This window comes from Rhinichthys klamathensis, unplaced genomic scaffold (genome assembly GCF_029890125.1).
Source record: "Rhinichthys klamathensis goyatoka isolate OS25496 unplaced genomic scaffold, OSU_Roscu_1.1 h1tg000256l_1, whole genome shotgun sequence".
NCBI lineage: Eukaryota > Metazoa > Chordata > Actinopteri > Cypriniformes > Leuciscidae > Rhinichthys > Rhinichthys klamathensis.
The window spans coordinates 748642-1017500 of NW_026606778.1; the positions used below are offsets into that span (position 1 = coordinate 748642).

A 268859-nucleotide genomic window follows, 5' to 3' on the forward strand; every position below is an offset into this window, starting at 1 on the left:
TTGTTGGTGCCAGACGGGCCGGTCTGAGTATTTCACAATCTGCTCAGTTACTGGGATTTTCACGCACAACCATTTCTAGGGTTTACAAAGAATGGTGTGAAAAGGGAAAAACATCCAGTATGCGGCAGTCCTGTGGGCGAAAATGCCTTGTTGATGCTAGAGGTCAGAGGAGAATGGGCCGACTGATTCAAGCTGATAGAAGAGCAACTTTGACTGAAATAACCACTCGTTACAGCCGAGGTATGCAGCAAAGCATTTGTGAAGCCACAACACGCACAACCTTGAGGCGGATGGGCTACAACAGCAGAAGACCCCACCGGGTACCACTCATTTCCACTACAAATAGGAAAAAGAGGCTACAATTTGCAAGAGCTCATCAAAATTGGACAGTTGAAGACTGGAAAAATGTTGCCTGGTCTGATGAGTCTCGATTTCTGTTGAGACATTCAGATGGTAGAGTCAGAATTTGGCGTAAACAGAAGGAGAACATGGATCCATCATGCCTTGTTTCCACTGTTCAGGCTGGTGGTGGTGGTGTAATGGTGTGGGGGATGTTTTCTTGGCACACTTTAGGCCCCTTAGTGCCAATTGGGCATCGTTTAAATGCCACGGCCCACCTGAGCATTGGTTCTGACCATGTCCATCCCTTTATGGCCACCATGTCCCCATCCTCTGTTGGCTACTTCCAGCAGGATAATGCACCATGTCACAAAGCTCGAATCATTTCAAATTGGTTTCTTGAACATGACAATGAGTTCACTGTACTAAAATGGCCCCAACAGTCACCAGATCTCAACCCAATAGAGCACCTTTGGGATGTGGTGGAACGGGAGCTTCGTGCCCTGGATGTGCATCCCACAAATCTCCATCAACTGCAAGATGCTATCCTATCAATATGGGCCAACATTTCTAAAGAATGCTTTCAGCACCTTGTTGAATCAATGCCACGTAGAATTAAGGAAGTTCTGAAGGCGAAAGGGGGTCAAACACAGTATTAGTGTTCCTAATAATCATTTGAGTGTATATCTGTACTGTTGTCTCTATGGACCTCTGTGTCTTGAATAAAAGTTGATTGGTTGATTGCCAGTCTGACATGGTCAAATGTTGCAATTTTTTTTAATAACTGATATTCTGGCAAAAGAGTGAGAGATTATCCTACTGCTCATAAAACATTCACTATTAGGTTTAAGAGATATAACCAGTTTAGATGGAAAGGATCTCAAACTGACTAGCTGAAGATGTCAATGTAGCTAAACCCATTTAGAGACACGATAATTACTTCCTTGAAAAAAAATTCCAGCACAGCGCATCAACAGCCATAATGAAATGACCCTTCACAATAGATGCATAACAAAGATTACAGAGCTACATGGCAATTTATCTATTTAAAATAGAACCTTGCTCATCTGTTGAGTGATAAAAACTTTTAGCTTTTAGATTTCAAATCCTATGCCACTACCACAAAGACAGTTAGAAAAAGATCCCACGACAAAGTAGCTTGAGCGGAGCAACTTATTTACGGATATGACGAGAGACACACGAGTGACATATGTTCGCAATTTCCCGCAAAAAACATCCCGACAGGTCTAAATAAACACTTATAATAGGCGTAACCATAGTGAAATGGGGTTAAAAAAAATAAAAAAAATTTGGAAAGAGGTTACATAATGTTATGTACTTTTAAAATACATTTCATCCAATAAGTCAATATTTGTGTATAGTATGTATTTGTTTTTGCCTATTATTAAAAGTATTACATTTGTTAGACAGCAAGATGGATCTATAGGTTTTGGAACAAAGAAAAACAATTAAGTAAGACTCAACTTTTAATAAAGCAATTTTGCTTAACTGTTGAAACATGTCCATTAGAGAGGTCTAAATGACTGTGCTTATGGAGTTTCCATGCAGACTTGTATACTGTATTATGACCTTCACATGGCTATGTGTACAGTATATATATGAACATCACATGTGCATGCAACCACACATTGGATCACATTGCATTGCCAAAAAATGGTATTTAAGATGTTCCCGAAAACATCTGCATTGGGGTTTAAATACTGAACTCAGATTCCAGCAACACTCACAAAAGATTGTTTGGTAACTTTGGTTTGAATTAAAAAGTAGTTCTTCCCTTGTTACATGTGATGCTAATTAACTTAACAATGCAATCAACCAAAGACGCACCCACTTCCCGGTTTGACGTTAGACTTTCCATCATGGAAGAAGCACGGTATGGTTAAGAAAAAAAAAACAGTTGCTGTTCTTCCGTGACTGAAACAATGTGCAGTGTACAAATCGCAAATGTCATCCACATGTGAAGCTCTGTATTTGTATAAAAGCATTATCAAACAGGCGCATACTGTAAGAATAAGAATAATACATTTTCCCAAACATGTTTACATAAATTCTTTTGATAAATACAGTGTCGTAGACTTTAAATAACTCATTCTGTATAGATAAAGTTACAGCACAAAAATGTAAACTATCTTGCGAGTGCTTGATTTCATTTCTGGAAAAGTCCATTTGATTTTGGATAATGTGCAACCTCGACATTCTGATAAACAGTTCTGCGAATAGCACTGAAGACATTAACAGCACATGTAACGTGAAATCTGGCAGATGTCAAGCATTCATGTGAAATGTTTAAATAACCCTCTGTGCCATGAGAGGACTTGACTTTATAGTTCAGCGTGCTGACGGGGTGCTTGGGGGTTTGGTGATGGATGTGGAGTTTGTTTTTGGTTAGGCTTCTGCTCTCTGTTGCCTTCCCTGCCCCCATTCTTAATTTTAGGACCCCTCTGGACTGCGTAAGTTGGTGCTTCTTGGTCCATTATTGCCAAAAAGTCAAAGAACGGTACAGGAGGGCCCCATTTCCCATCTGGGATCGAGCCTAAAAGAACAACGGAGAAAAAAAAAAACAGATTGTTGTTGTTGGTGACGTCTGTTAAACTCATTGTTTCATGACTGTTGATGAAGAACAGCTAGCGTAACTTAACACTAACTACTCTCCGCACATGCTACTTGTGACAACAAAACAGCACTTAGGGAGTAAATGATGCTTGATACCTGGAAAACTGAAGTAGAGGAGTTTACTAATGGAGAGTGACAACTGTTTCCAGATGTTTTGGTGTGGAAACTATGTAAATGTAAACTGATCTACTACAATCCCTGTGAAAACAGAGCTGTCTGCATGCTATAACATTGAAATAAAACTATTTATAAATGAATGCAAATCCCTAAACACTGGGGGTTAGGCATTTTATTCTTAGTATTTGTGAAATTAACTCATCTGAATTTACACAATCCAAAAAGAGCCAATTAAATTGACCAAACGTGTGGATCAAAATGTTCTCTAAAGTTTATGTTGGTCGAAAATATAGTACTGTTGAAAAGTTAGGAGTCAGTAAGAAAAAAAAAATTGTATTCAGCAATGATGGATTATATTTATAAACAGTATTTCCACAAAAACATTAAGCAGCACAGTTGTTTTTAACATATGAAATGTTTCGTGAGCAGCAAATCCGCATATTAGATTGATTTCTGAAGGATCATGTGACACTGAAGGCTAGAGTAATGATGCTGAAAATTCAGCTTAACATATATTACAATAGAAAACACTTTGAAATTGTAATAATATTTCACAATATTATAGTTTTTACTGTATTTTTGATCAAATAAATGCAGCCTTGTTAAATATTTCAAAAACAAATATTTCAAAAATAAAATCTTATAGACCCTAAACTTTTGAAAGTTACTGTTAATTTCTACAGAAAAGGGTTCCTTGAATTATAATAAGTAATTATGATACAAATTCAAAATAGTTTTACGGAGTCATGGAGACGCTAAATCAACCTGACACACAGCAAACTGGAAGACCAAACATTGCCTCTGCTGTCTCCACTGAAACGGGCGCATAGACAACACTGAAGACGTGGAAAATATGTGTAGACCTTAGTATCTCTTCCATCCAAAAGAAATAATTGCAGGCTATTTCATGGATATTACTTTGCAAACATTTTTTTGCAGCACACTGATTAAAAACCTGTGCACCCCTGACACCTAAAACAAGCATAACTGGAAGAGTCCAGCAGTTTCTGGTCTTTGAGTCATTTTGGATCAAAACAACTGCTGAATAAATAAATTTGTACACCGCTGTTTAAAAGTTTGGGGTTAATAAGGTTTTTAAAATAAGACTCTAAGCTCATCAAGGCTTTTTGATCAAAAATACAGTAATATTGTGAAATATTATTACAATTTAAAATAACAGTTGTCTAATTTGCTGGACAAAACATTTAAATAGGAATCTTTTGTAAAATTATAAAATGTCTTTACTGACACACATTTTTTTAAATAATGTTCTATGAGGTGAGGTCCACTTATAATGTTATCAAGATTTCTACTTTAAAAAAACGTCCTCATTAAGAATAATAAGCTATTTTCTATCCTGTTTTTGACCCTCTCTTTCAAACACACTGTTTTGATGGGCGTGCCGCATTCAAGACAGTGTTTTTGAGAATCGATATAGTATCACCAAACATAATATTGTTGTGATATTCACACATGTATGGATATTTTCTTTCACCACTATTTACTACTAAAGAAACAATGTTGTAGAAGTAGACGTTGATCATCTTCTGCAGAGACGGTCTTTTGTTTGACACTCTGTATTACACTATGACGTAATAATGTGACACAATCCGAAATTAGTCGTTTTCTGAACTTGGTTTCATTAAAAGCTGTTTTTGGACTAATGAGGAGGTTTTAACTTACAGGATATTTTTATAGTACAATTACATCTTATATGGCAAAAGATGTCGGAACTTTTGAACGGTGGAGTATATTAAACTTGGATAAGACCTAGAACTGCCGGATTTTTGAGCCAGAACATCAGCACTCATCACACTCTGTGGACATGGATCAACAGATGTGGTGGTTTCTACCGTAAAATGCTGGACGACTGCCATGCTTCTACATATGAGGAGATTAACGGACTATCAGTAGCCTATGACTCCTCAGCTCATGAGTCTCCAGCTATCACTAATGTCTGTGGTGCGGTGGGATTAATCAGCCTGCGCAAATGTTGTGCCGCTCTCGAGAAATGCATAGTAACCGACCAAACAAAATGTTGGTTGCTCAAATTACAGGAAAAGCGGACATCTGGGTCCTAGGAATTATTTTGGAAAAGGAGAATGATATTGATTCCAAACACATTTTTGGTGTTTTTTTTCCAAAGACAAGCGTCACTATTAAAATTGCTCATACTTACAGTCAGAGGTTTTTCCCATACCTCAAATAATACAGTTCGTTGAGAAAAGGCGTCGTATTACTTATCCTTTGAATCTGACTTATGATTCGACAGGTGGACTATAAAACAGTCATAGACTTAAACTGAAGAGGGACACAAGCGATATATATAGACCAGAATTCAAACTCTTGTCGCCCCCGAGCGCAAAGGCGGTGAGTCTTGGCGCATCTAAACTAGTGTAACTTGAATGTGTTGATGATACAGAGGGAGACTGACTTGCGAAAGTTTCTATGCGAAATGTGAAATTAAAAAAGAAAAGACTCTTGCTTGGTGCTCAGAGACTGAATCCTTTCTCTGGTCACAGAGAAAAAAGAAGGACAAACCCATGAATGTGTAACAGGAAAGATTACACTACTACCACCCAGTCACACTTGCAGTTTAAGAAGCTAAAACACTTACATTACAGTCATACGGCAGTGAGACAATATACAAACAGCCTAATAAAATCTATTGGGCCATAAGGCAGAAAGGAAACAACTATTGTTTTTCCAACTACCAAGAGTCACAAAACAGGCGCGTATACTGTGGTTCTTTTAACAGCAATACAAAGGACATTTCATTATAATTACACTAATGCTTCAAGGATAAAATTCAGATGATTGTATTTGCTCTGCATCTGACTGGCATATGAAATTTAATAAATATCCTCCGATGGATAAAGTGCTTCATCCATCCTCATAAAACACACATTTTAGCCGACAGACGGATGAAGCCAAGTGCAAAAAGCTGCCAAAAAAGTCCCCAGGCCCCAGGAGTCCGGCAGAAGGTTTCAGGGAAATAACTTGTAACAATCAGACACAATTAAGGGATACAGTTTCCTCTCAGCTTGGTAGGAAGCAGATGGGAGATGCTGAGATGTGGGTATAAAACCAGTCCAGGTTTTGGCGCTGACAAAAGCAAGACCCGCTCTGAGACCATCAGCAGGAATGGAGTGGCGTCTTTGGGGACATCCGAGTGAGAGCGCATTTTGGAAGGGCATCAACAGAGCTGAGTGCTGGATCTGAGTGATTGGGTTTGTTTTATACCACAGGCAACAATAGTGATTGTATTAGGGGAAAAGTGTTGGTGAAGTTCTGAATGGACAGGGTGTGATCTCATAAACATCTTTACTTTGTGCCAGCCTTTTCAGGGCCGTGCAATGACCGATTCCTGGAACTGTGGGCATGTAACAGACATCGATAACCATACAAGGACACACATTTGAAGACATCAAATATGAAGAAATGTGAACAGCAGCTAAAGAGGAGGTGTGAAGGCATTCATATCCTTCATGTTTCCACTGTTTTCACACTAATATTTTTGTAAAATTCATGCAAAATCTTAGCCTGGCAAGCCAGACCTACATCAAGATGCCCAATTGGCATACCTCAATCCGAGGGGCGGGATAAACTCGGCATGCAATAGGACAGCGCTACAACCAACCAGAGCAACGAACGGCTATGGCTGAGTGAGTCCCATGCGTTTTTCCACCAGCGGAGCTAGTTGATATATTAAACTTTTGCCGTATCCGGTCGTCAAAACTCCGAACACATCTTCCTTTTTTAAGAATGACTTAAGTGACGTTCTCTTAACTCCAAATCATCCAGAGTCGCGGCCAAATCCGATTCGAAAGACCGCTGTTCGCCAGCAGCATCTTCTTTGTTTTCAAGTAGCAGGGAATTCAAATCACCTATGGAAATCACGCGGGGGAACCGTCACAACTCTGCCCTCATTATGTTAAGCCCGCCCACCAACTCTATACACGATGTGATTGGCCTGACCAGAGTTTGGTTTTTCCAGCTTGAATGCCAACGGAGAGTTGCTAGACCACACTTTGCTGCAAAATAATTTTTGCTGCCGCTAGATTTCTAGGCTAGCAAAATCTCCTTAATTTTGCCAAAAAGGCAAAGCCAATTCTGAGTAGTTTTTCTATCATGAATGAAAGTGAACTACTGACACAGTGTACATATAGATGCCATTAAATAAGATAAAAATTTGATTTATTGCCCCAAAACTGTGGAATAGCCTTCCACTGTGTTAGAACAGCTCAATCATATTTTGTCGTTTTTAATTTTTTTTAAATTAAAAACCTCTAATTAAAAGATACAGGGACTCACCTGCTGGTTGTTCCTGTCCGTTTTCCACATCATGAATCCACTGCAGGATGTTCTTAGCCGTAAGGGGGCGCTCTGGGGGGAAAAGGAACACCTCTCCTCCAGTTCTTAACTTTGAAATCACCAAAGCGGGAAGTGGAGGTACAAAGCCAAGATACTTCTCCAGGACAGACCTCCCAACAGGTGTCCGACCCCTAGAACAATGAAACCACATTGTTGACAACTAACAAGGGTTTGCTTAAAGAGAATGCATTTTGAATAATGAGTCTAACAGATCATGTTCCTCACAGATGGATCCAACATGGCAGGAAGGAACCCAGCTGTCCAGAGCTCAGTGGACGCTTTATCTCTGCTAAAGACTTCGTACTCTCTGTACTGTCCTCCTTTCCGATAAAAAGCAGTAGCAAAGGTTTCCCAAGCTCCAAATACCAGGGAAGATTCTCCACAGTCAGTTCAGGCTTTAATGCAAAACAAATTTTCATCTTGTTAGTGAGTTTTTGGTTGTTCACCAAAAGGCAAACCAAAATGTTGTTAAGGCAACATTATTATTATTTATTTTATTCAAGTCTTCATTGATTATTTGTATTTTATTTCAGCTTTATTTGAAATAAAAACAATTTAATAGTTATAGTTTAGTATAAAAACACTGTTAACTACGTCAATGCGGAGAGACAGTCAATTCAAATGACTTAAATTCCACTAAAACACATGTGATTTCAATATAACGTACCATTGAGCAACTGTGAAGCATGGTGTTTAGAGACTAGAGTGAATTTGCAACTATGCTACCAAAACAACTTACAAAATGATCCAGTTCCACTCGTTTTATGAGTGAGACCTGGTCCGTTGGTGAGGATGATGGGATAGAATAGACTTCATAAGGAACTCCAGGGCCGCGGGATACCAGTAAAGCAGGCAGGTTCACTGACAGTCCTTCTACCCTGATCAAATACAGAGCAGTCAGCTGGAACGCTTTCTTACACTACACTGAAAAGTCCACACATGTATCATCTTGTTAAGACGCTTAACATCTTTTGAAATGCAAGATATAATCTTAAGTTGATTACATCATCAAAATAGTTGTGGTAAAACGGTCAGATACCATTGCTCCGCCTCTTTGTTGGCAAATAGCCCAAGAATTGTCTCTCCTCTGAGGAGTCTTGCAGCTTCTTCAAATGAGGTCACACCTAAAACATAAAGTGCACCAGATTGAGAGATTCATGGGCATATCAATACATGCTACACCCAATAAAATACACCCATTTTAGTTTCCATAATATAAAATGAAGAATGCACCATACAAGTAGAATATAACATTTTAAGAGGTTGGTCATATACAGTAGTAAGCCAAAACCAGTAGTAAGTTGCAATCACGTCCATTTGCCACCATCTCTCTGACCATTACAATTAAACAGTCTGCTATGGGATAGTTCACCAAAAATCATTTACTCACCCTCATGTCATTCCAAACCGTAACATAAAAGAATATATTTAGAAAACTGCTGGTAACAAAACAGTTTTGGTAAGCATTGACTTCCATATGGACAAAAAAGAAAAAGAAAAAGAAAAGAGACATTTTTCTAAATATCGTCTGTGTTCCATAGTAAAAAGAACATAGTCATACAGGTTTGGAATAAAATGGGGGTGAGTAAATGATGACAGAATTTTAAGTTTTTACTGTCACTTTTGATCAATTTGCTCCTTGCTTAAAGGTAGGGTAGGCAATGTTTTTTAATAAACAATATTTGTTATACTGGTTGAAACTCTCTTCACATCCTGATCAATAATAGAAGTGGTCAAAATATTTAGAAAATGTCTCAGGACCAAGAAATGTTTGCCCAATCATTGCATTCGGTTCGCTCTGAAGGGAGGGTGGGATCTAATGATTTCAAAGCTAGCTTGCTATTGCTAGCCTCTCTGAAATTGCCTACCCTACCTTCAATAAAATAATCTTACTGATAACAAACAACTTTTTAAAAAAAATAAAAAAATAAAAAAATCACTTTTCTTATACTACATCAAATTATATAAAGAAAAATGAGGAAATAAAGGATAGAGGAACTTATGCATACATCAACTAAAATCACAGACCAGTCAGTTAAAAACCATTACAAAAATGCTCCGAAAAGGGATGTTGATTCCACTTTTGTTATTTTATTATCTAATGCAATGACTTAAATGTCCGAATCATTTTTAAGGCCACTGTAAAAGTAAAACATTTTATTATGTGGAGATCAGAGAATGATTTTTCTTTATTATTGGCTGGACTTTAGGTGAACTCATTCTTTAAGGATTCTCAACAGTATATCTATCCTGTATCTATCACATAGCAGTGATTCCAGGGAAAAGAGACCTTACCTGTGTCTTGCGTTGAACTGAACAGGCCCAGCACTCTGACAGCGGACAAATATACATGTTTACTGTACAAATCTCCCTCTAAGAATGACGTCACCTCAGCAGAGGAGGATAGATGTGAAGGACTGGAGACCAGACTCCTGCAAGAACAAAATTAACTCATTAATAAACATTACTGAGGTGTGGAATGTTCAATTGCGATGTTTTTATTAAAGAATATTGGTTTTTCGAGTGGGAATGTAGGCAGAGCATTTACTGTCACTGCACTGTTGTCTTGGGATTAACTATTAATTGATTTTTGATGGTGCTCTACAGATAAGACACCATAATTGCCATTATCAGCTCAAAACCATATTTGAACATATAATAGAAGGCAAACTGCAAATGCACACTGTAGCACTCGACTCTTGCACACAATCATCAGGACACTAATTTAAAAAGACGCCCGCTTTCAGGTTAATCCTGAGTGACAGACTAAATCACACCCAGAGGATCGGACTTTGTGTGAGAAAGAGGACGTGAAACTCACAGTAGTATGAACGTGTGTAGGCTCTTGGTTCCCAGCATGCCTCTGTACGGCTGAGCAGCAGTCATGGGGCGGTAGATCATAACGGTGGGGAAGGAAGTGATGTTCTGATCACTGCAAATATCAGTCAATTCTCCACAGTCTACAGCTGCCAACTCCACCCCACTCACACCTGAACACGATAAAGAAAGTGACAGAGCAAGAACAGTGCATTTAGTGAATGCTGATATTAATTACAAAGTCTTCGCCACCCTAACTAACATTAGTGGAATTTTTTTTAACATTACATGTGGTGTCATTTGATAAAATGGACACAAAAATGGTGCATCTTTAAATCCCTTGACGTTTTAATTATGCAATCTTCAGGTGTGAGAAAGTATTTGCCCCATATATTTGTGTATGTATGTTGATCCAAACCTGCATGACTTAATGTGGAACACAGCACAGAAGATGATATTTTGAAAAATGTCTGTTTTGTCTGTACAATAATGAGATTCTAATATTGTTTGGACCCCAAAATGCTTCAAAATGTATTCTTTTTTTCATTCCACAAAAGAGAGAAAGTCATACAGGTATTAAATGACGAGAGTAAATAATGACAGGATTTTATTTAGTTGTATAAAAATCAAATTATTTCTAGAAAGATGATTAAATAAAAGATAAAGGAAATAACTGCATAGATCAACTAAAATCACAGACCAGTCGGTCAAAAATCGTTACAAAAAAGCTCAGAAAAGGGATGCTGGTTCTGAGGAAAAAGTTCAACATTATTTGTTTGCAGATTCCACTTATTTTATTATCTAGTGCAATGACTTAAATGTCCAAATAATTTTTAAGGCCACTGTAAAAGCAAAACTATTTATTATGTGGAGATCAGAGAATGATTTTTCTTTAACATTGGCTGACAATGGATTCCATCAAAATGAATCTAAAAAAATAAATAAATAAAAAATAACTCAATTTACAGCATTTCTACATTCTGCAACTCAGGCAATTGTGTTCATCATTGAAATGCTTTTACCTTCAAGTGCATCCGCCACCTCTATATATGACTGAATAAAAGCCACACAGACAGCATCCCCTAGAGGACAAAAGTGGATACATCAGGTTCATAGATTCCTCTAATACAGCAAATATAGTGAGATAAATATTAAAACTTACATTTAAAATAGAACAGCACCACCGTGATATCATTCTGCGTGACTGTAGTTTGAAAAGTGTCTGATGTGAGTTCAGTAACAGACTCCAAATCCGGCATTTGATCACGATCTCTGTACACAGACTCTGACACCTCATCATCAAGGATATCTGGATGAAGTCAACAAGATCTTTAGAACCAGTTTAAAACCATTCTAAGACCTAGTTAGCAATGATCACATAGGTGGCATCTTACCAAGATCTGACCACTGTTCCTCATCTCCCTCTTCATCTTCAATCTTGTGTTCTTGCAAAAGTTCTTCTTTGAAAAGTTTCATGACCTCCTCTGCACTATTTAGGGTAAAATATTTCACATCCTGTTGACAAAGGTTCTTGTTAGAAACAGATTTTTCAGATAATAACAGCCACATTCAAAGGTTAAACTGACCTCCTGTGGGAGTCTGTAAGCAGCGTTATATTTCAGTGGAGTTTTCACGTTTGGACTTTCCCTGAAAAATAAAAAAGATACAGTGTTGACTAAAAATAAGATCTGTGGAAGCCGATTTGGAGATGTGTATTTGGATGCTGTAGCAAAACTGACCCCATTTCCTTTTACTCTTATTGTGCATGATTCATTAGTACATCCTATCCCAAGAAAAGTTTTTCATAATATTCACCAAAATCTAAGAACTTTCGATGCTTCCAACTTTTGTTTTTAATTGATGGGAAAATAAATATTACCAATGATATCATATTCCTCAAATCCAGACAGATAAAAACCAAACCTACAATAAGGTGTATACAACATTAATGTAGTTAATGTGACAGTTAAAGTGTCTAACAATAAATAATACTTTTATTATTATCAATCTTGGATAATGCTTATTTTTGTGTACACTAATTCATTAATAACATACAAATTAGTACATATTAAAACATTGTTCAATGCCCTAATTTATCAATTAATTTATCAATTATTTAGTGATTATTTTATAATTAGTACGATTTTTTTCTGGACAGAAATGAATGCTTTTATTCAGCAAAGATGCATTAAATTAATCAAGTGATAGCAAACACATTTACATTTCAAATAAATGCTGATCTTTCTATTCAGCAAAGAATCCTTAAAAAAAATTTAGAATGGTTTTGAACCTGTAAAACAAGATAGCAAAAATATTAAGCAGCACAACATTGCTGCTCAAGAAACATTTATTATTATTATCAAATCAGCATATTAGAATGATTTCTAAAGGCTCATGTGACACTGAAGGCTGGAGTAATAATGATCACAGGAATAAATAACATTTTAAAATATAAGATTATAAGATATTATAAGATTTTTATAAACTTACAAACTTAATTTTTTACTTACTTAAAATAATATATATTAAATAATATATAATATAAAAAATCTATATATAAACATTAACCAAGACAATAATAAAACACTGTAAAAAAATATGGTTAGTATCATGACATTTAATGCATTAGCCAATTGCTTATTTAAAGTTATATTGCGCTATTGTTTTCATTGTCATCATCAGTACCTGGAAATGAGCACTACGCCAACCTCCCCGCGGAGCTGCAGGGCGAGAGTTTGAGCGGTGGCACGGTCCAGGTGCTGGGTTTGGGGCTGAGAGAACAGAAACAGCACGGGCACACTGAGGTGGATATGAACCACATCTACCTCAGAGGGGTCCACCTCGGCCTCTGTCTGCCAGAAAAGTCCAGAATTGGATCAAAACAGAATGGATAATGAACATATGAGAGAGACTTGAGAATCAGAAAAACTCCTTTCATCATGCCGGTAAATGGCATAAATGTCAGGAAGTAGAAGATGCTTACTCACCACTAGAGGTGCCTCCATCAGCTGGAGGAAGGTGTGTATGTTGATGGTTTTGAGTGGTTTCCTCATGGGAATGCTGGGGCATGGATCAGACTGGCTGGACACACCTTTACAGTGCAAAAACCACAGTCGTGCTTGTGAGGAAGAGGAATCAACGACCCTGTACAGAACAAGATACATTTGAGGGACACTAAAGAACCAGAACAATTTGTTATCATTTAAGACAAAACTGAACAATATCTATTAAAGTGCCCCTATTGTGCTATTTTAAAGGTTCCTAATTTTTTTCCAGAGGTCTCCTACAATAGGTTTACATGCATCCAAGGTCACAAAACCCTTTGATTTCCTCGTAATACACTTGCAGCATCTCTTCATTTCTCACAGTCTCTGAAAACAATAGGTTACTGTCGTAACCCCGGTTCTCTGAAACATCGAGTGGAGAGATCCACCTATGGGAAGGGCATCCGTACCTGACCTCTGCAGAAGCATCCAATTGCACCAAGTCTGGCTAACAGACAGAAGCGCGCAGCCAATGCCAGGTGAGGCCACACCCCCTTACCTACGGGCATATCACAGCTGGGCGCGCTGCTATTCCTCAGTCAGTATATTCGCTTCTCGTGCGGCAAGCGGGGCAAGGCTGGTGGATCTCTCCACTCGATGTTTCAGAGAACCGGGGTTACGACAGTAACCTATTGTTCTCTTTCATCATCTCGTTTCGAGATCCACCTATGGGAGAGACATGGACAGCTCCCCGATTGCCCAATACACTCACAGTGAGGTTCTGAAGGCCAGAGAAGGACGGTCACCTCAGAGAGGCGGTGCCTGACACGTCCCACAAACATGACCCTGCAAGTTTTCCGCCACGCTAACTGCTGTGGACAAGCAGGGCATGAAACATGCATGAGACACATACATGATAATGGCCCCTGCACCACCAATGCACATAGCTAAACCCAAGAAGGAATGCGAATGCTTGGTGACAGGAATGAACATGGCCAGCCGGCCCATTCACTCCTCGTTGGTTAACCAAACGGGGCTGTGGGAAAGGGCTAAGAGGACCCTACCCCTAGGACCGAGTGTGCCACCGAAGTTCTGGTGACATCCAACCGGTAGTAACGCTCAAAGGTATGAGGAGAGGCCCAGCTGGCCGCGGAGCAGATGTCCTGCAGTGGCACTCCCCTGAACAAAGCCCAAGAGGCGGCTAAGCCCCTTGTGGAATGAGCTCTGATGCCCCTTGGGGCTGCACTCCCTTTGCTTCATAAGCCATAGTATAGCGTCCACAAGCCAATGTGAGAGGCATTGCTTTGAAATGGGACTCCCCTTGTGCAGGGGAGCCCTAGAAACAAAGAGCTGGTCGCTCTTGCGGAAAGCACTGGTCCTGGTCATTATGCTTGCAGAGCACGGACGGGACACAGAGCATTCAGCCCCTGATCCTCCGGGGAGGCAAAGGGTGGAGGGTGAAAAGCGGATAGCTCCAAAACCTCCGACGTGAACGCAGGGAAGCATTTCGGCATGAAGGCCGGGTTAGGCTTAAGGAAAACCTTATCTCCACTTAGGGAGAATTTGGCGCACGAGGGGTGAACCGAGAGTGCATGTAGCTCACTGACCCGTTTAGCAGATGCCAAGGCCGAGAGCAAAGCTGTCTTGAGGGACAGCAGCTTAAGGGAAATACTCCCCAGAGGCTCAAAAGGATACAGAGACCGCGCTTCCAGCACCATGGAGAGGTCCCACTCTGGGACAGATTCAACAGATCTCCTGATGACCAGCAAAGAGCGGCGTGCACCCTCCATAAATCTGCGGGTTAGAGGGTGCTGCCTGACGGTGGAGCCCCAAAACCCACATGACAGGCTGAAATCGCAGCCAGGTAGACCTTAATAGTGGAAAAGGACCTGCCTCTTTCCATGAGGTCTTGCAGGAAACACAAAATATCAGGCACCGAGCACTGATAAGATGTGAAACCACGCCCATCATACCACCCTTCGAACACTTGCCACTCACAGCCATATAGGGATCGCGCGGAAACGGCCCTGGCCTTCTGAGTAGTGGCGATTACACGCGGCGGGAGCCCCAGTGCATTTTGGTTCGTCCTCTCACGGGCCAGGCCCAGAGAGCCACCCTGTCCGGGTGGGGGTGGTAAATCTCCCCGTTGGCTTGGGACAGTATGTCCGTGCGAGGGGGGAGGCGCCATGGCTCGGCGTATAACAGAGGGATTATCTCTGCCAGCCATGGGGCTTTGGGCCACCTGGGTGCTATTAGAGTGAGAGACAGGCCGTGCTCTCTCACCCTGGCCAGAGTGAAAATTATCAGGCACAGGGGAGGAAAAGCATACAACAGCACTTTGGGCCATGGGTGGGCCAGTGCGTCTGCCCCGAGGGGCGCGTCCATGTCCTTTAGCGAGAAGAACATAGGACAATGGTGATTTTCGCGCGAGGCGAAAAGATCTACGGCTGCCTGTCCCATCTCATCCATAACCTCTCCACTATCTGCGGGTGAAGACGCCAATCCCCGTGGATTGGGTTTCCCCTCGATAGCAGATCCGCGCCTCTGTTCCGAATGCCCGGGACATGAGTCACGCGTAATGACAGAAAAACCTGTCTGCTCCACACCAAAAGCCTGTAAGCTAGAGCGTGGAGTTTTGACGAGCGCATGCCACCCTGACGGTTGATATAAGCCACTACCGTGGTATTATCGCACCGTACTAGAACAGGATGTCCCTGCAGGCAAGGCAGAAAATGATTCAGAGCTTTCCAAATAGTAAAAGCTCTAAATAGTTAATGTGCGCTGAACGTAGTCTGCTCAGCCACAGACCGTTCACCGTTCTGCCTTCCTGGGTGGTTCCCCAGCCTGTTAAGGACGCATCTGTCGTCAAAACTTTTCGCATCGTACCGTCCCGAGGGGGGGTTCCCCGTGCGTAAAAGTTCTCGCTCACCCAATGGCGCAAGGCCGCCGAGCAGGCGCGCGTCATCGTTACCGAGCGGCAGAGATCGCAAATCGGGCTGAAATGTAGTGTACAAAACCCATTTCGTGAACGTTCTCATTCTCAGGAGACCAATGGCACAACTTGGATAGATGAAGCCATGAGATCCTGCAGCCTGAGGCATGTGCGATATTGTACTCTCGCCCCTTCACTGAACTGAGACAGACAGTCCATCAGCGAGCGAACGCGCTCTTGAGAGAGACGCGCTCGCATGGAGACTGAGTTCAATTCCAAGCCCAGGAAAATGACATTCTGACTGGGAGTCAGATTGTTTTCGCTCGCATTCACCTTGAACCCGAGGGATGTGATGTGCGCGAGCACCCGGCCGGTGTCCAGCGACACCTTCTCCTTTGATTTGGCTATGATGAGCCAGTAAGTCAGAATTCTCAGCCCTGATAGTCTCAGGGGCGCCACGCCCACCTCCACACACAGACAGAAAGTTCGGGGACTCAAATTGCACCCGAACGGAAGAACTGTGAATTCGTAACAAACGCCTTGGTAGGCGAAACGAAGATATTTCCTGTGTGGAGGGTAGATGCTTATGTGAAAGAAAGCATCTTTCAGATCGACTGATGTGAACCAGTCGTTCTGCTTTATGGCACAGGCGAGAGAGGCTTGTGTCACATTCTGAAATTGAATTTCCTCAAATGTTTGTTCAACACTCGAAGGTCCAATATAGGGCGGGGGGGCGCCACGCCTTTTGCGGAGCGGAGCTGTATGGGCCCAGCTGGTTCATTTGTGATGCAAAGGCGCCATCTAGTGGGAACACTAGAGGCAACATGCAGGGGTTTGGAGGGATTTCCTCTCTCTGCAGTGAGAAGTTTTCTTTGCGGAGAGAGGTCTTCTCTCCAAAACGAATTCATTTGATTCGTAGCTTTGTGTGTTTTGTGTTGGGCAAACACTGGGGCCAAAGCCTTTATTGACAGAGTGAGGGAAACATAGTGTGGTGTCCACTGTACTGAACTTTCCCTCACAAGGTGTCCCCAAAAGTGGGAAAAACACATATCTCCTGAACACATGAACTGGGCAGTCTCAAGTGCAGGCAGAAAAATAATATCCGCGGAGAGAGATACTCTCTCTGTAACGGATTTATTTAATGTTTTTTTTTTTTTTTTTTTTTAAGTGTTATTTAGTTATGTGTGTGTTTTGTGTTGGGGAACACAGGGGCCTTACACACACAACGTCCACTAAAAACACATCGGCTGGACAGCCGCAACTGAGCTGTGTGAGCCCAGTTGGTTGATTTATGAGGCAATGGCGACCTCTTGTGGACGGACTCAGGGCGACATGCATGGGATCAGAGAGATTTGCTCTCTATGTTGCCGCTGGCAGATATATAAATCTGCACGAATTCATTTGATTCGTTTATTGAATGTGTTGTTTAGTAATGTGTGTGTTTGTGTTGGGAAACACTGGGGCCGAAGCCTTTAATAACTGGGTGAGGGGAACCAAGTGCGTGCGGTGTGGTCACACTGCTATGTACTTTTCCTCACGACAGCCCCCTCCCCCGTAACTTGTTGTTGTGGGGGGGAGGGGGACACACACACACAACGTCCACTAACATACGGGCTGGGCAGCCACGCGAGGGGATTAACCGACCGTAGGTGGGAGACCCTGTTAGTTAACGTTACTCCCAATGGTCGAACAACAGGCAGGCCGCTTGCGTTCGGGACCGCCTTCCTAGGAAGGCATACATTGAAAACCTCAACACGTAATCGTAACAAATCAAGGCCCGTGAGACCGTGTTAACAGTCTAGCGGGACGCTCCGGCCGTTCAGACTGGGCGGTGGTCCCAGCGTTTACCCGTCGTACATATTCCTATCCTGGTCGGTGGCGCTCTGTGGAGCTGGCCACACAATGTTGAAACGAACGGCCGCTCGCTCACAAACTTCCAGGAGGATGGACGGAGGCAAAGCCGCGTGAACGCTAGCCTAGGGAACGCTAAAAGGACCGCGTCATCCCCGTCGCCGGAACCGACCGGTTCGTCAACGAGAGTGAGGTTTTCCCGCAAAGATGTCCTCTTCAGGGAATGCGGATTGGGCTGATGTCAGCTCAAATATTTTAGAGAGGTGGCGCTCCGGGAGTCCCCCGGTAGCGCGTCATCATCACCGTGTCTCTCCTCCGAGTCAGAAAGGCCGAGCACGGCGCGCTGTGTCGTGCAACTAAAAGCCGGCTTAGTAAAAGCTACATGGGCAGCAATTACAATGACCGCAATTCCCCGGGTTCTCCAAAGCTTGAGCGTGTTAAGCCCAAGCAGACCGCGCAGAACGAGAGGGTCCTTATAGCGGCGATGAGAGCACCACACGCGGCCGGGCAGGCTCGTCGTGCTAGGCTGTTCCCCGGGGGAAGCGGCTGTTTAGACGGTCACATAGCCATGGGCGGGCCAGCGGTGAAGAACTCGGAAAAATCCGTGGCGGGCAGCCATGTAAAGGAGGAGCAGGTGAAGGACAGCGAGAGCTCGGGCGGCTCCGGATGCAAAAAACACAGCGGATAGGCTGAAGAAACGACTGTCACTCACGTCTGGCGGAGGCTGATCTGGCGATTGCGATATGTCCTCCTGAAGACTCGAAAGTGAGCAGCGTAACGTTAATCCAACCAAACTGTGTCAATGCAGAGATCGCGAGAAGCGAATGTCAACTGAGGAATAGCAGCGCGCCCAGCTGTGATATGCCCGTAGGTAAGGGGGTGTGGCCTCACCTGGCATTGGCTGCGCGCTTCTGTCTGTTAGCCAGACTTGGTGCAATTGGATGCTTCTGCAGAGGTCAGGTACGGATGCCCTTCCCATAGGTGGATCTCGAAACGAGATGATGAAAGAGAACGTTTGATTAAGGATTCGGTCTCTCTAAATCTCTCCTATCTGAGAGCTACTCTGATCTGATTGGTCAGATGGCCCAGTCTCTTGTGATTGGTCTACCGCTTACAGCTCATGTCGGAAACAAAATGCCCATTATCGTATCTGAATTTTAGCTCCGGAGACAGTAACTCTTTGATCTTTGAAAACTTGCAGACCTTTTCCATTCACATACAGCTATATTACACTCTACATCAGGGGTGGGGAACGTCCGGCCCCTGGGCCGTAACCGGCCCGCAAAACAGTTTGATGCGGCCCGCGAGTCAAATCCCCCCCCCCCCCCCCCCCCAAAAAAAAGAACTTCAGAACCTAAAATCTCAGCAATTACTTTTCCTGTGACAGAAAACACAAAATAGGCAAAGTGGCAAGCAGGGCGAGGCCAGTAGCGCGAGTGTTAATGAGTCACCTGCGCACCGGTTTCAAGTTTCTCACGGATGACCTTCGGGGCGCGTAAAAGGATCGGAACGAAGACAGCGGAGGACCAGGCATGGACTTTACTTTATGTGTGTGTGGTCGTCGTCCACGAGGAGCTACTGCTTTTACTTTCGTTTTGTCATTTGCGTATTAATGTATTAAAGTGGTTTAAACGTTTGCCGGTTCCCGCCTCCTTCTTCCCTGAACAAACCAACCACGTTACATTTAATATAATAGATAATATACAATATTATAAAATAACATAATATATTATAAAATAACATTAGAGAGTCGACGTTTCCGGGTGGTCGCTTCCGACTGTGTCCGGGTCACAGTCAGAATGAACGCAACAGACACGTAACGTTAGCGGTTGTCATCGCTGATATGCATCATGGCGACTGTCAAAAAAGGTAAGGTAGATTCGCCGACAGCAAGTGGTATGAGTGGCCGACTAAAAGAGGAATGAGTCTGTGCTGATTTAGTGGAAAGAGTTAAGCCCAAGCTGTGGAAAGAGTATTATATTATGTGACTGTTTTTGTGCTTTTATCCACCTCTAAATAGCTATAAATTAAGCTTATGTCGTTTTAGTTTCATATTGTTAATTATTAGTTTCATAGGTTGTTAAACCTAAGACGAACTCTTTCATATTGCGCTGCATTACTGTCAGTGTTGTTGACTACTGAAGCCCCGTTCACACTACACGCGACCAAGCGACGCGATACCATTCATTTCAATGGGGAGCTGGCGATTTCCGGCGACACGCGCGACAGCGACCGTTGGCGACCGGATGGGGCGTGTCTGGCGACGCGACAAAGTTGGGATCTGTTTAACTTTATGCAAATGAGGAGCGACTTTCGGGAGCGACAACCAATAGGAGCGGAGCGTGTATGATCCTTCTCCACATCATTGGATGTCATTCATAAAGCCAACCAGTAGTGGGAACTCCCACTAGCGACCTCATCGCCAGCCACTGGCGACATGCAGCGACAAAGTCGCTTGTAGTGTGAACGGGGCTTGACGGTTGCCTATAACAATGTCATCAGGATACACATACACCGGTAGGCAGTGGCCCACCTTACCGGGTGACCACGTCGTGGTCCACCAGAATTTATAGTTTACCCACCTCTTTTTTTTACCACTACACCTCTGAATAAAACGTAAAGGTTGTTAAACCTGAGACGAACTCTTTCATATTGCGCTGCATTACTGTCAGTGTTGTTGACTACTGAAGCCCCGTTCACACTACACGCGACGCGATACCATTCATTTCAATGGGGAGCTGGCGATTTCCGGCGACACGCGCGACAGCGACCGGATGGGGCGTGTCTGGCGACGCGACAAAATTGGGATCTGTTTAACTTTATGCAAATGAGGAGCGACTTTCGGGAGCGACAACCAATAGGAGCGGAGCGCGTATGATCCTTCTCCACATCATTGGATGTCATTCATAAAGCCAACCAGTAGTGGGAACTCCCACTAGCGACCTCATCGCCAGCCACTGGCGACATGCAGCGACAAAGTCGCTTGTAGTGTGAACGGGGCTTGACGGTTGCGCTGTTGACGCTCGCGCAGAAATCTACACAAATGAGCGCACACACACACACTCAGTTAACAACATAGTGCCTATAAAAAATCTAAATGTGGAGTTTTTATATTTTTAACATATGTTAAGCAACCTCAATTATTTTTTCCTGAACACCATCACGATTGAAAATGTGACATTAATTTCCAACAACAGTTCAATAAACAGTTAATATTAAGTCACTTACATTTTAGATGCAATATTGGCTGTTTTTGTTCTGTTTCAGCAGCGAAAATAGTTCCAAACAAAAATCACAGCAGAACCCTAATATTGTCTCACAGGAACACTCGACCTGTTTTCATTACTGAATGATTCAGCATTTTGAACGAATCGATTGAGTCAAAGATTCAATGACCCATTCATAAACATCTGTCTCAATCTTGAATGAATCAGCCGTTTGAACAAATCGTTTGAATCATGAATGAATCAATGACTCACTCATCAAGACGGTCCCCTGCCGCCACCTACTGGCGGTTTGTGTTATGTTTAAAAGTAGATCATTCTTTCCAACGTTTCTTATTTGTAAATTTAAATCAATTTCATAACATTATTTTATGCAATTGTAATTTTTCAGTGTAAATGATTTAATTTGATCAGCCCTATAGTGTCTTATTATTCGAAATAATTTAATTTATTGATCAAATTTAGGAATTTAAAATGAAAGATGAAGCATACATTTAATAATATTGGGGGAGGGGATGCCCTTTAAAGGTGCAAATATTACAATATGCCGATTTAAATATCAAAGCTAATTGAACACTGATGAGAATATTGTTTCAGAATAAATTAACAACAAAAAAAAAAAAAAAATCCGGACGAGAAACTTTTTTACTCGGACAAGTGAATGACAGATTACTTGTCCGAAGGACAAGCGTATGAAAGGCTTAATGTCGAGCCCTGCCTATAGCAATGTCATCAGGATACACATACACCGGTAGGCAGTGGCCCACCTTACCGGGTGACCACGTCGTGGTCCACCAGAATTTATAGTTTACCCACCTCTTTTTTTACCACTACACCTCTGAATAAAACGTACGAGTCCCAGTCATGCCGACCCTCTCTTCTTCCTTCCAAACACTGAACCTCATTACAATGGCCCTTAAAGAATGTTAAAAAATTGTAAATGGCCCTTGATAGGAAAAAGGTTCCCCACCCCTGCTCTACATGATGGGTAATGATATCCAAAAAAAAAGCATAATAGGGGCACTTTAATAAAATGTTAGCTGACTATATTGTGGTTGTTAGATATGCAAACATCTGATGAGAACTTTAGAACGACACTGGGAACACCTTGTGGCCATTTTTTAAATACTTTAAGAGGGCTTGAAAGTATATCACTCTTTAGAGTAATGTTAAGCTCACCCCATGTGTTTCAGAACTAGAGAGCCAGTTGTCTGGACAAACTGGTACTTGGTTCCATACACAAATGCTGCCTCCATCAAAGCTCGGTGCTCTGTTCGGACAAAGAAACAAGAGATGTTATTGCTTCATTCCAATCAAGAAAACGGACTCTAAAAGCAAAATACACAGAGAATTGAGATCGTACCTGGAAGGCCAAGCACCGGTATGTGTCCGACCACAATGTCAGTGTTTTGTTTGGCCGCACTCTCCACGCGCAGCAGCTCAGCAGGTGTGTGTACGTAACGGACTTCATTGAAGAGGACCGAGCTGAATGGAGGATAAAAGGTAGTCACTGTAGTTCCATCAGGCAAAATATGAAGATCTTTAAACGTTGTTGCTACTGTACGTTTTAAATAAGAACTCACAAAAGGACATGAGAAACAATCGCGTTGACGTCAAATACGGTATCGATGTCAAAACTCCTAAGGACCTCAGAGCCTCTGGAATGATAAAAGACAAAAATAAAATGGGATTCATGTCGTTCCAGGCCTGCATGACTGGAGTCATATTGACCATTTTTACAGCACTTTCTTATCATTTTTGATGCTGAACTCATTCACCTTCACAGTATGGCAAACATATCCTTCTGTGTTTTATGGATAAAAGAAAATCATATGGGTGTATACACTGCCGTTCAAAGGTTTGGGGTCAGTAAGATTTTTAAGAAGTAAGAAGTCCCTTATGCTCACCAAGGCTACATTTGATAAAAAATACAGTAAAAACAATAATATCGTAACATACATTAACAAATAAAATAACAGTTCTCTTACGAGAGGTTCTCTCGTATTGCGTAAGCTAGCTTACGCTACGGAAAAGATTAATCTTTTCTGAGAAATTGAAGCCAAAAAATTATCCTATAATTTTGTATCCATTGTCAACGCAGTTCAGCTGCAGCAGAGCATGAGCGGGCTAGCTAGCAGCTCATTGGTTCGCTCACAGAGAACTGCTTAAGCCTATGAGGAGACGCGAATGAACTCTCGGCCAATGAGAGTCTGACATGCTCTCATTGCGTCAGAGCCCGCCGAAACGGGCGTGGTCAGAGAGTATAATATTGGCGTCCTAGGCTGTAAACTCTGATTTTCATCTCTTCAGCGAGGCTACACGCATCTGCTGATCCTGAGAGAAGCCGCCGTGGTCGAAAAGGCAACTCTAGCGAGCATCTGGGAGACTGAGGAAGCCGGCAGACTTCGCCACCTTCAGCCGTCCTGCGAGCTAGCGCCATCCGACGGATTTGTATCCTTTTTACAAAAAGCTTCCTGTACATTTAGTATAGAGCTGAGCGTCTTTTTAAAGATGTCTCGTATATCTTCCTGCGGTTCTTGCCGCGCTCCCCTCGAGAATGGAGACCGCCACGTCTCTGCGCTCTCTGCCTCGGATTGGAGCACGCCGAGCTCGCCCTCGCCGATGGCGGCTGCGATCTCTGCGAAGACATGCCATTGTCGACCCTGCGGGTTCGACTTCAGGCCACTAAAGTTGCTTCCGCGCCGCCTCTGACTTCGCAGCGGAAGAAGAAACGCCGCTCTCAGAGGCCGCCGGAACCCCAACCAGAAGCATTAATTCCGCCGGAGCCTGTCGCCTCCCGCTCTCCTTCTCCGCCGCTTCCGGACATCCAGTTGCCGCCGAGTGGCCGCTCTGTCGCCTCCGATGACGCCGCGGACATCAAGGAAACATGTTCGCTTCTCGCCTCGGACAGTGAGGAGTGGTCCGGTTCTCACGCCTCCTCGGCTCGAGAATCCTCCGGGACCCACGCTGGAATCGAGGAGGAATTAGTGCGCCTCCTCTCACAGGCCGTCGAACGCCTCGGGCTCGATTGGTCTCCTCCCCCCGAGCAGACCATCAACCGTATGGACGGCAGCTACTTCCGCCAGCGCTCGACTCCCGCCACTAAACGGGCCGCGCCCTTCCTGCCTGAACTGCACGCGGAACTCACGAAGTCCTGGAGCGCCCCGCTCTCTGCTAGAACTCGCTCTGACTCTTCCACCCTGCTTCGCGTTGTGGAGGGAGCCACAGAGAAGGGTTATCTCTCCATTCCCCCTGTAGAGGACCTGGTCGCCGCACATCTTTGTCCGCCCTCCACGAGATGGCACTCATCACCTGTGCTCCCCTCTAAAGCCTGCAGAGCGACTCCTAGCTTTCACGCCCGCGCTTACTCAGCCGCCGGCCAAGCAGCCTCTGCACTTCACTCCATGTCCGTCCTTCAGATACTACAGGGTGACATACTTCGTGAATGGGACGAGAGCGGAAAAAATCCCCCTTCAGTCGCGGATTTGAGGAGCGCCACGGACATTGCCCTTCGCGCTACAAAATCTGCTGCTCAAGCCCTGGGGAAATGCATGGCCGCCATTTGTGTGTCTGAGAGACATTTGTGGCTCACACTCGCCGACATGGGAGATTCTGAGCGCGCCGCCTTTCTCAACGCCCCGCTCTCTCCATCCGGCCTCTTCGGATCTGCTGTCACGGGTATCGTCGACCGATCTTCCGAAGTGCAGAAAGCCTCCCAGGCCATGAATCTCTTTCTGCCTCGTCGCGCTAGCTCCTCTGCAGGCCGCTCACGTGACCTGCCTCCTGCACGAGCCCCACCCCAGCACAGTCAGACTTTTCAGCGACGCCAGGGCGGCCGCCCGCGTTCTCGCTCTGACAGCCGCCACAGACCGCCGCCTCCTCGGGGGCCTCGGCCTAGGATCGCGGTGAAACCTGATCACTCGAAGTCTGCCTAGCACAGCTGAGAAAAAGACGGCGCTCTCCCGCCGCGGCCGGACCGCCGTCAAAGTTTTGCTCTCTGTTAGTCCCCGCGCACGCGGCTACTACAGCAGTGTACTCCGCCATTACCAAGCCGGTCCCCCTTCCTGCTTGCATGAGCACAAACGCCGTTTTCATGGCGACCCAGAGAAATCTCATAAAGAGCATAAAAGCCTCCTGTGTAAAAAATGTGCCCACAACACTGTGTTCACTCATACACAAAAGCACTTCAGTTCCCGTGTTTCACACAGAGTCCACTCTCATAAAGCGGTTCCAACCCGCTCGAGTTTCAGAGTGCATAAACGCGCCCACGAGCCCGTGTGCGTGTCCCACCTCTGCTTACTCTGTTACACGGCCCATAAACACCTCTCCGAGTCTAAGTCCCGCTGTTATAAACACTATGAGCGCGCTCACGCAGCCCGCTATGTGCAGTGACGGGGACCATGTAGCCATTCACCCTCTAGCGTTACGCTTCAAAGCGTTGGAAGCTATTCCGGGAATTTCCCAGTGGGTGCTAAACACAATAAAGCTAGGCTATCGCTTACAGTTTCACCGCCGCCCTCCACGTTTTCGAGCGCGGCTAGAAACTATTGTGAACCCAGAAGCAGTGACGCTGCTCCGTTCAGAGATAGCAAAGCTATTGTGCAAAAGGGCTATAGAGAGAGTTCCTCTGTCTATGAGCGAGTCGGGGTTTTATGGCCGTTATTTTCTGGTTCCCAAGAAGGACGGCGGCCTCAGACCAATCTTAGACCTCAGATTTCTGAACAAAGTTCTCATGAAGAGACCGTTCAAAATGCTCACCATCAGAAAACTCCTCGCGCATGTGCGCCAGGGGGACTGGTTCATTTCACTAGATCTGAAAGATGCTTACTTTCAGATTCAGATAAATCCCCTTCACGGGCCATTCTTACGTTTCGCCTTCGAAGGCCAGGTTTATCAATACACCGTCCTTCCGTTCAGCCTATCCCTATCACCCCGTACGTTCACGAAGTGCATGAATGCGGCGCTCGCCCCCCTGCGGAGTCAGGGGCTGCGAATACTGAACTATTTGAATGACGGGCTGATTTTGGCACAATCACAGAGAGAGTTACTGTCTCATCGTACAGTTCTCCTCGACCATCTGAAAGCTTTGGGCCTCTCTGTCAACTGGACAAAGAGCGCACTACAACCCAGTCAGACTATCTCCTTCTTAGGTATAGAGATAGACTCGGTCACGATGACGGCTCGTCTGTCAACACAGCGCGCGCGCCGGGTTCAGCGTCTCGCCGCATCTTTTCAGATGAACAGACTCACACCTCTGAAAACTTTTCAGAAGGCGTTGGGTTACATGGCCTCAGCCTCCGCGGTGCTCCAGCTGGGGTTACTGCGCATGCGCCCGCTTCAGCTCTGGTTGAAGAGCCGTGTGTCTCACCGTGCGTGGACCACGGGCCACCAGCTAATAAAAGTAACGCAGACCTGTATCACAGCTCTGCAGCCATGGACTGTGGCAGAATGGTTTCAGCGGGGCGTTTCCATGGGGACCCTTTCTCGCCGAAAAGTCATCTCGACAGACGCATCCAACACGGGTTGGGGTGCGGTCTGCGAGGGCTTACCGGCCTTCGGCCCCTGATCAGCTCAGGAGAGCCTCCTCCACATAAATTGTTTGGAGATGCTGGCGGTCGAGAACGCGCTCACGCGCTTTCTTACGCGCATTCACGGTCACCACGTGCTGATCCGTTAGGACAATATAGCCGTGGTCTCCTATCTAAACCGTCAGGGCGGAGTCAGATCCAGGAATCTCTTCCGGCTGACAGAACGCATCTTAGTTTGGTCTCAGTGTCACCTAATCTCGCTCAGAGCGACGCACATGCCGGGACATCTGAACGACGGTCCAGACAGTCTGTCCAGGAACCCCATTCCCCCCGGGGAATGGTCCCTGCACACTCTTACAGTCCAAAAGCTGTGGCGAATATTCGGCAGAGCAGAGGTGGACCTCTTCGCCTCAGAAGAGAACACCCACTGCCCAATATTTTTCTCAAAGAGCGAGGACGCGCTAGCCCAGACCTGGCCCAGCCGCCCGCTTTATGCATTCCCTCCGGTTTCTCTGCTACCACAGGTGCTTCAGAGAATCAGGGAAACACGCCACTCGGTGCTCCTCATAGCCCCGCGTTGGGAGGGTCAGACTTGGTTTCCGGAGCTCACTCAGCTGTCACAGACAGCCCCGTGGCCCATTCCAGTCAGAGCAGATCTCCTCTCCCAAGCTCGCTGCATGATCTGGCATCCCCACCCAGACCGCTGGGCGCTACATTTTTACTGTTTACTATCTATACAGCAGATTTCCAGTACAATAGTGGCAGTTGCTTCCTCCAGAAATTTTCAGACGATACGGTCGTTGTTGGCCTAATTACAGGAGGTGAGGAGGAGGAGTACAGGAGAACTATTAAGGAGTTTGTTGGTTGGAGCGACCGCAACCATCTCCAACTTAACATCTTAAAAACAAAGGAGATGGTTGTGGATTTTAGGAGGAGGAGGAAGAAGACACCGTTAATCCCAATCGCCATCCAGGGCAGTGAAGTGGAGATGGTCTCCAGTCACAGATATCTCGGTGTGCAGCTTGATGATAAGCTGGACTGGAGGAGCCACATGGAGACAGTGTATAAGAAGGGTCAAAGCCGACTGTATTTTTTTAAGAAGGCTAAGGTCATTTAACATCTGCCGTCCTCTACTGTGCAACGTCTATCAGACAGTGGTGGCAAGTGCTCTGTTCTTTGCTGTGGTGTGCTGGGGAGAGAGTGCTCGTATGGGAGATCTAAATCGAGTCAATAAATTGATAAAGAAAGCAGGCTCGGTTGTGGGGACTGAATTTGATATGATCCAGCACGTGGCTGAGAAAAGAATAATCTCTAAGCTAAAATCAATCATGGACAATACCTTACATCCAATCCATGCTCTTGGGGTGATCAACAAGAGCACCTTCAGCCATAGATTGATTGCACCAAAGTGCAAGTCTGAACGTACCAGGAAGTCCTTTGTACCAGCGGCCATCAGAATGTTTAATGTGTTATGCATATTCACATGTTACTGAATGTACTATTTTAATTTTGTTATTAAATATTCTGTATTGAATATGCATCTATTACTGAATATTCTATATAGGTATTATTGTTTTTTTGTATTATGTTTTTGCTACTGAGTGTTAAAGCTGCCGTGACAATATAATTTCCTGCAAAGGATCAATAAAGTATCAACCAAAAAAAAATAATACATGCGTGGGTGATCAACAACTATCCGTTGCTTTGCCAGAGGGAGTGTTAAACACGATCATGCAGGCTAGAGCGGCTTCTACTAGAAGGCTCTATGCGTCTAAATGGTCTGTGTTCTCTAAATGGTGCACCGACAGAAACTTGGACCCACGGTCATGCGAGGTTCCTTCCTTGCTAGTTTTTCTCCAAAAGATGTTGACAAGGGCAGGTCCCCGTCCACTCTCAAGGTGTATGTGGCAGCCGTCGCAGCGTTCGTTGAACCCCGGCGCGGCCAGTCACTGGGCAAAGATGGCTTGGTCATCCGCTTCCTCAGGGGAGCTAGAAGGATGAACCCCCCACGCCCCCCTTCGGTGCCGATTTGGGACCTTTCCATAGTTCTCGAAGCTATGAAAGCCCCCCCATTCGAACCGCTAAACACCGTGGACCACAAATACCTTTCGCTCAAAACAGTTTTTCTGCTCGCGCTCGCGTCAGTAAAACGTGTGGGAGACCTTCACGCGCTGTCCATTAGCGCTTCCTGTCTCGAGTTTGGGCCCAATGACTCCTTAGTCGTTCTCAAACCTAGACATGGTTATGTCCCGAAAGCGATTGGTACCCCGTTCAGGGCACAAGTTATTTCCCTATCGGCTCTGCCTGCATCCGATAGCGATTCTGACTCTAATCTCCTGTGTCCGGTCAGGGCCCTGAGATTATACATTACTCGCACTGCTCCGGTCAGACGATCAGAGCAGCTTTTTGTTTCGTTCGGTGGGCGCACCAAAGGGTTGGCCGCCTCGAAACAGACTCTGTCCAGATGGATAGTTGATGCCATTGCAGCCGCATACGCGTCAAAAGACCTGCCATGCCCTCTGGGCATCAGGGCCCATTCCACTAGAGGCATGGCCTCATCGTGGGCATGGTCCAGCGGAATTTCCATTCATGACATTTGTGTGGCAGCGGGATGGGCTTCCCCCTCCACCTTAGTCAGATTTTACAATCTGGAAGTTCCCGCCTTGCAGGCTAAACTACTAGCAGTCTAGTATGTTACAGCTCTTCTGGTTGAGCTGCACTATAGGGAGTTATTCACACAGACCGGTTTCGCTCTGTCCCTCTCTATCATGTGCTTATGTACTACACAATCTCCGGCCCGCTCTGCTGGCCTTTGTCACATGTACATATATTTATTCCCACTCATAAGGGTTCCCTGGGGTCTCCCCTGGGACTCATAGTGGATGCTTAGCACGCACGGCGTTCTAGGTGTTCCCGTAGCGTAAGCTAGCTTACGCAATACGAGAGAACATCTCGTAAGAGAACGAATCGGTTACCTAACGTAACCTCGGTTCTCTCTAGATGAGGGAACGAGTATTGCGTTCCTGGCCGTGCTTGTGCTACTAGCGTTCTCGCTTCATTCTATGAAAACCAGAGTTTACAGCCTAGGACGCCAATATTATACTCTCTGACCACGCCCGTTTCGGCGGGCTCTGACGCAATGAGAGCATGTCAGACTCTCATTGGCCGAGAGTTCATTCGCGTCTCCTCATAGGCTTAAACAGTTCTCTGTGAGCGAACCAATGAGCTGCTAGCTAGCCCGCTCATGGTCTGCTGCAGCTGAACTGCGTTGACAATGGATACAAAATTATAGGATAATTTTTTGGCTTCAATTTCTCAGAAAAGATTAATCTTTCCCGTAGCGTAAGCTAGCTTACGCAATACTCGTTCCCTCATCTAGAGAGAACCGAGGTTACGTTAGGTAACCGATTCGTTTTGTATTATAATATTTTAAAATGCAATTTATTCCTGTGATCAAAGCTGAATTTTCAGCATCATTACTCCAGTCTTTAGTGTCACATGATCCTTCATAAATCATTCTAATATGCTGATTTGCTGCTCAAGGAACATTTTTTATTATCAATATTGAAAACAGTTATATTTTATTTTATTCTACAATATTTTTTTTGTAGACATCGATACAGGAATTTTTGAAGTTCATTAGAACAGCATTTATTTTAAATATATATATATATATATATATAGGTTTTAACATTATACATGTCTTTATTGTCACTTTGCTGACAATTGAATATACCCTTGCTTTCTTTGAAAAACTTACCCCAAACGTTTAAACAAAAGTGTTTATATAATTAGATGAAGGTAGATTATATAAACCTGTACCTGAACAAGTGTGCCTTGGTCATGAGCTTTTCTCCAGTGCAGTAATTTTCTAAAGCATCTTTTGAACAGTTCACCTGTAAAAACAGTTATATTCAAGCTGTTTTGCTTTATTGTAGCATAGTCAATTTCATTTACCAATGAAACTAACATAACTACAAACCAAAGCTCCTTGTGCTTACAGTCGGATGCATCTCTCTGGTGAGATAAAATTTGATTTTTCTCACCTTAACAACAGATATCCCATAGTCCTCTAGGGCATCTGCTGACATCTCGAGCTGCTCCATGAACAATTTGATGGTTGGATTGACTGCAAGTAAAAATAGAGCTTATGTAATTCATTACCTATGGAGTTTTTTTTACTTTAAAATTTACCTTTAACATTGTTTTGACACCTCAAATCCATATACGCTGAAGTGCTGATCTGACAAAATATGACAACTGCTCTTCAATCATTTTCCAAACAATAAACAAAGTCTCACCATGATTTCCAAAGTATATAAAGGATGTCTTCCCTGTGTGCATCCTCTCCATGAAGCTCTGGCTGGAATCTTCTATCAGTTCGGAGGAACATTGTTCTGCTGTCAGGCCAAACAGAAACGCAACCAAATAGAAGATGCACATGGTGCCCTTTTCCACTTTATGGACCTCTAACTTACATCTATTTACATTAGTTCATATTAGGGATGAACCCATCAATAACAACTGGTACTCAAAGAATCCATATCCAATCAAAACAACTCGCCTGTGCTGTGTGCAACTGAATGCATCATTCATAGTTTAGCATATTGCGCATTTAAGGTCAACCTATTTTAAAAAAAAAAACCTGTATGACCCTTTTGCAAATCCTTTGGGTTAATGATTCCGGGCCATTGTTACAAAACTTAACCACTGCAAGGCAAGCGTACATCCTCAAACACTACTGTCTACAACAACACGCGCAAATGTTGTCCAATCAAATGTTCAGGGAGGGTTTAACGGTGTGTTGAACACCAATCAGAAGGCTCATAATGCCTATGAGAAAACCAATGAGAATGAAGTAGGCGGATATCATGGTTCATCGGTGAATGTCATTTGAAAAGCCTGTCATTTTGGTTCGAACGAACAGTATTTTCAATACACCCACTATTCTAATGAAATCCAACATGTCGACTAAGTGCGTCAGTTTCCAGCTTCTTCCCTATTGGCCCTTCTGGCCCGAGCGTGATCGCTCTCTACATCATTAATCGTTTTTTTATAGAGTTGTTTTTCTTTGGCTTGGAGGGAGCTGCCTTGCAGAGATTTATTTATTTTTTACTTATTATACTTATTTTTTTCATGCCATGCTTACAAAACGTCCAATAATCTATTGCATGCACAAGCCACAGCTTAACAGATAGTACATCCATCAATTAAAAATAAATAAAGTATGCAATTATTTTGCATTTTACGTTACCGATTACAAATTCAATCCAGTCTTAGTAATTAACTACTGTGGACATTAAAAGCAACATGCGCAAACGTCCAAGCAAATTGATGGTATAGGCTACTGAAAATAATAACGTCGATACTTAGAAATTAAGAACGTAGAGGACCAGAGGCAGGACACCTAAAAAGACAAATGATTGGTTTCTCAAAAAAAAAAATAGGCGGAGCGCTAAACGCTCTTTGGCCAACGTACTAGAAAAGTCAAGTCATTTTGGCTCGAATGCGACAGAAATTTTCCATTCAGCTCTATTCAACTGAGAGCCAACATGGCGACACATGTGCGTCAGATTCTAGCTCTTTCCCATTGGTCAGTAGGCGGGGCCCGAGCTGCAACGCTAGCCAGCTGATCGCTTTTTTTTCTAGCTCTAGAGTTTGCTTTTCTTAGCTCGGAGGGAGCTGCTTTGCAGAGATTGGGGGACTCTGTCGTTTTTTTTTTAATAATTTGTTTTCCACATCTTGCTTGTGAACATCCAAGAATTTACGTTAAAGTTTATTCCTTAGGATAACAACTCAAGGCAGCCTGTAGTTTTTCATTTTCAGCTTATGTCATTTGTAATTAAGTTTGACGTTTTAAAATTTCTTATGATTTCTAAACGTCTGCACGAAAAGTTACATGGAAAAGGAAAACGGTAGAACGTTTTGGATAAGTCGGCGTGATAGCGAGCATCCAGGCGATATGTTGTTTTTACTAGAAAACCAGGTCAGTGTCAGTGTTTGGACGGACTCATCCTCCTCCTCCTCATCTTCATCATCATCCTCCTCCGCCGAGCTGATCCAGGCTGCGGTTCCCCCGTCCGTGGAGCTCGGTCTCACGGTTCTTTACACAGTTTTGTATTCGCTACTCTTCGTGTTTGTTTACCTGCAGCTCTGGTTGATTCTGCGCTACGGATACAAGCGCTTCAGCTACCAGAGTGTTTTTCTCTTTCTGTGTTTGCTCTGGTCGGCTTTGAGGACGACACTCTTCTCTTTCTACTTTAAAAATGTTGTTCAAGCAAACCAGCTTCAGCCTTTGCCGTTCTGGCTCCTGTATTGTTTTCCAGTCTGCCTGCAGTTCTTCACATTGTGTCTGCTCAACCTATATTTTGCTCAGGTAAGTCCTACTTTGCTGTTTCCCATTGAACTGAATTGGTTTTTGTTTTGCAATGTATTACACAACATCTAAATGCGTCTTTATGTGGGCTGATGATCTAATTAGCATATAAATCAATGTAATCTGTTAATAATATGAATCCTTTTGCATTCATGTTGAATGCAATTTCCATGCAACTCACATCTAAGTGGGTCCCTCCCACCAAATGTGTTTACTTCATCTGACTGACTTCATGCTGTTGCGAATGCGATTGAAAGCATCGTCATACTGTCATACAGGCATATTATGTTTAAAAAAAAATCAGAGACATTCATGTTCATGATACTGGGACAAGAGCACAGCTGGAGGTCATCAGTTTCTGTTCAAGTCCCTCTGCTTGGCCACAACAGAGCAGTTCACAGGACACTCTGAATGAGGTCTATTATTGCCACTTTTAGTCCATCCTTCCACCCTTTGTAAAGTCTTGGCCGTCTGTGAATGCAAAACCTTATCATGCAGGGGATGAAATATTGTTCATCTCTTCTCCGAAGCTTTGTGCTCTGGAGGATAGAACATTAGAGGTCCTTATTCTATGCTGGAAAAATAACAACTACGTAGTTCACACAAAAATTACACTAACACTATTCATTACCAAAGCTGTTTTCTTTATTCTGTACACCACAAAAAGAGATGTTTAGAAGTGTGTCCACTCTGCTCTTTTCCATACAGAGAAAGTGAAGGAGGACTTAGGGCTGTCAAGCTCCAAAAAAAAAAAAAAACACCATAAAATTAACATAATAGTAGTCAGTCAGTATGAGAACAGCATGCTATATCCCAAGTCTTCTTGATGGCATATGATGGATTTATGATGAACAGATCAAAATGGTTGAGTTGCTGTTGCTCAAACAGTACAACATGCCATTTGCAACGTCGTGGGTTTGATTCCCAGTCTCCAAATGTAGTCGCTTTCGATAAAAGCGCCTGCCAAATGCATAACATAAATGACAAATTTAAGTCGTTTTATGCTTTAAAAAAAATTCCTCCGATCTTCCTAAAATCTCATTTGCGATTTGAATATGGATTTATTTCCAAAATCGGACGCGAGATGTCTTGATGTGTTTTTCATTCATTTTCTTTTTATAAAAAAGAGAAGTGTCATTCTGCTAAACTTCTCCTTTTTTTTTCTCAAAAACAAAAGAAGATATTTTGAAGAATGTTGGAAACCAACAGAAGAAAGACACTCATTGGGAAACTCATGAGTAAATTATGACAATTTTTGGTTGAACTATTCCTTTAAATATCTCATGAAGCAGAGGGAAGTTTTTGATAAAGTACTGTTGCTCTGGAGGTCTTGCTTTCTCTTAAAAGATCAAGGCTGAAAAGATTCTTAATATGTCTGAGAATGTTATTAATACGCCCTTTGAAGGCTTTTTTTTTTTTTTTTTTTTTGGTCTGTGCAAGTCAAAAGTCTTGTAAGGTACTCTTTGACACAGAATCAACCCTGTAAAATATTGTTTTACTCTAATTTGCAAGTGTATATGAGATTCTCATTATTATTCATGTCCCAAACTCAACAAATGCGTGCTTTGCCCTTTCCGTTCTGTCCGACATGACCCCGGCTGATATTAATCTAACCTTGCTTATATTGCATTTTATTTCACCCGTAGTCAGCACAAAGAGCTGTGGCACAATCAAACCTGACTGACAAACCCTGCAGTCCTGTTAGATTTATTGACAGCTTTGTTTTATGCAACCACCATTTATGCATGTCTGCAGCCTTTCCCCTTACACCCACATTAAGTTGCAGAGGGTTGCTTGAGAGAGCTGCCCTTTGTGCGTATTACTCGGGAGCTATTTGAGATGTGGGCATCGTACAGACACTGCCTGAACACTGCGAGTTGGCATTTGAAGGTGCGAGCCAATCAGAAGCACCTGCTGCAAGAGCATTACATCACTCTGCTCAATCCTGTGCTATTCCAGGCACAACAAAAGGGGTGTGCAGCATTCTGCTCTAAGAACAGCCAGCGCACAGACAAAGACGGCAAGCAGCCTGACTTCAAAATGTCAGCCAAAAACAAAAATCCCATCGGTGGGGTACTGTATCCCGCACGGGGTACGTATCCGAGTGGGTCGTTTGTGCACGACAGACACAGTAATGCCCTAATGACCACTATTAGTGGTCAATAGTGCGATTGATGTTAGTTGCTGCAAAAACGGGTTAGCTTTATATACTATTGGAAGGTTACCTCATTCAATCACTGATTTGGAAGGGAAATTCAGCATTATATACACTATATTATATATCTGTGCTGTTAAAACTACAAAGTCATTTCGTACGGTCACCGTGATTTTGCCAAGTAAGACATGTTCCTGGATCAACATCTTTTGTTAATCCTGGAATGACATTCCTGTGTAAAAACATAGTCCTAACCATAAAAAGTACAAAAGCTGTCAGTGGGGCAGTACCTTTTTTAAAAGGTACCAATATGCACCCTTATAGGTACACAAGTGTACCTTTTCAAAGGGTACTGCCCCACTGCAGCTTTTGTACCTTTTTTTTCCTGAGTGTAAAGGTAAAGGTAACCCTAATCATAACTTATCCCTAAAATCATCAGACGGAAATGTAAGGTGAATAAGAATGGTGTAGAAGCCCCTAACCATGGCTGTAAGCCTAAACTTGACAGAAACTGTAAAGCTATCCCTCAAATCTGATTGGTTGATTAGAATGTTGTTTCAGGATCAACAAGGATGTAGTTTCAGGAACATGTTTTACTTGGTGAAATCACATTGACCCATTTGATAGACGCACTCTAGAATGTAGAGAAAACGCGAGCTCTTTAGGGGACTTAAAAATTGCAACACTGTAAATAATGCATGATATCCTTTGCAAGTATTGTCATATTTCACAGTTTTCACTTCTGTTCTTCCTCTGTCATCCTGTTCCCTGAGGTGGTACCAAAGTGATGACCAATCATTTTTTTCAAATTAGACTTTCAGCAACTCTCGTGCGTGGAGGAAACACATTAAAGGCGTGTGTACCGTCAACACCAACAATTTACTTGAAGCAGAAACTCCCTTGTGAAAAGCATGTGTGATTTCCGCATGTAGGTGTGTGAGAGTAATGCATCACATGAGACCTCATCAGCAAAGCTCTGCAAAAGAGAAGAGATTGGCCCATTTTTCACCCTTGTATGTTTTTTGCTGTTGGTGGCACACTGTCGGCAGTTTTTGGTGCTTGCCCGGGCGTTATTTTAAACATTATTTCACAAGAATGTTCCATGTAAAGAAAAAAGGAAAATTGACATCTGTATCTGTGACATGCTTTCGATTACTTGATACAATAATTTTGACTTGTCCCTCGTTTTATAAATATGACCAAAAGTCCTGTTGAGGGTGATGCCCTTGAGATAGAATAAAAGTATATGGGCCAAGGCATCCTGGAGGGTTTAAAAACAGAAATGTGCAGCTTGTAGTTTTGTTTAAGCACGTATCTTAGTGTTTCTATTTAATAATAGCACTTCTGGCATTACCACTTCTGAACGCTGATTTTTCTATATGCAATCAATCAAAAAATATTTGGCTCTGTAAGATTTTTTTTAATCTTTTGAAAGCTTTTGGCTTTTGAAAGAATTTATGCTCTCCAAGGCTGCTTTTATTTGATACAATGTGTATACAGTGTTGGGAAGGTTACTTTGGAAAGGTAATGGGTTACAGATTACAAGTTAGAAGTTACCCTATTTAAAATGTAATAAGTAGTGTAACTGTTTCAATTACTTTATTAAAGTAATGTAACTGATTAAATTTGATTACTTTTCAAAATTTCTAACAAATTTTTTCAACTGTTAAATAATCATTTTCAATTTAAAACATTTAAATCAGGCAGGGTTAACAACCTTACAGTAGTATTCAACACTGATTACTGTCAGACTTTCAAAATACACACACACACACACACACACACACACACAAGGGTATACAGTATATTTAAGTCACACAAAAAAAATTTGCTTATTTAATCCAATTTTCTCTATTATTCAATACAGTTTTGAAAGAATGACATATCCTTGACTTGTTAATGTCAGACCTTACTCAATATCTGTCTGTCATCTCTTGACCATAAAAGTTGTTAAAGCATGACATTTATCACGTCAAACCACTTATTGACGGCCTGTTTCTGCAGCCGTATCATCCCGGAGAGTCTTATTAATTCAGTTTGCTAAGGAATCTTTATAATGGTCCGCCAAATGTTGGCATCGCCCCCGCGCAGCTCCATTACAGCTTACTGGAATGTTGTTTTCTTATTCCCCACACACCCTCTGAGCGTCTTTGTCCTTGTAAACCATCCCTAGATATAAGTTTGGTATAGATCATTATGATATTTGGGCGGACTGCTGTTTACACTCCCCAGTGCTTCTTTAAACTCATATTTGGGACTAATAAGTCACGTGATCGGGATCGGTAACAGATTATCGAGATCGGTGCCACATTATGTGTTCAACAAATTTAAGCACCTGTTTGAGTTGTTCATTGGAATGAATCACATTTTGCCCTTTGACAGCTGACTTGGAGAGGTTTATGCTGGAATTTGTTTTCCCCTAATGATTTTAGCTGTTGTGTCAGGAGAGGTTTAGGACGGCTGTTGTTAATCTGTAACTAGGCCACAGTTTCTTTGCCAGGGATCTCTAGGTTCTGTAGACCTGCTTGTCTTGTAAAAGGAGGATGTGGATAGCGAGGACAGTCCACTAGAGCGTTGAAGGAAAACAGTCATTTAATCCTCCTGCTCCCTAAATTAGCCGCTTGTTTGTTCCTGGAAAATACAGTTGTCATAAGTGGGCTGAATTTGACTTATATTATGTCAGTATCTTAAAGGGCCCTTTTTTGTTGAACTTTTTGCAGTGTTTTTCCTTGACGCCCACTAGTTAGCCAAGGTGTCTTGTAACAAGTTAACTTCTTTTTGCATAAATACTTATGTACACTACCGTTCAAAAGGTTTGGGTTGGTAAGTTTTTTTTTAAAGGTGTCACATGATCCTTCAGAAATCATTCTAATATGCTGATTTGATGCTCAAGAAGCATTTCTATGTTAAAAACAGTTAATATTTTTGTGAAAACTGATGAATAGAAAGTTTTAATAAAGCATTTATTTATCTGTTATTATATACAGATTTTTTTGCCAAAGCTAGCGTGGCATCACGTGAAAGCGTAACCCATATGATTTCAGTTACCACAGCATGTTTATTCACACTTTTTGTCAATGCTTCTCTTCAGTCGCTTGTTCATATTTCTGTGAAAGTGTGTGTTTGCTGGCTACAGATGTTATAGAAGGGTTTGTGTTATGGACATGTAAAGTATGACTCACTTGGCATGGGCTTCAAACTCACATCATTTCTGCTCCCCAAACACGCACTTTCCCGCTTGAACAGTCGCAAGCTAATCAGAATCAAATAGATGGGGGAATGATTGTCCCAAGGGTTGCCAAACAGGATTAGACTATTGAGTCTATAGAGTGTTTTTGTTTTATTATCTGGGCTTAAGTGTAGTGGTGGTCATACTGTTCAAAGAGTCTAGTTGTTTTGTGCTGCTTTTATTGTGGTATTGGGTGTGTATTGGTAAAGCATGCATGTGCAGTCTGGAAATGAAGTTGGCGTGCCTTAACCTGAAAGCTGTTTGCACTCCTGTTGTCCTGGGTAGCCTAAAGTTTGACACTCAGCGTAGTCTGGTCCCACTTAAAGGCTATCTGACCAGTTTGCCATCACAGGATGGGTAAATCTAAAGAAGAAAAAAGGCATTGCTAAATCATGATTGATTATGACGTAAAAAGTCGAATTTATCACAAAAAAGTAATAGACAAAAATGTCAGGTTAGTTATGATTTATCTCATAATTTTGACTTATGTCATAAGTATTATATAGGGTATGTACCGAAGCATATTTTTTTTCGATAGAAATTGGACGTAACTCTGAGAGCAGAACATTTACTTGATGCTATAAATGTCTCAAAAAAGGCTTTTGAATATCTTTACATTTTGATAATATGATAATGATAGTTATTTTTCGGAAGCAGTCCTTGACTTGTAGCAGCTTAAAAACCTACTTTTTCCGGGCACGATCCTGAACTTATCCAGCCTGGCTCGGAAATTGTTGATACTGAATGGATTAGTTTGGTTGACTATTAACCATCCCAATGAGTCTTACTGAGTGTGTTGGCCTATTTATTTATTTTGACCTGCCTTGACTTCGCACAGGATACAGAACCTCACCACTATCACTCACTCACACGTGTTCAGTGAGGGCTCTACGTAGCAATCTTGTACAAAAACAAGTATTAAACAGATCAGAGGGGAGCGTTCCAGATTTGTTTCCCAGTGTAGGTGAATCACTGGTTTTAAACTTCATTGGGGCCCTCTTGACATGAGGCACTGAAGGGGAAAGTGTGTGTTTGCAGGGTTGTGTTCTGATTCCCGAGGAGGAAAACAGGAAATGATGTATTCGAACATGTAAACATGTCAGAAGTCCTCAGTGTCCATTCAGATGAAAGCTTTCATTCTCTTTGGTTTGGTAAATCAGACATTTGCACTGAGCAGTTTTTTTTGTAGGGCCGATTTACATTTATTTCTATATTTTGTGTGTTATATACTGTGTTAGAAAAATATCCATATTTAAAACTTTATCGACTAAAATGACTAGCTTCCGGCAGGCGGCCGTACGCATCGATTTATGCCAAAAGTTACTCTTTTGCACTTGAACTTGACACACAACGTAATGATGAACACTGTTGCCCAGTCCTGTTTGTTTGAACCGCGAGAGGCGTCAATTGCAGTCATTACGTTGTGCGTCAAGTAAATCGATGCGTACAACCCTCTGCCGGAAGCTAGTTATTTTAGTCGATAAAGTTTTAAATATGGATATTTTTCTTACACAAATGCATCGCTTCACTTCAGAAGGCCTTTATTAACCCCCGGAGACGCGTGGGACACTTTAATAATGAATGGATGCGCTTTGATGGACTTCCAAAGACATACAGCCATTCACTGCCATTATAAAGCTTGGAAGAGCCAGGACATTTTTTTTATATAACTCTGATTGTGTTTGTCTGAAAGAAGAATGTCATGTACACCTAGGGTGGCTTCAGGGTGAGTAAATCATGGGCTAATTTTCATTTTTGGGTGAACTATCCTTTTAATATTATTCTTAAAACAAGCTATTTTTCTTGCTAGGTTAATTTTATATTGGATAATACATTATACAAAGTGTACTTTATTCATGTCAAGAAAAGTTTGCTTAATTGTGGATTAAATCTTCTTGCTTTTAGTTCTCAAGCATCATGAGTAGCGATTACATTTCACACCATCAGTAAAAGAGGAAGAAGTCAAGTCTCATGACACCGAACCGCAGGATTATGCATTTTCAAAAGCATGACTCAGTGTGTGGTGGACGCCTTATGGTAAAAATACATTTAAGGAACTGAGACAAATGTCTGCATATGGGTCACAGTAAGGGCTTAAATATCAGTCTTATGAGAAGACCGCTGCCTGCTTCCTTTTTTTTTTTGTCCTTTTTATGTGACTGGCCGAAAGTTGCTGCCGTGTGTGGGTGTGTGTGCGTGTGCTTATAGAAGTCATGAGTTCACATTTTATACCAAACAAAACATGTCTGTCTTAGCTCAGAATACAGGTCTACCCTTATTTGTTTGCTCCCTTTTCTTTTTCACTATTTTAATTTTATTTAAATAAATAATAGAAATCATTAAAAAAAAACGTTTATATTGAACACTCTCAGGAAAAAAAAAGTACAAAAGCTATCGCTTGGGTGGTACTCTTTCAAAAAGTACTAATATATACAATTTAGGTACTAAAATGTATGCTTTAGGTACACCAATGTAATTTTAGGTAGCCTACTAATATTCACCCTTAAGGGTTAAATAAGGTACAAAGGTGTTCCTTTTGAAAGGGTACTGCCCCAGTGACCGTTTTTGTAAAAAAAAAAAAAAATACTGAGAGTCAATACTGGCCCTTCCCAGAATATCAAAGACTCTCTGGGCTCTTTTGACTTGGTCCAGTAAGTATGGGGTTAGAATTGTTGTATTATTCCAAATAGAGATTCACAAAAAATGTATCAAATTCAAAAATAAATAGATAAACAATAAATGTAAAGAGTTTCTTACACACACACAAATAAATAAAATTAGATTTGCAAATAGATTTTTTTTTTCTACAAATGTATTTAATGTCACAAACACAACCCATAGAATTGGTAAAAGATGTTTAAAATTTGGATTTTGTTAGACCATTAGATTGTGTATCAAGCCAAGCCCCAGTATTATATGTTATAAGCCTTTGAGCGCTTTACATCTCTGTTATGGCAACAACGCGTTATGGAAGCGTCAAATTATTCAAGATAGAACAGAAAAGCATCAATAAGTAGCTGACTAATGAATAACTGGATTCAACCTCATGATAAACATGCGAGTTTGTGTAATAAGTGAAATTACTGTCCTATACAACAGCCAACAGCGCTTCCCACTTCTTCATTTAAGCGGTTTTAATGACGCATATGAGCACATGACCTGCTCTGTGGATCTAACGATTTATAGAGCATTATAAATAGTATTTTAAACATTAAATACTGTATTACGATTCCCTTTGTTTGTAGAGAAGATATAGGTAGGAGATGTTGTTGCATTCCAAAGAGATCATGCATTTAAAAGTGAAATACCCAGTCAGCGATATGAATAATTATTTTTTCGATTAAAACACTTGATCACACAAATAATATTACATCACTGATGGTCATTTGGCCTTATATTTGGTATTATACATGATATTATGTCCTATATTATATTTTGTATATAATCCTGAGTTTATCCGATTCACCAATCCTGATGGAAATATAAAGAAGCCTTAAACTCCAATAATCTTTTGGAAACACGGGGTGTTTTAACCACACAAAGAGACCATAGTATACAGTTCCTTTCAGGGGTGCAAAATGAATCTGTTCTTGTGAATCTGATTGTAAAGCAAATCGGGATTGGTTGTAGCAAGAACGTGCTATGATTGGTCAGCGCAATGTGGCCGTTATCTGATTGGCTTGAGTAAACAGTGGGTAGAGTCCACTTATTTATGGATTTGTCTGCAGACTCTGATGTGTTTCAAAATCAAATGCACAAAGCGTTTCACAAATGAATGCCAGGGAGAGTTGTGTTTTTGACATGAAACAAATTTGTAAATATTTTATTTAATTTGCAAATCTCATTTGATTTATTTGTGAATTTTATCATTTTTGTGAAACTCTTTACATTTATTTGTGGATCTTATTTATTTGTGAATTTGATTAATTTCTGTGAATCTCTGTACAATATATTTGTGAATCTTAATTTTAATTATTTAGAATAATGAAACAATTCTAACCCCATAAGTAAGCAATTAACTGGCAGCCATCCAGCAACCCCATAGCGACACACTAACAACCACTTAGATCACCCTAGCAACTGCATTTCAATATTGGGGCATTGCGATTATTTGTTCCGAGAATGTAAAAAATGTACTTTTTTTAGTTATTCTTTTTTCTTCTGACTTGTACCTTTCTCCACCTTGTGACAAACAAATTGCAATATCAAATCTGTTTGCAGGCAGTGCGGAGTGTGCTGACCTTGTTTTTGCATGTAAGACTGTGCTTTGGGGTGGGGAGCTGAGAGCAGAAAGATAGGAGGTTTTAACGCTGCCTTTCTCTGTGAAAGCACTGCACTCGGGGCAACACGGGTCCCTTGAGCCTATCGCTCTCTCGTGAGATGACGAAACATGATGTGCAGTTTGTGTGTTTATTTTTGGAAGTCTTTGTTTCTTCTATAACTCAGAAGAATCATGCTGTGCTGGTGTCCCGGTGGAGTCTGCGGTGCGTCTGCTGTCAGGGAGACACATGAGGATGACACGCATTAACATGCACAATTTTTGCACGTTTTATCTCTTCTGATTTCTTTGTTAAATTAGTCATAATTTGCATTTTGAGCATTTTTTTTTTTTTTTTTTATGAAGGTCAGTAAAAATGTAAAACTTCACCCTAAATTGTGACATTTTTCACCCTCTTTGGCTGTTTTTGATACTATTTGTTTAAGATTTACACTAGCGTAAAAAAAAAAAAAAAAAACTTTTATTCAGCAAGGATGCATTAAATTGATAAAAAGTGACTGTAAAGACATTTAAAATGTTCCAAAAGACTTCCCGTTTCAAATAAATTAATTTTATATTCATTAAAGAATCCTGAAAAAAATGAATAATGGTTTCCACAAATATATTAAGCAGCACAACTGTTTTCAACATTGATAGTAAGAAATACGTCATATTATTCTGATTTCTGAAGGATCATGTGACACTGAAGACTGGAGTAAGGATGCTGAAAATTCAGCTTTACCATCACAGAAATAAATGACATTTTAAAATATATTAAAATGAATGAATATGACTATTTAATTTGGAATAATATTTTTAGATTATTATTTTCACTGTATTTTTGATCAAATCAAAATTTACCGACCCCAAACTTTTAAACCTCTCCACCAGCATGTTTCACACAGGATAGTTGCTGAATACTGTAAAAAGATGTAGATATCTAAAAGTGAATGGCCATATGTACTTAATGTGCTTTATGCTTGTGATGACATAACTATGATTTCTGAATGACCCATTTTTGTAGCTAAATTATATAGGTGGAAGGGCAAGAGAGGGAGCTTTGCGATATGAACATTAGCAAATGTCTGAAAAGTACTTTTATTTTGAAAGAGTCGGGAAATCTTGTTTACTTTTGCCCCTTTTAATTTTACTTCCACTTAAAGAGTTAGTTTACCCAAAAATGAAAATTCTGGCAGTATTTACTCACCCTCATGTTGTTCCAACCCCGTAAGACCTTCGTTCATCTTCGGAACACGAATTAAGATATTTTTGATGAAATCTGAGAGCTGGATCACTCCTCCATACTAGTCCATAGGCGTCTTCAGGGATTGAATTTGCCGGTGTTCTGACGATTCATGCTACCCATCGAGATTTGCTACTTAATGGTTATGCGCATGTGCAGACGCACAGTTTTTTTTTAACAAAAGGTACATTTTCATGTGTTATATTGTAATTTCCCTTTAAAAATGCAAACTAGCATATGAATATGTGTACGGTCAGCCATCTGAACAATAATAACTGAAAGTTTCAGTTACTAAGGAAAAGTGTGCTTTGACAAGTCAAAAATTTGATGATAATTTTTAATTTTCACACCGTTTTAAAAATAAAAACAGTAGTCTACAGTATACAGTAGCTACTCATAACTTAGAATTGTATTATAATTGTATTTCATATAATATTAATCGACATTCTGTGATCGATTTGCGTTACGGTAGCATTTTTCGACAAGGCAGCACAAATCGTCAGAACACCGGCCTCGAAAAGTGATTAAAGACATCGTTAAAATAGTCCAAGTGACTACAGCGGCTCAATCCTAAGTTTATCAAGCGACGAGAATACTTTTTGTGCGCAAAAACAAACAAAAATAACGACTTTATTTCAACTATTCATTTCCTTCTCTTTGGGCCTCTAGTCAGTTAACGTAGTGTGATTCCGTAGAGCTACGTCACACGTAGGCTCACTATTGGCCGACGCTGGTCATGTGCGTGATGCGTGTGACGTACAACAACAGAAGCTTACGCTATTAAACTAGTGAACTGACTCGAGGCCCACAGAGAAGGAAATGAATAGTTGAAATAAAGTCGTTATTTTTGTTTTTTTGCGCACAAAAAGTATTCTCGTCGCTTGATAAACTTAAGATTGAGCCACTGTAGTCACTTGGACTATTTTAACGATGTCTTTAATAACTTTTCGAGGCCGGCAAGTTCAATCCCTGATGAAGCCTATGGACTAGTATGAAGGAGTGATCCAGCTCTCAGATTTCATCAAAAATATCTTAATTCGTGTTCCGAAGATGAACGAAGGTCTTACGGGGTTGGAACAACATGAGGGTGAGTAAATACTGACAGAATTTTCATTTTTGGGTGAACTAACCCTTTAATAGGATATTTGTACATTTTAATTCAGTGGTAATGATTGAATATATGATTCATTTTAAAGTAAGTTTATTATTTCTTCATGAAACCTTCACATTCATTCTAAGTCATTGCAGATGCCCACTGCCCTTGTGCATACAAACAACACAGCATCTGTTCTCGATTTGCTCATGTGCCACTGATGGCTGTCAAACGCAGCCTGTCGGACGGGTGTCGCAGTCCAGTGAATGTAGGCGTCTGCACTGTCCTGGTGTGTTCAGCTGTTTTACACCCGAGTTCTCTTGATAGTCATGAGCAATGCTGCTTTGGTTACACAGACGTCCTTTAAAAAAAAAACATTGTTTGCTGTCTTACTCTTGCTGGTTTGCCGTAAGACTTCTGGGATTTTACAGAGATCGTTTGGCACTTGTCCTTCTCATTTTGGTCTACAATCTGAGAGTCCTTTGTTGCATGTCATCAGTCATGTATCTTCTAGAGAAGAGTGGAGTCAGGACTAGGATCCTACATATGAGTGATCTGGAATGTAGACATGACGTGTGAGTTTTCACTGTTGTTTCTTAAATGAAGGAACCTAGTAAATTCCCAATACCCCTTGCCTTATTGTCACTGTGTCCTGTCCAAGATCGTTCCATGCATGATACTTATGTTTTGTGTCACAAATATTCAATTTTTATGACCCAATTGGAAGCATTTCTTCTTCAAATGTTTTGTGAAAGTGCCATAGATTGCAGATCACAAAAGTGTACAGGTCAACATCTTGAGTGGAGTCTTTGTAATGATTTAAAGCAAACTGAAATTTGTAAATATGATGAAAAGTTTGGAGTCACCATGAAATCAAAACAGACAATGCTAGCTATTTATGGAATATTGCAGTATTTATTATGATTTATATGTGCACATCATTATTCTTTTTTTTTAATTCATATGCATCATTTTTAATCAAAATAACTTGCCTCCGTCATGGAGTGACATCTCTTGAGATCACAGCAATAGCAAACCACAATGATCCAAACATCCAGTTAATTCACAATGGATGAAGTCAAGTCCCGTTCTACATATTTTCTTTTTCGAGTTCGCCGTTTCACTCGGATAAACGTCAAATTAAAAATAGGGAGGAAAAGATTATCGCAACATCCGTTTCATTTCGACTTTAATGGGAAATTATATTTAACTAGAGCTGTACGATAAATCGCAATCTCGATTCAAACACCCATGCGATCTTATTCCTAAATAACAACGATTCGACTAAACCTTTGACAAGTACGATCACAGTGAACATTCAGATCTGTGTTGGACGCTGCTGCTGATCCAGAGAGAGCAGTTGTCATGTATAGGAATGGAAAAGCTTCCCAACTGTTTTTTCAACAACACAGTATCATTATTTTTTTCTTAGTAATTCAACTCATCACAGAAGTACCGGGATAAAAGTGTATAGTTTGGATATACACACTGATGTATATGGTAGCGATCAAAATAGAGTAAATCACCTTTTGAAAATACCGATTCTTCAAATAAAGCTTGTATCAGTTACATTCCTACACCAGTAGGTGGCAACAAGTGACTTAAAAATGTATTCGTCATTAAATCATTCAAGAGATGCAATCAAAACCATTGATTCATCCAGATTAAAGCTGCAGTCCGTAGCTTTTCCTCTTTGTCGCCATCTCTCTGTTAGAAATCTATAACTGCAGTGATTCGCGGAATTATCATCTTTACGTGGGTTGTAAATCGGCATGAAACGGCGCGGATGAACACAGTGTTTTGAGGCGAGTGGTGCTGTCAGTCACCGCGCTGTGTGGATACTGTCATACAGAATCACAGATTCACTTTTTGAAAGTTTGACCAACATAAGAATTTTCATAAGAAAATGTCTTCTGAACAAGTAAGTAACATCCATTTTTGTTCTGACCAACTAAGGGGGAAAAAGCATTCGACATGATAAGCTTCGTTAGATTTAATCAACGCGATTTACAGCAACCGTGCAAATTATAGCCTACTTTGTTCTCAAATTGTTCATGTTAACAACATCACATCAGCATTGCGTGACTAATGTTAAATCTAATGTGTTTTATGGTTACCTGTGTAGTTCAGAATTCATATTCTCCATAATAGCAAAACGAGAAAGGCACAACAAAGGAAACTCCATAAGTGTGTGAATTAAGAAAACGTCCTGTTACACGATTGAACTATTGAAATGTCTTACTTGTTCAGCAGAAAAAAGCCGTCTCTTCTTCCGTTTTGAACCCCTTCAAAACACGGAGTTCACGCACTTTTCAAAAGCCCCGCCGATGTTTAAATCCTTGTGTTCGCATGAGACGGTTTCTTTCTCTTTCTCTAGCCACCTTAAATCCGAAGTACGAAGTCTTTTGGGTTTTATAACTGCTGAATCTCCAGTTGACACTGATGATTGTTGTTTGGATCTTTCTGGATGCCATAAGTTTAATCATGTAAAGTACTGCGAGAAAAGCCTATACATCTAAACATCTCGTCACGCGCAGTATAGCCGGCTAGCCGAAACTCCTTCTTTATGTGTACGGGTGTGACGTAATGACGCAAAGACATGCTCGAATTTCCCGCGGAAACCCACCAGTACCACTGGAATTAAAATCATTATTACAAGCTAACCGTTTTGAATCTATCTATGGCAAGCAGATAGTTTTGACCACTGGCAGAATAAGTTTTTTTTAATATAATTATTTTGGATTATTTTTAACTTAAAAAAGCTACGGACTGCAGCTTTAAACAAGTGAAGTCTTTATGAATGAGTCATTGAATCATTCGTTCAAATGGATTTAAAATGAATAAATTCAAATTAATTCAATATTTTCAAATAGACTGCAGCAATTAACATTTTGTCAGAACCTCTCGTAAAAATATACATTTATTTTATGTTGTCTGTTCGGAATAGTGGGAGTATCGTGATCTCTATGTAAAAAAAAAAAAAAAAAAACGTGATTTCTCAATTCATTCAGAATCGTACAGCTCTATATTTAAATCTTTGGAGTGCTGACTAGCAGCAGTAGTTTAGTCAACTAGTCGACTACATAGGGTGCCACCGCTGCCACGGTTGTTTTTGGATGGTGTCGTGAATTGTCAAAACAGGGAAAAAACTGAAGGATTAGATTTTGCAGAATGATGTGCAGATTGCTTTTTCACTTTCTAAATGTTCTTTAGAGTTGATCATAAGCAATGAAGGGATTTTAATAATGTATAATGGATCCTTTTTCATCTCATTTGAAATCTAACTTTCACATGAAACCCAGACCCAATAACCTTTCAAATGAGCAGGTGCAGAAAGCTACTGGTGAGGTCATTTCCTGTTCCTGTTCCAGCTGCCGACTACTGCTGTGGTTTATAATGTACAGAATTTAATATGACAAAGCTTAAAGAAAGCCTTCAACGGCCAATCATTACTTTGAAGTATGCGGCCATGCGCGTGCTCAACTTCATACACTATCGGTCGAAAGTTTGGGGTCGGTAATTATCTAAATGTTTTTGAATGAAGACTCTTACTCAACAAATGTGTTTACTGTCACTTTCGATCAATTTAATGCATCTTTGCTGAATAAAAGTATTAATTTCCTCTTTTTTTTTTACTTACTGACCTCTCGAACGGTAGTGTATATGGTGCTACAGTACATCACTTGCTAATGGATCACTTGCTAAAACATCACTTCCTAATGGCCTTCATGTAGTTCACTCTTTGTGTGAAATACATGAAGGCCAAGTCAGAGTGAAAACTGTCCGTGAACACTTATCAATGACGGTGGTGCAAGCCTAGTTGTGCTTGCCTTGGGTTGAAATTAGGGTTAGAGTTGCAAAGACCTTAGATAAAACCAATAACTTTCAGTGGTTATTGAGCTATGAGGATGTTTGCTTAACCAGATGTTTCAGATGAAATCAACTCAGAGAATGAGATACAGCCTGGTCACCCTTATCTTTGCTTTAGCACAAGCTAGTCATCACTTGGCCTGTGAGCAGGCTTGAAGTACAGATAGCAGAAGTTTCTTGGTGAAAGCAAGTTTTGTACTGATAATACCTCTTCTCAAATAACCAAAGATCTAAGCTAGAGTTTGTCCTGGTCATGTTTGTAAGTAATAAAATCTTACTATGTCCTCTTCCACAGGTGATTTTCAAAGCCAAAGCGAAGTATTCCCCAGAACTCAACAAGTACAAGTAAGAGACTTTCTTTCTTAGCTGTAAGTGCTGTGAATGAATTGGTTGCTTAGTGAGAAAGCACCCGTATGAACAATATGCTCTTTCTTTACATTTTCAAGTGCTTTAAACTGTTGTCACCCCTGAAATCTTGCACAACTTTCACTCAGGTTTTTTGTTATTATATTATATTGCTGTTTAGTATAGGAATTAGGAGTTACGTAATATTTCTAGGCCAACCCGGAAGTTAGCATCACTCTGGTTGCCTCGACAAAAACCCAATAGGATTTTTCCATTGGCTTTTGGATTATTGCAGAAATAAGCTCTGTGACTAACAAAAGTTGGTGGGCCAGATTTACTCACAGCTTGCGCCAGCACAAACCCTCTTTTGGCGTTAAAAAAGCACCGTCAGGATTTTCTAGACGTGGAGTGAAAAATTAGCGCTGAAAAGGTGTGAACCGGGTTATTTTTGCAGCTGATCTTATTGCATATGCATTTGTAAGAGTTATGTGAGGACAGTATTTAAATGAATCACACAAGGTAGTTTACTAAGGTTTGCACTAGTCAGTTTACTGGTATTTGCACCATTATTTAATGCTAAAAAAAAGCATGTCTGAAACCAGTTGTCAGTAGATCACGCGCAGAACTTTCCACTCCCATCGGCGCTATTTTGGATTAGCGCTCCCATGCTAATTTGCCCTATGATTCTTATTCATTTTATTCATCATGATAATCTTCACAAATGAACAAAACTTTTATGAATTTTGAAGCCTAAATACAATCGGCCAAAGTCAAAAGCTAAAGGTAGGCTATAAACGAACTACACCGCGGTCACTCGACTTCAGCATCATCATTAAGCCTTTGACAACTCTTTTAGTCTTTGTTTAAAAACATTTTCCCTGAAAGTTTAAATTAGAATTGTTTGCAAGAGTGTGATTATAAACCTTATAAAAGTCAAAGTAGATGAATTTACCTGTTCGGCTGATGATGTTTAATGTCCCTGACAACCTCTGTAGTCCCATTTAGCCATTTAGTGTATTACTGATGCATTTTATGTCGTAGAATAAAACATCTTGAACTTGTGATAACCACAGACCTTATTTCAGGCATTTATCCAAAAACCCATTCAAAAAATTGGAACGGAGATAATGGAACCAGACTTGCTAAAATGATAACTCGTTTCCGGGTTTTGGCCTACAAACATATTGCCCTGCACCACTCTATTGGCAAACTGTTGTCTATACACTACATTAATTTAAAGAGATAGTTTAAAAAAAAATGTACTCACCCATTTCAAACCTGTATGATTTCTTCTGTGGAACATTAGCAGAATGTTCATATTGATATTTTCCATACAATGAAGGAATACTGAGCCTGTCAAGCTTCAAATACCAAAGCACCATGAAAGTTATAGCCGAAATTTGAGTCACTGATCACAAAACACAGACATTTTTTTTTTTTTAAAAAGCATTTTTTTTGGTAATAGAAATCTTTTGTAATATTATACATGTCGGTAACGCTTTACAATAAGGTTTAATACATTTAACATTAGTTAACTACACTAGTTAACAGTGAGCAATACTTCCACAGCCTTTATTAATTTTAGTTAATGTTAATCTCAACATTTACTAATACATTAAGTTCAAAAATTGTATCGGTTTACATTAGTTAATGCACTGTGAATTAACATGAACATTAACAACATTAACAAAGGTTAGTAATTGATGTAAAATATATCAAATATGACAGATGTAACAGTTGTCAGATAAAATATATATATTAGCATTTAATGCTAACAAATGAGACATTTGTAAAGTGTTGCCTAAATGTTTTTACTGTCACTTTTAATTTCAACAAACAGGTTAATGGTGAAGTGTTTCTTTAACACTGATTCTAATCATATGGCTTCAGATGTTTTGGAATAAAGCAAAGAATAAAATATTTGATGGCACTTTTATCTAGCCTTTTTCTGTTTTGTTTGACAGCCCCACTACTTATTTACTCATCTTCCACACAAGAAAAGAAATCACACAGCTTTGGAGCAACATCAGAGTGAAAATTTATTTTTTTGGGGTGAAATTAGAAGGATTTAGAACTAGCCTTTTTTCTTTGGTTGAAAATATCAAAAGACTTTAAAGAAGTTTGATCCAACTTTAAACAGACTTTCGTTTTTTCTTTTTTTCTTTTGGAGCATTAATCTGATCTGTACAAATGGGGCTTTGATCAGGTGATTCGAGTCTGATGCTGAGTGAAAAGCTTGGAGATCAAATCCTCCCACCTTGTCCCATCCCAGAGGCATGTGGTGGAGGAGAGGATTGACACATGGCCCAGACTGAGCTAAGCAACGGCTTGACTGCGCTCATCACTTAATGTCTTTGAGCTTTCGCCTTGTATTGACTTTTTTCAATATGCTGTGTTTTTGAGTGAAGCAAAATATTGAGCATGAAGAATGAAAGGACGAGGCTTGATTTTATTCCACATAAGAGGGTGAATTGAATTATTACTAATATAATTTTTCCATGTAACCAAAAAAAGATGAAAGAAGTACATTACATTTTGATTAGATTATCAAAAATGAAAAAATACATTCTTTAGAATAAAGTGCACTGATGAATCGTGTCCAATGCGTGTGACGGTATGGGTTAAAATGAAATCATTTAAATCTAATAACAAAATGTAGATATTTAGGTTGTTCAAGACATGTTTATTTAGTTCTTTCTTTCTGTAAAATACTTTTTCTCTCCACTCTCAATAGGGTGCCCCTGTGTCTAGGTTTTCTGCTGGCCGGTGTTTTTTTCTTGGTGGTGAACATGACGTGTGCCATGCTGGTTCAGGGTGATGCGGCTGAGAGTCAGGTGAAGGATGCCGTTCTGGCACGAGTGCTGGTTAACGACAGCCTCTTCGTTCTCTGTGCCATCTCACTCGCCATATGCATCTTTAAGATCGCTAAAATGTCTTCTGCAAATGTCTACCTGGAATCAAAGGTAAGTGAACAAGGGATGCTGTTGGATTTTGAGATTTATATCAAGCATGTTTTTGTATTTGGATAATGGTTTGCTTCATACTTAAAACATGTTGTTAGAACGTCCTTATACCTAGAAGTATGCGATTGGGGTTCAGAACAACAGTGCAGTGTTTTCAGTATGACAGCGCAATAACAGCTGATTGCTTACGAACGGTGTTGAAAAAGTAATTACGGTTCTGTCTAAATGCGGTGATTTTTGTGATTGCGATCTAGGGGACATCGGTATGCCAGGCCACAGCCATCGGGGCAGCAGTTATACTCCTCTACACTTCCAGAGCCTGTTATAACCTGGTTGTGGTAGCTCTTTCTCCTGAAGATCGGCCCAGCCCGTTCAATTACGGCTGGTACAATGTATCTGACCAGGTACATTCAACATAACTCTATATTATTATTGTTAATTCCAAGGGTAAGAATGAGGGGGGGAAATAAACTCAATTATAGTATAATTATAGATAGATAGATAGATAGATAGATAGATAGATAGATAGATAGATAGATAGATAGATAGATAGATAGATCGATCAATAAAGGCATTTATTGTTAGATGATTAGAAAGTTAAAAATAACTATATATTCTAAGAATCTAAAAAAAAAAGTTTCCACAGAAATATTAAGCAGCACAACTGTTTACAACACTGATAATAAGAAATGTTTCTTCTGAAGGATCATGTGACACTGAAGACTGCCATCACAGGAATAAATTACATTTTTAAATGCATTAAACATCTCTTTTAAATTGTAATAATATTTCATAGGGGTGTAACGATACCCTCATGTCACGATTCAATACATATCACGATACGATATTATTGCGATACTCCAAGACATATGATTAAAGGTTAACAAAACATTTACTGTTTATTAAAATCCTTAATTTGATATCATATTGTGGGTGTAAATGAATAGGCTTGGACTTGGTGCTGAAACCTAATGCACAAGACAATGAGACCAGAATCAAAATGTATCAGAATCAACTCTTTCACAGACTAGATATAAAATAATGTAGTTTTTACTGGTAACATAAGACATTTGGCATTACCAGGACCCACAAATATTCCCCCCATTGCATTATTATACATTATATTTAGTAGTTTCATGTAGTACTGAGATGAAATTTTTCTCACACAGTATTTTTTATTTCAGGTGAAATATACACAATACATATTGTCACCATCCACGATACATATTGTTGCATTTTTGTATTGCGATATATTGTGACACGATATATTGTTACACCCCTAATATTTCACAAAATGACTGTTTTTACTGTATTTTTGATCTAATAAATCCAGCCTGTTGGTGAGCTTAAAAGATTCTTTCAAAAACATTAAGAAACCTTACCGACCCCAAACTTTTGAACGGGAGTGTATGTATAAATCATATCACTGATAAACCCTCATTGAACTTTAACTGTCCCAGATAAACAAGTCTCAGAGAGCTCGCTGCTGCTAGTGTGGCACAGCTGTTTGAGTTAATAATCAATGTTGTTTTCACCTTAATATGAGATTTATTATGCATTTATGTCTGCCATAGTTGCTAATTCTTGTGTGCCCTGATTTAGTACTGTGTCCTTCAAGGGTTCAAGTCATTCTGTTGTGCGTGTGGTAGATTTGAAGTATTTTGGAGAATAATACATGCTGTGTAATGAATTGGAGATAATGCTTTTTGTTGCATATTTACAAATGCAGTTTTGGTGTTTTATAAAAAGAGATGTTGTCTTCATTCATTCAAAATACAGTAATTCAACGTGGATTATGCTTCTTTGTGCACTGCAGAAACAATCCATTTGAGGGGATTTAGACGGATATGGGCTCTGTGGGGGAAAGGTCTTTGTTTTGCTATAAATAGCCCGGGCAAGGCTGCTGTGCAGAAAGGACTGCTGCCTGGTGGTGACCTAGTTTGGGTTCACCTCTGAGACGGGCCGACTGGAGGCCGAGGTTCCCCTTCTCTGACTCAGCTGCATGTGTTTGGGTGGCTGTCTGCTTGCTTATTCTTCATAAAGCCACTGTCTGTCCCATGCAAAGCTGTTGTCAGGATTTGTTTTTCGCCGTTTTGATGCTTGGCATCTAATTCTGGGATTGCATATATCCTGCTTTGTCCTGTGTTGTCTTTTTTCTGATATTTGTATCCATGATGTTTATGGTTTTGTTTTTTGTAGGCCACTAGCTGTGCCGTGTTGTTGTCATTTTAAATGGTAGTGGAGTATGTGCATGGGCACTCTCTTGTAGGTTGGCATGCTTTTTGGGGATTTTTTTCTGATTAAAAAATACGATTCAGATTTAAAATGCTGTGCTTGTTTGACAGCACAATATGGCCAAAGATTTTGATAATAATAATTATTTTATAATCATAAAGCTGCATAATTATGATTACTTTTTATGATTGTTAGTATTACTAAATAAAAATATTAAACAAAACAAGTTTTACTGTCATTAGATTTCACTGTAAAATAAAACTCAAGTATTTAAGAAAAATAAAATAATACTAATCATTTATTTTGAGTACAAATGTAAAATTACAGTGCTAAAATGTATGGCTTTCTTCATTTCTACGTTTTCAAACAGTAAAACTTTGAGCTTTTATTTTGACACAACACCACAGAAAGCCCTTAAAGCTTTTTTTTTTTTTGTTGACACTTGTCATTACAAGTTTGGGAAGATGGTTGGTGCATGTTGCGTTCCCAAATGTACATTTGCACATATATTTTCGGTTTTAATTTGTCTAGTTTTAGTTTTAGCAAATTTTATTTTAATTTTTTTGAGTTATTATTGAATTTCAACTTAAACTTATTTTATTTACGTTAGTTGTCAAGCCAACATTTTTAATTTTCATTTAGGAATTTTTCCATCTAATATTTAGATTTTATTTCTTAATTCCAGTGTAGGAAAACATTTAATTTTAGCTAGCAATAACAACCCCAGTGTCAACTCTGACTAAGGTCTATTGGCCTTTACAGTGTATCAATACATCAATATGGTTCTCAGTGTTTAAATTGGTCTTGCATTGTGTTTGTCTCCAGGCCGATGCAGAGAAGATCAATGGGGAAGCCTATGTGGTCTTTGGGATCATCCTGTTCTTCTGGGAGTTTCTGCCCACCAGTCTGATGGTGTTGTTCTTCAGAGTGCAGCGGCCCAATCAGAACCTGGTGAAAGTCTAATCCTGTCTCACTTCTAAATCCGTCTGTCAATATCACAGCTGGACACTTACTCAATGACGAGAGCCTGAGATTGGCTTTTTAAGCCCCAATGGAGAGCTGTTTTCCTGTCAGATAGAATTAATTACTCATACGTCTGCCCCACTGAAAACAACATCACATGCTGCATTGATGCTGATCATATGGTTTTATTTATATTTTGTATACATTGTTTCCACAGACACCGGGCGGCATGATCAACAGTCACAGCTTTAGTTCCAGGGCGTATTTCTTTGACAACCCACGGCGCTATGATAGTGACGATGATCTGTCTAGAAACACAACTTCCCGAGGAGAGAGATGCAGGTGTGTTTAGTCAAATTATATCTTTTAAAAAGATAGGAGTGTTATAGTTACTTGCAGTTAAGAGTTATGACGTTATTAAAGGAAGGTTCATCTAAAAATTATTTACACAGTACGGGAAGCCATCGGCCCCTGAAATGAAACCTTTATAAACCAAATTACTTGTTCTTTTTTTTTTTGACAGTGAGTTTACAGAATTTCTCAATAAACATTGTTGTTCAGAAGTGCTTTACTAAGTGCATTGAAAATGTCTTATATAGCTTTTAATAACAAGTGGTAAGTATGATAGATTAATGCAAGTCTCACAGACCTAAAGTATTTTTTAATCTGATATACACTGCCGTTTAAAGTTTGGGGTTGGTTTTAAAGAATATATTTTAAAGAAGTCTCTATGCTCACCAAGGCTGTATTTATATGATCAAAAATACAGTAAAACACTTATATTGTGAAATATTACAATTTAAAATAACTGTTTTGTACAGGATGTTAATATATTTTAAAATGTAATTTATTCCTGTGATGGCAAAGCTTGGTTATCAGCAACAATTACAGTGTCAAATATGCCAATTTGGTGCTCAAGAAATATTTATTATTATTATCAGTTCAAAACAGTTGTGCTGCTTAATATTATTTGTGGAAATCACGATGCATTTTTTTCCAGAATTCTTTGATTTAATAGAAAGAACAGTGTTTATTTAATATAACTTTACTGTCACAATTGAATGCCTCCTTGTCCTTGCTAAATAAAAGTGTTAATTTCTAAAAATTAATACTAATAATTTTTACTGACCCCAAACTTTTGAACCTCTTACTCATGAGCAAGTTCAAGGCTGTTTCATGAATAACTTATTAAAAGGAACCAGTGGAAATACTTTATTTTAGTGTTCTTGTTAAATGTTGCATGTAGTTACTATTAGTAATAATAGTTACATGCAGCTAACCCTAATCCTAACCATAACCCTATAGTAAGTACATGTAGTTAATTAATATTACTCAGTACTTAAATGAATAATTACACTGTAACAAGGACACCTTAAAATAAAGTGTAGCCGAACCAGTTCAGTCATTTGTTTGCGAACAGCAATGATGACTCGCAAATGTTTATTTTTTGTTGCATTTGCGACCATTTTAGTTTCAGTCTTGGGGCCCCGACGCACCTTCACCTTTTTTTCTAAAACTGTATGACTCTCTGTTTTTAGTGAACTATTCCTTTAACTCTTTCCCCACCAGCGTTTTTGAAAAAAAGATGCCAGCCACGATGCCACCGCCAGCGTTTTTGATCATTTTCACAAAAATTTCATGGCCCCCAGAATATTTTACTGTATGAATATCTGAACATGCAATAAATCAAAAGAAATGAAAAGAAACAGACCTTCTGCTTTTAAATGACAACAAAAAGTTTTATTTTAGCTTAATGCATTTTTTTTTTTTATTAACACTTGTATGTTGGTACGTTTAAAAAAGCAACATTTTGAGCAAAAAAGCTGAAAAAATTACGTTTTTGTCAAAGACTTCGTCTGGATCGAATTCAGAACGACGATCAAAACATAGATGGAGTAAACTGAGTCTTATCAACACCAAAGCTTGCACAGTTATAGCTCGTTCTGGGTCGATATTTCATTAGGCAGTTTTGATTTATATGCTTTTTAATGTTGATGATTGTGTTATTTTAAATATGCATATGATTACATGTGATATCGCTTGTTTCTGCATCTTCCTCACACGTATATTGATCTGGAGATTCTTTACTCTTTCAGAAGATGTGCAATAGCGCCGCCTAGCATCTAACTGCCCGTTGGCACCAAGATTGATAACTATAAAGATAACTATATTAGCGTCCACACCAGCAGACGATATTTTTCCGTTTATTCTGAGCGCGCGCTGCAATTTGAGCTCTTTAAAAAAGGGTGGATTCTGATTGGCTGTTCATAAGCTGGGAAAAAAGCGTTCTGCAAGTGATTTCAACAATATTGTTTATCTGGGATGTCTTCATTATAGTTGTGGTGTGTGGACTCTGCTATTCTTTTATATTTTTTCAACGATATCTCTATTGTTATAGTTATCATCCTTAGTGTGAACGGGCCTTACGTCTTAAGGTTCTGTTTTGCAGCAGTATCCTGTCGTCCACGTCACAGACGGGCCCAAGTTGGTACGGCTCTATCCAGAGGAATGGCAGCCTTACGCCGATCCCTCACCTGCTGAACGGCCCCCAAACATCAACCGCCCCTCTTCTCTTTGCCTATGGCAACAATCAGACCAACCAACACCACAATTACTATTCCACCCCTCAAAACTACTACTCAACCTCTCAGACACACTACACCACCCCTCAGAACTAATGTGGGATCGATCTAGTGTGAGGTTTGGCTCAGCCGGGACATCACTGAGCAGTGGTTTATGGTTGTCTTCCCCCTCAGTCAATTTATCTGCTCACATCCATGTGGCGGAAAATTTAAAGGGACAATTCAAAGGTGGGGGGGGGGGGGGCTTTATTTGGACCAAATGGACCAGATTTTCCTCTTTCTTCGATGTTCTCATTCCCGAAAACCATTCATCCCATCACCTTTCCTTGGGTTCAGAATGTTGTCGCAATTAACTCTTAGGAGACTTCAGCACATGGACTCCCCTCTGTGAGTTGGGATGTACTTTTTTGCACTTACTGTGGGCCTACATTTCATATTTGGATCAGTTGGAATAGGTGTAGGCCAGAATGTGATGGTGGTGAGGATTTTTGGGGAGTATACTTTTTATATTTCTTCATCTTTGAGAAACATCATGACCCCCTAGTCCATCCGAGACATGCAAGTAAAAGAGGATTGGGTCTGTTGGTACTAGGACCAAACGTGCACTGTCATTCACGAAATCCACGTGTCTCTTTCTTGATTTCCTTTAACGTTTTTATTCTGTTGCCAAAGAACCCGCGCTTAAATCCAGGCTTCACCCCTGAGCCTCTATGGTAGTAGATTTCCATGCTTCCCAAAGACAAAAAGACACCTGATTCCCACAATCCCTGGAACGACGATTGAGCTCTGGTGTATTCAAATGTACCAAGTGTGACTAACTCTACTTACATCCTCTAATATTTTGGTACTTGGCTTCAGAAGAACACTCTGAGGGCTTGTGGGTGAATTTACCCGTGTATATCAGTAGTCAAAATCTAGTATATCATTCTCCAGGGAAGCCAGAAATGGTGCCGTCGTATGGTTTTCCTAGATGAAAACTTGTTGCACAAATTTGACATTTGTATTGAACATGTTTCATAAGCTTTATATCATCATTCCTGTATAATTGTATTTCAGGAGCGTGATTGGCAAGCAATCAGTGCCCCATTTCCAGCTTAGATGAAGCGGCCCTTTCCATTTCCCTGAAATGTAATTGTTTTGTGTTTTAGCAAAAAAAAAAAAAAAAAAAATGAAGCTTATTTTTGTATCCCCTAATTTGCTGCTCCGTATGTTATGAGCTGTGTATAAGATATCAACAATCATTTGGCTGAAGCAATCATCAGATGTGGTGTAAATATGATGAATGGGCAGCTGTATGGTTGAAACGTCATTCGCACCTGCTCTATTGGATTTATTTTTAAAATGTGTTATTTTAAATTGCGTCTTGCAGGATTTTGTGTATGCTGTACTAAACAAGTGAATGATTTTCATTGATTTGGACATTTTAAGTTGGCCTGCTTCCTTGCTTTCTGCCAGCTGATGTGTAGCAAAGCTTTTCACATATTAGCGAACATGAGCGTTAATTGACGGAAAGGTTGTGCGTTCAAATTGAATGCTGATTGGGTTCATTTCCTGACAAACCACAGAAAGGATGGGGACGTGTATGAGTTGTAGGTTTGTTTTTATTTTTTATTAATTTATAAATGTGAGTCTGGTCTGTAAAATGTTACTGTGAAATCTGTCTTATCAACTCTTGAATCTAGCTAAAGAGCAAGTAAAGCCTTTTATTTTTTTGTTTGAGGCCAATGAATGTAACTTGTTTACCCATGTTCATAGTTCATTAAAGATGTACACAAGCACTACCATAAAAAAATAAAGTTTTATTGCACTGTTTTAAAAGCAGGTCTGGTGTGAAGTCTGGGTCATTTGGTGTAAAGAAGATTACAAAGAATTAATGTTTTGTGTCTATTGCACAATCCAGGGCAAAAAAAAAAAAAGGACCAAGCCAAAAATGGCTTTTTATGGTTTTAACCATTTTAATCTCAAAACACGGGTCAATTTCTCATATTCTGCCAAAAACTTAATTCTGTCTTTGTTTTTCTGAGGCAGCAATACCTTTTTCAAATGGTGAATTTGCTAACATTTTGCTAATTCCCTGACCAATAATTTGTAGTTAAGACAATTAAAAACTTGGTGTTCAGCCATTTTGGCTTGGCCCTTTTTCTTTTCTTTTTGCCCAGGAGTGTATATATGCATGCATGTTTTTCAGCTCCAGATCTAAAGTGTTTCTTTCTTTCCCTCAGTGTTTTCCATTCAAAATACTAGCATTCATTTCTCTTGATAAATGTCTAACATAATTGTGTTTTTGTTTCTTGGCTGAACTGCAGGCCACAATTGAATTTGTAGTGGTCAGATCTCACTGAGTCTCATGGAACAGCTTAAATTAGGAGCCTATGAATCTTGGGTCCACCTCTAAGATCGCCAGCTGTGTATTTAATGTTTGATTCAGCACTTTGCATATTCAGCCATTATAGCATGTAATGTCAAACCTTTGTCAGTTGCATTACATCTTGCAGCTCATCTGGAAGATCATGGAACTAACAATATCAAGGATTTGATTGCCAAGGAACAATATTGATCAAGTGTACACATTGAATGCACTGAAGTGTCAAATGAATCAATGCAAATGTATAAAACGCATATAAACCTCCCCAAGACACATTAACATTCATCACAAAATAAAAGGAAAGCACATGTGCTTACTTAACATCAAAATGAAAAAAATAACAATGTCCAAAATAAAACATTGATCCTTTTTTAAATGTAGTCAATATGCTGACAAAATCTAGGTGCTAAGGCATATATTCAGAAATGACTACACAACAATTATAACCACATCTTTAAATGGCTTTTTTTTTTCAAAATGGCAAAATATGTCCCTCTTGTAAACCATTTAAAGTATATTTATGTATTTCCATTGAGTTTCAAGTGTACATTGTCACTTGTAATACAAAAACATTTAATAGTGCAAAATTAGCCCTAACATTACAGTTTTGAGACTAAAGTGCTCAGTTCTTATGGGTTAAACTGTATTTATCAACAGCTGGTATAAAAGATCATTCTGAAAACGGTAATTTATCAACCCAAAAGAATATAATTCTGTCATTTCATGTGATATTAGACATCAAGTCCTTGACTGTTGCCAACTTGGATGGACTTTGTCACTGTTTGAGCTTTGACAACAGCGACCGGAAGTTCTTCAACTCTCTAACACTTGTTGAGATCCTGAAAAAAACAACAAAATTAAGACCCATTTCAACTAAAAATATTTGGACATAAATAGATATAGACATTTCTTTTGAATGACTTACCTTCCAAAAGAATTGAACAAAGACACAATTTCCTGCCGGCTGAGCTGAAATGATGGATTGGTGTTGCTTGTGTTGGGCATGGCCTCGATTTGCCTTTCTGAGAACAGGATTTTCAGTGCGGTTCCCAGGCCCTGGGTCTATGAGAGGCATTTATTGAATTTCACATATCAACACAAATAACATTATCTGATTACCCGTCACGATCTTTGTTGTCTTACCTGCAATTTGCCCCAAAGTCTGCATTTAAAGCATTCGACACAATCCATGATACGCGAGATGTTCTTAAAGGTGAGCTTGAAGTCTTCCTATAGTCAGGGAAGAGCCTATTTATTTATTATTTCTCTAAAAACGTACATTTCTGGAACATTGTTGTTATAGCAAACTTGGAAAAGAGCCACTGGCCTTTAGTTTCATGGCTTCCTTCTTATTTCCAGCAAACAGAGCAGTCTCGTCAAAATGCAATGGAAAGGATCTGCAAATAAAGAATTAGTTATATTACGGCTGGAATACACTACACCAGAAGATTCCCACGGACCCCCAAATATCAACATCCTTGTGTGAGGGACCCCATCTTAAAACGTAGGCATCAATCTTTTATAAACACCCAATTTATACACTGAAAAATGTATATTATAAATCTAAAATTATTTCTATTACTGTAAGTTACATTATTACAGTATATATATATTGTACTCACTATAATAATGTAGTGTTAAATGTACTCACTTGTTTATTTATAATTAACTTTTTTATTTATAATAACATTTTTGACAAATGACAAAATAATGGACCCTTTTCACAGACTGTTGACGAGTTTCCAGTTAACTTTACAAATCTAATAAAGTTATTCATATTTTCATTTTAAAAATAATTTAATACACATTTATAATGGTATTGGTAAATGTGTTTAATTATTTTTTCAGTAAATGACAAAAAAACAAAGGGCGTTTCTAATACAACAGCTGATGGAGTGACGGCAAATTTCACGTCATTCTCTCTTCTGACTGCTGTTATCAATCTCTTGAAATGTTTTCCCTCTTTTGGAAAGACATGGAAACTCTATTATGGATTTTTTCTTTTGCTATTGAAGCAAATGGAAATACAAAAACTATATTTGCTGTCGGCTCCCATTCACAGCTATAGAGGTTTACCCAACTGTGACGACTTCCGCTTCTGAGAATGTGAAAAGGGTCCATCGGCTCAAATTTTTAAACATGTTTGTATCATCCGATTGTATGGAATCATAGTCTGAAGCTAAAAAAAAAACTATTAAGTGACCATCATACACTACACAATTTCAGGTCAACTGACTGCCTAAAATCTGCAGGCTTTCACTGACTTTTCAAATCAGGGCAAAAATCACATAGTTTATTCTAGCCTTTAGTTAAATACATTTTTTTAAACATATTACCTAAATAAAAATATTAATAACCACTCTAAATGGGTTGGTTACAGTTTTGATCCAACCACTGCAATGCTCTTACTTAGCCACATGGAGGAGCTCTAAAAGCAGTTTCTTGTTCTCGTTGTCTTGTGTCGGCTGGCCGGTGTACAAATGGAAGGTGGAACGTTCAAAATATGGTAGAATTTTGGCCAGAGCACGCAGCTCAATGAGGTACAGGAAGTAGAGGTTGCGTAGCCTCTTCGGCCCCTCCCCTTCTGTCAGCTCCTCGTCGAACCTCAGCTGGAACTCGGACACATTGTGACCCCACTTCATTTCGAACCAGTTTTCTGACCAATCAAATCAGACAAGTTTAAACAGTGCCAGGACATTTTTATAATTATAAAGAAAGTAGTACTCACCATTGAGGAGGTACCTGGCACTCAGGTGTATGTTTATACTGCAATGCAGTCCTGAGATCAGCCTGAAGAAAGCTCGTTTCTCCACACACAAGCCTGGGGAAACAACAAGAGGAATATATAAGGAACATGTCAATAAATAAATATACAGTAGTACATATAAGATAGAGCACTTTTAAAGGGATAGTTCACCCAAAAATGAAAATTCTGTCATCATTAAGTTGTTCCAAACCTGTATGAATTTTTTTCTTCTGCTGAACACAAAACATATTTTGAAGAATGTCTGTAACTAAACACTTGATGGGCCCCATTGACTTCCATAGTATGGAGGAAAAAAAAGTACTATGGAAGTCAATGGGGCCCCATCAACTGTTTGGTTACCGACATTCTTCAAAATATCTTCTTTTGTGTTACAGGTTTGAAACAACTTGAGGGTGAGTAATAGAATTTTCAGTTTTGGCTGAACTTTCCCTTTAAGAGCCACTTACCCTCCAGCCAGCGATAGAACCCCTGACCTTTAAAATGAAATAGACTTGTCGTTATCTGGATAATCAAATTGGGTTAAATGTATCTGAAGAACATGACCTTACCATCATCTCCTAAAGTGGACAGAAAGAGAGAGAGAGAGAGAGGATTATAGGTCTTGAGCATCACTATTTGATCTACTGTGTGTACTGAAAAATCTATGTGCTTTTAAACTGACACATTTGAAAACACAAAACAATGCATTAACAATAAATGCTCACCACTGTAAGACACCAAAGGATTCAGCGGTCGCTTAACTGAATACGGTCTGAAAAAGTAACAAAAAAAGAATGGCAGTTGTTACAACATTATGAGTACTGTGGGATTACAAATTTAAGAATCTGTTAAGATCTGCTGATCCTACGTCTTGACATAACATCAAAAGAAAAACAAAAGTGAAGTACATTGTATTTAGCATTTAAGGTTAAGATGATGATATGACTTCATTTGCATGCTTTGTTTAAGGTCGTCACCCATTTGCTTTGTCTCCACTGCCCCCTAAAATCTATATAAACTACAATGTACATTGCCTTAGTGAGACTTGATGACTGCAGCTACCAACAGGTCAGCTCGTGTTCTCAATAAAGAATCCTGCTGAAGATTCAACCAGGTCTCCTGGTCTTCGCTTCTGAGATTTACAAAAGTAGTCAATAAAAATATTAAAGTCAGATTTAGGGTGAACATTATGGGTGGGTTTTGCAGGTATGAACCAAGTATGTATTCTTTTTATTACATTAAGTATCCACTATCATACAAAAGTCTGAGTTCGGGATTTTTTTTGTGTGTGTGATGTTTTTAAAAAGAAGTCTTATGTTCACCAAGGTTGCATTTATTTGATACAGTAAAATCAGTAATATTGTGAAATATGATTACAATTTAAAATAACTGTTTTCTATTTTATCATGTTTTAAAATGTAATTTATTACTGTGATGGTAAAGCTGAATTGTCAGCATCATTACTCCAGTCTTCAGTGTCACATGACCCTTTAGAAACCATTCTAATATGCTGATTTGATGCTCGAGAAACATTTATTATTATTATTATCAATGTTGAAACAGTTGTGCTGCTTAATATTTTTGTGAAAACTCTGATAATTGTTTAGGATTTTTCTTTGATTAATACAAAGTTAAACAGCATTTATTTGAAAAATAAATATTTTGTATCATTATAAATGTTTTTGCTGTCACTTCTGATCAATATAATATAAGATAGTTGGCTAACTATTCTTAAGGCCCTATACTTCATTTTCCACGTGCCGCTCCGTCTCGTGCACAGTTTAGCCTTTGGCCATGAGCGCGGAACGATACGCTCGGTACGAGCGCTCTATCTAGTGGACTTTCAAGCACTCACACTGTTGTACACGCACTGTCCCCACAGACAAAAAAATTGACCTGCACGCTGGTGCGACTGTGCGCGAACCCTCCTGATGATGAAAATTACATCACACAGATGATCCTTCGTGGAGTGGACCACCGTGGAACGCGGGCGGCCGAAGTATACTTTGGGCTTAAGGTTCTTTCAAAGGTCTATTTTAAAGCGTGAGACAAACTTCCTTTAGTAATTCCTTTATAAAGTTGACCTCCTGAAGGTCAACTGAATAATTTGCACACTGATCAGAATAAATGTGACTGTGACTCTTTACTTGAAGCAGTTCTCCTCATATATGCTGTTCCAGATCCGCCAGGCCTCTGGTCCTTTATAGCCGGTGAAACGCTCAGGGTTAAGCAGGAGATCAACATACTTTGATTCAGGTGAGTCCTCATCTGAAAAAAAGAAAAAAGAAATCAATGATGTAGCCTGTGGAGGATGACTAAAGCTGTAAAGCATACGGGTATTGTAGCCCAATGTGAGCTTGCCAATTATTAGTCACCTCAAATAAAAAACAGATTATTTGATCAAACTATCAAACTACCATCCAACATGCAGAAACGATCTGATTCATCATCATGTTTCTTCCACTCTTCAAGAGCCTGAAGTGTCTCATCACTACACAGAGAAACACTGAGTGAGAACTCACACAAACAAGGTAAAAAAGTTAAGAAATCTTGGGTATTCTTGACTCTCAGAAGGTGCGCAACACTTTTTAAACAAACCTTAGAGAACTGTTGACAGCTCCAAGTTTCTCTACCTTCTCACATTTCTCTATATCCTGACTAGCTTCTTCTGAATACTACAGGGAAAAATTATTAACATCCAACAACACCAATATGCATGATTTACCTTATATGACTTTCTAATACCTTATAACTGCTAGATTTAAGGCCCTCTGGTACTTCACCCTGCTCAGAAAGACACAAGGAGTCTTTTCATTTCACAAAATCCCTCAAGACAAAATCATCTGAATGAACTTTGCAAAGCTCACCGGTGTGCACGGTTTCACAGCACAGTATTTGAGTCCACACTGGCTGTGGTCTGTCCAGAACGGACAGGGGTTGTTCAGATTGACCTGAGGAGCAGACTATTGAATATTAGAGATGAACAATGAATAGATATTTCCACTGTATGTATTGTCAACAATAAAATCACCTGGTAAAACCGGAAATAATCAGATGATAGTAGTTTCTGTAGTTTGGGAAAGATTTCTTTGTTGTTGAAACTGTCGATGGTCTCAACATCACAAGCACAATCATCAAGATCCCCAGTGACCTACAACCAAAATGCAACCAGTTAAAGCTGCAGTCCGTAGCTTTGTTTTGGGGTTAAAAATTATCCAAAATACATATTTGAGAAAATACACAACCAGCCAGTGTTCAAAACTATCTGCTTGCCTTAGCTCGATTCAAACCAGTAAGCTTGTACTGTAATAATGTTTTTAATTCCAGTGGTACTGGTGGATTTTCGCTGGAGATTCGAGCATGTCTTTGCGTCATTACATAATCAAAAGTGACACATTTCAACATTAATTGGTTTATCAGGTTTATTCGCAAATAGATATTAACAATCAGCCTCAGAACACGCGTTTACAAATAAAAGTACAGTGATGGATGGTACCATGGTGTGGTGATGGTTGCAAATTAAAGTATAGTACTTTACAGGTCCTTCTAAAAAAAATTAGCATATTGTGATAAAGTTCATTATTTTCCATAATGTAATGATAAAAATTAAACTTTCATATATTTTAGATTCATTGCACACCAACTGAAATATTTCAGGTCTTTTATTGTTTTAATACTGATGATTTTGGCATACAGCTCATGAAAACCCCAAATTCCTGTCTCAAAAAATTAGCATATTTCATCCGACCAATAAAAGAAGTGTTTTTAATACAAAAAAAAAAGTCAACCTTCAAATAATTATGTTCAGTTATGCACTCAATAGTCAATACTTGGTCGGGAATCCTTTTGCAGAAATGACTGCTTCAATGCGGCGTGGCATGGAGGCAATCAGCCTGTGGCACTGCTGAGGTGTTATGGAGGCCCAGCCAGGATGCTTAGATAGCGGCCTTAAGCTCATCTAGAGTGTTGGGTCTTGCGTCTCTCAACTTTCTCTTCACAATATCTCACAGATTCTCTATGGGGTTCAGGTCAGGAGAGTTGGCAGGCCAATTGAGCACAGTAATACCATGGTCAGTAAACCATTTGCCAGTGGTTTTGGCACTGTGAGCAGGTGCCAGGTCGTGCTGAAAAATGAAATCTTCATCTCCATAAAGCTTTTCAGCAGATGGAAGCATGAAGTGCTCCAAAATCTCCTGATAGCTATAGCTGCATTGACCCTGCCCTTGATAAAACACAGTGCACCAACACCAGCAGCTGACATGGCACCCCAGACCATCACTGACTGTGGGTCCTTGACACTGGACTTCAGGCATTTTGGCATTTCCTTCTCCCCAGTCTTCCTCCAGACTCTGGCACCTTGATTTCCGAATGACATGCAAAACTGAGCAACAGTCCAGTGCTGCTTCTCTGTAGCCCAGGTCAGGCGCTTCTGCCGCTGTTTCTGGTTCAAAAGTGGCTTGACCTGGGGAATGCGGCACCTGTAGCCCATTTCCTGCACACGCCTGTGCACGGTGGCTCTGGATGTTTCTACTCCAGACTCAGTCCACTGCTTCCGCAGGTCCCCCAAGGTCTGGAATCGGTCCTTCTCCACAATCTTCCTCAGGGTCCGGTCACCTCTTCTCGTTGTGCAGCGTTTTTTGCCACAATTTTTTCCTTCCCACAGACTTCCCACTGAGGTGCCTTGATACAGCACTCTGGGAACAGCCTATTTGTTCAGAAATTTCTTTCTGTGTCTTACCATCTTGCTTGAGGGTGTCAATGATGGCCTTCTGGACAGCAGTCAGGTCTTGCGGTTTTGAGTAATGAAACAGGCTGGGAGTTTTTAAAAGCCTCAGGAATCTTTTGCAGGTGTTTAGAGTTAATTAGTTGATTCAGATGATTAGGTTAATAGATCATTTAGAGACCCTTTTCATGATATGCTAATTTTTTGAGACAGGAATTTTGGGTTTTCATGAGCTGTATGCCAAAATCATCAGTATTAAAATAATTAAAAGACCTGAAATATTTCAGTTGGTGTGCAATGAATCTAAAATCTATGAAAGTTTAATTTTTATCATTACATTATGGAAAATAATGAACTTTATCACAATATGCTAATTTTTTTAGAAGGACCTGTATATATCACCACACCTTTTCAGCCAAGTTATTTGTGGATAACTGGATATGGAAATTTCACACAAAGAGCTATTAATAGTTGATGAAATATCTGAGCTGATCATAACTACAAATTTTTTTTAGAAATGACTTTTTAGGCCACTAAATCACAATTTCAAAACAGGATTATTATAGTCCACTATCACTGAAACCATTAAAAAAATATTATTTACTTAAAACAAAATAAACTAACTGAAATAAAGTACAACATTTAAATAATTTTATTTCAGCTAGTTGCCAATGTCAAAATGTCTCATTGAACTAAAATAAATAAAACTGAAATAAAAAAGAAAACACACAACACACACAATAAAGTTACTTTGACTAAAATTAAAATCAACACGGAAAATATAAAATAACATATTAATAAAATATATAATAGTAGCTTATGTACATGTTCCATGACAGTGGGAACATAACACGGTAGGCTATATTTGAGTGATGATTAGCCTACCATATGTATACGGTACCATGGTTTCAGATAAAATAAACCATTACTATTGTAATTTTTAGGTTAGTGACACATATTTGATACTTAATTAAATTTTCCAAAGCGATGAAACAACATCAGTGATGTTATATTGTGCGTCTCACCTGACAGAAGCACCTGTGAGCAGCGGATCCAGCTGTCGTCACGTGAACGCTAGTGAGTAAAACCGCCAACAGAATGAAAGATGTCATTGTCACTGAACCGAGTTCGGCGTAAACGGGTCTTCTTCACACTGCTGCTCACTCGCTACGGTGTTTGTGTAATGCGTAGTTCAAGTAAATAACACGTAAAGACACGTTCACTTCCGATTGAATCAGCCGCTACGTGAAGTACGTGACCCAACCACTACTGCTGCGACACGACACCCGATACAATGAATGATTGGAGCTAACGCACATTCACAAAGCATTGTGTCGCAAAATGTGCTTTGTTTTATTATCATATAACTGTCTCAGTGAATCTGTCGGGTTGAACAGTAAAATCAGCTCTTCTAATATCGTTAGACTGAACTAGGAACGCCTTCCTTTGGATGAAAATTGCACGACATGCAGTTCTCCGCATGATGTCGCCAAATACTAAGTTCAGTAGGCTATAGGCGGTGTTACATATCTAAACAGAATCAGATATTTTCTGATGGTGAAATGTAAGTATGCTTAAATCCAGTTTCCCTTAATGTTTCTAGTGATGTTCTCCTAAACAGGCAGAACTTTTAAATACAGTACATCTTTTTAAACTGTTAAAAATCAAGAAACCTTTTGTAAGTGTAATGCAGCAACATGTTTTAGATCTGTCTTTATTTTCTTGTAATATATTTATCAATTATACATTATAATATGAATTTAATTTATAAGATATATCTCTTTTCTTAGAATATTATTTATTTATAATATTCTATATATTTAGCATACCATTTAAATGTTTCTAAAGTTTCCAATTGATCTGTCTGTCTGTCTATCTATCTATCTATCTATCTATCTATCTATCTATCTATCTATCTATCTATCTATCTATCTATCTATCTATCTATCTATCTATCTATCTATCTATCTATCTATCTATCTATCTATCTATCTATCTATCTATCTATCTATCTATCTATATCACTGTGGTAGAGCAGCGCCATCTCATGGACGGAATCCGCTACTGCAATGAGCCTCGCTGTAGTTGAAGAATTCAAGGGCGGAATCGAATGTGTCCAAGTTTCCCTTTTCGACACTTTGTAACCCACATTCAGCGCGTCACAGTAGGTCAAATTTACAAAATTCCATTCTAAAACAAACGTCCTCAGACTTCGACAAACAGAACTTTTTATCTAGCTACCCCTCCCCTCTAAACAGTTCAAACAAAACTTCCACTCCTGCTGTAACATCGTCCAGTTTGATGCGGACACCTCTCGGACTCTTTTCTCCCTAAAAAAAAAAAAAAAAAAAAAAAGGATTCCCGGTCAGTCGTCTCCTGTAGGATAAGCAATACGATCTGCTCCCTAACTCCATTCTCTATTTTTGTGCTTCCTTGTGCTGCCAAGCCCCTGACGTAATGCTCCGTGTTAATTATTAGCATGTGGGAAGCGATGCCGAGACTCTCCTCTGCTGCTTAAACAAGAGCGACTGACTGCGGGGAGAAAAACCTCGTCAAGATGGACAAACACACTGACCCAGAGTGAAGGGGCACCGCTCCCCGTCCCGTCCAGTCCTGTCCTGCGACCAGCACCAATGCAACCGCGCCTTTAGGTAAGTCACTTCTGAGGGTTTTTACTAGAGTATATCAAGCCTTTTACAGTATAAACTCGGGTTGCAACATCTCTCGTCCCAGCTTTTTTGCTACAACAGTAGCTTTCTGTGGGAACTCTTTGAGTATGAAAAATGGAAATCGCAACGCGTCTATTTTATTAAAAGTTTTGGATTGTTCATTAATTATACCCAATAAAGGGTTTAGGCAGGGTAACCAACCACACTGCTGACTTAAGAGTGGGGAATTGCTTCAGATGTTAAGAGTTGTGAAAACGAGGGCTGTACAGACTTACAGTAGGGACAGTCGAGCAACAATTTTTGGGAATGTTCTGGACAGTCTGCGATTCAGTTCGGATTAGCTAAACTAGACGTTCGCTTGACTAGCTATACCGCATGGACGCGAATATAGAAACCGAAAGCCTGTGTTTATTTTTATTTGTCCACATCTGATGCTTTTGGAGTTAAGTGTGTAATTTAGGTTATCTTACAGGACTCAGAAAAGATATTGAGGCTGCATTATTCTTGCGGAGTTCCCTTTTACAGTTCATCTGTGTGTAACGTCAGCGCGTGCTTTTAATAGATGCTCACTAAATAACATTACGCATTCTTATGAACTCGCTCGCGCCCGCTAATGTGTCAACTATAGCCCCTCAGAAACACTTCACTTTTGATTCATCTAATCTCAGACTCGAATCTTTAGTATCACTAAAAAGGATTTGTTCTCTGTTTGCAGGATCGTGGCGTTATGCCAGTAGGTGGCGATCAGCGAGTCTCTTTTTGTGTGATTGACTCATTGAATCGTCAAACGATTCATTAAACGCACAGTCGCTTAGTCCAAAACACGTTTTTTGCTAACATAGTCTGTTTGAGTCTGCATTAAATACAAACTGAATAGGCTATATTTACTTTGTTAGCGCACATAGATAGCCTTGTGGTGAACAATTAATCAGTGTACATTAATCCACAGAGAAAGGTGTTTTTAATATAGACATTTGTCCCCATAGAATAGGCCTACGTTTTACGACATTTATGAATTATTCTTAATTTGCGAAAGATCATACATTTTTCTCCTCTTTTCTGTCTTTTTTTGTAATTGTGACACGTGCAGAATTTAACGATCACTCGACGGCTCTCACTGAGCTAGATGCGAGATTCAGTATTGAGAAGATTAATTTGTTTCTGAATGAGATGTGCTAGTTTATTCCTTTCGTTCGTGAACGAGATGCCTCGTTGTTGCTGTTGTTGTTCTTTTGCTAATTTTTTGTACTATAGTCAGCTTGTGAGCGAAAACTAGAAGTCTCTGCATTGAAATGAACACATTATTCATTCTCTTAAACGACTCAAACACTGATTCATTTACGAATGAAACACCAATGGATGAAACAGGTTTGTTTTTGTCTCTGGAAAGGAAAGTAGAGCTGTTTCATGGACTGAAACCATTGATATTTGCCAACTTGTTATAAATGGTTACCCTGTTTGTGTTTCTTGGAAGAAATGTTATGTACGTGTCATTGTCAGTCTGAAAGAGTCAACCAACAGATTCCAAAGAGTATGGAAACCAGCAATGAGATTCAAAATATATGGACTATACAGTCTACTAGCAAGTAGACTAATAGCAAGTAGACTATCAGCTGGCCAAACCAGCATAAGGTAGTCATACTTTGTTTTTTTGGAACTGGCTGAACAGCTAAAAGACCAGTTTGGTTCATAAAGCAGCTTCCAAAACACAATTCCCAGCTTTAAGATTACATTTTTACCAGGGCTTGCCTTTTTGTGTATGTTTTTCTTCTTAAATATGGACTGTAAAATCTCTACTCTTTACTTTTACAGAAAGGAGATGTTCTCTGTGGAAAATGCCATCAAAACTAAAGCTGGACAGTCACTGTATGCTGGAGGAAAGCTGAGGAAAGTTGTGTAAGCCCGAAGTGGCCAGAGGGCAGGAGAGCTCTGACGTATACCACATCAAAAGCTTCAAACAGGGATTTCCTACCACCAAGCCTAACTCCCAAAACCCAAGAACAAAGATGCAATACGTTGGTACCCACTAGCAAATAAAATCTCAAAGGGCTTTTCTCTGTCAAACCTCAAGTGAGGGCAAAAGCAAGTGTGTTTTTTTTGTGGTGAGTCTCCATTAAGCTGCAAAGCAACATCATTGGGTCGTGGCCATTTCTCTCTCCCCCTCTCGACGAACCCGATTTCCAATTCTTGGTACTGTGAGCCTGCCCACCAGATCATGATGTTTCGTGACCAGGTGGGAGTCCTCGCCGGCTGGTTTAAGGGTTGGAACGAGTGCGAACAGACAGTGGCGTTACTGTCTCTCCTCAAGCGGGTCAGTCGGACCCAAGCACGCTTCCTTCAGCTCTGTCTGGAGCATTCCTTGGCTGACTGCACTGAGCTGCATGTTCTGGAAAGGGAGGCCAATAATCCAGGTCAGTACAGAAGCTACCACCTTTTCTGCCAGTACTGCTAACCGTATGCGAGCGCTTGGTGTTGAGCTGTACCTGTTAAGCACAGGTGCACCCAGGTCTTTTGCTTCATGTAGAGGTTTCTTGGCGTCTTTAACCTACCCATTAGACATTGGTACAACTTCCAGATTCGTGTAATAGATTCGCTTTGACTCCAATCTGTATTTAAAAAGCATAATATGTCATTTTGTATCCATAGTGTTTGGCAAAAATTTGAGGAAGTGTGCATGTGACCATGGAAAATTGCCAAATGACGAAAGAGCACATTAATTTATGCACAAGACCAACATGCTGAGCTGAAGGCATGACCTGAGGGTATTTCATACGTAAAGACAAATGTACCGTAAGAAAGAACTATTGTATATTTCTTTCTTGCACACATACATGCCCTAAACCTCAAACATGGGATTCCCATCAGAGTTTATAGTGGGCTGAGACTCATAAAGAGCCTCCTTGCAGTGGTGCGTGTTGTATTTTATATGAGGGATTTTAGTGCAGCTCTGTCATTGTTATTCTAAAACTTCAAGATGAAGACATCAAAGAAGAACTCATGAAGTTTTTAAAGTGGTCCTCACCCTGGTGTGTCCACTGACATTAAAGCCAGCTGACGGGGTGCAGCCCATCTGAAACTCTTCTGGATGGTGTATTTCTAGTGTATGCTGTTGGAATCATACGTTGATGATGAGTTTCTGGTTTGTTATTGCAGATGGTGGATTTGCATGCTTGTACTGTATGTGGTGGTGACCTTTTGAATGAATGCACTCCAAATGTGACTGTCTGTGCATGCCTACCTGTGTGATTCACCTAAGGGCAGTATTACGCAGTCCTGCCTATGTCAGCCCAAAGCTCATGTCAGCTTCCTATTACTCACCAGACGCAGGGATTCTTTGGTTAATCAGCGTATTTTCTTTCATTCAAGCAGACGTCTGGTTTAGCCTGGGCCCTCATTAACTATCTCACTTCAGACGTTTTAGTTGTCTGTTTTCCTGTATGAAGGTTACGTTTTGACTTGTTTAGATCAGCAAAATTTTAACCAATCTTACGTTGATATTTTACAGAGTTTTTGTTATGTACATAAATGTATGTGATGTGTGTATGTATATAGGTATGTGTGCATATATATATATATATTTTTTTTTCTTTATCATAATTTGATTGTATGTTTTACATATATAATTAGATCATTAATCAATAATCTGTTAAAAATATATTAGTGCTGTCAAAAATCGTGATTAATCACATATAACATAAAAGTTTTGTTTATGTAATATGTATATACACACCCCCCCACACACACACACACACATATATATATATATATATATATATATATATATATATATACACACACATATATTATATAAGCAAAGACATTTATGTTACGATTAATGGATTCAACAGCACTACTATATATATATATATACATACAGTAGTCAACATTTGAAGTAGATCAAAAAAGTTCATCAAAGTTGTGATAAGACAACTTTCTAGAACAAGTCAACTTTCTAAGACAAGAACGGGTATTGTTCAAAATTCATTTATAACTTTGATGAAAGGTTTTGATACACTTCAAATATTGACTACTGTATATTTTTTAAATATACTTCTATTATACATCTTACATATAACTATATTACTATTACATATAAATTGTATTTTGATTAGACATGTCATGTTGAATTTTATTTTAGAACGAGTATTCTCATCTATCCTCAAATCAAAGTCCAATTTTCTGTCTTTTTTTACAAACCTGTAAATGACCACTTTAAGACATCCCTGTTCATTAGAATGGTGTATTCGGAGTTAACTCGCAGCTGGAAGTTGAGTGGAAAGATGCAACTATTTGGAAAGAGCTGCGCCAATGACAGGAATCCACAATGACCTACTTATTTCCCTCTGTGAAGGAGCTGCCTTGTTCCCCTGACCCAAATGATGCAACTTAGTTATTTGCCTCTCATCTCAGCATCGTACACATTAACAAAATGCATGTGTGTTTTGTGTTAGTCACAGGTAAAATTGCATATGTATTCAGTTTCTTATCTTACATTTTAAATGCTAAAAAGGCTGTTCTTGTGCAGTAGAGTTTACATTTACTTGGTGATGATACCTTCATCTAGTTATATTAGTCTTAAACACCATCAGTACAGTGGTTTAAGTTGGCATATTTGCGATTAAGTATCTATGAAAGAAGTGAAGCCAAAACACACAAAGCTACACAGCTCTAGCCTAGGTTTTGTTGTTGTTTGAATTTTTCGACTGTTCCATCCAGTGTGGACGTCAGATAAAACAGAGAGTGTGTGTAAGTCTATGTGCGTAAACAAGAGAGGGTACGTGTTTGTCGGAATATTATTCCTGTCTGAGCTGGTGTTTAACCCTTGGCCCTTTTTCCACCCCTCCACCTCACAACCCAGAGGAAGACTAGAGCCCGGACAGGAGGGGCACTGTTGTTATGAATGACTGACTTCACTTCATACCTCTGTGTGTGTGTGTGTGTGTGTGTGTGTGTGTGTGTGTGTGTGTGTGTGTGTGTGTGTGTGTGTGTGTGTGTGTGTGTGTGTGTGTGTGTGTGTGTGTGTGTGTGTGTGTGTGTGTGTGTGTGTGTGTGTGTGTTTGAGATGATGAAGGCTCTCTGAGTTGTTTTTCCAACATGGTGGCCTCTCTGTAAGATGCTGCGAAGTACCTTCGGAAATGTCAAACACCCAAACATTATATACAGTATCTAAACCGAACCAGCTGGACTGAACTGACATTCCCCATTGTGACGGGAGAGTGTTTGTGTTGACATACTGATATTTCTAAATAGTCATTGTTTGATCGTTGTCCCCCATTCACACTGTTAAACTATGTAGCGAATCTACAGTTAGAGCTGAAATGTTACGGCTTTAGAATTGTCCCATAAATCAGTTAATGTATTGGTCTTTTGATTTTGCTTTGGGATTTGTCTGTGAATGATTGATTAACCAGTGATGGTTAGGGGCCTATAGATATAGACTTTGGCAAGTACTCATAATCATTAGCCTGGCTAACGTCAGACCACATGCTAATTTTCTCGTTTTTTGAGGCGTGGTTTACGAATGCTCAGAGCCGTTTATTGGGTGCTACGAATGTCTATCAAATGCGCCTGTACGTAGCTCATAGCCAATCGTTTCAATTATACCAGATGACGTATGTAGAGCGAAAGAAATTAGACGAGGAAGAAGACGGTGGGTCAGAGATTTATTTGCGTTCTAAACTACTTAGAACAATATCCAAGGCTGCATCGAAAGGTAACTTCGCGTCTGCTGCCATGTTTGATCCATAGGTATAAACAAACTGCTTCGGTGTGTCGCATAGATGTCATCATCGTCTTGCTGCTCCCTCCCCGTTCTGTGATTGGTCCCCTCGCTGAGGCGAAAATTTGGTCCATGGTATCCAGACTGCCTAGCAGCGTGCCGCGAATAAAATCGTGCTGCGCAAAGGCAGTATGGGGAAACCCAGGCTACATAATCATAGCATAATATGGTTAATTTGACAATTATGCATTTCGCAGACACCTTTATTCAAAGCAACTTACATTGCAGAATGTGTAGATTTTTGTTTGTCAGTTAATGCATTCAATCGGAATCGTACCCATGACCTTGCTGTTCTTGGCACTATGCTTTACAGTTTGAGGTACAGGGAATCTAATTTTGAATGTAATGTAATGTGTAATGTAATGGTCAGTCTTAAAGGATTAGTTCCCTCCAGAATTTAAAATTTTCTGATAATTTACTCACCCCCACGTCATCCAAGATGTTCATGTCTTTCTTTCTTCCTTCAGTCGAAAAGAAATTAGGGTTTTGTGGAAAACATTCCAGTATTTTTCTCCATATAGTGGACTTCAATGGGGACCAACGAGTTGAGGGTCCAAATTGAATTTTCAATGCAGCTTCTAAGGGCTCTACACAATCCCAGCCGAGGAATAAGGGTCTTATCTAGCCAAACGATTGGCCATTTTCTTAAAATAATAAAAATGTATATACTTTTTAACCACAAATGCTCGTCTTGCACTAGCACTGCGATGCGGGTCCACAACTTCACGCATTATGTATTCACGTTGGAAAGAACATGTGTGATTTTGGCGGAAGGTAGGGTAGAGCGAAAAACTCTATTTAATTTTCTCCTTCAACATCAAAATCGTCCGCCATCGTTGTTTTACCTTCTTTTGTAAAGGGCGTTTGACGTTAGCTTTGTAAACACTGGGTCGGCGGTCGGCACTTACGTCTACGTCACACGTGTCAGTAGACAGGGAAGCTTATAAAACGAGCGGTTCATTCATGAATCGTAAGATCTTAACTTAATGCTGTGGGAATACAAACCGGAAGACAGAACAAAACAAGTGCAGCTCTGAAAAGGGGTGGGGCTACATAAGGTCTATAATCCTCCAAAGCGATCCAGGACGCCATTAAAAATAAACTGTCCACTTGTCCCTGCAAGTCTGTACAGAGACGCAAATGAGCTGTTTTAACAGGACAAAACGAATGTTTCTTTACGCTTCTATTTACTCTACAGTTGTCCTCTTGTCTGCAGACTGAAGCGTGTGGAGTGAAGTGAACAGGCGTCTGTATACTGTATCCAGTGTAGACAGCGTCAGTGTTTATAATGGGTTCTATTTGCTTTTGACGTGACGCTCGCATGCGGTGTAGACAAGTGCCAGCTGTTAAATGACTGAACGGCAGTGGGCGGGGCCTATGGTGTGATGTAAAACTATTCGTCGATGTCTTGCGCTGGAGGCAGGCATATGCAAATGCATTTGCCCATGTGACGTCACAAGTCCCCCTACATCCAAGCGAGCCATTTTTGGAGCTTGATCAAATAATAAATGCTTTGTTTATAATCTGGAGAAAGTTTTAAGCTCTGAAACTTGCAGGCTGATTTAATCATACAAAGACCTCTTATATGGCAAATAGATTTCTCATGTCTTGACCCCTTTAAGGAAAGAAGCAAAATTTTATTTAACAAATATTTGGAAACATGCACACAACAGAAAATGTAGACTTATTTGCAATGTTTAAAATTTCGCTTTTTTTATTGCTGTGCGTCGATATATATATACTCTATTTATGCCACACAGTTTTGAAATTATAATAGTTAATTTAGGACTGCTAATTATACCTTCAAATGTTTTTTAAAAAGTTTTTTTTTTAAAGAAAAAGAAATACTGTCTTTTTTAACATGACTAATATATTTAAATATATTTTTACTTTTGTGTGTGAGCTTTCTAGAGCTTCTTTTTGCATATGATTTTGATTCTTTTCTTAAAAGTGGAACTGAAAACATTACGAATAAGTATTACATTTGGGAAGGAAGATAATTAGGCTACATTGAAGTCAGTTAAAATTGTGTGCTTCACTGCCTTCATCCACTGACCTTGAGACGCACCTCCCCTAGTGACCAGTGTCCAGACCCTTCTCCTGTCCGGCCTGTTTTTAGTTTTTTTTCCTCTTCTGCCTTTTGGAGAATGTCAATGAGCTGCTTGGAAAAGAAAGAGTGCTTGTTTCTGGTTTGGGTGTCGAACTGTTGCATCGCACCCACGCATGAGCAAACAGTTTATTTCTGGCCCTCGGTGTGTTCCGTGAACTCATACGCAACCCTAGGGAGAGCCATGGAGAACCTGCCAAAATATTCCTTTTTTGCTCTGACTCAACTCATCTTAAACTTTCAAAAAGGGCTGACACTATAAAAAAAGGAGAGTTTGATTCAGTGTGAAAGCCCATCCCTTGTCTTCTGTGTTGGCTTGACCATTTTAAAATAACAGCACTTGAGACTTATGACTGGCCAGTGGTGACGTTGATAGGTAGAACATACAGTACACTTCATGTGAGCTGATGTCTGCCATGTAGAAAGTAGAACAGAAAAGGATACTAGGGCAATTTTCTGGGAAGTTCTCCAGCACTACCAGGTTACTGGCCTTTTGGAGTCACTAATAGTCCCAGTATCACCAATATCGCTGGTGTAAAGACCAGGGCACACCAAGTCTCTAGTCCAACGCATTTTGAGCCGTTGGTGAGAGAGAGAAAACTCTGACTGGCTTCAGCTTAGCAAACGAGTGATGAAAGCGAGCAAAGAAGTCGAGACGGTACAGACAGAAGGCTGTTAGAATTTTACGTCATCTTACTTGAGCTTTCGAATGCACGAATATGTTCATAATAACATAAGCTGACTGGAATGAAGAATGTGATGAGCGTGATTGATATTAAAAATGGTAAGCAAGCGCTGCTTTGTTTCCGGTTTGTTTGGTTTCCCTTTTTGAATGACAAAAATAGACTATTGATACCTGCTGATATAGACAGGTATTTACTTATACGAAGATGCGTTCTGCACGTGCTAATTGACTGTCGCGTCGCCTTTAGTCCTTTTGGTGTGTTCAAGTGCAGCTTTTTGGCTGAGACGCAGCCGATGAGAGGCAACAACACAGTCAGCTTTCTTTCATCCACCTGTTGTCCAAATGAGCCCTTGAGTAAAATGTCTAATTTTCTTTGATCAAATGTACGCTATGCTTTGGATAAAACATCAATATACCATCTCTCTCACATTATTCTGCTAGACTGTTTCCCCCTTATACTTGTCTTTGTCTTGCAATACCTGCACTTGCTTTATCTCTCCCAATCTCCAGACCTAAAGTCCCTCTTCTTCTTGTTCAGCAGGTATTTTTTGACTCTATAGTGATTTTATCACTTGTTGCTAGTAAAACACAAAGTCCTTAAAGGGATAGTTTACCCAAAAATGAAATTTTGGCATTGATTAACCACATCGTTACAAAGCCATTAAATTTTTCGTTCTTCTTTGAAACACTTATGAAGATGGGTGAACTATCCCTTTAAGACGTTGATGCTCATTTTTATAAATTTTAGACCATCAATAAAAACTACTAGACAAACAAAATACTGAAGCACTGTAGCACAGTTGTGATTTTAGAGCAAGTACATTTTATGTTTTGGTCTTTATAAAGTCATAGTTTTTGGTTAAACCATAAAATGGTTTTATGAAAATACAATAACAAATGCTAGGTAACAATATTAATCATGATACTCAATCTGAACCTTTTGTCTTCTTATACACTAAAATAATGGAACATTACAGGTCATAACATAATCAATCATCAGTTTTAATTGATAATCAATATAATGAAATATCAGACTCAATTAACTGACATTAATAATATTAAAAATCTTTTTGACCCGGCCTTGATTATCTATCAGTTGTCAATTTAATGGCAAAAACATGTATTAGCAAATAGTTTTTTTTATTGAATATAATACATTTGCTAGATATGAATGTGTTGTTGTATACAGAAGTCCTTGAACATTTGACCATGTCAAAATTGAACCGAAAATCTTTCAAGTGAAGCTGTAGTGTAGTGTAATGTAGTGTAAGCATTAACTTTGCCCTATCAGACACGCTTTACTTGTACCACTTCTTGTTTTTCACGTAAGTAAAGTTGTTGAAACCGTGGCGCCGATGTTAACTTTGTTAAGGTGTTTCAGAGAAATGCTGAGCTTGGATTACATCAGCGCTTGAGTCAGTCTGGGTGATAACTTACACGTCACCTGTTTCTCATCTTAATGAATGGCAAAATATGCTCATCTCAGCGAAAAGGAATGGATGACATGCAGGTACTTGAAAGGCATAAGATATATCACCCTTTCTCCTTACTGAGTACAGTTGCTTTCCTTATGGCATCTCTGCTGCTGTTGAAGGAGACTGTGTTTAATTTGCGGTCTTGTCTATACTATTGTGCTCAACTGCAAGTCGGTTTGATTAGCTGAGACAGCAATAGTTTAGTCTTCTTTTATGTTGGTTACATGCCGTTTTCATGCATGTGGAATTTTGTCGTTTGGAAGATTCTTGTGTCTTGTGTTGTCTTGAGGTTTGCTAGATAAGTCTTTCTTGAGATCAATCAGCTTTCGATTGATCCCAGAACAGAATGATGATTTGGCTATAACCAATCCAATTATTTATTTTTACCCTGGCCAGGAGAGTTGAGCGATATACCTGTTTAATATGATATACCATTAGAAATTTGTCATTTAAAGAGAAAAGGCTCATTGCTTGCATTTAAAAAAAAAATGTTGAGCTGGTATCGATAAAACAAGTAGTTTATTATTTTTAAGTAAATTATTTATGGAGAAAATTGCCATTTTAAAATTTTGAAAAAATGTATCGCAATGAATATGGCTGTTTAGATATAAAATATAAATAAGATGATGATATAAGACAAGATGACTATATGATTTTTTTAGTAGTAGTTTTTTTAATTTATTTTCTATGAAAATGTGGCTAACACCTTACAAAAAGGTTCCATTTGTTATGTTATTGCATTAAAGGCTTAGTTCACCCAAATATTATGTCATAAATGACTCACCCGTCCCTCATGTCGTCCCAAGCCCGTAAGACCTCCGTTCATCTTCGGGACACAGTTTAAGATATTTTAGATTTAGTCCGAGAGTTTTCTGTCCCTCCAATGGAAATGTGTGTACGGTATACTGTCCTTGTCCAGAAAGGAAATAGAGACATCATCAAAGTAGTCCATGTGACACCAGTGGGTTAGTTAGAATGTTTTGAAGCATCGAAAATACATTTTGGTCCAAAAATAACAAAAACTACGACTTTATTGAGCATTGTATTCTCTTCCGGTTCTGTTGTCAATCCGCGTTCAGTGACGCTGATGACGTAAGACGCTGCTGACGTGTTATCAGTGCGCTCGAGCTTCGTTTACAGTCTGAGGGAGACGTAGCCTGGTTAAAACCAGACCATTCTCAGTTGTAACTGAGTTATGGTCTGGCAAAGCGTCATAGACAAATAATTTCCAGAGGGGCGTCACCAACGGACGTCGCGGATAGACCTAAAACCAATCAGAGCGATGAAGGAGATGACGTATGCAGAGCGGCCGAGTGTTGTTCTTTGCTCGGTTTTTAACAAAAAGGAAACGTTCAAATCGCTTAAAACAGACGCGATAGCGGATTCGAACGAGCGATGTTCGACGGCGGCATCTATCTTTGTAATGTAGGCTACAAAATCTGCTTCAAAATCCCAGCGCTGTCGTCATCGTGTAAAGCCCGCCCCAACGTTTCTGATTGGTGCCTCGATTTCGACGGATTGGAAATGGGCTTGAATGAGCTCTTTGCCAGACTAACTTTCAGAGCAAATCTAAATTTGCCGGAAGTTGTCTGGGTTTTCCCAGGCTAAGGGAGACGCACACTGTAAACAAAACAATCTTCGCAAACATGTCTAAGGATTTCGACACAGAGGAAGACTTGCATTTTTTTGCCCAGCCATATTTATTTGAACCCGAATACACGGACGCACCAGAACACGTCAGCAGCGTCTTACGTCATCAGCGTCACTGAACGCGGATTGACAACAGAACCGGAAGAGAATACAATGCTCAATAAAGTCGTAGTTTTTGTTATTTTTGGACCAAAATGTATTTTCGATGCTTCAAAACATTCTAACTAACCCACTGGTGTCACATGGACTACTTTGATGATGTCTCTATTTCCTTTCTGGACAAGGACAGTAAACCGTACATACATTTCCAATGGAGGGACAGAAAACTCTCGGACTAAATCTAAAATATCTTAAACTGTGTCCCGAAGATGAACGGAGGTCTTACGGGCTTGGGACGAAATGAGGGTGAGTCATTAATGACACAATTTTCAGTTTTGGGTGAACTAACCCTTTAAATAACAATAACAATGAGCAATACATTTGTTTACAATATTTATTAATCTTAATGTTAATGTTAGTTAACTGTTCGTTGTTATTTCATGTTAGCTCAGGTCTATTAAATAATATTAACAAATACAACTTTTGATTTTAATAATGTATTAATAAATGTTGAAATTAATATTAACTAAGATTACTAAATGCTTTTTTGCAAGTATTTTTCATTGTTATTTCATGTTAACTAATGTAGTTAATGTTAACAAATCTTATTGTAAATTGTAAATGTGTATACTGTGGTATAATATGTAATACTGTTAAAAAAATTGCTTTTATATAGGCTTTGTTAAAAAAATACAGTAATATTGTGAAATATTATTATAATTTAAAATAACTGTTTTCTATTTTAATGTATTTTAAAATTAAGTAATGTCTTCCTGAAAAGCCAAAGCTGAATTTGCAGCATCATTACTCCAGTCTTCAGTGTCACATGATCCTTCAGAAATCATTCTAATATGTTGATTTGCTGCTCAAGAAACATTTCTTATTATCATCAATGTTAAAAACTGTTGTGCTGCTTAATATTATTATTATTATGTAGAAACTGTGATACACTTTTCAGGATTCTTTGATGATTAGAATGTTAAAAAAACAGCATTTATTTGAAATAGAAATATTTTCTAACTTTATAGCCTAAATGTCTTTACTGTCACTTTTGACTTTGTCTTTGCTGAAAAGTTGCTGGTGAAATCTACTGGCGAGGCTCTCCTCTTCAACGGTCTCCTCTCCACCTCCTGTGTCCTGCCTCATGCTCCTCTCGGTTGGCTCCCACGCCGTCAGACCGGTTCTGTAGCTCGTGCCACACTTCGGTTGAGCTGTCAGTGCACGCTTGACTGCAGCAGAGAACAATGCGTCAAGACACTCGCTCTTCACATACCTAGCAGTTCTCTTTGCTTTACTCTGTCTTGAGTGTGTCTTTGGTGAGGCTGGTGTCATGTCTCTTTGTGGCTACTGTTTAGTATGCTTTATTCTGCAGCTGCAATACATAATGCAGGCAGCTGCATCACGGTGCCACAATGCAGACTTTGTTCAAAAGTGCTGATTGCGCTTTAAGAGGTCAGGCTGAGACTCTCCCCCTCCCACCACTCCTCCGTTCAGCTCCCAGACAGTCGTGAAGCAGGAGTGGGTTTGTGTTTGAGTTTGAGGATGTGTTCCTTTCAGTTGCCCTAAATGGGACCTTTTTCACAGATCACTCAGCTCTAATTTTTTTGCAATTATATAACCGCCCCAAAAGAATCTCTGTTCTCTCTCAGGTACGGAAATAAAGATTTCTTCCGAATAGGAAAATAATGATCGGTGAATGAGGAGGGGGTTCAAGTAGCACAAGGGCCCAGACATTTCCTTAAATAGAGCTCTCTGAGCTCAAATCCGCAGACATTCCAGGAATAGCTCCAGCTGTGACATTCTGCGCCACACGAACACACACACAAACCCCTGGAACGTCTACAGGTAGACTAAATTGATGTTCCATCAGTCGAGGCTTTTATAGACGTTACATCCATCTGGTTACAGTGACGCATTGTGCCAGAGTTTGTCCCCAAAGTTTAATTGAGAAAAAAAATTTATATGAAGCCTGAATTGTTTTTATTTTTATAGGAACACATCAGGTTTGACTTGGGACTTGCTCAAAAGTAGTATTTTCATTATTATTATTTTCCCCTCAGTGTTTTTTTTAAACAAAAAATTCAGTTTTAACTTGATCATTAAAGGTATAATTGTTTTGATATAATTTTAAATTTTTGCAGAATATATTGGTACCTTATCAGTCAGATACTGCTTGATATTATCAATATCACCAGTATTGGATATTTATGCATGGTAATAATTGTGCATGCTCATTTTCTTTATAAAAAAAAAAAAAGTACAAAGCCATCTAACGCATTATTGTCATCTAACGCGAATCTTTAAAAACACCAATAATTTGATAAACAGTTTAATCTTTAGAAAATGATTATCCATTTTTGATACTGTTCATTAAAAAGTTGTGATTTTCATTTGTAATTTACTTAAAATGTCCTTAAATATAGTATTTTAACATAATCATTTCAACAACATCATAAATTGTTGCTGTTTATTAATAAATGATAAACAGCAACAATTTAGGCATTTCATATTTTTAAGTTCTGTCTTGAAGTATAAAATTGTTTTGTTTTCTTTTATATGGAAATTGTCTTAAGTACTACTATTTTTAAGTAGATTTTAGTTACCTTTTCATAAAAAGTAATAGGATATGTAGTTATCGACCATTCTTCAATCATGTTATCATTATTATTAATTTAAATTTTACAATTCTGAGGTGTCTGACACTCTTATTTTGGTTATTCTAACCAAAATTATTCTAGCTTTTAAATGTATGTAGATAATCCAAATTACATGAAGGGACTTTAAAGTCAAATGACAATTGTTAATTTTATGTCCCTTCAATTTAAAATGTCCTGCAATGTGACATGCTTGTTTGTTTGTTTTATATTGTATGGGATATTTGTACATGCAGTAATTCATTTGTCACAAAAGTTAACTAAAGTGGCTAAACACACACACATCCCCTTGGGCTTCCACAGGTAGACTAAATTTCCGTTTGATTCCAGCACATCTTTTACGGCTGTTACGGTCGTCAGGTTACAATGGCACTTCCTGTCCGAGGTTGTCCTGTCTGGGGGGTATGAATGGAGCAGGTTTTTGGGGCCAAAGTCTGAGGCCTCATAGTTTCCTTACTGACTGCTGATGAGGTGAAATATTAGCACTCTTTAGCAAAACAATCATAATCCTTCATATCAAAAGGAAAATGCAATGACTAGGCCATTCATTATTGTGATTATGGAGGAATTGTTCATAGTCAACATATTTTTGCGGTTGTTGTTTCAGCGATTATCACAGATAATCAAAATATCGGAATGTTTCTTTTTTTTTAGGATCAGGCCAAACCTGTTGTTGGACTGCAGCACATTTGGGTCAAGATGGAAACAGCATTGCTCAATTGCACATGTTGAAAGCTTGTCGGGGCTTTCATTTAACATCTTAAAGATCAGATAGAAAAAACGCTTTGGGGTCAGTGAATGAGGTTCACATGTGGGACGTGACGAGCTTCCTGCATTTGAGAGCGAGAGCTCATCATCCGTTCTGAACAATGGAGACACGCACAGATGACTCGGAGCCACTGTGACTGCTGTGTCTACTGACAGAGGCAGGTGTTTCCCACTTTGTTGTCTGTCCAGCTGAGCTCAATGGTTAGTTAGCCTGCACTGCTATTTCCAACATCGAACAGGATTAGCGGCCATAAATATCACTGGCTCAAAGGAAGAGAGGAAGAAAGTGTATGCGCGAGTACAGACAAACTCTCAGTACAATGCGCCTGCCAAGCCAAAATTAGAACTGTCGGCCTCATTCTCTAATTTCTACAGCAGACGTAACATTTGGCGATTTGTGCGCTAAGAGGAACTGAGGGGGCGGATGGCCTGAAGTTGCATGTTTACACCCTCTGGGTAATTAATTAACTGACCAAGGGCAACTCTGTCTGTGTAGGAGTCAGAAGGTCAGGACCTTTGAGGCAGACAGAGGAAGATGATCATGCCTTATTTCAATCAAATGCGGTTGGCAAACCTTCACAAATTCAACTGGCCTGAGAGCTGAATAATGGCGTAACTGACTGTTACAACATAGCATGCCCACAAACAAACATGGTCTTTGCATACAAGTTTATTCCCAGTTTTGAGAATGCAATAATAATAATAATAATTCATTACATTTATATAGCGCTTTTCTTGGCACTCAAAGCGCTTTACATAGAAGGGGGATCTCCTCAACCACCACCAATGTGCAGCATCCACCTGGATGATGCGACGGCAGCCATATTGCGCCAGAACGCCCACCACACACCAGCTTATTGGTGGAGAGGAGACCTAGTGATGAAGCCAATTGGTGTATATATATATATGGGGATGATTAGGAGGCCATGATGGACAGAGGCCGCTGGGCAGATTTGGCCAGGATGCCGGGGTTACACCCCTACTCTTTCGAAAGACATCCTGGGATTTTTTGTGACCACTGAGAGTCAGGGCCTCGGTTTAACGTCTCATCCGAAGGACGGTGCTCTTTGACAGTATAGTGTCCCCATTACTATACTGGGGCATTAGGACCCACACAGACCACAGGGTGAGCACCCCCTGCTGGCCTCACTAACACCTCTTCAAGCAGCAACCTGGTTTTCTCAGAAGGTCTCCCATCCAGGTACTAACCAGGCTCAGCCCTGCTTAGCTTCAGTGGGCAACCAGTCTTGGGCTACAGGGTGATATGGCTGCTGGCCAATAACTTTGTTCCATCAAGAACTTCACTGAAACCTATTTCATTCCCAATGGGCAGTGCCAATTTGTTATCTGTATGGCTTGGCCCAGCTACTGTACATACTGAAATTTAGGCGCACTATAAGGCCCAGACAGGGTGCCGGTGGGGTCCGGGCCTGTGGAGACCTGTAGAGATCGAGCCATTGCCTGTTAAAACTGCTGTTGAAGAAAGGTGGGGCCACTGAAGTTCAACAGGGGCCTCTTTTACATTCTTTGTTTCTCTGCCAACTAAAGCGTCAGCCTCTCCAGAGCTTCACGCACACTCCCTGTGGGTGTCATTTCAGGATACCACACATCGATTCTGTCATTTTTTCATTCTTTCCTCTGTTACTTCTTGGAGTGTCATCTGAGGCTTTCCTCCCAGCTTCCCACTCACAGGAGTGTCTTATTCCGGACTCCTGGGAATCTTTTCAATGGGCCTCTGTCCTTCACATGGAAGTGTTTCCACTGGTCATTAGGTGGAATGGTGTTTGGTTTAGCCATACGGTAATTCTCCTTACTTTTTTTCTTTCTCTTCCCCTCTCTTTCCTTTCTCTATATCAATGATGCTCCATATTTCTCTCCACCCACTACTCTGCTGAATGCATTAGATCTTGGGGAGCCCGTTTAAGGAAGTGTTTGCTAAAGTAGCGTTGAGGGGGATGATCTCAAAAAGAAGGTATGTGTCTAACCAGCGTCCTTTCGGATGCAACGCACCCCAGTCGGAAACTGTGCATTCTTCTGTTAGACCTGTGGTATGCCAGAACATTCCGCACTGCTGAGCTGGAGCAAGCAGCCAGAGGGATGGGTGGGGCATTCTCTCTCTCTCTCTCTCTCTCTCTCTCTCTCTCTCTCTCTCTCTCTCTCTCTCTCTCTCTCTCTCTCTCTCTCTCTCTCTCTCTCTCTCTCTCTCTCTCTCTCTCTCTCTCTCTCTCTCTCTCTCTCTCTCTCTCTCCTCACTCTCTAGCCACTCTCTAGCCACTTTTTCCAAATAGGCCATTTTTCCTTTCCCCTCTTTCCCTATTGGAAAAAAAACTTCTCTGTGCAAGTTTGTACTGTGTCCACAGACCAATTCCAATGTTGTTTTTTTCCCTCATAAGAGGAAAAAAGAGTACAGACAAACCTAATTTTTAGACCTTCTGATGTGTTATACAGCAGTTTTGGTTCTTTTACAGCTGTGTCTGGTGCGTATTGGCATTATTCCTGTCTCCCTCCACTGTCTCCCTCCGAAGAGATTAAAAAGTGGTGCATCATCCTCCCAGGAACACATTGTGTCCTTACTTTGTTGACTCAACAGCTATAAAAAAAGGAATGATCCTGTTCTAAACCAACTCTTGCTGTGTTTGTTGTGCTAACAAGACAAATATTGGACAATAGTTGAGCCCAGGATCACCGTGGATGCAGCCACATTTTGAATTGAAAAAAAAAAACACTACTATGATGGTGCTGTTGAAGTTTAATATGTACAAAAGTTTGGGGTCAGAAATATCAGCCAATCAAATGGATGGCAGCAACTCAATGCTTTTAGGCATGTAGACATGGTCAGGACGATCAGCTGAAGTTCATACTGAGCATCAGAATGGGGAAGAAAGGTGATTTAAGTGACTTTGAACATGGCATGATTGTTGGTGCCAGACGGGCTGGTCTGAGTATTTCAGAAACTGCTGATCTACTGGGATTTTCACGCACAATCATCTCAAGGGTTTACAGATAATTGTCTGAAAAAGAGGAAATATCCAGTGAGTAGTTCATTGGGCAAAAATGTCTTGTTGATGCCAGAGGTCAGAGGAGAATGGCCAGACTGGTTCGAGCTGATAGAAAAGCAACTGTAACTCAAATTATACCTAGTTACAACCGAGGTCTGCAGAAGAGCATCTTTGAATGCACATCACGTCAAAGCTTAAAGCAGATGGGCTACATCAGCAGAGGATCACACCGGGTGCCACTCCTGTCAGCTAATAACAGGAAACTGAGGCTACAATTGGCATGGGCTGACCAAAATTGGACAATAGAAGAAGTGAAAAAGTGTTGCTTGGTCTGATGAGTCTCGATTTTCTGTTGCGTTATTCAGATGGCCGGGTCATAATTTGGCGTAAACAACATGAAGCATAGATCCATCCTACCTTGTACCAATGGTTCAGGCTGTTGGTGGTGTAATGGTCTCGGGTATATTTTCTCGCCACACTTTGGGCAACTGAGCACCTTGTTGAATCTGTGCCACGAAGAATTAAGGCAGTTCTGAAGGAAAAAGGGGGTCCAACCCGGTACTATCAAAGTGTACCTAATAAAGTGGCCGGTGAGTGTATATTTATATTAGAAAAAATGTAAGACTATGTACTATGGAAATCATAGTACTTTTTTTTTTAAGAGACAAAGGTGAAAATGAGGTCACAAAACCACATTTCAGTGACCACCTTACTGTGTGCAGTGTGTCAGCACAGGGTGTGTGTGGTTTCAGTTGATGCCGTCTCTGATGGTCTCGTATAAATAGGGTGTTATCACCAGTCCCCTGGTGTTTGGATTCGGTGTTGTGGCCATCCTATTTTTAGCTCGAGAGAATCATGTGTCTGACAAACACATGACGTAGGCATGTGCGTGACTGTTTGTATGACTGTGCATGTGTTTTTATCAGCCGCCAATTGTGTCCCTGGTGTTAATGGAGCATCTGATGACATACAATGGGGGGGTTGCATGTTATCCAGGCTTGTATCCAGGTACAGGAGGGGCACTGATGCTGTGACCGGCCTGCAGGGGGGTTTATATTCAGTCTCTCATTATAAGTGACTCAAAGTTCATCTAATTAAAAGGGGAAAATGTCTGTCTGCGTACGGTCGGCTGAATGGTCTCTAATGTGCACTGCTTGGGTTTAACCACCCATCTCCGTCTGGTGAACAGCATGTCTGTCTGTGTTCTGTTTATTTGTTTGTTAAAGGTCTGTCGATGTACAAGGCTGGCTGTATTCTCTTTATCACACTGGCTTCTTTGCTTCATATGTAACATATAGACTAATATCTCTCTGACACCCTGCTATGAAGATACACTTTGAAATTGATTATTAGTATTATTATGTGTATGAGATTTAATCAGTAATCAGTTAAATGATTGATTCCGACTCTCATAAAAACAATGGCTGAATTTAAAATGGCGTACTAGCATACTACTATTTCCACTACTATTTCTATTTCTTTCTATTTCATGTTTTATATGTAACATTAGTAAGTAGGATGATTGTATGACATTCCAAATTCAGCCAGTCTTGTTTTATTCCTGAATAGAGTTGTCAAAAAGTATCAACTTCGGTACTATCAACTTTGAGCGCTGTTGAGCGGAATCGTAAACGCCTCTGATTGGCCATTGTGTTCACGCGCTCATCGGATATGTCTGGGATTGGTTCCGAAGTCGATTTATGATTCATCGTCTCACTCATAATTAAACAAAGTGGTTGAATTTGAATTGCTACTCTTACAATTTCTGTCAGACCTTTGTATGTTAAAATTAGGAGTAGAATGATAGCATGATATTCCAAATTCAGCCAGTCAGTCGTTTCGTTCTTGAGCAAATCAGTTGGTTGAATGATTCATTGACCTGCTCATAAAGACAGTAATGTGTTTAGTGAGGCTCACTCAGAAGGAATAGTTTCAGTCAGTGTTTTCAGTCACCTCGCTCCTCTAGAGTGTGCCATTGAAGAGCAGCTTCTAATTTAAGCCAATCGGAAGGTTAAGTGCAAGGGGTGGAGAAAAAAACAAATTACGGCCGAACTCAGGGATGTTTGAAAGCTCTGTTCCCTGAGAGCGGGCGCCACGTGGAGTTCACTGGAACACATTGTTTTACTGTCTAAAAATGACTCAGTGAAGCCTTAAAGAAGGGCTTTCCTCAGACTGACCGCTGTGAATCAACTGTGATTCACAGAATCCCTGCAGAATGTTGCTTTCACTCCGTTTGGGCCTCTTTCTCTCTTTCTTTAAGTCACATCCAACAATGCTTTAGTTAATAGTTGTAAACACTTTAAATACTGTAAAAGGAGGGCGGTTTGGTGGATAAGTCAAAAGAAGAGTTAAAAAAAGGAGAGAGTTGTGGGCACAGAAGGAGAGTCTGAGAGAAACGCATTCCTGTGAGGGTTACGTTCCACAAGAATGGTGTCTGTGAACCGACTGCATAGCTATTAGATATGAATGTTTTATGTACCTTTCACTGAATTACAGATTAAAACAGCTTAATCCAGGTTTGCTCGTCCTGTGTGTGCTCTCTTAGCCTGGTCAAGCTGGTTTTAAAGGGGTTTTGGGGAATTTAACAGCTGGCTAAGTCACTAGACCATTTTGTCAACATTTTTTAGTTGCATAAACATAAACATTGGGCCAGTTGCATAAACATAGCCATTATGTTAAGACAGTGTCTTAAGATCTAGTATGATCCACTAACTGTCAAGGGGCAGAGAGTCTTACTTTTCTGTACCAGAATAGGCCAATCTGAAATAAGTTGTAGTACTAAAATTACTATAATGAAAACTGAAATTAAAATGAATTAAAGCTATATAGAAATAAAAAAAACTAATAAAAATTACAAAAGCACAAAAAAAAAGCGAATTCAAAATACTATAATAATATAACTTGATAATATAGAATTTTAATATCAGCAATTTATTAGTTATTAATTAATAGCGTATCGGTATGTGTTATGTTCCGAAATGTGTCAGAACATAATGCAAGTATGCAAAAAACTGACTGAACTCAGATTATTTATTAAACTTACATGTATAGCTCACACATGAGATGGGTTTTGCAATATCTGGTGAGTCTGTTCTTGCAAAATTTCCAATGTAGGATTCAGCAATGGGACGCATGGAAAAGGGAGAGTGTGAGAAAGAGGGCTACCGTCTCTCTGGAAGCTCTGTGATCGGATCCTGAAGGAAGTGAACGGGGGGATGGTGGCAGAGGAAGTCAGAATCCTTGAGATGAGTAGGTTGCATTGTTTTAGCAGCAGCACTCCCTCTATATCCAGCTGGATGGGTGGAGCGAAGGAAGAAGAACTGTGTAATGATGGAGGAGTGTGGGAGCCATAGAGGAGCTGGCAACCACTGAGGTAGAGCAGGACGCTGGCCAAGTTGAATGCTGGGCTCTAATTTTAGTAGAGGAGTGTTACTGAGGGTCATGAGGACTTTATTACCAGATAAACTCATCACAACCTTTGGCAATGCACAAACCGAACCGGGCTGAGTGGTGACACATTGTGGTGGACGAATAACCTTCTCCCACTACACATTGTATTTTCCTGTGTTTCTGAATTGGCGCTTTTGTCTAATGTTGATTTCAGAAACTTTCTTTTTTACATAGTTTGTCACATCTTGCTAAAGTCACCCCTTAACATGACATGTTTTTAGTGGTTTGTGATTGCGGTTGCACACACATGGTCTTATTTAGTACTGAAGACATGAACTTAATTAAATGTTTCCATCAAACACTTTTTGTTTTGTCTTTTATAACAAATGGATTTTGCCTTAAAGTCTGGCTTAGCAACTGATATTGCTTAAAAGTCTCAGTAAAGGACCACCAGGAGGTGGGAACTGGGTTTGTCTCCTTGCCCCCTAGAAGCCCGTTGGCCCATCAGTAAAAATGGAAGTGCCTGAAAAAGACTCCCAGAGAGACACTTAATCATTGGTCCCCAGTTGTCCTCAAGTCTGTGTGTCAAATAGCTCCCTGCTAAACATGACAGAAGACCTCTGAAACATCTCTACTCATGCACACACTGATGAAACAGTCACATATGATCCTGTTTCATTAACGCTACAATCATTGTTGACTTTTTGAAGTGCAAAACATGTCTCTTGATCTTATGGTAATGATTGTTTTCGATTTTTGCATACCTGTCAAAACGTGCCAGGGAAGTTTTGCATAACAAATATGACTTATTTTTAGAACTTTTTGGGGACTAAGCGCAAATTTTCGTTACCATAATGTATCCAGATGTGATCATTTTTGTAATTATTTTGTACATTGAGGAAGAATTACATTTTTATGTCCCACTGAAACATATGTAATAAAGAGTATTTGAGAGTAGATCATCATCTTATAAAGTTACTTTTTGTAATTCCCATTATTTTCAATTGACTCACAATTTAAAATAATGATTACTTTAAGTCCGCATTAAAGGTAGTAGCGCATACTACAATGATGCTTAATTATTTTATAATTTAATCATTATTTTCTCACATTATGGTAATAAGATTTTTTTTTTTTTTTTTTTACATGTGATTATGAAAAACAATCCTAGTCATTCTAAAAATGTGAGTGTGACCGCTTTGTTCTTGTTCTTGACCGCTTTCATGAGATTGTGATCATACAAGAAGACATTCCTGGATCCCATTTGTGACTATACATAAAAGGCAGACCAAGAGAATAAATGAGTCACAGACCTGATCTGGAAGTGGCCAGAAGTTCACTCCGTGGCCGACGTTCTCTATTATTGGTGGTGGACAAAGCCTCTGCCGTGACCTCAAAATATCTATAGTTCCTATAGTATCTGAGGCATGTTAAAATAGGCTGCGTGACCCTGGTTATGAGTAGTGCTCTCAAAAAAATATTTAAAATCTGGCAGCTATTTTAAAGGAAGAGTGAAAAACAGGGATGACTTTGCTCAAGTTAATCTCATATTTTATTTTATTAACCTTGTATTCCTTTTATTTTATTTCTTATTTTTAATGTGCCCTTCTCTATGAACTTGTGCTAAAAGAGCACCATAAAAAAAAAGTTTTTTAAAATAGTATTTTTTTAAGGTGTAAACTTACTTGAATTCCTTTTATTTCATTCTTTATTTTAAACTGCATTTTCTGTTAACTCATGCTAATCTTTTCCTAACTTAATGCTATTTACTCTCTTTTTTTGTTTTGCAGTATTGATCAGTCAGTGGCAGAGTGAGACGAAGGAACGGGTCATCTCTCTGGTTCTGACCCACCTGCCTCTCCTTAAACCGGGCAACGTCGAGGCCAAGGTGGAGTACATGAGTCTCCTGCCAAAGATCTTGAGCCACACTATCGAACATGGGCGGCACTTGGAGGAAAGCAGGCAGCTTCTGTCCTACGCCCTCATTCACCCTGCAACCTCCCTCGAGGACCGGGCGAACCTCGCCCTCTGGCTCAACCACCTGGAGGAGCGGGCGGCTGCCCGAGGAGCAGGAGACTCCCTTGAGCGTGTGTCTTCATCTCACCACGGGCAGCCTCCGCACCTCTACCCCCACCACCAGCGCTACGGGTCGGATGACCGTCTCAATGGCTGGCAGAGCTCGAGGGACTCTGGGCTCGGAAGTTGGCAGCAGCATCAGCAACAGGGCTGTGAAAACGGCCACCTCTCACTGTACCCAGCATCCTCTGTGCCCTCCACTATCAATGCTGTAGGAACAGGCAGTGGGACCAACACAAGTGAGTGGGCTATTCTTCACTTTTGGCTTAACCGGGGACACTCTTTGTCTCCTGTTGCTTAGTCTGTCTATAACCACAGGGGATTCATATAAGTTGTCTGCTATTTTGTCTTTGGCAAGTGAGATTAAAACAGCTGCAGAATCAGACCACCAACTCTTTCAAAATTGACATTAATGTGAGTGTTCCTATCAAATCCCTACCCCTTTCCCCCTGGACAATTCAGATGCTGTACTTGAGACTTCAATTTTATCTCGCATGTTGGAGCATTCAGAACTACGATAGCCCAGCAACGTCAGAGGCCTTTCGGCCCACAAAACGAGAGCAAAAATGTGTACATGCGGCACTGCCGTGCTGTGGGCGTAACAAAGATATTCAGATTGAACATATCTGTGGTCAGAGCACGATATTTCCAGCTAAGAATGTTAGGGTCTTTTTTTCTGGTGAAGGAGACAGCTGAGGATATAAATAAGGGCACATTTAAAGCACTGCTCTACCAGATCTTCTTTATTTTTTGACTACTTAGTTTCAACAGCACAAAGGACTGGTTTCACAACTCTCCTCCAGCAACCACAAGAGTAATGAGGTTTTTAAAACATTCATTATGATTTTGGTCCATTATGATAAACAGGTCAACAAAAAGGGACACAGGCACAAAATTACTGCTTTATCTATATACTTTTTTTTAATATTATAAAATATAATACTTTATTAATGACTGCTTCAGTCATGTAGGGTATCAGGTGAACAAAGTGAAATGGGTGCATATTTACTTTTTAGGTGCAAATTTACCTTAATTGTTATTGTGAAGTAAGAGTAAAAAACATCACTGTCTCCTTGACAATATATAAGACCCTTTTTAAACATTGTAAATTTTCTCCTGATCATCACCATGGAACATTGGTAAATTGAATTAGAAGAGCATCCTGTGTCCTCCTTTACACACACAAACACCCTCTCACCTCCCCAACTAAGTACCACATACCATCCCAGCTCTTCCCTTGTAAGGTATCCTTTGTGGAGGTTTGTATTTAGGGAAAATGGCTAATATTTAGGGACTGGAACTTGAAATGTTAGCTGGGCACCTATTTTAAACTAGCCCGCGAAGACCTATACATAGTCCAAACATTTACAGCCGCATATAGGAGGAGAGGACGGGCTCCACACGGCCTATAACGTATCTTCTCCATCTCAGTCTCTGTTTGTTTCCTCTTTCCCCTCACCCGTGACGGGGTTGAATGTTCCAGAAGAAGAAGACAGGCTCACCTGTTTAGTAGGTGCAATGGAAAAGACTCGCAGCTTGTTTGGTTTGCCAGGTTCCCCCCCCCCTCATAGGAAACAAATAAACTTGTGTTGGTTGTTCTGGCTAAAGCAATTTAGTGCTACAGAAGCTGTTAGTGAGACTTGTCTCAGATTTGTGCTGTACATCTAAACCTCTTTGACATCGGATTTAGGTTTGTTTGGTTGGAGTGAATCACACACAAGTCTGGGGTACGGTTCATGTGTACCTACTGTAATTTGAGTTGATTACCCTTTATTGATAACATATAATTTGCCTGTCTTTAGGGAAAGGAAACTTTTATTTAGAACAGGTTCTAAATCTTTCAGACTCTTACGAGTCGGTTCTTTTCAGTGACTCAAACACAGTGTAATCTGAATCCCAAATGAATGACTCTTATGAGTTTTTGTTTTTTTCAGTGAATCAAAAACATACATACTTAACCCTTAACAGCTTATTACTTCTTATGTTATGTTGTGAGACTTAAATCAGTGTAGTTACTAACTGCATGTTCATAACATGTCATTAAAGTTACACATTATGATGTTTGTCAGTAGTAAGTTGTAAAAAATAACTGAATAAAACAAATGAGCAATTTTTGTTCTTAGTATTGTGATTTAATATATAGTTTTATGCGTCTCAACAAAGTTATTGATAGTATTATTGATAACTAAAGCGAAAACTATATAAAAAATCATTAATAAAAATGAAGCTGAATTATATATATAATTTAATTAGATGAAAAGCTTAAATTTAAGAAAAAGAAATGAAAGTTAGAAAAGTTACCTTGACAACTAACTTAAATAAAAAAAACATTTCATTTCAAGTACTAAAAGTAGTAAAACTAAAACTGAAGTAAATATATATATAAATAAAAAGACAAAAACTTCAAATTAAAATGAAACCTGAATATATATAAAAATAAAATCCTATTCTAATGTATTGTATTTAATGTAATAATTAAACACCTAAGAAACTCTTATTAAAAAAAGGTTTCAGTTTAAAATAAGAGCTTCATGGTTTGCAGTGTCACAGGAATATGGAGTAGATGATGGTATATTGTTACATTTTGAATTCATTATTATTATTAATTAATTATTCAGAATACCCCTGGAGTATGAAATCATATCCTGTTGCTCATATTCATTGCAGTCCAAAATCATTTTGCATACTTAAAGGAACTGAAAGCCCCTGTACTATTCGACCCTCAGATTGTCCACACTGACTAGACAGAAAATAGTGTGTTTTAAAAAAGTTCATCCTTATGTCTGCTTGGTAACAGCAGAGCTACTAAATGTAGCTTGTACATGTGAAGCTTTTGATAGAAGTTTCTGGAAATATAACGGTCCTGACTTGTTGATGACAAGGCCCGATCTCACGCCGCATGTCTGTTTTTTCTTCTTCTCGCAGTCCTGTCGGGTGGGCAGCACAGTCCTCTGAGACGTTCTGTGTCTCTGACCCCTCCGATGAGTGGCGGATCTAACCAGCCTCTGGGGCACGGATGGCTCTCTCAGGAGGACCTGCGTCCCCGCGGGCCGGCCCCCGACCACGCCCCCATCTCTCCCCAGAGCAGCGTGGCGTCCTCGGGCAGCGGAGGCAGCGAGCACCTGGAGGAACACGCTGCTGTCCGAAGTACATTCCATGAGGACGGCAGCGGAATGAGGGGTGAGCCACAAATGTGTTCATGTAAATTTCAAGAAACAGGGATGTGACTGACTGTGTTAAACCCATTTTTTAGAGCAAGTAAACAGATCTTGGAAATAAATAATTGATCTAATGAGCCATTAAGATGAGCCCAGACCTTTAAAAATTAGGTCACTCCTATCTTGCATTGCTTTTCATCTGAAATAATGTGATGTCACTCTCAGATGTGCCAGCTTGGCTGAAGAGTCTACGTCTACATAAGTACGCTGGGCTCTTCTCCACCATGACATATGATGAGATGATGTCACTGTCAGAGCATCAGCTGGAAGCTCAGGTTGGTGCTTTCATTGCTCTTCAGTTTTACACTTCAAAAAATGGTTTTCTTAATTTTTGTCTTATTCTCCAAATTATATATATATATTCCACACATTTGTTTTGCCTTTCAATTTATATTTCTTACCCCATTGGCAGTTTTTTTCTTCTAATTTAAGCATACATCTCACTCAGTTTTATTAGACATCTCTAAAAGTAGACTTCATATATAATGACATTTTCTTTCTCAACTAAATGTATCTTGTTTTAATAATGTTTAGGTATTTATATCGTAAAATAAGTTAAAAAAATAATACTGCAGATCACCTCCTCCAACCGGTTTAATAGTTTAAAGTTTCAAAGTAACATTGCCAGAGAGGTTCTAGCATGTACAAGATGCCAAACACAAGACTTAATTACTTCTTGTAATTTATGTGATACAGGAGATACTCACAATTATAGTATCTTGATTTAGCTAGCTATGTTGTGCATTTAGCTCCAAATACTTTGTGCCCACAACTAGTTGTAGCCTACTGTATTTCCGGCACAGTTAGTTACTGTGGTAACAATGCATACAAAACATAGAAAGACATTGCTTGTGGAATAACACACAAGGGACCTTAATGGAAAAGTTACTGAGACAATTATAAGTTTTTAAATTGTATATGTTGTAGCATTGTTGCATATTATCAGGCAAGATGAAACCAATCTGTTTTTATGTCATGTTGCATGTCAGATTGTGTTTTAAGTGTTGTTTTCGTCTGATATAGCAAGTCACTAAAGGGGCACGGCACAAGATCATCATCAGTATTCAGAAGCTGAAAGACCGACATAACATGCTGCGCTGTTTGGAGAAGGTCAGAGCCTCTCTTTTCCCATCTCAGTTTATTTCAACCCATAAACTTTTTTATTCATCTGAACCGTCCTATTGATCACAAAGTTCACATTTGCATTCATTTGTACAGCAGATGCTTTTTTTTTTTCACTTTTAGCTTTCACCTTCAATCTTTCAGTTTCCAGCCTTGATCTTTAACTGCAGTGTCACACTAACCCTGGAGCCCAATCCTCTGCTAATATCATTTTCACATGCAGTTTTTATGTGTGTTAATTATCATCTATTTAATTCAAGGACAATATTTGATACAACAAGAGCCAGGAAGGAGCCAGATGTCTAATTTCAGAGCAACCTTTTCATCAAGCTTTCCATCTCGGAGCATTTGTAGCATCAGAAATAAGACACCTCCTCCTGATAGCCGGATCCATTTAAAGTTTTAATGTCCCGCATGTGTCGGCCCTGTTAGAGTCGCACCGTGCGACGGGGAAACAAACACGCACGTATTTTTGGTAGACCTTTATTTTGTCCTCACATGTCATTTTCCGCCTCATTACATGTCTGAAATATCCCGACACCTGACAGTTGCCCGTATTGAATTTATGGAAGTGTCCAAAATAATGCTGCACCGCAACCTTGAATAACTTGCATCCATCCATTTGTCATCTCTCTCTCTCTCTCTCTCTCTCTCTCTCTCTCTCTCTCTCTCTCTCTCTCTCTCTCTCTCTCTCTCTCTCTCTCTCTCTCTCTCTCTCTCTCTCTCTCTCTCTCTCTCTCTCTCTCTCTCTCTCTCTCTCTCTCTCTTTCTCTTTCAGGATATTTTGGAGGGAGGGAATCTACGTGCTCCTTTGCAAGAGCTTCACCAGATCATCCAGACGCCCATTAAAACCTGCAGCACAGAGGATTCCTCACAGCGCCACCTGCTGAGCGCAGAGGGGAAGAGCAGCATCGCCAGCTCACACCTGGGCGGAGGAGAGACGGAGGGAAACTCCACGCTCATAGCCGAGGGAGACATCCCTGCTCAGTTCACTCGCGTCATGGGCAAAGGTTCACGCGTAGTTCTTCCTTCCCGCAATCTGAGAATCATTTCAGGCTTTTAGGATTGTTTAAATCCTATCCATTACTTTCCATTTCCACACATCTTTATCTCACAGACAGAAAAATGGGTCAGAGGTTGTCAGACAGAGATGATGGAATTTGACTTTCCTTAACTTTTGCTGAGCTTTCCATAAACATATGAGTCTGAAAGTCACATTAAACTCATACTGAAACACAGCAACAGTAGTAGTTTTGGCATCATGGAAAAAGATTTTATTTTTAATAAATATGTGACTCTTTTTGTCTTTCTTTGTGACAGTTTGCACACAACTCCTAGTCTCCGGGTCGGATGAGGAGAACATTAGTTCCTACCTACAGCTTATTGATAAGTGCCTAATTCATGAGGTAAGCGTTCATGAAAGCAAAATGTATTTCTTAATATATGAAATTTCTGGGTCTTATTGTGAAATATTGATCCGCTTTTTATTATTCAATAAATTCTCATTGGAGTCAGTCAAGTCCTACCTTGTTGAGTATCCTGTTTCACTCAGAAATATGTCACGTTATGTCACATTATTTAGTAAAATAGGTAACGAGTGCAAAAAATATATTTAAAAAAAAATTGCAATTAAAGTGAAGCTTAAAATAAAATAAAGTAAAATAAAATATTAAATAAAATAAAATAAATAAATAAAATTAGATGAAAAAATAGATAAAAATTAGAAATGTTGCCTTGGCAACTAACTGAAATAAGTTTAAGTTGAAACATTAAAATTACAGAAATAAAAAATAAATGAAAGCTAAATATTTTTTTTTAAACTAATAAAAAAGACAAAAGGACATGATATAAAAAATAAAACCTAATTCTTAATTTTAAAATCTAATTTTAAATAATTAAAATCATGATTAAATCATGATTTGCTTCTCTGATTTAGACAGATGGGACGTTATCATTCTAGAGAGCATTTGATTGGATAAAATTTGTATTTATATATTGTCATCAATATTTATGGTCTTCTTATCAGGAAAACTGCAGAAGAATGTATCTGATAAAAATATAATTTATTGCAGGTGTCAAATCTAATAAACGTGATCTTAAAGTCAATAAACAATTTTGATTTCATGGTGTTTAAGGCATTTATGTATTAGGCATATTTAACCAAATCAAAATACAAAACTGCTTTAGTTTCTTGTGTAAGACTGTCATGGTCAGCAAATGGCGAGCATACAGTTATTTTTATTGATTTGTATTATTCTTATTATTGAAGCTGCTGAACAAATCACAAACAATTAAAGAATAAGCAGACATAGTCCCATTAGACACGGTTTTGGAGTCTTCACTTATGAGGTGTAATGTTCATGGTGGGCAGTGTTGAGTCTCTGTCCCACCCCTCACTGCTCTGACGTCTCGCACCCCACGCAGGCCTTCACAGAGACGCAGAAGAAGAGGTTGTTGTCATGGAAACAGCAGGTGCAGGTGCAGTTCCGGTCAATTTCACGGAAAACTTTACTGGACTTAACAGGACAGAGACGAAGGTAGAGTGAATTTTGGAGGTCATGATTAGCACGCAGTTTAATCTTTTGTTTCTCTTGAGATTTTCTTTCTAGGGTCCTAGAAACCCTGATACTGAAAAACGTCATGTCCCTCCGACATATTAAAACCACTTAGACCGATATTACTGAAGTTTTAACCCTCTGTTTTATCCTAAAATTAACCCTTCAAAAATTAATTGTTCTTCAGGATTTCCATTTGGGGTTAGTTTGACCCAAGCCGAAACATGCTGTAGAAAAATACAATAAAACAAATCCAAATAAAATAAACGGGTACTTCTACATCTACCAGACAGTTTTAACATGTACAAATCCATTGCATGTTTAAATGCCTCTCTGGAGGAGAAAATAAATGGAGGACATTTTAGATGTGGAAATTGTCAGTTTTCATAAAATATTTTTTGGGGAATTTAATTTGTCTTAAAGGGATAGTTCACCCAAAAATGAAAATGTTGTCATCATTTACTCACCCTCAAGTTGTTTCAAACCTGTATGAATTTCTTTCTTCTGCTGAACACAAAAGAAGATATTTTGAAGAATATGAACTTTCCCTTAAAGCAGATCATTATTGCACCATCATTATTGTAATAAACTGTGTCTTCGTAGACTTACAAAAAGCGTTCGACACTTTAGATCATGAAATATTATTGATTAAATTATATAAATATGGTATAAGAGGTATAGCTCATCAGTGGGTCAAAAGTTATTTAAAAGACAGAGAGCAGTTTGTTGAAATCAATAACATAAAATCAAGAAATTGTTCAATAAATTGTGGTGTACCCCAGGGGTCGGTATTAGGTCCAGTACTTTTTCTTCTTTACGTGAATGATATAGTAAATGTTTCTAAGTTACTAAAATGTATTTTGTTTGCGGATGATACTACTTTATTTTATGCTGGCAAAAATATAAATGAGGTATTACAAGTTGTAGAGTATGAGTTTGGGAAAATTATTAGATGGTTTAACGCCAATAAACTGTCTTTAAATATCAGTAAGACAAAATTTATGATTTTTAGTTGTATAAATGTGGATTTAGATGCAGCATTGTCCGTACAAGGAGTACAGATCGAAAGGACTCATGAATTTAAGTTTTTAGGTGTTGTGATTGATGAACAGTTGACATGGAAATTCCATATTGACCATGTTAAATCTAGGGTATCCCAAATTATAGCTGTGTTACATAAAGTAAAAGAATCTGTTAATAAATGTGCCTTAATTTTGTTATATAATTCATTGATTGTTCCACATCTGACCTATTGCATTGAAGCATGGGGAAGTGCAAACAAAACTTATATAGAACCTGTTTTTAAATTACAAAAACGTGCCATTCGCGTTGTAAATGGAAGTGATTATAGGGCCCACACAAATCCAATATTTATACAGTTAAAAACTTTAAAATTCAATGACTTATTAGAATATAGCCTTCTAAAAATAATGTATAAGGCTCATCTGAAAACATTACCTGATAAATTGCAAAATAGATTCATTAAGAGAGTTAGTGAATTTAATTTAAGAGGAACTGAAGTCTTTCAGAAACCCGAGTTTAGAACAAAATTAAAGGGAAGATGTGTCTCAATACAAGGTGTCAGTCTGTGGAACAATCTAAATAGTGAAATTAAAACTTCAATATCGTTTTTTGTTTTTAAGAAGAGTGTAAAAGCATTACTAATAGGAAAATATAATGCATCTATTTAGCAGGAAAATGTGATATTTGATTTATGACTTTGCATTGGTGCTGCAAAGTAGACGTGTGTTGTAAGCGTACCTTTTTGGAATTGTAATTTGACTTATGTTGATAAGGGGCAGATATTATAAGTTTATCTTCTTTTTGCTCCTTTTCATTTCTTTTTCAAAAGAATGAAATAAAAATATATGAATGAATGAATGAATGAATGAAACTGACATGTTAACTGTACATTATCATGACTTGTAAATGATTGAGTAAATTTCAGTGGAAGATTCTGATCATGACAACTGTCATCTGATTAATAGAGCAGTTCCTAGCAAAACCAGTTTTGTTGCTCAAGTTTTACCAAATGACATCATACAGTGGACTGAGAACAGACTTTAGGCAAGAACAGAACTTTTGAGGTTTACCCTGTCAGATATGTTGACTGATTTAGGGCAAAATTGACATCTGTGTTTTTATTTATTGGACTAAGACTTTAATGATGATCGGATACCACAAACCACACAGAAGTGTTTAGGACCATGAGTCACGGTATGCCGTCACTCCCTACTGGATTGCATCAGGGTCTGAAAATAGAGCATATGATATTCAGCTAGAATCTCTGATTTTATGTCTCTGTGTGAAGCATTACAGACTTCTACGTTAGTGGTTCACAACCTTTGTAACTTTATGGTCCCCATTGTCAAAGTTAGTACTGGAAGGCCCTCCTACACAGACTCTGGTTTTTCGTCTTGTACTTCTGCTAAAATTTTTAATACAAAGTAGGGCTGTCAAATACATTAAAGTAATGAATCAATTAAACTGTACACTTTTTTTTTTATTTGTTTTATTTGTTTACGGTGCCTTAAAATTAACATATCATTGCATATTTATTTATATATATATATATATATATATATATATATATATATATATATATATATATATATATATATATATTGTGTGTGTGTGTGACTGTGTGTGTGTGTATATATATATATATATATATACACACATACATTGTGTGTATATACAGTATTTTTTTTTCTTTAGCAATGTTGTTACTTTTAAAGCATTGTAAACAAATATAAGTTGTTTTTTTAAAAGAGTGAAGATTTAATTATGATTCAGTATTTTGATGATTTTAGTTGATTAATCATTTTTTCTATTATTATTATTTAATTCTCTCTCTCTCTCTCTCTCTCTCTCTCTCTCTCTCTCTCTCTCTCTCTCTCTCTCTCTCTCTCTCTCTCTCTCTCTCTCTCAAGGTTTAAACAATGTTTTTCATGCTTTCATGCTTAAAACCATAAACAATTATTGCACATGCACCTCTGGAATAGACCTTAAGACACTGACATTAATTGTCTACTGCCTGTAAATTGTTACATTTCCAATAATGTAGGACATTAAAGAGATTAGTATATACATTTAAAATTTGTTTTAAATATTTTTATATATAATTTTCTATTTTTTAATATATAATTTATCTATATATTTTACGACTGTGTCTGCCTGTTTCATTCCAGCAGCCGCTACGGTCAGTCCAACTCCCTCCCAACCACGGGCTGTGTAGGCAGCGGCGTTCCCACACGGAGAAACTTGCGCCAGTATCAGATGCGGAGTTTGCCTGGTATAAGACCTGGCCTTTTGGGTACCACCGGCCTGTTCGGACCAACCCCCCGGAGCAGCAGCAGCACCCCTACCGGCCTGAAACAGGGCAGACAGGTTTGTCATTTCACAGTGGCTTTCAACAACACCAAATCCAAAGCGTAAATGACTCTATTACCACTTCAAATTGAAGGGAGCACTAGTTTTTGAAGTGGATGGAGCTGGAGGCAATTTACAGCATTCCAGAATTCCAACATCACTGTTGAATGGAACAACTGAGGATTGGGTTTTGGAAGCGTAGCGATAACCTGGCATTCTTGCGTGTCTGCTCAAACATTTTTCTAGGCACGCTTACAATGGGAGGAAGTTCCAACTGCCTCCCTGGTTCAGAGTCTGTGGACGGTGGGGTTAGGTGTGCGTAATAGCGATGAGTCATGTGTGGGGAGAAGTGCGACTGGAGGGAGGGGAGAAAAGAAGAGGAGAGGAGAAAAAGAAAGAGAGAGTGAGCTAGTCAGAGGCAGTGAGAACAGTGCACAGGCATTTCCTGTTTTTCCCTGCTCCTCTGAACGGGAGGGCCAGGAAAGGGGGGAGAGGGAGTCAAATGAAGGGAGTGAGAGTGAATGAAAGTAGGATAGGCAGGTTAGAAGGGCTTATTCACTTCAAATCACTCCATGAATGGATGAATCTTACAAGACCATCAGTTACAAATCATCCCAAAATCAAAAGAAATCCTATTTTACCCTATATGTACCCAGTGTGACATTAAATTTGTTCCTGACCTGTGGTAAGAAAAGCCATGTTTCACACTAAATAAACGAGAAAGGATGTGCTTTTATAACTAGACATTTTATGTTCAGAACAATAAAAGGCTTTATAATAGGTGAAACTGTTTTTCAAATATTATTCTGATTTTATTTTTTATTTTAATGAATTCCGTTACATTTGTTATTATTTTCCAAGTCTGTAATGTCAGTCCCAACATTCACATGAGCACAGATTGTAGTATGACGTGAATGTAATTTGGTTAACGTGTGTTGTTTGGTTGTTTTTTGTTAGGGTTTGTGGTTTGCCAACCCAGGGGGCAGTAACAGCATGCCCAGCCGCACACACAGCTCAGTTCAGAGGACTCGATCACTACCCGTCCACACCAACCCACACACCATGGCCATGTTCCAGCAAACAGGTAAGAGACAGGAACTCAAACTCTGATCATTGGTAACTCACAGTCTGGAGTTCCATCATCTCTGACACAAAGAACCCCAGATGACTTGAGAGAGGCAACAGTTTGAAATAGTTTCCCACCAGTAAAGGAGCTCTGAGGTTAAAAAAAGCTTGTAAAGGAAGTGCCATTTTAATCATTGCCCCTTCAATTGGTCATTCTGCTGTTTCTTCTTCTTCTTTTTTCTTTTTGGCTGTGCATGAAAATTAATAATCAACCTTCAACTGTGCATTACACTGTGCTGTATTTAAAAAGTCTGTGTGAAGGCACCATCCTTTTTCTAGACTACATTTTTGTGCTAACCAATTAATATGATCAAAAAGCTAAAAGAAATTAAGATATTGCATTCAGAGGTTTTAATAAAAAATTTTTTTTAATTATTTTATATATATTTTTTATACATTTGTTTTACTTATGTATGTATATATATATATATATATATATATATCATTTTGTTTTTGCATTGTAAATATTTAAAATGTCTTATTTCATTCCCTTATTTCTGAGCTAAAATAAGGCTCTTGTCAAGTAAAGAATATTATCAAATACTTGCTAGTGATCAGAGACAGTTTCTTTCTTCTGACTGAAACTGCGTCACATATTTAAAGGGAAAGTTTTCCATGTTATTCTTCACAAATCGACTCCATCCTCCCAAGCGTTGTGCTGTGTGTGCTCCACTGACACACATTCAGAGCAGAGCGATGTTCCTCTCTGAGTCTGCCTGTGGCTCCACTCTGACTGCAGCTGAAACTCACTTCCTTTAGTTTGCTCCGTTCTCGTGGATTTGCAGAAATTCTCGAAGAAGAAAGAGTGTGTACAGTGTTTTTTGTGTGCTAGGTTGCATGCTACAATGACTTTCTTTGTGCCTGCCACTTTCTCTCTCTGACTCTTCCCCTTCCCTTTCTCATTGCTGCCCATCCCAATGTGTTTATATTAACGCCTTGATTAATTCAAAGGCATCAAAGCGGGAGCACTGTGAGAGAGACTTGAGGGGCCTTACAGGATTTAATGCTTAAAAATAGCAGGTTGTCTGTTCCGTCCAGCCAGTGGTTGCCTAACTCAGCTCTTCCTTCCCACAAGGGATTTTCAAAGGCCCGTTTGCTGTTGACTCAGCTAAAGACGAGCACTGTAAAGGCCAGGCCAAGCAGCGCTGCAGGAGTCCTGAGCAACCAGAGTCCGCCCCATCGAGACTGAATCAACTCTTTTACAACAGAGATCCCACTATAGTCCAGTGTACTACTGAGGGAACTATGAACACAATCGGTTCACAATCAGTTCAGTGCAATTTGCAAGCATAATGGCTGTGAATTTTGAAAATTGAGGTCGCAATTTGGAGCTATTGATCAATTGTAGCAGGCATAATGACTACGATGTGAATAGGACACTTTGAGAAGTTTGAAATAGACATTTGTTTGGCTTTTTTTCTCTAGCTGGTAAAGGTCTGAGTGGGTTAATGGTAAAAAAGAAAGGATGAAATATTGGTCAGATTATTAGAGCCTGTTTTTATCTATGATTTATCTTAAACGTAGGGGTGGGCGATATCTCGATATTTAAAATATATCGAGATATTTTTTAAACACGATATGGATTTTGACATATCGTATATATCGATATATTGTTTATTTTTAATCCTGATTTCGCCACTTTGCTTGTTTGCCTTCTCTGTGCTGTGCTCGCCCCCGCCTCCTTGCTTTTGTTTCCCCTCACCTCGCGTGTTGTCTCATTCAAAAATTGTCTCATCCGCAACCAGCCCGGAGGCTACAGAACTCCGAGTGTGTCTGCGCGCGAGCGACAGAGCACGAGAGAAACCGAGTGTGAGCATTAATTGCATTAGTAAATTGGTAGCCTACATACTACAATATATAATTACTATATAAGAGGCATGGAAGTTCGATTAATGGACTCCAGTAATCAGAAGGCTACTACAAACGTCTTGTTTTAAACTATTGCAGGGCTCGAATTTCGGCGCGGGTATTGCGCATAATTCTAATCATTCCCGCAGGTCTCCCATTTATAATGCGGGAAATTCCCGCAATCGTAATCCACACAGATTATAAAATCAAATCATTCTTTTAACAACTATCTGCCAGACGCAATTTCACAAACAGCGTGAGTGTTCAGCGGTGCCGCGTCTTCTTTCTCTTCTCTCATAATGTGTTGTGCAAGGCAAGCATCAAGCGCTGCGGCCATAACATACACTCGCGTTTAGGAGTCGGGACATGATGGATATTCACTCGCACAATCGGGCCAGCAGTGCATCGTGACTGAAGTTTACCATTTGCACGTCTTTTTAAGTCTTACCAGTTTAAACATTCAAGCGATTTTAAACTAATCAGTGCTCGCGCGCTCTCTGAGAGATTATTTTCTATGCGCACATTCATAGAAAATCCGCCTTAAGAACAGCTGGCCAGTAACAAAAGTTATTTTTCGCGGATTATATTGCTTTAACACGCAAAATTGTCAATTTCGGTCGTCGTGAGTATACTCTAAACATAGTCGGTTTTGTCTTTAATAAGCATAAAACGCATGCCAGTATAATGAACACAGGATCCGTGCACTAGCTCTTAAAGTGACGGCAGCCATATGTGTCTGTCATTAATTTTGTTGTCAATACAACAAAAGATAGCTTTAAATTAAAGGAATCAGGATTAATAACCTATGCATTTAATTTATTCAGGACTAAAATACTACTGTGTTATTTTCCATTTGATTACTTTATTCAGTTTCTGTATATGAATCACGTGATTAATAATGATGACGAAATTCAGGCCCTGTGTTTAATTTTTCTCATTTGGTTACATTCTGTTATGGAAAATTAATTTTCTATTGATTGTAGGCCTATATTTTGAGTTGTATTCACATCCATTTTCCTGTAAAGATATCGAGATATATATCGAATATCGAGATATAGCAAAATATATCGAGATATATTTTTTGCTCCATATCGCCCAGCCCTACTTAAACGTATGGTCTAAGGTCTGGGCTAATGACTTCAAGGTTAAAGGTTTGAATCTGACAAGGGGTGACCTGAATCTATTGTGCTTTTGAGCAAAACACATAAGTTATAACCCTTGATTGATGCAAGGGTGACACTTCATGTAATAAATGTACTGTAAGTTGAAAGTGTCTGATAAAAATGATCTGTTATGCTTTTGCATGGATGAAGTTTCAAATCTGGCCTGCATTGTGTGCCGAACCTATTTACTGATTTTCCATCTCTTCTGTTCCTTATCTTCCTGTCTTTAACATGTGGCAAAAAGCACAAATAACCAATTTTTCTATATGATATGGTATGTCACAAGACATCAGTCTGTGTCATGCAGACCTCACTGGGCTTATGTGTTGTTTATTGTCGTAATAAATAAATAAATAAAAAATAAAATAAAAAGTAATTTGTTAAAGTTTACACAGTTTGTTTATGGTTTTGCAGATTTACATGTGCCTGTGACTGAGCCAGATATCAATAATCGTTTGGAGTCTCTGTGTCTCAGCATGACCGAACACGCTCTGGGAGGTACGTGTCTACTTGTTCAGTTTACAAATACTGCACTTAAAAAAAATAAAAAATATGTGTGTGTTAGGGCTGGGATAAACGATTATGTTTTAAACGATTAATCTAGCGATTATTTTTCGATGCATCGATTAATCTAACTATTCATTTTTCCAGTCCGATTCGATTTCGATTCGGTTATCGATTATCTCCCCATTAATTGACTAATAGCAATTTATACATGTTGATTTACATATCTGAATGAAAAAACATGAATTCCTTAACATTGCAATATACACTCACCGGCCACTTTATTAGGTACCCCATGCTAGTAACGGGTTGGACCCCCTTTTGCCTTCAGAACTGCCTCAATTCTTCGTGGCATAGATTCAACAAGGTGCTGGAAGCATTCCTCAGGGAGTTTGGTCCATATTGACATGATGGCATCACACAGTTGCCGCAGATTTGTCGGCTGCACATCCATGATGCGAATCTCCCGTTCCACCACATCCCAAAGATGCTCTATTGGGTTGAGATCTGACGACTGTGGAGGCCATTTTAGTACAGTGAACTCATTGTCATGTTCAAGAAACCAATTTGAAATGATTAGAGCTTTGTGACATGGTGGAAGTAGCCATCAGAGGATGGGTACATGGTGGCCATAAAGGGATGGACATGGTCAGAAACAATGCTCAGGTAGGCCGTGGCATTTAAACGATGCCCAATTGGCACTAAGGGGCCTAAAGTGTGCCAGGAAAACATCCCCCACACCATTACACCACCACCACCAGCCTGCACAGTGGTAACAAGGCATGATGGTTCCATGTTCTCATTCTGTTTACGCCAAATTCTGACTCTAACATCTGAATGTCTCAACAGAAATCGAGACTCATCAGACCAGGGAACATTTTTTCAGTCTTCAACTGTTCAATTTTGGTGAGCTCTTGCAAATTGTAGCCTCTTTTTCCTATTTGTAGTGGAGATGAGTGGTACCCGGTGGAGTCTTCTGCTGTTGTAGCCCATCCGCCTCAAGGTTGTGCGTGTTGTGGCTTCACAAATGCTTTGCTGCATACCTCGGTTGTAACGAGTGGTTATTTCAGTCACTGTTGCCCTTCTATCAGCTCGAACCAGTCTGGCCATTCTCCTCTGACCTCTGGCATCAACAAGGCATTTCCGCCCACAGAACTGCCGCTCACTGGATGTTTTTTCTTTTTCGGACCATTCTCTGTAAACCCTAGAGATGGTTGTGCGTGAAAATCCCAGTAGATTAGCAGTTTCTGAAATACTCAGACCAGCCCTTCTGGCACCAACAATCATGCCACGTTCAAAGTCACTCAAATCACCTTTCTTCCCCATACTGATGCTCGGTTTGAACTGCAGGAGATTGTCTTGACCATGTCTACATGCCTAAATGCACTGAGTTGCCGCCATGTGATTGGCTGCTTAGAAATTAAGTGTTAACGAGAAGTTGGACAGGTGTACCTAATAAAGTGGCCGGTGAGTGTATGTTTATTGCTCTTAAAATTCCAAAATAAAAGACTATACAAGTGCAAAGTAATGCATTCTTAGTCAGAGGTAGCATTCAATAAAACTTTGAAGCCTTGAAAACACATAGGCCTAGCTTACTGAAAAAAGTGCATCTTGTAATTCTTCTTTAAGATGAAAATAATAACTTGATGTCTAGATGTCTAGGGAACCCGCACTCAGACATCCCAAGTCTCCCGGAAGTTCCGGGAGTCCTCCGCATATTGAGCGTCTCCCTGATGCCCGCAAATTAGTTCAAATCTCCCAGAATCTTGAGCGCGCATGCGAGACAAAACATACTGCGCGCATAACATACATAGCAGCAACATCAAATAAGCAGCCTTTGTGAGCTTAAGAGACTTAAGAGATATTACCTGTAGTGTAGTTCACAATTTTAAGAGTTGGGCACGCAGATATCCTACAATAAACATGTTATCAGAGATTAATTTGTTAATATCTTCAATAAATGACAATGGATTTGAACCTCTGTCATTTGCAATCCACATGAACAGATTAATTATAAGGAAAAGTTAGCAGTTAAAAACGTAACAAAAGTAGAATTTTTTTTAACCATTTCTTTAATGACATTGACATATCCAACTTTTAAAAAACCTTAAACTAGTTAAGATATTGACATGTCCATCTCTGAAAACAGGAAGTACTTGTCTAGTAGTAGCTAAGCAGTCTGTCGGTATGTTATTTTTTAAAGATTTTTACACGTCTTGATGTCTGAATCTATGTACTCTAATACTCGTCTTTTGGTGCAAGCTGATGAATAAGGATGTTATTTATACTTCATATTGTTTGTTTACCAGTCTGTGTGACAAAAGTCTCTGATTTAATCCATGAGAATGGAATTTGAGGAAACGGATTGGATCCATGCTGACTACGGCAGTATCACGAAACCCCACAGGAAAACGTTTCTGTCGGGATCATCCCCTCTGACACTCATTTAAAAGGTCAAAAACCCCTCTGAAGTAAACCGAAGTGCTCTTTTTCCCTTTGAAAATGTTCAAGGGGAAATGTTTTTTTCTTCTCCACGACATTTAATTGAACTTTTTGCGGTGTTTCTGTGGGCGAAGACGCATCAGACACAACAATCTTGTATAATATTGTGACTATCAGTTCCAGACGGGAAGGAGCGTTACTTTGTATCCACACGTCGCGGGATCAATGCAGTGAGCATTCCCGTGTGAAGTGGAGGTTTTCTTTGCATAAAGAGTGTTTTTTCTCTCTCAGAGCTGACACAGAGGCTTTCAGTGCAGTGGGCTTGGCGCTGGACAAGCACAGCTTTGTATTGGGGGAGTGCAGGGAGACAGACAGGAGAGAGGCAGACAGGCTGAATCAGGGAGACGGGCAGAAGCAGTGGGCAGCGCATGCGGTGAGCTCAGGAATGCCCCGCTCGCTCCACAGCTGCCAACAGAGCCCGTAGTGTTCATGTGGCAACGTACCCCTCGACTCCCCCCCCCCCCCAGGACCTCCAGCTCCTCTGGTCAGCACCCTGCCTGGGAGTTTTGGTGCCCTCATTACGCAGAATGACACTGCTTGCTCTGTGAAACTGTATGGTTGGGAAGTCCAGTTTAGATAAAACTGATTCATTGAGTCATTTGAGTCACTCAAAGTGGATTTCCAGAAGTCCTGTGCTTCATATTTTCTTAGTTATATCATTTACACACTATCGTTCAAAAGTCGCTTTGGGAAGAAATTGTTACTTTTATTCAACAAGGATGCATCAAATTGATCAAAAGTGACATTCATAATGTCACAAAAGATTTCTATTTCAAATAAATGCTGTTCTTTTGAACTTTCTTTTCATAAAAGAATCCTGAAAAAATTTTATCAGTTTCCTCAAAAATGTGAAGCAGCACAACTGTTTTCAACATTGAGAATAAGACATTTTGCATGGGCAGCAAATCAGCATTTTAGAATGATTTCTGAAGGATCATGTGACACTGAAGACTGGAGTAATGATTCTGAAAATTCAGATTTGCATCTCAGAAATAAATAATATTTTAAAATATATTCAAATAGAAAACAGTTTGTTGAAATTGCAATAACATTTCAGTTTTCACTGTATTTTTCATTAAATAAATGCAGCTTTGGTGAGAATAAAAGACTTCTGTTAAAGCATTAAAAATCCCAAACTTTTGAATGGAAACATGTGATTGAATTTTTGAGTAAACGTTTCCAGAAGTGTTTGTCAGTTGCACTATGATAGTATTCAAAAAACTGTGATGTCACTTGTTTCCATAGATGGCGTTGATCGAACCTCAACCATCTGAGAGAAGAGAAGAGGGCGCACAGGGAGACGGCATGCCTGGCAGCAGGGGAAAGGTCATCAAGAGGTCACGAGCCCCTCTGTCTATAAACTCCCCCCTCTCCACCTGCTCACCTACCAACTCAATAGCCAATAGGAGAGGTGGGGCGTGGCCTACACAGTGCCATTCACCGTTTACTGAAAGGCTTAACACAAGCAAGTTCTGTCATCATGACTACTTCAGCGTGTTTACATTCGATTCTGGGAGAAAATCACATCTTCAACACTTCCATAGAAGAACGCAGCAAAGGGTCTTCGAGAAGGCAGGCCCTTAGAGGTAAAGCAACGGAGACAACTGGAAGCGTTCAGGTGGCTGTCTGGGACGTCACAAAATCCAAAACCAACAACCAGCAGACGAAACCAGATGACATGTAGTAACAGATTAGATTTCTGCACCTCTGTGCAGATGCTAAAAACATTATGTCACAGTATGTTTACACACAATACTGTCAAGGATATCAAAACAGTAATTGTTCAAATCCGAGGACGGGTGTACAGCTTTAGGTTCCTAAACGGCTTCGTAGTTTACAATTGTGTTTGTATTTACTGTTTTGTTGTTCTAGTTTTCTTTTGTGTCAGCAGGAAAGCTGATTCACAGCACTAGAAAGACAGTCAGAGCTACGGATGGTACTCAGAAGAAAGAGAGGGAACGTGTGAGCGGCGATGGGGAAAGGAAACAGGAAGTGATGCGAGTGGAAGGGTCTGTGGAGAGAGCGGGGGATTCTGACATGAGGAACAGAGGTCGAGGGAGATCAGGAGGTCAGAGGAGGAGGAGGATATGGGAGAAATGCCAGCAAATGCAAGTAGATGGAAAGGTTGAAGTGGAGCAGGTGAACATGTAGGTCAGAGGTGCACATGTCCGGGCAGAATATGCAGAAATATTTTATGTATGTTATATTTTGATATAATATATAAATATATATATACCTTTTATTGGTGGCTTAAAGCATAAACACTAGACTTGGGAGATGTGTACTTCATGAATGATGGTTGTTCAGATACTGTGGGAATCTGCAGAGTTTTCTACAGATTCGGTCTGGGCCTAGAGATATATTCACATTTTTACAGATCAGTTTTATGCATTGAATTCTTTTCTGTAAATGCACAGCCGTGGAGTGACATGTAGCGATTTTTGGGTCATATGGACGTTTTGATCTTGTGTCTTGTGTATTTGGGATATCACATGCGTGGTACACTTGGTCAGCAGGACATAGACTGTTGGAGCAACACATTGAAATGTATAAGGAAATAACACTAATGCCCCACTTATTAGTACAGAGCGCCGCCTTGTGGTGAAACTGTGCAATAGTTACCAAGAAATGAGGCTAGGTTTTGTTTTTTTTGTTTTTTACAGTATTGTCTTAATATCAGCCATTAGTTAATCATGCCAGGTATAAAAAGTAGAAAGTTTACAATAAGAAATGAGCTTTTAGTTTTGGACTCTTACAAGTGAAGATCAGATTTTCTGCATGGGAAGGGTCTTTTTTGTTGTTGTAATCCAGGACATTAAAGTCCCTTTATGAGGGTGTTCAGTGATTGTTAATGTATATTATTTAGAGTTTTTGCTATAATAACTTTGCTTTTCCTGCCGTTGGTGCTGTGAATCCTTGCTGAAACCGTCAAAAGTGAATTTGCAAAAATGTGCAATAGACTCTCATCAGCAACACACGGTGTGAATCAAGGGCAGCGGGGGGAAAGAACTGGACCCCCCCCCCCCCAATTCCCACACCACAGGACTGTACCCTGTTGTCCGCGTGTTGCCGGCCTGCAACTTGATGCACCTACCCACACCTCAAGTGTTTTATGCTTTTCGGCTCATCCAAAGAAACAGATCATGACAGTAAACAGACAGTAAAGCACTTTCACATCCATCGAGTGGCGAGTCTGGCGACCGACGCGGTTATAAAACTGCCTAAAAGAGATAATGTGGACTATGCAGTGTTTCAGCTTCATAAAAGACTTGGTGCCTCCAAACTAGAGCTTTTAAAGTGCATGAAATGCCTTAAACAAAATGGTAGCCAGTGTTTTACAAAGCATGTTAGCAAACCATCATGTGGCATCTTGTGCATCTTGTTTATAGAGGTGCATTTGTTTGTGTGTATTAAGCCACTCATCACTGCCATTTGAAAACAATTAGCAGATTCAAATGATTATTTATTCTTTTCTATTATTGATGCAGAGGTTATTGTATTCATTAGATGTATTATTTAAGATACCTTGTGTATTAACTTTTGCTATGGCTGGTAACCATAAGTACATCTCAAATAACAACCTAGTTTTTTTTTTTTTTTTTGACGTTTTGTTTTCCCAGTTTGCGTTCTTTATCTAAAAAACATACGCGATAGTCAAAAGACATGTCAGGCTTTTTATTTTTAATGTTGCTGGTTTCTTTTCTTTTTCCTTTCTTGTGAGCATCTCTAAATGCTTCTATTTTGCTAAACCCTCTACGGATGGTGTATTTTAAGGAAAGTGTTATTGTCACGTCGTAAACAAAGAGCCAGTTTTTCTTTCTTTAAAATGTGGTTAAATATTTTTTTATAAGAATCGTTTTTTGGGTTTTGCTGTTTTGCAATTTTCACCGTTATTCTGTTGCGGATTTTCACCTCGACTGTTACAGTGTTTAAATGCGTAGCGTCATTGCGTAGTAGTTGTTTACGAAGAATGCTGCTCGCTCGCGATTGGATAGCGGAGTATAACGCGAATTCTACTCTGATTTGTTGAAATGTTCATCACGCGACGAGCTGGAAGAAAATTCGTTTCTTCAGTGCGATGATGCAGCAGAATTGCAGATGCTGTAACGGTGTTAAGACATTTACATGCTACCTGGTATTACGTTGACGAAGCCTTCATTGTTTGTGTTGGGCGCGTTAACAAATCAGAACGTATCTAATGCTGATTTTATTTTATATTATTATTTTTCTGTTGTTGCATTTATTCCGAAACAATGTTTTTTTTTTTTTTTTTTGCTTTATACGCTCTTTTTCCCCGTTGTTTATTCTGTTTTCGTTATTTTCAAGAGCCGGTGTCCTGTATTGACTGCAGGCTGACGTACATATGCGTATATATATAAAATATATATTTGAAAAGATTCTTATGTTTATGAAAAGGTAAAACCAAATAAAAAAGTGCGAAAACAAAAAAACGAACAAAAAATGTAATTTATATTTTAGAGATGCATGCAAGAGGCTGGGAAGTCATATCTAGAATAACAAATGGCAGTGCCTTTTCTTTTTCTTTTGTATTCAGACATTTACCCCCAAATGTAAATGATTTTATATGGCTCTAAAACAGAGAGATAAGCCAGACGCATTGATGGTGGAAACTTCAAATCATACAAAGTCCATACGAGCTGATTCCCGTTTCCATGAGGCTCAGGAGGAGCGTGCTGGAAGTTCATGGGAATCTGTATGCTTTAGGTACTTCAGTGCTTTTATGAAGTTATGAACTATATCTGTCTGTACAACACGCAGATGTGTATATATTTTTGTTTGTACTTGTGCGAGTGTGACACTGTGTATCCAGGTGAGAAACCGGATTGTCTTGTAATGTTTTTGTACATGCCCCTCTTAGAAAATGTTGCGTCATAACGTGGACGACGTCTTCAGGAGGTGTTTGTTCCACCACTTACCTGTGAGGCGTCACAGCACAGATTTTAAACATCTTTACTGAAATTAACGACTTCAGTCAAGAAAAAAAGAGGGATTTCGGTAATATCGTAACCTCTTTGGTTCGTGGCCTTGTGTGTGTTAATGGGAGACTATACTGTGTGTATGTGTCCGTGATGTTCTGTCTGCCAATTGAATGTGTATCATTTGGGTCTGTGTTAAATGCTTGACATTTTTGTAATAACCACAGACGAAAAGTATTAAAGAGTAACTTTTGAAAAGGACCTCACGTGTTTCTCTGATTTCAAACAAGCTGTTTTATGTTATATGCTTTGAGCTTTGCTCATATTAAGGGCAGCACTAACCACGAGTCTGACTCTGAGAGGAATTTACTGCCTCCTCTATCTCAACCAATCAGAGAGCTCGAGGTGGATTTATATTGCCAAGAGGCGGGGCTTTCTGTTAAAAAGACTGAGTCACTCTCAGCTTTATTATGAACTCATTTATGATGTGCAAATGAAAGTGTCACATAGGTGGGCAGTGCTGGTCATACAAATCATGTTGAACAATTAGAAAGTGAAATTGGCTGTTTTAATACATAGATGAAATAAAAATCATTAAAAAAAAAAAGGGGGGGGGGAAATGATAAAAGATAGGATATTATGCCTAAAGGAAATGAAGTCGTCTCACGATAAGCACACTTTTCCCGTCCACAGAGTCCAAATTCATTCAAGGAATAATAATGATAAATCAAATAAAAAATCACCTTCAATCTTTATGTAACATGATAAATGACATTTCCAGTCATTGCTTTCCCCCCACATACTAAAAAAAAACAAGAACATGCTAACATATTTTGCATAAGATTTACTATTTTAAGCTGAAAATGGTGAACATCAATAGTAAAGTATTTGAAAGACTGTGAGTCTTTCGTTTAAAGAAGGCCACATGAATAACACTAGTTCTCATTTTCTTAATGACTCCACTGATATGAAGCGATTGTGACATTGAACATCTCATAGCGTCTTCAGAAGCATCACGGCTCCAAATTTCATCCGAACTCATAAATGCAGACCATCAGTCAAAGATATTGTCATAATAAAAAGTCACAGGCAATACAACAGTGTCAGTAAATCCACAGCATCTGTTGTTTTTGAGGTTAATATCATTTTCTACAATGATACATAGTATATAATTGAAATTCTAACAATAATGCTCAAAGCACATTACACATACCCAAGGACAAGTAAACATGCATCAGAGTAAATGTACAAAATATGTTCTACAAATGTAGAATCCCAAAATATTTTTTAGTTGGTTTCCATCTTTTTTAATCATATTTTAATTACAAAGATCACATTTATCAGTACAGGTATGTTCGGTATTTTCCATGAATGTGCAAAATCAGATACTATGTTGACCTCCACTGGACCTTTCACCTTTGGTCTTTTTTCCCCCCAAGAAATAAAAAAACAACCTTCAGAGTGTAAACAACATCTATGGCCATACAGACAGGATATTCAAAAGGCTGGACCTGGTTATCACTTCAACACGTAATATCCAACACATCAGACTCAACAGTAGATTCGAAACAGAACAATAATAGTGTTGCACGAAACCTGTATAAACACTTAAAGGGATAGTTCACCCCAAAAATAAATGAAACTTCTGTCATCATTCAATCATCAGTTTTAAACTAGGGCTGCACGATAAATCGTTTTAGCATGGACATCGTGATGTGCCCATCCGCAATAGTCACATCACAGGATGTGCGATGTGAAGTGTATGGTCGTAGTTGATCCGAGAGATTTCTGTCCCTCCATTGACAGTCCACACAACCACCACTCAATTCATATGGAATAGTTTTACGATCTCTTTATGAACTTTCTGAAGCGTCAAAGTCATGGGCGGCACTAGGGAGGGGCTAGCAGGTGCTTCAGCACCCCCAAGAAAGACCAAAGCACCCCGATAGCACCCCCTAAAATAATGTCTGGAATCAATTATATTCAAATATATGTTATTTCGAGATATTAAGTCGTTATTTCAATATAATATCTCGGTATTTCGACATAATAACGGCAAATTTTTGTCCCGCCAAAGCCTTTTTTGATCGGTGAGTGATGTAGAATAGAATGACTGCTGCGCTTGACAGGGCACGTTACAAGCAGAGAGAGAGAGAGCCCCGGCCGCGCGCACTCTCACTTCAAACACTTCTTGCGCATATTAATCAAAATCAATTGACACGATAGTAAAAGGTCGGAAGACCGCAGTTTCACGTGGAGCATTTGGAGATTTGTTCTCCTGAATTACCGCGGTGTGTGAATTGTGCTAAAAAAAAAAACACGTTGCCTAGCTTATCGTCTCTAAAAAGCGTTCCGCCCATTCAGCTGACCTAAACCACATTTCAATAAACGAAAAAACCTATCCAGTGATATGTTTTCTGTATTGACGCAAATCTTGTGCGATGTCATAAACTGCCGTGCACAATCACACAAGCGTGCCGTAGACGTCCACTAATGACACGTCCGATACGCAAACGAATGACTCATTTTAACCATTCACTTTAATGAATAGTAAAACAACTGGCATGTCCAACACTGAACTCACGAGACCTCTGAATCGGTGTATAAAAAATCGGTAACACTTAATTAGATTAGTTAACATTTACTATTAATTAACTGCACCTCAGCATTGTTAATGTTAATTGTTTCAATATTTAGAGAGTCAGGCCCAGTATATGTGTGTTGTAGCCATTAAATAAGCGCATTTAATTTCATTTTTGTTAAAATATTATAATGTTTTTTTGTTTTGTTTTTACATCTATGCTGATTATGAAAATTGAACAGCATGAGTAAGATGCGCGATATATCGGAAGATATGATGGGTCAGACATGATTTTGACCACTAAATTTACATTTACACATTTACATTTAGTCATTTATTTTAGCAGACGCTTTTATCCAAAGCGACTCAACTGAGGACTAAACCAAGCGAGTCATCGTGAAAAGGCAAAAACAACGCAAGAAGTGCTCAAAATACCAAGTTCGGACATTGCTCGGAGTAGCATAAGCCAGACAAGCGAGGATTTAAAGGAAAAGGATTTTTATTTTTTTATGTTAAGTATAAATTAAGTTTTGTTTTGTAGAAAGCCTTTTTTAAAGTAAATTTCGTTTTGTATAAATTGTATCTTAATTTTAATCAATTTTTCATCAACCAATTGACTGGGTATAGTAGCCTAAATAAGAAGCAAATAGCCTATAGCAGATGATAAAGATAAGGAGGCGCGGGCGCGATCTTGCACGTGAACTGGAGCACATCTCATCATAAATTTTGCTCATTTAAATAATAGTGTGTTTGTGTGTGTGTGTATATATATATATATATATATATATATATAGGCAAATTGCGCAGCTCCCCCTGTCAATGATCTAGCAGCCCCTCAGCACCTGCGTTAAAAATTATCTGGCGCCGCCCCTGGTCAAAGTGGTAGTTGCGTAGCTGTTAATGGAGGGACAGAAATCTGAAATCACTTTAAATATCATTTAAAATATCTTCATTTGTGTTCCGAAGATGAACGAAAGCCATACAATTTTTATAGTGACATGAGGGTGAGTAAATGACAACTGACAAGTTATATTTATATGCATTTAAATTGTATATGTGTTTTGTTATACTGTTATAAAGATCTCACTGATTTACATTACAACCTATCAGAATCTTATCTTATTTTTGGCCATATAAAAATCAGAAACTGCACCAAATTGCAAACTTTTGCTAATTTTTGCTAGTTTCATATTCTTACTATATCATACTATTGTATATGAGCCAATAAAGTCTATTAATATCAAATAGAATGCTCAACATATACAAACTTTTTATTGATTTTTTTTAGATTTCTTTTAGATTTTGTCTAAAAAACCATTCCAATGGGTTCCATTTAAAAAAAAAATGAGTACTTTTTTTTTACCATTATTTTTTTCAAATTTCAGGCTTTAAGGGGTTAAGACAAAATGAGGGTGAGTAAAAGAGGATAGAAGTTTTATTTTGGGGTAAACTATCCCTTTAAGAACAGAAGATGTTTTTTTTCTTTGGGTTTGGGCACAAATGTTGACTGATGCACAGGACACATTATATTAAATATTACATTATAAGACAGCGTAGACATAATACATTTTCAGCACATAGTAAAACAACAATAAAACTTGTCTGGGATTATTCATTTTAAAAAAGTGGTGCTATTGTAATACTATGTTTTTTTTGGGACATGTACCATTATAATACCATAATAATCTTTACCTTGTCTAATCAAGTACCTTGTAAATATCAAGGAATATGAATTTTGGTAATAATTTAGTACCATGGTGATTTTCATTACCATTACTGTACCACGGTACCTCGACAGTACTTTTTATATCAGTAAAATTGAGTATTCAGAATGATCAAAAGCGTGAAAATAAAACTGCTTTGTTGTGTATGTCTGCCAACTCAATTGCGTTTAATAGAGCGCAAAAGTGACCCGACCGGAAAGGGATGTAAACAAATTTTGGTGGCTTTGGTGCTTGTTAGTTTAGAGAGGTTAAAGTGTGCTAATCTAGAACGTCCTTCAAAACATAATGCTTCCATGTAACAGCAACAGCCGCAGTCCCGTCAACAGAGGCTCCCGCAGCTCGACTGACTAAACCGGCACAAAACCTTAATCAATGAAACACACACACACACACACACAGGCGATAGAGAAGAGATGGTGTTACCGAGGCGGGTGGGACACTCTGTTACACAGCAGCAGGGCCTCGTCCGGAGGCAGGACCAGAGAGGAGGCGTTTTGGCAGTGGAGAGATCAGCTCCGGATCAGGGTCAGGAACTCGTCCCGTGTCTTGGGGTCCTCGCGGAAAACGCCCAGCATGGTGCTGGTCACAGTCTTGCTGTTCATCTTCTGGACGCCTCGCATAACCATACACATGTGACTGGAGAACAGAAAGGAGAGAAAATGAATCTTGAGTTCTAGTCAGACATAGCATTGTAAAATAATGTTGAACTTGAATTTTCACATACGTGGCTTCAACAACCACTCCGACGCCAGCAGGCTGTAGAGCTTCAGTGATGGCGACCGCAATCTGTTTAGTTAGACGCTCTTGAACTGAAATGAGAGAAGCCGACAGATCACAACTATTGAGAATATACATTCAATTTTACAGCTATTGGTGAAACAAACAAGGATTTCGAAGGTGTATGAATAATATTCCATGGTAGAATTGTTTGTTTTGGGGGGGGTTACCTTGCAATCTCCTGCTGTATATCTCAACAATCCTGGTGAAAAACAAAAAGCATAAACATAGTTAAGCGTCATTTATACACAATATACCTCCATTGAATGTAATAGTGGTTTGATTACATGAACTTTATTGCTGAGAGATTTCAGTTGTAGTAATGATATAATAAAACCTGGGGACAGGTGTATTGTTTAGGGAAAAAAAGTTTGTGTTTTTATTCAAACACAATGTAAACTAACAATGAACACTCAATTTAGACACTTAAGCAAGTTAATTGAAGTTTTTGTATTAATATAAATATACATAATTGTAATATATACATTTGTAACATAATAATACATTACCGTTCAAAATTGTATACTTTTAAACCGATCAAAAATCTTTGTAACATTATCAATGTCTTTATTGTTTCAAATAAATGCTGTCCTTTCGAACCTTCTATTCAAAAGAATATTTAAAAATGACATTTTCCACAAAAATATTAAGCAGCACAACTGTTTTCAACATTGATAATAATAAATGTTTCTTAAGCAGCCAATCAGGATATTAGAATGATTTCTGGAGGATCATGTGACACTGAAGACTCGAGTAATGATGCTGATTCAATTTTAAAATAGAAAATAATTGAAATAATAGAATAAAATTAAAATAATAATAGAAAAATAATCGAAAATTAAAACTTGTGTAAATAGTATTGTAAATATTTCACGGTTTTCTTTTTTTTATCAAATAAATGCAGCTTTGGTGAGCATAAGAGACTTTTAAAAAAAATCTTACCGGCGACACCAAACACATCAAATTTTTTAGTATATTTAAATATAACCATTTAATACTAATGAGTAGAACAAACACAATAAAAAAATCCTTTTTCCAGCTGGCACATAATATCAAATATAACTTAATATCAAAAACTCTGTTTCACGTTTGACCATTTGATCAGCAGTGATCCGTTAAACTACAAGGCAAATGAAAAGGTCTACAAGCCACAGCCATAAAAATGAAACAATAACCACTTTTAGAAATCAGAAATGCAACTGTGTGTGTGTGCATGTGTGATTACGTGTGTGTGTGTGGTACTGGTAAGAGTTATATGACTGCTGTTGTCATGTCTTCATTAGTGGAGTGTAGTATTACGGTTGGGACATCGTGAGATGGATAAGCCACAGGTATTGGGGTCAAATTGAATCAAGCTTCTCTTTGTCACACACATTGTGTCTAATCCGCTTACAGACACTTACACTCTCACTGCTTCAAACACAAACACACACACACACGTGCATCTTGATTTCACAGACGAACAACATTCCTGAGGCGAAAAGAGCCATTAATCTCCTTCACTCGAGCGAATGCTGCTGATTTCACTGAAAAAACACTGCATTGTGGCTGGATCAATTTGCATACTCCTGAAGGGATCCATTAAGATTCAATACTGCACCAGGAAAACATAAATTCACCTGCAATGGGCCAAAAAGAATTTGAACACTTAAGCCATAACTTATGTGAATGTCACTACATAATATAACAAAACGTAAAATATATTTTAAAGAAGGATAGCAAGTTGGAAATAAATATATATATATATATACACACACACATATACATATGGACGTGGGGAGTTGTTTTGGGTTGTGGGTGCTGAAAGGGGGGGGTGGGATTGGGAGATATAGAGATAGTATATAAAGATGTAATTAAACTTGTCAATGCCACGAAGCGTAACAAACATTCCCTGAGAATGGGCTACTAGTACTGAGGTATTTTTGCAGGCAATAAACGAGCCTCCTACACTTGTGCCTATACCTCCAGAGAGGAGTGCAGAAACCCCCCAGTAGGTCTTAATGAGTCGTTGAATCATTCATTCAAATCAATTCGATCAAAAACACTGATTCTTTCAGGAACGAAACAGGTTGCAAGACGCGTGCAACGGTTCTGATGTGGCTTTGTTGGAAACTATTTTTGTTGAAGGAGCAAAAACAGACAATATGTGTCTAAGCTGTAAATGACTTAATATTAACTTATTGTTTAAAAGTTCTATAACATCAATATCACATTTTCAAAATAATTTTCGGGGAGAAACAGCACTCTTGCTTGCGTGATAGCTTATTACTTAACTACATTATTATAAATATGAAAACCGGAAATCTTTTTTAGGGCATTTTTTCCCCCATAAAATGGGGCATTTTTGTTCATTTTGAAGGCATTTTTGCCACAATGCCCTGTTAATTTCACTCTGGTTTATGTCAATCAAGATCCATGAGGAATAAAATAATAGACTATTTCCATTTTGAGAAGGTAAGCTATGTAAAATTAAAAGAGTTTAATTGCGTTTATAAACATGTGAAAACAGGTGCTGCATATGCCCCTGTATATATTATATACACATACAACTGGTCAAAGGTTAGGGGTCAGTAAGATTTGTTTTTTTTAATGTTTTTTTTTAAAGTCTCTTATGCTCACCAAGGTGAAAATGTTTTATATTTAAAAAAAATATTTTAAAAAATCTTCCTGACCCCACATACAAATTTTAGTTGAAAAAAAAAAATATTTGAAAACTTTATTGTTCAAAAGAAATAAAGGCAAACATTATTTATTTATTATTTACAATACTTTCTGGTTGTCAAACATTAGTAGTACATACCCAGAGTTCATGTAATAACCTACACTTGTGGCTAGTCTGCTAGGACTGTATTTTGTTATCTAATGCAATGACTGGTGGAAGATGGAAGTGGCTTAAGAGTCCAAATACTTCTTGAGGCCACTGTTTGGTTTGAGAAAACACAAATTGAGGATGTAAACGAGAAAAACATTTTAAAAAATCATTAAAGTAGGCATGAAATGGAAGAAGTTATGTCTTTTCTTCTCTATTGTGATGTATATCAGAGTGAAACTGCTTCCCGAACAAGAAAAAATGTGAATTAATTGGATGTTTGTGGTTTGCTATTGCTGTGATGTCATGTGAGTGACAGGTTGTCCCGCAGTCATGCCAGTGAACAGATGTCGAGAGGAAGGTATTTTGATTAAAGATTATAAGGCCATTTAAATTTATAAAAATAATAATGTGCACAGATGAAACATTTGTAATAAACACTGCAACATTCCATAAAAAAAAAACAAGAATTGTCAATTTGGATTTCATGGCGACTCTAAAACCGGATTTACATTCATTTTGTGTGAGAAACCTGGGGCCAGTTGCATAAACATACCCGCTAACTCAGTCTCAAGAACTAGTCTGACCAACTAGCAAATAGTTTGGGCTAATCAGTCTTACCTTTCGGATTCAAATCCGGAGACCAATCTACCTTTTCAAGTAACTGACCAGTCTTTAAAGAAAAAAATGTTATGGCTAACTTAAGACTAGTCTAAGCAGTTTATGCAGCCGGCCACTGGGAGTATTTGACCTACCGTGCTAATTTACTCAGACCAAGAACCCTCTTGTTTGGAAGGTAACCTATATGCACCTGTGAAAAACACAACACATTAACTGACAACAGAAAGATATAACTGCAAAACATGGGAGTTATATACACAATTCTTCCAGAACTAGTTTTTTTTTAATTCATGATTACCTGTTAGCTAGCAAGCAACATGTCACAGAATCAGACGAAAACCTACAGACAGTAAAACAGTGGCTGGAGAGAGCCGTATCTGTCCATGTGCATCTTCACCCCCCCACCTCCCTCCCTCCCTCGCTCTACGCCATCAAACTCAAATGTCACCAACAATTTGATGAAACGGCCCAGAGAAAGGGCAGCATCAACAGACATGCAAGGCTTTTCTCTTTTTTCTCTTCTGATGCGATAATCCTGCGCGTCACTGAAACCTCTTGGCCTTCGTTCCGGGCCGGCAAACTCCTCTCGACATCCTCTAAAACGCATCAATCGAACTTTACCAAAAACTACAGAGCAGCACCTGGGAAACGAGCAAAGCGCTTTTTGTGGCCAACAGGTAAGACATGCGGCGGCTGTACGGTAGATATGTTTCTAGTGTAAGAGAGCGCACTTGATCGGCTCGGTGTTCGTGATGGACACTAAGAGTGTTGTGAGGACAATCACGGAGATGGAGGACGCTGAAGCGCAAGCAAGAGGGCCAAAAATGAAAGAGAACGGGCGCACGCCTCTTTGAAAGAAATTGGTGAGTCATTATCTTGTTGCAGATGCGGAGAGAGAGGCGAGGTAAATAGCTGAGAAGGAATAGGGAGCTATCAGCGGGGGACGCAGCGGAAACCAGAGCCCTACAACAGCATCTGACAAACAAAATTGCAAGTGGTGAAAAAAAAAAAACGTTCAGTGCGCTTGATCAATGGCTCAGTCTATCATCAGTAGCCATTTGTGGCGTGACAGGATCGACGGCGTCTCTTTTGTCTTAAATGGCAGACACCTGCGGTGCTGTGAGCTCGAGGGAGGTACGAAATGTCAAACCTGGAGTATTAAAAGTGCCCATTGTTTTTCAGTGGAACTCAGATCTGATATTTCAGCGTGTCCTTGTTACCTGCTTCCAGATGTAATTATAGCTAATTAAGTTGGTTATTGACAGATTACACATCAGGTGCATCAAAAAAAGAAAGAAAGAAGCTGTTTCTGCCTTCAAGTTGGTGAATCTCTCTCTCCAAAAAAAATCCAGGTCATATTTCAACCCACAATCACAAAAAATAAAAAAATTAAAGCCATTTTTAATGCAATTTTTGTCATAATAATTAAGGAATTTCTCATTGTGATTTTTAGTCAGCATAAATTGACTTAAAACACTACTTACTTGAGCAACAGTGCTTCACAATATACTTGTGTATATAATTTTAATAATATATTAGTATTTATTCCACATTACAGTAATGAGAATGCTATTTTTTTTTTACTTACAATAAGCTTTATGAAAATAATTCTTATTCTTAATAATAATTTATATAATTCTATCATTTCTATGTTTTATTCTTTTGATTATGGGGTGGAATATGACCTGGATATTAAATAAATAATGAAAAATAAATAATGAAAGCAAAAAAGTAATAATAATAAATAAATAAAATACAAATATGAATATTTTTTATAATATATTAAAAATATAATATATTACTTTAATAAATTGATCATAAAATAACATTTTAATTGAAAAAGATTAAATAAAGACCTTCAATAGCCTATCCTAAAAGCCTTGATAGAGGTGTGACAAATGAATTTGTAAAACTACATATTCAATGCTTCATTTTTTTTTGTTTCTCAAATATGGTCATAAAAACTCCACTGCAAGGGTGACATATGCTAATGAAGGTAAAAGGGAAATGTTTAGTCTTACCCGGCCAAAAATGGGAACTAAATGGTGTTCACACATGGAAAACATGTCGATATCCTTCACGATCACCATCTCGTCATGGTCTTCATCAAAGATTGCGTCATTCAGGACATCTACAAGAAGGTACAACAACAAATCAAGATATGACATCATTATAGTTCCCCCCATGCGCTCTTCCTGTTGCGGCCCTGTGTCATTTCTCTTAGCTTCAATCATTGTTCAAACATATCCTATTTTATCTATTGAGAATGCACTGTCTTTTCTTGTGGGGCTTTTTAATTTCCTGGCTGCCTATCTCAGGGAAGGCTTTCGTGGAAACATGGCAAACTGATGGCGAAGCTTCAGGGTTTTGTTGAGATGTGACTCCAATATTTTGTTGCCCCTTTTGTGCAGTCACTGTGTGATTGAAAAAGGCAGAAAGCAATCATTTTTCAGGCTGTTTATGACCACCGGACAGGTATGACAGCAATTAATAACAAATATTTTTACATTTTCTGAAAGAAAAATGAGCAGTGCTCGCTCATCAAAACTCGTCATCCTGTTGTGGCTGGTTGTTAGGGTGTTGCAAGGGTGTTATGGGTCTCAAAAGATATTCTGGTCACTAGATGTGACTAAGTTCCTTAAAATTTAAGCTATTTTTACAGATTTCCTCAAAATCACAAGTCAGATCACATAGAAAGCTGCATGCTTTGAGGAAACAATAATTGTCTGTATACATTTTTTTTTTTAAACTGATAATGAGCAATAGTAATAATAGTTATGCAACCACCACTGACAAACTGATAGTATCCCTCATATAAGTGGCTGAACAAGTTATGTCCATGTCGTTTCATGGTTCCTAGAACTTTTGTTAATATTTAAACTGATCCTGGTCACCACTAACCAGTGCAGTGTTGTGTAAACGTTGTAGCTGATCTGAGCATCTCTGTTGAATTGAACCTGAGGGCAGCAGCTGTTACGAGAGAGAACTGTCATCAGCCTCGTCCTGAACAAACAGCCGCTTTCAAATGCACAGGCACAACACACGAAAAGGTCTCACGCGTATGACGGTGGCGGCACCGAAAAAAGAACAGGAAATCAAATCAGCATCTCCTCGAAGTCATCTTTCAGCCTCGCTGCCACAGTCACACACACTCAATTAAACACAAACTTGCTTACACACTAAGCAAACATACACTTGAAATACAATAAGTAACCATAGAAACCCATTGAAATTGTGAAGAAGTCAACAAGCAGAGCTCTGGTTATGGGTAATGTTACTGCTGTTGAGGTCTTGGCTTGATCTCCATCTCTTAAATAAGAGACAGGCATCCGTCCAGCCAGTGGGGGCAGGGGGCAACGCAGCATAATGATGGGTAATGCAGGAAAGAAACCGTACTGAGCTGCGTAACCGCTGTAAATGGAGCAATATCACTCGTTTCTATGACCTTTAATGGGACGTGGTGAGACCATGACAAAACCATAAACTGTAAGAAAACATCATGTATAATAATAATGCCATAATAATTCCTTTATTTCACAATCCTTCCTTCCTTTTGTCTGTGACTCATGAGTAGCATTACGAGTACGACAGATAGGCCTATGTTTTATTGTAGGGCTGGAATGACGTGTCAACGTAACCGATTACTTTGATTAAGTAAATTTGTCAATTTGAGTGGAATGCGTCGATTCGTCACACATGTTCCCCAGTGATGGCGGCTCCCGGGCATGCTGAAAATCAGCCGTTGTTATAAAAATATCGAGCCAGATCTGAAGTGTGGAATTTTTTTTTAACAGAGATCGAATAAAATGGTGCTCTGCACACCCTGTTAAACTGAAATGGCAAACCACAGCAGCACAACTTCTATGTAGAGCATCTGAAAAGAAAACACCCCAGGGCTCTCCTACCTCAAAACAACGAAACGGCAGCGTAAGTATTTGGACTAGTACAGTGAATTTTTACACAGCTCTAGAATATGGTTGTCAGTCCTATATTTTGTGCTTAATGCGGCTGCATTAATACAGCATTCAGTTTTACACGAGACGCGATTAATCGAAAAAATAATCTTTTAGTTCCAGCCATATTTTATTGGCATCTGATATAAATTGAAGTTGCAAAATGGTGCTCAAAACAGACTCAACTATTAATTATCATCATCAAAATGTTTATTGATGTTTATAGTAGGCTCAAATGTAGCCTACTATCTCGTAATCGTTAAATTATTAGATTAACCGGAAAAATAATCGATAGACCAGTCGATAGGAAAAATAATCGTTAGTTCCAGCTTATTTTATTGCCATCTGATATAAATTTAAGAAGCAAAATGGTGTTCAAATGGTGTATTCATTTTCATCATAAAATGTTTATAGATGTGGCATTATTACATCTTATATATTCAAATGTTTAAGTAAAAAATGTAAATATAATAAACATTGCTGTTTGTTTTTTATATTTATATATATTTGTGTATAAATTATTATATTATTAAATAAATGATTTTTTCCTTGTGTTAATTTAATGTAAAAAGTCATTTTACACTAGAATTATTGAATTTTACAGCTTACATTTTGAATATATTTGTCTACAATGGCTGTTTGGTCGAAATTTTCGAAAAACATTGAGAATGTGATACATATTGCATACCGACAAATGGCTTAACAAAAATCACGTTTTTTAGGGATGCACCGATGTAAAGAATTTGGCCGATAACCGATTTCTTTATATTTGAAAGCCGATAACCGATATATTGGCAGATAAATCTAAATATATATATCATTTTTAAAAGCCTGATTACAAAAACAAAAGTCTCACCATTAAAAGCCATGTCCCAAGCACACAATTATAATGATAACATTATAAATATAACATTAAAAATGAACATATATCGGCCAATACCGATATGGTGGCCGATATATCGCGCATCCCTAATTTTCCTTAAAAACATACAAGCACCAACAGCTTCCTTTTCTCAGAGCATTAACTCACGAGCCACCCACCACCCATAAAAACACGAAAATGGAACACAGCCTCACACAAACCCACTGAGCTCGCTAGTTTTCTGCCTCAAAGCTGTCCCACTGCAAATGATTTTCTGTTGGAGACACACAAAAAACTACTCCAGAACAATTCAAGAAGCTGTAGGGGTGGTGCAAACTTTAGCCAATCTCATCGAAGACGAAGACCTTCCTCTAGAATTTTTTATCAAATGCACGATTCACCGTGACGTTGCATGTTCTACCATCTATGAACTGTGTACCATGTTCAAGCAATGCAAGTGTTTTGAGGTCATTGAGGGCAGTCTGCTTTCACAAGGAGTTTTTTGGGGGTAAAAAAGCAACATTAATATATTCCATATGCATGGGCCCTAAAAATGCTACACAAACCAGGTCCAGATGTGCTGTTTTCTATGTGGGGATGTTATTGGTGTTGTGACGGTGGGCAGCACCCTGGCTCAACCACTTAGACAACAGCCTGAGAGTGACCAGTGAACAATTACGCAAGATAAACCTTTGCTTTGAACTGGAGTACCTGTTGAGCCAGTTATATTGATGGCACATGAAGGTGTTTGAGGAAATACTTTTAACCGGGGCGGAAATGCTCGACACTGCTCGAGTCTGTAAAAGATTAATGGTCTGTGGCCTATAAAACTCTCTGCATCATAATTAGGTCAAAGCATCTCATTTAAAAAACTATTTTAAGAGGTTGATTTCGTATGAATTTGTGGAAAAATAAGCATGAAGGTCTACCTGAAACCTAGCCGTCAGTGAAATGTATTAAATGAGTTTGTGCATAGCCACCAATTCCAAAATATGACAAAAACTGCCATGAAATTGTGCTGAAAATACATATTTCATTGTGAAAATACATGACATGATTTTGAAGAATGTACAGGCTGATGTTTTACATAAAATGAGTATGATGTCTCAAAAAGTACTCAAACTCACCATAAAAGTGGTCCATATGACTTGTGCATTATATTCCAAGTCTTCTGATGTCATATGATAGTTTTATATGAGTAACAGACTTCTAGTTATAGTTAAGCTATCCACTAACATTCTTAACCTCCAGTGTGATGTTAACCATGACCAGATCCACGTTGTCAGTTCAGACCATTAAAAAAAAAAAAAAAAAAACTAAACTAAATCAACTGATTCATTAATAAAAATCTGACTCAATGAACTTGGCTACTTGTAAACATTTGTAAAAACAACTTTTATACCCCTGTTGTCCCGATTGTCTCGCGCTCTGTCTAGTTGGTTTTGAATCCAAGAACGCATCTGTGAACAATAGTATAATAAAAAAAAGTAAAGTAGCCTACTGTAAAACAGAATGTTAACTTATATGTTAACGTTGTATCATGTTTATTTCTCTTCTTCGAGAGTAAAATAAAACACCCTGACACTTCAGAATATCTCAACTTCAGAAAAAAAAGGAATTGTGCTTACAAACAAATGTAAACCACAAAAAGTGTACACACATAAAGTGAAGACAAACGAGGCTTTTCGTCTGTCCGTCATTTTAGCAACTCACCAATGATTTTTTCCTGATACCCCTTGGTGAAGAACTGCATGGCTGTGGCGGCTCTCCACGGAGTTTTGAGCAGCCCCTGTCGCTGCGGGTCTTCCCCGAGACCCCTGAGGATAGTGGTGTACGCCGCGGCGATGCTCGGCAGGCTCATTTCGTTGTCTTCCAGACTGCGAGTGCGCTCTTCCCGCCAGCTCTCCATCACGCTGGGAGACGGCACGGTGCTCGGGTCCCCGGCGGCACCACCGGCGCGCCATCCGGGCATCTTCACCCGGCTGTCAAAGTGTCCATTGATCGCGGCATCTGTTTCATTATCACTTTGATTCATTTGTTTCTGTTTGGGGCGATCCATGATTACCTGAAAGTGACAGCTTGGGTTCCTCAAAGTCGGTTTTAATGCTACTATCTGTTTTTAAAACACTGTTTAAGGTGTAACGAAAAAGACTTGAGTGAAGTTCAACGGTTATTATACTCTTGTCAAACTCGTGCTCTTGCAGAGGCAGCCGGGGGTTTTATTTACATTAGCTAATCCGTACGCGTTCCTATTGGTCCACAGGAGAGACTGCGTCACGGAGCCTGATTCCCATTGGCCGAGAGGCGTGCTTGCGTCAGGCCACCTGTATCTAGTAAGAGGATGAGATCTCTTCTACACATTAAAGTGATGTCTTGGGGCAGATCAAACCACCTAAGGGGATTGACTAGACCTTTGGGTGAGGTTGTTCTTATGATTAAAAATAAAATCAGTGTTTGTAAGTGAAATGCATTAGGCAACCAAGAGGTTGTACTGCTGTTAACATGTCAGTTCAGATCAGTTTCATTTCATGTCAGTCTGGTTGCAAAAGCAAAGTTCAGTGACCACGAAAACCATTCATTCACATTTGAAGGATGCCCGTCATTACATCACTGGTGTGCAACAAGCAACATTATGTACTTTCAACTTGCAGATTTGCCAAGATAACCTTTAGAATAAAGAAAATACAGCAGACAAGACTCAAAATACAACATTTTAGCTTTTATTATGATTGTTTTACATACAGTACAAAATTTCACACACAAAAACATATGTACAAATGAGCCAAAAATAAAGTAGGAGAGACCACAGCATTCAGAGTATCACCAGGTTCAAAGAGACCTTTTTTATCAACCATCTTGCAAATTGTTTAACAAAGAGCCTTTGCTTCATTTCAAATGCAAATGAAGAGAGACGTGTACTGCTTTCAAAAGAGCTCCAACTTGAGAAAATTTATGGAGAACAAGTGGATCACAAATGAGCAGCTAATCTATTAGACAAGGTGAGAGGACAGAGAATCACAGTAAGCAATACAAAAAAAACTACTTTTAAAAGTTTCCCCCCAATCGATATTAAAATATAAAAAATATATAAGCATTAAACTAAATTATGTTAAGTGCTAATCTTTGTTAAATGCAAATGCAGAAAGTTTAGCAGAAGTATCCAGTGGCTTTTTCTTTTTGGCACTGCCCTCCTCTGAATCCATATGTTCATTTACTTGTCCTGCTTCATCTTCGCGCTTTCTTTTCTTGGGGTCCGAGTCGCCCTTTGCTCTCTCCGTCCAGTTCTGAATGAAAAAGATACGGGATTTTTATATACACGCACACACAAGCAATAAACTGCATCGTTCAAATAAGCCTCAGTAATTGTAATTAAAAATGACTGACAAACCACTGCCAACCCAGACACATTTGTTCACGGTTGGCGTAAACAAAGGCGGTGAACATTTACAGATGACCGTGATGAGTCACCGGACCCATTTCACATATGAGCACCGAGACTCTTTCTGCACGTTCCCTCCCCTTCCCCCTCCCAATGTACGCCATTCACCATTGTAACGCACGCTTTCACCGCCTAATGCCACCCTCATGTCATTAACATAAGATCAATGAGTACAGCACACACCCCCAGCCTGAGTTTCCAGAGCAACAGGCGTACCAACCATTCGCCCTCCAGGCTGGAGTGTGTGAAGAGTCATTCTGTCCTGCACTGAGTGGCCCTGTGGGTGCGGGGTCACGAACAGATTGTTCATACAGGTGGAGAGCATGAGTGTTTGGAAAGCCCACACATATACACAGGTAAGTGGAGATCAGAAAACAGGAGCTTGCTAATGAACAGTGTTGTCATGGATAAACTGAGTTAGAGCATTAAAAAATTGGAGGAAATTGAACTAGAAAAAAAAAACACGAGAGCATGAATGAAATCTGTGTTACATAATACCGAGGACACATCCAAGAAAAATGAAACAGGGAAATTCCCAAGTAACCTTCCTGGATTTAATAACAGGTTGAAGGATTTGCATGAGAAATTAGTAAACCATATAAAATACACGTCCCATTCATGAAATGTCTTACCAGCCTTTCCTCTGCTGAGAGAGTGCGGAAACGCCCCATGCCTTCCTTGATAACATCCATTTCTTCAAAGTCAGGATTGTCTGCGAGAATGCTCTTCCTATTCTCCTCCAGCCACAGCTGAAAGCCAGTTTTTGGCCTAAAGAAAGTAAACTGGTTACAGACGAGTGTTAAAGCACTAAAAAGGATTGACAGTTGTTAATCAATCATCTTCTTCTTGATTAGGGAAGCACAACATACAGATGAACACACTGGTGTCAGCCAAAACAAATAGCGAAAGACTGATTAATCTGGCAATATTTTGTGATTTTCGACATCACATACAAATATCAATTGGTTTGTTTTTTTTAAAGAAAAAGAGAAATTAAAATTAATACTGATTATGAGTAATTTGGGACGTAAATAAATTATATATACACACACACACACACACTATTTAATAAAAGCAAATAAAATGTATACAATTACTGAAATTAAATATCGATCAATCAGTCAACAGTGTTAATTATCTGCATCAATCTGATTGAACTAATATTGAATTAATATTGGGGGGGGGGGGGATATTAATAGAAATTTGAATTTAATAGCAAACTCTTCATCTATGCCAGACTCTGAAGGTTCTTATATTTTATACTATGCAGGATTTAAATTTAGAGAAGCTTTTTAGAGAGCTTCAGGCACCTTTTATCTTTAAAAAACAGATTTACACTATTGCCCTCACATTTTAACAGCCATAAATAATTATAAGCATAAGCAATCATACAAACTTTTATATTGTGCATCTCTAAATTTGGGCACTTGGGCAACAATGACAATTGACATGGAATACTTTTTCTTTCAAAAATGTAAAACAAAAAAAGATCCTCGCATCATTACAATTAAAGGTGCTGCGGTCTCTTACTTTCTGTTTTCGATATTCTCCGCTGATACTGGAGGTGTAGCCGCAGGAACTGGTTTCATTTTCTCTGCTTCTGATTGGCTGTCCTCCTGTTTCTTACGGTTTCCTTTAGAGGCACTCATCTGCAGCAGTGTGGCCTGGGTCTTAAAAAGAAGGAACAAAAAAAGCTACATTCAGACTGCAGGAAAAAAAAAAAAAAAGTGTTCCATAACAGTGTGAACAGCACAAACCACATGGATTCTGATCTTTCCCTTTCTGATTTGGGACACTTCCATATGTGGTCCTAAATCAGATACAGGTCTAATGTTTTGTAATGCGACCTCAGTCATCATCAGAATGATGATTTTTTTCGGCATTCTAGATCAACATTCGTCACAATTCTGCGCTGATGGGAGTCACTCCAAAGATTTTACATACCGGTAGTTCTTTGGTCACTCATTGAGCATTAAAGTTGTCAGTGGAGGGACAGTGAGATGTTTTACTCATATACTAGTCCTACGGATGAGACGTTCAAAGCTGCTTTGAAACAAAAAGCACTACATAAATAAAGGTGACTTGATTTGACCTGACGTTGCACTGAGGTCCTGACTCTCTGTGGTTGTTAAAAATCCCATGGCACATCTTGTAAAGAGTAAGGGTGTAATCCTGGTGTCCTGGCCAAATTCCCTCCATTGGCCTTTATCAATCATGGCCTCCTAATAATAATCCCCCATGCTTTCAATTCAGCTCTGTGTTTACTTCCATATGACATTGTACTGTGTGTCGTCTTTGTTATTGTTCTTTTGCGCATGTCACTCACTGTGAGATATGCTCGCATCTCACATATTTTTCTCTATGGCTCATTTTGTACAAGATGGGATTTTTGTGTCCAGTACATTGACTAAAAATCATAATGTTGCTTATATTCCAATAGAAACACCTCTGACATTTTACTCTAAGATTGTTTAGTTCTGATAGCAGAACATTTGTAAGAGGAAAAGATAACCAGGTCATCCCTTGCAGACAGAGCTTAGAGTGAGTTTTATGGGGTCAGACAGGTTGTGTGACCCCACAGGGATGGAGAACATTTGTATTTGAGCAATACACTGTACCTTGGACTTTGGTTTGGGTGCCAGGGGCTTCAGGACTGGGGCTTTGCCCTGTTTTGATGTTCCGCTGAGAGTTGCAGGTTTTCTGCTGGACATCGTCATGCTGTCCAAAACATTAGTCGTTCTGGGCTGACCAGCTGGAGAACTTGAGGACTTTTCTGCACCAGACACCTGTAAGTTTAAATGTTTTTTTTAAAATATATATATACACTGTAAATGTAAAAATGCACGTCAAGTATTCTTGAAACACAACACTTATATGGAGCTTGCTTACTTTCACTAACAATGTGCACGTCTTACCTTGAAAGGGTTCACGCGTCCTTCTCTGCTCACTGTGACACACAAGCACAATTTTTATTGTCACCAGACACTCATCTCTCATGGCAGCCATTTATGCCACTCAAAGTCATTTGAAAAATTGTTAAATCAATTAGAAAGATAAAGATTTCATGTAGAAAAATGTAGACTAAAAACACTGAAAATAAAATGTTAAATTTGGCAGTTGATAGTTAATCTGAGATAAATGCTCAGCTTTTAACTATTTTACATATTCATTTGAGTTATATAATTTTCCGTTTATAGAAATGGTTTAATATTCTACTCACCTGGTTTGGGAGAGGGCCTTTCAGGTGATTTTCCTCCTTTTTTGAATGGATTCAAACCTGGCGAGTCAAAATATCTTCATATCAAAAACCAAATTAAATCAGGTTTTAAAAAAAATGCATTTCTTAATCTTAAAGCCGTCTACTGCAGTATTTGTATACTCGTGCTGAAACAAGTAATGTGAATGATCAAGAAGGCCTCAATTTCAAACATCAAGAAACACACAGCTGAAATGCATGGGGCATTTGGTTTAATATACTACTTTTCAGTAGCCTGGTTAAAACCAGACCATTCTCAGTTGTAACTGAGTTATGGTCTGGCAAAGCGTCATAGACAAATCATTTCCAGAGGGGCGTCACCAACGGACGTCGCGGATAGACCTAAAACCAATCAGAGCGATGAAGGAGATGACGTATGCAGAGCGGCGGAGAAACATCTCCGAGTGTTGTTCTTTGCTCGGTTTTTATCAAAAAGGAAACGTTCAAATCGCTTAAAACAGACGCGATAGCTGATTCGAACGAGTGATGTTCGACGGCGGCATCCATCTTTGTAATGTAGGCTACAAAATCTGCTTCAAAATCCCAGCGCTGTCGTCATCGTGTAAAGCCCACCCCAACGTTTCTGATTGGTGCCTCGATTTCGACGGATTGGAAATGGGCTTGAATGAGCTCTTTGCCAGACTAACTTTCAGAGCAAATCTAAATTTGCCCGGAAGTTGTCTGGGTTTTCCCAGGCTAACTTTTCAGATGTGTATGGAGAAAAAACAGCTTATTTACGTGGTTTCCTGGTCTCTGTTGAATCCTCTGCATCCATTTGCTCCTCCTGTGGATATTCTTCCTGCTCTTCCTCCTCCTCACAGCCATTCTCAACTTGTGCTTGTCTGCTGCTCATCTTATTGGATCCTCTATATTCTCTACTGGTGTGTCTAAATACACAGAAACAAAACATTTGGCATGTCAGCATCACAATTTTCAACTATTTTTAAGTTATTTGATTCAGAGTTTCCAACATTTTTGGTCAATTCCTACTATGACTATTGAAAGGGACTACAGAAAGTACTTTTTAAATCATTTTGAAGACATTGCACTCACAAAGCAGATTACGTATTTTAAAGTCACCATGAAATCCAAATCGACAATTCTAATCCCATTTCATCTTATTATAGAATATGCAGTATTTATTATAAATGATAAATGATTAATGATGAACGACATCTCTTCTTTGATGAAGTGTTTACTAGCGCAAAGGTGGAACAACCTGTCACTCACATGAGATCACAGCATTAGCAAACGACAACCACCCAATCAATTCCCCATGGACAAAATCAAGCCACGCCCAACATTTTTTCTTGTTCGAGAAGCCGTTTCACTCGGATCAGAGAGCTGCACGGGTCCGATTTTGTAAATCCGCACCCGCCCGTACCCGCAGTGCTTAAAACCGCATCCGACCCGTTTTCCGACAGCAGCACTAATTAAAATCCGCAACCCGACCCGCTTAAAATAGAACCGAGACCCGACCCGCACCCGTTTAGCCAATCACATTATAGACACACTTTTTTCAAATTTTTATTGCCTTTGGCGGCTTGCCTTAAGACAAGGACAACAGCCGAAGCTGTCAAAAAGCCGATAGCCTATACAGAACATGGCTAACGTTACCACAAAACAATGCAATTTCGTCTAGCACATCAGACAATTTCACACCACACATAGGCCTACTTAACAGTTTTAAATTAGACAATAACAACAGTGTAAGCTATGTGATAATTTTAAATGAAATATGCATTTATTTTTACATTTGCACGTGACTGTTTTGAACCCGTGTTTAGACCCGCGTTTCCCCGTGTCCGACCCGACCCGCATCCGTATCCGACACAGTTGGATACCGCGGGTACCCGAACCCGTGCAGGACTCTGACTCGGATATACGCCACAATAGGGAAGAAAAGACTATCACAACTGAGCTTAACATACAGTCGAGCTCAGAATTAATGGTACCCCTGGTAAATATGATCAAAACTGGCTGTAAAAAATAAACCTGCATCGTTTATCCTTTTGATCTTTCATTCAAAAAAATTGCCAAAAATCTAACCTTAAATTTAAGTAAAAGATTTGAAAGTGGGGGGGGGGAAAATCACGTTATGAAATAAATGTTTTTCTCCAAAACACGTTGGCTACAATTATTGGCATAATACTGATCCCACAGTTCATAAGCTGTTCCTGCTTAAAAACAAGTAATACTAGTTTAAGAAACTGCAACCAATCCAACAATTCTTAGACATCTAATTTCCAGGAGTAGAACTGAAAGAATTAATTAACATAAATATAACAACCAGATTTCCATGCTAACCTCTGATAGACCGGCTCATCATCATCTTCCTGCTCCTCCTCCTGCAGCTGATTGGCCTTTTCCAGGGCGAGTTCACTGAGTCTCTGTGCCAGGGCCATGCGCCTGGAACGAGATGCGTAACGGATGGCGAGCGTCACAACGCTGTGAGTCATCAGCTCAGCCAGCTCCACACACCGGAACTCACGCTCCAGTTTACACGACAGCTGCCCGGGCACACACACAAGCAGACAACAAACAGCATAAAACATGGTGAGATGTCTGGAAGGACTGTTAAAACAAATCTGATCGAATGCGCAAGCCAAGCCTGAATATAAGCCATATACACATGTCAAAGCAGAGTTCTGATTTATGACATTCCACAATTGTTTTACAGAAATCACAGAGAAATTCAATCCAGGCATAAGCAATTGAATTTAACCAGGGCTTTAACTTCCTGTTCTGGCCACATGAATGGACTTACAGCGAACATCTTCATTAGCAGTTCCTGCTGCTCTTTCTCAGCCTGAGACTGACCCTCGCTGTCAATTTCATAACCACTGGATGACAGAAAGCCAAAGTGGTTATGAAAGAGCATAGACCGCCAGTACTGCTCCTAGAAAACATAAACATAAATACACATTTAAAAAAAAAAAACATATATTGTATATTTCAGGATCCACATTAAGTGTCAGACAAGTAATGCACTAGGAAGACAGGGAAGGCTACAACTGACTTTCAGTTCAGGTCAGCAACAGCAACACTGGAAATACAATAAAATTAACATCAAATAAAATAAAAAAGAATGAAACAATGCATGTTTTTAAAAGCTGACCTATTTTATAAAGACACAGCAGTGTTTCTTGCTGTTTTTTTTTTTGCTCCAGAATTGTGTGAAATTAATGTTAAGACATCATTCTGAACACGTCTATATAGACCAACAATTTGAAATGTATAAATAAATAAAACAAATATAAGTAGAGAACTCTACATGATACTATAGTTTAAATGAATTTGACAAGACTCCAGAATTGATTTTAGGACATAGCCTACCTCCATTTGGCCTTTCTCTGTAGTGGTCTGGCAATAAGGCAGGTTAAAGGGCAGGACGGCCACAGCAGGACGGGGTAGGGTGGGTGGAAAACGTGAGCCTTTACATGGGATGCACCTGAGACAAATGAGGAGGATTCCCAGTTTCACTCACTATGGACACAGTGGGTCACAGATCTAAGGAAGCTTGTTTATCTTACAATTCTGACTTTTCCCCCCAATTGTGAGTTTCCATCTCGCAATTCTGACTTTTTATCTCAGAATTGTGTGATATAAAATCAGAATTACATGATATACACTCGTAATTGCAATTCTTAAAGTCAGAATTGCGAGTTTATATCTCACAATTCTGACTTTATATTTAGCAATTCTTACTTTATTTCACGCAATTGCTCTCAATTATCTTTTACTATGTTTTATTTTGTGGCGGAAACAAACTTTCATACAGATCTGACATTTGTGAATAAAGGAAAATGCTGCACCTGATCTGCTGTGGATTCTCATGAACCCCAACAACCCAACAATGGTCTGATTTGCTCTTGCAGGTGTCTCTGGTGTTGCAGACAGGAGCCCATGTGTTCCCCAGGGTCCGGTTCAGCATACGTACAACACCCTCCGAGTCAATACAGCACGGGGTTCCTGCAAAAAGAGTTATGATCATTCACTACTCAAATAGGTAAAGAAGGTAAACTAAAGAAACCACAGAACCCCTTTAAATCAGTTTTGTGGCGTTTAGTCCATGTCTATTAGCTTTGATTGAGGCTAACTGTATGCATACACTACTGTTCAAAAGTTTGGGGTTTGTAAGGTTTTTGAAAAGTCTCTTATGCTCACCAAGGCTGCATTTATTTGATCAAAAATACAGCAAAAACAATAAAACTGGGAAAGAGTATTACACTTTTACTATACTGACCCCAATCTTTTCAACGGCATTGTGCATAGCATGTGACAACTATCAGGAAATTGAAGCTAACGTCAAAATTACATAATTCTCTAGGCAGTTGTTTATTTTTCTCAATTTCCTTAAAGAAATAAAAGAAAAAATTTCAAATAGCAGGAAGTGAATACAGTAGAACAAATATGTGTGTAACTCCTGTTTAACCGGAGAAGGTGACTCACCCTCTGCAGTGAAGCCCATCCATGCCAGGTAGGACTTCCGTGAGAGAGGCAACGGTTCTCCGTGGATGACTTGCCTTCTCTTCCGCCCGAGCTGAAGCAGCTGTACGCCAAGGGCCTGGTCTCCATCAAACCCAGTACCTGACAGCATACATGACAATCAAGCTCAAACAATTTGTAGACACAAAGCACAAGCAAAGTCAGATCAGATTCATTTTGGAGAATCTGTTCGGATTCTCCAAATTAATATTGTTGGTTTTAATGGTTAAAGGAAGGATTTATTCCATTTGAGTCATTTGCAAATGTGGCATTTCACAAGTTACTACTTTGTTTTTGAGTAACTTAAATATTCTCTCATTTACAACTGCTTTGCCAATCATTTTAAATGAATCATTGAAAGGAACTAGTTCAAAAACACAGTTTGTTTGCAATTCAGACATAAATAACATTAGGGAAACACCATTCGGATTTTTTTGTGCCAAATGCAATACAGATTTTAACATACAACCATTGGCCGTCCGATACAGATATTTGTCACTTGCTCACTTATTTGAACCAGGCGACATGCATAAGTACCTCTGTGATACACTATGAGGAGCTGCTCTCCATGTCCTGCCATGCAGACCACAGCTCCTGGCAGGCTGAAGATCTCCTTCTGCACACCACCGATGGAGAACAGCCTGACCATCAGAGCACTGGTGGCCACTGCCGCCCAGCCCTGACCCAAACACAAGGCACACACGTCCTCGCCTTTAGGAAGATCCACCATCCAATCCTTATGAGTGTCCCAGCACGAGAAGTGCAAACACTGGATCTTACTGTTGAGAGAGAGAGAAATATAGTGAAAATGAGACATTTGAGAATTTTTTTAAATTTATGACACATTTATTATTTTCTATGATGTTACTTGTTCTTTAAACCAAAATATTTACTCTCTCTCTAATGTATGTCAGTTTTCATATTCTTTTTACATGAAAATATCTTTCTGTCTTTATGTTTAAGGAGTTTCAGTGTATGATTATGTTACAGCACCGGTACCATTGTTACATTTTCCAGTAACACTATCTTACAGTGTCCTAAATATATTTAATGTAATAATAACAACAGTAAATTATGCATAATTATATGCAACTAACCCTAAACCAAACCCTAATGCTATTGTAAGTATATGTTCTTAATATTACTTAGTACTTAAATGTACAATTACACTAACAAGAACATCTTAAAATAATGTGTAACCGGTTTTCCACAAAAACACTTGCAATTAATTATTCATTTAAAAACAGTGCATTTCACAGATAGGCAGTAGTTTGCAATTCACCGACAGATAATTCACTTCCAGATTTCTGGAAGTAGTTCTGCAAATAAAAGGCAAAGTGCAAATTTGCTTCGCAAACATGGGCAAGTAATTAAGGACAAAGGGGAAATGGGGCTATAGAGCAAGGTTCACACCAGCTCCTGCTGACTGTAATCTAACTTACTGTAATAGCACACCTGTTGAATAAAAAAAAACCCTCTAAATTCAATTCAGCAAATGTCTAAATTAAAGAAATTAAAAACATAATGTCTAAGCTTAAAGAAAGTCAAAGTCAAATTTAACTCAGTCAACTATTGTACCTGGCAAGCTCATCAGTTCCCTCACAGGCCAGCAGCACGGCCTCCTGGGATAGATCAGCCATGGTGTGGCCCAGGGAGTTGGTGAGATGCATGGCATGATGGATCGCAGTATCGTGGAACTCCACATCAATAGCGTTGTCCTGATCATCATTATAGCCACGGACGATGCCCACGGAGTTCCACATCTAAAAAGAAGGAACATAGGGAGCTTTAAAAGACCTTCTCATATTAAATAAAAACTAAAATATTTACTTTAACTACATTTGATTTAACAGTAAATCAACATAATCACTTCAAGTTGTTGTACAGTCTTATTGTTTGCACATTATTGTGTTTTCAAAATAATAATTTATTATTATTAAATATTTGTAATGCATATTATGTTTATGGTGTTGTAGTTAGGGTTGGTGCCGTATCGCTTGAATTTTAGCGATTCCGATTCTTATCGATTCCCAGTTTCAATTACATTAAGGTAAAAAAATAAAACATTTAAGTCAAACATTTAGATATACACATTTAATCTGTGTCTTTTTGCAAAGCATTCTGTTGCAGCTGAAACCATGAACAAAAATCAGTAGCCTAAAAAACACTTTTGCCTATGATTTTAACAAAAATATCACAGCAAAAACAACTTGACTAACTAATATAAATTTCAGACATTATTAAAGACAAGTAAAGAGTCATTGATAAAATAAGAACAAATAAACAAATTAGCAATAGCACAAATAAATACCACTGAACAAAGTTCAGGTATAGAAATTGAAATCAAATGTAAAATAACACAGCATAGTTTTCTTTTTATAAATAAAATATAGATTAATCCTTAAAAGTTATTCAGTCAAGGGCAGTGAGTGATTTTTCTTTTCTTTTGTCCTTTGATTAAAATTGACGACACAGATGGCTGCAGGTTTATTAGGTTGCTGTCACTTTAAGACCTAATAAACAGATCCAATTTACTGTATCAGGGCTCCAGACTAACTTTTTGCCTTGGTTGCACTGGTGCGCCTAACTTTTTTATTTAGGCAGCACAAAATTTAGATGCACTCAAATTTTTCCTCGTCTCGCGTCGCCTTTAACGCCACAATTTCAAGGTCACCTTTTTATCACGTTCCATATATTCATGTATATTATGTAAATGCTTTTAAACAAGAATAAGGTGTAGTTTTTTTTTAATTTCAAGCACAATTATACTGTATATAAAAATATAAATCTTAAAAAAAAAAAAAAATTAAAGTGCTGTTTTTACATTGTTCAAGTTAGGGCAGGATATTGACACAAATTTCACAATTCGATTCAATATTGATTATATTGGATATCAGGTACAGTACATAGCAAATTTTCTCAAGAAAAACAAATCTCAACTAATGCTGTAAACTGGGAGTCAGTTGTAGCCCACTATGCTTCCTTAGCCTACTATAATATTGAAGGTAAAAATTACCTGATTTGTACACAAACACCTAAATTATACTTTTTTTTAATAATAATAAAGTTATATGAAATATAAACATTTAAATGGTGGCTGCATAAAAACTTGCCAGATTTTTTTCAAACAACATGCATTAAATATTGAAAAACATAAAAAATTATAATGAATATGTAATATGGTGCATATATTAGGCACAATGCTCCTCTAGAGTTAATTTTTCTAGCTAGCTAACGAGTTTATGGGCACTGGATATGTTTTTTCTGAGGTAAATGTGGCGTTACATGACATTGTTTACAAGCGTTTTACTGACGTCTTTCCACGGTTGAAACACCGATTAAGCGATTCCATGTGACATGATACGGATTTCGATAAGTTGTACTCTATCTTTTAACACACTTTCAGATGCTCGTTCATGTTTATTTCGCGCTGTAACTGGTATTATTGAGGCGGAAGAGAAGATCATGTGCGCTCCGCGCTGCTGCTTCTCTTGAGCTGAGCTGAGCCAGAGCGATCTCACGCCACAGCGTCAATACACTATTTATGTTTTTGAATTTCGTAAGAAAATGGACCTAATTTGAAATCTGAGACTTTGTTTCATATCAATAGTAACAAAGCACAAAGATTATTGCGATTTATTGGATGGGATGCTCTCTACAATGTTCCATTCATTCATCAACTGATAGCCCAACGGTTCGTAAAAATCAATGAGAATCGAGAAATCAATATTTTTAACCTAGTTCAAGTAGCCTACATTTTTAAAAGTTTCTTCGTCGTCTGTTTTCCTGCGTTTATTTAGCTGATGCTGCTGATTGCCATAACTGATTCTCTGGTGCTCAGGTGACAGGTCACAATTTATTTCAATCACACTGCACGGAGCATTTTAGTCCTACAGGAATATCTGAACCACAACCAATCAGAGGCAAAGACCCACCCAATCTCTATCTCTGATTGGTTTAGACCACGATATGATCCAACCATGCGTGCAAGGAGAACAAAAGACTCGTTTGTGGAGAGGCAGCCGATGCGATTTCGATCATGCGAGAACGTTAGGTGCACTGGTGCGACCAAATTGGTCGCACTCTGGAGCCCTGTGTACACATGCGTTTTCTTTTGTTTACATTCACTTAAGACATAACCGACTGTTTATGAGGATATTTTGACATAATCTCATGTGTATTTGTCCATTTCTCCACCCAGCCCTAATTGTTGTCTAATAATGATGTCATTGTGTTCAAAAGCCTAAATAAAATAACTAAAAACTCTCTCTGCGAATCAGTGATCTGCTGAGTAATTGCAGGTCAGGAAATAATTTACATGGTCACAAAACAGTATCAATCAATCTCGTATGTATGATTTCTCCTCACCATAAAGCGATGCATGAGGTGCACTGGGGTAGATCCCGGCTGGAAAGCCCTTTGGGGTTGTGATGGCATGGGACCCTCGTATATGGGACGGGACACTGCAGGACCCACCGCAGGAAGAACAGCACTGCTGCCATCCTCCTCTGGAAGTCCATCCAGTTTTACAAAGCCTGGATCTTGAGATACCAAAACATCTGACCTTTAATTAAAGCGCTTTACTTGAAGTATCTTCCTACACTATTTGCTTTGCGGTGATGTCTCATACCTTGAGAATTGTCATCGTCATCCAAAAAGGACCCTCTGTTCCGCGGTCTGCCCGTGGCAGGCATGAGGTCGTCGTCATCGTCGTCGTCATCCATGATGGGTTTCTTCACCGGAGACCGCGAGTCACTCGTGCCCTCGTCCAGCATCCGGTCATCCTCCTCATCAAACAGGTCATCATAGTCATTTGTTTCTTTAGCTGCAGTGGCCTAAACATCAGCATAAAAAAACCCATTATACATTCATTTACATGAGTTGGAAAAAAAGGAGCACGTTTAAATTAACATTTATGTACAGACATTATATAATCAGTATTTCATGCATATTTCAGAATGAATATAACATTTCAAACTATTTGAACGAACATGAACTGATGCAATAATAATTTAAGATTATAATATATTTTTGGTAACACTTTACTACATTAGTTAACATGAATTATCAATGAATAAACTATTTTTACAGCATCAATTTTTTGATCTGTTAAAGACCCCTTGATGTGAAAATCAAGTTTTTAATGTTTATATGTCCGTATGGTGTTTTTAATAGACTTTAAGACAAACCAAGTGCAAATTCATCAATCAACACCATTGCTGTACACCAAAAATACACTCAGCTCACGATACACATCACGATATTTTGAACAAAATTTAAAAAATGAAACTGAAATTCAAATAACAGATTTATTTTCAAAACATTAATAATTTTGAATAACATTGTTGTACATATAACTTAATAAAGAATTTACAATATTTCAAGATTTAATTGAACCTTCTATATATAAATTAACAATTGACTAGGTGTGTCACAACATGAAATTAGAATTAGGATAGCTGAAACCTAACAGAGAACAGGTGAAGCAGTAAAACAATAAAAATATTCATGATTCTGAACCTAAAAAAATACAGAATTACTACGCATAGCCTATAAATAATGTAAGCCCTTTTTACTGGTAAAATCAGACATTATACAACATTAAATATAGTAGTTTAATGTAGTACTATTATTGACAAGCACAGACAAGCCACCCGCACAGATTAATGCACTTAATGCAACATGATAAGAATAAACAATCTAAAATGCTTTAAATCATCATACTACCAAAACTAAAAACGCGATATAGTGAGTCAAGTTATGCTTTGGCTTTAAATGATGTTAGCTCTGAAGAGTGCTGCTCCAGCACGTATGCTCTTCACATGATCAATGACAGATCTTATCGCAAGATAGCGTGACAAAATGACTATTCCCAAACTGTAAATGGTTAGTTCATCCAAAAATTCGTACAAAATAACTCATTTATGTTTGGAAGATAAACGAAAATCCTATGTTTGAAACGACATGAGGGGTGAGAACATGATGACAATTTACATTTTTGGGTGAATTATACTTTATAAATACAGCAGGGTTTCCGTTGTCCGGTAATTACCGGACATTGGCCGGGAAAAAAATGAAATGTCCGACAAAATTAAATCTCTCCGGTCAAATTGTCCGATTAAAATTGCGTAATAATCCCGCCCCCCTAACACAATATATATTTGAGAATAATTCTAAAATGTATAAAGCAAAAATACACCGACCTTTGGCTATGTTATAAAGGAACAGGCTCTAGGGTTTGAAAGTTATAAAACAACATCGCATGCTGCATTTCAAATAAAGCGCACGCCTAGAACGGCTGTAATATAGACCTAAACAACGAATGATTGAGTGAGACGTTTCAGATATGGCCAGGCCCATTGATATTATTGATAAAGTTGATGATGCAGACTCGCCATCTTGGCAGTAGTGAACGCGCCTATAGAGAGAAGTGTGCATGCGCCGGCGCCTCCGGGTCCTGATTAGCCTATATTGTCCACTATTGCTTCTTATTTATTAATCCAGGCAAATTTGTTGATGAAACATTGATTAAAATTAATATACAATTTATACAAAACGAAATTTCAAGCAAAAATAATATTCGAAGATCACTGGGTTGATTATTATTCGAAAATCGCAGCCCTCCACCACATGCACGCACACATGCATTAGACTATACACCAGAGCATGAGCAAAGCGGAGCGGTGTGACGCTTATTATAAGTTAAAAAACTTAAATATACGTTTCATATTTATAAATAATATAATGTTATTATTTTTTTTTTCATCTATGTTGATTAGGCTATATGAAAAGGGAACCGCATGAGATGAGTAAAATAGGATCATAAGATGACCAATAGGCCTATATATCGGAAAACATTTGGAATTGGTCAGACATGATTTTGACCACTTATTTAGTTTTGTTTTGTAGAAAGCCTTTCTTTAAAGTTTATTTCGTTTTGTATAAATTGTATCTTCATTTTAATGAATGTTTCATCAACAAATTTGCCTGGATTAATAAATAAGAATTTATTCATATGAAGTGAGCATTTCTCTCTCTAGGCGCGTTCACTACTGCGAAGATGGCGAGTCTGCATCGTCAACTTTATCAATTTATCAACAATTTAAATGTTTCATGCATAATCATTACTTTCGCCGGTTATTTGTGGCAAGCTTTATTTCAGGTGTTGCGTGATATCTCTGCGCCCAATAGCAGTGCTTCGCCTGTGTAGAGTCTCCGCAACGGCGATAGATTGAAACGCGCGTCCGAGTGAAGATTGCGCAAGAAGCTTGATTTAAAAAACAACTGATTTTAGCGCTAGATTTCTTATTTAATAGCGAACTAAATGAATGATCTGCTAGTTAACTGGATATGTTTTATTTATTTGTATTAGGTACATCCGTGCCTCAATGTTTCAAAAAGTGAATGTGTGTGAAACCATAGTAAAAAACAATTGGTGTTAATTGACGCCAATCGGACGTTCATGTTTTTTCCTTCTATTTGAAAGTTAGGCTAATAATAACATGTTGCATTCTATACGGCCTGATTATGTCATTTTTTAAGTTACATAGCCTGCCTCCAGTTTTCCTCAACTTGACTAATTAAGAGGCGATATTTGACCGGCATTTCATCAAAATGTCCGTTAAACGAAACCTCTGCCGGTCACTTTGACCGGCACCATTTTTTTCTAGCGGAAACTCTGAAATACAGTAAGCTGAGTCTTGGCTAAAACTAACTCGTTTCGTTTACATCAACGATACATATCGTCACATTTTTATATTGCGATATCTCGTTGCACCCCTATTAGACACATGACTTTACGTTGGTGATGCTATTGCTGGCGCAGTATGTTCAGGGAAAAAAAGGCGAGAGCCTGAGAATACAACTGACCTTGGTGTTCTGGATAGTAGAGGAAGAGGACCGCACGTCTTCCAGGAGCCCGAGGCAGCCCTCTGTGTCCGTGTAAGCGATCCGGCCCCCTGAGGGATGCCACGCCATCCCACACACAGTGAAGCCTTTCTCATGTTTCTGTCTGCAATGGTACAAGATTAACAAACACCATCACCACTAGAAACATCCTCAAATACAACCAATATTGTGTACAGTTTTATTCAATGCGAGGTCAATACAATATTTACAGTCAGATTTCAACAGTGTTGGGGAAAGTTACTTTTAAAAGTAATGCGTTACAACATTGTGTTACTCCCTTAAAAAGTAACGCTACTTAGTTACTTTTTATGTAAAGTAATGTGTTATGTTACTTTTTAAGAGCTTTTTAAACTTAAAAGTATTACGTTGATTCACTAATTACTTTAATTAATCTGATTGCGTAACTCACATTACTTGTAAAGCGTTACATCCAACACTGGGTTTCAACATTCAAAATTATCAATAATATTAAGATCGATATGACTATAACCTCTCGATACACAGTTTGGCCTCTACATCCCAAATCAACAGGTTTCCGCCAACTGTTCCTGCAGCCAGAAACTTCCCACACGGCGACCAGACCACAACATTAAAAACCTGGGGAGGAGAACGAATCGGAAAGAATTGTTCATGACAACATTATAATGCATCGCAATATAACACACAACTTTAACCACACAGTACATTATCTCATCTGATACAGTAAGGGAAAGGTTAATACGCAATTGTAACGCTAATAAAGGTTTCCACCACCCACAAGTGACCTTTTCTAATTATATTCCTCTTATAAGTAACTGTTCCACTGTAAACTAGTGGGTGCTTTTCTACTGACCTGCGTGATGAGTTCATCAGAGAGTGTGCTAACATGTGTCCATGTGTTTTTGTCATACAGCTGAATGGTTAAGTCCACTGGTACGGCAAGCAGCTACAAGTACATACAACAATGAAAATAAGACACTGGTGATAGGAGTGGTTTACAAGACTGACAGATTGACTGATGTGCTCATCAAGCAGTTGAAGCCACCGAAGAGAGAAACCTGAAAATGTTAAGTCAATTTTAAAAAGGCTTATATAAACGTGACATTTTCAATACCTTTCCAGAACGGGGCTGCCAAGCAAGTCTACAGAGAGACTTGGCATTGCTAACATCACTTGACTTCTGGAGAACTTTCCATTGAGCTACTTGAGTCTAAAACACACAACAGAAATTAGCTTTACATCAAAATACAGAAGGGACCAGAAGGGATCACACTGATTTTTATTTATTTTTGAACATAAAGGCTGACATAAAAATGCAAAACTATTGAACCGTCTGCTTTATTCTGCACCATGTGAATTAGTTCTAAATTAATTTTCAAAACAAAATTTTTTATTCAAGTTAAATTTGATTAGTTAAAAAAAATCCATTTAAATTGTTATGGTGAAAGAATAGTTTGTAATAAAAGGTACAATTACAAAATGCAATACAGAAGCGTTTTCATTAGTGCTCTATGACTTTTGGACACCATTGTACACGTATTTCGTTGTATGAAGAGCTGGTAAGGCCTCACCTGTGACTCAATAGACCACACAGTGACTGATCCATCACAGCTGGAGGAAGCCTGTCAGTAAGTGACATCAGCACAACCAAATTACCAATAATGGCCCAACACTTATTTTTAAATGCACAAATACTCATCAGAATATGTTAAATTTCACAAACAACATATACAGGACAGTTCACAAGCCTGGGATTGTTAAGATTTGTAATGCTTTTGAAAGTGTCTCTTATGTTCACTAAAGCAGTATTTATTTAATAAAGAATACAGTAAAAACAGAATTACTATGTAATATTATTACGATTTACAATAACTGTTTCTATTTTTAGATATTTGAAAATGTAATTTATTCTTGTGATGGCAAAGCTGAATTTTAGGCATCATTACTCCAGTCTTGAGTGTCACATGATCCTTCAGAAATTATTTTAATATGCTGATTTGCTGCTCAAGAAACATTTTTTTTTATTATTATCAATGTTGAAAACAGTTGTACTGCTTCATATTTTGTGGAAACCATGACTTTTTTCCAGTATTCTTTAAATAGAAAGGTCAAAAGAACAGCATTTATTTGAAATACAAATATTTAGTCATATTATTAATGTCCTTACTATTTTTTATCAATTTAATGTGTTCTTGCTGAATAAAAAGTGTTAATTTCTTACTTAAAAAAAAAAATCTAAATCTTACTGACCCCAAACTTTTGAACAGTTATGTATGTATGCGACAAACATGACAGTGATAACTGATTCACAAGCAATTCTTAATTTAGCCATTGACCATTAAAAAAGGCACCATGACACTCACAAGGAACTCATCAGAAGGATCAAGAGCCACACTGAGGACGGGAGCGTCATGCCCACGTAGGGTCTTCTGCTGACTGCTGTCCGCCACCTCCACTATCTTCACCAGGAAGTCGCTGGAAAACAGAACGCCAAAATTAGCCCCTTTATCCTCCACCATTTTCAGCTCAACAGAGACTCATATTGGCACAGTAGATCTTTTGATCTGAAGTGGGGAAATAAATGAAAACTCATTTCCGACCTCTATAGGAAGAAGAAAAAAAATCAAATAACCTGTTTGGAGCTCAGCTGCCAGTGCATCAATATTCAAGCATCGGCAGAGGGATAAAACCGCTCAATCAATGCTGTGACATGCTCGCTGCCTTCATCCGTGATGCAGCCACTTAAAACAATCCATATGTCCGGCAAACAGCCATTTGTAACTAATCATATGAACAATCGAAGTGGTTTCCTCTCCACAAAAGCACGGAGATGGGAGAACTCAAATATTAAATGACCCATGAGATTTTTATGTCACCAATTTTAACTAATACACACGACTGCTACTGAAAGTATATAAAACGAAACATAGAAATATGCTTAAAGGGATAGTTCACCCAAAAATTTAAATACGGTCATCATTTACTCAACCTCCAAACCCGTAGGACTTTCGAAGAAAGTAAATCCTTATAAATCGAGCAGTTTAATCCAAGCCTTCTGAAGAGACACGATCACTTTACATGATGAACAGATTTAATTTTGGTAAACAGAAGCTCAAACATACTTGCTTGCTGCACAAGAACCAAGGTTTTTTCTAGACTGTCAAGCAAGTACTGTTGAGCTGTTCATATGGATTTCTTTTACAATCTCTTTATGAACATTTTAAACTGTCTAAGTTTTGGATAAATAGACTTTCAACGGAGGGACAGAAATCTCTCAGATTTCATTAAAAAGTTCTTCATTTGTGTTCCGAAGATTAACGAAAGTCTTATGGCTTTAAAAACATGAGGGTGAGTAATTGATGACATGACAATTACAGTTTTTGGGTGAATTATCCCTTTAAGAACATGTAAAGGAATGAAAGCAACTCATACCTTGAGCCGGCAGCCACTCTTGACCCGCTGGCGTTGAAGGTGACGTGGTTTGCGTTGGTGGTGAATCGAGTGAGTATGCCATCTGGATCTCCCTCTGGGAAAGTGTGAATCTGAACCGTGTTGTTGGAAACTGCTGTAACTAGCTTTCCATTCTGTAGGGAAAAATAAACACTGACATTTAAATAGCAGTAAAATGAACAGGATTCAAATTTAATAGACCGCTTTCAGGTGTTTTACGAGAAGTCTCTGTAGCATTAATAATGCAATTATGCTTTTATAAACCGTGAAAGAACACACCAAAACAAATGTTAACTTACCTTCAAGGCTACAGAATAGACCTTCTCCCCGACATTTATAGACTTGGGATCATCGTCATCTAGACTTTCCCATATGCGGACATCACCATCACTCCCACAAGTCACGATACACCTGGGAAAGATCATAAAGTGTATTACAGGCATCTTAAAATTGCCCATTAAGTCTGAAATCAAATGTATAAGTTTTGAGTGATTACAAAAGATGTTACTTACTTTCCTTCATCATCAAAGCAGACATCAGTGTGGCCTTCTGAGTGACCGTAACGCATGGGCTTCCTTTCACACGGCATGATGGACAGACAATGTCTGCTGGAGATATGTGAAATAATATATATTAGTATTGCATATAACTTATATATATCATATTCTTCATTTTATATTTAAAATTAAGCATTTCAAATACAGGAATAAAGCATCATTTAATTTGAGAACTAATTCGATAAATTAATTTATCCTCAGTGCTATTGCAAATGCAATACAATATTACTCTGTATCGAGTCGTATAGTCTAATGTAACTTGCACACATTGATACACAATTTGCTTATATAACAGATATAATAATAATGTAAAAATATATAATACTAATACTAACAGCATTCTAATTATATAATACTAATACTAACAGCATTCTAATTTACTTCTATAATCAAATATTTTAAATATATATATTATCTGTAACTACTGGGACTTGTGATAAATGATATTGTTTTTATTAATTTAACTTCCCTACTTGATCTCTCAAGGAACAGAATGACCATGATCACATATACAAACCAGAAATTGAAACAATGTCATTTGAAAAGACAGCAGATGTCTTGTGATGCAAACATAATCAGCCTTTACTAAAAGTAAGTTCATTTTTATCTCAAGTTTAGACAAAAGAAAATAATCTTTGGGAAACAAAGAAGTGCAAATGTGCAAAATGATCAACAACCGCGGAATAAAAAACTAAATATCCTGAAAGAATGCACGTGTCAAAGTAAATGATTATAATCGAATAACAATACATCGATATATACAGCATAAATGTTTTAAACAACACGTAGTACTTACAGCTTTAGTTTGGCGGTAATTCTCAGTATTCAGCGCCACACTCGCTCACATCTCCCGCGCTGACACCAGTGACGTGTAAAAGTGGGACGGACCGTTAACTTTTACCAAATGTCATTGGCTGAATCAGAGTACTGACCCAACCCAAAGTGTGACGTATAGTGACGTTCCAGGTATTTTAGTTCTACATTAAAAGTATTTAAAAAATAATTATTTATTGTTAAAAATGAATCAGTCGATCATTTCTCATAGTTACTATTATTTTAAAATGCTTGAGCTGCATGTAAAAACAATGTCATTGTTCTTTAAAAAAAAAAAAAAAAAGGCAAACAGCAACTGGATTTGCCTGCAGCAAAACTGTCTGGTATAAGGCTTAAGCATCATCAATATTGTAATACAGCCTAGGGTTGAACGTTTAGTCCTCTTCAAGAGAATAGACAAATTATCCCCATTGTCTGTTTGTTGAATAATTTGATACTCCAGTAAGCAGCTCTTGTATCTGCTTGTAGAATGAAATGCAATACCAAATAATATGATGGATTAATGATCACAATAGGGCATGTCATTTCTGCATGATTTAGTTCCTGTCTTTTTTGTTTGTGCATGTGTGTCCGGATTTGCCTACATTTCAGAGACCTATTGTACCCAGAAGGACCTTTGAGAATTTTAAAATCTGAAATCACCTAAATGGTGATCAGCAAATAGCTCCTACAAGGAAGTTAAAGGTAGAAAAATGTGTGTCTGTAATATTTTCCTAATTACGAATGCAACATTTCTTGTTTGTCTATATAGAGGTTTTTCTAATATTTAACAATGGTATATGAGCTAATATGTGATAATATATGAACATAAATATTTAACATGAATGAGTTTGGCAGATCATGAGTGAATCAGTTTTCTAAGAGAGAATCATATCACATTTTGTAAAAAGTGAGAATATTATTGATCTTTTAAGCAATATAAGCCCCTCAGTTTACTGGTCCCTGTACATCAATGCACCCAGATTCATAAATAGCAGTTAACTTCACATATAGTCACCCAGTGAAATCTTGTATGATAAAACATAAAGGAGATTTGATGTAAACCATAGCACAGCGAAACAAAACAGTCTTCATTTATTTGTTGATTCTATTGCTTGTTTTATTGAAAATGTGTAGCTACAATATGTGGTTGAATTGCTTCAAGACTGTGTGGTTATACGGGACAGATTTATCAAATAATATACTGACATGGTTTTGCAACTCAAACAGATATGGTTTAGGCACTGTTTAGTTCTGAAATACAAGATGAATAGATAGTAGTGGTCATTTCAAATCAGTTCTACAAGTCTGCCATCTAGTGGAATCTGGTAAGTACTACAATAGGAAAAACTTCCAATAAATGAAACAAAAGTTATTAATTTCCTGTTTTATCATGAAGATCTAGGGTACAAAACTGCATACAAAAAGTAAATGATGATAACAGATGATAAACAAGAACAAGAAAGAAATGAAATTCATATAGCCTAGTAGAAAACCTGCAAAAAATACTTAATATGTGAACCAATGTCCTGCATATCTTTGGTTTGAACAATATTACATTAGTGAACTAGAAAACATGAACTGTTTTTTTTGTGCTGCATGGTAACTACGTCCACCATGCTGTGTTGAATACATTTACTGTGCCTTTCAATCCGTCAAATCAAGCAACATGTAGTTTCGTCCCATTTCTGTCACAGTTTTTAAACAGCACAAGCTCCATTGCACCGATAGTGGTATTGCCTAAGGAAGTGTCTCAAAGTGTAGGGTAATGGCAAAGCATCAATGCCCTGATACGTTGTACAGCTACAGATGACCGCCCTGCACATGTGCTGCAGAGAGAACGGAAAGTTCCTAGGAAGAGGGCGAGAGAGAAGAGGCTCAAAAAACAGGCAGCTGGCTGGGTCACTGTAGTGCTTTAGTAGGCCCGTGACGCTGGAATCTCTGTACATGCAAGGGTCACGGCCATCAAAGCTAAAGCGCTTCCCGTTTTGCTCTATCCGAGCGTGGAGGGAGCGGCTATAGCGCCTGAAGCTAACCGAGAAGAGGTATTCGTCCTGGGCAGAGTCTCGTAGCAGAAAGGTTCCTTCTGGTTGTCCTTCCAAAAGCTGCTCAGCTTCGAAACGATCCAGGACCCCCCAATAACAGGGGCTGTTGTTGATCTGAAGCAGATCTGGAACCAGGATGTAGTCAGTGTGGGCGCAGCACTGGGCGTCTCCATGTGCAAAAGACGGATCCCAGTCATCCAGACTAGAAGCCCCGGATGAGTTGATCTCCTCCCAGGAAATGAGCGCTGGAGGTGAGGAGGACAACAAGGGACCTTTGGGTTCGGTTTCGATGCTTAAAGCGGGTTTGGTGTGAGCGCCGTGGCTCTTGATCAGATGCCAACACTGAGCCAGTTCAGATTTCGGAGAGAACGGACACTTGTCCTCCATGAGCTCGGACACATGAATCTTCCGTTTAGACCAAAGGAGGACAGAGAACGGGCGTGAGGCCCCGGACTGGTGATGATGGTGGTGGTGGTGGTGGTGGTGGTTGCGAAGAGGAAGGCACTGGCCAACGGCATCCTGAAACTTCTGCCTCAGGGAACGACGGGACAGACCTTTCCTGCAAGGAGAGTCTGAATCTGGCTCTCCAGGGATCGTGCAGCTGCACTTTCGCTCTCGACGTCTCCGAGGACAAGAGGCAGAGCGTACGCCCTGGTCGTCTGTTCCTTCCCCATCTTCCCCTCTGGGCGCTGTCTCATGGCGTGACCCTCGGGAGCGTTTTTTAATACTGCGGATGTAACTATCAGCACTCCAGCTCCGCAGGTTCTTGGGACGTGTGTCCGAGTTTTTGGGCTTCCTCTCTGACATCGTTGCAGGCCCTTTTCAGAAAAGTGCTGCACAGAATTGGAAAATCAATTACGATTGGCAACGAAAAATATGAGGAATAATACTACTACTGCTACTACTACAAGGCTAATAATCTAATTTAAGGTTTTCATACTGAAAGGCATAACATATTACAAAATTAATGAATGCACTGTATATTGATGTACAGACACAGACTATTCATATCCAATTACAGTCCCAAATAACTTTTTTGTGGTGAGTTATCAGGAAATAAACAGGATTCTATTCACATAAAAATACTTAAAATAATAGACATTTTTATATCTATTTATTTTTTTAGTTAAAAACTATTGTACATTTAATAACTAAAATTTAAAAAATTAAATATTTGGGAAATTAAATTACATTAAAAATCAAATATTTATATATATATATACTGTATATATAAATATATATATATATACACACACACACATATATATATACACACATGCATGCAATTATTATGCAGTTATATATATTTTATAAAAATTACATATTTTGGAAAACTATAATGTAGTTTGGGTCTACATAATTTTATAATTCCCACATTCATTTAAAAACATTAAATACATTAGATCATCTGCACTCAGGATATCTGTTATTTTACAAATAAATATACATATAACAACTATATACAAGTAACAGACGCACACACTTTAAACTAGTCAACCGGTATCTTTATGAAAAAGAAAATCAAATCCTACCTTCAGAATAAAATGCAGGATGGAAAATCGTATGTCCTCACAGAGGAGTGATGAATTTTTCCATGCCTGAAGTTCGTGCAGTGAGAGCTCGGCATGAACTGAAGGGAGGAAGTGCATCCCTCCTATTTAAAACCTCTCAAGTATCAATTCCTCAGAGGAATACTTGCCCTTCACTGGACGGAAGAGGTACTTTTGTCAATGGACAGTTAACCTATCATATACAACGATGAATACGCTGTCCTGAAGAAATGACATTGAGAATTTTAAATGAGTAGGCTATAGGATGTATAATCAATATCAGTTTTAAACTATCATAAATATATTATACCTGCTATATTATTATAGGCAGTTTTACTTGCAAGAAAAACGTGTCCATCTCTTAAATAAGCCACAAGCCCACAACATTAAAATCTTTTTAAATGTATTCGTTTTTAGCATGAACTTTGACTGACCATCAATGAATCAATGAGCTAAATGTAATTAGTCAATAATAATGGACGTCTATTTACGAGAGCAACCTTGTTAGGAAGGAAATGGGAAATTTCCTAACAGACACTGAGAGCTCTACTTCATTGATTTATTGATTGATATGTGCCCTGCTTTAATTTGGGAACATCCGGCAAACATTTGCCTGGCGCAAAAGCAATTTTTGACACCCATTTCAGAAGGTGGTCAGGCCAGGGGTCCATATCCACCCAGAAAGTATCAAATATCAAGAGTAATATCAGAGGCATGCAGTTCCGGCCTGCTAAATGGATTACAAAATAAATTCAATAATTCATTATGGCTGTGAAGTCATTAGATGATGTCATTCTCAAATATTAAAATATTTTACTCTCTTTTTTTTAATATCACAGGCAGGCTATACTGTATAGCGATGAATTATTCAGCAGAGCATCCTGTGCATCTTGTTTTCATTCATTTTCACTGTAATCTGTCTCTCTCTTTTTCACTCTACACAGGGACAGCATGCAAGAAATTGAGTGATGAATTCTCTTGCGATCTGTTAAAAGAGGTTGATCGGATCAATGTGTGAGGCTCTTCATATCTTACAAATGTAAGAACAAGGAAGAACTGTTATGCGTTCGGTCCTTTCTCTTATACTATTATTTTCCCTTCTTGTTGTAGAACTTAAAAAATATTTTGCATGTCATTTTACAGTGTGAGTAAATGTTATGAAAGTATTTTTTTAATTTTAAGTGAATGTTATATGACATAATATGAATTTAGGAGATGTATGTAAATTGTTCTGTTTATTTACATGTTTCATTTGTTCAGTCTTAAGGGATAAATAAAAACTTCTAATGAGAATTATAAATGTTGAAATAAACTAAAATAAACAAGTTTAAGTACTAAAATGACTAAAACTGAAATACAAATATTACAAAACAAAAACTAACTAGCAAAGCACATAAAATTATTTTAAACTATAATTAAAATGAAAATCAAAAATATATTAAAAATGAAATACAATATATAATGAAATATAATTGAATTAAAAAAATACTAAAAGACAACATTGCCACAATGTAAGTGTTACACTTACACAAGATGACAACAAAATAGCCTGAAAAACTGTTAAACAATACAACCATAATTATTCATGCCCCAATGCATGCTGGGAAGTGGATGAAAAGGATGGTTTTGTAGGCCCATTTGAGCAAAAAAAATCAAATAAACTTACTGGTAAGAAGTTTATCTGCCGTTGGCTTGACCTAAAAAACGAACAAACAAAACAGTATGTTAGAATAAAAGGCTGCAATGAGATGCATTAGTTTCATTCCAGAAAACTACAATAAATCATTGACTTTTTTCCAGCATTAATTACTTTTAATTATCATTATCAAAATGTATTCTTATAGTGAATTTTGAATCATCAATTGGTAAGCAGCATCATTTATTCCCCTCTTACCTTCCTGCCCCATGAATTACTGCTTCTATCAAATACTTGGACTAAATTTGGATTCCCACCAGACCGCACAATGCAGAAGTGAAGCATGTTTAGCTGGAAGAAGTAACAGGATCAGACAACTGGGAGAACAAGCTCCTGTATCACATATGTGCACAAATCTGTACTCTTTATCTGTATGCTAGTGAAAAATCATCTTCCTGCACAAAGAGGACAGTAACTCAGTATGCCCATTAACATGGCACAGTTTATCAAAGAGAGGGAACCTTGCCAAGCAAGTCTCAGATATGCCAGCTATTACTGTGCTATCGATCTGATGCACAGCAGAGCAACCATGGACATCATGAATTTTTCATTTGATTGTGTTGTCAAACTGTACAAAAGCCATACAAGCCTTACCCTCATTTTATGAGCCCCCTTTTTTTTTAAAGTGTACAGTCTTAACACCTCCCCCAAGACTTGTTTATGGTAATAAGGAAGTTTAAGGCTCTCAGAAAGACTCCTACAGTCATAATGATTCCATTATCTGCACCGGTTCACAACATGTCTGGCCGATAATATCGCATGACCATCATCCAAGTGTAGATGCTACTGATGTTGCTTCAGAACGGTGGCTCTTTGAGTGATGGAAAGTCTGTAATTAAATCAGTGGGAAGTCTCTGGCTCCATGGCTCTTGTGTTCATGTTCTCTCCATTGATCTGTATCAGTTTCTGGACGGCTTCTGTAACGGCTGTTGCAGTTGATGTGCTCTGGGTGTCTGTGTTATGGGCTAGCAAAGGTGCTTTGAGAGAAATCAAATTGTCTGCTATGCTATTTTAAAGCCAAATTGTGTGATTTTTTTCCTATTAAAATACTTTCTAATATGCAGATACAAGCTAAGTAAAGCATTTGCAGATGGATTTGTCTCTTTGGCGCTATAAAACTTTGATGTATTTGTTTAAGCATTCCGACAAGCCCAAAATAGCAACACTGACTCAACCAGTGGCGTGAGTTTGAGGACAGGATTATCTATTTGACCGACCAATAGCAGATGCGGATGTGTTTGGAAAACCTGTTTAAAGACAAACATTGTTGGTACTTAAATATAATAGAGATTTTTGCACTTTTGATTTGAACCAGTAAGCAATCACATAGCAACACATTAAAAACATCCAATCAAAACAACTGATTAAAGTCGGCATGAAATGGAAAGTTGTTTTTCTTCCCTATTGTGACGAATATCTGAGTGAAACGGCTTTTCGAACAAGAAAAAAATGTAGGATTTTGTCCATCAGGAATTAGCTGGATGGTTGTGGTTTTCTATTGGTCGATCTCGTGTGAGTGACAGGTTATCCCGACCTCAAGCCGAAAAACACACTATCAGAGAAAAAAAGAGATGTCGCTGCAAGTGGGAGGGGAAGTTGTTTTGATTAAAGATTACAAGCACACATCAATTTTAAAAAAATAATAATAATTTATAATACTATTCAATATTCCATTAAAAGCTAGAATTGACCATTTTTATTTCAAGGTTACTTTTGCACTTTTACAAATGCATTAAATAACTTACCAGGGTCATTTCTATCTACCGAATTAGTTTGAGATCAATTTTGGGGGCATAATATAATTATCTAATTCGTTTAAAATATACAGTCTTATTCTCTGAGTTTCACCAGAAGTATGTCCATAAACATTGCATTTTACTCATATGGTCATATGACAAGAGTGAACAGAAAATTCTGGTAACACTTTAGTTTAGCGTCACAAGTTGCTTATTTGCATGCATATTTCTTGGAATTGGCTGTTTATTAGTACTTATAAAGGACATACTAATGCTTTATTCTGCATGACCATATTCTACATCCCTATATCCAATACCTAAACTTAACAACTACCTTACTTACTATTAATAAGCAGTAATTAGGAGTTAATTGAGGCAAAGGTCATTGTTAATAGTTGGTGAATAGTGAGAATTGTACCCTTATCTAAAGTGTGACCAAAATTACTATAAGATTTACAAATATAGCACCATAAATTATTTTATAGAGCGACAATGTTACATTGTTCTGTTTTAATAAATCATGTACATTGAAATATGTTAAGGCCAATATTTGCTGTCTAATTTTTCTGGCCATGTACAGGCATTAAAGACAAACAGACTGTATTTCAATGATTTGTATCTCACTCAATGTAATGATCCATGGTATAGTCATGTAAACTAGTATATCAGCTTTCTGCAGGCATTTTTTGTGCTCTCAGCCTCCCTATTTCCCGCAAGGTTCATTCAATACCTGCTGTCTCTCGGCTTCCCTTTACATGCAAGTTATTATTGAGTATGCCTGCAGCATTTTTAAGCAGTAATTGGAGACGCATTATGGAATCACTGTTGTCACAAGTGCTTTGTCTATATGTACCATCCTTATTTCATTAAATGTGTGCACCATATTGACAAGCCACACCATTAAGCCTTGTTTGCTAATTTCTTTGAAAAATATTTTTAAAATGTTCGATATGGCATTATTAGAATGGAGAAATGAACTAAAAATATTTTGATGGAATTGAATTCCCAAATATTAAATTAGCAGAATGGTTGGTTTATATGTATAAAAATGTTTATATATCCTTCATAGGGAATATTGAGGCAAATTACTAGAATTATTGACTGCTTTGTGGTCTGTTTCGATATTATACCTTATATCAGGGGTTCTCAAACATTTTGGAGCCAGGGACCCCTTACAGGGGAAAAACATTTCCAAGGACCCCCTCATATTTATAACAGTGACTGAGCCTAAAGTTAATGTGGGAGCGGTTAATTAAATATTTTGACACAAATAGTCTCCACCCAGGGTCATATGCAGGGTTTTCTAAATAGCATACTGAGGTCCCAAAAGTGATCTTGCTAGGGGGGTTGGGGGGCATGCCCCCCCCCCCGAGGAATTTTAGATTTTCTTGATCTACACGTGCATTTTAAGGTGTTTTTAAGGCCAAAAATTTTACTTTTATTCTTGATATACCCAGAAAGAATGGAAGTGCAATGTGACAACATGTCCCATAGGTGGGTCCCATAGGTAACATGACCATATGACAGATTAAAATGTTATCTGATCTAATCAAACAAATATACAAGACAAACAAAAATATTTTCTCAATAAAATACAATGAACTTTTTCATATAAAATAATGGCATTTTAAAATAATTAAAAATAAACTAATTTTTGAGTTTGACAACGAACACACAGCTATATATTACAACATAGTTCAAAACATATTCATTGTAACGCAGTGTGACAACATGACCCACTTGCACAACTGGGATTTACGTTGTGCCCCGCTATCCCCTATATTTCCTTTCCCGGTTGATACTTTGTCTTTGCAAACTGATTGTTTCTGTCGTTCGTTTAAAACTTCTATCTAAAACAGCTGTTTAGTTTAGCGATTTACATCTTATCTCGCACTTTATGACCGAATAACTGAAGCGTCATGCGGAAATTCGCGCTCGGCTTGCAGCTTCTGTGAACATAAACCCGCCTACTTTGATTTAATCTCCGACTCAAACATTTTGACATTGACGAGCGCTGTTAGTCTGCTGAAACCGCTCAGATGAGAAGGTCAGTTATCATCGCGATGTTTAATATCCTTGCAGCACCAAATTAGAGTTAATATTAGGCAATTATTTCACAACTTTCATTATACACATAGAAAAATTACAGAGGCCCGGACCTCAGGGACCTCAATTGTGGGTATACGACCCTGTCCCTATGCACAAATTTATAATTTACTGTATTTTCCAGAAAATAAGTTGCACCTAGAAAATCAATAAGTGAAGGAAGAGAGATGAATTCCAGTAACTGCTGCTGAGTATGCAGTTTACACAGCCTGTCCTTAGAAGTCAAGACAAGACCTAGGGCAGGGGTCAAGGACAGGTTGTGCTGGTTAGCACGGCTTAAATGGTAGATAGATATTACAACAAAGCTAAAAATATTAAAACTAATTGATAGTAACTACTAGACCATTCTGCATTCTTTCCATCTGAAAGTCGTTCAAAATTAGCTGTAGTCTGACTGGAATAATATTTATGTAAGTAACATAAATTGAAAATGTCATTATAGCCAATATCACACTGTAAAGTGTATGTATTACATAACTAATCAGTTTGTCGCTGTGTCGATATGTTTTTCAACCGTAAGGTATTTTGGCTAAACTTATTAAACCACAGTAATTATTTGTAGATGTTCGTTCGAACACGTGGGTTACACGGTGGGTAGTACATACATTGACACTTGACAGACACCTTTTCATTTCAATCTTGAGTCTTGTCGAACCAGACGGTGTCAGTTTTCATATTCAACACGTCTAAGATCACAGAACCAGTTTATACACTTTACGTTTATCCTGCTAAACATGTTTCTTATTTTCCTAGACGGATATTAACGTCATTGCACCGCGCCCAACCCATAAACAGTAAAAGAAGGTTCAACCCTATGGGTTCAACCAGAGCCAGGGTTCAACCATAGCCGCGCCACGTCATATTCCACGCACGCAGACAGAGGGAGGAGGGGGTGAGACGCGTAGGTCCCGCCCTTTATCTGATCAGTATTTGCTATGATTGGTCAGAGGAACTTGCAGCAAGTCTACGATTGGACGATTGAGAAGTCGATTATCAACCGAACCAACCACAGCAAACAGTGATTGGGTGACAAGCAGGGCTCGTTAGAATACGTGTGAGGGAAAATAATAACGCAGGAGGAAGTATATGTCATGCTGGAACATTGAGGATTTCTGTAACTGGAATCAAGGTGCCAGGATTCATTCAAACATTTTAGAAAAGCAAAAGCTGTCAATATCCGAATGTCTCCGTAAGTAAATGACAAATCGATCTCAGATACACGAATCTAAAGCAATATTATCGCGAGCTCTTTTATCATTTAATTGAACATGGATGGTATTTTGGGATACAGATTGGGAATGTAGTAACGTTATGATTTCGTCCCCAGAGAACAGTAGGTTTTTTAAAAATGAAAGGCATATGAAATTAATCTGATCACTTCCTGGACGTGATATTATGTACTTTCTATTCTACACTGAATTGTGACCTTTGTCATTTAAATGTTTCATTTATTAGGGTCTGCCATAAACTGCTTTGAGATTTTTTTTCTTCTTCTTTTTCATTAACGTTACTTGAAATATTGTCTTTTCTTGAAAATGAAGAGAAAACAACTTGACTACAGACTTAAGGATGTTGCACAAGATGTCATACTTTGAATTTTTGGTTCGTAACAGGTGCAAACCTGAAAACTATAACGTTACTTGAGTAAAAGTCCAGATCCCTTACAGACAAAATGACACCAGTAAATTACATGTGACCAATTCCAAAAAAAGTCTTATTGGCCTGGTTTCATGGCTTAGATTAAGCCAGGATTAGACCTTAGTTTAATTAGGACATTTAAATAGCTTTTATAAACGTGCCTTAGAAAAAAAAGTAACATTACTCGTGTGCATCTTGAGACAAAACAATGGTACTGACATAATTTAAGATATCAGTTAAATTTGCTTTCAGTTAAAACAGCTCAAACATCCATTTTAGTCTGGGATTATGTTTAAGACTTGTCTGTAAACCCGGGGTTAGAGTATTTGATTTTAATAGAACTTAAGTATTGTACTCGTAATAAATGTAGGCTTAAAGATGATTAACACAGAACACCTAGAGACATGCCAGTGAAAAACAAGAAACTGATGATTTGTGAGGAGAGCAATCACATGTTTATTTTCTAAAATCGAAATAAAACTGAACATTGTAATAAATCAAGGTTGACACAACAGCCTTACAGACTCTCAAGTTTCAGTTAAAGGGATAGTTCACTATGCCATCATTTACTCACCTGGTCTGGATTTTTTAAAGGGATATTTCACCTAAAAACCTTCTGTTGAACACAAAAGAAGATCTTTTGAAGAATGCCAGTAACCAGACAGTTAATGGACTCCATTGACTTCCATAGTATTTTTTTGTTGTTGTCCATACTATGTAAGTCAATGGCTACCGTTAATTGTTTGATTACCAACATTCTTCAAAATATCTTCTTTTGTGTCCAGCAGAAGAAAGAAAGTCACACAGATTTGGAACAACTTCAGGGTGACTAAATGATGACAGAATTTTCATTTTTAGGTGAACTAAGCCTTTAAGTACAGTAACTAATTATATTTACTCAAATACTTTACACAACACACTTCTAAAAGCAAGATCAAGATAAGGTATCTTATTATCATTGAGATACTATCATAGTTTTGATTAATGATTTTAATGAGTGTTTATTTTTATATTTTCCGTTTTAATTTGAAAGTGTTTAATAAAATAGCGTTTTGGTTATATTTATTTAGAGTTTCATTTGAATTATTTTAGTTCAAGTTCAACTAAATGAGAATTGTTTCCTTTGGCAACTAGCTGAAAAAAATCATTTTATTGACTATGATATTGATTTATTTAAATGACTATTTTAGTGAACGTTATTTAAAAAGTAACAAAAATGTATTTATGGTTTTAGTTAACTCTAATAGTCCAGCGTGTCTTGTATTTCATTACAGAAGGTCTGATGATTTCATACACAGGCACCTGCAGCTGTACACAAGTTTGACTTTGAATTGTAAATGTTTGGATGATCAAAGTCCAAATAAAATGTTACCAGTAACACATTTATTGACAGGGAGTCCTGATCCGTGATAAATTTGTCTAAAGTTTTATTTTATTATAGGCCGTCTGGAATGTTGCTGGACGAGATGCCCCTGTTTGATCCTTCTCTACTCCAAGAGCTGGACTGGAGCGGCAACACCGTCTCCTTCTCGCCTCCCATTTCTCCGTCTCAGCCTGGAGAAGGTCTGGTCCTCCGTCCTCTCTGTACTGCTGACCTAGACAGAGGTACTGGTTACCATTCAGCAATCTGCCCACTCATGTTTAGTACTTTAGTACAAACAATCATGATGAACATATGTTTGTCTTTATGCCTTTTTTAGGCTTCTACAAGGTCTTATCACAGCTCACGGTGGCTGGGGATGTCACAGAAGAACAGTTCAAAGGTTCTGCAAGTTCCTAACTCAAAACATCTCACAGTTCTTCATATAGACCTTATGCGCCAGAGAAACAAGCGCTCAGCCATCTTTAGAATTTTGTGTTTGAACTTCCGTTTTTGCAATAGCTCTGTATATTTCTATGGCATCGCTGTCAAAGAGTAATTAGCTGGTGAAGTGAATTTACTTATTAAAGAGTTAACTAAAGTTATCATGAGCATTGTAGCTCTTGTTTGAAGCGGATGTCATAACAAATGTCGGTAGACCGGGAAGATTTTGAAACGAGCGGTTCATTCATAAATCCATAAGATCTTACCTTCATACTGTGGGAATACAAACCGGAAGACAGAACACAACGAGCGCAGTCCTGAAAAGCGGGCGGGGTTACATAAGGTCTATATGTTTTTTTGTTTGTTTTTTTAAATTAACTATTAAAAAGACTCACTTTTTAAAAAACATTTCAGCAAAATTTGAACACATGAAGAAATCTGGAGACTATTATGTCATAGTGGTGGAAGACACGAATCTTGGACAAATTGTTGCCACAGCAACACTTATCATAGAACACAAATTCATCCACGCTTGTGCAAAGGTACTTCAATACATTTTAAATCTGTATTTTCATACTGCATATATTCATTAAACACGTAATATAATTTAGTTTTTTGTCCTGGCAGAGGGGGCGTGTGGAAGAAGTGGTTGTGAGTGATGTGTGCAGAGGAAAACAGCTGGGAAAACTGTGAGTTTGGGTTTTAAAAACACTTTTCAAAATCATTTTGCATGATTAAGGAATTGTACCGTATTGTCTTTCAACGCATCTGTATCAAAAGTGAATGTTTGAATATTGTATTTTATTTGTAGGTTGGTATCAACATTGACTCTCCTCAGCAAAAAACTGCAGTGCTACAAAGTAACACTGGAGTGTGCGCCGAAAAATGTGGAATTTTATAAAAAGTTTGGCTACTCCTCTTCAGATGAGGCTTACATGCAGTGCCGGTTCTTTGACTGAATCCAAAAGAATCTTGAACGTCACAGAATGTTTGCTTTAGAACTCTTGATCTGTTCTATTCTCTGAGAATCTTGGATCAGACTACCTCCAAGTTTTCACTTTTAGCCAGCAAAAAAAAAAGGAAAAACAATAAACTTGACCATTTGGTGACAAGTAACAATAACAAAATTATGTGAAAGAAGCATTTTGAATTCACTACAAGACAGAACAATGAGCATATTCGTGAAAGTTCAACAACAAGCACTTGCAGAGAAAGCTATAGAAATCAGATCTGATCATATATGGAATATGTGGTTTACACTGTGTTGTTTTAAAGGAGAAGGGCTTATGAACTTGAATATTTTCTAATGTAAAGATTTCTATACATGTTTTTTTGTTGGAGGGAAAGCATTTTTAATTACAGCAACTGTTTCAAACAATTTACAAAACTTTTACGCTGTGGTTTGTGCTTTATGCTTAAAAAAAATACCAAAACTCAAATCAATTTTCATGCAAGAGCAAGTCTGGTATTGCATCTATTTTATCTTATTTCAATTTCTATTGCAGGTACTCATCTTAAAACATAGAGTTCATTAATATAAAAAAAAATGGTTTACATTTATTTATTATGCTCATGTATTTTCTCAGTTTTGGCTCGTCTTAGCCATTCGTGATGCTGAATCATTAGTTGTGTCAAACCTAGTTGAAGGAAAATAAATTATTTTGAAATATATCCTGATGTAATGAAAGCACATCTTTGTACGCTAAATGCCTTTATTTTTGTACTTGCATTAAAAGCTGACAAATAAAGGGCATCTAAATACTTTGTCATCTGTCAGTCAACAACTAAATATGTGGCAGTGATGTTATACTTCTTTTTATAACCGTTACATTTTATAATTGATGTAAAACCATTGATTGACAAGTGGGTGAAGGGTTAGAAACAATAAAATATGAAGTTCATGTTGTATTATCATTCAAAACTTATCATCCACACCCAACATTTGTATCTTAAGCAGTCACATATCTTTCCACCAGGGAATGATAACATTGAAAACACATGGTGTAAGTAGCCATCTTTTATTGAGCAGTGGGATGTTAATTCTATGGCAAAACGTCCTTCCTTATTCCTTACATAACGACTGATTCATCCTACCATTTCATTTCTATGGCAGTGAGTCGCATTCCTTTGATACCCCCTCACCCCAACCCAAATCTGTCCATAAACATAACAGTAATTCAAGTATCAAAAGTGCATTATTGCAATACTGTCCCGCTGCAAATGCAAAATGCTTTAAATACTATAAAACTGCAAAAAATTTCAGTGCATACAGCTCAAAAAGGAAAAAGAAAAAAATATCAAACCATCCCCAGCTCCAAGGGTCACGAGGAGCAGTCTCTCCCTCCCAACCTCTGTACAAATATTTACATTTTTAATCCCAATAAAAATGTAAAAAGAAAAGTCCACTGTGGTAAAGCACTTTTTTAAGTAAAGCCTATCCATTTTGTGCTGCTGTAACTTGCATACTCCCAAAATCTTCATCCTCTTCTAGTGTTCGCTTTAGGCTTCCTGTGGGGGAAAAAAAAGATATTAGGCGCAGTCAACAAGTGCATTTAGGAATAATGTAGTTTCATATATTACTAATATGTACAAATTAATAGAGCTGTGGAATATAATTGGGTCATTCAATATCAAATCAACAGGCTCAATTTTTTTATTTTGTTAATATTTTTAGAAAGATGGCAGCAACATTATTTTATTTTAACACAGAGATTGGTAGGTCTATTAGTTTACAGCTTGGTCAACTGTACACATTTCAGTGGTCAAAAACTGAATGTGGGTCACTTTGCAAACAGTTTATATTTTTTCTGTTAAAGAGAAATATCTGAACAACAAATAATGTTGCTTTGATCTCAATTGTATAGAACATACCTGTCTGAGTTCCATAAATATTCTTCTTCTAAGGTTTGCGTGCCTGTCACTCATAAAAAGTATTAAAGATATCTCAATATGATTTTAGATTCTTTTCTTTTAAAATCGTATGGTTCAATCCCAAAGATATGGGGATCTCAATGTGGCTCCATGTTGAATTTGTTGTATTTTACACAGTTTCAATGGTCAAAAACCAAATGTAGTTCACTTTGCATACAGCTGATACTTGTTGCATTTAAAGGGGAATGTCTGAAGAATAAATAGTGTTGAAACTAGAAATGTGTCTTGTTCCCCTCTATCAAAACAATTGCATATAACACACCTCTCTGAGTTCCAAAAATCCACTTAAAATGGTTAAGGCACATTAACTTGCTCTCAAACATGTATTTATAGTAGGGCTGTCAAATGATTAATCATGATTAATCACATCCAAAATAAAAGTTTTTTTTTTTTACATAATATATGTGGGTGCACTGTGTATAATTATTTTATATAAATACACACACATGCTTGTATATATTTAAGAAATATTTTCATGTATATACTGTATATAGATTTATATATAAATATTTTATATATAAACAATATTTTTTTCTTAAATATACATGCATGTGCGTGTATTTATATATATACAAAATAATTATACACAGTGCACCCACATATATTATGTAAAAAAAAAACTTATTTTGGATGTGATTAATCGTGATTAATCATTTGACAGCCCTAATTTATAGGAATCTATATTTGAATCAGTTTTAGGGATATTTGAAAGAAATTATTTGTATATTTAAACAGCTCCTGAAGCTACCAAGAGTTCAAATATGCAGCGATCCTAATATCTATGAGATTGAACCATATAGGGCCTTAAAAATTAAGATTCCAAGAAAAGTTTCAAAGGGATGTGAATCTAAAATGATATTAAGATATCTTTAACACTTTTTAAATTACAGACATGTAAACTTCAGAAAATATTTTTTGGCACTCTTTACTTAGAGTGAAATAAGATGCATTTCTTGTTTCAGTATCATTTGTTCTTCAGACTTTCCTCTTTAAACACAATAAGTATCCGCTATTTAAAAAGTTAGCCACATTTGGTTTTTGACTGTTGAAAATGGGTAAAATTCAACTATTTGAACATGAAGTCACATTGGGATCCTGATATCTATGTGGTTGAACCCTATAGGACCTTAAATATGAAGAGACCAAAAGAAAAGTTTATTAAGAATTAGAATCTAGAAGGAAATTGAGATCTCTTTAATACTTTTAAAGATTTACATGCATGCAAACTTTAAAAAAACAATATTTACGAGACAATGAGAAAAAACTCAATATTCTAGGTATATTCTATGCAATTGTGTTAAAGTCCCCATGTAGTCAATCATTTTATCCCTTAAAACTCATCCTTGATCACCAAAATGACACATTTAAACGTTTTTTCCTTGAAAAAAAAACTGTCATGATTTAAAATAGTTTGAATGTTACTCTACCCCCTTGCCTCATTTAGTATATGCGGTTCTATGAATATGCTAATTAGCCCTGCATCCACTCACACCAGCTCAGAGATCCACCCGTTGACGTGATTGGTTACAAGGTAGTTTGTGACGTCAGAAACACCAGCGATTTCAAACCGGGTTTTTGAGACTGTCTTTGATTCAATGCAGTTTTAAGGAGAAAATACTCAATGGTGTTGACTCATGAATTTGCACATGGTTTGTCTTAAAGCATATTAAAAAAACACCACATATACATATGTATAAACAACATTGAAAGCTTGATTTACACCACAGGGTAGAAAAAAGAAAAAAGCAAGATACATTTCTAGTTTCAACATTATTTGTTGTTCAGATATTCCTCTTTAAAAGAAAAAATATCAACTGTATGCAAAGTGACCCACATTTGGTTTTTGACCACTGAAAATGTGTGAAATTGACCAATTTACTCATGGAGCCACAGATACCAAAATAAATGTTTATTAAGAACCAGAATCTAAAAGGATATTAAGATATATATTTTAATACTTGAGTTACAGGCATGCAAACTTGGGGCAAAAAAACACTAGAAGTGCTTTTTCCTATTTTTGAACTTTCACTGTTGGCATATAATGCAACAAAGATTGCTAAAGTAAACAGATTTAACTAATAGACCTACCAATCTCTCCATAAAAATAAAATAATGATGCTGCCATCTTTCTAAAGTCATTTTCTCCCCCCCTGTAATTTTGGCTCCAAATCACAGGTGAAAATCATGTCATTTTGATATATATATATATAAAAAAACATCAAAAAACATCAGCTGATAATGGATCAATCCCTCCAGGATTTCGTGGGACTTTTTCCTGATTTTTGCGGTGCAAAATTTGCAGCACTTCTTGTGTAGTTTTTCAGTAAAAACACACCAGTCTCAACATGTTTATTGCTTTTCTGACCTCAAGAACCATTGGGCTCTGTAATTTCTAAAAGGAGAACACTGATAATAACTTATAAAATAAAAATAAAATTTCAACATTTCATTTAAAATGTAACACCAAATAATAATAAAAAAAATTGTATTGCAGTGTTTCCCACAGGATTTTGTAAATTTATGGGGGCATGGTTGTCAGGCCCTCTAGAGGGGGTCTGGGGACACTGCTCTCCCTTTAGATCAATTTTGTAAATATTATGTATCAAATGTGATACAACGGGCCTTTGAGTAACGTTTATTTGTTGATCTCTCAATCATCATTGTAGGCCTATTGCATTATGTTTTGCCCCTCACAATAAAAATTATAAAGTGCAAAATTATGCAAAATGCATAAAACTAAGCGTTTAAATATAATCTTACTAAGGCATATTAGATGTAGAGTGACAAATGATATTTATATGCATTTTTTGCAAGTAGTCTGCTATACTGTTATAAAGATCTCATAAATGTTCATTTTTGTCCATTTAAATAAGTGCACCAAATCGCTATTTTTGCTCCGTTTTGGCCAGTGGATAAAATTTAACTGTTTGCCCACTCTATATTTTCACTATATCCAGGCCATAAAAGCCTGATGTATCAAATATATGACAAAACATGCAAAACATTTTTTTTTATATATTTTGTCTAAAAGTAATAATAAAACAAAAAGATCTATCCACACATATATATATAATATATACACACAATACTATAATATATAATGTATTATTATTTAATTATTTCAGCCTTTACAAGGTTATGTTACTATTTTTATAATATACAAAAAGGACCGTAAACATAACAGTAGCCTACTTTTGAAGAATACACTAAATGAATAAAGTAAACAAATGTTTCAAACAGATTAGGGCTGCATGATTTGGGGAAAAAATAAAATTGCAATTCTTCTGGTTAAAAATAAAATAAAATTTGCGTTCGTGTAAGAAAAATATCCATATTTAAAACTTTATCGACTAAACTAGATTCCGGCAGACGGCCGTACGCAAGTCGACTTACGCCAAAAGAGTATCCCGTGACGCATGTATGATGTAGGAGTAGCGTAAGCTTTGACGCCTCTCGCGGTTCAAACAAACAGAGATCGTGTTCGTCATTACTTTGTGCGTCAAGTTCAAGGGTTACTCTTTAAGCGCAAGTCAACTTGCGTACGGCCGTCTGCCGGAAGCTAGTTATTTTAGTCGATAGTTTTAAATATTAATATTTTTCTTACACAAACGCATCGCTTCACTTCAGAAGGCCTTTTATTAACCCCCAGAGCAGTTTTGAGCACTTTTATCACGGATGGATGCGCTTTGATGGACTTCCAAAAAAACATACCCATTGACTCCCATTATAACGCTTGGAAGAGCTACGACATTTTTTAATACAACTCCGATTGTATTCGTCTGAAAGAAGAATGTCATTTACACCTAGGATGGCTTCAGGGTGAGTAAATCATGGGCTAATTTTCATTTTTGGGTGAACTATCCCTTTAAGTATTCTGGAAACCGCTATATTATTGCTGATCCATAAGCGCCAACTACTGTCAGAGAGAGAATTTACATTTTCATTCAGCATGTCCTACACCGTTCCATCTTGCTCCTTGTTCTCTTACCTGGCATCCCAGCTTGGATGGAGAAAGACCTGCCCAACTGAATGGGTGACATCATCTTGATGGTTAGCTTCGCAAGATATATTGCTTCATATTCCTTGATGAAAACAGAAAGAACATCCATTTATTATGCATGTATGCATATAAAGCAGCTATAGCACTTAATGTTGAATGAATTATTAATGCTGAGATTACTTTAAAATCATACCTGTAGCTGATGAACAAAGCCAACATTGGGATTAATACAAAACCGTCTCTCCTGTACATGACTAAAGGCATCCCTGTAAAGATATAATATATGACAATTTGGGATGCACGATATATTGGCCACCATATCAGTATCGGACGATAAATTCTCATTTTTAATGTTATCGGCCCGATAAGAAAATTTGGACGATATATTAAAGCCGATAAATAATGGATTATTTCCTTCAGCTGAGACACTTCAGATGTGCACTGTTCACCATGATGGTTTTGAATTGCTTGAAATATGATTGAAATCACTTCAAAAAGGAAAATACAATTAATTGCAACATGTGCAGGGCAAGTCTGTCATATAGGCTACATAAAATGATAATGAGAGCATCATTATAATTGTGTGCTTGGGATATGGACTTAATGGTGAGACTTTTGTTTTTGTAATCAGAAAAAAATATATAAAATTTGGATTTAGATTTATATATCAGTTATCGGCTTTCAAAAATAAAGAAGTATCGTATTGGCCAAAATGATCGGTATTGGTCAAAATTTTCAAATCGGTGCTTCCACAATTGGCTTCAAGTCAAACTTGTATTATCATGTATTAATATTTGTGGAAATGCGTTTCTCAAAAAAATTCTATTACCTGTATTTTACACCAAATGTCTCCATAAGGTAGGCAATAACTAAGGCAGCGCTGAAAAAAAAACAACATATTTTATAATAATGTAGATAAAATATTAGATGTATTAAGTAAAATCAAACCACATCCCCAAAAGTGATTCTTTTAAAAATCCAAAAAGAGAGTCAAAAGAAATCATTTTTATAACCATAAATAAAAAAAAAAGATCATGCACCTTCTTGATATCCCTGCATTTCCATGAACAAGTACCTTTCCTGCAACACAAAAAATGTGCAAGATGGATGAGAAAATCTAGTATAGAATGTATATTTAGTATAAAGTTTGTACTCATATAAATGCTGCCATTACTACACAAGATTAATATGGAAAAACATTCATTACCCCCCGTCTCTAAACATCCATCAATAAATTCTTTAGTCTACAGAGAGAAAATCAGGTAATCATAATTAGACAAAAGTATCACACACCAAATAAAAAGCATTTATAACAAAATATATAAAGAAAGATCAGCTTACCATTGGGAAATATCGAATTATATTTTCCACAGGGTTATCTGCTATATCTAAAACAAGGTACCTATAAACAAAGAATTAAAGTAAACCAGCTGTTAGAAATAGTGGACCTTTATATGGAGTACAACTCGCATATGTGCATAGAACAAAGGACTACCAGAAACCGAAATACCTAAATTTATGGGGAAAGTTTGGCTTTATAAAGTTGGCCTCAATGTCTTGTCTGACACACACGACGTGAGTAATGCCCTGCTTCTCCAGCATTGAGAGCTGAAAGAGAGGATGAATTATTACAAGAAACCAGGCACAGATTATTTTCATCATGATGCATGAGAATTGATCATCTCTATAGTACCTTACTCTTCATAGCAGCTGAATAGGGCCCAAGAAACAAGCCTGGGAGGATTTCCTAAATCATTACATCAGATTTAGTTTTAGTAAAAGTAGCAAAAGTGATCATTTGATGAGAATGAGATATGAAACATACTTTAGGCTGTGTCGCCAAATATAAAATGCAAAAGTACTGGATGTTTGTACTAACAAAATAATATCCTGGATCTGTACTGTACAAAAGCCATAACAATACATAATGATATACAATCATGTGCAAAGTCTATTTTCATGATCACCTGCATCTCTCTTCTCATTGGATACGCCCAATCCTGCAGAAATGGGATTGCAAAATCAGATTATCAGTTTTTACAAGCATTCTTACAGTAATAAAAAAAAAAAAAAAGGTATCACTATAAACACCACACCAAAAACTGCAGCCCAATACAGGAATAAAACTTTTCTAACTACCAATAATCGGGTTGACAGACATTTTTAAACAATGTTTACACTTTCTCACTTAATCAGTTTCTGTCAGGTTTATTGCTCAAGTTAGACATAAATAAAGCATGGAAGAAGGGAAGGCACTTGAAGTATGCATACAATTGGGATCAAACTTGCAATGCATTGGCCAAGTCTTTGTGTTTGTATAGAATATGCTTCCACAGAAGACATAAAAAAAATGTACGTTTCATTAAGATAAAAGTTTTTAAAAAGTACATTGCCAATTAAATTGGTTAATGTTTGTTGTTGTTGACTATACTCAATATTAATCTCGTAATGGAGGTAAGTGACAAATAATTTGATTGGTAGTGTCTAAATGTATAAATAAAGGGTAATACATTTAAATTATCGGATTATTCACACATTATTCAGCGTATCATAATAAATACTACCCAGGTCGTCATTTGTAATGAGATATGTTGCAGTATAGATGACTTTGATTTCTGAGTTGTTGTTATTCTTGTACACTGCCACTAGATGTACATGCTAACCGCTCACCGCAAAGAGTTAGTTAAAGAGCTATATTATCCATTAAAATGTCAGCAAAGACCTCTGTATTTATTCATGCATTGACACATACTAGTCAGACAGGTAATGCTTTAAAACAGACATATTAAAGAGTGACTGTGATCCAGCAGTTGTTAGCACTGCGCTAATGTTCATAACATACCAGCTGCTCTTCTTTGGCGGCGGGCAGGGACGGGAACTGGAGTTTATTCCCTTCATCCATGCTGCGAGTGTTATTCCAGCTTTCAATACGTGCACGTCGCCTTTGATGGATTGAATATAAAGATGAACTAAGTGCAAATAAAGTAGAGTTTTTGGAGGAGCTCCGCGCTCACGCACGCCATGCTGCTTCCACCGACTGCGGTCACATGACACGCAAGCACCATACGTCGGAAAGGGGCGGCGTCGTGAATTAAATGTTAATCTATTGACATAAAAAATATAATGTGTATATATATATTTTTTTTTTTGACAGAAATATTCAACGGCCATGGGATAGAAAAAGAAACGGCAAAAATCACATAAAAAATAATTTATTTAAATTAAAATTGTTATCCTATGAAATGTATTATTAGGCTTTTTTATGTTTGCACAATATAACCAATTTAAGGCAAGACACTCCAGGTGATTAGGGTAAAAAAAAAAGAAAAAGAAAAAAAGATATCACTACTTCCCCAATATTTTTTGTATGGAGTTCTCGGCAACGTCATCACTGCTTGCGCACGCAACCGGGAGGCAGAAAAAAGACGCATAGTGGTGGTGTCTGTCTGTAAGTCAAAATGCCAACAAGGAGTTGTTGCGTGGTTAATTGTACCAACATAGCTAGTGCTGGGTATTAACATTAATGTTATTAATAACATTGGCTATTACATTACTAGCCTAACATGATAATTCATACATATATCACAGTAACACTGCAAAATTAAAGACAGACAAACAGATCCAACTAAAACCACGTTTTATTGAGTCAGCAGTTATATACAAACAATACAAACAATAAGGAAAGCTTCAATAGGTTGTTGCAGTAGCGGACCAGCTCACCAATCTGGCTTTCTGCCTCTGGAATACGCACGCACCCTGTAATGTTTGCAAACATGAAACCATTCGCCACAAGTTTTCGGAAATGTTTAAATATGCAAATGCAAAATCCAATTAAATATGCACTAATTTGCATACATTTCTAGAACAAAAATCTGAACATTGAATAAAGCCAGGTTCAACATTCTTTTTCTTTCTTTTCTTTTCTTCTTTTTTTGAGGACATATTAGTCAAACGTGAGAGGGTCTTCAAAGTGTATTTTGGATGTTTTCTATCCACTAGTCTGAAAAAACACCAAAATCTCAAAACTGACAGATGGATGAAAAAACAGTGTTTTTGCCAGAATTGCAAGTAGGCCAAGGTGACAGGCCTACTGTTTTTAGGAAATATAAATCTAGTTGTTTTTTATAGTGTTGATATAATGCCTTTTTATTGTTCATTCACTTTACACATTATGCATAAAATAATCATTGCTATTATTTTGCTGTTTGCATAATTTATTTAACCAGATAACAATTTAATCAGTTGCAAAATTTCAAGTAGGTATTTCTTTAAGCGAATACAGATCTAACTGTTTTGCAGAACATTGATATCTGTTTATTAATCATTCAACATTACACATTAAACAATACAATATTTATTATTATTACAATACAATATTTACAAAAAAGAAGATTACAAAAGTGAGGTCCAGCTCACAGGTCTTTGTGCAAACTTGAGGTGTGACTTCAAAAGCACATTGGCAATTATAGTCTTATCTATCTTCAGTGGGTGTCGATGTGTCTGTTCGCACACTGTCTGGGCTCTCAGCTCGATACATCAAGTAATTCAGTCCCTCGTTGCTGAGCACAGGAGACAGTCCAGTTTCCAGAACTTCATCTTCATCGACACCAGTGCAGACCTCCTCCTCTGGAGAAAATCAGCGAGAGGTACATGTAATGAGTCACAAATCTGTGCACATCTGATTCAGATGTAATTAAGTAAATGAATTAGATTCATAACATTTATTCCTTTTTATATGATGAAATAAAGCTAATATTTTTTGATTATATTGATATCTATATTGATATAAAATCACACCGTCTTCCTGGTAGGCTTGGTTCACATGACCTTCAGCTCCATTCTGGTTTGCTCTTTTATCCTCTTCATAATCTCTCAATTTACTCAGGGTTTCCTCAAGGTACTGGAAGTTTGGCCTCTCAGTTGGTTCTTTACTCCAACAGCTCATCATCAGATTATACCTACAAAAAGCAGTAATAAAATGGAAATGTGATCTTTGCTTTTTACCATATTCATTCAAAGCACGTCATATCTTTGTCTTCGCATTCAACCGATTTATAACATGTATTTGTAGAAATCATCTACTAATAATAACACTTACAATCTCTGTGGACATCCTGCTGGTAAAGCCAGTCGTCCACCTGTACAGATAAGGCTTAAGACTTCATGGTTGGTGTATGTGGGATATGGTAGCATTCCTAAAGTCATAATCTCCCATAAGAGCACACTAAATGCCCTGGAAAAAGCAAATTATAAAAACATATTTATTGGAATATGCATGTTACTAGATAAGGCAAACATTAATACTCAAGATACTGACCAGACATCAGAATATTTATTGAAAATGCCATCGGTTAAACTCTCTGGTGACATCCAGCGAACAGGAAGCAGACCTTCACCCTTCTTCCTGTAGTAGTCGTTCTTATACACATCACGGGCCAATCCGAAGTCTCCAATTTTTACGACCCTTCCAGGGTCCATGTAGCTTCTTACTGACACTAAACAGTTCCTTGCAGCAATATCCCTGTACACGAACCATTGAATAGTTTCATTTAAATACATTTACTTTTATGCATTTGGCAGACACTTTCATCCAAACTGTGACTCGCATTGCATTCAAAGTGTACATTGTGTGCGTTCATGCATTCCCTGGGAATTGAACCCATGACCTTGGCATTGTGAGCACCGTGCGCTACAGGAATGCATATGAGCACATCTTTACCTATGAACGAAGTGCATCCTTTCTAAATAAGCACATCCAGTGGCAGCATCCAAACTGATGTCCAGAAGGCTGGTGAGGTTTAGTAGCTCTTTGTGGGTCTATGAGACATAAGAACATGTTAGTGCTGTCAGTAAATAAGCATCTCATTCAGTATTTTTGAAAACAAAGCCTAACATTGGTAGGACGAGCTCCTCTCAGGTAAGATTGAAGGTCTCCTCCTTCCATCAGCTCCAGGATGAGGTAATGTGGCTCGTTTAGCAGACACACTCCGAGCAAGCGCAGGATGTTAGGATGATTGAACTGGCTGGAGAGCCACAAACACAAAACCAAGCATGATAAATGTGCTCCAAATAATTGGACAAACAAAACACCGTTCAAAAGGTTTTGGGTCAATATTGAGTAGAACAACTCTTTTCAACATTGATAATAATATGATGTATTTTTTCTTGAGCGGCAAATCAGCATATTAGAATGATTTCTGAAGGATCATGTGACACTGAAGACTGGAGTAATGATGCTGAAAATTCAGCTTTGATATCAAAGAAAAAATGACATTTTAAAACAGAAAATTATTATTGTATTTCAAATTTAAGTTATTTTAAATTGTAATAACATTTCACAATATTACTGATTTTACTATATTTTTGCTAAAATAAATGCAGCCTTGGTGAGCATAAAAGAGACTTCTTACAAAACCCAAAATTTTGAACAGTAGTGTAAATCCATAAATAGAGTAAAACAGAGCCCCTTGGGTAAAACATCCGTTTAGATTTTATTTTCTCCCAAAACAACAGACCCCAGCACAACCATTGCCATTTGCTCTAGGCCAGGGTGCCACGTCATCATCATGTGTTTTTCACCATTGTTATAATCATATTTTTAGTGTGATGCTTTGAGCAAACTTTTCTTTTACCTCATCAAATGAGCTTCTTTTAAGAATTCTGTTTTCTCATAGTCGCTGGCATCTTTCCTCAGTGTCTGTGAAGAGATTGATTTGTCAGACATCATGATTGCAATCGGTAGGCTATTTGCTGAAACAGCCTACCTGTATTTATGCATATATATATGTACCAAATGTACCTTGACAGCCACTCTCCTCTCTGGCACAACTCCAGTGATTTGGTTGCCAACTGTAACACCTTCATAAACTTCTCCAAAAGCACCACTACCCAACAACCTCTGGAGCTTCAGACATTCTCTAGGAAACACAGGAAGTGCCTCAATCTCTCCCTGGGCAGGTATGGCACTGGGGAAAGTTGTTTAAATATTAACACACTTTTGTGGTTTGTAGATGCAACAAAATCATATTAAAATGAAGCTTTAGTTTGTAAGTGATGTTTATGTGTACCTGATGGCAAAGCAGGCGTTCCCAAGACCAACTAAACCTCGAATATACTCCAACTCCACATCTGGATGGATGTGCACACCGGTTTGTGTGACTGTCCCATGATCCTTTTTCTTATGGCGTCTGTGCCAAACTACATCAAAACAGCAGGGGAAGTCAATGTTGCACAGATCTACATCAAAACAGAAGTAAATGTTGTACTTTCATTTTCTATCATTCATTTTGATATACCTGCCCAATCGGTCCAACGACAGTTTCCGATAAGTGGGTGAAGGTTAACTGCGTGTACTGTCTTTTAGGTTGGAATGCCAATTGGTTATTGGTCATATAGGTTAGCAGCACATTGATTATTCTATTTAAGTCTTATCCTTGTTTACCCGGGTACCAAAGTCGCACAGGGTCCTCACACCGGCTGTTAATTTTATGCGGGCCCACGATCACAAACTCACCAGTCTGATCAATAACCAGAGGTTATGGCTAAAGCAATTTAACAATGCCGCCCACGCTAGCTATTGTTAAAAGGTACCCATGTAGCCCCCATACAGTCGCCTATATAACAACTTAATTAGAGCCCAAACAATAACCAGAGTTTATGGGCTAGTACTTTAAAATAATGCTGCTCCAACGCTTGCTATACATCAATAGCATTTTTATCTAGCCTAACAACTTAGTTAAATTCAAGCAGTTAGTCAGGAATCTAAAATCTCACAGATGTGCCCCATACTCCATCTAACCTGAGATCTAGTATGTACACCTTTTGAGGGCAGGATGCCATATGAAAGACCCACCCTCCTCTGTAAGCAAGATATCTCTAAACTCTTAAAAACTTTATTATCTTTTGGTTTACTTCTGTGGAGACAAGACCATTGTACCAGTCACACTGAGAAATTTCAACTGATACCAGACATGTATAGTGGTGTATGATAATTATTCACATTAAACCATATAGATTTTTGGGTGAATTTTGGTGATCTCAGCATGAGAGAGAGAAGGAATGTGGGAGGAGGGAAAGAGATGTAGATTAGGGTGATACTGAGGTGTGACTTGCGTCTAGGATGCGGATGCTAGTTTTTCGAGAGAGTTCATATGTTAATTTCCTTTGTTTTCTCAGAGTGTAGCCCTCTCTTCCAGTTCTTCCAGCTTTTCCAGTCTTACAGGAATGAAACAGTCTTTTATAAAAGGGAATTGTGTCATTTGTGTACTTACTGACTGCTGCGACGATGAGAATAATCAGTGTAAAACCAGCAGCGACTGATACGATCAAAATAATCAACGTCATGTCAGTGTCTGATGAAGTACCTGCGATGACAACCACACAGTGCATTTTTAATGGCCTTTTTGTATTAGATAGCACAATAAAATACACAAGAAGCAAAAAAGTACATTTCCATTCAAATGTAAGGTATGCAATGTATTCTTAATCATCTGCTTTATATATATATTCAATGATGCAGCATTCTTACCTGGAGTAATGAAAGTTGTTTGTGTTGATTCCCCTCTACCCCAATATGAAAAGGGGGTTATGGTGATGTTAAATTTGGCTCCTGGTTTGAATCGTGTGACATTTATGACTGCTTCGGAAAACGTATTAACAGGGTGACAATATCTGGTGGGGTATTTCTGCAGAAATGTGTTGGAAATTCATCATCAATATATTTTACACACAAAAAAATTGGTCACATAAAACATTGTTTTCTTTTAAAGTACTTAGGGTGGATTTACAATATCTAGTTTACATTAATAAACAAAATTCGGTGTAGTACATTTTGAAGCTGTTCCACATTTTTCCACAGTTCCTTAGACACTACACAATAAATCACTGTCCCGTAGTCAACACTGCTGGGTTCCCAGTGTATCTGAAAAAATGTGTCATTCCCTTCAAGAACAATTTTGGAAACTGCAGGTGGAATAACTAAAGGAGGAGATACAAATCCATCTGGGATACAAATACAAAGACACAAAATGATTATGATTATCACATACAGCAATATGACATATACAGTATGTTAACAGTGCTGACCTGGAAGAGGTTTCAGCATTTGCTGTACAACAGAAAAAGCTGTCAGTGTTTTGCTGGAAGACATAAGGACACTGTTGTTTTGGTTCAACTCCTGAATCCTGAGCTGTTTCTTCTCATCCAACCAAACAAGCCGTCCGCTATAGGAGCCCACTTGATGATGTGAGATTTGAGATGTGGTCCATCTTGCAAATTCCACCACTTTAGACTGCATCCTTTAATGTTACAGCAAATGGATGAATTTATGCAAATCATAAAAAAAAATACATTTATTCAATAAGAAAATATTATTGGTCAATAAACAATGCATTCATTAATGAGATCTAGCTGTTCAACATTTGTATATGTACCAACCTGAAAGGACTGATGTTGACTCTGTAAAGATTCAACAGGGAGCCGTCCTGTACCAACCAATACAGATTACCTTCAATCACATTCAAAGTGATACCAGCGACCTATAATTTAGAGATTTTCTTCTGTGAAATAAAACTTTTCGCTAAGGCTGGACTCAAGAGTCTACAGGGTGTGTATGTGACATGGGTACACTGCCGTTCAAAAGTTTGGGGTCAGTATGATTTGAATAAAAAGATGAAGAAATTATTACTTTTATTCAGCAAGTATACATTAAATTGATCAAAAAAGACTGTAAAGACTAAATACAAAAGATTTCTATTTTGTTCTTTTGATCTTTCGGTAACACTTTATTTTACAGTGTCATTGTTACATATGTTACATGTTACTAAAGTAGTAACAGTAAATTATGCATAATTACATACAACTAACCCTAAACCAAACCAAACCCTAATCCTAACCCTAGTAAGTACATGTAGTTTATTAATATTACACAGTAGTGTAACACAGACACCTTAAAATAAAGTGTAACCGAACTTCCTATTTATCAAAGAATCCAGAAGAAACTGTTTCATGGTTTCCACAGAAATATTAAGCAGCACAACTGTTTTCAACATTGATAACAATAAGAAATGTTTCTTAAGCAGCAAATCAGCATATTAGAATGATTTCTGAATGATCATGTGACACTGAAGACTAGAGTGATGATGCTGAAAAAATTAATTTTGCCATCACAGGAATAAATAACTTTTTTAAATAGATACCAGTTCTTTTTAAATTGTAATAATATGTCACAATATTATTAGTTTACTATTATATAGTTTTACTATATCCCGGTAAGAATAATAGTCTTCTAAAAAAAACATGCAAATCTTACAGACCCTAAACTTTTGAATGGTAGTGTATTAGCAGTGTATATTAGGTCCTCACCTCCTTCCCTGAGAACACACTCAGTTTATCCAGGAGTTGGTAGTCTTCTCCATCCAGTCTACAGCCTTCTACTGATGTTTCAGTGGTCCAGTAGATGGCAGCATTCAATGAATCAATCACCAAACTGAGAATCTTCTGCTCTGCTTGAAGAAATATCTCAACCCCATGACCAGATGTAGGAGACCCTCGGCATATCTGATAAGAGATGCAAGATGGCTCACAATTAGTTCATATAAAATCAGTAAAGGCTTAGTAGCTTCTGTTTATCATGTCTTCAATATTTCACTTATTCAAGCATGACTTCATTTAAAAACATACCTGATTTGAATTGCAGCTCCAGTATAGATACTGTCCCAGCCAGTCAAAGGCCAGCGATTCAGCATTCATGGGAGTTGGCATTGTCAACACACTCAGAGACTGATTAACCAGTTCAATCCAGTTAATGTGGCCCGAACTGTTGGTCCAGTAGATTGTGGAGCTATACCAATCCATGTCTGCTCATCACGAAAGAAGAACATATTGACCTTGTTTTATAGGGAGTTGCATTGTGAAATATGGGATGCATAATGATGTTCTATATTTTTTTTATTGCATTATATAAGTTATAACTAAAATATAAAAAAAAACAAGTGGAAGGCATTTTAAATAAATACTCTGTTGAAAAGCTTAGAAATTAAGATTTCTTTTTTAAAAAGAAATTAATACTTTTATTCCGCAAAGGTGCATTAAATCGACAAAAAGTGACTGTAAAGACATTTATAATGTTACAAAAGATTTTTACATTTTAAATATATTAAAATAGAAAACATTTATTTTAAATTGTGATAATATTTCACAATGTTACTGTATTTTTTTATATAAAAAAATGCATGAGACTTAAAATTTACAGACCCCAAACTTTTGAACGGCAGTGTATCACAAGCACACTTATCAATAAGAACACTTCTCAAAATATTTGTTAGGTTTCAAAATATGAAACATTAAATACATTGTTCAAAAAGAAGGCAAAAGGTCTTGGACACACTTTGGTTGTCAAACTTTAGGGATAGTGTTGGGGAAAGTTACTTTTAAAATTGCATTACAAAATTGGGTATTTTCTTATTGCGTTTCTCACCTGGGCTGGGTTCGCACCTTGTTTGTTTTATAATATTAAAAAACAAAAATAAAAAAAAAATACACCAGGGCACACTTTCACACCAGGGCACAGTTGTTAAAAAGTTTAATCTGGATCAGAATTGTCTGGATTTGGAAATCCCATATTATTTCTATCCAAGATAAGGTAATCCATCTTACTTTTGTGCCAATTTTTCAAAGCAAAATTGGATTGGATCACCCAGATACACAATTTTCCAGATTGCCAAATGGGATTGCTCTAAATGAGATCACATATCATAATGTAGGCTACTTGCTATGTAAAAAAACAACAGGTAGAATAGGTAATGTGGGGTCACTTTAAGTGTTTTTATTTGAAGAAACAAAAAACAACACAATAAAACACTACAAACATCCCTTTCCATTTTTAATTCCCTTTTAACAGTCAGGCCCCTATGGAGCCCCTAAAGAGAAATATGGTGATAATAAAATATGAGATGGGAAAAAAAAAAAAAATTCAATGTTTTTGCAATCTCTCAGTAAAGTTTTGTGTTGCGTTCACCCGTTCGCTCGCAAAGAACTGAAAAGTTTTGCAATCAATAGCAAAGTTTCTCAGAGGAATACAAAACATTTGCGAGAGAACGCAAAAGCATTAAAAGATAAGTTTTCTTCCCATCTCATATTTTTTGTCCCTTTAGGGGCTCCATAGCCCCTCATCTGACCCACAGCAAATAAATACAAACTACTTGTGATTGTTTCATTGTAATTGAATGCTCAAACAAAACTTTTAGTTGTGCGGCTGATCTGGATTGCAGAAGAATAAGATGCAGGAGAAGAAAGTTCAGCACTCTTTACTTTATCTAAGGTCATCTTTGCTTATTTATATGGTTGAACGTGAGTTACTTATTTGAAAAAGTAACTCAGATAATTTTTTGTAAATTTAAAAGTAATGAGTTACTTTACTAGTTACTTGAAACAAGTAATCTGATGAGGTAACTTGCATTACTGAATGTGTAATGTGTTGCCCCCAACACTGTTTATGGAACGTTTATGGTCAACATAATGAACTACACACCTGTGGTTCCCTTTCAGTCGCTCACGTTCGACATGACGACGTAATTGGGATCACTTCAGGGAGCCCTATCAACTTCGAGTGTCAACAGAACGAGCCAATGAACGTTGGCGTGCGTGAGAAGCGTCACGCGCCCCGCCCCGCAGCGCGGGTATAAACAGGAAGCGGGCGCACGCACTCACTGTCTTTCACTTCGGAGCCGAGCTTTCGTTTTGACTCTGAGTTTCTGCAGACTGCTGCATCGTTGGAGACTTCAAAGAGAATACTCTGTTCCAGTGCTGGTGTGAAGGCGCGATCAGCGGTGGCCGCGAGCATTACAGCTCACAACTGCTGTTTTCACAGCATTGCTTGTGTGTGTGTGTGTGTGTGTGTGTGTGTGTGTGTGTGTGTGTGTGTGTGTGCGTCTCTGTGTGTGTGTGTCTGTGTGTGTCGGTCTCGGTGGGCGTTCCTCTCGTGAGTGTGTACCCCGATTACACCGCAGCTATCCCTGGGTACTTCAGCACTGAGAGAGTTATTTTTTCTATTTTCTATTTTTTGTTTTCAACTAAAAGAGCAACACAAGTGTGAACCTGCGTCCTTTTCAGGATGTCACTCCGCTTGTGCGTTTCTGGATGCGGTCGTTCCCTGGCGCCAGCAGACGGCCACAATACAGTAGTTGCCTCTCGTGTTTGGGCATTCAGCACGCTGAGGCAGCTTTTGTGAATAGTTCATGTTCCCATTGCGGGAATATGACTATGACAGCGCTGAGATCGAGACTCGCTCACCTCAAGGGAGGTGCAGTCCCCTCGCCTATGCCCCGATCTAGCGTCTATTCTGGACCTCAGAATAGACCTACTTCTGTGCATGGTCAGGGTGATCTGAGGATTACCGTGAGGGCTTCCCCGCCGAGGTAATCTCCGTGGGTCCCTCACGCCTCACAAGTGCTCCCGCTGTTGGAGCCTCCAAAGGAACGCGCTGGTCCTTCTTATGGACGACCAGTCGTCTCCTTTGGAGCTCCACCTGATGACCAGATGTCTATCGCAGCATCGGAGGGGAGCTTCAGTCCTCTGGAGATGAAGATTCGGCTGCGTTACCCCCTTCAGGGAGTGTAGCGTTGCCCGAGTCTGATCCAGAATGGGCGGCTATGCTTTCCCGGGCCGCCGAGAAGGTCGGGCTTGTGTGGAACCCTCCACCATGTCCCGAACCTTCTCGGTTGGACGACTGGTTTCTCAGCGCGCCGCCCTGTTACCATTCTTTCCGGAAGTGCATGAGGAGCTTACTAGGACGTGGACGGCGCCGTATAGTGCCAGAAGCCGTCCTAGTGGCTCCTCCCTCCTCACCACCCTCGACGGTGGAGCAGCTAAGGGGTGTGTGGATGTCCCGCCGGTGGAGCGTGCCATCGCGATGCAACTGTGTCCGGCGTTTGCTTCCTCCTGGCGGGGCAATCCACGCCTCCCGTCCAAGGCATGTAAGTTTTCGTCCGGTCTCACGGCGAAGGCTTACAGAGCCTGTGGACAGGCTGCTTCCGCCCTCCATGCCATGGCGCTTATGCAGGTCCACCAGGCCCAGGTGCTCATGGACATGAACGAGGGTGGTTCTGACCCAGACTCTCCTCCGGGAGCTCCGTGTGGCAACTGACCTCGCTCTCCGAGCGACGAAAGAAACCGCACGTTCAGTCGGTCAGGCGATGTCCACCTTGGTGTTCCAGGAGCGCCACCTTTGGCTTGACATGGCGGACATGAGGGACACCGATAAATATCGGTTCCTGGATGCCCCTCTCTCCCAGGTTGGGTTATTCGGCGACGCGGTCGAGAGCTCTCAGAGACGGGGCACCCTATGGCACCCGCGTCCAGACCTCTGGAAACTCCATGTCTGGTCCCTGGACGGGATGCGGAGGTTCTAGGTGACCTACCCCCAGCGGTAGTTGACACCATCACTTCCGCTAGAGCCCCCTCTACGAGGCGCCTCTATGCATTGAAGTGGAACCTATTCCTTGATTAGTGTTCTTCTCACGAGGAGAAACGGGAGACGTGACGTCCCGTCGCCACAGTTGCTGACCATCGCTGTACGGCCGTCACAATCTCAGCTCCTCAGTGAAAAACAATGAGTGCGTGCGCCCGCTTCCTGTTTATACCCGCGCTGTGGGGCGGGGCGCGTGACGCTTCTCACGCACGCCAACGTTCATTGGCTCGTTCTGTAGACACTCGAAGTTGATAGGGCTCCCTGAAGTGATACCAATTACAACGCCACGTCTCCCGTTCCCTCCTTCAGGGAACGAGGGTTACATCAGTAACCGAGACGTTATTCTGCTAGGACACTTGTGTGGGACCAACAGGTTAAAAAAAATAACTGGAAAAAGTGTCTCAGAAAGGGAAGTTAGATCTGAGAGGTGCTCTAGCATCATTTATTTACAGGTGCCACATAATTTGATATTTTGTATCTAATGCAGTGAAAATTAAACATTTTTTACTGTGACTTAGTTGTTCAAAAGAGTCCAAATACCTGTTGGGTCCACTAGAAAGGTTGAGATTTATATTACCTTTCACATCTCCAATATAAGACACTATTGGTTCCATTAATTCAATGCTCTCCAAATCTTGCTTCCATATTTCATCATCACTTGCAGCAGCAATATATGGGAGCTCATCGGCTGAAAAAAAGATGACTATAGTGAATATAGTGAAAATATAGTGGCCATTTTAAAACCATTAAAGTAAATGATAAAGTGCATCAATATAATCACCAAGCTGAAGAGTTGTTCCTTCATATGAGACTGATCTGGAGCATCCAGCAGGAGAACAAGCCCTGACTGTGAAGCTGTACTGCTGTGAGCTCTGCAGATCTGGGACGGTTACATGTGTGCCAGTTTTTACACTAAATCTCATCACGACCAAACCATTCATAGAGCAGTTTATAGCATAAGTCCAATTCTGCCAGGCAGATGGACCTGTGTGGAACAAAACTGAATTTATTTAATGGACAACAGCAATTGTGTGGTTTGGCAAAAATTAAATCTAAACCAATAAACCTGGCTTTAATAAATTAATAAAAAATATATTTTTTAAATAGTCACCTACTAATAAAAAAATCCAATAGCTGGGTTTCAGTCACGTGATTATGATGACGCGCGAAATTCAGATGGAGGGCAGGGAGTGAAGAGCGCAATGGACGAGATGGAGGAAAGTCCGTACTGTACTACTTTACACGCTATTACAAGAGAAAGAAATAAACAAAAAATCAAACATATGTTGGACGTGATCCTTACGTTATGAAGAGGAGCGATTTTTCAACTGAATTTAAAGATTTTCCTGCTATCGAGGCGGTAGATATCAGCAACTACCTCGTCTTACAGACATACTTTGACTTTACAAAGTTCGGAAACGTTACACGTTACACAAACATAGCCACTTAAGTTGTATTAACTCACCTTTGACGAAGTAATCACTGCACACACGGGCATTTTCCCATTCGGCTCCTCCCGACCACAGACGTAGGTTTGCAAGCCGTTTTTCCGGAGTTTTGCGGTCAATTTCTTGCATTTTCCCCCCTAATGAACAACAACTTTTGGTACACGATGAAAACTCATCGTAGTTTGATCGATTTAAGTAACCATAAACGACGCAAAACATAGGCATTTTGAGTTTGTTATAGTGCTTTCTAAATACAGCAAATCACTTCCTGCCCTCCATTTGCATTTGGCGCCATGGCAACGCAGTGGCGTGACGTCATATGAAAACAAGCTATAGTGCTATTAACTTGGTATCACTCACTTGCTCCAATCATATTTTCAGGTTTATCCCAATAGACATTGGCTTTATCTGATCCAAACAGGACTTGTAGATGTCTTGGCTTTCGTGGCACAGGATATGGTTGTGCAGATGCGCTAAGATCACAGAGATTACCAAATCCATCATTTTGACTATGGATGACATCACAGTCCATAGTGAATTCATTGAAGGTGGCCACTTGACTCTGGCCAACTTGTTTATAAAGTGCATATCCATTGGTGAGCATGAAGAAATCATCCTCAAAAACAATGCTGTTTGCTTCAAAATTAATGTTTTTGTACAGCGTAATGGGAAATAATCCATCCATAGATGTGGCGTTGAGCGTTTGATCACTTTTGTCGTGATAAACCAGTCTCTTATTGGGGAAACTGACCACAAAGTTGGAGACCGAATGTGTTTTTACGATGTGACTTATCTCATGTTGTTGGCCAGAGGCGTCTGGAAGAGGGCAACGGTATATTCCACTGCTCAGCAACAAGAACAGCCATCTGACAATACAATTTTTCAATTTTATTAAATTACTCTTTACTTAAAGGGGTAGTTCACCCAAAAATGAAAATTCTGTCATCATTTACTTAATCTCAAGTTGTTCCAAACCTGTATGAGTTTCTTTCTTCTGTTGAACAGAAAATACGATATTTTGTAGAATATGGGTAACCAAACAGTTGATGGGCCCCATTGACTTCCATTGTATGGAAAAAAAATAGGTAACTCTTCCTTTTACAGTCCTGTTACCCATGTACTTACTATGTACTTATTATAGTAATTATAATTACTGGGTAATAACTAGGTACTAACCCTGAACCTACCCCTAAACCTACCCCTAACCCATGTACTTACCTTATATTAGCCAGTACTTTCTAGGTAAGTACACTGTAAGTACACGTAAGTACTGTACTGTAAAAGGACATTTTTTTACCGACATTCTTCAAAATATCTTCTTTTGTGTTCAGCAGAAGAAAGAACTTCATACAGGCTTGGAACAACCTGAGGGTGAGCAAATTATGACAGAATTTTCATTTTTGTGTGAACTATTCCTATAAAACCAACAAAATAATAAACTAAAATCTTGTCTCTAATGGATATGATAAAAAAAATCATGTAATGCAGAGGGTTTATACAATGTTTTATAGCTTTATATTAAGCAGAGACATTGCTTTACATTCAAGCATAACCAAACAGTATTTAATAATGTTTATGATTCTCACCCATTATACGGATCTGCAATTATATTTACAATGTCACTGGAAAGGTTGAGATTTATATCCACTGGAAAGGAACAGTCATCCAATCCACAATAGTAGACCTGCATTTGATTTTTGTGGGAAATAAAGTATGATGACAGTATTTAAATAAAATTCCAATTTCAAACTAATTCATCTCTCTGTATGGCATCTGTTACATTTCGAATTGCCCTTCAGTTTGTAAACACAAGTAAAATTTATATATGCTTATATTGTTTTTTTTTGTACAAAAAATGATATTTGATATGATATTTAATCTTTAAAGTTGTATAAATTGTTATTTTAGCCACTATTTAAAGGTAAATACACTCAATGTGCAAATTGTAAAGCACAATGGGAGTCTATGGGGTAGGATGTTCCAGAACATTTAAATATTGTTTTTAAAGTGCTCATATTAATTATTCAGTACAAAAACATATAATATTTAATCTTTAAAGTTGTCATTTTAGTCCCTAATTAAGGTAAATGCATACCCTACAACTAGAAACATAGTATATTGTTTACATTAATGTAATTACAATGGAAGTCTATAGGGCAAGGAGTTCCAGAATATTTAAATATTGTTTTTAATGTGCTGATATTAATTATTTGGTACAAAAACAAATGATTTGAAAGTACAATTTAAAGTTGTCCAAATCATCATCTATTCCCTAATTAACGATAAATACACACCCTTCCACTGGAAACATAGTAAATCCTGTGATAAAGCCAGTCTACAGTCAGTGCTGTGACCTCCAGCGGGGCAGAGTGCAGAAGTTTGAGATCTAACTGGTCAGTCAGATTTCCAACCCCTTTCGACCAGATACGAGTCCCTTCAGAGAAGTAGACATGGTTGGAACTGTAGTGCACTGCCACCCCTGTAAAAAAAACAAAAAAAACAGTGAGAAGCCAGAAAACAAGGACCATGTACAACTAAAGGAAATTCTTATTGCTTAAAGGTTGCTATTCCAAAGCTACTTTAAATTTAAATATCATCTTTGTATCGAATGTTCCTCTTAAATCATTACAATACATAAACATGCAGGTAATTGTTGACAAAGTAGTATAACTCAGATAATTTGGTTTTGGGAATTTTTGTAAAATGGGATAAACTTTAGTTTACTTGGGTCTTTCTCAGTATCTTCTTACTGTCTATGAGAAACAACTGAAATACTGAAGTACTCCCATTTGTGATTCTTCTTTCCTATGGGCACTCCTGTATGGTGGAGAAGTTAAAAATGCAATGATATGCAGAGGAATGGACCTGTGATGTTGCTCTGGATTGGACTATCCGAGAGACACAGTGCTGTAGTGAAGAAATCTGCATCCTCTTCTCTCATCCTTAAAGAGTTCCATCTGGACGCAAAGACCCAGCGGCCTCCATTCTGCTCTGAAAAGCATCACAGATGAAGCGATAAGATTGTTTATTTCAAGTCATTGCAAACACGATGCATTGAGAAACATTAGCAGAAGAGTTGAAGTATTTCGGCTGCATGAAGCTTTCAGTGATTTAGCCAAGTAGTTCTTGGATTAACATACAGTACTCAGATTTTAAGTTTGGTATTGGTTTAAAGGAAATTGATATGCTTTTTCAATGTTGGTGCCAATATTTAAAAGTTTGAGGCTGGTAAGATTTTTTTTTTAAATGTTTTTGAAAGTGTCACAACTAGTTTTGTATAAAGTGCACAAAGACGAAGGTTCAGAGCTCAAATACATCAAAATACAATGGCCAAATACTTGAGCAAACAGGTGATAATGATGGTGATTGATGAGTGCACAGCTGAACATAACCAGTGTCTGTGAAAACAAATGAATGACGATGACGAAACACAAATAGTCAAAAACAAACGTGATTATGGCAGAGAGAAGTATCTTATGCTCACCAAGGCTGCATTTATTTGATCAAATATACAGTTAAAATGAACAATGTAAACTATATCTACATTTTAAAATAATAACTGTTTTTTTATTTTAATATATTTAAAAATGTAATTTATTCCTTTGATGGCAAAGCTGGATTTTCAGAGTCTTCAGTGTCACATGATCCTTCAGAAATCATGTTAATATAGGTAATAATATACAGTAATAGAATAACATAATATAATAATATGCTACTGATTTGCTGCTCAAGAAACATTTCTTATTATTATCAATGTTGAAAACAGTTGTGTTGTCTTATATTTTTGTGGAAACCGGATTTTTCAAAATCCTTTGTTGATTAGAAAGTTCAAAAGACGTATTTGAAACAGAAATCTTTTGTAACATTATAAATGGTCTCTACTCAATTTCAATTTATTGATTAAAAGTATTAATTTCTTTTAAAAAAACGTACTGTCCCCAAACTTTTAAACGGTTATGTATATTTACAGTGAAATAATACTTTATTATAATGTTTTATTATAATATGAAAGAAATTGCAGACATAAAAATAGCACTAAATATTTTAGAATAGAAAATGTTTATTATTAATTTACAATTTTAGCAAAAGGAATGTTGCTCCAGGACCTTTTTTTTTTTTTTTTTTAAATGTATCCAAGAAAGCATCCTATACATGTCAAAATTAGGGTCATCTTTGCAGGAAAGTTTCACTGTGAGCTTAAACTAACCAACTTGTGCTGGTGTTGTTATGCTGCCTTCAGCAACAGAACCCTGGCCCTCTTGATTTACAGCAGCGACTGAGATCCTGTGTAAGACACAGTAAGTACAAGCATGATTTTATATAAACAAAAAATAATAAAATCAAACTGCATAGTGCAAGTAATACCAAGCCTATGGTTTGGAATCCAAAGGGTGCATAGAAATGTAAACATGTATAGGCCTACCTAAAGGGATAGTTCACCCAAAAATTCTCCCCCTCATGTTGTTCCGAACCCGTAAGACATTCGTTCATCTTCGGAACACAAATGAAGATCTTTTTAATGAAATCTGAGAGCTTTCTGTCCCTCCGTTGACAGCTACGCAACTACCACTTCCAAGCCCCAGAAAGGTATAAAGACTTCATTAAAGTAATCCATGTGACTCCAGTGGTTTAACCAAAATTTTATGAAGTGACACAAGTGCTTTATTTGCGGCAAAACCCCCCCCCACAATTTACAAATTATTAGTGCGTTCAAGTCAACACAACAGTTGACGTGAGTTGACAGTTGAGTTGACGCACTAACGCGCGTTTGGAGATTATTTTGAACCAAAGTCTTATGGGTTTGGAACGACATGATGAGGGTGAGTAATTAATAACAGAATTTCCATGGTTGGGTGAACTAGCCCTTTAAATGCATTGTATATTGCATTTTATGTTGCATTAAAGTTTAAAATGCTTATCTATAAAAATGAGGAGACTACCTATATGTAGTGTTATGGGTCGTTGGGTAGAATGTGTTGAAGAATACATTTCCTCCTGTTGCGACACTGATGACGTGTTCATTGGATGTGAGATTGAGGTTGAAGCCCAAGATGGGTCCTCCTGGTTTCTCAGGTAGAGACCAGCGAACCTCCACACTCTGTCCAGACACGCTCTCAATACTCTCAATGGACGGGCTGGTGGGCACTTTTGAAAGAGAAACATTTTAAACAGCTTCCAACAAGTCAAGTCAAGTCAAGTCATCTTCATTTATATAGCGCTTTTAACAATGGATTGTTTAAAGCAGCTTTACAGAGATAAACATATAATTTAAGGTAACAGAGATTTGGTTGTATAACGGTTCTTGAATAATGTTATTTCCAGCCAAAGTTAATTTTAATTGATTCACCTCCGTCGAAATGACAACTGATTTTAAAACATAATGCAAAAAGACTGTTGATCAATTGTTGATTTAACATACGTCCAAAAGGTTTTGTTTGGTACCAAGGGCTTGCTGGAGAACACGCGTGTATTTCTGCTATCACCGCCCAAACCCTGAACTTATAGTAGGTAAAAGGTTCCAACTGTTTGATGGTGTATGTTGATTCTGTAACATTCTATGAGGAAAAAAACAAAGCATTGCCAAAATGATTAATCTTATATGCAAACAAACTGTAAAGAATACAGGTGATATTTCATGCCAAGTTTTGATCAATAATTAATGACAACATGGTTTTACATCGCTTTAACTCATCAAAAATAAGTTAAGCAATTTTAAACTTTTTTTTATAAGTTAAACAAGATTCAACAATGTTTTAAGTCAGTTGAATGTAATTTAAGTTGAAATGATGTAAACATCTGAGTTGATTGTACTTAAAAAGGCAGCAACCTTTTTTATAGTGTAGACTTAGTGAGCATAAAAGAAATTATACAAATCTAACTTAGCCCAAACCATTTTTTTTTTTTACAGTTGTGTATATTTATATAAAAATAATAATAATAATAAAAAAAAATATATTTTTAGTGATTAAAAATTCATGTGAATCATTGTTTATGAACAGAGTAAGGGCAGGTTTGGGAGAAATTGTCATTAAAATAATGTCACAATGCAAAATATTTGAATGGTCATAAAATAGCCTTTATATTTTCTAGATGCAAAAATGATTTTTTAAATTAAATATAACCTGAATATTCTTTGTATCCAAATGCATGATGCTGTATTTCCCTCAATAATAATGAATGATGTACAAATGCAACAAATAATTATTAGTCATCAATATTACAAATATAAACATAAAATCATTCAGTACCTCTGCTTGTGCCCAAATCCCAGACAGACTAGGACCGGTCCACTGAAGAATATGCACCACATCAGACTGATTCAGGGACTCCCAGCTCATAGTTATATTATGAGACCCAATCCAGGTTGAATAAGGTGCTGCGAGCTGACACACAACATCTGGACAGGAAGATTGTAAATGTTTGTAAACCAATAAGTAAGCAGAAACAGAAGTGAAAGAAGCAAATAATATGTAAATTGTTTACAAAAACTTGGCAGTAGTCCTACTCACTTTGGCAAATGGCATCCGTACACTGTTTGAAGCCACTCCTGGCTGTCTACAATTACAATATTTCAGACATTAGCTCAAGTAAATTGAGAAAAAAAAAAAAATCAATACTGGTCCAGACTACATATGAACAAATCTTAAGAATCTTACCATGGGGTGAACTGAGGCATCAAGAAGCCATTCATCACATGATGAGGCTCTGAGACAAATAAGCAGAAATAGTAGTGCTGAAACAAACTTTAAACCTGTGATTTCCTTCCTTTCGCCACAAATCTTTTCCATTTCACATGCACCGAACTTCTTGAATCAAAGCACACCCTGCATGGAGCTACAGCTTAAATGTTCACATGACTGTAGGGATATTCCCAAAACCTAAAATATCGATCAGTAACACGCAATCATGGCCGGACACCGGCCCTTTAACAGTCCCTCCAAGTTTGTGGTCACCTGGTCCGTGTGGCACAGGTGTGTCTAACAAGAAAGCAGATGGAAACAGGTGTTTCGTAAAAATATCGTCGAAGTATATGTGTCATATATCATTGGCGGATACCATGCAGACAGGTAAGCAGACTGAAGGTCACTTGGCTGTAAAGTATAGAAGTTCTTATCTTTACAGTTGTTGTAGATGGATTCAAGGAAGTGTTTATTTAATGGTTAAAGTGTAATTGCTATCAGTTCAAAATGAAGCAAAAGTGTGAATTTTATCAATAACAACGTACACTAGGTGCCTTACTCACTGTAGCAGTTAAAGGTATTTAGTGCCAGATTTACCATATCTAAGATAAATGTATAGAACCACTTATACAAGTATAGATTTAGAATAGTAATGTACTGAACCAGGTCTACAGCATGAGGTTCATTCAGCTTAAAGCAATGGGTTTACTAGCCCCATCGACATCATTGTCACATAATACTGAAAATAAGTTAGTTATAAACCAAACAACAATCACATTTACAGTATGATATTTACAAAAGTAGTTTAAATGATTTTCAGTGGTATCAAACAGCATGTTTTTCATTCAGCTAATGTGTGTTTTACCTGACTTTCCCTCTAGGTGGTGATGCTTCACAAAACCTCTGCTTTAGTCAGAGATATCATGTGTATATTTTTATATGATAAGACATATTCATCAATCTTTATAGTATAATTTCTAGTACCCATTGTACTGGTTTGCTAAAGCTTAAGTCAGTTTCTCAGTACATTTCTTGTAAAAACCTGTTGTCTTAAACACCACACATGCTGATAATACAGTCTTTCCTGTGTCCCAACAACACATATATCTGTTTTTTAGTAAATATATATTCCTAGTTTCATCCGGAACGGAGATAAATAAGAAAAATTGTCTCTGATCTACACTGTAAAAAAAAGTTGCTGCCTTAAATGTTTACGTACAATCAACTTGGATGTTTAGGTCATTTCAACTTAAATTACATGAAACTGACTTGAATCTTGTATAACTTATCAAAAGTTGAAAATTGCTTAACTTATTTTGAAGAGTCAAAGCAATGTAAAAATATATGTTGTCATGACTTATTGATCATATAATTTGTTTTTAAACTTTTTCTTCCAAAATCGCATACTTCCCTTTAGGTGAAAAAAAGTATAAGACAAAAGAAGTATGTCCAAATTCACAGTACTCGTAAAATAGTAGGCAAAAAGTACCCGGATGACCTGCTACTTCCTGCGAGATTCTGAAGTGTGACACTTTACTATCCCATGAGGCCACGGGAGAGGATTTGTGAATGGCAGTGAAGCGATGCAACTGACACTGCTAGGTCACATGATAATGGCAGCATGGCAGATGTAGTATTTACATTATTTTTACACTTTTTTAGTGGTTGCGAAGTAATTATAAAATAAGTACCAAGATAGTATGCGATATCAGATGAAGCCTCAGTTGTGGGTTTTAGGCATTATTTAAAGGGAAAGCGCACCCAAAAAACTCCTGCCATCATTTTCCCCTTATGGCATTCCAAACCTGACTTTGTTTCTTCTGCGGAACACAAAAGAAGATATTTTGAAGAATGCTGTAACCAAACAGTTCTGGTCATCAATGACTTCCTTTTACGTATAAGGACCAAATAAAATAAAAAATCTCAAAATATCTTCTTTTATGTCCCTCATTTTTGGGTAAACTTTCCCTTTACAAAGTTTTCTCAAGCTCCATTTGACAGAACTTTAACGATTCAAAAACGCTGCATGTTTACGGAAGAAATTTGCTTATATAACCTATAAAAACAAGCTGACATTTTCTGAGGACCAGGACTCCCTTCATGTTGATTATAGACTAAAGATAGTGGTTTTGATCATTTGCCTTTTGTGGGTTAATGCATGCATACAGCATGCAAAACATGCACGAGGGCGGAGGACCGATGTCTGAAAACAAGAGGACATTCAGTGATGTGTCTAATTAAGCTGCCGGTCCCGTTGATAAGGGGCTGCTCTTTAAATCCACAAAGCCCCCTGCGACTGACCCTGTGATGTGACAATGAACTAGATGTACTTGTTTATGTATTTATCACATGAGAAGCTCTGAACCGTAATCAGACCATATAAATAGCAGAAATGTTTTTCCACTGTCTTTGTCCAAGTTGTCTCCTCGCCAGGCTTAAAATATCACACGGGCAGATCAAAAGAGCAGAGCATGAATATTAGAGTTATAGAGTTATTATTATGATGTATTATTTGCTTGGTATTTGAGACCCCAATGATATTACAGGTAAGATTTATGCATAGATGTACGTAGCTGAGCATGATAAGTCAATACGAATTGACCCCATTTACCTTTTAATACAGTCTTTTTTTTTAACTGATGTCACCTATAGTCAAATTAAATTAAATATCAGTTAAACATTTTTCATGAATGCAGTTTAATTGTCCACAACAGTCAAACTTGAAGTCATATTCGATTTAATTTGATGTAAGACCTACTTTTTATAATCCAATCAATTCCCAATGCAGATGGATTAAAATAAAGTTCCACACATATTTTCATAAACATATTGAATTATGAAAGTGATATAGGTTATGAATGCTGTTTCACGTTAACTTCAATAGATATAAGATTTCTTAATGTTTTGAAAGAAGTCTGTTATGCTCACCAAGGTTGCATTTATTTGATAAAATACAGTAAAAACAGTAATTTTGTAAAATAGCTGTTTTCTGAATTATATTTTAAAATGTAATTTATTCCTGTGATCAATGCTGAATTTTCAGAAATCATTCTAATATTCCGATTTACTGCTCAAGAAACATTTCTAATTATTGTCAATATTGAAAACTGATTAATATTTCTGTGGAAAACATGATACACTTTTTTTTCAGGATTATTTGATGAATAGAAAGTTCAAAAGATCAGCATTTATTTAAAATAGAAATCTTTATATTACTGTCACTTTTGATTTATTTAATGTGGCCATGCTAAATAAAAGTAGTTTCTTTAAAAAAAAAAAAAAAAAATACTGACTCTAAACTATATATATATGCAATCCAAGACAGGACGACGACAGCACTGTCCAGACCGAGTATCAATGGATTAATAATCTGGATTTACTCTGAGCCAAGGCCGATCCCTCAAGCATGACAGTCATTCCATACTGTTTCACAGGGCCGCTGCTTAAATTCACGAGGCCTGGGGAAACATTTTTATGAGTGGCACATGAGAAGTGTATACTATACATTCCTATCATCACAGGGCCCTGCTTTTTGACAGGCCATCCTTATAATAATATTTTGATGTAACAAAAATGTACTGGCAGCATATACTTTTACGGAAGTTGTTGTAATGGCACCCGTGAGGTCATTTTCTAAACACGTTTAAAGCTATAGGTCTGTCATGCTTCTGCAAAATCCCTCACACCTGCTTTAACACGTAAGAGTGGGAGTGTTTGCAGAGCTGTGGGACTGCAGTGAAAGTTTGGTTAGGGTGATTCTCCCAGGATCAGCCCACCACAACCATGCTAAGATCGCTGTGCAAGTTTTATTTAGAGTGCAGAGGATTTGTGGGAACAAAGGAAGTTTATTCTGGGAGACCCTTGTTTGCAACATCCAACAAGCGGTCGAAGAAAATCCCTAGACTATGACTCACGGTGCTTTGACATCTTACCGCAACTGATTTAAAGTAAGCAATAAGTAGAGCAATATAATAATGAAGAAATGCATATTTTTGCAATCTCTTGGTTAGTAAAATATTGTGTCCAGCTATGTCTCAGTTCCCATATAAGGGCAGATGTGAATGTGCATGTGTATAAAAATAGTTCAAGGCATTCTCCATTCACTCCAAATCCCTCCCGAGAGCTCTTTAATTTACAGAGCCGGGGGAAGCGTCTGTCTTCGGTTGATAGGTGTGTTAATCCGTATGCTTGTGTCATTGAAAACCCTGCTAATAACTCACGTATACCTAGATATTCACTTCTTCCTGTTCATCACATCTCATCTAATTCCAATTTCGGCCTGGATATATTAATTAACATCTAGTGCCACTACAGGATTAAACAGCAGGGGAAAAAACTATGCTAAATGCAAATTATAAAATGAAACAAACCATATTATTATGTATAGCGATGGAAAATAAATAGGCTCATCACATTTTTAAAAGGGACGAGAACACGCTTCTCATATCTTCTGATCTTGATAACAAAGGCTGTGTGCATCTATTTTAGTTGAACATCATCATACCATTTCACATGGTAGAGGGTAGCTATACGAGGCAGCTTGCATGACATGCCCTCATTCTTAAAATCCATGAACATAACTAGATAAAACATTATGTAGAGAAAATGACTCAGACTAGATTAAACAGATTCACTTGCGGCGAGAATGACTCAATGACTTTAAATTATGGACTTGCGAGAGGACAAAAGAATTACATTTTAAGACACCTTTTTAAAAACCTAAAAAAAAACTGTGTAACAATTTATTTTAAGGTGTCGTAGTTACACGTTACTACATGTACTAATAACAGTAAATTATGCATAATTACAAGTAACTAACCCTAAACCAAACTGTAACCGTAAGTAACGTTAATTAATATTACTCAGTACTTACTAGAGTAAGTACTATGTCACCTAAAAATAAAGTGCAACCAAAAAAGCTAAATGTTTCTGTTCAGACAATGTTATGTTCATAATTTGGATTTGGTTATAGATCTATGCAGTTCATGGCCATATTAATACAATTTTAAACTTAAATGGGAGATTCAAACTGTAAAATTAAAAATAATAACAATATAATGAAGAAAACATGAAGTATTATGGTTCAAAAGTGTGGGGTAAGATGTTGTTCATGCAAAATACAGTAAAAACAGCAATACTGTCGAAATTGTATTGCAATTTAAAATAACTGTTAACTATTTTAATATATTTTAAAAAGTAATTTATCCTGTGATGGCAAAGCTAATGGTAACCCTTTTTTTCGATGGCACACTTTAGACATTAACTTGTCAACTACCAGTCATTAGTAGACTTTGTGCTTAATACCTGCTAACCCTTTATTTAGATGCTCCCTCAACAGACATTCTTCTGACTAAAGTAACTTTGCAACTACATTTCAATTTATTCTACTAACCCGAAACGTAACGCCTAACCCTAATCGAGCAGTCTACAGTCTGCTAATACTCTAATGAGAGTTAGTTGACATGTAGTTACTTGTAGTAAGGAGAATATCTAATGTGGACAATCGAAATAAAGTGTAACCTTCAGTACCAGTGAAACATTTAAAAATAAACATTTCATATTATTATCAACGTTGAAAACAATTGCTTGCTGCTTAAAGGGCCCCTATTATGGATTTTTGAAAATGACCTTTCATGTAGTGTGTAACATAGCTCTAAGTGAATGAAAACATCCTGCAAAGGTTTAAATCTAAAAGTGCACTGTATATAAAGTTATTGTCTTTCAAAAGTAAGAGTCGACTCTGATTAATTAATCGAATCATAAGCCGTTTCGTCAGGATGAAACATTAGCATATTTCCCGTCCACTTATTGCGCGTGCAGACACCAGGGAAAACTTGAACCCTCAAACACTTCAGCTGATTCCTGTGGATACTGGACAGCATCATGTCGAGAAGACCCTGTGCTCTACAATGTGAAGGTAAAGCCAGTTCTCTTACGAGAGGTTCTCTCGTATTGCGTAAGCTAGCTTACGCTACGGGAAAGATTCATCTTTTCTGAGAAATTGAAGCCAAAAAATTATCCTATAATTTTGTATCCATTGTCAACGCAGTTCAGCTGCAGCAGACCATGAGCGGGCTAGCTAGCAGCTCATTGGTTCGCTCACAGAGAACTGCTTAAGCCTATGAGGAGACGCGAATGAACTCTCGGCCAATGAGAGTCTGACATGCTCTCATTGCGTCAGAGCCCGCCGAAACGGGCGTGGTCAGAGAGTATAATATTGGCGTCCTAGGCTGTAAACTCTGGTTTTCATCTCTTCAGCGAGGCTACACGCATCTGCTGATCCTGAGAGAAGCCGCCGTCGTCGAAAAGGCAACTCTAGCGAGCATCTGGGAGACTGAGAAAGCCGGCCATCTTCGCCACCTTCAGCCGTCCTGCGAGCTAGCGCCATCCGACGGATTTGTATCCTTTTTACAAAAAGCTTCCTGTACATTTTGTATCTAAAAGAGCCGAGCGTCTTTTTCAAGATGTCTCGTAAATCTTCCTGCGGTTCTTGCCGCGCTCCCCTCGAGGATGGAGACCGCCACGTCATCTGCGCTCTCTGCCACGGATTGGAGCACGCCGAGCTCGCCCTCGCCGATGGCGGCTGCGATCTCTGCGAAGACATGCCGTTGTCGACCCTGCGGGCTCGACTTCAGGCCACTAAAGTTGCTTCCGCGCCGCCTCTGACTTCGCCGCGGAAGAAGAAACGCCGCTCTCAGAGGCCGCCGGAACCCCAGCCAGAAGCGTTCATCCCGCCGGAGCCTGTCGCCTCCCGCTCTCCTTCTCCGCCGCTTCCGGACATACAGTTGCCGCCGAGTGGCCGCTCTGTCGCCTCCGATGACGCCGCGGACATCAAGGAGACATGTTCGCTTCTCGCCTCAGACAGTGAGGAATGGTCCGGTTCTCACGCCTCCTCGGCCCGAGAATCCACCGGGACCCGCGCTGGAATCGAGGAGGAATTAGTGCGCCTCCTCTCACAGGCCGTCGAACGCCTCGGGCTCGATTGGTCTCCTCCCCCCGAGCAGACCATCAACCGTATGGACGGCAGCTACTTCCGCCAGCGCTCGACTCCCGCCACTAAACGGGCCGCGCCCTTCCTGCCTGAACTGCACGCGGAACTCACAAAGTCCTGGAACGCCCCGCTCTCTGCTAGAACTCGCTCTGACTCTTCCACCCCGCTTCGCGTTGTGGACGGAGCCGCAGAGAAGGGCTATCTCTCCATTCCCCCTGTAGAGGACCTGGTCGCCGCACATCTATGCCCGCCCTCAGCGAGATGGCGCTCATCACCTGTGCTCCCCTCTAAAGCCTGCAGAGCGACTTCAAGCTTTCACGCCCGCGCTTTCTCAGCCGCCGGCCAAGCAGCCTCTGCACTTCACTCCATGTCCGTCCTTCAGATACTACAGGGTGACTTACTTCGTGAATGGGACGAGAGCGGAAAAAATCCCCCTCCAGTCGCGGATTTGAGGAGCGCCACGGACATTGCCCTTCGCGCTACAAAATCTGCTGCTCAAGCCCTGGGGAAATGCATGGCCGCCATTTGTGTATCTGAGAGACATTTGTGGCTCACACACGCCGACATGGGAGATTCTGAGCGCGCCGCCTTTTTCAACGCCCCGCTCTCTCCATCCGGCCTCTTCGGATCTGCTGTCACGGGTATCGTCGACCGATTTTCCGAAGTGCAGAAAGCCTCCCAGGCCATGAATCTCTTTCTGCCTCGTCGCGCTAGCTCCTCTGCAGGCCGCTCACGTGACCAGCATCCTGCACGAGCCCCACCCCAGCGCCCAGCTCAGCACAGTCAGACTTCTCAGCGACGCCAGGGCAGCCGCCCTCGTTCTCGCTCTGACAGCCGCCACAGACCACCGCCTCCTCGGGGGCCTCGGCCTAGGATCACACTGAAACCTGATCACTCGAAGTCTGCCTAGCACAGCTGAGAAAAAGACGGCGCTCTCCCGCCGCGGCCGGACCGCCGTCAAAGTTTCGCCCTCTGTTAGTCCCCGCTCACGCGGCTACTACAGCAGTGTACTCCGCCATTACCAAGCCGGTCTCCCTTCCCGCTTGCATGAGCGCAAACGCCGTTTTCACGGCGACCCAGAGAAATCTCAAAAAGAGCATAAAAGCCTCCTGTGTAGAAAATGTGCCCACAACACTGTGTTCACTCATACACAAAAGCACTTCAGTTCCCGTGTCTCACACAGAGTCCACTCTCATAAAGCGGTTCCAACCCGCTCGAGTTTCAGAGTGCATAAGCGCGCCCAGGAGCCCGTGTGCGCGTCCCACCTCTGCTCACTCTGTTACACGGCCCATAAACTCCTCTCTGAGTGTAAGTCCTGCTGTCATAAACACTATGAGCGCGCTCACGCAGCCCGCCATGTGCAGCGACGGGGACCATGTAGCCATTCACCCCCTAGCGTTACGCTTCAAAGCGTGGAAAGCTATTCCGGGAATTTCCCAGTGGGTGCTAAACACAATAAGGCTAGGCTATCGCTTACAGTTTCACCGCCGCCCTACACGTTTTCGAGCGCTGCTAGAAACTATTGTGAACCCAGAAGCAGTGACGCTGCTCCGTTCAGAGATAGCAAAGCTATTGTGCAAAAGGGGCTATAGAGAGAGTTCCTCTGTCTATGAGCGAGTCTGGGTTTTACGGCCGTTATTTTCTGGTTCCCAAGAAAGACGGCGGCCTCAGACCAATCTTAGACCTCAGATTTCTGAACAAAGTTCTCATTAAGAGACCGTTCAAAATGCTCACTATCAGAAAACTCCTCGCGCATGTGTGCCAGGGGGACTGGTTCATTTCACTAGATCTGAAAGATGCTTACTTTCAGATTCAGATAAATCCCCTTCACAGGCCATTCTTACGTTTCGCCTTCGAAGGCCAGGTTTATCAATACACCGTCCTTCCGTTCGGCCTATCCTTAGCACCCCGTACGTTCACGAAGTGCATGAATGCGGCGCTCGCCCCCCTGCGGAGTCAGGGGCTGCGAATACTGAACTATTTGGACGACTGGCTGATTTTGGCACAATCACAGAGAGAGCTACTGTCTCATCGTACAGTTCTCCTCGACCATCTGAAAGCTTTGGGCCTCTCTGTCAACTGGACAAAGAGCGCACTACAACCCAGTCAGACTATCTCCTTCTTGGGTATAGAGCTAGACTCGGTCACGATGACGGCTCGTCTGTCAACACAGCGCGCGCGCCGTGTTCAGCGTCTCGCCGCATCTTTTCAGATGAACAGACTCACACCTCTGAAAACTTTTCAGAGGGCGTTGGGTTACATGGCCTCAGCCTCCGCGGTGCTCCAGCTGGGGTTACTGCGCATGCGCCCGCTTCAGCTCTGGTTGAAGAGCCGTGTGTCTCACCGTGCGTGGACCACGTGCCGCCAGTTGATAAAAGTAACGGAGACCTGTATCACAGCTCTGCAGCCATGGACTGTGGCAGAATGGTTTCAGCGGGGCGTTTCCATGGGGACCCTTTCTCGCCGAAAAGTCATCTCGACAGACGCATCCAACACGGGTTGGGGTGCGGTCTGCGAAGGCTCACCGGCCTTCGGCCCCTGGTCAGCTCAGGAGAACCTCCTCCACATAAACTGTTTGGAGATGTTGGCGGTCGAGAACACGCTCACGCGCTTTCTTCCGCGCATTCACGGTCACCACGTGCTGATCCGTTCAGACAATATAGCCGTGGTCTCCTATCTAAACCGTCAGGGCGGAGTCAGATCCAGGAATCTCTTCCGGCTGACAGAACGCATCTTAGTTTGGTCTCAGTGTCACCTAATCTCGCTCAGAGCGACGCACGTGCCGGGCCATCTGAACGACGGTCCAGACAGTCTGTCCAGGAACCCCATTCCCCCCGGGGAATGGTCCCTGCACACTCTTACAGTCCAAAAGCTGTGGCGAATATTCGGCAGAGCAGAGGTGGACCTCTTCGCCTCAGAAGAGAACACCCACTGCCCAATATTTTTCTCAAAGAGCGAGGACGCGCTAGCCCAGACCTGGCCCAGCCGCCCGCTTTATGCATTCCCTCCGGTTTCTCTGCTACCACAGGTGCTTCAGAGAATCAGGGAAACACGCCACTCGGTGCTCCTCATAGCCCCGCGTTGGGAGGGTCAGACTTGGTTTCCGGAGCTCATTCAGCTGTCACAGACAGCCCCGTGGCCCATTCCAATCAGAGCAGATCTCCTCTCCCAAGCTCGCGGCACGATCTGGCATCCCCACCCAGAGCGCTGGGCGCTACATGCGTGGGTGATCAACAACTACCCGTTGCTTTGCCAGAGGGAGTGTTAAACACGATCATGCGGGCTAGAGCGGCTTCTACTAGAAGGCTCTATGCGTCTAAATGGTCTGTGTTCTCTAAATGGTGCACCGACAGAAATTTGGACCCACGGTCATGCGAGGTTCCTTCCTTGCTAGTTTTTCTACAAGAGATGTTGGACAAGGGCAGGTCCCCGTCCACTCTCAAGGTGTATGTGGCAGCCGTCGCAGCGTTCGTTGAACCCCGGCGCGGCCAGTCACTGGGCAAAGATGGCTTGGTCATCCGCTTCCTCAGGGGAGCTAGAAGGATGAACCCCCCACGCCCCCCTTCGGTGCCGATTTGGGACCTTTCCATAGTTCTCGAAGCTATGAAAGCTCCCCCATTCGAACCGCTAAACACCGTGGACCTCAAATACCTTTCGCTCAAAACCGGTTTTCTGCTCGCGCTCGCGTCAGTAAAACGTGTGGGAGACCTTCACGCGCTGTCCATTAGCGCTTCCTGTCTCGAGTTTGGGCCCAAAGACTCCTTAGTCGTTCTCAAACCTAGACTTGGTTATGTCCCAAAAGCGATTGGTACCCCGTTCAGGGCACAAGTTATTTCCCTATCGGCTCTGCCTGCATCCGATAGCGAATCTGACTCTAATCTCCTGTGTCCGGTCAGGGCCCTGAGATTATACATTACTCGCACTGCTCCGGTCAGACGATCCGAGCAGCTTTTTGTTTCGTTCGGTGGGCGCACCAAAGGGTTGGCCGCCTCGAAACAGACTCTATCCAAATGGATAGTTGATGCCATTGCAGCCGCATACATATATACCCTCTGGGCATCAGGGCTCATTCCACTAGAGGCATGGCCTCATCGTGGGCATGGTCCAGCGGAATTTCCATTCATGACATTTGTGTGGCAGCGGGATGGGCTTCCCCCTCCACCTTAGTCAGATTTTACAATCTGGAAGTTCCCGCCTTGCAGGCTAAACTACTAGCAGTCTAGTATGTTACAGCTCTTCTGGTTGAGCTGCACTATAGGGAGTTATTCACACAGACCGGTTTCGCTCTGTCCCTCTCTATCATGTGCTTATGTACTACACAATCTCCGGCCAGCTCTGCTGGCCTTTGTCACATGTACATATATTTATTCCCACTCATAAGGGTTCCCTGGGGTCTCCCCTGGGACTCATAGTGGATGCTTAGCACGCACGACGTTGACCAGGTGTTCCCGTAGCGTAAGCTAGCTTACGCAATACGAGAGAACATCTCGTAAGAGAACGAATCGGTTACCTAACGTAACCTCGGTTCTCTCTAGATGAGGGAACGAGTATTGCGTTCCTGGCCGTGCTTGTGCTACTAGCGTTCTCGCTTCATTCTATGAAAACCAGAGTTTACAGCCTAGGACGCCAATATTATACTCTCTAACCACGCCCGTTTCAGCGGGCTCTGACGCAATGAGAGCATGTCAGACACTCATTGGCCGAGAGTTCATTCGCGTCTCCTCATAGGCTTAAGCAGTTCTCTGTGAGCGAACCAATGAGCTGCTAGCTAGCCCGCTCATGGTCTGCTGCAGCTGAACTGCGTTGACAATGGATACAAAATTATAGGATAATTTTTTGGCTTCAATTTCTCAGAAAAGATGAATCTTTCCCATAGCGTAAGCTAGCTTACGCAATACTCGTTCCCTCATCTAGAGAGAACCGACTCGGTTACGTTAGGTAACCGATTCGTTTTTCCCACTGCCCAAGGACGAGCATGTGAAGAATCAGTGGTTAAAATTCATCTTTACTACGATATCACAGCAGTATAATCCTAAACTTTTGCTGTGTTCCCTTTATTTTACTGACGACTGCTTCTCAAATCTCGGAGTTCAATGCAGGATTCGCAAACCGCTTGCTCTTGAAAGATAGTGTTCAAAATACTTAGTTTTGAGTTTTATATTGTGTTGGTCTCCTGCTAACTGGCTAACTCATGTTATCACTGTCTTACTGAAATACTTAATCAGTTGTGGGCCACTATTACCTAAAACTGTGTCTATTACGGCAGATTGTTTGTCGTTCTCACTAACGCTACTTTGAGGAAAGATTAAGCATGGAGCAAGATTTGTTTTACTAACGTTTATGTTACATCAGTCATTCACGCTAGAGCTTGGCTAATGTATAGCCTACATTGCATACATGCACTGTTATTGATACAGTTTCCACGTGTTCACCGCAATATATTAGAAAAATACTCTGTAAATAAATAAGTACAAGTAAAATAATCGGTTTGTTGATGAACATGCACTTGTTAATGCTGATGCTAAGGAATTAACGTTACAGTTGCAACATCTCATAATGTACCTCAAACTAAGTAGCGTATCACTGTGAAACGTCCTGTTTGAGTTGTCCTTGCGATGGAGGTTCGGGTTGAATGACTAGTTCTTCCAATGTTTCATCACCGGACTCGCGCTCGCATTGATAATGTAAAATCGACGTCATTGTTCATTTCTGTTTAGTTTACGGTGTAGGAAGCCTCAGGAGAAGCAGAGCTGACACTGTTATGGCAATGGGCATTTTTGTTTTTGACGCGTGCGCTGTGCGCGGTAAGCCAATCACAACAGACTGAGCTGTCTGGCCAATCAGAACTGAGTAGCTCGCGTAAAGGTGGGATTTAGAGAGATTGATTCATCTGACGAGTCGTTTGAGAATCATTGAAAATGTGGTGATGTGCAAATGTATATTATGAGGAAATGAAACAGTTTTTTGACCTTTAATGCATGTAAACCTGTTGTAGGAGACTCCAAAAACAACATTAGGAAACTTTAAAATAGCATAATTTTAAAGTTTAATTTAAACTTTAATTTTTTTGCACTTTAAGAGGCACTTTAATATTTTTGTAGAAAGCATGATGCAGGATGTATCTTGGATGTAAAAACTATTTTTTTCAGGATTATTTAATGAATAGAAAGTTCAAAAGAGCAGCAATTATATCAAATATATAAAAACATTTAACATTATAAACATCTATTGAACAATTTGACACACTCTTGCATGCTAAATAAAAATATTAATTTCTTAAAACGTGTGAACAGTTCTGGAGGAAGACTGGGGAGAAGGAAATGCCAAAATGCCTGAAGTCCAGTGTCAAGTACCCACAGTCAGTGATGGTCTGGGGTGCCATGTCAGCTGCTGGTGTTGGTGCACTGTGTTTTATCAAGGGCAGGGTCAATGCAGCTAGCTATCAGGAGATTTTGGAGCACTTCATGCTTCCATCTGCTGAAAAGCTTTATGGAGATGAAGATTTAATTTTTCAGCACGACCTGGCACCTGCTCACAGTGCCAAAACCACTGGTAAATGGTTTACTGACCATGGTATTACTGTGCTCAATTGGCCTGCCAACTCTCCTGACCTGAACCCCATAGAGAATCTGTGGGATATTGTGAAGAGAAAGTTGAGAGACGCAAGACCCAACACTCTGGATGAGCTTAAGGCCGCTATCGAAGCATCCTGGGCCTCCATAACACCTCAGCAGTGCCACAGGCTGATTGCCTCCATGCCACGCCGCATTGAAGCAGTCATTTCTGCAAAAGGATTCCCGACCAAGTATTGACTATTGAGTGCATAACTGAACATAATTATTTGAAGGTTGACTTTTTTTTTTTGTTGTATTAAAAACACTTCTTTTATTGGTCGGATGAAATATGCTAATTTTTTTAGACAGGAATTTTGGGTTTTCATGAGCTGTATGCCAAAATCATCAGTATTAAAACAATTAAAGACCTGAAATATTTCAGTTGGTGTGCAATGAATCTAAAATATATGAAAGTTAAATTTTTATCATTACATTATGGAAAATAATAAACTTTATCACAATATGCTAATTTTTTTAGAAGGACCTGTAGTACTATAATATACATTTTTGGGTCCAAATAGGTTGGACAATTTTTAATAAAATAAATAGTTACTAATTAAATATATGATGTTTGTTTTAGCCCTTACAAGGAAACTTTAGTACAAAATCTAGAACCTGAAGTAAAGCATTAGTCTGAAACATGGATTTTTTCATACAAACAAAGCTCTAATAAATCAGCATTTGAGCATTTTTGCTTCAGACCAAATCGGTGAACCCCTGTTGAAATAACCCATGTAAACACCCAGGACTTAACCTCTTCTGCCACGGCGCACCAGACGCCACCTTTGCAGAATGTCATTGCTACGTGTTAGACATGCGACGCAGGCCTCATCCCTTATCCTGTGGAAAAGCTGCACCTTCCATGACCTGACATTTCTGTTCAGAGCCATCCATCTGCCATAACCAAGAGGTGTTGACAGCGCTGGATGATGATGATGGGTCCTCTGCATCTTCTGTCGACTGACACAATTTCTGCTCTCTGCAGCTGTGAGAAAACAGATGAAGCTTTGAAAATCGAGAGCAAAAACAAACAAGAAATACCACATGATCTCTTGCGCATCCTGAGCCCTATTCCTAAAACCGTGTTTAACCAGCAATAATTTCCTACATTTAAAGCAAGCATCAAGAGTGATTTATAAATACTCTAGAGGTGTTTCGGGTTTTAGTGCGTTACGCAGTATGGGATAAAAGTCGGCCTTATCCTGTGCTCAATTCATCCATCTGTGATGACTCATCATTGCACTGACACCTTCTCGTTTATTACTGTAGTTTTATTGTAGAAGAGGCCGCAGTGCTACCAGGGCTTACGCTGTGGAATCGCACACTTGTGCCCCGGCATATGATGGGCAGAAGGAGACATGGAGCTATGCCAAAGACAGAAAAGTCAAGTCCAGGGAAAACACAACCAGCACACATTCCTGTACGCATCCCTTGGCTGTTAGATAAGAGCAGTGTGCTTTTCAAATATTTATCCTATGCTTGATTTAGGTTCTCCAAAGCCTGTAATGCTCCTTAACACAAAGGAGTCTCCGCACGGCCCTATTGTTGTTGTTTTCTCAGCATCAACAATCTTATTTCCGTATCCCCCTACAGCAATTTTCAAAATACACTCACCGGCCACTTAATTAGGTACCCCATGCTAGTAACGGGTTGGACCCCCTTTTGCCTTCAGAACTGCCTCAATTCTTCGTGGCATAGATTCAACAAGGTGCTGGAAGCATTCCTCAGGGAGTTTGGTCCATATTGACATGATGGCATCACACAGTTGCCGCAGATTTGTCGGCTGCACATCCATGATGCGAATCTCCCGTTCCACCACATCCCAAAGATGCTCTATTGGGTTGAGATCTGGTGACTGTGGAGGCCAATTTAGTACAGTGAACTCATTGTCATGTTCAAGAAACCAATTTGAAATGATTAGAGCTTTGTGACATGGTGGAAGTAGCCATCAGAGGATGGGTACATGGTGGCCATAAAGGGATGGACATGGTCAGAAACAATGCTCAGGTAGGCCGTGGCATTTAAACGATGCCCAATTGGCACTAAGGGGCCTAAAGTGTGCCAGGAAAACATCCCCCACACCATTACACCACCACCACCAGCCTGCACAGTGGTAACAAGGCATGATGGTTCCATGTTCTCATTCTGTTTACGCCAAATTCTGACTCTAACATCTGAATGTCTCAACAGAAATCGAGACTCATCAGACCAGGCAACATTTTTCCAGTCTTCAACTGTTCAATTTTGGTGAGCTCTTGCAAATTGTAGCCTCTTTTTCCTATTTGTAGTGGAGATGAGTGGTACCCGGTGGAGTCTTCTGCTGTTGTAGCCCATCCGCCTCAAGGTTGTGCGTGTTGTGGCTTCACAAATGCTTTGCTGCATACCTCGGTTGTAACGAGTGGTTATTTCAGTCACTGTTGCCCTTCTATCAGCTCGAACCAGTCTGGCCATTCTCCTCTGACCTCTGGCATCAACAAGGCATTTCCGCCCACAGAACTGCCGCTCACTGGATGTTTTTTCTTTTTCGGACCATTCTCTGTAAACCCTAGAGATGGTTGTGCGTGAAAATCCCAGTAGATTAGCAGTTTCTGAAATACTCAGACCAGCCCTTCTGGCACCAACAATCATGCCACGTTCAAAGTCACTCAAATCAACTTTCTTCCCCATACTGATGCTTGGTTTGAACTGCAGGAGATTGTCTTGACCATGTCTACATGCCTAAATGCACTGAGTTGCCGCCATGTGATTGGCTGCTTAGAAATTAAGTGTTAACGAGCAGTTGGACAGGTGTACCTAATAAAGTGGCCGGTGAGTGTATATTTACTGTTGAAATTGGTATGAGCCCCAAAAGTTTTGCATAAAATCACTCAAGCAAACAGCACCCAGAATAAATGTGAACAAACATCATCATTTACATATGCGGAACTTTCTTTACATTTGCATGTTATAAGATCACTTACACTTTTGTTGTGAGATTAATAACATTTACATTGTTTCTTTGGGTGGTAAGATCATTTTTCCCTCTTGTTAGTATTGTGATATAATATATTCATACGAGGACCACTAAATAGGCTAAAAGGAATATGTATATATATAGTTTATGTAAGTTAGTGATGAAAATATTTTTTTCAGGATGTCATATCATTATGATCACACTGTATAAACTAAGCAAAGTTTCTGATTATCTAAATAATTGATTGATTAATTACTTTTTTTTAAATTTTAATATCAAGAAATTGGCTCAATTCACAAGTTGATAAGTAAACAAATAAATATATTACTAAATGAATTAACGTTCCCCTATTATGGTATTTTAAAGGTTCCTAATTTTGTTTCGGAGGTCTCCTATACAATTGATTTACATGCATTAAAAGTCAAAATACACTTTAATATTCTCATAATATTCATTTCACATCACCTCATTTCTCATTCTAAAAAACATTCGTTCGAAGATTCTGTCTTCTCTAAGCCCCTCCTTTCTGAGAGCTACTCTGCTCTGATTGGTCAGATGGCCCAGTCTGTTGTGATTGGTCTACCACTTACAGCAATTCACGAGTTCACACTTACATACAATTAGAAGTAAAGTTTAATGCGTATTTGGCGTGCTGTCTGGGGGGAGGGAGTTCGGCCCGAACCCAGAGTACACCCCCTCCCGTATGTGAATGGTTAGGACTAGAAGTGTGGAGAAGGGGTGGTGGAGGGACGCTGCTAAACTGTCAATGAGGTGAGACTGCTGAATCTATATATACACCTCTTATCATTGATTGCTGAGTGCTCTCCACCCGTGTTAATTATCTGAACGTGCTCCTCCCGAACTTTGTTAATAAAACATCATATGTCGGAAACGAAAATCCCGTTACCATATCTGAATTTCAGCTCCGGAGGCTTCCTCAGTGCTTGCTACACAGCCAGTAGCCGCGTTTACATGGTTCAATCGGAATGAAATCAATCCGATTGATGAATCCGAACACAGTGTTTACATGAACGATAAATAAAGTAATCGGGTTGATGTGCGCGTTTACATGTCACAAGATTCAAATCGGAATTGATTTTTTGACATGCGCACACTGGACGAATATGCCGCTGTTCGCGCATAACTATTCTCCTCTATTGGTGCCTTATTTGTTTTAAACAGCAGACTTAATATTTATCCGTCTCTGGTCATGATTTGGAGACGATGAGCATGAACCGTTTTGCCGTGCTGCGTATATTGATCACGCAGTAAAACCCCGCGCCCAAAACCAGTCGTCCATGGATGAGAGTCTGAAACAAGCACTGCTGGGATGTTGTCCTGCTTCACTTCACAGACGCTGAGTGAAATGAGATTTTTTTAATAACGGAACACTCATTTATATTCACTTTATTCAACAGGAAGAACAGCTCGTTCCGTGCGTCATACGTCATTACGCTATTTCAGCGTCATTGCACATGCGCAGTCCTTTTAGTTTCGCTTTTCAATCCGATCAAGTGTTTACATGTTCTCTCGATCGGATTACAAAAGGAGTAAACCACCCCTTTCAATCCGATCGAAATTTCAATCGGATCGATTAAGGTGTTTACATGAAGGTTTTTTAGTCCGATTGAGCCGTCAATCCGATTATAAGTGTCCATGTAAACGCAGATACTGATACGAATGATGGCGTCAGTTTTACCGTATCAATTCCAGCACGAGTCTTCATCCTTTTGAAGTGCCTGCAAATGGATTCACAGCACTGAAAACAGCCGTCTTCTCAACACGTCGACAACCTGAAACCAAACTCTTCCAGTCTCAGCTGCAACTGAGGGTCAAAGTAGATGTGCAGCCAATGAAGACCATAGGCTGGCATTATGTAAATTTGTTACAGTATTATGTAGGTTTGTAACAGGAAGTGAGACTGGAATTAATGACAACTCGTTTCAGCAGTTCAGAATCGATTCTTTCCTTTAGGAGACAATAACTTTATTTATCGTGCACTGATCTTTAAAACTGCAGACGTTTGAGATTCACACACAGCTATATTACACACTGCAGGAAAGGGAATATTAGCATAGTAGAGATAGTTTTGGAGAAAAAAAGTAATATGGCTAAAATCATTTATAACATTTATGTTCTTATAGACAGCTTTGAGTAATTACCTTTGTATTAGTCATATTTGGATTAATTCTGTTTTATTACATATACCTTTTTATTTGTTTCACAGCAAAATCTAACAGTCCTGCTCTATCACTCTCTATTTACTATAAACTAGAGTTTGGAAGGATAATGATCCAGCATTGATGACTTCCTTCATCAGTCGTGTGTCATCACAACAAACACTGGATGGAGGAGTCGCTACAAACAGGCCCGTCCTGTGATCTGGAGATGGGGATGTGTTCCCTTTCCATCTACCGCCCTCCCGTTCGTTTTCCCCACCCCTTTCAGTTCCTCCTATAAACTTTGTAGCGTGTCCTGAGAGCCTGTGTTTCGACATCCAACATTTTCCTGCTGGTTCACACTTTTCCTTATATTTGAAAAGGACTGCTTCTTTCTTTGCCTGCCATTTAACGGGTAAGAAAAACACTTTAAATCAAGTACATCTTCCCTTGAACTATTCACTATCACAGCTAAAATAATATTAAAAAATTAGGTATAATATTAAAATATTAAGATTCTGAAGATTTGCTAGTCATTGCATGTGGTTAACATCAGAAAATAGTGGAAGAGATGAAAAATATCAATGCTGAAGGACATAGAGGATGATCCGTCTAGCAAGAACACCAAAAACATTTGCATCCTGTACTGGAATACCTCTTTCATAAAATTTGTTTGCATGTAAATCAGTAAACAGAAAACAGTCGGTCAAAGTCAAACAATAATTTGATGTAGAAGAACTGTAATATACGCCCTTAAAAATAAAGGATCCTTAAGGATAGAAGAACCATTTTGGTCCTCCAAAGAACCTTTTTTAATTAGTGTGAATTTTAATAATCGAAAGAATCTTTTTCCACTATAAAGAACCTTTTGTGCAATGGAAAGGTTCCGAAAGGTTCTTCATAGAACCATCCATGCCAATGAAGAACCTTTGTTTTAAAGAGTGTAGGTTCACAGGAATAAAAATTTGCGTTGATGATATTCTATTTATTTTTACTGCTTTTGTATGGTCTTTTGAAATTGAATAAAAGGCGAATCTAGTTGCTTTTTATTCAACTTCAATACAGTGAGACCACAGACGCTAGTGTTTACTTTACAGCTAAGCAGATTTAATAGTCTCTGGATCACAGGACTGGAATGCAAGCCCTCCCCTGATAAATACTGACTTTTGGTGTCTTTAAAATGAGATCAAGTTAAGTCTTGACCCACTCTGCTTTTGTTGTGATATTTTTAATTTTTGTCATCTAGCTAATGTTTGTTTATCCAACGCTAAAGGGCTGCACTTGAGGGCTCAACGGTGATACAGGGTCTCTGTAATTCTAGAGAGACAGATAGAGAAAGACACCACCTTGTCTTTTTAATGGTCAATTCACTTTTTTAATAGGAATGTTGTTCCTGGAAAATTATTCAGGACTGTCTTACTTGGAATATAATAAACCCATACGTCAGTACATGAGAATGAGCACCCGAAAGAATGTACTAACAATCAATGGTTGACTGTAATATATAATTTAAAAGAAGTGTCAACATTTAAAGTGACGCGATTGACTGTCTGTAAAGTTTTGGCCACATCCAGAGCATGTGCATTTTGTAATTATTGAGCACATTTATCTGGAGACAGTCGATAAGAGAAAAGTGTTAGCTGTTAGACAAGTGGCTGTCACTGACATGTCCTTCACAGCTTTTAACACGAGTGCCCTAAAGAGGGTATAAGAGTACAGCAGTGAATGCGCTTTAAACTTCGAGTGCTGCTTTAGAGTGTTCATGCTAATCGGATCACTTTGGCAAATGGCAAATATGCAAGACAAATATGAATAAAAGCAATGACATAATCTGATTGTAAGGTTCCCATTGTTATTGTTATTAAAGAATCCCTTATGAATAAAGAGCTAAGTGGTATTTGTGATATCTACATGGCATTTTTAATTTCCTTCAATATATTTGTAGATCAATTACATTACCCCCTCATACATGTATTATGAATTGTTAAATTAGGAAGAAAAATAAAAGGGAAAAATAATTGCTTTATGTTTTGGAAAAAAAATACAGTATGTTTATTTAATAATTTTTTATATATATATATATATATATATATATATATTAAACTTTTCTCTTGCCAATTTTTTTTTGTTGATATTATAGGACTAAATTCATTAATGTTTTAAATAAAGTACAATTATATAGTATAAAGAAATAAACGATATTTATTATAATATAATTTAATAAAGATAAAATGTAACAATAATTTTATTTGATAAATAAATTAAAATATGTATTTTAATCTTATATGAAAAAAATAGCTTAATGCTTATATAAATAAATACAGAAAGATTATTTCTTTTATGCATGTTTTTATATAAAAGTAAGCTATTGTTTCTGCTGTATTTCCCCAAAATTATGTATTTAAAAGAGTTGCACATCTCTCTATTGCAACAAACAATGGCAGTAAATATCTCAGTGGTATGATGCATCACTTTCATCAGCCATTTTGATTGTATGTGTGTGTATGTACGTGTGTGTGTTCTGCAATGGGGATGTTCTATGGACTCATGCCTTTATTAGGGGCCAAGCACCGAAGGTGCAGAGGCACCTATTGTAATCGTTGGCGTTCCTATTATTATTAATATTCTGCTTCTTCCGCTCTTGTTTGTATGTGTATTTGTTCTGGATTGTGGCAGAATTATTATTATTTTTGACAAAATAAAAGCCTTAAGGTCTTGGACCACTCTAATGAACACTCAATTTTTAAAAAAAATTCAAAAAGTAATTTCGGGTCAAAATGACCCAAGGAGAGGATGAGGGTAAAAAATACAAAGAGCATGAGGATAGTGATATAGAATTATGTTAAGGCTGTAACTTCACAACCTGAAAGGTTACAAAAAGCTTGTGAGGTCTTGGACCAGTCCGATTAACACTCAATAATAATAATAAAAAAATTCATTTCAGGACAAAATGACCTGAGGAGAGGATGAGGGTTAAAAATACAAAAGCCATGAGGATAGTGATATAGAATTGTGGTAAGGGTATAACATCACAACCTGAAAGGTTACAAAAAGCTTGTGATGTCCACTCTGAACATCATGCATCAGAAGGTTAAATAAAGATTGAGCCTCCCACATCAGGACACAGATAACATTTACAAGTCTAATCAGCTGTTATTGTTATTTTTAAAACTTGTATCATCCTCTTAAAATAGAATTTCTTTCTTTTCCCATAAAGCACCACAAGAACGCCACAGCACCACCATCTCCATCCGTCTTTCTTCCACTAGTCTGCAGGCTTTACATCAGGATGGAGAGGGTGCAGCACATGACGCGCTCAGCGATTCGGAGGGCGTCCAACATCGAAGTGAACCCGCAGACCAAGCGCAACCTACAAGATCTCATCATCAACTTCTCCCTCATCCTCATCTGCCTGCTGCTCATCTACATTATCGTCTTGCTCATGTGACACCAAAAGATGACAACCGGCCAATCACAAGATGAGCTGTACAAGATCTTGGGACGATTTTAGGGAAATGAAAATGTCCTACCGATGACGATGCAACGCATTTCAATTTCCTGATGATATGAGGGCACTGTTCTTTCTTTTTTTCCCATTTATGTTTGTTGCATTCTTCCTACAACAATAAGCATATATTTTACCAATACAAAAATAGGTACGTTCAGATTCATGATTTGTATATGAATGTAGACCTCCCATAAGGAAGCAGTCATCTGAACTGTTCAAAAAGAAACAAAGAATTAACATCAAAACGGCTGTAATTACAGGCTAAAGTTGTTCCCAATGGTGGGCTCCTCTTCTCCCCTCAACTCCTCAGTCATTTATGTAAATATCCCCATAAAAAAACAACATTTTCGTAATTGTTGTGTTGTAATGCAAAATTTATAGGTCAGTCCCAGAAATCATATATTATTCACATGCAGAGGAACAGAGCATGTTGGCACCGAGGTAAATTACACTTAAACGCTCTGTCTGTTTACACTTCCTGTGAACATGATCTGAGAGAGAGAGATAAAAAGGGGTATTTTAAGGATGTTTTAAAACGTGGACAACCAATAAAGAGAATGTTTGTTTTAAATGTTCTAACTGACTGAATTTTTTAAACAAAAGTTGTGAGAAATAAGCCATGTGCAGATCCTGTTTAAGTCACTGAAAGTACAGTGGAAAACCATAAAAAGTGCTGTATAAAGTATTTAAAGTGCATTTAAAGTATTTTAAATACTTTATACTCTCCCTCCTTACAAACCTGTGACTTGAGACACACAAAAAAAACAAAAAAAAACAACAACAAACAAACAAACAATTCCCCCCCATGCACTGATAGTTCATCTGTTCCCATGACCTCAGAATAATTGAAATATAATGCACATATTATGAATTTTGTCCTATTTGACAGCTTGTCACTAAGAACAGTGCTGGTACAGAAAAAAAAATCTTTATATATATATATATATATATATATATATATATATATATATATATATATATATATATATATATATATAAACTATTCCGTTAACTCTTTCCCTGCCAACATTTTTTTGTTGTTTTGTTGTTAAATAAAAATTGCCAGCCACCACCAGCATTTTGATCATTTTCACAAACTTTTCATCACCCCCAAAATACTGTATTGTATTCAATAGCCATATGAATATTTGAACATACGACACTTTTGTGTTCATACGAAGCTTTTTGTTCAAAGCGTTGCTTTTTTAATGAAACTTACCCACATTCAAGTGTTGATTAAAAAATAGAATGCATCAAGCTAGAATACAACTTTTTTGGGGGTTCAAAAGCAGAGGATGTTTTTTTCTTTTGATGTTGTTCAGATATTCATACAAAAAATATTCTGGGGGCCATGATATTTAGGTGAAAATGATCAAAAATGCAGGCGGCTGGAAAGAGTTAAACAAACGAACAAAACATTTTATTCAAGCTTCATGCATTCTTTTTTTTTTTAAATCAAACCTTGAGAAAATTTCGTTTTTGTCAAAAACTACGTCCGGGTTAGCCTGGGAAAACCCAGACAACTTCTGGCAAATTTAGATTTGCTCTGAAAGTTAGTCTGGCAAAGAGCTCATTCAAGCCCATTTCCAATCCGTCGAAATCGAGGCACCAATCAGAAACGTTGGGGCGGGCTTTACACGATGACGACAGCGCTGGGATTTTGAAGCAGATTTTGTAGCCTACATTACAAAGATGGATGCCGCCGTCAAACATCACTCGTTCGAATCAGCTATCACGTCTGTTTTAAGCGATTTGAACGTTTCCTTTTTGTTAAAAACCGAGCAAAGAACAACACTCGGAGATGTTTCTCCGCCGCTCTGCATACGTCATCTCCTTCATCGCTCTGATTGGTTTTAGGTCTATCCGCGACGTCCGTTGGTGACGCCCCTCTGGAAATGATTTGTCTATGACGCTTTGCCAGACCATAACTCAGTTACAACTAAGAATGGTCTGGTTTTAACCAGGCTACGTCCGGGTTGGATTTAGAACAATAATCAAAACAGACCGAGTAGATCGACTCTATCAACACCCCCAAAGCTTGCACAGTCCTATACCTCTTCCTGGGTCGACATTTCATTCAGTAAACTCAGGCCGTTTTGATTTATATGCTGTTGAATGTTTGATGATCGAGTTAGTTTACATATGTGTAAGCAATGCTTCTATCGCTTGTGTTTTGGATCCGGAGATTCCAAACTCTTTCAGAAGATGGATAATTGCGCCCCTTACCGTATAACAGTGAAAACAAGCGTTGTGTCATAAATCACGGAACATTATGTGAATGGCGGGAAAATAGTTCAAAGACATGCAGTCCTGTTACCATGCTGGTAACGCACATATTTATAGATACTGTTATATTTATTTCAATTCTTTTTTTCTTTTGCAATTGATGGTTTGTTCTTTCGCAACAAGACAGTATAATACAAAATATATAAGTGTCTGTGCAATTTATTTCAAAACTGGCAAGACATTGGTATTCCAACAGTTTTAGTCCATCCAGAAAAGACTTATTTATGAATAGTATATGAAATGAATGTGCATCTCATTTTAAATCAAGTATATGCCCATATCAAAAGGGAAAATAACAAACTCACAGTGAGATATCAAGAACAGACGAATGGACTATTGAAAACTGCAGTTTCACATGCTCTTCAGTTGAGTGTCTTGAAAAATTTAAAAGGAGAAGTACTGTGAAAATAGCTCTTGTGGTTGCTGTTCTTTTGGTGCTACAGTTGAATCCTCAGTCTTACGAGGGCTGCACAAAACACAGAAAAGTCAAACACAACCAGTTACACTGCAGCAGCATGAAAGGAAAGTCAAGTTGCACATCCTAATCAAACACTTCCACATTGAGTTGCTACTTTATTGCATGACGATGCTATCTAAGAAAAGCTATACTTGAGTACAGTGGCCGCAAAAAGTATGTGGACACTTAAGCCACACTTTGAATGGCATTGCAATAGATTAGAAGTGGGATTTGCACTAAAGAAAGAAAGATATTGCAATAGATTAGAAATGGGATTTGTACTAAAGAAGGATAGTGCAAGCATACTTTTAAAATATAAAAATATATTCTAAGGACGCTTAACGTTTCCATTAAGTTAACATTACTTCTGAATGTTCCCTTAATGTTCAAAATGTCCAGTATTTTAAAATGTTTTGTTTTTTCAGTTTCTTGTTTATAAAAAAGAGAATGTTACTTTTGAATGTTGTGAAGTACCTTTAAAAAAAAATGTTTCAGAAAAACATCATTCGATGAACAATGTATAAATGACGTTTTTGTGCTAACATTTTGAGAACATTATTAAAGACCAGATAACTTTCATGAATGAACATTCTATTAATGTTTCTGAAAGAACGTTTCTTCATATGAGAGAACATTGAATGTTTTTACCCTGTTTTTACAATGCGCCACACAAAATAAGACACAAATAGGCCATATTAAATACATTCTTTAAAATCACCTTGACTTTGGGTTAAAAGAAATTGCATATACTATTTCAGAAAAATATTGTAAAAAAAACTATAATTTCATATTTCTCATCTGTAATCACATTCAGACAGTTAAAAGTGTGGCAATACATCCAATTGTTATAAGAGTCTAAATACTTTTGGTGGCCACTGTATATGTGTATTTACATTATTTCCATATAGTAATCATAACTAGTATAGACCTTTGCTTTTTTGGTGACATCAAGAATAATCCTAAAATTTGACATCTGTAACTACCACAGCACACAGTGCAGTGTCTCTTGACCAATAGGAAACTGCCCTCCTTGTTCAAGCATCAAAGAATCACAGGCGCCATGCTGAACCGTTTCCTTATAAATAATAAATAAAATATGCCCCTCTACCAGAAACGCTCTAATATTATCTCCCGTCTCTCAGCTGTGTACAACATGTTCCTATGCCTGATTTTAACATGGACAGAAATACCAGGAATAGCTGTTCATCATTTGAATAGCTCATTTTAAAACCACAAAACAACAAAATGCATGAGATGTGAAGGGCGGAGTACAGCTAATGGGCGGAGCCATACTCGTGACTGCTATGTGATGACGTGATGACATCAACCGCATGCTCGCGTTGACATTCCAATGCCATTGTGTGATCACACACAGTTTACGTGAACTCTCAGTCCGATTTGTGATAATATTCTTGCCAAACTTGACTCAATAAGGACATTGAAACAGAATTGCTACGCACAATTGATCATGCACACAAAGTAGCATAAAATACAAACATTTTTAATGTGTGCCTTTCACCGGCAAGATGCATTAAAGAGTGAGATGAGCATACCCACAATTCACTCTGGACACAAATGGCCGTGTTCTCGTATTAAAACGTCTAATCAACACAACACTGACGGTTTGTCTACCATTACTGCAGGACAGGACTGAGACTGTGTGATCCGACCAATGGCAAGACAGTTCTGTGGTTTAAGCATGTCTCTCGTGAGGACAATCTCACCTCCGGGTGGAGTCAGTTGGAGGGGGCTGAGGTTTGTTAGACCTGAGCTCATGGTGGTGAATGGGGGAGTTGGGGACAGACTCTAGGCAAGCAGGCGGGACGGAGACGCCCGCCATCCCTTCTGCCCCAACAACGCTTAGGTTCGGAGAGCTGGCGAAACTGTTCGCAGGTTTTCTATACTTATGCTACATTAAAAGGACACACACAGAAAGGGATTGTGGCGAACTGTAGCTTCAAGCTAAATGATGACAAGGTAATGGACATCATTTTGAATGTGGACAGGAATGACAGATTATAGCCCTGTTACAAAACTTAGTGAGCTACCCAACTGGACGGCATTTTAAGGCATCACATGTAAGGTAAGTTAACCAATTTTGCTCAAATTTGATAACTATTAAATGAATCAGTTTGTGTAGTTTTACTGTTGGCACTAGTACCAATGTCATGGGTTTGATTCCCAAAGAAACACACAAATTGCTAAAGTGTGTGTCAAATAAAAATAAAATAAAAAATAAGATGGTGGATTAGGTGAACTAAATGTTTATTATAAATAGACTTATGTTTCATTAAATACAAAAAGTATTGGTGGAAAATAGAACAAAATAGTTTGATGTAATTAAAATCCTGCTGTTATAAATAATCTATATATCTGTATCATGGATTTCCACAAAATATTAAGCAGCACAACTGTTTTCAACATTGATAATAAGAAGAAATGTTTCTTGAGCAGCAAATCAGCATATTAGCATGATTTCTGAAGGATCATGTGACACTGAAGACTGGCGTAATGATGCTGAAAATTCACCTGTCATCACAAATAAATTGCATTTTAAAATATATTAAAATAGAAAACAGTTATTTTAAACTGTAATACCATTTCACAATGTTACTGTTTTACTGTATTTAGATCAAATAAATGCAGCCTTCATGGTAAGCATAATTAACTTTTAATCATTCAGAAGTTTGGGGTAAGATTTAAAAAATAAAAATTCATAGATCTCCTGTGCGGAACAATTTTTGTGTGATGAGTAGATTTGTAGAGTGCTCTGAATGGATCATTTTTAATGTTTTATCTCGTTTAGGATGGATGCTGCCTATGTTGGAAGCACATTAGATTTTGGAACAGAGCTTATGACTTGGAAAGCAGGGTAGAACTTGATGTTTGAACATGGATATAAGACACAGACAATGACAAATGCACAAACACAACTAATGCAACAGAAAGAAAAAGTTAGACCAACTAAAAGAACAGTAGAAGGCTATAAATAGTCTCTGCAGAACATCCCATTCCAGCGGTACCTGTGTAAAATACACTTCCCATTTGGCAAAACCTTTGAAGTTTTCATTTATTATATTCATGGATTCCATGAACTGTATAGATGGAGTGCTTTTAAAAAGGTTTATGGTTTGTGCTTTTTTTACTATCAGATCAAATCCAGTTTATGTGGTACTCTTTTATCAGTGTGGCTGTATCTCTCTCTAACCTTTATAAGGGGGTTTATGACCCCGACATTGGGATTGGTGTTGAACACCTTGTTGAAGCCAGGCTCTCGATTCACCAGCTCCAGTTGATAAAACTTCTTGTCATCCTGGAACAAAGGAGGCACAGTCAGACCGAAAGGCCCTGTGCAGAAAAGTCAATAAACTGATATTGACTTTTGTCTGAAGACACTTAATGCTTTTGGGACAAACCCCCCCCCCCCACCATATGAAGTAGTACAGTAATACACATATCACCTCTGCGACCCATTGCTGTGCACACTTACCACAAGCTTCTTGACCAGGGTTTCTCTCTCAGACACCATTTCTCTGAGATCAGCAATCACCTGGAGGTCCTCCGGTCGGCTTTCTCTATTCCTGAACTTCTCCTCCGTACCTTCCAACCTGCTCACCCCGCACATATACACATTAACAATTATACTGCAGTAAAAACAATGGCTCTGGCATTAAACCTAGCAAGCTGCCCTCCAAGCCAAAATGCTCAGGTACTTCTGGCAACAGTTCAATCTACTTAAACATAATATTTGATAAGTTATGTATTTTTGTATGCCAAGCAACATGCTAACATCAGACTCTAATGCAATCAAAACGTCCATCGTTTGTGGGCCAAAAGTGACCCTATCTGTTCCTATAAAAAATTATATGACCAATAAGTCATACATTTTTTTTTTACATAACTTTAACTCATCAAAATAAGTTAAGAAGTTATACAAGATTCAACTCATTTTTTAAAGTCAGTTTAATGTAATTTAAGTTGAAATGACTTAAATAGCCAAGTTGATTGGACTTAAAAATCTAAGGCATGATTTGGAGGTAGCATGCTGCTAAGCTAATGGTTAAATACTATAGTAAGTATCAACAATACTTAGAACTTCATGTGTGAAGTACTGAAGTGATCTCATGTAAAGCAATTACGTTTGAGGTAAAATTTTAGCCTTAGAAGACCTACACTGTACTAGACAGCAAGGCAGCTCGCTTGGTTTTGGAACAGAGCAAAAGTGATTCATCTAGCTGTCTTTGCTTCTGAAATATTCACAAGGATATTACATTAAAATGATGTGTTTTGAAATTCAATTTAATTAGATATTCAATCTGTAACTGAGATAAAGGGACTCACAGAATCTGCAGAGCTGAGATCTTGTCTTTTAGCAGCTCCTGAGCTTTGTTAAAATCTGACAGCATGATCTGGGTTTCTCTGTTATGAGAAGCGTTCAGCTCGTCGATCTCCCTCTCGAGCCGCTTAGAGAGATCCTGTTCGTGAGCCCTATGTAGAAACAAAACCCTTTAACACATGCAAAATGGTGTATACATACACACTCTTATAAATAAAGGTTCTTTATTGGGATCTATGGTTCCATGAAGAACCTTTAACATCCATGGAACCTTTCCATAAGGTCTTTATAGTAAATGTTCTTTACACCAAGACGACTTTTAAGAACGGTTCACTGAAAGATTATCAAAATGATTTTTCTAATAGAGAAAATATGGTGGGCAACAAATATATTCAAGTCTATTTCGCTCTATCCTCAGATACAAACAAAACTCCATTATTTATTAGAACAAATTCCCTCAGTTCCCCAAAGAAACTCTTCTTTTCATGTGCCATAAATTAGATCCTCGTTTGAATGAAACCAAAGGAAATGTGTTTGTTTGTATCAGCTAGACACCTCCACTGACCTTGATACTTCTATACAGTCGGAACAGAAGAATGCATATCAAGCGAAGAGAGCTTTGCCTGAAGGCATTGGGCTCCTGCGTGGGAAGCAGCTCCATCCGCTTTCCTCTCATATTAAATTAGCTTCTGTTTCAGCTAGACTGACCTTTAGGATTTTATAATTTAATAGCTCATGAAAGCCAAAAAAGATTGTGCACACGCAGAAGATGTCTGTTGCTCGCTTTTGCATAGAATGAGGGTATTAAAAACTGGAATAACGGTAATGTTCACCGTTTGTACTCTAACCTTAAAGGGATACTTCAGGATTTAGCATTAAGCTTTGTATTAGTAGAAAACCTGTAGTATTTTCGAATTACCATGCTTTCCACCCTCATATCCCCCTGAGACGAGAGATTTATGTATTTTTTGTCTGGAAAAAATCCTCCGATGACGCAAAAATCGTCATTTTGCGTCATCGGAGGATTTTTTGGCCAGAGGCTAAAGACTACAGCCAGTAGTAGGAGCTGTTCCGCATGTTCTCAACCCGCCCATAGAGGGTGGGATCTCACCAAGGGGGTAATCCATCGACCGGAAGTTGAAGCCGGCCGGGTGCCGCCATGTTGTAGCAGAACTTCACTTGCGTTAGCATTTCCATTGACTCCCATTCATTTTGGCGTCACTTTGACAGCGAATAACTTTACATCTGAGGCGTTTAAAGACTCCATTTGTCCATTATTTATTTCTAAAGAAACACGACAATGTATAAAGGGCTCCATTACCTTCTATGTTACAGTATGGCCCCGTAGAAACAGATTTAGTAAAAAATAGGCTAACGATTGCGTCATAACCACTCGACTCTCTGTCGCGCTGTACAGAAATTACCGTACAGACAGGAGGAGAAGCTCGCAGGCAATCGGGGGGACGTCCCGTCAAGGGAGAAGCCCATAGATAATGAGTCCATAAAAGCAACGGAATACTTACTCCTGCTCACTCACGCCCCAAAGAACTCTTTGCTCAAGTTCCCCGTCTCTGCAAGATTAACGTTGGCAATTTTCACGCACAGCTACTAGAAGATTAACGTCTGTCACACAGGTTGCTCACGTCATCAAGCTTAGTTTAAGTCGGTTTGAGTCTGCGCGTCAGGAACGGAAGTGCTCAAAAATCGCTAAAAATGGGCTTCAACTGTCTCAACTGAGTTCCAATGAGATGGCTCTGTCCACTTCTTATACTGTCTATGGATCTCACTCACAGAATGTACACAGTGTCAGCCATCTTTTTTTGGAAGCTAAGCTAGCAGGCTCTTGTTCTGTGGAGAAAGCTGAGTAGTAGGGTTTACCATCCTCTTTTTGCCGGACATGTCCGGCCGTCGATGTCCGGGATTCAGCTTTTGCTTTCTGCAGTCGCCATTCATTGTTTACATGCACACCTTTTGTTTCAATCTAACTGAATTCATTCCGATTGGTGAATCTGAATGTAGTGTTTACATGAACAATAAACAAGTGATCGGTTGATGTGCGTTTTAACATTGCTAAGAAAATTCCCGCTCCTCCGTGAGAGATACGCGACCGGTGCGTCTCACAGGTGTCGCTCATCGGTAATCACGCCACCGGCCTCGCGCCGTCCTCCCGCGGCCCTAGCCTCGTCCTGCTCGCCACAGTAAACATAATGAATGGCGACTGTAGAACACAAAAGTCGAATCCCGGACATTTTGGGCGATCTCGAAAAACATTTTCGGGCAGACTCATCCCGGAGACTCACTAGTAGCCTAGACTTGTTGTTTAACTACTGCGCACTGTTACCGGTAGGCCTAAATCCAAGAGGAACTTAAATACACAGTGATGATGAACCAACTACAGACAGGTGTGCACGTTAATGAATGTCCATTGAAACAGGTAACTGAAGAGAAACAAACTAAGACACAAACTCCAGTTTTTAACTAAAAACGGAAGACTTTTAATGAGTTTTTGCCGTTCGTTTACATGACAACGGAGGTTTGGGTGCCTGAAAACGCAAACTTTGGAAAACAGTTTTCAAAGTGCACGTTTTTGAAAATGGCCTCCGTGTAAACAATAAAAACGAGAATCTCTGAAGACAATGACATCATGCACATGCATATTACAGGTACATGTTCAGTCTATAGTGTTTCATCGCCATTTTATGGCCTGGCAGCAGAATAAAGCGCTTTTAGTCGTTTTCGCGGATCCGTGTGAATGGGGATCGTTTTGATAATGGTGTCGTCTGTACGCGGAAAACTCAAAGGAAAAACTTCTCAGTTTTACAATTCTTGAAATTCTTAAGTTCTCAAATATTTCCTTAAAGGTGCTAAATGTAACTTTTCTTCTAAAATGAATCCTTTTTTTATTGTCTGTGTGTGAAGGGGTTGTAATCACACATTACAATGATCCACTTGTCGGGTTTTGCTATTACCTCTGAAGGCCAGTATTGTCACGATCGCTAGCGGAGAAATGGGTGGATCCAAACGCAGCAACATGGTAATCAGGGCAATCCAAATAATCATCATCCATGCAAGAGTCAAAGTCCAAATAATCAGAATCGTAGTCATCCATGCCAGTGTCGAAAACCATTTAATCAGTCAGCGAACAAATAAACAAAACAAGCAAGAACAAAAACGAGAACAAACTTGAAACCAGACCTTAGCGTAGACGAGTGACATACAATAATGACTCCGTGACATGAACTAACACAGACAAGGTATTTATGCACAGACACTAACAACATAAATGGGAACAGCTGGGTGCAATCACAAGTGATGGGAACAAACAAGGATTATTGGAAATGTGGTTCCAGGATGAATGGAGACAGGAAGGAGACATCTAGTGGACACCCAGTGGAAACACAACAGACACTGTGACATAACCCCCCCTCTATGGAGCGGCTACCAGACGCTCCATGACAAAAAACAAAACAAAAAAAACAACTCGACAAAAGTCCAGGAGGGAGGCGGAACTGTGGGGAATCAGGGGGAGGGGTGGAGGGCCAGGACCATGGGAGGGAATGGACACAGGGGATGACAGTTCATCGGGCGGCCTGGGCGGAGACGACCCTTCAGGTGGCCAGGGTGGAACAGACCGTCCATCGGGCAGCCAAGGCGGTGAAGACCCCTCGGGCGGCCAGGGCGGTGAAGACCCATCGGGCGGCCAGGGCGGTGAAGACCCATCGGGCGGCCAGGGCGGAGACGACCCATCGGGCGGCCAGGGCGGATCCGGCTGTGCAGGCGGCCAGGGCGGATCCGGCTGTGCCGGCGGCCGGAACGGGGCAGGCCCTTCGAGCTGCCACGGCAGTGAAGACGCCTCAGGCGGCCACGGCGGAGACGACCAAGGCGACCACGGCACAGGAACAGAACCCGGCTCAGGAACAGCAACAGAACCCAGCTCAGGAACAGCAACAGAACCCAGCTCAGGAACAGCAACAGAACCCGGCTCAGGAACAGCAACAGACACCGGCTCAGGAACAGCAACAGACACCGGCTCAGGAACAGCAACAGACACCGGCTCAGGAACAGCCACAGACACCGGCTCACGAACAGCAACAGACACCGGCTCAGGAACAGCAACAGACACCGGCTCAGGAAATGCAACAGACTCCGACCCGGCGGCGGCCATCCTGTCTGGGGACACTGGAACAGGCTCAGGAACAGACACTGGCTCCGGCTCAGGAACAGACACCGGCTCCGGCTCAGGAACAGACACTGGCTCCGGCTCAGGAACAGACACTAAAATTGTAACAGCCACAAGAACAGACACAAACACAGAAACAAACACTGGCTCCTGCTCTGGAACAGGCACTGGCTCCTGCTCTGGAAAGGGCACTGGCTCCTGCCCTTTCAGTGCCTGCTCTGGAAAGGGCACTGGCTCCTGCTCTGGAAAGGGCACTGGCTCCTGCTCTGGAAAGGGCACTGGCTCCTGCTCTGGAATGGGCACTGGCTCCGGCTCCGGCTCTGGAATGGGCACTGGCTCTGGCTCTGGAACGGGCACTGGCTCCGGCTCCGGCTCTGGAACGGGCACTGGCTCCGGCTCCGGCACTGGCTCCGGCTCCGGCTCTGGAACGGGCACTGGCTCCGGCTCCGGCACTGGCTCCGGCTCCGGCTCTGGAACGGGCACTGGCTCCGGCTCTGGAACGGGCACTGGCTCCGGCTCTGGAACGGGCACTGGCTCCGGCTCTGGAACGGGCACTGGCTCCGGCTCTGGAACGGGCACTGGCTCCGGGTCTGGCTCTGGAACGGGCACTGGCTCCGGCTCCGGCTCTGGAATGGGCACTGGCTCCGGCTCCGGCTCTGGATCAGGCACTGGCTCCGGCTCTGGAAAAGTGAACACAGGCATGTCCAGTATCCGAGCCAAACGCTCCAAATAGTCCCTCAGTAGACCCCCGGCTGCGAGAAAGGGTATTTCCTGATCCGTCTCTGACTGGGCAGACGGGACGTGAACAGTCTCTCGCTGGGCAGACGGGACGTGAACAGTCTCTCGCTGGGCAGGCGGGACGTGAACAGTCTCTCGCTGGGCAGGCGGGACGTGAACAGTCTCTGGCTGGGCAGACGTGACGTGAACAGTCTCTGGCTGGGCAGACGTGACGTGAACAGTCTCTGGCTGGGCAGACGGGACGTGAACAGTCTCTGGCTGGGCAGACGTGACGTGAACAGTCTCTGACTGGGCAGGCGTGACGTGAACAGTCTCTGGCTGGGCAGACGGGACGTGAACAGTCTCTGGCTGGGCAGACGTGACGTGAACAGTCTCTGGCTGGGCAGACGGGACGTGAACAGTCTCTGGCTGGGCAGGCGTGACGTGAACAGTCTCTGGCTGGGCAGACGGGACGTGAACCATCTCCGAATCAGCCTCCAGAAAAGCGGCGGGCTGCTGGGACACGGCCTCCGGGTCTTTGGAGAGGCTAGGGGTCTTCCTCCTCCTCCGCCATTTCCGCTGGTGAAGTGCGGGTTCAGGACGGGACAGGACCCGCGGCAAAGGGTGTTCTGGGCTGCGCATCACCGGACCATGGTCGAAGGAGGACCGAAGTATAGACTGGGTCCGGGGCTCACCTCTAGTACTTCCTCCTCTGCGAGCTCCACGGGTCCCCGGAAATCTGGCCAGACGCTCTCCTCTAAAAGACTCTCTGTCGTTGAACGAAAGATCTTTAGGAAACCTGAGCGTCGTGGCCTCCTCCCTTTGACGGACCACAAACGCAAAAGCCTGCAAAATGTTTATGCTGCTGGATCCATTTGCGGACGGAGTCATTCTGTCACGATCGCTAGCGGAGAAATGGGTGGATCCAAACGCAGCAACATGGTAATCAGGGCAATCCAAATAATCATCATCCATGCAAGAGTCAAAGTCCAAATAATCAGAATCGTAGTCATCCATGCCAGTGTCGAAAACCATTTAATCAGTCAGCAAACAAATAAACAAAACAAGCAAGAACAAAAACGAGAACAAACTTGAAACCAGACCTTAGCGTAGACGAGTGACATACAATAATGACTCCGTGACATGAACTAACACAGACAAGGTATTTATGCACAGACACTAACAACATAAATGGGAACAGCTGGGTGCAATCACAAGTGATGGGAACAAACAAGGATTATTGGAAATGTGGTTCCAGGATGAATGGAGACAGGAAGGAGACATCTAGTGGACACCCAGTGGAAACACAACAGACACTGTGACAAGTATTCCTATTTCTATGTGAAGTCTCCGGGTCGGATTTTCTGCAAAATCCATCGGATGTGACGTGCATGCGCGCTCCCGAGCCTCTTTTCTTTTTATATACAGTCTATGCGACGGCACTGCAGCTAACGACATGGAGTCTGATAACACCCAAAAACGACCTGCCTCCAGCACAACACAGACTCCAACACAAACTCCACATAAATATAAAAAACAAAACAAAAATGTATCTGCTGAAGCTCGTCAGGCAAAACGTGAATCGGATCGACTTAGGACGAAAACACGGATCAACATCGGCAGAGCGTTTGAATTATGGAGAGACCTCCGCTATTTTTATTGTGATAAATTACAAGTTTTCAGATATGCTGAAATAAGTAATGGTAAACTGTAATGAAATGGCAAGGCTCAATACATGACATGAGACATGAAATGAATACAAAAGACTGTTCCAGGATAACAAAAAGTGGGTGCTTTAGGATGTAACTTTTATTTTATGTACTAGATCTACTGTCTAACGTCACTCATCCCACTACTATCATATTGTTTATAATTTTCAGACATGTTCAGTACATTAATGTCACTTCCTACGATCTTACTGTTACACTGAAATTGTTCAGTCTAGTTCACTAACTATTTTTGTTATCATATTATACATTCACCTATGTTGACATTGCTGATTGTGAAAGATACACGAATAGTTAGTGAAATGCCTTATTATGCTAACACCACATGTCGGCTAAATGCAGTCAATGTAACGTTATAATGGTACGAGCATGGAGCATTAGTTCAACGTCAAACTGATAAAAGTAGTCTATTATTGTAAGTGGGAGTTTACATTAGTTTCCAGCATGTTGTGTGATGCTTTCTCCGGTGTGTTGAAAGTCTCAGTGTGGCCGGCCGGTACCATGAGTGGTCGCTCTTGTGTTCGAGCACGCGCAAGAGCACGAGCGCTCTTGTAAAAATTGGTTGCAATCTGAAACATCACCGATAGAGGCCGCTAAAAAATACATATAGCACCTTTAAGAAACGCTTCCTTTTACAGTACAGAACTTACGTGTACTTACCTAGAAAGTACTGGCTAATATAAGGTAAGTACATGGGTTAGGGGTAGGTTCAGGGGTAAGTTCAGGGGTAGTACCTAGTTATTACCCAGTAATTGTAATTACTATAATAAGTACATAGTATGTACATGGGTAACAGGACTGTAAAAGGAAGCGTTACCAGAACATCTTTATCTGGTGTTATCTGATTGTATGGAGGTTCTTGCCGTTTTTGAAGAGTTGCAACTGCATTTTGAATTCCGCAAAAAAAGTCATGTCACGCATAACCATTGTTTACATTATTAATCATGGTTGTCACTTCAGTAATTATAATATGTATTACATGTGTTATGTTGTAATGCTAAATATTTGAAACAACCTAATAAATTCATTCAACATCTGACCTTTGGGGATTTAAAATAAGTTGGAGGTTAAGAAGAAAGTCTAATGCTTAACTTTTGTCTTAAAGTGTAACGTCGTCGAATTTCAACCCGCTTTGTATTGGTACAATGTCTCCATTTTTCCTGGTATGAGAAATTAACATTTAGTTTGACAACTCCAGGGCTTTTCGTGAAAGTGGCAGTCTCTTTCAGTTGTTCCCCTCCATTTAGCTTAAAACACTGCGTTCATGGTCATCCAGTTTGAAATGTTAACAAATACGGAGGTTTTTCAGATTTTCCGTAGCAGCGTTCTCTCCATATTTACGATTCTTTAAACCCTTTAGCCGCTGCCTACACCATGCTGGATCCTTCACTGGAAACCGAAAGTAAATCACTCCCACTAAATGTTTACTCTTTGAATTCTTGCACCCGGGAACTATACAAGTCGACACCATTATGAAATGTTTGCATAGAAGTATTTCCTACTAAAGCAAGGTGGTATTTGACTCTGGTCAAGCGTATCCATAACAGACTGGTGGGAGTGGCCTTGGACGCTAACATGCTTAGTGCATTATGGGTGTTGAAGTTTTCCTACCTATCTGGCAAAAGGGAATTCAACAGCACTTCTCCCTCTGTTTTCTCTAGTCAGGTAGCATCGGTTTAAAAAAATATATATATTTTAAAAAACTGTACCTGCAGCCAAGTTTAATTGCAAACCCATTTTTTTCAGGTTGTCTGAATAAGTATGACCACTTACTGCCAAGTCACGTAACGTAACGGACAGTCCTGTAATTCTAGAAGTTAAAACAAACTCATAAAACAATAATATATCCTCAGAAGATTTTAAAAAGTTGGTACCTGATATGCATATTGGCCTCACTGCGCACCCGCAGAACTTCTTTCCCTTTGAGCTCCAGCTCCTTGGTCAGGGTGCTGATGGTCTCATTGAGCGAGTGGATTTCATGGTCCAGATCAGCGATCCGGTTCCTTCTGCAGCTCACCTCCTGCTTCAGGTCAGATAAACGCCCTAGAAGGTCGTGTTCCTGGAGAGACAATCCACAAAATCCACAAGAGCAGATAGACTTTAACAGATGGATGACTGTGTGTCTTAACAAGGCAGCAAATGCAGTTTTCATAAATCCATTGCATTGGAATGATTCTCTTAAAAAAGCATTAGAAGATTTTGTGCCATACCCAGGGGCTTTCAAAATATGCATATAGGTCACATAAAAAGAGATTCAATTGTGCTGAAGTATTAGCTGAAGTGAAACGAACATGAGAGAGTGAGACTATGAGTGTGAGTATTAGAGAGATAGACAGGGAGGGAGATTATAAATCAAATATGAAAATGGGAAAGGGGTGCAAGTCACGGTAAGAGCTCTCCCATAATTCAGAACTCAGTACCTCATACTTTATTCATTGTGGTTATTCTTCAAATTTCTGTAAAGTGCAGCTTAGCTTAGAGACATTTTATAATGGCCTGACATCCATTTCAAGCCTCTCTATAGTTAGAAACCATAAGTGTCTTGAAACCAAGGGCACCAAATATGGCAATCTGGTTTTATAAAGACAAGAAGCAAATTCCTGGCCCTCATGCTGAAACCTTTAGATTGGCATCTATTGAAACATTAACATTGAGATTTTGGTATTCTACTTGTTTTTTATTAGTGGTTACTATTACTTTTAATTATATTTCAAAAATATAAAAACACCTTCATGTTGTTTCAAACCCGTATGACATTCCTTTCTGTGGAACATAAAAGAAGATATTCTGAACAAGATTGAGCTCCGAACAACATTAGACCCAATGACTTTCATTGTATGGGGATTTTTTATTTATTTATTTTTTATATGTTCCAAAGGAGAAAGTCATACAGATTTGAAACCACAGTAAATGATGAAAGAGGTCTGAACAAACCACTAACTCTAAACTATGTTCTTTTAGTATTATTTCAGTACTATTATAATATTAATTAATATTTTGAATTAGCTTTTATTTTTATTTTTTTTCAGTTTTAATTTTAAACTAATATATTATTATTTTTAGTACTACAACTTTTTCGATTTCAGTGTCTAATTTTAAGTTTTATTATGTAATATTTATTTTTTACTTTTTGTTCCCGCTTTATTTCAATTAACAAAAAATCTTTCCTAGTTTTAGTTAAAAAATAACAACACTGATTTCCATTACGAGAGTAGATGTTAAAACTTCATGCTGATTTGCACTCTGCTTTCTCCAAGATACGCACCAACTAAGACGTAGCTTTACAGTAACCTATGCGTCTCCATCCATTTACGCTTCCTTCCATATGGTGATGTGAATATCCTTCTGTCTGGTGTTAATGGCTGAAGTATATTTCCTGGCACGTCAGCACACACAACGGCTGCGATGCTGGCTCCGGGGATCAACCACAGTGCGGTCTCCCAGCGGATCAGCATGACAACCGTCTGGATTGAGCCGAGTAGGGTACATCTCTGGGGTCTTCAAGTGGGCACCTTCCGTCCTCAGTGTTTCGTCGACTAGCCCACGACACCTCAAGAGGGCTCGACAGTGATTCTGGCGTCCCAGAGTCACCCCCCTCCATCCCCCACACAACTCAGCCCAGCTTACTGACCTCTACATCAGCGTTTCTTTCTTTCTATTGTGCTTGAGATCCCTCCTGCTGCTGAGGTTGCTCCTTCCTCATAGTTCAGTGGCATAAACCCTTGAAGTGACCTAACCACAATCTCCTAACCACAATCTCTAACGCCACAATCTCACCACAACCCGACCATACGCGCCAACCTGTTTGACTAAGGCTGTCGAAGCCCCACTGTCGTTGTTAATGCAGGTTCAGTGGCAACGGTTCCGTATGGCATTCTACCTACCGCAAAACACAACAATATCTGTCCAACACAAATCCTCATTCACGCAAAATACAGAACACGGGATTGTATTTGATAACTATGCAAACTATACAAATAATCCAACAGACTCCGTAGCGTGGCGGCCTGTACACAGCCAGCCAGAATCTTTCCGTCTTAACCACAGCCAGTTGCTGCTCCTCTCTGCTGCTTCAGATAAGTTCTTCACTTCAACTCTTGGCCAATGAATCCGACGTCTCTGAGGAACCGGGTTGTAGAGTGTGCCACAAATCCTCGACAACCCACTTCCACGGGATAAACCAGGACTCTCCATCCTCGCTGTTCTGCTTCAGTGGCCAGATGAGCATACCGCAGTTTCTTCCTCTCATACGCCTCATCTACCGCATCCTCCCATGGCACTGTTAACTCTATCAGGTGAACAAGGCGTGCTGATCCAGACTACAAGACAATATCTGTTCGAAGGTTAGTGGTGGCAATCTAAGCCATTGATCAACATCTGCCATTATCAAAAATAAGCCGTTGATCAACATCTGCTAGCATTTTCCAGTCTCTAGCAGCTTCCAGTTGTCCTGGGCGAGAATTGGTTTTAACTCATTTTAAAAACGAACTAGTTTAAACTTCATTGGTTGATTATATCAGACATGAATGATCTCTCAAATATTCTACATCTGTGGGAAAAAAATTCCACATACATGCACAATATATTAAAATATTCTATTTTCCCGTTTGTATAGATAAATAAAATGTTTTAAAAACACTGCGACTGGAAATTGGAGATGATGCATTTAATGTACTGTATGGTGGTCTGTGTAGTTTTGCTCCGGTTCAAATGTTCGTTTCTGCAAGGCATGAGATGTCAGAGGTTCTCATGAGAGAAAAAGCTTCTTAGTAAATGCAAGACTGACCAAAAAAATAAAATCAAAATATCTTTCTCATTTTGGAATTAATCAAAAGTCTACATCCATCAAGCCAAAAATGGCAGGTCTGCCTGTTGTGTTTAGCATTGATGTATCAAGCTTTGTAACTTTCAAAAATGCTCACATGTTCTTTGCAGCGCTCAATAGTGTCGTCCAGCTCTCGTTTGGTGGCATTGTTCTCCTTCAAGTGGACTTGTCTTAGGTGTTCGATGGCAGTGGCATGGAGATGATTGAGCTCTGACCGCAGGGAAGCTATAGCACATACACACACACACACACACACACAAAACAGTACAAAACAAATCCTTCTTACAGTTATTTTCTTGCATTTAGAGCCTACTAAGAGCCTAATGTGGTATAATGGCTCTGGGGTGGTGAACAAAAGGTTGTAGGTTCAAGCCCCTACTCTATGAGCTATTATAATCATACCCTTGAGCAAACAGATTTCCTCTGTAATAAGTGCACTGTGAGTCGCTTTAGGATATAAAAGGCTGTGAAAATGACTATTTACTTTCACGATAACAGTGCATATGAATATACTACTAGACTTTAATGACCCCATAAAAGGCACAAATCCTTTAGGCTGGTGTGTGGTGATGTAGTTAATTTGAGCGCATGACTCACCCAGCATGGCTTTGCCTTCATCCTCCAGCTCAAAGCGCAGCGTCTGCAGCTCCTGGTCCGACTGCTGCCGAAGGATTTCCAGGGTCTGTCTGTGGGCTTCTCTCAAAGCGTGTAACTCTTCTCTCTGTTCCTGCTTTAGACGATCCTCGAGATCCTACACAAATGCATGTGTACAGACACAGAGGAGATAAAGAATTAAAAAGACTGAATCACACATGCAATGCATAAAACAAAAGAACATATTTTGCATATGGATGCTGCATGATGCGACGGGAACAAAAGGTGTCAATGAGGAAACTAGATTTGCATTTAATGAAGGAAATAGTAGAGTTTGCAAGACAGGAAAACAGCAACGTTAAAGCTTAGGTTTTTGAAATGCCGCTTTTTTCTGCGTATGAAAATATATGTACAGTACCATTCAAACATTTAGAGTCAGTAAGTGTTTTTAAAAAAAATGCTTTTGAAAGAAGTCTCTTATGCTCAGAAGGGCTGCATTTATATGATATAAAATACAATAAAAACAGTAAAAATCTGTAATATTATTACAATTAAAAAAAAACTATTTTTATTTCAATATATTTTCAAATGAAATTTATTCCTGTCATGGTAAAGCTGAATTTTCAGCATCATTACTCCAGTCTTCAGTGTCACATGATCCATCATTTTAATATGCTGATTTGATGCTCAATAATTTTTTTTTATTAATATCAATGTTTAAAACAGTTGTGCTGCTTAATATTTTTTTAGAAACTGATTTTCTTCAGGATTCTTTGATGAACAGAAAGTTTAACAGCATTTATTTGTAACATTATAAATGTCTTTAATGTCACATTTGATCAATTTAATACATTCCCTGCTGAATGGAAATAACAATTTCTTCAAAAAAAATCTTACTGACTAACTTTTGAACTGTCATGTACATTTAAGTAGGAAAGAAAAGACCAATTACAAATGTGCAAATGAATGTCAAAATGAACACCAATCAGTTTATAATGTTACGATGACATCATCACCATTGTTACATCTCGAAGGCTGAACATTCATCAATGTAAAATTCTGAGATGAATCATGATTATTTTATTCTTTTAAGAGCCATAGTTTTAACTGTAAAATCTAAAAAAAATCGAATATATTCTAAATAAAATTGTAATAATTGCTTTTGTTAATTATTTAATAGTATTTAAACATGTTATCCTTATAATATTATTCTTATTACTATTTTTCCACAGAACATAAATATAGTAGCCCTATATATGTGCAGATGCCTTTAAATTTTAAGAGGGAGATCATCATCATATTACTATCAACTGAATTCATTGCAGAAATTTGGAAAGAAGAATGAGAAGACATTTAAACAGTCTGTCCACTCAAAAAGTCACTCAAGGATTGACCTAAAAGAACGGAGATGAAAGCAACTATTAATGTTACTTGGTAATCCGAAATGTGGCCAAATCAGCTTAAATAAGCTTCTTTCTCAGCGCAAGATGAAGAAAAGCCTGTTAGACTCTGCATCACGTGTCTGCTTCAAATGTCTGGGCTTGCCATCTTAAAATATTCTGTGTAACGCACAATTTTTAAACGAAACAACAGCTGCAGTTTCCTGGATGAGAAACATGTTCTCATATCATAATGTGTTTTAGGAGTAGACGGTAGACAAGGAAGCACAAAAAGTTGGGTAATTTACCATCTGAATGTCATGCACAGTGGAGATTCTCAGTGTGGGGTGATAATGCAGGGGTGACAAATCCAGAGAGTAAAGGAAACAGACATGTACTATGAAGGGGAAGAGGACACAATGAAGGTGACAATCAATACAGGATGACAGGCAGAAGGCACTACTGTGCAAAAGTTCGGGATCAGTAAGATTTTTAGAAAGAAAGAAATACGTTTAATTGTTTTTCAATTTGAAATAAAGTCTGTTCTTTTGAACTTACTATTCATCAAAGAACCCTGATTTTTTTTTTTATCAAAGGATTCCACAAAAATATTATAACTGTTTTCAACAGTGATAATTAAAAGAAATGTTTCAGTATATTAGCATGATTTCTGAAGGAACATGTGACACTGAAAACTGGACGAATGACCATCCCAGGAATAAATTACATTTGAAAATATATTAAAATAGAAAACAGTTATTTTAAATTGTAATACAATTTCACAATAATCATTTTAATGTATTTTTGACCAAATAAATGCAGCCTTGGTGAGCATACTGTAAGACTTCTCTCAAAAACAGTAAAAACTCTTACTGACCCCAAACTTTTTAACAGTAGTGTATAATCAATGAGCTGTGTGCATGTTTGTGAACAGTATGGAGTTTGATATTCATTATATGTTGATTTAATCTATGTTTTTGTTATATGAAGGTCCACAAAAAGCTTTTATGCATAGATTTAATTATTTTACTTATAAAATCCAACATAATAATATGAATATTAAGTTATATATAATGTTAAAAACTATGACAAGGATCAGACCATCTTAATATTTATTCTGAAACATGATGTGTAAAGAAAAACAAAAAAGGAAATATCAAATGAACATTTCCAATCAAGCTCTAATTATGCTAATAAGTGTGAACAATATTATTTAATGTTTATTTATGAAACTAGCCTTAGCGAGACAAAGGATTTGGCCATTTTATTCCAAAAATGTCCAAAGATATTTCAGAAAACATTCCTCCAATGATGTGCTGGAAATGACAGTGTGGTGGAAAAAAACTCTTCTGTGATGCATGTATATTCATTGTTTGACATTTTAAATACACAAATGAAATCCTTAAATATTAAATAGGATTGATAAAAAAAAAATAATAATAAAACCCTTTTGTGTGATTAATCACATAGGCTACTTCTGAAATGACACATACTTCATTTATCGTGTTTATGTCATCATTTGTTATGTCCAGCAACTGAAGGATGATCTCACAAAACTTTATTTTCTGATAGCTGTTATTAATCGCATACGTTAACATTGACAGCCCTAATGCTATTGAAAAAACTAGTGAGGGTTTGAAAAGTATTTTCAAAAAGACCACATATACAGTACATCAGAGTTATTTGGGAAACAAAGCATTACAGAAACTTTACATCGTAAGTTAAGGTCTGACAAGTTAATTTAGGATTTTTCACAAATGTGTATTACAGAAGCTAATCTTAAATTGATTTAGGATTCTTATCCTATCTTAAAAAATCTCATCTTATCTGTAGTTAGGAAATCTTAAACCCCTCCATCGAGTTCGGTAATCAACTCTGAGGTCTGTTACCAAGCAACCAACGACGCACAAACAGCTGCTGTGAAGTAAACCGGAAAAACTCTAGAGATTAAAATGAAAAACAAAATAAGTGGTGCTTTTTTTTGTTTTGATTAGCTTGGTAGAAAAGTCAAAGCCTGTCAGTATATTTCATAGGAGTCTGTAATTGTTTGTCAGAGTTTTGTCGTCAGTCTTTCCACCATCAATCATCGCTGTTCTTTACCTTGTATCATCAATAAATGTGACGTCATTCTCAGACAGGGCTATTATTATGGGATTTTTACAGTTGGCTTTTAAATGATTTTGAAGTTAGGACACCAGTGGGGTTTTTAGGATTTTCTGCCGAGTTAGGATGCTTCTGTAATACCCTTTTCCTATCTGTAGTTAAGATAAGATTATGCACTTAAAAAATGTCATTTTGTAATAGCTTTTGTCCTAAATTAGGTCCTAACTGAAATTGCAATGGTTACCAAACAGATAAGGTAGGATCTTTCTGTAATGCACCCCCAGAAGTGTAACTCCACATGAGCCTGTGTTTGTATGTAAGATGCAGGTACCCTAAGCTCGATCTGTTGTGCGTCCTCCATGTCCTGCAAGGCGCAGCAGTGGGCGTCCTGCAGACGGCACTCTCTGTGCTCATGCTCCAGTGCCAGTTCCTGCAACTCCTGCGCCAGGTGCTCGCGCTCTTGGCTGAACTGCGCCTGTAACTGCTGCAGCGCGCTTTTCGACTGCGACATCTGTAGCTCCAGGCTCTGCTTCAGCAGAGAGATCTGACACAACAGAAACACAGAGAACAGCTTCATACCACTGAGATCGGAAGCCAGATCCCTCAGAGATGCAAATTGTGGAGTGTGGATGACTTAGATTTGGGTGAAGGTGAAGTAGACAACAGTCAGGGGAAAAAAGCTGATATTTTGAATACATTTTTATTATTATTAAAGAGTCAATAAACTGAGACTGAAGAATTACAATGCTAAGAGCAATCTAAAAAAGCAATCCTTTCAGAAATTGCCCTGTTATACAGATGAAATATGACACAAACTGCATGTAACATGCTATCACAATGATTTTGACTGCTGGTGCGGCCTTTTTATTGAGTTTTATTATCTGTTTTATGCTAGCAAAATATATTAATTCAGATCTGTGGTGTAGTATTACCCCAGGGATACCCTAAATGAGAAAAGTAATATAATCTAAACGGCTTATCTACCAAAAGAATATGACTGATACATAAAAATGAGATAAGGCCTAAGATAAAGAGAAATAATAAAGAGAAGTCTTACTGATCACCAAGAAAGAGAATAAACAGGACATGGCGAGCACATCTCCGCATGCAGAAAACGGCAGGCCGAAAATAGACACGGAGGTAATAAAATGAGAGCAAAGCAAGACTCTTTTAAGGCAGACTTCAGTGCCTGGACTACACTGCACATGAATTCACACACAGATTTGTCTTAACAAACTGTCGAGGGACTTATAGGTCACAGGATTATTTGAGGTTGAAGGACCACATTGAAGTTGATTTCAAAACCAAACTGTAACCTCACTGGTACAGATGAACTATGAAGGAAATATAGTTTCTCAAAGACTTCATTGCTTTGGGATGCACCCTTAATGGAAATTTTGGCTAATAATTATTGTCTAAGGCCAATTACCAACACAATTGGCGATATTATAGATTTTTACTGCCCCCCCCCTGTCAATTGATTAAAAGACTTAAGTTAATTGATTAATCAAATTAATCAAAATTAAATCACATATTTTAATATTTCCTAAGTGGCCAAAATAAAGACATTTATAAGACATACATTTATTTATGGCGTCAAATATATTTTACAAAATGTCAATATATTGTTTATTTTATTTCATGTTATTGAACATTAGCCCATTACTGGCATATTTAATTAATCATAATTAAATCATATATTAATATTTGCTAAATGTAAAAAAAAAAAAGGTTAAATATAAGATATACATTTATTAAAGTCCGCCTGTAGTCAATTTGATCCCTTAAAACTCATCTTTAATCACCAAAATGACATATTTAAAAGTTTTTTCCTGTTAAAAAAAACATTGTACATGCCTTAAAATAGCTTGAATGTAACTCTACACCCTTGCTTCATTTAGTATACGCAGAACTATATGAATATGCTAATTTAGCCCCGCCTCCACTCACTCACACCAGCTAAGAGATTCACTCAGCCAACTTACTGAGGTAAACGCTGAAAAATGATAACGCTCTTTACAACAACGCACATATAATGGCAATTAATCTGATTAGCCTTTTCTTAGCCACATTATCAAACAGCTAATAATGTGTTGATAATGTTACACAAACCATGTTCCCGTTCACTATCTCAGAGTCAGACAGCTGCCTTCTAACAATCATCAGAAACACTTTGAACAACTTAGAACTGTGAGAAGCATATACCGTAGTTGATCATAACATCGTAATATGCATCATCATACACCCGCTTATTGCTAAATCTACCCGATTTTTCATATCAACAGAAAAATATACAGAGATAACCTGGCATCTCTCGAGACTCCCCTGCTAGTTCGCTGTTGATGATATGCTAAAGCCCACCGGCACGTTGTAGTGATTGGTTACAAGGTAGTTTGTGACGTCAGAAACACCAGCGATTTCAAACCGCGTTTTTGAGACTGTCTTTGGTTCACTGCAGTTTTTAAGGAGAAAATACTACACAAACAACATTAAAAACTTGATTTTCACCACAAGGGGACTTTAAATTTATATTACAAAAGGTTGCTTTAGAAGTCAAGTCAATATATTGTTTTTTTATTTCATATTATTGAACATAAGCTTATCACTGTCATAGCATAGTCATAGCAGTACATTTTGCAATAGAGCTGTAAGAGTCAGGACATAATGATTAACTGTGTTTTTTTATATAATTAATGAATTAACTGTGTTGTATATGATTAATGATTCTGTTAGTCTGATGCCAACAACAAAACAATTAAAAAATGCAAATATTGGTCACTGATAGTATAGATCCCTATTTTTACATGATATGAGGGGCACTGACCAGAGGAAGCACTAAAGACAGACAACACACATCTAGAGATGCTGACAGATGTCTGACGCAGCAACTTTTGAAGGCTCTTGACATAAGTGTGAGTCTTGAGAGCGACAGAGAGACAGAGTACAGGAGGCGGTCTGTCACATTACAGAAAGTGCCAAACATGCAAAAACATCATGTGAAATGAGGCTGCACACTAGAGACTGTGTTTATAATTCGGAATATCTAGAATTTTCAGTCACGCAAGTTTGCATGATATTGCACAAGACCAAAAGAGACTTGACAGCATCAGAATTTAAAAAAGGAACCTCACTTCAATCTGAACTAAATGACTGATGAAAGTTGTTGACAGTTACTCAAATAAGAACAACAGCTATGGGAATTATGTTCTCAGATGTCATACCACTCCAAATAATATATTCAAGGAGACATATATGATGGAAAACAGGAATTTCCTTGATCTTTTCAAATTAAAAAAAGATGTATTTTCCCAGTCCAAGCTGCAAAATTTGCATGAATGATACATTCAGAAATGTTCATGCCATGGTATTGGTGCCAGAAACACTAGCACATTAACATATGATCATTGACATGCATTTTAACATATATTAAGTACTCAGCAACTTATTTTTCCATAATGAATGATCTAGTAACACAAGTTAATAGAGGTAATTTAAATACAGAATAATTGCCTGTTTTGAGGTGTGTTACATTTTTGTTTGCTCTTACAAATGTTTGTTTATATATATACACAGTATATATATATATATATATATATATATATATATATATATATATAAACATTTGTAAGAGCAAAAACATTTTTTTTTACAAATAGTTTTTTTTACACTTTTGTTTGTTTTAGAACAATTGTTTATATGACTGTTTATGCTACAAGAAACCAGCAAAACAAGTCTTCTAGATTGCTTCTTTTTTTTTTTTTTTACAAAAGTGTATACACCTCTAAAATGTTAAATGTGGACAATACACTCTGAAAAATAAAAGTTCTTTATTGGCATCGATGGTTCCATAAAAAACCTTAAACATCTATGAAGTCTTTCCAAACTTTCCAAAAGGTTCTTTATAATGGAAAAGGGTTCTTTAAAGAACTGTTCACTGAAAGGTTCTTCTATGGCATCGCTGCGAAAACCTCCTTTTGGAACTGTTATTTTTGAGAGTGTAGGTATAAATAATAATAATGATAATAATTTGGTAAATTTATACAGCGCTTTTCAGAGCACACAAAGCGCTTTTCATAGAAGGGGGGATCTCCTCAACCACCACCAATGTGCAGTATCAGGTGGCAGCAATATTGCACCAGAATGCCCACCACACACCGGCCTATTGGTGGAGAGGAGACAAGCCAATCAGAATATATGGTGATGATTAGGAGGCCATGATGATGGACAAAAGCCAATGGGCAAATTTGGCCAGAATGACGGTGTTAAAACCCTACTCTTCTTTCAAAGGACATCCTGGGATTTTTAATCACCACAAAGAGCCAGGGCCTGGGTTTAACATCTCACCCGAAGGACGGTGCTCTTTAACAGTATAGTGTCCCCATCACTATACTGGGGTGTTAGGACCCACACAGACCACAGGGTGAGCGCCCCCTGCTGGCCTCACTAACACCTCTTCCAGCAGAAACCTAGATTTCTCGGGAGGTCTCCCATCCAGGTACTGACCAGGCTCAACCCTGCTTAGCTTCAGTGTGTAACCAGTCTTGGGCTACAGGGTGATACGACAAAAAGTCACCTGTGTGACCTTCTGTTACCTGTTCCAGGAGGTCCTCCACCTTCCTCTGCCAGCTCTCCCTGGCTGCCATCATCTCCAGTTCTCTCTGCTGGGAAAGTTGTGTCAGGGCCACCTGTCTCTCTGCCTGATGTTCGGCTGTAAGCTCTTCCCGAAGACCCTTCAGCTCATCCCTGAAACCAAAAAGAGAAAGAGAGGGTGCAACTGAAACAGATTCAAAGATGCATTACTTTAACAGCATGGAAGTGACTCTGAAAGTGAGATATTAAATGTTAATAAGAACCTCACAGATGTCTCAGTAACCTTCAGCTCACTGTATATTGTGTGCTGCTCTGCGATTCGATGTTAACCTCTTACTCTTGTAATTAGCATATTTTAATCCAAATGCATGCCTGTGTGAGAGGATTTGTCACAGGCTTTGATGCAGGACAGACTGCTCCTATTTTAGATTTGATTTGCCGTGTGAACTCTCTAAAAACCAAACACTGTGTGTACAGTCACAGTTTATTCAATTTAACGCACTGTGCACAGAAATGTCTCGCTCTGTTTTTAGCTCCATCATGTCTACAGTAATGCATGACTTTGTGCAGAACCTTAGAGCATCGGTCCACTTGAGATCCAGCTCTTCTGTGATTTTGTCCATTTTCTGTTTCTCCTCTGTTTTGATAGTGATGACCCTGGCTTCATGTTGCTGTTTCTGGGTTTCTATCTCCTCCTGTGAGTGGATAATGATTCATCATGGAAAAAAGCAAAGAGAGAAAGCAGTTTCCAGTAGAGCTGATTATACAAATGGCATCTTTAGACATGCAGGCTCTTCCTGCACTCCGCAGGCTTTAGTGCAAAACAAAAGCGGCTGTTTTTGGGTGTCTTAAAAATTGAATGAGGCTTAATTTTTCTTTTAAGATCCCCGCCGCGCTCTATTATCCGTCTCCTATTGCAGTGATTGCCACACCGAATTCCCGCTTCTCCCTCTAAACGGCGAGATGCGTCAGTGGTTTTTCACGCTTCTAAAAGCGTGAAAGAACTTGAAAATTTTATATCAACATCTCTAAACGCTTCTATTTTTCTATGTAACGAGAGCCTGACTCAAAATGCACGTAATTCATAATAAATGGAGTAAAAAAAAAGTGGATCGCTTTACTTGTAGATCTGTGAGCATATTGCTCGTCTCTCTCACTCTCGCCCTAGTGGCATCCAACTCGATGAGAAGCTTTTCCTGGCTGTCTTTAAGACAGGAGATGTGGCTCTCAGCAGAATCCAGATTTTCTTCACTGTCCTTCACAAGATCCTTTAAATGGGACACCTGAGAGAAGACACAAAGACAATCATGTATAAGATGTATAAAATCAAAATATATGGGTCATTCTTACTATGCAGTACATTCTCTTACAAAAGACATTATTCTTCAGGAAGTGAAATCTTTTTTTGGTGGAAAAAACAAGCATTAGCAATGAATTCTGTGGTGTTTTGGCTTTTCTCTAAATTCTAAAGCATTCCATCCTGTCTGCTGACAAAAATAAATATATATAAAAAAAAATAAAAAAACAGCAATTATCAGGGCCAAGCACAAAGAGCACGATAAGCCATGCCAAGATGGCTGAGAGCATCAGACCAGCTGCAACAACGAGCAATTAAAGACATTTTAAGATGGTTTTAGGCTGAAATATTATAAATACAATCACTTGTGATGATTTAATGATTTTTCACTTTTGACCAATAGGTGGCGCTGTGACTAAATTGATGTGGTGTGGTCAGAGTGAGGTGACAATGACAAATGCAAAGTTTGGTGACAATATGCCAAAACATTGCAGAGATAAAGCCTCAGAGTCGTTTTGGCATCATGCCTAAACTTTGTTAATGTTGTAAACAAAAATCGACACGAAATCCATAACGTATTGCCAGCATGGTCTGAAAATGATATGATTCAATTTTGGTGAAAATCAGACAAACAGTCTAGGAGGAGTTCGAAAAAATAGGTTTTGAAAGAAAATTAAAATAGCAGACAGGAAGATATGGCAAAGTTGGTATCTATGTTCTCAGCATGAACCAAGGAATACATTCAGACCAGTTCCATTACAATAAGCTAAATTATTCAAAAGCTATTAGCATTTTTTTTTTTAAATGTCATTATAACTTTAGACCACAAGGTGGCGCTTTCTTGAAACAGACCAGCTGCGTAATGATACACCAATGCATTTGTAAAATATAGCAATTTATGTCAGAATACTGTGTTGTTAGTGGCAATAAAAAAATGTTTTTATTATAGCAGTTCCACCGCTTTTTTTATGTGTCCTCAGAGTGAGCCTAAACATATGTGTCAAATTTGGTGAAAATATCTTATTTACAAAATTTTTGACATTTGGGCATTAGTGAATTGCCAGCTACCTATGTTTCCAAATTTCCTACTGTAGTTTTTTGTCAATCGGACTAACGGTTTCGAAGATATTCACAAACGTTTTTAAACGGTAAATCACAATGCTGCACAAACCATAAGGCGAAACCTAGCATGTTTGGTATCATTGGACTCATTCAGGAATCTAAGGAGATGACACCCGTGAAAATATGTCAACCAAATCCAAAGTTAAAAGCATGTGAATATTTGATTTTACCACTAGGTGGCGCTGGCTCAAAACTTCTCAGGTTCCTTCAGGGCATTGTGCTGATCACCCATACCGAGTTTCGTAACGATACGCCAATGCGTTCATAAAATACACCATTTTATTACAAAATTCTAAATGGATATCATTCGACTCGGCATGCCGCCCAGAATCTATCAAGACCCCTTTTATGATTTTCAGAAGTTATAAGCAAAAATAGCTATTTTTTGGTATCTTCGGATCAGTAGGTGGCGCTGCGCGACTGAATTGCCTTAGGTAATTTTTTTAGGTAATATGAAATGTAATCTTGTTAAAACGGATTTCATACAATTGGTATAGAAATTTTTGTAACGATACCCAGCGCTAAAGCTGTGTTCACACTACAAGCGACTTTGTCGCTGCAGGTCGCCAGTGGCTGGCGGTTAGTTCGCTGGAGGGCGTTCCCACTACTGGTTGCCTAGTAATGTTTGTGAGTGACATTCCTGGATGTTACTCTATGTTGTAGACAACAAATACGTTTTCTTGGCGCTACATACAAACATTTTGGACGGAAAAGTCAAAATATAAATGGAATCAGTACATAAAATGCATAATATTAAAGATGAACGAGAAACAGTGAGTGCTCTTTGCCATCGCGGCTATTTAACTGCAGCAAACGGGCAAATCCCGGTCTATCTGGGTTCCCCAAACCATTCAGGCACGGAGTCAGTACGGTGAATACAACTGTATGTACACGGAGATATATCATAAATTATAGGACAGTTTCTGACTGCTAAAATGAGCTTCTTGTTCAACTTGCCTCGGTCAGACTCAGCACTGAAGAGTGACGGATCACTGACTTCACTCCTATTGGTTGTCGCTCCCGAAAGTCGCTCTTCATTTGCATAAAGTTAAACAGATCTCAAGTTTGTCGCGTCGCCAGACACGCCCCATCTGGTCACCAACGGTCGCTGTCGCGCGTGTCGCCAGAAATCGCCCGCTCCCCATTGAAATGAAATGGTATCGTGTCGCTTTGTCCCTTGTAGTGTGAACGGGGCTTAATTCACGTAAACACAGTCAGTTGTGTTTTAGGTGAACGTAAACAGTTGAGAAAGAAAATGCATGTGTATAATGGGTCTGTGCGTCAGGTCTTAAAGTGACAGCAGCCTAATATACCTGCTGCCAAATTATGAGATAATATTAAAAAATATCTATATAGCAGTTTTTCCCCATGGCATCGATGTCAAAAATGTGGCTGGTGAGCAAAAAAGTTATGTCAAGCCCTAAATAATATAATATAATATAATATAATATAATATAATATAATATAATATAATATAATATAATATAATATAATATAATATAATATATAATTATAAGTAGTCATATTAGACTGATATTGGAAGCAGATGATATCAATATCAGTGTAAAATATAATAATTATTATTAAGCAGCTACTTGGGATAAAACATGAAATAAAATAGGTTTAAGTTTTGTATAATTTAATTAATTTAATTTAAATTGTATTATATTTCAAGCAACACATTTTTTTTTATTTTTTTTTAACTATAAGAACACTGACTTAAAATTCAAAAATATATATATATAAATAAATATAGCTGCGAGCAGCGATTACGGGCCCAAGCCGGTGGCACCGCAACCCCGGTGCCTTTAGTTACCTAAAGGCACCGGGGTGGCGGTACCACCGGCTTTGGCCCTTCATCGCTGCTCGCAGCTATATTTATTTATATATATATATATATATATATATATATATATATAAAGCCGGTGGCACCGCCACCCTGGTGCCTTTAGGGTTATTGTGCACGACGTGCAAAAACGTAACCCTGCTTTGACTGTCGAAAAGAAGTGTGCTGTAGAGCTTGTATCAGTGTGGGCTCTGCAAAAGTGTGCATCGAGGGCACATATCAACCACAAAGTATGCGAGAGCAACCTTCTGAAAGGTCAGGTCTACATCCAGGTCTACATCTGCCGTGTGTTTACATCATAGTAGTGAAGTTTGAAGCAATCAGGTGATTTCAAAGCTTTTTGAAAGTGACAGACTTCCTGCTGCCAGTTGGTGGCGCTATAACCGGGGTGGCGGTGCCGCCGGCTTTGGCCCTTTCACGCTGCTCGCAGCTATATTTATATATATATATACACACACACACACACACATATATATATATATATATATATATATATATATATATATATATATATATATATATATATACATAAATATATATATATTGTTTTTTTAAGAGACAAGACAGAATATTACTTGCCTGATCTGATTAGAAAAATAGTGTTTGTGTGTGTGTGTGTGTGTGTGTGTGGCGTAATTGAACAATGTAGACATAAAGACATACTCCGTCCTTTTGTTCATACAGGACATTATTCAAACTGCAAAGTGTTTACTTATATTTGTGTACACTCGCAATAAAACACAACATTGTGCTTTTGTCAAACTATAAACTCTTGTCAAACTGTAAACTACAACTGTCACCCAACCAAAATCTCTTACACACACACACACACACACACACACAGTTTAAAAGCAAAAAATATCAAACAATCCTATTTAAAAACAGTCTGTGGGAGCCATCTTTTGGACATTCATCATATCGCATTGGTTTTCATTTCTTGTCATCAAACAGAGCCCTAATCTGTTTATTTTTTCAGTTACACATTCTACATTGATTAAAAAAGAAAAATCAAAGGTGTTTTTATTTTATACAGAAATAAATAATCTATCATTCAGATGAGAATAAAGTTAGTGTTAGTTCAAATTTTAAGGAAAACAAATATATGATCTGAAATATAGCACATTCATGTAAAATTCATTTAGGTTCGATTACCAAACATACAATCTTAATGTAATTTAAAGCAAACAATACATTTAAAATATATGGGTTGTATGACTATTTTTTAATATAAAAAGATATATATCCAAAAAGACAAGGTCTAAAGTTTAACAAGGGTTAAACTCTTATCACTGTAACAGACACAATCACACACACAATCACACACACACACACAAGTCAAATCACTTACATTTTAGATGCAATATTGACTTTTTTTCTGTTTCAGCAGCGAAACTAGCTAAACAAAGATCACAGCAGAACCATCGAGCATCTCACAGCAACGTGTTTTCTCATTACTGAATGATTCAGCATTTTGAACGAATCGGTTGACTCAAAGATTCAATGACCAATCCATAATCTGTCTCATTCATGAATGACTCAGCCGTTCGAACGAATCGTTCGAACAAATGAATCAATGACTCGCTCATTAAGACGGTCGCCTGGCGACACCTAATGACGGCTTAGTGATATGTTTAAAAGTATCATTCTTTCAAACGATTGTTAATTAACTCATATTTGAAACATAAGCTATATATATATATATATACACACATATATACACACAAAAATAAAATAAAAACACATTTGAAGCGTGTTTGCTTACTAAATTGTGAGCAGAACGAAAGTTGCAGCAAATATCAGCAACAGGAGTCAAATTTCATTAATCACGAGAGTGAAGAGCTGACTGAAAAGATGATGACGGAATAGGCTATTTTATGTAAAAGCGCCTATTTAAGCGAATCTATCATTGGACTCTTTTGTTGTTGTGTTTTCCGTGAAAAATAATAGACTATTGAACTCACAATTCAAGCAATTGGCCCCCGATATTGCACTAATTTTAAAGTGACACTAAAAAGTATGCGGCTGCAGTGGCATTCATTACGGTGCGCGTCCATGGCGACGAGCGAGCAAAACAGAGCGAACGTTTTTTCATTTCTACTTCCATAGAAATTCATTCGAGCGCACTGTGAGCGCCACCACTATAAATGTCCTTACTTTACTTTCACTTTTAACTTAGCGATATAAAAGCCCCCGGTGTTACACGTCAAATAACCGGTGAGAAAAAATTCTCGGAGTCACATAGCAGCTACCTATATTTAAATACAACAGGCCTACCTGATTTTGAACACAAGAGGGCAGTATAGCCCTATGTATTATTTGATATATTTATTTTTTAACTGAATAGTGCATCCTGGCTGTTTTTAAACTTGTACATTATTCTTAAATTGAAAACAAGAATAAAATGGGTTTAGTTCTGATATTTGTATAATTTTATCTAGAAATAAATGGTGTATAATTAAATTTTTAGAAGATATGAGGCTTTTAGTGTTTATTTTTTTTTACATGACTTTAATCCCTCGCCATAGCAAAACAATTAGAGATATTCAATAGATATTCACAATTATGCTTCTTAAATGTATTTTCATCATGTTGAAAAAGTTTGGTGGGAATAAAATAAACCACTTAAGAGGAGTGGGTAAAAATGTAGAGCCTGGTTTTGCAAAACATCCACATTAAGACCAAAATAGCCCACTTCCTGTTGGGCTGGCTTAAAGTTGTTTGGCCCGATGAGATCTATATGTGTACAGAGTTTCATAATATTACATGCAAGTGTGTTTGATTTATGGACCAAATTTTCTGACCAAGTTAATTTAATTAATAAACTAATTATATAAAACTATTTTCAATGCACTACAATTCAACTGGTTATATGCCTTTACTTATTAATACAACTTATTTAAAAAATACAAGGCGTAAGACATTTTTTTTTTCTTTTTTAATGCAGGCCAAACCACACAGCAGTCAAATGGTTAATCTAGCCCCCCTCCCCCTCCCCACACTCACAGACACACACACACACACATAGACGTAGGCTCAGAGAGAGAGAGACATAAAATGACAATTTTCAAACCAAAATATCTGACTTCCTGTTGGTTGGAGCTATTGAGTGTAAATTAGAAAGTTGTCTGGCTGGAGGAGAACAATACACATACCGATTTTTATTACTGTAGATAAAATCAATCCCCCCACTTTTGACAAAAGGTGGCGCTACTGAGCCCCTCACCACGCCCGTTTCTGAAACTCTGCACATGTCTACTGTCTAATAAATGTGATGTGTCTGTCGGGTTTCATGCAATTTCAAGTATGTTAAGAGTCTCAAAAGCATCAACAAAGAATAATAAAGTTTGATGCGTTGCCACGGCAACAGTATCTAAGATATCAATAATCCTTTCTCAGGTCTACATCTGCCGTGTGTCTACATTATACACATAAAGTTTGAAGCAAATTGGGTAAAAATAAGAGGGTGATTTCAAAGCCTTTAGGAAGTGACACACTTCCTGCTGCCAGTTGGTGGCGCTATAACTTTGACTCACAATAGTCACATCCATGTGATCGGACTCTTACAGCGAACACACTGCTGAAGTTTCATCAAGATCAGTTAATGTATGCAGAAGTTATAACACACTTCCTGTTTCCTTTATTCGCCATAAATTCGTTTCCTCGCCACGGCCAAACCGTTCGAGATATCAAAAATCCCCTGGCAACTTTTCATCCTCAATGTCTTGACTTCATGCTGACCGAGTTTCGTGGCGATTGGTTGAATTCTCTAGGAGGAGTATATCGAATTCCAGGGGCATACGCTTCCAAACAAACCATAATAGCCGACTTCCTGTTGGGCTGGGGTAAAAAGTAAAAGTACAAAGGATATATGAATCGATGAGATCTATATGTGTACCGAGTTTCATATTATTACATTCAAGCGTGTTTGATTTATGGACCAAGTTTTCGGACCCTGTTCCAGGGGGCGCTGTCGAGCCCCCCTGCCACGCCCGGGTACCAGCTTCAGCCCGGCCCTGATGGCCGCGGGTTCTGACCCGTGTGCAAAGTTTCAAGAGTTTTTGAGCATGTTAAGGGCCCCAAAAGTGCGCTGAGAGTCTCAAAAGTATCCAAAAAGAATATTAAAGTTTGATGCGTTGTCACGGCAACAGCATCTAAGATATCAACAATCCTTTCACAGGTCTACATCTGGCGTGTGTCTACATTATACACATCAAGTTTGAAGCAAATCGGGTAAAGCCTGTTTGATTTATGGACCAAGTTTTCGGACCCCGTTCCAGGGGGCGCTGTCGAGCCCCCCTGCCACGCCCGGGTACCAGCTTCAGCCCGGCCCTGATGGCCGCGGTTTCTGACCCGTGTGCAAAGTTTCAAGAGTTTTTGAGCATGTTAAGGGCCCCAAAAGTGCGCTAAGAATCTCAAAAGTATCCAAAAAGAATATTAAAGTTTGATGCGTTGTCACGGCAACAGCATCTAAGATATCAACAATCCTTTCACAGGTCTACATCTGGCTTGTGTCTACATTATACACATCAAGTTTGAAGCAAATAGGGTAAAGCGTGTTGGATATATGGACCAAATTGTCTGACCCGTTCAAGGGGGCGCTGTCGAGCCCCCCTGCCACGCCCGGGTACCAGCTTCAGCCTGGCCCTGATGGCCGCGGGTTTTGTCCCGTGTGCAAAGTTTCAAGAGTTTTCGAGCACGTTAAGGGCCCCAAAAGTGCCCGAAAGCATAAAAAAGCATGAAAAAGCTTAAAAAAAGGAATATTAATGTTTGATGCATTGCCATGGCAACAGTATCTAAGATATCAATAATCCTTTCACAGGTCTACATCTGGCGTGTGTCTACATTATGCACATGAAGTTTGAAGCAAATCGGGTAAAAATAAGAGGGTGATTTAAAAGCATTTTGAAAGTGACACACTTCCTGCTGCCAGTTGGTGGCGCTATAACTTTGACTCACAATAGTCACATCCATGTGATCGGGCTCTTACAACGAACACACTGCTGAAGTTTCATCAAGATTAGTTAATGTATGCAGTAGTTATAACACACTTCCTGTTTCACGTTTCTCGCCATAATTTCGTTTACTCGCCACGGCCAAACCGTTCGAGATATCAAAAATCCCCTGGCAATTTTTCATCCTCAGTGTCTTGACTTCATGCTGACCGAGTTTCGTGCCGTGTGTTTGAATTCTCTAGGAGGAGTATTTCACATTCCATTGCATGTGTTTTCCAAACAACCCTTAATAGCCGACTTCCTGTTGGGCTGGGGTAAAAAGTAAGAGCATGAAGTATATATGAACCGATGAGATCTATATGTGTACTGAGTTTCATATTATTACATGCAAGCGTGTTTGATTTATGGACCAAGTGTTCAAACCCCGTTCCAGGGGGCGCTGTCGAGCCCCCCTGCCACGCCCGGGTACCAGCTTCAGCCCGGCCCTGATGGCCGCGGGTTCTGAGATGTGTGCAAAGTTTCAAGAGTTTTCGAGCACGTTAAGGCCCCCAAAAGTGCCCAAAAGGTAGTAAAATAATAATAATAATAATAATAATAATAATAAATATAGCTGCGAGCAGCGATTACGGGCCCAAGCCGGTGGCACCGCAACCCCGGTGCCTTTAGTTACCTAAAGGCACCGGGGTGGCGGTACCACCGGCTTTGGCCCTTCATCGCTGCTCGCAGCTATATTTATATATATATATATATATATATATATATATATATATATATATATATATATATATATATATATATAAAGCCGGTGGCACCGCCACCCTGGTGCCTTTAGGGTTATTGTGCACGACGTGCAAAAACGTAACCCTGCTTTGACTGTCGAAAAGAAGTGTGCTGTAGAGCTTGTATCAGTGTGGGCTCTGCAAAAGTGTGCATTGAGGGCACATGTCAACCACAAAGTATGCGAGAGCAACCTTCTGAAAGGTCAGGTCTACATCCAGGTCTACATCTGCCGTGTGTTTACATCATAGTAGTGAAGTTTGAAGCAATCAGGTGATTTCAAAGCTTTTTGAAAGTGACAGACTTCCTGCTGCCAGTTGGTGGCGCTATAACCGGGGTGGCGGTGCTGCCGGCTTTGGCCCTTTCACGCTGCTCGCAGCTTTATTTATATATATATATACACACACACACACACACACATATATATATATATATATATATATATATATATATATATATATACATAAATATATATATATTGTTTTTTTAAGAGACAAGACAGAATATTACTTGCCTGATCTGATTAGAAAAATAGTGTTTGTGTGTGTGTGTGTGTGTGTGTGGCGTAATTGAACAATGTAGACATAAAGACATACTCCGTCCTTTTGTTCATACAGGACATTATTCAAACTGCAAAGTGTTTACTTATATTTGTGTACACTCGCAATAAAACACAACATTGTGCTTTTGTCAAACTATAAACTCTTGTCAAACTGTAAACTACAACTGTCACCCAACCAAAATCTCTTACACACACACACACACACACAGTTTAAAAGCAAAAAATATCAAACAATCCTATTTAAAAACAGTCTGTGGGAGCCATCTTTTGGACATTCATCATATCGCATTGGTTTTCATTTCTTGTCATCAAACAGAGCCCTAATCTGTTTATTTTTTCAGTTACACATTCTACATTGATTAAAAAAGAAAAATCAAAGGTGTTTTTATTTTATACAGAAATAAATAATCTATCATTCAGATGAGAATAAAGTTAGTGTTAGTTCAAATTTTAAGGAAAACAAATATATGATCTGAAATATAGCACATTCATGTAAAATTCATTTAGGTTCCATTACCAAACATACAATCTTAATGTAATTTTTAAGCAAACAATACATTTAAAATATATGGGTTGTATGACTATTTTTGAATATAAAAAGATATATATCCAAAAAGACAAGGTCTAAAGTTTAACAAGGGTTAAACTCTTATCACTGTAACAGACACAATCACACACACAATCACACACACACACACAAGTCAAATCACTTACATTTTAGATGCAATATTGACTTTTTTTCTGTTTCAGCAGCGAAAATAGTTAAACAAAGATCACAGCAGAACCATCGCGCATCTCACAGCAACGCGTTCTCATTACTGAATGATTCAGCATTTTGAACGAATCGGTTGACTCAAAGATTCAATGACCAATCAATCCATAAACATCTATCTCATAAGTGTTTACTTATATTTGTGAACAATCGCAATAAAACACAACATTGTGCTTTTGTCAAACTGTAAACTACAACTGTCACCCAACCAAAATCTCTTTTTTATTTTATACAGAAATAAATAATCTATCATTCAGATGAGAATAAAGTTAGTGTTAGGTCAAATTTTAAGGAAAACTCTGAAATATAGCACATTCATTTAAAATTCATTCAGGTTCAATTACCAAACATACAAATCTTAATGTAATTTAAAGCAAACAATACATTTAAAATATATGGGTTGTATGCCTATTTTTTTTTATATAAAAAGATATATATCCAAAAAGTAACAGACACAATCATACACACACACACACACACACACACACACACACACACACACACACACACACACACACACACACACACACACACACACACACACACACACAGACACACACACAAGTCAAATCACTTACATTTTATATGCAATATTGACTTTTTTCTGTTTCAGCAGTGAAACTAGTTAAACAAAGATCACAGCAGAACCATCGAGCATCTCACAGCAACGTGTTTTCTCATTACTGAATGATTCAGCATTTTGAACGAATCGGTTGACTCAAAGATTCAATGACCAATCCATAATCTGTCTCATTCATGAATGACTCAGCCGTTCGAACGAATCGTTCGAACAAATGAATCAATGACTCGCTCATTAAGACGGTCGCCTGGCGACACCTAATGACGGTTTAGTGATATGTTTAAAAGTATCATTCTTTCAAACGATTGTTAATTAACTCATATTTGAAACATAAGCTATATATATATATATACACACATATATACACACAAAAATAAAATAAAAACACATTTGAAGCGTGTTTGCTTACTAAATTGTGAGCAGAACGAAAGTTGCAGCAAATATCAGCAACAGGAGTCAAATTTCATTAATCACGAGAGTGAAGAGCTGACTGAAAAGATGATGACGGAATAGGCTATTTTATGTAAAAGCGCCTATTTAAGCGAATCTATCATTGTACTCTTTTGTTGTTGTGTTTTCCGTGAAAAATAATAGACTATTGAACTCACAATTCAAGCAATTGGCCCCCGATATTGCACTAATTTTAAAGTGACACTAAAAAGTATGCGGCTGCAGTGGCATTCATTACGGTGCGCGTCCATGGCGACAAGCGAGCAAAACAGAGCGAACGTTTTTTCATTTCTACTTCCATAGGAATTCATTCGAGCGCACTGTGAGCGCCACCACTATAAATGTCCTTACTTTACTTTCACTTTTAACTTAGCGATATAAAAGCCCCCGGTGTTACACGTCAAATAACCGGTGAGAAAAAATTCTCGGAGTCACATAGCAGCTACCTATATTTAAATACAACAGGCCTACCTGATTTTGAACACAAGAGGGCAGTATAGCCCTATGTATTATTTGATATATTTATTTTTTAACTGAATAGTGCATCCTGGCTGTTTTTAAACTTGTACATTATTCTTAAATTGAAAACAAGAATAAAATGGGTTTAGTTCTGATATTTGTATAATTTTATCTAGAAATAAATGGTGTATAATTAAATTTTTAGAAGATATGAGGCTTTTAGTGTTTATTTTTTTTTACATGACTTTAATCCCTCGCCATAGCAAAACAATTAGAGATATTCAATAGATATTCACAATTATGCTTCTTTAATGTATTTTCATCATGTTGAAAAAGTTTGGTGGGAATAAAATAAACCACTTAAGAGGAGTGGGTAAAAATGTAGAGCCTGGTTTTGCAAAACATCCACATTAAGACCAAAATAGCCCACTTCCTGTTGGGCTGGCTTAAAGTTGTTTGGCCCGATGAGATCTATATGTGTACAGAGTTTCATAATATTACATGCAAGTGTGTTTGATTTATGGACCAAATTTTCTGACCAAGTTAATTTAATTAATAAACTAATTATATAAAACTATTTTCAATGCACTACAATTCAACTGGTTATATGCCTTTACTTATTAATACAACTTATTTAAAAAATACAAGGCGTAAGACATTTTTTTTTCTTTTTTAATGCAGGCCAAACCACACAGCAGTCAAATGGTTAATCTAGCCCCCCTCCCCCTCCCCACACTCACAGACACACACACACACACATAGACGTAGGCTCAGAGAGAGAGAGACATAAAATGACAATTTTCAAACCAAAATATCTGACTTCCTGTTGGTTGGAGCTATTGAGTGTAAATTAGAAAGTTGTCTGGCTGGAGGAGAACAATACACATACCGATTTTTATTACTGTAGATAAAATCAATCCCCCCACTTTTGACAAAAGGTGGCGCTACTGAGCCCCTCACCACGCCCGTTTCTGAAACTCTGCACATGTCTACTGTCTAATAAATGTGATGTGTCTGTCGGGTTTCATGCAATTTCAAGTATGTTAAGAGTCTCAAAAGCATCAACAAAGAATAATAAAGTTTGATGCGTTGCCACGGCAACAGTATCTAAGATATCAATAATCCTTTCTCAGGTCTACATCTGCCGTGTGTCTACATTATACACATAAAGTTTGAAGCAAATTGGGTAAAAATAAGAGGGTGATTTCAAAGCCTTTAGGAAGTGACACACTTCCTGCTGCCAGTTGGTGGCGCTATAACTTTGACTCACAATAGTCACATCCATGTGATCGGACTCTTACAGCGAACACACTGCTGAAGTTTCATCAAGATCAGTTAATGTATGCAGAAGTTATAACACACTTCCTGTTTCCTTTATTCGCCATAAATTCGTTTCCTCACCACGGCCAAACCGTTCGAGATATCAAAAATCCCCTGGCAACTTTTCATCCTCAATGTCTTGACTTCATGCTGACCGAGTTTCGTGGCGATTGGTTGAATTCTCTAGGAGGAGTATATCGAATTCCAGGGGCATACGCTTCCAAACAAACCATAATAGCCGACTTCCTGTTGGGCTGGGGTAAAAAGTAAAAGTACAAAGGATATATGAATCGATGAGATCTATATGTGTACCGAGTTTCATATTATTACATTCAAGCGTGTTTGATTTATGGACCAAGTTTTCGGACCCTGTTCCAGGGGGCGCTGTCGAGCCCCCCTGCCACGCCCGGGTACCAGCTTCAGCCCGGCCCTGATGGCCGCGGGTTCTGACCCGTGTGCAAAGTTTCAAGAGTTTTTGAGCATGTTAAGGGCCCCAAAAGTGCGCTGAGAGTCTCAAAAGTATCCAAAAAGAATATTAAAGTTTGATGCGTTGTCACGGCAACAGCATCTAAGATATCAACAATCCTTTCACAGGTCTACATCTGGCGTGTGTCTACATTATACACATCAAGTTTGAAGCAAATCGGGTAAAGCCTGTTTGATTTATGGACCAAGTTTTCGGACCCCGTTCCAGGGGGCGCTGTCGAGCCCCCCTGCCACGCCCGGGTACCAGCTTCAGCCCGGCCCTGATGGCCGCGGTTTCTGACCCGTGTGCAAAGTTTCAAGAGTTTTTGAGCATGTTAAGGGCCCCAAAAGTGCGCTAAGAATCTCAAAAGTATCCAAAAAGAATATTAAAGTTTGATGCGTTGTCACGGCAACAGCATCTAAGATACCAACAATCCTTTCACAGGTCTACATCTGGCTTGTGTCTACATTATACACATCAAGTTTGAAGCAAATAGGGTAAAGCGTGTTGGATATATGGACCAAATTGTCTGACCCGTTCAAGGGGGCGCTGTCGAGCCCCCCTGCCACGCCCGGGTACCAGCTTCAGCCTGGCCCTGATGGCCGCGGGTTTTGTCCCGTGTGCAAAGTTTCAAGAGTTTTCGAGCACGTTAAGAACCCCAAAAGTGCCCGAAAGCATAAAAAAGCATGAAAAAGCTTAAAAAAAGGAATATTAATGTTTGATGCATTGCCATGGCAACAGTATCTAAGATATCAATAATCCTTTCACAGGTCTACATCTGGCGTGTGTCTACATTATGCACATGAAGTTTGAAGCAAATCGGGTAAAAATAAGAGGGTGATTTAAAAGCATTTTGAAAGTGACACACTTCCTGCTGCCAGTTGGTGGCGCTATAACTTTGACTCACAATAGTCACATCCATGTGATCGGCCTCTTACAACGAACACACTGCTGAAGTTTCATCAAGATTAGTTAATGTATGCAGTAGTTATAACACACTTCCTGTTTCACGTTTCTCGCCATAATTTCGTTTACTCGCCACGGCCAAACCGTTCGAGATATCAAAAATCCCCTGGCAATTTTTCATCCTCAGTGTCTTGACTTCATGCTGACCGAGTTTCGTGCCGTGTGTTTGAATTCTCTAGGAGGAGTATTTCACATTCCATTGCATGTGTTTTCCAAACAACCCTTAATAGCCGACTTCCTGTTGGGCTGGGGTAAAAAGTAAGAGCATGAAGTATATATGAACCGATGAGATCTATATGTGTACTGAGTTTCATATTATTACATGCAAGCGTGTTTGATTTATGGACCAAGTGTTCAAACCCCGTTCCAGGGGGCGCTGTCGAGCCCCCCTGCCACGCCCGGGTACCAGCTTCAGCCCGGCCCTGATGGCCGCGGGTTCTGAGATGTGTGCAAAGTTTCAAGAGTTTTCGAGCACGTTAAGGCCCCCAAAAGTGCCCAAAAGGTAGTAAAATAATAATAATAATAATAAAATATAGCTGCGAGCAGCGATTACGGGCCCAAGCCGGTGGCACCGCAACCCCGGTGCCTTTAGTTACCTAAAGGCACCGGAGTGGCGGTGCCGCCGGCTTTGGCCCTTCATCGCTGCTCGCAGCTATATTCATATATATATATATATATATATATATATATATATATATATATATATATATATATATATATATATATAAACAAGCCGGTGGCACCGCCACCCCGGTGCCTTTATATATATATATATATGTCTACATTGTTCAATCACGCCTCACACACACACACACACTTTTGCAGAGCCCACACCAATGCAAGCTCTATAGCACACATCTTCTCAAAGGTCAAAGCGGAGTTACGATATTGCCCGTCATGCACAGTAACCCTAAAGGCACCGGGGTGGCGGTGCCACCGGCTTGTTTATATATATATATCGTATTCTTCTAACTTGTAAAAAACTATTAACTTTTGTTAATATTCAACCATTTCACAACTAACTTTTTTCCATAGATCAAACACAACATAATTATATGGTGGACTGAAACAAAAATTATTAATTAAATAAAATTATTGTTTTCCTCTGAAATAGCAAAAGCATCACACACTAGCTGTACCTGCTCTAAATAAAAAATAGTAATTCAATAAAAATACAAAATCGAACTAAATAAAATAAATTATTACAAAAACAAAATCAAACCATCAAAATATTCCACAACAAATCCTTTAAATTTAATGATATTCAGAACAGAACACGAATAAAAAAATAACTATAATAAAGCCAAAACGAAATAATTTAAAACAAAAGTAAAAGTAAGTGGTGTTAGGCTCACGTAAATCTCTCTTTAGAATCTAAATGTTGCAACATTTGCGATGTATTTGGATGCTAAACTATTCTTTATTACAGGCTTTGTACTTCACTCACGTTCCAATATCGACGGAAAAAATCATCCTCTTCACTTGTGCAAAAATGTGCTTGGAAAAATCACAGTGGAGCGGTGCTTACTGTGAATGATACAAATTGTACTACTGACTATTTCAACATAGCAGTGTAATTTGTATATGTTAGGTTGAATGTTTTATTATTGTGTGTGTGTGTGTGTGTGTGTGTGTTTGTGTGTGTGTGTGTGTGTGTGTCAGTGTGTGTGTGGGGGTCTGGGTGGCTCAGCGCGATTGAACAGTGAAACATACTCCGTCATTTTCTTCATACAGGACATCATTCAAACGTCAAAGTGTTTACTTATATTTGTGTACACTCGCAATAAAACACAACATTGTGTTTTTGTTAAATAAATTAAAGTAATACGTCCCCCGAAATGGCGCTAATTTTAAAATGAAACTAAAATGCTCACGGCTGCACGGGCATTCATAACTCTGCGCGCCCACGGTGAGGGACGAGCAGAACAGAGCGAACGTTGTTTAGTTCATTCCTACTTCCATAGGAATTAATTGAAAAAGCTCACTCTACTCTGCACCATTATTAATGAATTGTGCAGACGTCCTTATTTTACTTTCGCTTTTTACCTGATTTTGAACACAAGAGGGCAGTATAACACTATGTATGATTTGGAAAAAAAAAATTTTGACTAAACAACCATTCTGGCTGTTTTTAAACTTAAACATTATTCTCTAATTGCTCTCACCATGCCCGTTTCTGAAACTCTGCACATGTCTACTGTCTAATAAATGTGATGTGTCTGTCGGGTTTCATGCAATTTCAAGTATGTTAAGAGTCTCAAAAGCATCAACAAAGAATAATAAAGTTTGATGCGTTGCCACGGCAACAGTATCTAAGATATCAATAATCCTTTCTCAGGTCTACATCTGCCGTGTGTCTACATTATACACATAAAGTTTGAAGCAAATTGGGTAAAAATAAGAGGGTGATTTCAAAGCCTTTAGGAAGTGACACACTTCCTGCTGCCAGTTGGTGGCGCTATAACTTTGACTCACAATAGTCACATCCATGTGATCGGACTCTTACAGCGAACACACTGCTGAAGTTTCATCAAGATCAGTTAATGTATGCAGAAGTTATAACACACTTCCTGTTTCCTTTATTCGCCATAAATTCGTTTCCTCGCCACGGCCAAACCGTTCGAGATATCAAAAATCCCCTGGCAACTTTTCATCCTCAATGTCTTGACTTCATGCTGACCGAGTTTCGTGGCGATTGGTTGAATTCTCTAGGAGGAGTATATCGAATTCCAGGGGCATACGCTTCCAAACAAACCATAATAGCCGACTTCCTGTTGGGCTGGGGTAAAAAGTAAAAGTACAAAGGATATATGAATCGATGAGATCTATATGTGTACCGAGTTTCATATTATTACATTCAAGCGTGTTTGATTTATGGACCAAGTTTTCGGACCCTGTTCCAGGGGGCGCTGTCGAGCCCCCCTGCCACGCCCGGGTACCAGCTTCAGCCGGGCCCTGATGGCCGCGGGTTCTGACCCGTGTGCAAAGTTTCAAGAGTTTTTGAGCATGTTAAGGGCCCCAAAAGTGCGCTGAGAGTCTCAAAAGTATCCAAAAAGAATATTAAAGTTTGATGCGTTGTCACGGCAACAGCATCTAAGATATCAACAATCCTTTCACAGGTCTACATCTGGCGTGTGTCTACATTATACACATCAAGTTTGAAGCAAATCGGGTAAAGCCTGTTTGATTTATGGACCAAGTTTTCGGACCCCGTTCCAGGGGGCGCTGTCGAGCCCCCCTGCCACGCCCGGGTACCAGCTTCAGCCCGGCCCTGATGGCCGCGGTTTCTGACCCGTGTATGCATAAAGTATCATTTTAACTTTTAAAAAACTATTAACATTTGTTAATAGTACATTGCCTGTCTTTTGTTAATAGGACAAAACATAGTTATTATATTTTATAATATTTTATAAATATATAAAATAAACATTTGTAATGAAATCGTTCAAAAAAATGATATTAGCATTGTTTTAAACTTTGAAATAGAAGTAGCGCAATGCCTGGCCACTCCCGCGCCGCCTCCTTTTCACAATCCGAGGGAACCGTCTCCGGAATATTAACCTCACTCCTAGAAGTCCAATTCTCATTATTCATGCCTCTTACCTGGGATTGATTGCACACACACACACACACACGCACGCACGCACGCACGCACTCACACGCACACACACACACACACACACGTGTCAAGTCACTTACATTTTAGATGCAATATTGACTGTTCTTCTGTTTCAGCAGCGAAAATAGTTAAACAAAGATCACAGCAGAACCATTGCATCTCACAGCAACGTGTTTTCTCATTACTGAATGATTCAGCATTTTGAACAAATTGGTTGACTCAAAGATTCAATGACCGATCCATAAACATCTGTCTCATTCATGAATGACTCAGTCGTTCAAACGAATCGTTTGAACGAATGAATCAATGACCCGCTCATTAAGACGGTCGCCTGGCGACACCTAGTGACGGTTTAGTGTTATTTGATTATACACTCAAAATATTCCACAACAAATCCTTTAAATTTAATGATATTCAGAACAGAACACGAATAAAAAAATAACTATAATAAAGCCAAAACGAAATAATTTAAAACAAAAGTAAAAGTAAGTGGTGTTAGGCTCACGTAAATCTCTCTTTAGAATCTAAATGTTGCAACATTTGCGATGTATTTGGATGCTAAACTATTCTTTATTACAGGCTTTGTACTTCACTCACGTTCCAATATCGACGGAAAAAATCATCCTCTTCACTTGTGCAAAAATGTGCTTGGAAAAATCACAGTGGAGCGGTGCTTACTGTGAATGATACAAATTGTACTACTGACTATTTCAGTTAAATAAATTAAAGTAATACGTCCCCCGAAATGGCGCTAATTTTAAAATGAAACTAAAATGCTCACGGCTGCACGGGCATTCATAACTCTGCGCGCCCACGGTGAGGGACGAGCAGAACAGAGCGAACGTTGTTTAGTTCATTCCTACTTCCATAGGAATTAATTGAAAAAGCTCACTCTACTCTGCACCATTATTAATGAATTGTGCAGACGTCCTTATTTTACTTTAGCTTTTTACCTGATTTTGAACACAAGAGGGCAGTATAACACTATGTATGATTTGGGAAAAAAAATTTTTTGACTAAACAACCATTCTGGCTGTTTTTAAACTTAAACATTATTCTCTAATTGCTCTCACCATGCCCGTTTCTGAAACTCTGCACATGTCTACTGTCTAATAAATGTGATGTGTCTGTCGGGTTTCATGCAATTTCAAGTATGTTAAGAGTCTCAAAAGCATCAACAAAGAATAATAAAGTTTGATGCGTTGCCACGGCAACAGTATCTAAGATATCAATAATCCTTTCTCAGGTCTACATCTGCCGTGTGTCTACATTATACACATAAAGTTTGAAGCAAATTGGGTAAAAATAAGAGGGTGATTTCAAAGCCTTTAGGAAGTGACACACTTCCTGCTGCCAGTTGGTGGCGCTATAACTTTGACTCACAATAGTCACATCCATGTGATCGGACTCTTACAGCGAACACACTGCTGAAGTTTCATCAAGATCAGTTAATGTATGCAGAAGTTATAACACACTTCCTGTTTCCTTTATTCGCCATAAATTCGTTTCCTCGCCACGGCCAAACCGTTCGAGATATCAAAAATCCCCTGGCAACTTTTCATCCTCAATGTCTTGACTTCATGCTGACCGAGTTTCGTGGCGATTGGTTGAATTCTCTAGGAGGAGTATATCGAATTCCAGGGGCATACGCTTCCAAACAAACCATAATAGCCGACTTCCTGTTGGGCTGGGGTAAAAAGTAAAAGTACAAAGGATATATGAATCGATGAGATCTATATGTGTACCGAGTTTCATATTATTACATTCAAGCGTGTTTGATTTATGGACCAAGTTTTCGGACCCTGTTCCAGGGGGCGCTGTCGAGCCCCCCTGCCACGCCCGGGTACCAGCTTCAGCCGGGCCCTGATGGCCGCGGGTTCTGACCCGTGTGCAAAGTTTCAAGAGTTTTTGAGCATGTTAAGGGCCCCAAAAGTGCGCTGAGAGTCTCAAAAGTATCCAAAAAGAATATTAAAGTTTGATGCGTTGTCACGGCAACAGCATCTAAGATATCAACAATCCTTTCACAGGTCTACATCTGGCGTGTGTCTACATTATACACATCAAGTTTGAAGCAAATCGGGTAAAGCCTGTTTGATTTATGGACCAAGTTTTCGGACCCCGTTCCAGGGGGCGCTGTCGAGCCCCCCTGCCACGCCCGGGTACCAGCTTCAGCCCGGCCCTGATGGCCGCGGTTTCTGACCCGTGTATGCATAAAGTATCATTTTAACTTTTAAAAAACTATTAACATTTGTTAATAGTACATTGCCTGTCTTTTGTTAATAGGACAAAACATAGTTATTATATTTTATAATATTTTATAAATATATAAAATAAACATTTGTAATGAAATCGTTCAAAAAAATGATATTAGCATTGTTTTAAACTTTGAAATAGAAGTAGCGCAATGCCTGGCCACTCCCGCGCCGCCTCCTTTTCACAATCCGAGGGAACCGTCTCCGGAATATTAACCTCACTCCTAGAAGTCCAATTCTCATTATTCATGCCTCTTACCTGGGATTGATTGCACACACACACACACACACGCACGCACGCACGCACGCACTCACACGCACACACACACACACACACACGTGTCAAGTCACTTACATTTTAGATGCAATATTGACTGTTCTTCTGTTTCAGCAGCGAAAATAGTTAAACAAAGATCACAGCAGAACCATTGCATCTCACAGCAACGTGTTTTCTCATTACTGAATGATTCAGCATTTTGAACAAATTGGTTGACTCAAAGATTCAATGACCGATCCATAAACATCTGTCTCATTCATGAATGACTCAGTCGTTCAAACGAATCGTTTGAACGAATGAATCAATGACCCGCTCATTAAGACGGTCGCCTGGCGACACCTAGTGACGGTTTAGTGTTATTTGATTATACACTCAAAATATTCCACAACAAATCCTTTAAATTTAATGATATTCAGAACAGAACACGAATAAAAAAATAACTATAATAAAGCCAAAACGAAATAATTTAAAACAAAAGTAAAAGTAAGTGGTGTTAGGCTCACGTAAATCTCTCTTTAGAATCTAAATGTTGCAACATTTGCGATGTATTTGGATGCTAAACTATTCTTTATTACAGGCTTTGTACTTCACTCACGTTCCAATATCGACGGAAAAAATCATCCTCTTCACTTGTGCAAAAATGTGCTTGGAAAAATCACAGTGGAGCGGTGCTTACTGTGAATGATACAAATTGTACTACTGACTATTTCAGTTAAATAAATTAAAGTAATACGTCCCCCGAAATGGCGCTAATTTTAAAATGAAACTAAAATGCTCACGGCTGCACGGGCATTCATAACTCTGCGCGCCCACGGTGAGGGACGAGCAGAACAGAGCGAACGTTGTTTAGTTCATTCCTACTTCCATAGGAATTAATTGAAAAAGCTCACTCTACTCTGCACCATTATTAATGAATTGTGCAGACGTCCTTATTTTACTTTAGCTTTTTACCTGATTTTGAACACAAGAGGGCAGTATAACACTATGTATGATTTGGGAAAAAAAATTTTTTGACTAAACAACCATTCTGGCTGTTTTTAAACTTAAACATTATTCTCTAATTGCTCTCACCATGCCCGTTTCTGAAACTCTGCACATGTCTACTGTCTAATAAATGTGATGTGTCTGTCGGGTTTCATGCAATTTCAAGTATGTTAAGAGTCTCAAAAGCATCAACAAAGAATAATAAAGTTTGATGCGTTGCCACGGCAACAGTATCTAAGATATCAATAATCCTTTCTCAGGTCTACATCTGCCGTGTGTCTACATTATACACATAAAGTTTGAAGCAAATTGGGTAAAAATAAGAGGGTGATTTCAAAGCCTTTAGGAAGTGACACACTTCCTGCTGCCAGTTGGTGGCCCTATAACTTTGACTCACAATAGTCACATCCATGTGATCGGACTCTTACAGCGAACACACTGCTGAAGTTTCATCAAGATCAGTTAATGTATGCAGAAGTTATAACACACTTCCTGTTTCCTTTATTCGCCATAAATTCGTTTCCTCGCCACGGCCAAACCGTTCGAGATATCAAAAATCCCCTGGCAACTTTTCATCCTCAATGTCTTGACTTCATGCTGACCGAGTTTCGTGGCGATTGGTTGAATTCTCTAGGAGGAGTATATCGAATTCCAGGGGCATACGCTTCCAAACAAACCATAATAGCCGACTTCCTGTTGGGCTGGGGTAAAAAGTAAAAGTACAAAGGATATATGAATCGATGAGATCTATATGTGTACCGAGTTTCATATTATTACA

General features: G+C 38.8%; 11 protein-coding genes across 17 annotated transcripts in view; 3 read left to right on the plus strand and 8 right to left on the minus strand.

Annotated features, from left to right (window-relative positions):
• Nucleotides 1–2538: 2538 nt before the first annotated feature.
• txndc16 (thioredoxin domain containing 16) lies at nucleotides 2539–31554 on the minus strand. The gene is made up of 19 exons (XM_056267222.1): nucleotides 31102–31554; nucleotides 30847–30929; nucleotides 30623–30696; nucleotides 22856–22930; nucleotides 22636–22757; nucleotides 22452–22542; nucleotides 13269–13425; nucleotides 12967–13133; nucleotides 11868–11928; nucleotides 11676–11796; nucleotides 11444–11590; nucleotides 11304–11363; nucleotides 10286–10454; nucleotides 9760–9896; nucleotides 8504–8588; nucleotides 8204–8342; nucleotides 7690–7859; nucleotides 7405–7595; nucleotides 2539–2893 (listed from the first exon to the last, which is right to left on the minus strand). The coding sequence occupies exons 1-19, from the start codon at nucleotides 31241–31243 to the stop codon at nucleotides 2682–2684; spliced, it is 2403 nt and encodes an 800-aa protein (XP_056123197.1). The 5' UTR covers nucleotides 31244–31554; the 3' UTR covers nucleotides 2539–2681.
• Nucleotides 31555–32452: 898 nt separating this feature from the next.
• gpr137c (G protein-coupled receptor 137c) lies at nucleotides 32453–59933 on the plus strand. 2 transcript variants are annotated; one of them, XM_056267153.1, is made up of 7 exons: nucleotides 32453–33176; nucleotides 49320–49369; nucleotides 52104–52332; nucleotides 52587–52736; nucleotides 55393–55518; nucleotides 55748–55872; nucleotides 57980–59933. In XM_056267153.1, exons 1-7 carry the CDS (start codon nucleotides 32700–32702, stop codon nucleotides 58206–58208), a joined length of 1386 nt encoding a protein of 461 aa, XP_056123128.1. In that variant the 5' UTR covers nucleotides 32453–32699; the 3' UTR covers nucleotides 58209–59933. The 2 variants fall into 2 exon arrangements, with proteins under 2 accessions (XP_056123128.1, XP_056123129.1); XM_056267154.1 differs by having other exon boundaries at nucleotides 57983–59933.
• Nucleotides 59934–61118: 1185 nt separating this feature from the next.
• On the minus strand, nucleotides 61119–69371 carry ero1a (endoplasmic reticulum oxidoreductase 1 alpha). Its single transcript, XM_056267232.1, has 16 exons — nucleotides 68972–69371; nucleotides 66255–66374; nucleotides 66091–66174; nucleotides 65969–66007; nucleotides 65822–65898; nucleotides 65641–65714; nucleotides 65371–65491; nucleotides 63949–63995; nucleotides 63793–63801; nucleotides 63691–63717; nucleotides 63206–63298; nucleotides 62887–63133; nucleotides 61805–61874; nucleotides 61621–61707; nucleotides 61403–61539; nucleotides 61119–61316 (listed from the first exon to the last, which is right to left on the minus strand). Exons 1-16 carry the CDS (start codon nucleotides 69056–69058, stop codon nucleotides 61253–61255), a joined length of 1383 nt encoding a protein of 460 aa, XP_056123207.1. The 5' UTR covers nucleotides 69059–69371; the 3' UTR covers nucleotides 61119–61252.
• Nucleotides 69372–70089: 718 nt separating this feature from the next.
• On the plus strand, nucleotides 70090–114251 carry samd4a (sterile alpha motif domain containing 4A). 6 transcript variants are annotated; one of them, XM_056267148.1, is made up of 13 exons: nucleotides 70090–70597; nucleotides 72428–73026; nucleotides 94012–94536; nucleotides 97223–97477; nucleotides 97681–97790; nucleotides 98539–98625; nucleotides 99416–99647; nucleotides 99958–100043; nucleotides 101062–101174; nucleotides 104387–104582; nucleotides 105522–105648; nucleotides 109115–109198; nucleotides 111940–112321. In XM_056267148.1, the coding sequence occupies exons 2-13, from the start codon at nucleotides 72831–72833 to the stop codon at nucleotides 112128–112130; spliced, it is 2202 nt and encodes a 733-aa protein (XP_056123123.1). In that variant the 5' UTR covers nucleotides 70090–70597; nucleotides 72428–72830; the 3' UTR covers nucleotides 112131–112321. The 6 variants fall into 6 exon arrangements, with proteins under 6 accessions (XP_056123123.1, XP_056123124.1, XP_056123122.1 ...); XM_056267147.1 differs by having other exon boundaries at nucleotides 70093–70597; nucleotides 104384–104582; nucleotides 111940–112318; XM_056267151.1 differs by lacking the exon at nucleotides 111940–112321 and adding an exon at nucleotides 112952–114251 and having other exon boundaries at nucleotides 70094–70597.
• A 6810-nt stretch (nucleotides 114252–121061) lies between these two features.
• Nucleotides 121062–132153, minus strand: gch1 (GTP cyclohydrolase 1). The gene is made up of 6 exons (XM_056267230.1): nucleotides 131684–132153; nucleotides 127177–127286; nucleotides 125290–125345; nucleotides 121896–121927; nucleotides 121673–121757; nucleotides 121062–121584 (listed from the first exon to the last, which is right to left on the minus strand). Exons 1-6 carry the CDS (start codon nucleotides 132027–132029, stop codon nucleotides 121458–121460), a joined length of 756 nt encoding a protein of 251 aa, XP_056123205.1. The 5' UTR covers nucleotides 132030–132153; the 3' UTR covers nucleotides 121062–121457.
• Nucleotides 132154–132670: 517 nt separating this feature from the next.
• Nucleotides 132671–153918, minus strand: wdhd1 (WD repeat and HMG-box DNA binding protein 1). Its single transcript, XM_056267219.1, has 26 exons — nucleotides 153844–153918; nucleotides 153003–153095; nucleotides 152790–152901; nucleotides 152473–152624; nucleotides 151404–151515; nucleotides 150612–150662; nucleotides 150155–150250; nucleotides 149894–149986; nucleotides 149552–149658; nucleotides 149023–149164; nucleotides 145784–145988; nucleotides 145522–145694; nucleotides 142732–142916; nucleotides 141691–141932; nucleotides 141118–141255; nucleotides 140481–140637; nucleotides 140002–140116; nucleotides 139433–139564; nucleotides 138973–139175; nucleotides 137404–137552; nucleotides 136630–136686; nucleotides 136325–136356; nucleotides 136028–136195; nucleotides 134940–135079; nucleotides 134042–134177; nucleotides 132671–133254 (listed from the first exon to the last, which is right to left on the minus strand). Exons 2-26 carry the CDS (start codon nucleotides 153077–153079, stop codon nucleotides 133087–133089), a joined length of 3342 nt encoding a protein of 1113 aa, XP_056123194.1. The 5' UTR covers nucleotides 153080–153095; nucleotides 153844–153918; the 3' UTR covers nucleotides 132671–133086.
• A 1612-nt stretch (nucleotides 153919–155530) lies between these two features.
• Nucleotides 155531–156767, minus strand: socs4 (suppressor of cytokine signaling 4). The gene has a single exon (XM_056267223.1). The coding sequence runs from the start codon at nucleotides 156710–156712 to the stop codon at nucleotides 155561–155563; it is 1152 nt and encodes a 383-aa protein (XP_056123198.1). The 5' UTR covers nucleotides 156713–156767; the 3' UTR covers nucleotides 155531–155560.
• Nucleotides 156768–164092: 7325 nt separating this feature from the next.
• gnpnat1 (glucosamine-phosphate N-acetyltransferase 1) lies at nucleotides 164093–167619 on the plus strand. Its single transcript, XM_056267179.1, has 6 exons — nucleotides 164093–164182; nucleotides 166073–166236; nucleotides 166332–166394; nucleotides 166850–166977; nucleotides 167063–167124; nucleotides 167247–167619. Exons 1-6 carry the CDS (start codon nucleotides 164175–164177, stop codon nucleotides 167392–167394), a joined length of 573 nt encoding a protein of 190 aa, XP_056123154.1. The 5' UTR covers nucleotides 164093–164174; the 3' UTR covers nucleotides 167395–167619.
• An 818-nt stretch (nucleotides 167620–168437) lies between these two features.
• styx (serine/threonine/tyrosine interacting protein) lies at nucleotides 168438–176436 on the minus strand. Its single transcript, XM_056267180.1, has 11 exons — nucleotides 176209–176436; nucleotides 175334–175366; nucleotides 175060–175113; nucleotides 174877–174974; nucleotides 174708–174768; nucleotides 174574–174610; nucleotides 174407–174446; nucleotides 174196–174246; nucleotides 173560–173632; nucleotides 173355–173448; nucleotides 168438–168943 (listed from the first exon to the last, which is right to left on the minus strand). The coding sequence occupies exons 1-11, from the start codon at nucleotides 176266–176268 to the stop codon at nucleotides 168870–168872; spliced, it is 675 nt and encodes a 224-aa protein (XP_056123155.1). The 5' UTR covers nucleotides 176269–176436; the 3' UTR covers nucleotides 168438–168869.
• A 1261-nt stretch (nucleotides 176437–177697) lies between these two features.
• Nucleotides 177698–196266, minus strand: ros1 (c-ros oncogene 1, receptor tyrosine kinase). Its single transcript, XM_056267221.1, has 28 exons — nucleotides 195938–196266; nucleotides 195791–195836; nucleotides 195530–195678; nucleotides 194701–194836; nucleotides 194222–194426; nucleotides 193489–193565; nucleotides 192147–192272; nucleotides 191576–191760; nucleotides 190868–190965; nucleotides 189642–190147; nucleotides 188615–188818; nucleotides 188411–188521; nucleotides 184047–184222; nucleotides 183729–183923; nucleotides 182802–182902; nucleotides 182451–182662; nucleotides 182194–182366; nucleotides 181894–182050; nucleotides 181637–181729; nucleotides 180434–180563; nucleotides 180166–180331; nucleotides 179999–180063; nucleotides 179260–179389; nucleotides 179086–179183; nucleotides 178684–178887; nucleotides 178465–178599; nucleotides 178164–178324; nucleotides 177698–177992 (listed from the first exon to the last, which is right to left on the minus strand). Exons 1-28 carry the CDS (start codon nucleotides 196067–196069, stop codon nucleotides 177838–177840), a joined length of 4326 nt encoding a protein of 1441 aa, XP_056123196.1. The 5' UTR covers nucleotides 196070–196266; the 3' UTR covers nucleotides 177698–177837.
• A 26171-nt stretch (nucleotides 196267–222437) lies between these two features.
• Nucleotides 222438–268859, minus strand: part of fam184aa (family with sequence similarity 184 member Aa) — a 66796-nt gene continuing 20374 nt past the window's right edge. The window contains exons 7-17 of the mRNA XM_056267178.1: nucleotides 246502–246663; nucleotides 245954–246075; nucleotides 245383–245533; nucleotides 241122–241334; nucleotides 237312–237465; nucleotides 236812–236939; nucleotides 233764–233948; nucleotides 225271–225417; nucleotides 224420–224537; nucleotides 224138–224242; nucleotides 222438–222838 (exon numbers count right to left, since the gene is read on the minus strand). Of these exons, the coding sequence (XP_056123153.1) occupies nucleotides 222650–222838; nucleotides 224138–224242; nucleotides 224420–224537; nucleotides 225271–225417; nucleotides 233764–233948; nucleotides 236812–236939; nucleotides 237312–237465; nucleotides 241122–241334; nucleotides 245383–245533; nucleotides 245954–246075; nucleotides 246502–246663 (1674 nt within the window). The 3' untranslated portion in view covers nucleotides 222438–222649. The remainder of the gene's footprint in view (nucleotides 222839–224137; nucleotides 224243–224419; nucleotides 224538–225270; nucleotides 225418–233763; nucleotides 233949–236811; nucleotides 236940–237311; nucleotides 237466–241121; nucleotides 241335–245382; nucleotides 245534–245953; nucleotides 246076–246501; nucleotides 246664–268859) is intronic.

What these genes read in the sequence shown, in the direction of transcription:
- txndc16 (XM_056267222.1), bottom strand. Translation starts at nt 31,243, where the DNA reads ATGTGCATCTTCTATTTGGTTGCGTTTCTGTTTGGCCTGACAGCAGAA. An exon ending in ATGGGATATCTGTTGTTAAG is followed by an intron (nt 30,697 to 30,846) that starts GTGAGAAAAATC and finishes CTGTTTTTACAG; the next exon opens with GTGAACTGTTCAAAAGATGC. An exon ending in GGTGGCGGATGCACTTGAAG is followed by an intron (nt 10,455 to 11,303) that starts GTAAAAGCATTT and finishes TATCGTGTTCAG; the next exon opens with GTGTGAGTGGGGTGGAGTTG.
- gpr137c (XM_056267153.1), top strand. Translation starts at nt 32,700, where the DNA reads ATGGAAAAGGAAAACGGTAGAACGTTTTGGATAAGTCGGCGTGATAGC. An exon ending in CCAGAACTCAACAAGTACAA is followed by an intron (nt 49,370 to 52,103) that starts GTAAGAGACTTT and finishes CACTCTCAATAG; the next exon opens with GGTGCCCCTGTGTCTAGGTT. An exon ending in AGCGGCCCAATCAGAACCTG is followed by an intron (nt 55,519 to 55,747) that starts GTGAAAGTCTAA and finishes TTGTTTCCACAG; the next exon opens with ACACCGGGCGGCATGATCAA.
- ero1a (XM_056267232.1), bottom strand. Translation starts at nt 69,058, where the DNA reads ATGACATCTTTCATTCTGTTGGCGGTTTTACTCACTAGCGTTCACGTG. An exon ending in ATTATTTCCGGTTTTACCAG is followed by an intron (nt 66,175 to 66,254) that starts GTGATTTTATTG and finishes TCTGCTCCTCAG; the next exon opens with GTCAATCTGAACAACCCCTG. An exon ending in CTGTGAAACCGTGCACACCG is followed by an intron (nt 66,008 to 66,090) that starts GTGAGCTTTGCA and finishes CTTTCTGAGCAG; the next exon opens with GGTGAAGTACCAGAGGGCCT.
- samd4a (XM_056267147.1), top strand. Translation starts at nt 72,831, where the DNA reads ATGATGTTTCGTGACCAGGTGGGAGTCCTCGCCGGCTGGTTTAAGGGT. An exon ending in GGACGGCAGCGGAATGAGGG is followed by an intron (nt 97,478 to 97,680) that starts GTGAGCCACAAA and finishes TGTCACTCTCAG; the next exon opens with ATGTGCCAGCTTGGCTGAAG. An exon ending in TGCTGCGCTGTTTGGAGAAG is followed by an intron (nt 98,626 to 99,415) that starts GTCAGAGCCTCT and finishes TTTCTCTTTCAG; the next exon opens with GATATTTTGGAGGGAGGGAA.
- gch1 (XM_056267230.1), bottom strand. Translation starts at nt 132,029, where the DNA reads ATGGATCGCCCCAAACAGAAACAAATGAATCAAAGTGATAATGAAACA. An exon ending in ATACAGCAGGAGATTGCAAG is followed by an intron (nt 121,758 to 121,895) that starts GTAACCCCCCCC and finishes CTCTCATTTCAG; the next exon opens with TTCAAGAGCGTCTAACTAAA. An exon ending in GGAGTGGTTGTTGAAGCCAC is followed by an intron (nt 121,585 to 121,672) that starts GTATGTGAAAAT and finishes TCTGTTCTCCAG; the next exon opens with TCACATGTGTATGGTTATGC.
- wdhd1 (XM_056267219.1), bottom strand. Translation starts at nt 153,079, where the DNA reads ATGCCGTGTGAAAGGAAGCCCATGCGTTACGGTCACTCAGAAGGCCAC. An exon ending in TGCTAATGAAGATGTTCGCT is followed by an intron (nt 139,176 to 139,432) that starts GTAAGTCCATTC and finishes GTGCCCGGGCAG; the next exon opens with CTGTCGTGTAAACTGGAGCG. An exon ending in CACCCAAACCAAAGTCCAAG is followed by an intron (nt 135,080 to 136,027) that starts GTACAGTGTATT and finishes CTTCTTTTTAAG; the next exon opens with ACCCAGGCCACACTGCTGCA.
- socs4 (XM_056267223.1), bottom strand. Translation starts at nt 156,712, where the DNA reads ATGTCAGAGAGGAAGCCCAAAAACTCGGACACACGTCCCAAGAACCTG.
- gnpnat1 (XM_056267179.1), top strand. An exon ending in TACTGCTGACCTAGACAGAG is followed by an intron (nt 166,237 to 166,331) that starts GTACTGGTTACC and finishes TGCCTTTTTTAG; the next exon opens with GCTTCTACAAGGTCTTATCA. An exon ending in TCATCCACGCTTGTGCAAAG is followed by an intron (nt 166,978 to 167,062) that starts GTACTTCAATAC and finishes TTGTCCTGGCAG; the next exon opens with AGGGGGCGTGTGGAAGAAGT.
- styx (XM_056267180.1), bottom strand. Translation starts at nt 176,268, where the DNA reads ATGGATGAAGGGAATAAACTCCAGTTCCCGTCCCTGCCCGCCGCCAAA. An exon ending in CCGCCAAAGAAGAGCAGCTG is followed by an intron (nt 175,367 to 176,208) that starts GTATGTTATGAA and finishes CCATTTCTGCAG; the next exon opens with GATTGGGCGTATCCAATGAG. An exon ending in CAATGAGAAGAGAGATGCAG is followed by an intron (nt 175,114 to 175,333) that starts GTGATCATGAAA and finishes GTAATGATTTAG; the next exon opens with GAAATCCTCCCAGGCTTGTT.
- ros1 (XM_056267221.1), bottom strand. Translation starts at nt 196,069, where the DNA reads ATGGAAAAGATTTGTGGCGAAAGGAAGGAAATCACAGGTTTAAAGTTT. An exon ending in TTATATTGGAGATGTGAAAG is followed by an intron (nt 184,223 to 188,410) that starts GTAATATAAATC and finishes CGTGATGAGCAG; the next exon opens with ACATGGATTGGTATAGCTCC. An exon ending in GAGGAGCTCGTCCTACCAAT is followed by an intron (nt 179,184 to 179,259) that starts GTTAGGCTTTGT and finishes TATGTCTCATAG; the next exon opens with ACCCACAAAGAGCTACTAAA.